This window comes from Calonectris borealis, chromosome 1 (genome assembly GCF_964195595.1).
Source record: "Calonectris borealis chromosome 1, bCalBor7.hap1.2, whole genome shotgun sequence".
Lineage (NCBI taxonomy): Eukaryota > Metazoa > Chordata > Aves > Procellariiformes > Procellariidae > Calonectris > Calonectris borealis.
In genome coordinates, this window is record NC_134312.1 from 162,529,032 (window position 1) to 162,817,389 (window position 288,358).

Genomic DNA, 288,358 nt, shown 5'->3' on the forward strand with positions numbered 1-288,358 from the left:
TCATTCCAAATTTGTGGCTTTTTATTGAGCACTGCAGTCACAGTACAATAATATGATTATAATATTACTGTTATATACTGTAGTATAATCCTATTATTAATAGTACAGTTGTTATATTGCTGTAGAACAGAAAGAGAAACTTCATATACTCATCACTAGGAGAATTGCTTTGAGAATATAATAGAGCAGGTAACTCAGTTCAGGATTTACACTAACTTCATACAAGCTAGGTATACGTGTGTTTAAGAATATACATGAGTATGTATATTCATACATGTATGTATTTGATATATATATAGATACAAGCTATGCTTTAGCACATTTTTAAGCATTTTATGTTAGTTCTTTAATGGGCAAACTACTTACTCATGTACATTATTTACATGAACACTTTTTGAATATTTGCCTAAGAATGGTGGGATTTTGAACAACTGGTTCAAATCAGTATTTGGTGGGAGAATAAAAATACATGGGATTAACCTTGTTTTTTCATCGTGTTCCTTAACTGGACGTTAAGGATAAGAGATGGATTTGAAAATGTTACTTTTGGATGATCTAGCATTAACACTCCTTAGTTTACGCTGTTGACATTGGACACTAGCAAACATATTTGGATTAAAGACATTTGCTATCATTAAGCATATCGTTATTGTTGGCACACTCTGCCTAGACTTGCAGTAAGTGGCAGAAAGCCAAAATGGTTGCATCTATATAAAACTACAAAATGAAAAACACTAACATGCAGTAAAGTTGATATGGTAGGACAAGTCATATGTTTGATCAGTGCTGAAAGCCAGGGTGAAATTCAAGGTCATTGTGCTTTGTTGAGAACTTCTGAACAGACATTGATGAAGTGATGGGCTCAATGAAGACAACATGGTTTTTATAGAGCGACCTCATCAAACCCAGCCACTATTAGAATTAGCCTGTGCTACAGTATACTGACAGCATTACTGGAAGCAGTAGTATTAGAAGTATATGAAGTAGGAGTAGCAGTAGTATAGGATAGTATATATACTACATTAGTAGTATATGAACAAGCACCAGGGTGCCGTGGACAGAAGATGTCAATGCTTTGAAAGATGGCAGATACAAAGCGAAATGATTGCAACACAGATGAAGAAGGAAAGAGTCTGGGAAACAGGGAAAGAGGGTAGTAACAGAAATACTGTGATGTAAGTGCTACAGATAAACACTGAAGAAAACATCACAATGCTGAAAAAAAGCATTAGTCTGCCATCAACCTTGAGAAAACCCATGTAAGGGCCCTGGGTGCATCCTGGAGGTTTGGCTGCCGGGGGCTCGGGGCAGCTTACAAACAGTGCAGCCAAGGGCGGCCCCCTTCCTGCTGGAGATGTGGGGAGAGGCTCCCAGTCACCGCGGTGCTGTGGGGAAGCCATGGCAGGTGTCCCTCTCTATCCTGTGGGATCTGCTTTTAAGCTGAGGCTCCAGAGCTTTGCCCTTGCCGGAGCTACGGTGCCCGCTGCCTGGGCCACTGATCCGGAGCCGGACCCTGTCCCTGACCTGCCAACTTGACTTCCCAGCTTGACCCTGGACCTGCCTCATCGCCGTGGATCTCCCTGGCTATCACTGGCTTGTGTCTGACCCTTGTTGCTGTCACCATGGACTGCCACTCCCCAGGCTGCTCCGCTCCCTGGCTGGGGCGGTGGGATGGGCCCTGCCCCACAGCCAGCTCCGGCCACCCTGAGCTCTGCTGGGTGCTGTGGGGCCCGGCCCCTGCTGATCCCCCCCGGCTGAGAGCTGCAGGCCTGCCCCGAGGCTCCCCACAGCACCCACTCAACACAGCCCTGAGCCCTCTGCGACCCCCGGCTCGGCCCCGGGTCCCAACCTCCGCAGAGGCACCTGAACCCCTCCGCCGCAGCCCTGAAGCCCCTCGGGTGCAACCCCAACTCCTCCCCATGCCCCCAGAGCTCTTCAGGGATGGCTTGATTCCCTTGCCCCCCGCACCTGTCCTGGGCCCTATAAGGACTTCCCAGCAATATCAGCCCAGGCCCACCGGCTGCTGGGGATGGATCTATCACCCACCCCACCCCGAGCCAGGGAGCTGCATGGACCCTGCAAATAGCTCCACGGGGACTCCTGACCCATCAGACATCGCCCAGGCCCCCCCCATGGCCAGGGCGCCTCACGCCCAGCACCTCTGGCCCCAGGGCTGTGTGAGGTGTGAGGACACCCCTTGCTGAGGAGGGGCCCGTGGCCAGGGCCCACCCCATCCCGTGGGAGCTGCTTTGAAGCCGAGACTTTGGTGCTGGATCCCAGCAGAGCCACGGACCCCGCTGCGGTGCAGCCCAGCCTGCGCCTGGCTGCGGGCCCTGCTGATCCTGACCCAGACCCTCCTCGTGAGCCCGGCCTCAGCCCATCCCCATCCCCAGGGAGGTGCCGATGCCCGGGGCTGGGGCTGCCCCGGTGGCCCCGGCTGCCCTGCTCCTGGCTGGGGGGTGGGACAGGCCCTGGCTGCTGGGTCCTGCCCTGACACCCCCAGGGAGCCATGCCCTGAGAAACCATTATCCAAATGTCTGGGCATTAATGGCAGAAACTATGTAGAACTGAGGAATCAGAAATCCTGTCCATGCATAGTTCATGTTATCTGATTGTGTTAGTAGTTTTGAATGAGTATATTTAAAAGTACATGCAAACAACCCTTCCTGAGTACTGCGCCGTGTTATTGAGTATGGACACAGAGAGAAAAAAAGCTTAACATGAAGAATATACCTGAAATAATACTGTAAATTTTGAAGATAAGGTCCAACTGTGCCTAAGTAATCAAAATTGCATAAAATATTTTGACAAAAAGTAACAATGTTATGAAAATTAATAATGAAAATGAGCTACTGAATTACTTTTGTAATACTATCTTTTGCAGATCAGAAAAGGTTTCGTGCCTTCACAATATTCCACCTGATAGTACAGCTTTTTAAAATTGCAACACATAATCAGATTGCAAAACTCTCTCCACATCTCTTTAGCCTATCTCATAAGGAGTGTGGCAAATACATCTCTTTGCCTCTACCAGCCTGCTGTGGTACCAGCCCTCTAGGATGCTGTCACCTCACATGGGACTTTGGTAAGAAGGAAAAAAGTGTTGTTGCCTTCCTGCACCGATTCACCTCCCCACCTCCTTCAAGAGGGTGCCTCCACCCAGCTCACTTCCCATTCTGGTATGGTGGGGGAAGCAACCCCTCCTACATTTGTTGGGCATCTGCCAGTGTGCTGCTCTAATGACTTTTGCTATGCTGCTAATCATTCTTTCCCTAAAGGCAGTAGAAACGTCTCTGCTCATAAGCACATATATGTACTCCTTTTGTCTTAAATAACTGAGATACTGAACATGATATGCAAATTCCTTTGAGCAATGCCAACCTCTCCTGCTCACATAAGCCCTTTAGTACCACCTTGTCTACCGACAAAGGCTAGGTGATTTCCCCTACAGCTGATGCACAAAACACAGAATGATGCCTACACATCCAGGCATCAATTCCTGTGACCTGCTCATATGATCCTGAAAGCAGAATTTGGTAGAGTTTAGCACTTTTATGTCACTGGGAAATCATCTTCAATAAGGCCATTAACACATTTGCTTGTCACCACTGAAATCCCAAATCCATGACATGCCAGACACACCTCTTAATCACTTTAACCAAGATCTAATACCAGGATTTGGATAGGTTCTTCTTGCAAATTCTTTGGATTCCTTCTGGGAGCAGCCCAAAGCACTCCATTCTTGCTCCAGCTGTGTTTGCCTCAGACCATTTCCTTTAGAGCAGGAAAGGACTCCTGGGGCTATATATTTTACTTTTTCTTCTGAATCTTAGCAGTACTGCTTACCCTGCCAGAAAGCCCAAACCTAGTGTTTCATACAACACACACGAATTAGCTTTCAGGTCTGGCTGGTCTCCAGTCTTCTCTTCAAAGGGAAGTTTATTGCAACATTCAAGAAATCCTCCACCTCTTCAATTTTCAGGTAGCAATGCATTAGACCAAGCCATGATTGAGAGCAGCTGACACTGCCCAGAGCCCAAGTCTGTAAAACTGAAGAAAGCCAGTATTGTTCTGATAGCCTTTCTGAATGACTCAGCCCACGGAGCCAACACCATCAAGCTTGCCAGGAGCAGTGAGGTGACTACATAGATCTGTCTCACACCTCCAGATGGACCAGGTGGAGAGCTTATGTGAGGAGCTAAAGGTGTGGCACAACTCTTTGTTTGCTCCTGTGTTCCTAGCTTACTACCCAACTGGACTTAGGCCCAGCAGCTACAGGCCTTTTCTTAAATCCAGCCTTGCTGCTAATTAAAAACATACCCAGGCAGTCCATCACTCATGACTCACACACCTGACTAAGAACGCTAACCACATTAATGTCTTCCAAAATTATCAGGAGCCGATAAAGCATGATCACAGCCCTCCATGGGCTGAGCCCAGCTTCACCTGTCTTGTAAAAACCGGCAGATAAATGCAGTACTGAGAGTAGCCAGGAAGCTGTTCAGTGGGATCTGAGCCCTTCTCAGCTCTCTGTCCATAGCAGGGCAGGCACTGGAGAGGAGGGGAATTGCAATGCTGCACCTGGGTCATCACTCACTAGCTGCCTTTCGTATGGATTACTGGCTTTTGATATTGCACCGCCTCAAGGCAAGAAGGAACCCTTAAAATCTTTTCATCTTCCTGTATCCGACACAACACGGATTAAACTTCAACAATTTCCCCTTTTCACTGAGGCTAGTCTGACTAAATTCTATCTTTGGAGAAGGCAATCGCTTCTGATTTAATGGATGAAGATGTAGATAGGAATGTGTTACTGAGTAGTTTGCTCCAAGGGCAGTTTGTTCAATATCTTAAATGCATCTTCATCATTCAGTGTCTCTTCTTTCGATTTATTAAACAGCCTTTTAATATTGGCTACTCTGGAAATGGACCAGGTTGGACGAGATGATCTTTTGAGGTCCCTTCCAACCTGGGGTGTTCTATGAAATAATGTTATACTGGAGTCAGTGTATAATTGACCCTCAATTATGGTTTTCATAAGCTAAACACATTAAGCTCTTTCAGTCTCTTGCATTAAGTATTTTCTTGAACTTCCAGATACTTTCTGGAACTTTTTTCTGCATATTTTCCAATTTTTCAACATTCTTGTCAAATTATGGGCACCAAAATGGCAAATTATAGTCTGGTATTGCCTGTTCAACTCTATTTTTTATCCAAAATAATCTGATTAACTTTATTTTCCATGGTAGTACATTGGAAACTCATATTCAGTTATGACTCTTGAGCACTTTCTAAAAGCATTATTTTCCAGAACTGGAAATTGAGTAATCTCCATGTGCTGTTTTACAAATTACTCTGTTAAAAGAAAGTAATATTTGATGCCACCTATGTCAAAGAAAGGCTTGTGCATTTACTGTCCTAAATGAAAGATAGTAATACAATTTTTAAAAATACAAAAAAAGTCTTGGTAAAAGTAATAGTCCTTGGAAATTAAGAAACAAGGCCATCTTAGACAAACAGCTTTTGCACATGAACAGCTGCTATGGCAGAGTAAAACCAGTCCAGCTGGAAACCAAGTAGTTCAATGACCTTTCAACATTAAAACATATTCCTCCTAAAGATTTTAAACCCTGGAATCATGCCAGAGGTTACCTTTTTAGGTTTACTGACCATCCTTTCCCATTCTGTGCTCTACTTAATTCCACGTAAGTAGCCAAATGTGTCGCATGGTGCTTGGAAAGCAAGCCATTGTCATGATGTTACAGTTTATGATGGGAAATACATGACTGACCTTTTTCAATTTTGTGGTGCTATCTACTTTGGCAACCAGAGCAAAAGAAGTGCTTTCTTGTAAACAGCGGTTTTTACTCTCTGCACTTGATCATGTCCCAGCAATGTTTGCATATTTGCCTGAGAAGTTCTCAGACAGACTGAAAAGCCAAACTCCAGAATAATTCAGGACAAGAATTAATGCAATTACTCCTGCAATTTCATGACAGAAATCTGAGGAAAAACTTTGCCATTTCTTATAGTAGCATGGGGCCTGCAGTCTCAGAGGCTAAAGGAGTTTCATTAGCAGGATGACGGTATTTATATGTGATTATACATTGTGCTAATGTTTGTAGTTTATTGTATTATTTCATTTGGCTTGGGAAGGGAAGGATGGGGGTAGAAATGCGGAATGGTATCACTGGGCAGTTTTTGCTGGAATAGTTGAGAACTGATAGTTATGTTGTTCAGAGGCTGCGCTTTGGCAGGAATGAACACTTCATACTCTCACATGGAGCTGGCTTCTCAGGGGTCCAGGAGCAGAGTGCAAGTGAGAAGAGCTGTGCCTTCTCCCATCTGGTCCTTGGCCCTGGGCTGAGGGAATTCTCCTTTTCCTCTCCCTCTCCCCGACTCCTCCCTCCTGAAGCTGATGGCAGGGCAAGAAACACAGCAGAGAGGGGAGGGAAAGGAAAAGGAGGGGAGGGAAGGGGAGGGGAGGATAGGGTAGGGGAGGACTCTGCAATCAGTCACAGTCACTGGCTAGTGTTGATCCATTCCTGAATATGGATGTGCATTGGTATGCTCAGTGGGACAATGTCTAGGGCTGAAGCCCATGCTTAACACATAGTGGGAATAACAGCTTCTCTGTTATGTTCCAATAGTGTATTGCCTGCATTTTTTGTACCTGGACATCCTGAAGCAAACCTTGATCCTCACCCTGGGTGAGTGAGCTGATCGGCGCTACAGTTTTGAGTCTGATGGAGCAGCATCATGGGGAAGAGCTTTGAAAACATTCATATTGTCCGAGGCAACATCACCTCCTTGTCTCAATCATCCTTCATCTTGCATGCATAAATTGTCTTTTTGTCTTTCTTTAATATTGAGTTCTTTACTCACAGCCAAGAGATAATTCAATCTGGAAGCTTTTCATTTTTGAAGGACTCTAAAAGAGTGTCTAAAAGAGATTGTGCACAGATGTAAGGCAAAACAAGACTTTTGACACAACTTTAGCATAGAACAAAAAATAATTTTTCATTTGAGCTGTCAACTACAATCTTTCTGAAAGTTCTGTATCTCCTTGGCACTGCCAAACTTGTTAATTATCATTTGCTTTTCGGAATTCGCCAAATTCCAAAAAGCAAATGGTTCTTAGCGATTTGGAAGGGACTAAGTGGAAACACCTTCTGCAGTAGGTATTTTACAGCTCTCTGAGTGATGACATGCCAAAGCCTCTATCATGTTACACGTGCATTCCAAATGTTCCAGTGCTTCTCCCTGTGCCTCTCAACAGATTTGCAGTGGGCTCAGAAAGTAGAGGACTTTGGTTTAGACAACTGTAATCAGATGTCAGTACAATCATCTCTCGCTTCCTATCAATAGCATGTACAGTTCAGTAGTGGTGGAAAACATGCTTTTTGCAAAAAAAATATTGTTTGATTTACCATTCTCTCCTGGTATTCATTATTGTTCCAATGCAATACAATTCATAATGCTAATTCTTAGAAGAAAATGCATTTCTTGACAGGTATATACCCATTGTATGACTCCTGGTTGATGATTTATAATCTTCTCAAATCACTGGTCTATTTGGGATTTGATAGAAGTAAGAGTTGTATGTTTACTGAAAAGGGCAATCGTGAGAGAAGAATAACTACTGAATTGCCACCTCCTCAGCTCTGGAAACTTATAAAATCTCATTCAGAGAAGAGAGACAAAACACATTTTAAAGTGTAGAATTCCTTGTCTACCCACCATACTCAGCTGCATTACACACATACTTCACAGATCTCCGTCCAAAGTCCAGCTCCAAGAGCAGAGCCTCATTTGGCCATAGCTCCACCAAGGTCAGTGGAACTGCCCTTGGTGTTAACACCTTCCACAAAGCTGGCGTTACTTTCCTGTTTTATTTTCCTTTCATATTTTCTACCCACTTCAGGTGGTTGAATACTAACACCGCTTCTTGAACACAGGTAGACAGATAATGTTTTGAAAGTCGTGCTTACAAAATATATCTTTTGTCTTCTTTAAATGAAAGCATGGAATTTGCATCTTTGCCATGGAGTACTTTCCTCTGATAAAACTAAGATAAGGATGTGACTACACATACAAACAATAAAACAGAAATTAAGAGTGAAATACTCATTTGAGGGGATATATACCGCTCATTGAGAAAAAGAAAATATGAAAGCAGTCCATATCACTAATGTGATATGTGTATCACTAATGTGATAAGATTGCAAAAAATAAGGAAGGAAAATGTGGCTAAAAAAGAAACCATCTTTGACCAAGGTCAAAGTGCCTTAAAAGACAACCTGCTTTGGTAACGCTAGTAAAGACCGCCTAACTCAATTTTGCAGGGGAACACAAACCTTGGCAATTGTATCTAAAAGGTAAATAGTTCTGATAATTTGGAATCACTGAGCTGGAATGTAACTTTTGGGAATCTAAAAAGGACATGATGCTTTGGCAACAAATCCCTTTGCGGTTTCTGTCTGTTCTTGATTAGCCTCTTTTGCTCCCTCTCTCTGTTCTTTGTTGATCCTGTTGTGCCAGCTCTCCCTGTTTCTTGACCAGTCCTTTATTACATGTCCATTCTGTAATGTAAAACCTTCGCAGACATAGATGGAGGTAATCTTAAAATGTTAGCTACCTGAGCTGCTTTACTCCTCCTTGTGCTCTCAGACTTTCTAGATATATATTGAAAATGTGCATTTCCTGTTTCCTTAGTAGCAGTAGAGCATATTATTTCTGACTGGGAGAGATGACAGGTTTTTCTCCAAATAGCAATTTAAACATCAGGAACTGATGTAATTTTAAACTTAGTTTTGAAATGTGTGCTTTATGGAAGATCTGGTTCTGGGGTAAAAGTTAAATTAAGTGGTCACAAGATGATTCCATTTAAGATAAAGGGAGAAATTAAGGTAGTTTTGCAACTAAGCTCCCTGATTTTGAAAGCAGGAGTGGTGATGAATTCATAGGACTTATCAGTAAAATCAGCTGCATTAAGTTTAGGGACTTGAATGTAGAGGAAGTCTGTAACCTGCAGCTATACAAAAGGGAAAAAACAGCTTCAAACCTACTGGATGAATACGAAAAAGTGAGTACCTGAGACCATTTTAGCCTGCTGAACAACTTTTCTGTAGTTCAGTGTTTGGTGGTATAACATTAGGAATGCCAAAAATCAAACCGATTCAAAGCTCAGAGAACTTAAAAGACAAAAGGTCTTGAGGTGTACAAAGTAAGAGAGGACAACGAAGGAAAATGTGGATCAACTGTATGAAAAGAAGGAGGTAAATATTAATGCCATGCTGGTATGGACCCAAAATGAAGGGTTGGATCCAATAAGGGACGTGGGTTGTCAGGAGTGCCCGTGCAAGTGCCCATGCAGTTGTTTGTTATGCATTGTCTGAGGAGAGGTAAGCACTACGAACGGGATTTGTAGCACTGGAAGGTTGTAGAGTTAAGGTATATGTGAGACTTAATAGAGAGTACCAAAGGGTGGTCTAAAATGCTGTCTGTCTCCTGGATTTAAGCATCCTGTTAAGGGCTACAGGAAGCACCCCAGTGAGGCCTGGGTCCGTTCTGTGCTTATTACATACATTATACATTGGGATGCAGATGACTGGCTCATGGCTTCCTTAGCAAAGATGGGGAAGAGGAATAAATGGAAAAAGGCAGCAATCGGTTCTGAAGAATAATACATTAATTAAAGCAGTCAGCAAAGAAGTGGAAGTCCCATTCCTCTACTTGTGTAAATCCAAATCCCCAGCTCCTAGGTGAATCCTGCAGGCTGTGTGACCAGTGGATTACGGAGCAAGTGGGATGGAGAAACACTTCAGCTGCTGCCTTAGGCAGCCACACAGCTGCCAATGCAAGATTCACGATTTCAGAAAAGACATCAGACCTGACCCTGGGGCCTAGCAAGAAGGGACGTAGTGGGATAGGGAGACACCTAACATGATCTCATCTTTCAGTTCTTGTATATTTTATGTTATTCAGTGTAACAGGATAAAAAGCTGAAATAATTTTGGTGTGAGGAACCATCTAAACACAGGCTGATGTAGAGAGTCTAGGCTTGTGTTATCTTTATCCCTCAAAACAGTAAAGCAGAACTTCCATGTTGTTTGTTCTCCCTTCATAATTGATATCAGCACTTAGTGGGACACAAACTCCTTCTGCAGTGTGCAAAACTTTTTGAGGTTCTTCAGGGCAATATTAAAGCAAAAATGACACAACATAATTTCCACATGAGTGAGGAAATCAATACCTCCTGCCATACAGTGCGGAAGCAATCTGTGCAGTGTTCACTTTCTGGATGCAGATCTGGGCTCTTTCTCCTGTGGCAATGCTTCAGTGCCTCTGTATCCTTCAGCTTCCAAAAGGTGCCTGCAGCGTGACCATGCCGCTGGAACTGCTTCTTTCTACCAAGGTCTTGAGGGACTCATTGTCTCTAGGCCAGTTTCACAAATTAAAAATTCCTGCATCTTTAATGACTGGATCATCTGCAAGATCTTTTAATCTAATTTCCAAATGTTTCAAAGTAACAGAAGTCCCATTCTTTGCTGCAAAAAAGGAACAGCAGGTCTACCAGTTCCCCTGTTTCTTGAATAGTTTGAATAGGAGCAGAGTTTCTACCTTCCTCAGGAGACAGTCTTTAATCTTTTGATTACCTCAGGGTTTGGATGGAGCAAAACCAACACATTTGCTAAGATGTTTGACGTGACCTGTATTTGGAAACTCAGGCTTGGGTTTCATGTAGACGGTGTCTACTTTAAAGTCTGTAACTCATGATTTCCATGCAGTTTCAAATGGATGGAGCGCCTTAAATTGATAGGCAGTAGTACTACTCTCTAAAACGCAAACAAAACAACGCCTTTAAAAAGCCCAGTTCTTCTTTAAAATTCTGTTATGGTGATTGTGTTGAAAAATCTCTAATGGACTCAATTCAGGCGTGCTACAAATGTGCCACAGATTGGGCCTGTGGAGGATAACGTAATAGTACTGTCCTGGTTCCGGCTGGGACAGGGTTAACTTTCTTCCTAGTAGCTTGGGGGGTGTGCTGTGTTTTGGGTTCTTTCTTCCCAGTAGCTTGGGGGGTGTGCTGTGTTTTGGGTTCGGTGTGAAAGCAGCGTTGATGGCCCATGGATGCTTTGGCTGTTGCTGGGTGGTGCTTGCACCGGGAGGGGGGAGCACAGCCGGGGTGGTGGACCCAGCTGGCCAATGGGGTATTCTATACCATGTGACATCATGCTCAGTATAAAAACCAGGTGTGTGGGGGGGCTCGCCCCCGTTCGTGACACGCGGTCGGCGGTCGGTGAGCGGTTGCATTGTGCATTGCCTGTTTTGTGTATTCTGTTGTTGTTGTTGTTCTCATTGTTATTATTACTGTTCTACTTCGTTTTATTTCAATTATTAAACTGTTTTTATCTCAACCCGGGAGCTTTCCTACTTGTGCCCTCCCGATTCTCTCCCCCATCCCACCCGGGGGGGGGTGATCGAGCGGCTGCGTGGAGTTTATTTTTGCTGGCTGGGGTTAAACCACGACAGTTCTTTTTTGGCGCCCAACGTGGGGCACGAAGGGTTGAGATAACGACAGATTATTTAGAGCATATTAAGGAATTTATATCTGGTAACATATTAATTTGTTCTGCACCATGCTCTTGTTTTTTCTGTACCTGTTAAAAATTGGAGTTGGGTTTTGTAGTCTGTTGTGCTCTGCCGTGATTAATGATGTTTTGCCTGGGAGATTTGTTACTAAAACGCTGGCATTGGGGGTTATTTGGTATTTGGGATTCATAATGAAGCCGTTTCTGCATTTCGGGTACCACCTCATGGAGACCATTAGCAATTATACCTTTTCCTCTGAGAGATTTTTTATGGAGGAAATAGAGAATGGCACCCTCGCTACCTTCCTCTATGATGTCATCTCCTTTGTTAAAATAACTTGCCAGTACCTTGAACATCCCTGGGTAGTTAAGATACATCTCTTGGTACTCCTTGGGAATATTGTTGCGGTTTTATCCAAGGTTAGTAAGCAATTTAAGAATGTCATCCAGAGATCTGCCCCAAGGCTGGATAGTTATGAGTGGTAGGGCAAGTGGGATAGCATGGGCAAATGCCTAGGGCGATGGGCACCCCCAGTGTTCTGGAACTTTACCCCTGAACAAGTGTAGAACCCTGAAAAATTAGTAGAATATTTGGAAGAAGTATGCTGTCACCCTGGCAAATCACTACAATGTGCTGGGGCCTGGCCCACACCTACCGAGCCCTGTTTAACACCACTCAGAACCCCCAAGGGGAAGGAAACGTCTCTGCAGCTGATGACAAAGCAACAGGCCCTGTGGCTACTCCACCCCCCACGGCAAGCACAGCGGCTCCCTCGCCCCCCAGGGCAGGCAGGGCAGCTACTCCGCCCCCTGCGATAGAGAACCAACCCCTGCTGGTATCAATCGCCCCTATACAAAAAAGAAAATGCACAAGAAAATCAGCTCGTCTAGTAAGGGATGAAGATGAACCAGGGCCATCACGAGAACAGGAGGAGGAGGAGGCAGAACCCGTAAATGAGATGGTGACCACCCGATCCCTATCTCTGGGTGAGCTGCGAGATATGCGAAAAGACTTCAGCCGTCGTCCAGGCGAGCACATTGTCACCTGGCTGCTCCGATGCTGGGATAACGGGGCCAGTAGCCTGGAATTAGAAGGTAGGGAAGCCAAGCAGCTGAGATCCCTCTCTAGGGAAGGGGGCATTGACAAAGCAATTGGACAAGGGGCACAAGTCCTCAGCCTCTGGAGGCGACTCCTGTCAGGTGTGAAGGAAAGGTATCCCTTCAAGGAAGATGTTATATGCCACTCAGGCAAGTGGACCACCATGGAGAGAGGTATCCAGTACCTGAGAGAATTAGCTGTGCTGGAAGTGATTTATGATGACCTGAACAACGAGCAGTTATCCAAAGACCCAGATGAAGTCAAATGCACCCGACCCATGTGGCGGAAGTTTGTACGGAGCGCACCAGCGTCACATGCAAACTCATTGGCAGTAATGACCTGGAGAGATGGAGAGGAACAAACAGTGGATGAACTGGCTGGCCAACTCCGGCAATATGAAGAAAGTCTCTCTTCCTCCCTACGGGCCTGTGTCTCTGCTGTGGAGAAACTGTCTCAGGAGGTCCAGCAACTCAAAGAGGATATGTCCTGCTCCCCCCCTGCACGGGCCAGCGTCTCAGCCATTAGGAGCAAACGTCCCTCTGCTCAAGAGAGGAGACATCGTGGATACACACCCCGGGGCACCCTGTGGTTTTACCTGCGTGACCACGGAGAGGACATGAGGAAGTGGGATGGAAAACCTACCTCAGTCCTACAGGCACAGGTACATGAGTTGCAAGGGAAAACAACCACAAAAGGGGGTTCTTCCAGGAAAACTGCTGCTCCAGTCTCCAGTGAGTTCCCCAGACAGAGTAGAAGGGCCGATTCCACTTCCAACCTTAACAAAGGGACTTCTGACTCATACTTACAAGAAGTGGATAGCGAATATGATGACCAGGACTAGAGGGGCCCTGCCTCCAGCCAGGTGGAGGAAAGGGACAACCGGGTTTACTGGACTGTGTGGATTCGATGGCCTGGCACATCAGATCCACAAGAATATAAGGCTCTAGTTTTATTTCAATTATTAAACTGTTTTAATTTCAATTATTAAACTGTTTTTATCTCAACCCGGGAGCTTTCCTACTTGTGCCCTCCCGATTCTCTCCCCCATCCCACTGGGGGGGTGTGATCGAGCGGCTGTGTGGAGTTTATTTTTGCTGGCTGGGGTTAAACCACGACAAGTACTTAAGAAGTTTATTGCATCTCACAAAGTGTTCTGTAGTCACTCACAAGGATATGTACTAAGATCCTAACCCTGCAAGAGCAAATTGGGTTTTTTTTGCAATTGCTTTGCAGTGAAATCAAGTGGATTGCCTTAATGGGCAAATATCATTGATCATCACTGCTCATGTTTGCAAAGCCCACAGACTTAGTCAGGCAGATACTTACATTGCATCATCTAAATTAATATAGGGCGCAGGCACCCACATACCCCCGCCAGTCTCAAATCCAGGGGCTGCTGTCCTATTACAGTGCTCCTGGGAATGCCTTCAAGGCCAAGGTCCTGTGCAACCAAATGCAACAGGAAGAGTTAAGCTTATTATGAACATATTAATGTCACAAGCAATAGAAGATAAAACAGAAAACAAAATTGTCCAGTTCATGAAGCAGAGCTGAGCGATGACCATAGACTGCTCACCCTCTAGTTGCTGTGTGTTAGCCGCTGCCGTTAGGCTGAATGTCACTTTTAATGCAACACCTACATCACATTCTCAGGTCTTGTGTTTGCCTGGACATGGTCCCCCTTCCCTTGTTTCTTCAGCCAGTAGCAAATGGCTCGACATAGGCACCACAGTAGGCACCAGAACTGTCCAAAGCTGGTACACAGAAACACATGAGACACAAAAGTCAAACAGTCCCCATAGTTCATGGTCTTTGCTGTCTTTTCCCATCCACCTCTAACCAGCCTGCATCTCAGAGGCCTCAAAGCTTGGCTCGGCCCTCATCTTCTCCAAAAACTGCAGCAGTAACACAGTTCAGAGAGACAAGATGGCACAAGAAACCCACTCGCTGTCTTACTCCTACCTAGTTTCTGGCTAGACTGGATGCACAAGAAGGAAACACCTTTCAGTGTACTCTGTCACCTAGACAGCCTACAATTGTGTCCCCGGCACGGCTTAGCTTACTAGTACGGAAGCGGTGTTGCCCTGTCAAAGGCATCTCCAGCAGAACAGCATTAGCAAACAAGGCTTTCAGCGTTGGCTGGACATCCTGCCAGAGATGCAGCCGCCCCCGCAGTCTAGCCCGCTTGCTCTTCTGGGGGAGGGAAGAATACTTTCCAGGACTCTTAGAAATGCACGCAGCCTGCCAGAACTGGCGATGTGGAAAGGCACCATCTCTGCAGAAAACAAACTTTGCTCTCCCATGTCTTAGAAAAAAATCTTCCTGGGTTTGTCCTGGGAGAATACCAGAGCCTGGTTTTGGCAGGGGATGTGCCTGCAACAGGCTGTGAGCTCCTTCTGCAATGAGGGTGAAAAACAGGAACGGGCCTCGAGGCGCTGCAGGGAGCTTAGATATCTTGTTTTATCCTGGGGCTTTCTCATTAGATAGTTGTGTGTTGTTCTAACCACATTAGCTGGCTGAGTTGCCTGGGCTGAGTTGGCTGGAGCTAAAAGCTATAGGCAAAAAGCACATTTAATTGAGGAGTCTTTTGTGAAAGGTATAGCCAGGAAAGTTTCATCTGATGTTGCAGAGTCTTCAGACCCCTGGCAGTCAAGGCCCACTACCCAATGCCAAATTTCTGAGTTTTCTATGGTGGTCTGAGAGTGACAGTCCTCATCTTACGCTGCCTTGGGAGGTTCACAGGGAGGATGAGATTGCCATTCTTTGCGTGCTGGTTGTAAGGGTCTACATTTGCCCATGGGCTTTGTGAGCAGAATGAAAATGATCCATCCTGGATACCTGCAATGGTAACTGGCTTTTGTTGGGTTGCAAACACGCCTTGTTGCAGATGGGCCTTACTGCCCTAAGTACTCCCTTCTCCTGGCTTTGACTATGTCCCCCAAAAGGATGTGCCCTCTGCCCTCTTGTAGTCTGAGCTCTTCTGAATCTGGAACACCCAAAAAGAGGGGGGCATCCAGGCATCCTGCCAAAGGCCAGGGAGGGAGGGAAGCACACGGCTCACTGTAGGATAGGGTGGGGGGGGCAGAAAGGTCCCTGCCCCACGCCAGCATTTGGGCAGGTTGGGCCTGCGAGAATGGGTTCAGGTCAGTGACCCCAGCAGGGCTGCCAGGTATACCCCAGGAAAACTCCTGGGGGACAATATGGAAAGCTGTTAGCCTGGAGGGCTGGTTCTTGATTTTTACCTCCCATTTTGCTATTAGACCATGACAAAGGCACGAGGCAGCTGTGTGACATGTTCAGCAGGCGTATATGGAGCACAAGGGGAGCGCGTGGTACAGGCACTGTGTGGGAGAGCTGGGGAGCGTGGTACAGGCACGATGCTCCACCTTTCGGCCCCGTCACTGTGAGAGCTCTGCAGCATACACAGTGCTCTCCTAGGGCAAACTGCCTAACTGAGTAGCGCTTCCTTTTTTAAAATGGAGACGGAGAGGTTATTGGTGCTGCTCATCTTTCATACTACGGTTAAAGCACTTGTGCATGAAGTGTGCATTTTATGTGCAAGATGGCGTAGCTAGGGAGAAACTGTTCTTTTAAAGCACGTCCCCGCGGATGTTGTGGTACCCATTAAAATCGGGCAGTTGGTAATAAAGTTCTACATGAGGGCATAGCAGGCATAAGTGGCTTCTTATTTCTTTGTAATTTTCAAAAAAATACATTCATGTTTATATATTTAAGACTTTTTTTTTGTCTGCTGTGATCTTTCATATGTCAGAGCTGCTTCTGGGCAGGAGAGGAGACCAACTGGATGGAGACAGTTGTGTGTAGCTGTTTAGGGAAGTGGCTGTGTCTATGTCTGCGTAAGAATATGTGCAGTGCATGCTTTCAATCTTGATTGCATCCTCTGACTAATATAGAAATGCATCTATGTAATCATAAAAATCTGCTTATAATGAAAATGAAAAGGTTAATTATTCCAGTGCCTGTGCAGATGTTATTGATAATGCCTTTTATGTGAAAAAACATGAACAAAGCAGACCTCTGACTTTCAAAGAGGCAAAAGAAAGGAAAAACCCCAATACCGTGCCAAATTTTAAAAAGAGAAACCCTTAAGGGAAAGAAAAATAGAAAGTTTGAGAGTGCAGAGTAAAAAAGTAAGTATTAAAAACTACGAAAAAAATCTCGTCACTACCACATTCATTAGAAAAATTCTATTCTGAGTACCCTTTGTAAAATATCAAAGCTTTCTATCCCAGCAACAACTAAGAAACACAAATGAAATCAGGAGGTTGAATTACATTTTATTTTTGATTATTAAAATAATTACATTATTTTATGAACTACATATATTGCTTCAGTTAAGTCTTCAGTTATTGTGTCCTCAGCCTATAAATGCACTGATTCTAGAAGATAAAAATGCTCTTTTATAAGGATCGGAAGAGTAGAAACTTTTAAACCAGATACTGCCTAAATCCAGTAGTAAATATAACATCCTTGGTTTGAAAAGCCATCGTCCTGTTCATCATTTTACCTTCTGTTTTCTCCATGGTTGCTCAGAGTCAGGCTGTTTTGCTTGTAGTCCTACTTAGGGCAGCAATTCGCAGAACGCGTTGTGCAAGAAGAGGCGTGAGCCTGGCAAGAGCTAGCGGCCCCTGGAGCTGAGGGGCAGGACAGCCCTGAAAGGACCTTACCAGCAGGGTAAGTCAGGGATATCTGCCATGCGCCATCCAATTTTAATTCAGAAAAAAACACGTGTCCCATGTACCACAAGTTTTAGAAGCATTGGTTTGCAGTCAGTTTAAAAAGAACACATGAACCTGTAGCCCTAGAGGAGCCGTGAAACAATGCCTGCTAGTCACAGAAAGGGGGTGTTGATAAAAAGCCAACTAGTGGTAAATTTAAATGTGGGCCCAGAGAAATGAAATGCAGTGAGAGATTGCTTCAGGCCTAATAAAATCTAAATTAAAAGTTTTGGCTCTAACAAATTCTAAACTTAATTTTTAGTGGGGATAGGTAGAGGAGCACTATCTCTACTGCTGAGTCAGCATAAAAAGAAAGACAGGGAAGGGGATACGCAGGGATTAAGATATGCCAAATAGAAAAAAAAAAGAAAAAAAAAGACTTTCTGACGTTTCCTAGGATCATAGTTTTCTTGAAATACATTGCAAAATGTTCAGTAGTCTTTTATGGAAAAAAAGTAATTCTGGCAAGACAATTTGTTCTGGATTCACTGAATTGTGTCAAAAAAATCCAAACTGAGAATAACAGCAAAAGAAAAGTAGTATTTTTTATGTTAAATAAAATGTTTTGATTCTTCTATTCGAAACTATTTGTTCAGTCTGGAATTTCTTTTAAGATTAAAAATGTAAAGTGCTCAGGTTCACAGGCTGAATAAAAAGCTTTCTTTGACCTGAAATTAATCTTTTCTGTGAAAATACCATCAAAAAATAAAATAAAAGTATTACTCACATAGGTTCATCCATCCATCTAACCACCAAAAGAGCATCCTTTTTCCACTTCCCTTACTGCTTTGACTCTCTGTCTTCTGTCATTTATTCTTATTTAATTATGCTGCCATTCATCCAAGCCAGGGCTGAACTGTGCTAGTTGCTGCATAATTAGGTAGCAAAACCTTTAAATTCACTGTTGCACTAAAGAAACCTTTTAGATTAGAGACATAAATAAAAAGGGTTTAATCGAATATTTATCACAGTGCAGTCAACCAGAAAAAAATGGTTGCCATGGCAGCTATAATTTCCCTATACGAGTGTTGGGAGCTGCGACAGTTCACTGGTCAAGTCACAAACTTGGGAGCCCCTGCTACTACAAATTTCTTCTTTGGCCATAGGAATGTAGGGTAGGTCTCCCTCTGCTTTCTTCTCTACTTGTTCAGCTGCGACCACATCTAGGTGTGAGTTTTTTTAAGTTGCAATCTGCTAAAGAACATGTACTTTTCTGCCCTCTGTATTGGTCCCTTGTTGTCATTCGTACAAATTATGTTCATCCTAAACACGCTTTGCAAATGATGCTTTTAGCATCATGTTCCATTAGGGAGATAAGGATGTGCCTAGCCTAAGCATTTTGCTTTACGACCTGTAATAGTTCTCAGCTTAAAGTAAAACTCTAAACTTGTTTACTGGCTACTGTAAGGCAGCATCAGCAGAAACTGAAATGCAGGCTTGTATCAGTTAGGCATTTATGGAATTAGGCCACATTATATCACCACTGCATTGATGCGTGATTTTTTTTCCTTGTGGCAAAGACAACGAGAACTGTATTTCCATGTTTCTTTTGTAATGTCGCCACACCTTTAGAGATAAGTACTTTATCTGAAAGGTCACCTAGTTCACATAGAAGTGACAACATGTGGCACTTTGTATCTGATCTGGACTCCCAGCAGCTTAACTCTTTCTGAATAACTAAGAACTGCAGGAACGCTTGGTGAAGTATTTCATACTTGGACTCACCTGAGGGGTTGTACAAAGAATGGGAACAGGCTTTGGAGCCTACCAGAAGCTCAGTTTTGACTTCATTTTCAAAAGTCCTTTTTACTCCTATTTACCTATTTGGGTGCTCCCCCTCTAATTTATGTGCAGATATGCCCAACACAACAGCTGGGTGTACTGAGCCACTCCTGCTGAATAGAAACTCTGCAGGAGGAAGTGGAGAGCGCTTACCCAGTTCACCTACTTACAAATGTTCCAATGCAGAAATTACTAATGCCATGGTTGTCTTATTCTGGGTGGGCCTTCTTCCTTCAAAGAATGACCTTCCTATAAGGAAATATCATTCTTACAAAATTACTAAATCGCTTTAAAAATTTGGCAGGCTAAATGACTTATTCAAAGGGTCACTATTTAATGTGTAGAACAAAAGCTGGCAAGAATATTCTTATTCTTTTTCTGTGATAATGTAGCTCCTGGGAATCCTGCTCCTGAAGTAGAAGCACTATGCCAGTACTGGACAATTAAAGAATGAAAAGGGTAGTCAATCCCCAAGGAGCTCAGCATCAAAGTATGAAGACAGTGATTTATCCAATCCTCTTGAAAACTCTGCATTACCTAGTAGGAAAATGACTGTTAGAGTTCACTGAGGTTTTTTTACACTCCATTTTTCTCAGTTTTTGAGAAGAGCAGGAAGGAAGAGCCATCAGCACAGGTGCCATGTTGGAGGGGGGATTCACAAAGATCCCATGAACATTGTTAGCAGCATGGCAGGTTTGTGGAAAACTAATGCAGTTAGAGCCTCCTGTTGGGAAAGGATAATCATGGTGCTGCCTGCACTTAGGAGGTGGGAAGCTTTTGTGTTTCCTTTTAGTTACTGCCAGAGAGAGAGGTGGTACTTTTGTGCAACCCACTGATGGCTGGTCATCTCCTTTGAAGACAATCTGGAGAAGAAAGGAGCACACACGGTGGCACTGACTTTTTGTGTCAAGAGGGATGATGGAGTAACAGTTTGCTGCTGCAGAGTGTGTTTTGAAGGGTATGAAATGCATTTAGTTACAGAAACAGAACTACAGCTGTGATTGCTGATATAGCCTAAAGCTACCCCATGCACAGCAATATGAGCCTATAAATATATACACAAATTTATCCCACCTGTTCCTGCCTGCCCCTGGTCACAACTGAGGGGATTTGTAAAAGAGTTTCCTCTCTGTCAGTTTGGTCTTGAATTTCAGTTGTTGTCGGGACGTGATGCATATACTTGGCTTGTTGGACAAGGCAGCTATTCCACACTTCACCATCTGCTGGTCATCTTAGTACCTGACACAACCATCCTCCTTCCCTGTCCCCCTTTCATCGTTAACCTCACCTCTCTCTTATTTTTACCATGCTCAGTCTTCTATCCTTATACCTCATTTTCCTTGCCTCTCTCTCTGGCACCAGTTTGGACCCACATCCTCCGCCAGCCTTGGAGAATACTTGCCCCCAGCCCTTCTTCTGTTCTTATTCTCTGTGGTTCACCTAGCAGTCCTTACTGCCACAGCTGTTGTTCTTATGCTGACGTTTCTAACTTCATGGTTACTTCTCCTTGTGCTGTGCCTGGAACTACCACTCCTCCTCTGAAAACATCCACAGCCTCTTTATATCTTTCTGGCCCAGGGTGTAAAGGTTGAAAGGCCATCGGAATGAATATGCAGGCAGAGGATTCGATCAGAGAAATAAGAACTATTTGGCAAGGATGAGGGCACTAACAAAGAAAAAAATTAAAATGTAATGAATGCAAACATGGCCACAGGATTCCCAGGAATGCTCCGCAGCTTAAGAGCAAGAGCAGAAGGTGCATATGCATGAGTTTACATCTGGCCAGTTCAAGTCACAGCACGGGAGTGCTCCCACATGTCTCACCAATGCTAACCTTTTGCATATTAGCAAACATGAGTACCTCATTCTCTTAACTCCTATAGGAGGCTGTGACTTAGTTTGGTGTGACGCATCTGAAGCCATGGCATTCTTCTCTCTTTCTCACATTTACCCACCTTCCTGTTCCCTCTGGACTACACCCACTCCATGCACTTGGACATGAAGCCCTCAGCCCCTAGGAAATACCCTGAAGTGCAGAATACTAGGTGCACATCCCCAAGGTAACACAGAGTACTATAAACACACTTCTGTGGTGTGTTCTCTGCTTTGCCTTCCATAAACTATTGTTAAATGCAAGATCTCAGTTCTTGCCCTCCAAGAGCACTGTTGCTTGTTCTGAGAGATCTAAATAAATGCCTAAATGACCAAGGTAAACATCTTCCCACCACAGAGGAAGTATAACGTCCCTCTATAAGAGCAAGCTTCCCTGTGTAGGAGACAAAATTTTCCACCTTGGTTTGTCTGAGGCTGAGAAACAAATAGTCATGGCATGGCAGCACTAAGGAAGACCTCACTGCCTTCTGCTCTAACAGCAATATGTATCACTTCAATCTTTTTTTCTCTAACCTAAACACAGCTGTGGGTATATTAGCCTGAAACTGCACTAAATCAAAACAGATTGAGAGCAAGAATAAACAATGCTTGACATGTGTTAGTCATGGTACTTAGCGTGTTGCTAGAAGATACCCAGATGCAACAGCGATGAAGATGATGTAAGAATCTACACACAGAAAAACATTGGGTATGTAAATATCCTTGGTGACTGTGAGTCAATATATGTAGACTTTTGTAGTATTTGGGCTTAAATTTATAATTTTAAAGTAAACCAAATAAATAAAGCCTTTAGCACAAATATAGTACAACAATTGTATTACAAATCTTATAATGTAAATTCTGACTCACAAAATGCATGCAAATCAGAAAAAGCTTCCTGTATTCTTGGTATCTAGTCCATCCTTGCTTGCAATACCCAAGATCGGTGTCAGGCTGCCAAGAATGAATTAAGGAAGAAGAGCCTTGCCCAGTGGTGTGTGGTTAGATGAGGAGGATATGTGAGCCAAGGATATGTGGACAAAAACATTGCCTTTCGGGAGCTCTGCCTTGGCAGGTAACTGGTGGTTGGCTGAGGGCTGTGCCCAGAAGTGTCAGAGAAACTTCTGTTTCTTATCAAACTCTGGGTGCTCCAGGAAAGGTGGAAATTCTGTGTGACCCAGCGAAAAATCCAGTCCATGGACCTACACGTGCTAGACCCTGGTGAAGCAGCTGAGAGCTAAGAAAGGCCAAGTGTTAACAGTGTTGACAGACAGCATTGGCCAAGGCTGAGAGTAACTATGTTTGCAGTCATTTGTTCTGATATGACTGTCTATACTGATGGTAAGTGCCTCATACCCAGGTCAGATATGACATATTTTGAACATGGCTTATGTTTTTACATGTGACTAATTGGCTCCCTTCTCATCCCCTGATATATCGACACTTTGCTGGCCTTAGTTTATTTCTGTTAGGACAGAATTACCTTTTCCCCTTCCCATCTGTTATTAGCTTTCCAGTAAAGTATTGAGAACCAAGTAAACTATCCTCTCCTGTCTCAGCAGAAAAACGAATAATAATTGTCAAACACTGAACCTTTTTTTGTTTGTTTTTGTTTTCCTGCCCTTAGCATCTTGCTAGAATGGCTGGTCATCTTCTGTGCCTGTATGTAAAGCTAATGGTGTATGCACACACAGTTGTATTTGACTTTGCATTGCGAGGTTCTTATTAAAGGTAGAAACAAAATTCTCAGTGTGCAGTGTGATTCCATTTGCTATTAAAACTTACGTGAGTGTTTAATTTTGTGACCTCTAAATATCATTGGATGTAGCAGTATTCTAGTTTTTTGTCCATCTTCATCCAGGTTGCTTGATGACATTAGGCTTTTGCTTAGTCCATTGATGGCAGCAAATACTATCAAGGCACCTCAGAAAAAGTGAAAAAACAGGTATCTCATTTTTTAGGTTCATTTTTATTTGAAGAAAGTGTATAGACTGAAGACCTCTGGTGGTACCATCTGCAGTTTCTATTTTGAGGTCAGAAGTACTGTTTTGTAACAAGAGAAATTATTTTAATTACGTCCAACATCCCATCATAGTTGGTAACTCCCAGTAGGACAAAAGCCACACTGTACCACTCAATTTAAGCAAGCTTTTCTGTGGCTTTATGTTACAGAAGGGAAAAACTCAGATCTATGTAGTAACGTATGAATTTGTCTGTGTTGTCTTCTGTCCCCTTGCTATTGCCAAAAATAACTTTCTTAAACTTAAGTCTGGCAATGCCAAATGAAATACAATCAGGATCCACACAATCTTGACGGTGAAGTTTCATTCTACAAAGTGACTTATATGCCTTTTCTTCTTGACCTTGTTGATTATTTGTGTTATTACGAGAGGGAAAGGAATTCTGGGAAGAAAGGAGTTTTGTTTGACCATCTGTACAATATCTATTTTTCTGATTTTAGCACGGAAGCAGAGTGGCTTCAAGAACAACCAGAAACATGTGGGCCATAACGGTGGACCTGCTGATTGATTTGCTGTGTGGCTTGTAAATGCGTGAGTGCTCACCATTGCTTTTTCCTTCTTTACTCCTTAGGCAAGGGAGAACTTCTATGCTTCCACTTTTGATCTCTGTCCTCTCCCTCTTGCCTATTTAGGTTGACACCAAATGCAAGAGATCATGCAATGGAAACCATGTTCATCTAAACAAATGTGGAAAGTGCATGGGAATGCTGTAATCAAGAAAAGTGTTGAAAGAAGCACAGGTTTTACTAACTCAAGTGGAAGCATGTTGTTTGCTGCTAGCTTATTACGTGTCGTCTTAGTCACTTTTGAAAACAGAGCTTTCTTACTGAAGCCACTTGAATTTTGCTTTTCTCAGTGTTGTATGTCCTAAACGTTGCTTTAAAAAATGCAGACAAAACTCTTATGCCAAAGATACTAATCCGTACAGCAAGAGCACAGTATCACTGAAACCAGACTTAGACGAATCGAAGTAGAGATCTACCATTCACCTCCAGGCTCTGAGAAGAATTTTTAAAAAATAATTTTCCCCTTTGTTGTCTGGAAGTCATGGCAACACCCTGGGAATCTTGCCTAGTCAAATGAGTCCATGGACACTGGCATTCACAGAAAACACGGATGTCAGGAGGTCAGCTAATCCACTTCCTACCCTTGGACTAGGTTGCCTATATGTTGATCAAACATCATGACAGAGATTAATCTAATCTGTTTTTTAAATGTCAGGGATGGGAAGTCTTTATTTCCCTAGGCCATCAGTCACAGTCTGCACAATACTCACAGAAGTTTATTTTCTATTTGCTGACTCACCCTTGCCCTGAAAGTAGTTCAATTTAATTTTTCTGTTACTGTAATTCACCGTTGCTTGGAGATTATCCTGGGCTGTGCTAGCTAGTATTAAGCTAGAAAAGCAAGAGGTCAGGATAGGAAGAAGGCAAATAAAGTGCAAGATTTTCCGCAACGTATCAGTTGATAGAAAATGTAAAGACTTTGCTCTTCAGAAGCTGTATTATCAATATTAGAAATATGGGTTAAAAAATGGAAGACTTGGAACTGTGATGAATAGAAGCAGAAAGTTTAATGTCTATTACCTGGTGAGACTGGAACAGTGAAATAAGCTCTTAGCTGCTTAGGAATGGATAAGAGAGGGCTATGTAGCTCAGGACAGCAATATTGTAAATACACGAATCGGTGTTTTAACTAATAGCACAGGGAGCTGCTGCTGAAGGCCTGCTGTAAGCTCATCAAATCACCCTACAGAAGTATCAGTCTCTAAATACCTGTACATGAAGTACAGAGATGAAATTGTTAGGAAGAACTGAACAGGTGGTAGGTGTGCCAATTTTAACTTTTAGTACAACTTTTTCTGATACATTTCTATGGCAACAAATATTTCATTTAATCGAAAGTAACTGTTTTGAATCTTATTTTAGCAGATAATCAATAGAAACTATGTGCTATGGATAAATGATTGTAACATAGTTTTGTGTAAAGCAAATAATTAAACATCCAAACATCAAAAGAAATAAACTATGAAAGTTAACAGAAATATTGTGTGTGCATGTATGTGCGTGTGTGACATTCAGATAGATAGAAAAATGTGAATGGAAAGTAAAAGCTCTTTAGGAAAGTAAAAGCTCTTTAGGAAAAGTCATACTGGCCAAAATAACCTTAATGTGGCAGTCAAAGAGAAAGAGGACTCCAGCTTAAAACCCAGACTGATTCAGTAGTGAAAATGGTAAGGGCAAGAGTCAGTTGCCTAAACATAGATGCCTACTGTCATTTATAAGGCACCAGATACATCAGCATGGGACAGGCAGATACGACACAATTAATGGAAGACCTGAAACCTTCTGGAGTGGTAACTTGGGGCCAAGTGGAATACCCTACCATGTCTAAAATGGAAGAAGGTATCTATGCTTAACCACCTGAATTGCACCATAACTTGAGGAGAACGAAGAAGTCAATTAATATAAATTAGAAACTATGGCATGTAAAAAATTGATACAGGTAGTTAAAGATATGGGGAAAATAGAGATGGCTAGTGGGGTAACAGGAAGAAAAAGGAAGAGCATCTGAGGAAGACTGTTGGTATTATATACTGATGACTAGACCAAAATAGCAAAATTACTTACAGCTTGGCTCTGCAGCACTGACATTTCTGTTCTGCAGCTGAACAAGAACAGGCTCACATGTCTGTATTGCAGAAGGATGAGAAACTATTCTCCAGTGGATACGTCAGCAAGATGATGAGTCAGGCCACCGGATAGTGACAAGCTGGGCTCACAGCCAGCGGGACAGCCTGCGTTCTTGCCTGTGGCACGGCGGGAAATAAGGCTGCCTGTCTGGTTTGTCAGGCAGGCATACGGTCTGCCTTTCTGCCTGGCTTCAATCAAAAATACTAAACTCAAACAATGTACTGTTGTAAAGCCTTCACATTCTGCTACCATAGCTTGTCTTTGGGAAACTACTCCCTCTGATGCCTTTCAAACAGCTTTGAATCTGATTCTGTCCCTAGTACTGCCTCAGAGATACCACGTAGTGCTCAGCAAATCTTTTATCCAGACTTTTCAGACACACTCATGCACGTCTTCTTGGTTTTCTAGGTACCTGTCTCGGGGCCCTGGGGTATGATATGGAGAAACTGTGCAGCCACTTGCCTGAAAGGGAAAGGTTATAGTGCTGCTTCCTCTGAAAGACTAAGCTTTAGGTTCCTATTGCATAATTGGGATCAGTGGCTGTATTTCACCTCAGGATCCACATGCTTTTATTCACCATCTGGAAATTAGTTGAAACTGCCCAATTATCTTCTAAGTGTTTTGAAAAAAGCAGATGTTTGTGAACTCCTCGTACTCTAGTGATAAGTGCCATAGAAAATGCACATGAAGAAACTTGTCGGTCTGACTGCATTCAGAATGAGAAGAGAGTAGAACAAAGAGGGCTTAAGGCCACACATCATACAGATGCTTATTTAGTGACTACTGTCTTTCCTGTGCACCGAATAAATAGGGAATCTTGTGTGTTTGCATGTTTGTGACATCCTCTGTGATCATCTAATTGATTTCCCTAGCACAATGTATATGCATAACGGGTTTAATTCAGATGCCATTGGCTTAATTTGGCCATTACCCTATTTGAGTAGTTGGCTTTGCTAGACTGCTATCCATATTACAGATTTACTAAGTTGCACTTTGATTAGTTTGTTTTATATCTTGCTCTTTCCATATTGTGAATATACTGTTGCCATAGCAAAATATTCAACGGATAAATTGGCAGTTGCTTTTCTTTCCCCCCCAAAAATAGAAAGAATATTAATTTCATTACTGTGTTATTTTCCCTTCCCCTTCCTCTCCATGTGCAGCCTTAGATTTTCCTGAGCATCTCTGTTGCTAATTGCTTCACACTTCTTTATTACTGCATCAGTTTCTAATGGTTACTTGCACACTTGACAGACAGTTACAGATTAATTTGGTTTTCAGGATATTCTTTATTTGGTTGAATTTTATTTCCCCCTTCCCTTTTAGTTTTCCCTTCTCCAAAATTTCATAGAGTGTTTTGTTTTGGACTTAGAAGTAAACATTAGTATTTATTTTAAAATTAAGTAGTGTCAACATTTGTAACTGATAATGCTGGCAAAGGAAAAATGTACTTCTTAAGGTTTGTTGTTTGTCTTTTTCCTACCATTACAATAATATTGGAAAAAGTTACTTTAATATTTTACTTTAATACTTTTAACTGTATTCTTAAAATAAATTACTTGTTCATGACCAGTATTCTACTTTCTTCCCAAACTAAGAAATGTTTGGATAACCTTTCATTGCAAGACAACTGGCCTGATATTTTATTTCACAAAGGTAATGCTTCATGAATAGAAGTCAGTTTTAAGATTTTAAATCTTCCTTTCTCCCACTGCCTGACCCAAACTTTATTGTCATTTTGGGACTTGTATTGGGCTGTCATACCTTTTAATTCACTTAGGAGTATCTAGTTAGATAAATTTGCTTCACAGAAATCTAAACCTGCCAGATTTTGCTGATGGGCAGAGCTTTTCTTCATACATTTTGGGAGATGATTTAAATTAATTATTCAGGTTCTGGAATACATAAGCACTACTTCGTTAAAGCCTATCCTTTCAAACCACTGCACTATTTCCGTAAGTGTATTTCCTTGTTTTAATCTGGAAGGATCTATAGACAGTTGTTAACAAGCGTACTACTTACTGCTTGCAAAATTCAGCGGCACATCATCTATACTCAAGCAGCGTATGCTGTTGCCAGCCCTGTCAGTGTTCACTGACAGCAAACTTAAGCTTGATTTGTCTGACTTATCGTTATTATGACATTCCTGCAAGCATGAACTGATGCTGTTTCTTCAATAATACAGCGTAGCCCAGACTCTACCCCTCTTTTATCTCAACAACGTGTCAACTCCGATGCTTATAATGAAAATCAGATGCCAGCCCTGTTAATTGTTTCACTGGCAATACATTTTAGTGGTTAGAGATAGGGCTGGTCGCTACTGGGGGCATGAGATGAATAAACAGAGCATAAGAATGGTGCCTGTTCCTGCAGCTCGCTCAGCTGGAGGGGCAAGTAGTCTAGGAGACTAGGGTTGTGATTAGTCGCATGAAGTAACTAGAGGCCAGGAACCAGCGGTATACACCAGGGGTCAACACTGGCCCCAAAACTGTTCAACATCTTCGTTAATGATCTGGATGATGGGGCAGGGTGCACCCTCAGCAAGTTTGTTGATGATACAGAACGGGGAGGAGAGACTGATACACCAGAGGGTCATGCTGCCATCCAGAGGGATCTCGACGGGCTGGAGAAATGGGCTGGCAGGAACCCCATGAAGTTCAAGAAGGAAAAGTGCAAAGCCCTGCACCTGGGGAGGAACAACCACATGCACCAGTACATGCTGGGGGCTGACCAGCTGGAAAGAAGTTTGGCAGAAAAAGACCTGGGGGTCCTGGTGGACACCAAGTTGAACAGGAGCCAGCAGTAATGTGCCCCTGTGGCAAAGAAGGCTAATGGTGTCCTGGGCTACATTAGAAGGAGTATTGCCAGCAGGTCGAGGGAGGTGATCCTTCCCCTCTGCTCAGCACTGGTGAGGCCACACCTGGTGTACTGGGTCCAGTTCTGAGCTCCCCAGTACAAGAGAGACATGGACATACTGGAGAGAGTGCAGCAAAGGGCCACAAGGATGATGAAGGGACTGGAGCATCTCTCCTAAGAGGAAAGGCTGAGAGAGCTGGCACTGTTCAACCTGGAGAAGAGAAGGCTCAGGGGGATCTCATCAATGTTTGTAAATACCTGAAGGGAGGGTGCAAAGAGGATGGAGCCAGGCCTGCTCAGTGGTGGCCAGTGACAGGACCAGGGGCAATGGGCACAAGCTGAAACACAGGAGGGTCCTTCTGAACATCAGGAAACACTTTTTCACTGTGAGGGTGATCGAGCACTGGCACAGGTTGCCCAGAGAAGTTGTGGAGACCTTGGAGATCTTCAAAATCCATCTGAACATGGTCCTGGGTAACTGCCTCTAGGTGACCCTGCTGAGCAGGGGGGTTGGACCAGTCGACCTCCAGAGGTCCCTTCCAATCTCAAGCATTCTGTGATTCTGAGTGCAGGGAAATAACAGCATGCCAGGGACCCATTCTGCCAATTACTTTTTCATGGAGATGAATAGTTCTTTGGTTACTTCAGATACATGTCCCACATTCCTATTTTCTTAGGTTTCTTGCAGTCTCCTCTACTCCTTTTGGTCATACTCCCCTTGGCACGCCACGGTGACAGTACTGGAGAGGAGTATGGTGATCACTTGCTGAACTTTTGAGAATTGCTTCAAGGATTTCTGTAGGCACTGTCTCCTGGAATTAAATAACTACTTTACTTTGTACCCCCGAAGTCTCCTAAACATCGTTATCCTGAGCTATACACAGCACTGACGGTCTGCAGACTCAGACCCGTCTCTGGCTCATCTCCAGCTCCCTGAGGGCCGCAACGACTGCCAACCTGAATACAGACCCTTATTTCAGGTCCCATGCCCAAGCTGGAAAGACGACGAGGAGTCTTTTCTTTAATAGAAGTATCTGCAACATGTAGAAAGGAGAGGTGAAAGCAAGCGTTTCCGGCGGGGTTCGGTCCCATTAAGCTGGACTCGCCCCCGACTTGCTGCTGCGTGCACTGAGGAGATGCCTTTCATCAGCAAGGGGCACCCGCAGGCGAGAAACCAGGGCGGGAAGAGCGGAGCACCCTCGGCCCCGGCAGCCGCCTCCCCCCGGCCGTAGGCCCGGGCCGCGCTGAGGTGACCGACGGCCGCCCGGCGCCTCTGCCCCCTCGGAGCGGGGCGGCCCCGCTTCCCTCCCGCCGGGAACTTGGCAGCACCGCGGGGCGACCCCCGGCCCTCCCGGGGGAGGCGCGGCAGCGCCGCGGGGCGGCTCCCGCCTCAGCGCGGCCTCCGGGGCTGTCCGGCGCCTCAGCCTCCGCGCTGGGACGGGCGCCGCGGGGGAGCCGGGCCGGCAGGAGGCGTCCTGCGGCGGGAGGGAGGGACGAGGCGGGGGGTGCCGGCTCTCCCGGAAACAGCGCCGGCCGGCGGCAAAGCGGCGGCGGCTGCTGCGGTGGGAAGTCGCCTCTGGTCCTGCGCCCTCGCCGGGCGGGCAGGCGGGTTGGCGCGGCGGGCGGCATGGAAGCGGTGCCCCGCGAGGAGAAGCCCAACCCGCTGCGGGATGCCAACCTCTGCTCCCGGCTCTTCTTCTGGTGAGCGCCGGGCGAGGGCGAGGGCAGGGGGGGAGGGCAGTGGCGCCGCGAGGTGCGGCCGCGGGGCGCCCGCCGGCGGGGATGGCGCTGCGCCGGGGCTTACCGCCGCTTGCCTCACCGCGCCTGGCCGCTCGGCTGCGGGGCCCAGCCGGCGGCGGGGGGATGCTGAGCCCCGGCTGAGGGCTGCCCGGCTCGCACTTCAGCGCGGCTCCCGGGGGGGTCCGGGCGCGCCGGCGGCGGGCGGGAGGGGGGATGGGAGGCGGCGGCCGGCGCTGCCCGCGCTCCTCCGCCGGCTGCCGGCGGTGACTCTGCAGCCGCGGCTTCGCCCCGACCTGCCGCCCGCCCCCGCGGGCCCGGCGTGTCAGCCCTGCCGGCCGGGGCAGCCCCTCGCAGGCAGGTGGCTGCGGGGAGCGCGGCGCGGCGAGGCGAGGCGGGGCGAGGTCTCCCGAGGTGAACCCGGTAGTCCGCGCCGGCCGGTAATCCCCGGCCGTCGTCTGGGGACTGCCCAGCCGGGGGCCTGCCCGCCTCGGGCAGGGCAGCACTCAGCCGGGCGGGCGGCGCCGAGCACGGCCCCGTCGCCCCCTGCGAGCACATGTTTGATGCCCTCGGTAGCTGCGGGGAGGGCGGGAGCGTCCTCCGCCTCCTCGCCCGGGTCCCCCGGCCCGGGACCGGGTGCAGGGCTGCTCCCTGGCAGTGTTCCGCTTCCCCGCTTGCATAACGGATCGCGGCCAGGTATTGCTCATCTCGGCAAGGCTTACTAATCTCGCTTTCGGCGTGGGGCTTTCCCCCTCCGTGAATGAGGTGGTTTCTGAGCTGCGTAGCTGCCTGGGAGTTTCCCGGTGTAAGGGACGGCAGGGCAGCAGCCTGGCTGCCCTCACCCACGCTTCAGCTGCAGTCGGCCACCTTGACCCTCGGGGGGCTTAAGGTGTCACGGAAAGAAGGCACGAAGCGAAGTTTGTATTGCCACAAACTTTTATGGGACCAGATGACTCCTAGTGCTTGTTTTCTTATTAGTGGGGATCTTGGCGTGGGTATATATATGATTACTCAGAGCAGTGAGAAATTACAGCTCAACAGTTTAGTTGTTTAGATATATAATAGGAAAAGACATGCAGAGTGAAATGGGAGGGCATCGCGCTTGTCTGTCTTAGCAGATCCCCTTTGGAGGAGAGCAGTTGCTGGGGTACCGCTTATTCTGCTTCACCTACTGTGGCCTGAGCTGCGGCGCGCATGTGTTATGTGTTGGAGGAGGGAGAAGGAAGAGAGGGCATGGCATGTGAGGCTCTTTTTTTGGAAGCCTCTGAAACACCAGTAAAAAAACTCTTTGATCCTATAAGCAACTGTGAGCAGGTGCAGGAATCCCTTTTGGAAGGTAGGGGGATTTTAAAAGCCCCAACAAATTTTAGCTAAACAAATTTTCAGTCAAGGATGTGTCCTCAGAGGTACTCTGTGCAAAAAGAAAGAAAAAAAGAGAAAAAAAAAAAAGAACGTTGTATGCTTGCGCAGAACTCCCTGTGTTACTCCCTGTGTTCAGCATTTTGACTTGTAATTTCTTCTTCGACACCAGGGGTGCCCGTGTTGGAAACAGCTTTGCTAGGATATCCAGACAGAATGGGATGAACCTTGGTTGGCCATGTAGCATTCCAGGGCTGCTTCTGGTCCGTTCCCTTTCCCGTGCCGGGATCTTGTGGTGTTACTGGTAGTTCTGCCAAAAACAACCCAGCTAGATGTGAAAAAGGAAGTGTGCAGTGCTTGTAGCTAGTTTTCTGATTGCTCCCATCGTCTTTTTTTTAGGCTTTTTGTATCGATCTCCATGTATTGCAGTGAAGCGTTCAACAGCAACAACAAAGTACCTTAAATTTACCAAGTTTTAGGCAAGCAGCTGAAAGGTTTCTTTTACCCCAAACACGTTTGTAGGTTCTCATTGTGCAAAGGGAAGAGGAGGTGGAAGCCTGTGCTTGTGGGATGACAGGCCTGCCGAAAGTCCGGAGATCGACTGCGACTTCATGCTTTACAGTCAGATAGTAGTATACAACTACAACTGTAGGGCTTGTGCTTTGAAAAAGAGTTTAGTGGGGTATGAAAAGCTTTAGAAGTTGCCCTATATACTGTTTTTCAGGCTTTCATAGCAGTATAATTCACAGCAGTGGAAGTACCCTTTTAAAGTCTTGTCTCTTATCTGTGCTGCATGTGATCATGAAAAATACCAGAATATCCTTGTTATTTACTAGTCAGAAAGCATTAGTATTTTCTTAGTGAAAATTTCAGCTGAAATGATGTCTGCAGTGGCTTAAATCGAGTAAGCAGGCGCTGTCACTTTTCTGCAAGTTAATGCTATTTTACATAAAATCAAGGAAGTATTAAAACACCATTAGCTATAAAGCTAACTAAAGGGTGGCTTTAAGAATTGTTCTTCCTTTCTACAAAGCATATAGCGTCTGACAGAGAGCTGTGTGAGTACTGCTTCAGCACTGCTTCATTTTAACTGCTGTCTCATACAGGATGTTCTTGAGATGTTTTCAGCTGGAGAACTGGAAAAACAGTGCTTGAGGAGGGCCGTCCTGGGAGTAGTGGCAACCACCACCATGCGGTTGCTCAAGCGTGCCTGCTCTGCTCTCGAAATCCCAGGGGATGGCTGTTTGTTGTCAATGAGGGTAGAAAGTAGGGCATTACAGGTAGCTGGGCAAGGGTCCTTCTTATTTTTATTTTGTTTATATTTTGCTCCAAAAGTGCAATTTCACCATTGTAAGGAGGCACCCTTCATTTGTTGCCAGTGGTGTAGAAGAAAAGCTAAAATTATTGCCTGGCAGAAACAGGATCAAACTCACAGGAGAAAAGAAGTCATGTTTTCATTGAATTATAAAACTAAGGTAATGAGTGTGTAGGCTGAAGACACATTCTTCTCCCATTGTTCAAAGCTTGTCTTCTTGCTTTTGGGTTGTGACTTTGACAAGTATGAGCTTGATGAACATTAAACGCTTTAGTAGTACATTCATGGGAAAGAGGAGCATCTGGATTGTGTGTGAATATTGTTATTTTTATAATGCATCCCTTGTGTAATGTTAGTCTGGATGTTACAACAATGAAAAACTATTTATGACAGAAGTATGAAGATCAGGGCAGTTGCAAAATATTCTTGTTTTCCGTATCTCTCACTGAATTATCTATCTTAACATAGGATTATCAAAGCCCAAATTGTTGTTCTGGATGTTCCAGATATTGCTGTAACTACTGACCTTCAGAATCACAAGTTCCCACGCTCACCAAACTTCTTTAGGCTCTGGCTGGTAGTTCAGTTACAGAGTTAGCAGCGCTCGGGTATATTTTCTTTTTTTTGCTGGCTCAGCTTGCTGGTGAGAATGAGGGCTTTGAGGGATGGGTAAGGAGGATTTGCTTTCTTTTTAAGGTCCATCCAAGAAAGAGAATTCAGTCCAGCGTTTTTCATGTTTAAACGGCTGTTCCATTGTAGAAAGTGTTTTGAATTTAAAAAGCCTTATACTCCATACTTTATGCAGTTGAGAATAGCACTTTTCACATCTTTTTTCCCCTCTGTGGGGGGTGGGGATTATTAAATTAATAACTGTAGACAGTAAGAGTATTTCTCTTTTCTAATTTATCCCATCTTTGAGCTTGCATGTTCACTAAGTAGCAGGTGTATTTTTATTTGCTTATAGCATTTGCTCCATTGATTTATCAAAGATGTTCTAGCTATACAGTAGTTGAATTGTTATGCACTCTGTTGTTCAGGCATCAAATCCACTTCAGTGGAAAGTTACAAAACATGTGCTATGATTAAATTTTTAAAAGACTGGATAACTTTTGGCCTGTTAATAACATGAGAAGGAGGGCAAGCTGGAACACCCTGGAAAAGGTATCCGGTGTTTTTGTTCAGAGAAGTAAAAGAAATTAAAGTCCTGGTAAATTTCATATATTTATAATTTTTTTTTTAATAATAATAGTAATTACTTACTTGTCACAGACTCGCTATGCCTATGACAAGTTCTCGGCTCCTTTGGAGCACCGGACACTGTCAGCATCCTAAGGCTGGATGCCTTTTTACGTCATCACTTGACATGTGGCAATTGCCATTACAATAACAGCATTAAAACAGAAACTGAAAACTTGCTCAAAGGCATCTGCAAAGTTATGATTCCAAGGAATAAACGATTGGTTTTTCATTACCTGTTGGTGTCTGACAGCATTGTTCTTGGCTTACTAAGCATGTGCTTTAGGGAAAATGACAAAACCACTAAGTCTTCTTCACTGCTCTGACTTGGCGTGTAGTGAGAGAAGAGTAAAAAAGATCTTTACCTGTGGATTTAAGCGTGAACAGAACGGGGTAAGCACAGATATGTAAATCCCAAGGTTTTCAGTGATGACTGCACAGTATGGAGCTGTTTGACCAGATAAAGTCATGTCACGCACCTCTCGTAGCAGTGTGAATAACTACATGTTTTCCTTAACTTCCTCCTCCTCTCTCACCCCATAGCTTAGAAGTGGAAGGGCCACTGACTGATTTAGTTGGACTTCTGAGTAGGCCTAAGAGTCACCTGCATTTTAGTCCTGTGACTTGGCTTTCTATACAAGCGTATCTTGCCTTGCATTGAAAGAAGTTAGGCAAAGAATTCATCGCTTTTCTTGGAAGTTCCAGCCGGAGTCCAACAGTGCCACCGTTACAACTGATCCATGTTCCTTACTGATCCACGTTCCTTACTGATGTCAGTGAATAGATTTGCCTGTGAGGATCTTATGTTTACTTCAGGTAACAAATGAAAATACCAAGCAGCATCAGGCTTTGCGATTTGCCTGGGATCTTGCCTGATATTTAGTGAATTCCCACTGGCAATGCCTGAAATTAGTGATGGTGATGACTCTTAACAGATGCCACTTTATAAAGATCTCTGAGTTCGTTTTAGTTCATTTATTGACTTATTGGTGCAGGACGATTGTGGTACTGTAAGAAACTCTAAAGAAATACGTAAGCGCCTTCAGTAGAGATAAACAGAAAACCCATTTTCAATAGCCAAAGAATGAAATTACACTGGCTGCTTTTTTCCTCCTAATTGAAAGAAGACTGAGGATCACACACATACAACTTTTTTTACAGATAATGCCTTGTTTGTTCATTTATCAGATATTAAATATCCTGTAGTCAAATTTGAATCAGTCTCTTGAACTACTGCATTTGTTTGTAAGTTTTGCTTGTTTCATTGCAAGATAGCTGTATTATGCAGAAAAAAATAATTGTTTGAAAATCATCATTTATGAGCTACTGAAGTTAAAATACGTGGGTGAAGAGTGCTAAGTAGATTATATCAACTATGGGGTGTGTGTGTGTATAAGCTATCGGAATGTTAGCATTTGCTATCTACAATAAATATCTGCTTAGATGTGCAATTAGATGAACTGTTTATAGTATAACAAAACACTGAGGCTATTTGCCCTTGGAATGCCCTACATAAAGCATGCTGTATCATTTATGAGGGAAAATGTCCCTCTTATAATTCCTGCAAAACTTCAAAATTAGGAGTATGTTGTGCTGTTGTTTTTTTCTTTTTTTCCAAAAATCAATTTTTTCCCCCTCTTCTAGAAAATTCTTCAAGGCCTTAAGTAGCGTGGAGGAGGGAGGTAACACAATTAGATTTTCAGAGTGGAATGTTAAAAAGACCGATCATCTCTCTTTTTTGTATTCCTGGTACCCAACCTCACTGTAATAGCAGTGTGAACTCACAGGTGATTTTAATTCTTCCTGTTTCCATTACTTGCCAGAAAGGATGTTAATACAGAAATTGCTACCATTAGGTTTCAGCATTTGCATTTTCTTTTGGAAATTGAAATCGGAGACCATTATGCTCAACTAGACTTTCTGCATAACTTTGGTTTCAGGGTTTGAGCCTTTTTTTGTTGGTTGCTTTTTTCTATTAAACATGTATATGAGCCATAACAGAGTTTTTAGATGCATTTTTCAAGTGATGAAGAAACTGTCCACTCCAACTAAGTTGTTTCAGTATTCATCTAATGTGAGATTAGAAACTGGTTTGTATGACCAATTCTCTTCTGTAAAATGGAAGAATTCTCCCCTTTGCTCTATGTAACTGCTTAGGCCCTACTTCAATAAATAGCTTGTACTAAAATTTATTGTTATAAGGCATAATCTTCAGACCTTTCCATCAAATCTTTGGTATTTTGGATATTCTTTTTGGCATGTGGATGCTGGGTTTGGAATCAATATTTTAATAACAGTCTTTGGAATGCTACAGGTACAGGTGATGCCACTTCTCCATTCCCTGCTTCCAGGCTCTGCAGAAAATGTTAGCTGCAGTATGTTTTCTCCTCCTCCCCCCCCCCCCCCCAGCCCCCTTGCCCTGTTTGTACTACTTGCCCGCTGGAGTGTCAGGAAGTATGTTAGATTAATCAGATATTTCATACCAGTGTATATGAACAGCATGAAAATAGCCCGCAATAAGTGCTATCAAATACTAATTGAGTTACCGTTAGCATCAGAAAGTGTATGTTCAGCAACTTAGCTGCTTAGACTGTGCTGTGAAAAAGCAACAGCATGGAAGATGAGATGAAGCTGAGTATCAAAGGTTAATACAGTCTGGCATTGGAACTGGAAGCCTGAAGGGTGTTTTTGAGTTAATATGGCTTTGAAGTAATTTCATTGTGTTCCTATTTTTTCCTACTGTAAGCAATGAGAAAATCTACTGTTCAAGCTGCAGTAAGCTGGCGAGGGAAGTTGCAACCAAAACACCCGTTGAAAAGCATCTGAAGGAATATCAGGACTTATTCTGTTTACTTTATTAATTCTAGATGACTGCCTTAGTAAGGGGAAGTGGGAAAAGGCAGCTTACTGAAGAGAATGGGTGAGCATGTGAAATAGAGATAGGTTTAAAAAAAAAAAAGAAATCACATGATGACTACAAACTGTTGTGGTGATATTTCTGAATTCTTGCAAAATAACACTAGAGACTGTCTGTGCGTGTCCTTCTGTCTGTACGTCCTTCTCTACGTTCTTCTGGACAATGCTTCTCTGGACTGAGAGCAAGCACATAGCAGTGTTGGATTTGCGCTGCTGGTGTAGAACTTCAAGTCATGAAGGTGATAATGAGCAGTACAATGAAGCAGGTAGACGCCTGAGGTAAGCCACGGAGGATAAGCAACGTGGATTTGTAATCAAAAGATCCCGTGAGGAAACCCCATGTATTTTTCAAAAAAAACAGCTCCAAAGTAGGTGATTAAAGAGAAAGAAATATGTGTTATTTTGCAGCTTAGTAGTTGAAGTAGTGCTTCCAAGCTGCTCAAGGAGATGAAATCCTAGTGCTATGGAAGAATTTGAGTAAACAAAGACTCTCCTGTGCAACTGTTGAAAAATAACTGGACATTGAGTGTAAACAGATGATGCTTGTAATGTAATGCACAAATAGGCTTAAGAGGAATGGGGAAAATGCAGTTCGTAAACTACCTCCTTAAGGAATTAGTTGATGAGAGTCTACAGGATGTGGCTTTGACTGGATGCTGTAAAATTACCCAGAAGTTAAACTTCTGCCTATAATTACAACTAAAGAAGGACAAAAAGAAAAGATTTTTCTAATTAGAAAAGGAGTCCATGTAGTCTGATTTTTCTGACTTGGCCAGTAATAAAGCGAGGGCTTTTGTGAAACTGGTGAGAGCAAAATTTTGCTCTTGTGTAGAGGAAGGTACCGTGAAATGTTAGTGATGGGCTATGGTGTAACTGGTTGGGGGGCTGGTCAGGGCAATTGAAGCCTGTGGGTGTGCCCAGGGCCCCGACAGACACATCCTTTGGTCTTGGGACATTTTTTATGTGTGTCAGCTTTGTAATACTTGCAGATGCTTCTTGGCTGATGTTTTGTGACAAACTTTCTCAGTTCATGAAGAACTTGCAATATATGCGTGGGTTTCTGGAAAGCTCTGCAAGCCTGCTCTGCAGTGTGAGAATGGTACTTTTTTGAGTGTTTGCAAGCAGGACATGGTATAAATCCAGAGGTACAGCAGGTCCCATCCCTGGCTTAATGAACTAGTTGAGCTGGACACGGCTAGTAGTTTAATCTGCCTATATATAATGTATTTCTTCCTTGGCTGAAAGGAAGTTCTTTTGGGATGCTAGCAAACCAATTTAAAAGCTTTCTTATTTAGGAAGTTGTATTTCATATATGAAACAGAGTAGCATGAGTATTCTGATTGCATAATGACGCTGCCTTTTGGATAGCAGGGCCTGATTCTCTTACAGACCGTCTCTGTGAAGAAGGGGATGGCTTGAGACCTCCGTTTGAGGTCTCACTTCTCTTATGAGGGTAAGAAAACACTGTGTTTCTTAGCTTTTTCTGCAGACCTTAGAGGCTTTCCAAAATCCTGGTGGAGTAGCTCTAATTACAGCTGGTAAAAATTGCACTTTCCTGAACAACCAAGTAAATTGTGGCTGGTTGACTGTGTTGTAACGTTACAGGGTGTGTAATGTCAGGGCCCAGGAGTAGGGAAATGCAGGAAGTGAATGTTTATATTGTGGTCTTTGTGTATCTGCTAGTTCAGAAATGAATCACTTTCTTTTTTTATGAGTGCCCAAGGTACTGCTGTAGAGGCGGAAAGCTTTTTGGGGTCAGAGCAGTAAGTTACTGTTTTGCAATTGGCTATCTCTTGGGTTTGCGCTAGGTTACAGAGTGATTTTTTTTTTTTGATTTATTTTTTAATCTTTATTCCTAGTGACATCAGTATTCTCGCAATAACAGGGACTAATTCTGGGCTTCTTTCCAGACTGATGTCTTTGATCAGCTAATCGCCTTGATAGAACAGACATTCCCAGCAGAACAGAAGGTACTCAGGATTTTTCCAGATATTCACATTTTCATGTGTAGTTCATGTAGCAAAAATTTGGGCTAAGGTGTTTGGAAGGCATCATGTGAACCCAGTGTTTTGAAAGAGTGACTAAAATGAGGTGATATGTAAGAACCAAATAATTATTCAAAATTCTTAGCAAACAGGAAGGTACCTGGGGAAAAAGAAGACGATGACTAAGGGGTCCTATTTTTATTTAGGTGGAACAGCTTCTTCAGAAGGAAATATAGAAATGTGGGACTGAGGTGTGAGTCTTTCCTCCCAACCACGTTGCTTCTCTCTTTCTTCAGGCAATAGATGGGTAGCAAGTCCTTGTTATGTCCATCCTTGGGATAAGAGTAGTAGTTTGCATCACTATCTATATATTCCCTCTGTTTCTCTAGGTCATTTTAATTTTTGTTTATTATTTTACCTTTTTTATTAAAGAATAATGCAGCTTGCACAGTTTCTGTGTTCAGAACAAATTCTAATTTTCTGTGGGCTTTTTTTTATCCTCCCCACCCCCCCACCCCCACCCCCGACATCAGTGCTAGCTGATCTCTGGACAAAAGACATGCCACTCTAACGAGTAGTCTTCCTTTATGGCTAAGTTGAGGTTTCAGGGATGTTTTCTGTGTAGGCCATTGCCTTATTTGCCAGCTTCCTTTAACAGTCCTGTTACAGCACTCTTTAACTGAGCCTTCAGGCAATAGAAGGGCCTGGTTCGTTTGCTTGTTACGAGTGTGTGACTTGAGTGACAGCAGGCTGTGTGAGATAGGTTGGTCTCAATTCTGCTCTAAGTGCAGAGAATTCCATGGGGCATAATCTGCATGTGGCATCGTGGTGGAAATTTTGACTTTAATGACTGAGTATGAACATCTGCTAAGTCTTCTGTCTGAAAGTAGACTTCCAGTGTGAAGTTCAGGACACATCAGTGAGATGGTGAAACTTGAACTGTTTTTGCTGTACTGAGAATTTGCAGTGGACAGATAGAAGACCTCATTCTTGGGCTAAAAGCTTTTCAAGGACTAAGCATAATTTGAAAAGAAAAATTTTTAACCACCTTCTAAAGATCTTCAAGTATAGTCTACAGTAACACAACATACTGTTAAATGCTTTTGTACTCTTAAGACCTCCATAGCAGTAGCTCTTTTAAGATCAGTATTTTGGGGGAGAGTAGTCAGAAAGCTCAACAAAATGGGTGATGTGTTTATTTTTTTTTCTTTTTATGCATTTTTTTTTCCTAACCCTACAGAAACATGCGGACTTGTGCTGAGTCTTTGCCATGTTGTCCATTATAATAAATGAGTCACAAAATGAATTACCACAGTTTTCTGCATACTCTGGATGGATTTTCCTTGCCTTCTTTAATGTTAAATTAGAGGTTGTAGTGCAATATGTTACTGTTTTCCAAATTATGGTTTTAACGAACAGAAAAATGTGAGAAGCCCAGAATTTGCGCTAGGTCTCACTGGAACTAATGGTCTGAAAACCTTGAGATTTTTGGCAGTTTTTACCCTGCACTGTTATCTCCATCTGCTATTTAATTTGGAAATTCAGTCTCATAGTGCGTACAGTACTTGATTGGTGTCTAGATGGGGGGACAGAAGGGATTTGCTACAAACCGTAAGAACTCAGTGGAGGTGGGTGTATCATGAGTAAGTTTTTTGTAAAGTTTAAGGCCCAAGGATAAGCTAGATCACTCAAGCAATCCTGTAGACTTGAGACCGTTACCTTTCATCCGGTTACTTTGCAAGTGGGCTATGCTACGGCTGTGGTCAACGCTTTCTGCTGCTGTTGGCTCTAGTGCTAAATCAAACTGACATCAGGATAGAGCAGTCGCCCTCAATGGAAGTATTGTTCTTCCTGTGGCCTGGTTGTGTTTTTTCACCATGTTTTGAAAAGTATAAGTAAAGGAATGGCATTCTACAGAGTAACATTAAGAGCATTGTTTTGTTTTTCAGACGTGTATTTTTAAAGTGTCTTTTATTTTCCTCTGTGCATTCTGCTACATGCCAGTAATGGACAGCACTATTCAGCACTGGTGAGGCCACACCTGGAGTCCTGGGTCCAGTTCTGGGCTCCCCAGTACAAGAGAGACATGGACATACTGGAGAGAGTGCAGCAAAGGGCCACAAGGATGATGAAGGGACTGGAGCATCTCTCCTAAGAGGAAAGGCTGAGAGAGCTGGCACTGTTCAACCTGGAGAAGAGAAGGCTCAGGGGGCTCTCATCAATGTTTGTAAATACCTGAAGGGAGGGTGCAAAGAGGATGGAGCCAGGCTCTGCTCGGTGGTGGCCAGTGACAGGACCAGGGGCAATGAGCACAAGCTGAAACACAGGAGGGTCCTTCTGAACATCAGGAAACACTTCTTCACTGTGAGGGTGATCGAGCACTGGCACAGGTTGCCCAGAGAGGTCGTGGAGTCTCCATCCTTGGAGATCTTCAAAATCCATCTGAACATGGTCCTGGGTAACTGCCTCTAGGTGACCCTTCTTGAGTTGAGGGGTTGGACCAGCCAACCTCCAGAGGTCCCTTCCAACCTCAGCTGTTGTGTGATTCTGTAGTATCCTATTTATGCTCCTTGTTAAACTTAAATGCCAGAAAGATTTTTGTTTTCGCCACCTTGGCAGCAGTAGCTGGTGTAATTTCATAACCATTTGCATACATATGAGAAGGATTTATCTCTGTATTTTCCTGAAAGGGCTGCCTCATCTTGATTTTCATGCTAAAGAAGTTGGGGAAGATAACTTGTTCGCTATCCATCTCTGTCAGAAAGGAGATCTGTGACTTGTTTATGGAGTACACTGTAGGCTAATACTGATGTTGCAAGAGGAGGAACACTTGGTATTGGGCACATGAGTCAACTGAAGTCTGCAGATCTTTCCCATAACTGTCTGTCCTGGAGCAAATAGAGCCTCTCTCACCCAGCAGGCAGAAATTGTTTGAATGGCCTTGAGGTTATTTGCCTCATGTCTGCTTTTTACCTGTGGTCAGCAGTGAGAACTGAGGCTGAAGAAGAAATGTTTCAGTGGAGCAGGTTCATTGTGTAAAACCAGGCAGAAGCTTTTCTGCTGGTTGGAGCAATTGATCCTTGAGACATTTGGTCAGGAGCTGTAGGGAAGTTGTGGCAGTGATTCCGGCCTATTTGGCCATACAGGCCAAGGAACAGACTTGTCTGACAAGTACCTTCTATTTCTAATTGTATGTTTTACATACATAGAGGACTTAACAGTTCACATATCATACAGGTCTTCAGTACTCGCTCCAAGAGTTTAAAAAGGGCTGTTAGGCATCAAAGATGCTACTCTAAGGATAGAGACTTAATCTTTGAATGAGTCACACAAACACTGTGCTAACACGCTAAGTAGTGAAGGAAAAACACTATTAATCCTGTTACATGCAATTGTGCCGTGGAGCCTGTGAAAAAGGTTTCTGCAACAGTTCTATCTTCAAAGAAACTCTTGAGTCCCCTCTTCAGCCTGCCCCTCCACCCTCTCTTGAGATCAACAAACTTCTCATAAGCCAGCATATACAAAATTAAATTCGAACATGCCCGAGCAAGAAATGCAAAGCGAGTTGATGAGTATTCATAACCACTCTTGTGGTTGTGAATAAATAAATGCCCTCATTGTAAACCATCCCAGTTTTGAATTCTCACATGTTGGCCTTCCAGAAAATAATACACTTCACCTAGTGTACCAGGTGCTCTTTTAAAAACTGTGTTGGTGAAGTCAAGGAGTAATTAAGCATCAGAAACTAAACAGCAGTTATGAACTTTCACAGGCAATCGACATCAGACAAACATCTTTCCATGAGTGTGAGTATTTTTTCCAAAACAGGTCCATCCCTGACCTCTTGGTTCTGATCGTATTGGCCAACTGAGAAAGTACTTGTAAGAAACAAGCCTGAGGGCCAAAATCCGCACTTCTCTTGGAAACCAAGTATCATGGATTCGGTAGAGACAAACTAAGTGGCAAGCTGCAGTTCCCTACCCACCCTGTTCCCACTAAGCCATGCCTGTTTTGAAGGTGTTCATTCTCTCTTGCTCCATCTGATGAACAACTTGGTCACTTTTCTGCCATACATCTGCTCCGTCGAGCACAGTTGGAACTGTTTGGACCTCCTTGACCTATGTTTCAGGCTTGAAGAAGGATCTAGGTGCATAAAAACTAATCTTACTGTTCCCTGACAGTATTATTTGATCTAACAAAATACTGCCTTTGCCAAAAAACCTACAGTAGCACTATTACAATTTGTTTTCAAAGACTTCATAAAATACTGAGCTTTTAAAAAATCTGCCCACTAAGGAAACGGAGCTGTTAGACGATATTTTCCTTTTTTGAACCTACACACTGTGCTTTTTGTTTATATTTCCGAACACAGCTAGGATCAGTTCTAGTAATAATCCATTATTTACCCATTTTTACATTTGAGTGCTTGTCTTTAAATTGCTGACCTTTAATATTTGTCAAGATGGCAGTTGAACAGCAGTTACTTTTTTCCTCATGTAAATGAATAGCCATGCTAATTACAAAAAATGTCTTTTAATATGTATTACAATTGTATTTACAACTCTGTCAATATTTTAATAGTTGGATTAAGTTCTGTTTTTTCCTAAATATTGACACGAATGCTGATTTTCCTTAAATACAAGGAAACACTGTAAGAAAACCGTTGCCTTAAGGCCAAGAGGAGTTGTGCTGACTGTCTGGATGCCTGGGAGTAAGGTGCTATGGGGCATAAACAGCTTTAGGAAATGGGAAATGCTTTCCCATCTGTAAAATGGGGGTGACTTAATTCTTAGGTAAGAGAAAAGTGCAGTAAAATGTGTGGATGTTGAGTGACGCAGGAGAAGAGGAGGGAAGAAAGGGGTAAAAGAATTAAATTAATATGTAAAGAAATTACTCTCTTGGTGTGCTGATCAGTTTATTAATAATTTGTATTTAAATAGGTGGTTGAATCCCTTATTTATTATTGGCCATAAACGGAAGCTTGAAGAAGATGATATGTATAAAGTGCTGCCAGAAGATTCCTCAGAGAAGCTTGGAGAGGAATTGCAGTGGTAAGGAGAAAAATCATTGTTCTCTTTCATTGTATTTCTGCTGGTGAAGGCAAGAGTTTTATTCGTATTCTAAAATTAAGACGTTGTTATAAAGTTTAACAAGGTGTACTGTTAAAAATGCTGAAGAGGTAAGAGTAATATTTAAAACTTGTTTACCATGGAAGCATTTTAATTTTTTCAAGTTACACATAATGAAAATGTATTAGAGTATTGCCATTATGTCTTTTGTAATTAATATGACACTTTGCAGAATGCTTGGAAAAGAAGACTTTTAATCAACTGTTGCTGCAGTAATCCTTAATAAATTAATGTGAGTCTTCTGGTCTGTGTTAGAATAGCTATGGAAACTTTTAAAATAAAAGTAGGGAAGAAGTTTTAGGTTTTTTTCTTTGTTGTTTTTGAGCACAAACTGAATTAAGTGACAGCTGTGTATCCTTTATATATGAGTATATATAAATATATGTATGTTGAAAATATGTCACTCTTTGGCAAAGTGGATAAAATGCCTTGGACGTCTAAAAGCTTGCGTCTAGGAGGTGTTTTTATTTTGTTATAAATACTCTTTCATGAACTGTGTACCAATTCATGTCATCATGAACCCAGGAGGATCTATCTCTTTTTCTTTTAATAGTGAAATATCTTCCAAGAATAACAGTTTATGTTGTCTTGAACCTTGCAGTAGAGAAAATTTTTGTCTTCAAATAATCTTCTAAATATAATTAGAGGAAGAGGTGTCTCCTAATGAAAGGTGGCCCCTGTATTGAGAAAGTGTGGCCTTGCTATTTCCTGCCTTTACGCTGAAGGTAGAGCAAATCAACTTTCCTAATAGTTTGGTTGGGATGAGAGATTCCTCAAGAAGTGGAAAAGAACCCAAAACCAAAAGTTATGACCAGGTCTTACATCATTTTGCTCTGGCTGATTAACTAAAGAAAGAGGGACAGTGATAAGCTCGTAGGAGTGCAGCTTCTAACATCTTTTCTAGCTGGAGAGCTTTGCCAAATTCCGCGGATGTGTCTTGAAGCAGTTCAGGGAGTTCGCTGTGGAGGAAGATGGACTCTTTCCAGTGATTCTTACAGTAAAAGCACACACTTTCCATAAGTCAGGAAATGGTAGAAAATACAGCATGCAAAAAAAAGAGTGTTTTTTAATTCTTTAGTGTACTTGGCCAAGAAGCAGAGAATATAATTTATAAGTGGCCACCTAAGGAAGTAGCCTTTTCTCTTGGGCCAACAAACCCCACAGAATCTGCACAATTGCAGTTTTGATCCTGAAGCATTTAGGCAGTAACTATAATCCTCGTAGCAAAAAAGAGGATAAAAATGAAAAAGTTTTGTTTTCCTATTCATACTGTATGCTTCAAACTTGTGTGCCTTGTTGCAAAATAATTTGGCTTTCACACCTTAGACTCATTTCAGCCCTCAAACTTGCAAGGTCAGAGGGCCTGGCAGAAAATATTTAGCCTCTAGAAGCAAGGGGAGTATCCTGCCTGACAACAGCATGCTTTAAGAAGTCTGCTTAAGTTCTGATACTTTCTTGTTAAAATCATGCTTGTTATTACTGTCTTTGATTTTAATGTGAACAGATTGTGTCCTACTTGTGGGCACGCACGCAGTAACGCAAAGGTCTTTGCCACTCTGCTGCTGTAATCCTTGCCTTCAGAGAGACGTGGGGAGTGTTAAGTGACAAAACAGTTCCCTCTGCTTTTGTGCCGTATCTGCTCGTCCTCAATGAAGCACATGGTGGAAAAAAGAAAGGGCTAGGCATGAGAAAGGGTTGTGTATCACAACCTTTCTGGGGAAGTGCAGAGGTTATAAGAAGATATAGACACTCCATGCTGCCTCAGTTTAGTCCATAGTCAGGAGATCATAACTAAGGTGAGTGGCTGTCTGAACTGAGAGGAGAAGAAAGAAAGGGTTCCTCATCTGCAAATACGTCAAAGGCGTTAGTAGTCAACAGTGGTGAATTGTTTGTGATTATACAAGAGCAAATAGGCCTATAATACTCAGTACAATATGTTTATGTGAATGAGACAACATGGCTATCTGTTAACTTCTTTTGTATTTTTTTTTTGTTGTATAACAGTGATCATGGCAATCTGGCTGTAAGTCTGAAAGTATTTTATTCCAGGTAATTGCCTTATGATTTATACTTCTGTCCTCCAGCATGTTTGCATTTTGTTTGTCAGGTACTGGGATAAAGAGGTGCAAAAAGCAAAAAAGAGAGGAAAAACACCACATTTAACAAAAGCCATTATTCTTTGTTACTGGAAATCCTATTTAGTTTTTGGAATTTTCACAATGATTGAGGTAAGTGGTGTAAAATGTCATACAACACACTTCTTAGCTAACAGCAATGTGAAACTTGGCCTCTTAAACTGCATGATATGTACTGGTGACTTCATGCTGGGCTGCTCAGAGAATCCGTAATGCTCATGTACTCTCTCAGAAAAGTAAAACAGAGCTACAGCCCCATAGAGACTGAAAAATTGAGTCATAACTGCGGGATTATGGATGTGGAACGGAGAGCTGATTTCAGTGCAATATTTTTGAGCCGTTACAAGCCATTGACTTGCTTTGCAAGTCTTAGCTGTATTTTATGTATCTGAGTGGTGCCCCCATAGAAAAAGGTTTTTTTGCTATATGTAAATGGCTGTAAAGGAGACGCTGTCATCTTTAAAAATGGAAGTGTAATACATATTCATGCAATTATTATAACATCAAAGTTTTTATTGGTAATTGAGAGAGTTCCTTTTAAAGATTCAGCTCAATTTTAATGTGGAACATATTTCTTTTGGATTATGTGTTAATAAAATTTGGCTTGACATTTTAGAGCACAATAAAGACAAAATAATAGGGGATGTGACTTGTGGCAGTATTTGGCTCTTGTTTGCCTGGTTACAAACTCGGGTAGCATGGTACGATATGAAATTGTTAATACTTTTTTCCCTTCTTTTTTTTTCAGGAAACCCTCAAAATAATTCAACCAATATTTTTGGGAAAAATTATTAATTATTTTGAAAACTATGATTCCTCAGATGAGATAGCTTTGAATTTTGCATATTGCTACGCAGCTGCTCTGTCTGTGTGCACGCTTATTCTAGCTATAATGCACCACTTATACTTCTATCATGTACAGCGGGCTGGCATGAAGCTGAGAGTAGCTATGTGCCATATGATTTATCGAAAGGTAAGCAAACCTCTTCACAGGTATATTTGGCATTTGACAGCTGTTTCATTAGAGGAGTTTAAAAATACAGTTATTTGTTATGTTCATGCTTGCAATTCCATTGAAGTTACTCATTTGTAGAAATGTAATGCATGCTAATATGTATCAGACCTTAAATGTATATATGTGCTTTTGCTCTCCCTTTGGTAATATGGTGTCTGAATGACAGCTTCAGTCCTCCAAGTGAAGGTGGTGAATTAAATAGCCCTAAAGCCTAGGAGGAGCTGCTGATTTTTGCCTGCTCGTGCCGTCAGAGAAGAGCTCCTCCGTTGCTGGTGGAAGGGTTGTGTGCTGGAGCGGTAAGAGGCTGTGAGCATACAGCAGGAGAGGGGCAGAGCTCCCAGGGGATGCTGGCAGTTACTCAGCCCTGCAGTTTCGTCCCGGGGGAGGACGTTACGCTTGGCTGTCACCATCTGCTTCAGCATTCTCAGTTGCCTGGGAATTGCTTCGCTGTCCAATTTCCACCCCCCCCCGGCCCTGTTGTGGTTAATGGTGGAATTTATTTATATTTTCTTGCAGCGATGCTGTAGAGCTAGTGAGTTGCCTGCTTTGAGGGTCAGAGAGGCTGCCCCCCTCTCGGGGCGTCCCTCAGGTTGGCTCGGGGAGAGGCAGTGGTACTGCGGTGCTGCTGCCCCCGCCGGGCTGCCGGGATGCTCGGCGTCTTCACAGGCAGGTCCCTTTGGTATCCCTCCTGCTTGTGGTGGGGAGAAAGAGAGGAGTGGGCAGAGGAGAGATGGTTCAGAATCAAGCTGAATCCTAAATGTAGAGTAGAACCATTTTTTAGTACCAATTACTGGTTTTACTGTGGGAGCACTGGAGTCCTTCATTAAAGCCAATGAAGTGTGAGAAGGGATGTGCATTCAGTAAGCTGTGGTTTCTTCGCTGTCTGTGAGTCCTGATCAAGAAATAGCTGTCCTCGACTATGGATGGAGCCGAGGCCGCTGTCAGATGGAAAGTGGAAGAAGAGAAGTTATGGATATTACCTGCAGGAAGGAGTTGAGCGACATCCAGGATGAAAAGCTGGCCTTGGTGTGCTCTGGGGAGCAAGCAACCCAGTTCTAAATGTCTGCTTCCCTCTTCTGAAGCTGTTTGCAATACCCAAACCGTTGAGCCCGTCTCCGCTTCCAAGCAGGAAGTCCCTGCTGGGGATGCTGGAAGGGAAAATGCCCTATCTTTCTACCTTTAGGGCTGCTAGAATAGTGACCTGCCCGTTCTTACCTCAGCAGAGAAGTTTAATTGAAGGATCAGGACTGTAAAGTTTCTTTAGAATGTAAAGAAATTGAACATAGGTACCATCCATTTAAGGCAAACACCTGTACTACTGGTATAGGTCACGCAAAGGCTTTGGGCAAAGCAGTAAAGTGAGGAGAGTAAAAACGGCCCCATCGTAAGTGTTGATTGCTTTTCATGCACGTACTTATTCTCCACCCTCTTCTGATACCTTGGAAATTATCCTCTGGGAACTCGACTCTAACACGGCACACTGCTTTCTTGTACATAAACATCTCTCTAAGGTATTAATTTACTAAACTGATTATCATAACACAGTTTGAAATTCATGAAATATGTATATAGCCATGTTGTTTGTTGCTGTGTTGATATTAGCTTAGAAGCTTGGAAAAGAAATGTTCATAATGTGCACCCTTATTTCTAGAGATGTGAGTAAATGGAAAATTAATCTCCCCTCATCTCGTAAATTTTTACTCCTGAGGGTGAAGGCTGAGGTCACAGCAGAACATTGATAAACCTTTCTAATCATTTGTCTTCATTATCTGAGGCTTATAGATAGGTCATACTTTCTCTTTATCCTCATATATGCTTTTGAAAGAATCTGGATGCTAATTTACCAGCACTTTTGTGGTGTTCGTTAATTGCTGTAGTAAATAAAAACTGGGATTTGCAAGGATGAGTGGGTTGGATGAGAGAGCATCCTTAATAGAGAACTTCAAATGCTCATAATTCTTAAGTTTTAGACCCTTTTTCATTTCCTGGAAAGTTAAAATCTCATTTGCAAAAATCCTCTATTCAAACTCCAAGATGTTTTCTGATCAGTAAGAAGTATTAGCGATGCATGCAGGAAGCTTGTAACAAAAATGAAAATGGAATCTGTCTTATGACTCACAATCTCATGTTTTAAAACCAAAGGCTACTTACGGGAGGCTGATTATTTTTTTTTTTAAGACTTAACTTTCAGAAGTTCTTTGAGGTTCAGAATAAACACTAAAGCAGTTTAAGCTATGGAGTGGAGACAGAAAGCAGCCAAAAAGGTGTCAGGAGTTATTTGACTGAACAGTTACATTATTCCTTTCTATGGTCAGTTCCCCCTTTTTAATATGCTTTTGAATTAACTGTTTGGGGCAGGGAGAGATTAAAACACTAAGATGGGAGTACAGAAGGCAAATAATGGTTAAAGAATTGAAATTGGGCCTGTGCAATTACATCTAGGGGGGAAAAAAGTTTAACCTAAGACATCAAGTGTACAAACTGCTCTCATTAGTTTGTATAATTAAAACCTTGAGAAAGTGTGCTTGCTGGGAAGTACAACTGTACGGAAAGTTTATAGACAGAAAATCAAGCAGATCTTTGTGCTGAAAACAGACAAATAATTGGCAAATGTAAAACAAAAGTGTAAATTCAAACTACAGTTGCTTTTTAAAAAGGTGTGTGGCTCTAGATAATCTTCAGTAGTATTTCTTACCTTCGGAGTGACTTTATAAATGTTATGGTCAAAGCAGTATTTAAAGCCACAGTGTACTGACTTTGGCTGGGATAGAATTACTTTTCTTCATAGCAGCTCATATGGTGCTGTGTTTCGGATGTAGTAGAAAGGAAAAGTACCAAAATGGGACTTTTTGGTAGAAATCGGTTATAGAAGTAAAACTGCCGCTTTGTGTCCAATGTTTCCATTTCCTTCTATATGCTTTGCAGTCTAGACAGGTCCATTCAGCTGGGAAAATATAAGGCTTACTTCACTTTAAAAAACAAAACCAACCAACCAAACAAAAAAAACAAAAAAAAAACCCCAAAACCAAAAGTAGTTTTGAAGCAGGAAGGGAAGCAAAGACTAAAATTGCATTGCCACTGACATTGGAAACGGCTGTCTCTTCCCTGAGAAGACAAATCAGTCACAGACGAGCACCCTCCTTTTGGCTCGGATGCTTGCATGGTTCCTCCTGAGAGCTCCAGTCCTGAGACTCTCTTGGTCAAAATGAGCTGGGCTAGTACATTTTGAAACTGTTTTTGCTGCCTGTGTCTGAAATAGCTAGGAAGAGGTCAGAAGGGTGACTCAGGTGGCAGGTCCGAGACAGACCCGGGCGCCGTGGGCCACTAGCAAGACTCCAGTGCAGTGTTCTCCCGGGTGGCTCAGGTGGACCTCCAACAGCAGATACGTCTGTGTCGTAAAGGAGTAAGTAGCAGTAGGTGCTGTAAACACACCCTGGTGGACAACTTCTTCAAACTCCTATTACTATGGTCTATGGATACCTAATAGCTTTTCTAGGAGCTTATCAACCTTGGTCTGTGGTGTGGAGTAAACGTGATAGAAACGTGGATGTGCTGTGGCTGCATTACCTGCAGGCAGCTTCGTGGGGGATTTCAGATGTATGAGAGACAAACGGCTTAAGACAGGGAACGAAGCAATGATTTTCTCAAATAATTAAATCTCGTCTCTCATATACCCAGTATCCTAGATTTATTATTGGAATATCAGAAGAATTTCTTAGTGGAGTTTTAAATGTTTCTGCCTGCTGGTTTCAATGAAGTTAGGGTTGGGATTCTTTCTGTGATTAATACCTTTCTTGTAATGCAAGAAATGTAAGGCACTTTGTTTGAAATGATGCTTTGAATAGTACTTTGATGTCTGATATTCTTGCACCTGATTTAAAATACTGGAACAGTATTTTTGAAACACTTAGTGCCTTTCAGCTTAGATTATTGATCAAAAAGGAATCCTAATAATAATAGTTTGGAGAAGGAGAGGTAGATGTGCACCGCCTAAAAATACAAAGTGTTTTTGAGGAGGGAAAGTGTTTTTGAGGAGGGAACTGTTCCTGTTACAGGAAAACGTGTAACCTGTTTTGTATATTTTTTCACTTGTGCTGCAAAACTGTGTTTTCTTTCTAGCAGGTGTAGAAGGAATCAGGGTCTGTTATCTGCATCTTTGAGCTATTTCAGTTTGGATCTTTGCAGTAATGTTCAGACTGCATGTTTCCAGATGTGATTTTTTGGGGGATAGTCTATAATCACATACTATTTTCTACTGATTAACTTATTTATTAACCTATAAAAATATTTGAGATTTAATCGTGTTGCTTTTCATAGCTTGTGGTGAACTTCATTTAATATAATTCAGAAATCTTATGATTTTACAAGAGTTATTAACAAGGGAAATATTTATTAATTTGTAAAGGGATATTAACTCTGATTTGCAAAGACAGAAAGCACAGTTTGCAGTGTTAGCAAGAACTGATAGTGTAAAATGAATAACTTGGGGTTTTTGTCTTCTGTCAGGAATCTCATTCAAAACAGAATTCTTTCAGTTGGCCAAACATTGTCCTGATTTTAATTTGGTCTTCAGGTGGAGTTTCTGTTCCTGTTTTGCACAGATGCTCATAATGTGGGGGAGAGCAAATGAAAAGTTACAGGCTCTTCTGTTTTGTTTTAATAACTTGCTATGTTGGTATTTTCCCATTTTTAATCACTTCAGACATGAAGATAGTTATGGCACTTTTATTCTTACAGTCCTTCCCTAGACTTTTTTTTATTCTCTCTTCTTCAGGACTTTCTTCAGAATATTTACCCTAACCCACATGTTATCTAAGGTTCTTGAACTGTGCCAAGATATTCTCAGGCAAAAGCTGAGATGTGCCTTCAGCTTCTGCCCTGGTATCATATTTGTGTATCGAGTCTTCTGTGTGTAAGTGTACCGTGCACTATTGAGACTGTTCTGACTTTTTTAGGCACTTCGTCTCAGTAACGTAGCAATGGCAAAAACTACCACTGGTCAAATAGTAAATCTTCTGTCAAATGATGTGAACAAATTTGATCAGGTAAGAAGTATTACAGATCCTTCCAAGGGGCTGAAGAAATTGTGGGGTTTGAGTTAAGAAGTTTTTGTTTACAACTGGTGATTAAGTGTTTCTTATGAACATTTCTTCTAGTTGTTTCTCGAACATCATAGGAAGAGAAATATTATCTTAAAATATGGGAGGAAAACATACTTCCCCCCCCCCCTTAAATATTTTCCTGCTGTTTTCCTAAGCTCAGAGAAATGTTGGTGCATGAAGATAAAACAAAATCAATGTAGTAATTTGCTTACTTTCTGGAGGTTAGGCACCTCCGTGTACATTTAGGTCTCTGAATCTGGTGCAGAATTCTCATTGGATGCCTCAGTACCTGCCACAGGCAAAGGTGCTTCCTCAACTTTGTGTTATTAGGGTTTAATTTTTTAGCTAAGACCAAAAACTAATTTTTGTTTCTTAACTATTTGCCTAGGTAACGATTTTCTTGCACTTCTTGTGGGCTGGACCAATTCAAGCTGTAGCAGTAACAGTGCTTCTCTGGATGGAGATAGGGCCATCGTGTCTTGCAGGAATGGCAGTTCTGATTATTCTTCTTCCTGTCCAGACCTGCATTGGGAGGCTTTTTTCTTCCCTAAGGTAAGGTCACACATGTTGGGTTGTAGGTATTTTCTGTCCTGGGTTTTAAAATGCGCATACTGTGTGGAGGTGGAGTACTGCTCTGAGCTCAGCTTCTGTCTGGTGAGATTTTTTGCGTTGTCTTTTATCTTTGCCGATGTTTTTCATAGTTGCTAATGTGAGATTTCTGAATTCCTGTTTAGGGACTTGAAGTGGTCTGTCTTCCAGACATGCTGAAAATATCTGCTACTCATTAGCCATCCAGTGTATTAAAAGAGTTGGGCTACTTCTGTAGCTACCTTGCTGTAGATCTTGGCATAGAATTGTGTAACTCCTTGAGCTTTGCCTTCCTGCACTGATGTTTAGGGAGTGGTTACTACAAAGGCAATACTGTCGGTCCTGCCATAATTTGACTTACTGGGGTGATACAGGAGTTGCAGCAGAAAGCTCTGAAGGTTTTGTGTTCAAAGGTCTTGCTCTCTCTCCTCCAAGACAAAGATGCAGAGAGGAAAAAGGGGAAGGAACTGAGAGAGAAAGGAAGAAAAAAATTATGATGGTGGTTTTGATGCCAGCTATGAGGTTTCTAACTGTAAGGTTCTAGGCTGTGGAGATATAAAATGAGTTTGCAGTAATTTTCCATTATCAGACAAATTTAGTTTCGTTTTCTGTGACTTCCTCCTAAAAAAAAGACTTGCCTCAAAGGGGAATATTGAATTATCTTCAATGTTCTCACTTCCTAACTTTCTTTTTCTTGTGAGATTAATCTTGCTCTACTTACATCATGAGTTTATAAATGGCTTTTCCGTCTAAATGGGACTATTTTTGTGTTCTTTTACTGTGTACACATATGCTTAGTAGTATTATGCATCTTTGTTGCACTTGTATTCAGGGTGAATGGGTTCCTTCTAGCTCTTTGGATAAGTAAAACTTTTTTAGTGAGTTACTGTTGTTTTCAAGTTGTATTTTAAGACGAGTTTTCCAGCCGTATTGAGACTGGCATTGCCATTGCATGGCTAGGTATGAAGGGAGAGCTGAGAATTAGAAAATGAGACCAACTCGTAGACTTCCTTCTATTTGTAACCACTGTGATAGTCTTCAGTTATTATGCTCACGTGCTATTTCTCAAATAATGAGTCATTCAGTGTTCTCTATCAAATTCTTAGTTTTTTATTATAAAACTGTTTGTAAAACACTTCCAATATATGCATTTTCACTGCATATGTAATATGCATGCATAAGTATCAAGCTGCTTCACTGTCGGTTTTTTTGAGGTTTAAGTTTTTGAGGTTTTGAGCTTTGAGTCAATAGTTAAAATACTTAGCACTTAACTAGTGCCTTATCCATGGTGGTAAGCATTATTATCCCCATTTTACAGATGGGAAACTGAGGCACAAAGAGATTAAGGGACTTGTCCAGGGTCAGACAACAAGGTGACAAAAATCTCTTCTCGAAGGTATGTATTTTAAAAGTTGATCAGTGGCAATGTAATGTTGTTTGGGTTTTTCCCCCATTCATTGATAGCCACTTGTTTGGATGCAGTGCAAGGGAAAGAATTTGTTAACCAGAAAAACTTTTGCTTGTCTACGTATGCACAGATCTTTGTATTTGTGAATAGAAATGTGCAGTGAACAGAAGGAGTTAATGGAAAAACTGAAATGGATTCCAGCTCCGTAATGATGAGTGTGTTCATGTGGCAATTGCTGGGAATCTGCATGGATTTAAGGAAATCAGCCTATGAAGAAGTAATTTAAGGATTAAAGCTTTTGCTAAAATCCAGGCATGCTCAGTGTGACAGCTAATTTGTGCTATTATTCAGCATTGTATTTGTGACCCAGTCTTGGTGAACGCATATGTGGGCACCAGTTTATGATGCAGGCATTGGCTTCAGTGCTGTAGGAGTTTGCAGAAATGGACTCAGTATCCTATGGAATGGTATACACTGTATTATGCAGTATTGCTTTTACCTGCACAAGTACTAGAAGTTTTACAAAATACACATGACCTAATATATTATTTGAGAAATAGTTCAATTATTGGACTGAAGACCATTTTATATATATTTATTCACAAGAGCTCAACCCCTTCACTGCTTAGCCATGCAACTGTAATATTCTCATTTAAACCCCTTTTAATTTTTTTTAAGAGAAAAACTATGTGGAACTGTTGTCAGACATGATTAAAACGCACCGAATATGCCTCATGAAAGCAAAAACGAATTCTGCAGCTTGCTTAATTTAGAATGGTTATTAGTATCATAGAGGGGACTTCTCAGACAGTTGAAGAATTTTCAGGTCCTTTCGTACTGCACTCGTAAGGATGCTATGTAAGCATGTGTTTCCCAGTTGTCCCGATCTCCATGTACTCTGAACTTAATATTCTTAAAACGGGGGACATGTCTTCCTCTGCTGTAAATTGCCATCAGTGCACTGGAAGTCTGTGTACTTTAAACCATTATATAATATCTCTGAGGCTGTGGCTTCTGGTATGTGTATACAAAATATGCTTTTTGCAATGTGGAGGAGCGTAACTTAAAAAAAAAACACCAAAGAAAAATACCCTCGCTCCCTCAACCTCTTGAACATTTTAAAGCGATTTGAAAGAGTATGGTTACTATGATAACATTTCAGTGGGAAAACTGAAAATTTGGTTTATGAGAACTATAGCCTTTTTGATTCACACCATTTAAAAAAGAAACCTCTGTTAAATTTATTATTTTGAATCATCTTCAACCTTCTTCAACCAAGCCTGGAAGTTAGGTCTGAAAGGTGACTGTTTCAAAATTGTTGTCTGCTGCTGCAGAGACATGAACAACACATGCTAAATTTTGCCTTTTGTGTAGTGGTGGTGTGTGTATGGGGAAGAAAGGATGAGCTCTCACATTCTTTGAGGAATTGTTTTCCTTTTACTGTTTCTTTTTGGAAAAGAGGACTTAGCAAAGACACTCTCGTTCCATGTCATTACGGTTGGTTTAGGCTAAGCTATCTTCCTCAGTCTTAATAAGAAGCCTTGATTGTATTAGGGCCGAGTTCCTACATTTCTTTTGTCAGTTTTCTTGTATAAGTATTTCTTAATACACTGCTTCAGCCATCCCAACATTTATGGAATGCTGGTGCTGCGAAGTTTTTTTTAAAATTACGAGCAAGCGCCTGAAATTCTTTCCACTTAAGTGCTTGAAACATAGCTATTTCTTCCAGAGCATCAGAGAAATCTTACAGGGGGTGGGTTAAGCTGGCAAAACGCAGCCACCCCTTCTAAAGAGCTTTTCTTTTTTTCTTTTTTTTTTTTTTTTAAAATATGATCTCTGAATCTTAGCTTTCATTGGTATATATAAAAATAAGTAATTTAGCAGGAAAAGGTATGTTTTATCAAAATAAGGCCTACCATAGCTTACTATGTGCAAAGTATGTTTGTCTACGTGAGTGAATTCGGAATTGTAATACGCTTTATTAGCATGGTTTATGCATTCATTACATGGCTTCTAACTTTCAGTGCTTTTTTTCCTAACTAAAACTGTGACTTTATTATTTAATTATCTATATTTTCCAGTTTGTTCATTAGTGCAAATATAACGTGGGACTAAAATAGATATATTTACTTTAGTGTTAATTACAATTAATGCTTAAATAATATTTATTTATTAAACAAAACCATATCTAGATTAGCTCTCCTAAATTATAGCCCATGTACGGTTACTAAGTAATCTTTGCTTCAACTAGAGTTAATCTTAAAAAGACAGAAACAGAGGCCAGTTTCGTTAACAACATCAAAACAGCCTTATGAGAAGGGTTGTTATTTTGGCATTTCAAAACCATTTTTAAAAGTAATTTTCTAATTTTTGTTTAGTTCTAAATTTAATATTTGTAAATATTTTTATTTGAGGTTTTTTTTTTTAACAGAAATATGTTGTTTAAGGAATACCATGTGTTTGCGCAAGCTGACATATAATTCTGAACATTGAATCAACTCACAGTTCCCTGCGAATAGGGAATACCAGGAATACAGACATACCAAGTCTGTCTGCTGCGTGTCAGCTTTAAGATACTGTTTTAGGAAGACCCTTTAGTGCAATTACAATTATATGAATCCTGTTCACAAGTAAAAGCAAAAACTTCATTAATATGAGTGTGTTACGTGATCGTGAATAGTCTCTCTTCTTTTGAGAATCTGAGAATTTTTACTTTGTGCTATTTACAGAAGCAAGACAGCTGCCTTAACGGATGTCAGGATTAGGACCATGAATGAAGTCATAAGTGGTATGAAGATAATAAAGATGTATGCTTGGGAAAAATCATTTGCGGAACTTGTGAATGGTTTAAGAAGGTAATCCTGGAAAGATACAGCTTGGTATATGATCTATATCTGTTTCCATTTTTTCACATGTCAATAAGTGTATTATTTTGTGCTTTAAAGTGCAGTTTACTTGAACTGCTCTGGCTTTTTTTTTAAACTTTCTATAGCAAGAGTGAAGGAATGAAAATATATCCTAAGGAGACAGAATAAGAAAAAAACCTTTGATATTTATAAATTTTGGGGGTTTTATGCTTCCTTTTATGGTTGTGTTTAAAAACAGCAACTAGTAAACTGTAGTAGTTGTAATTGAACAATTTCGTCCTCACAGTTATGTAAACTAATAGCAAGGAACCAATAAACAGACATTTCCCTTCTGGGAATCTGACTTTCTGTCCTAAATGATAGCGTCCTCAGGTAGTATTCTGCTTCCCTTTCGGCCATCTGGGAAGGGTGGAGGGGAGAAAGGCAGCAGCCCAGAAATTCTCTAGTTGTTCAACTGGCAGGGCCAGCTGAGTTTGGTATCCTAAGACATTTCATTTCAGAGGTCCGTCAGCATCTGATTAAAACTTATTCATAAATTCGATTTTCGATCAATATTTGTGCTTTTACTTGACAGACAGTATAAGAGCATTCAGTGCTAAAGGATAACTGGAGGAGCTCAGGTGCATATTTCTCATCATTTAATTTTCATGTTATGTCCCTCACTCAGCATATAAATAAGAAGGTAGTTACCCTGCTGTAGATAGTCTGATTTTTTTTTTTTTTTAAATTTGTTTTATTTGGAATTCCTTTTTTTTAAAAGAATTTTTTTCCTTTACATCCATGTGCAGGCTTGCAAACTTGCTAATGTTCCCTGAGACATTTCTTCCCACGCACATAATCCTTTCCTCCTTCAGATTATAGGATTGTGTGCTGATTGAATGTTCTTGATTGATTGAAAGCTTTGCTGTCTTGCGTGGAGCCAGAGAGGATATTTCTTTATTGAAAGCTTCCTCAGTGGGTGTATTCACATCACTAAACGTTAAGATTTCCAAGTTCAACACCTCGTTAGGATTAGAGGCTTCCTTTTTAATGATGGAGAGAAATGAGCTCTTCCAAAACACATCTGGAGCCCTCTTTCTTTTCTTTAACTGCGCTGTGGAAAACTGTATTTAAAAGTCTTAAATTCAGCCAGGTGATTTATTGCCCAGTATTTCCACAGTGGCCCCTGGCAGTTGCTGAGACGACATCTGAACTCCTCCTTTGCCCTTTTTTCCTGTGGCTGTCCGTATTAGTTTCCTTATATATAACTCCGTGCCTTAAGACAGTGTAGTATATCATATACAGCCTGCAGGTAGGCTGTAATTTATCTGATATTTATGGAGAGTAGCACAAAGAACTTGCTGATTATCCACAGATAGTGAGAGGATTATTAGGGATTATTAGAGGGTGGGAAAAGAGTTTCATCCAGGATTGTAGAAGTAATTGAATTAGACCCAATTCAAACAGTTTACATACAAATGTTCTTTCACTGTACTCTGGAGGAGATCAGAGATTGTGAGCCCTTAAGCTGAAAAAATAAGTCTTTGAAACTCTTTGAAAAAGTCTGTCAATTCAGCCAATTTGGCAAGTATAGTGGGAAAGTCGCTTAACTAGTTTTCCAGTAGCGCATCGTGCATCCTTCTCTCCATTAAGTGAGGACTTAATTTACTTCAAATTGTATAATCATAGCTTGAGTTTCTAATCTTAGTATATAGTTCCAAGTAGAAGGTAATCAAAATGATCAAGATTTTCCCTGAGAATTGCCAGAATGTTGGGAAGAGAAATGAGGAATTGTTTCAAGATTTCATATTCTATATTATTTCAAACAGATAAAATTAGAATATATGGGGAAGGAGTAAGTTTTTATGGCTCTCTTGATAAAGAAAAACTATTTTTATAAGAATTATATTCCTATTTTAATAAGAAGTTAAGCCTGATGGTTGTAGATAGTACTGCACATTGTAGATAGTGCAGTAACGTTTTGAGGACGGGACCTCATGAGTGATTTAGAAGTGAAAACTGAAATTTAACTGAAGTGGAAATTGAGAACATACGCATCAGCAGCTTTTCAGTTGCTGGAGGGAGACTTATGTGTCTGTGCAGTACTTAAATCACTATTTAGCTCGGGTGATGGCTGGCAGAACAATTGGCCTCACAGATCAGTATTCTGAATTATGAACCAGAATTCCTAGGGCAAAAGAAGCCAGGAGCAGGGTCCAAATCGGGAAGGATTTAGGCTGAGATCAAAGGAAATACTGCAAATCCTGTGATTCAGCAGCAGCTGAATAATGGCAGATACTTGGGCCATGGGTGAACTCTTGATCTTTTGGAAGTTGCCCTGTTTTTTCAGCTGCAGAGTATGTGTTGATCTTATCACGAGTTTTGTGACTGAACTCTACTGAATTTTGGTATTGGAAGGACAAGGAGTTTGTGGGTGCTTGGCCTTTATACAGAGGTTTTTTCCTCTTTGCTCTTGTACGCAACCCAGAAAGATTTGAAGCAGATTAGAATCTGAATTAAAATACTAGTTTGACCAAAGCAGAAAAAAACTAGTATTTTGGTTTTCTGTCTGTGAAAAAGAATTATTTTCTATAGCTACTAAGATATTAAATATAATAATTTTCCCCACTCAGTTTCTAAGCCTTTTAAATTCTCTTTTGTAACTTACCATATAACATACTTTCTTTACAGTTCTTTACAAGTGAGTTGGGGTGGTGCAAAGGGAGGAGAAAGGATATAAAAGTAAAATCCCGAGAGTGGATTTCCCTCATCCTATTGTTGAGGGCAACTGTAATGAGAGAGGTTGATGTGATTGTTTATATTTTGCATTTTTAGGAAGGAGATTGCCATGGTTATGAAAAGCTCCTACCTTCGAGGACTGAACTTAGCCTCTTTCTTTGTGGCAAGCAAAATAACAGTGTTCATGACTTTCATGGCATACGTACTACTTGGCAACGTTATCTCTGCAAGTCGGGTGTTTGTTGCAGTGTCCCTGTATGGTGCAGTAAGACTGACGGTAACTCTCTTCTTCCCTGCGGCTGTTGAGAGAGTGTCCGAGGCGGTGGTTAGCATACGACGAATCAAGGTATGGTTATTGATTTGAATGGTATGTGGATTTCTTCTCTTATTCTGACATTGTTTTAATGTCATTGACAAAAGCAGCCTTATTTTAGTTTCGCAGTTTGGGATTTTTAATGAAATAACCTGTTTTGAAAACTGAACATGTTGTGCTGTGTATGCATGTGCAAAAACATGACATGCACTGTAGGGCAGGCTGAAATGTAGGAGAAAATCGTACATGCAAAGAGGTGCTGTAGACATTTTTGAAGTTAGAGGAACACGTGTACAGATACGCAGATATGTCGGGATTGGGAGTTGGGGGACAAAGCAGGCAGATGGGAGCTGTAGGGTTCATATTCATATTCCATATGTACTGCACTACCCTGTCAGCTGTGGAGGACAGGTGTGAGCCCTAGCTGGTGTCTTGTGGCTGCTTTCAATACTGGAGTGAAGACTCAAATTCAATAAGGACGAACATGCTGCTGGTTTTGGCAAGTGGACTTTATTTTGTTTGGTTTGCTGTGTTTAGTGTGTGTTGTGAATAAAATAGTCATGTTTGCTGCATGTACCAATACTTTAGCATAAATTGCAAGAGCAAAAGACTTAAATGCAAAATGCATTTTGAATTTAAGACTTAAAAAATCCCAAATTGTCAGGTTATCAAAATACAGAATTAAAGCATGCCAGCCATTTTAGAACTTAATTTTGCAAAAAAACCAGGTTAATCTAGTCTAGAATAGGGAAAAGAAACGCTTTAGATGTAATCATATGGCTTTGCATAGTGTCACTATGCCATTTGTTGATGAAAGTAGCTAAACGTCTCCTATTTTATTTTCTTCTCCCTGTGCTTGAATATAATAAATCAGGTTTTTTATTGATAAATTTTCTAACTGTACTAAGCCCGCACAAAAAACTATGTATTAAACAGGTAATCTTTGCACTTCAAAGAAGCATTTTGTAAAAGTTGATGCAAATGGAGTTAGAAGAGGTTAGTGTGTGAAAATCATGACCACAGCGATATTGTAGGCATTAACATTTACTATTACTGCTTAAACTAAACTGTGGGAGGGGAGAGAAGTGCTTGGGATACTGGATGTTGCACACTGTCTTTTCTGTACTCTCATATACCCTGTGTTTAGCTGCAGGGCAGTGCTCTTTCAAGGGATCTTTCAAGCTGTGCGGGGTGAGAGACATGGATGGCTGAAAAAGATGCCTTAGGAACAGGAGAATGGCACTTGCGCAGAGGCAGTGATGATCTGTTCCTTTTTTTTTTCTCTTGTCTCTGTTTCCAGCTTATCCTAGTGGTCACATGATTTTGTTTCTGACAGCCGGCTCGAACTCCCTTGCACTTCTGATTCCTTAAGGATGGTTTTTGGGAAAAGAATTGTCCTAATGAATCTGTAGCATCCTTGATGCCGTCACCAACTTTTTAGCTTCCGTTTCTCAAACTCTTTCAGGGTTGGACATTTTGCTACGGAATGACAAGATGCTGCCTGACCAAAGATGTGTTATTGAAATGTAGATAAGTGGAAGGGAATTAGGAGGAGAGAGTAGGAAATACAGAAAAAATGATTAAGGCGATGGCTAGGTATATTTGGGCAAAACTGAAAACATATTTTTTTTAAAAAGGTGCTTTCTCTTAGGTTTTGTAGAACAAGTGAGGTTTCTGCACTGATCTTAAAGTACACTCAGATGGAGAGAAAGAAGCGGGAGATACTATGCTTCAGGTGACAGTAAAGAACGATAGTCAGATGGGAGGTAGTAGCCTTTCCTCCATATTCATTTATACATACATAAGAACTGTGTGGCAAAAAGAATAGTGGTCTCCTTATTGTGTTTTTCACCTAAGCTCTCTTTTTCCATCACCTAGCTACACATCTGAGAGCTGGTCTGCCTCTCTTCTTGAGGCTCATTCACTCTTTTGTGATGGAGCAATAGGCTCAAGGTCCCCTCGTGAAACAAAGTGAGTGAGGGCAGTTGTTTTTCAGAGGGTTAATTTGGCAGACATGCAGAAAAGAGGGCAAGCTTCAGCTGGATAGAAAAGATAGAGGTTTCTCTTTCAAGGACACAGTCATATCTCAAGCTAATGTTTGGTTCTCAGCATCCTGTGGATGGTAGCAACTTTATTTTTCTCTGTATGGAAGATTATTAAGTACAAAAAGAATGGAAGAATGTTTTAAGAGAACTTGAAGAGTCTCTAAGGCTTAAGTTATTTATTGCATTTGAAAGTTTTATTTCTAGTGTTGATTTTTTCCCCCACGGTTTAAAATTCATGGTGTTAACCATGTAACTTTTTTCTTCATTTGTAGTAGTTTTATTGAAATCTTCCATATGTGATACTGCAACATTTTCGAGTTAAATAGCTAGGATTTATACCTGGGATGAATGCTACTGCTAGAAAAGAAATTCCTGGTAAATGCAGAAACAACGAGAGACTGATTCCTTGCTTATAACTGCCATGGTATTTCAGCCATCATCTAAATCCAAATCACACTCCTGACGTCTTTTCTCACACAACACACCCCAGTACTGATTCAGGCTGTGTCTGGAGTTTCTTTCCCTGCCTACCACTCTCTTATCTCGAGTTCTCTTTTACACACGGACCCGTTTGGGCCTGCCTATCTAAAACAGCGCTCAGCAACACTCACCTGGCCGGAGAGCTCAGGCATGTCTGGCTCTGCACTTTTGCCTTTTGGTGGAGCTATATATATATATATATATATGCATTGAGTTTGCAGACTGCTGCATTAAAACGCTTGACTTCTCACTGCTCTCTGAAACGTTACCCACCAGCTGGAGTTAGAGCAGTACCCCTGGGCCTGTTAATGCCTAGCAGTACCCCTCCTGTCCTCCCGTGGCTCCTGGCGTCCTCCCTCTGCTTCCTCTCAGTTACTGACCTCCCTAAGTCTTCAGCAGCTGTCTCACCTCTGCAAACTGTTAGCTCACTACTTGTTAACTAGTCTTGGCTTCTAAGGTCAAGACCTTCCTTCTTTTCTCAAAGTACTGTCTGCTAGAGCCTATTTAAGGTCTTTAAGCTTTGTGATTCAAAGCATGATAGAGTTTTTCTGGTTTTGTCTTAAAATTGTGGTAACTTATCCTTGCAAGTTTTCTCTAGAATTTGCCTCTTTCCTTTCTAAATGTGTTTGAGCTATTGATAATCTAGCATCAGGCAAGGTGTGCTAGAAGTGTGGCTGTGGTACAAAAGTGCGCATTTATGCAACTTGAAGGAAAGGTTGTCTGACTGGGATATAATGTAGAAGTACAGTAGTGAAAGTGCAACGAACCAGTTACACGAGCGTAAGCAATTTTTTTTGTTAATGCTCTGGACTTTAAAAGGAGGAGAGGTTCAGATAGCGTTCTGCAGCCTTTTTGTCACTTGAGGAATGCTTAATAGGGACAGTGGACAGCTTCTTACCGTGTCCTCATAGTTCTTCCGAGCGAAGCAACATAAGCCTTTACCATCAAAGCAGTGGAGTGATGAGGTGTTGCAGTGAGGGTTTCGCCTCTTCTGCATGGGAAGAGGGAGTCAAACAATTGTAAGATGTCAGTGTTTCAAGGAAAAGACAGGGCAGGTTCTTAAGGTCCCTTTGCTTCAGGAATTCTGTTTTATTGAGCAGGTGGTTGTTAGAGTCCTATAGTACTTTTATGCTATTAAATCTGCACTTTTTTTTTTTTTTTTTCGGGGGGGACAGTTAGCTAGTTAGACGTACACTGTTGAAGGAGTTGCGCATTGCTTTGGAAATATAATTCCTTGATCAGTTTGTGGTTGTTCCCCCCCCATAATTAATGTTCTGTATACTGCTTCCAAAAACATGTGCTTGGGTTCCTTTCCCATTCTCAGTCTCACATTAGGTAATATCCTGTACTTTTCTTTTATTGCAGAACTTTCTGATACTTGATGAAGTCTCACACTTCAAGCCACAACTGCATGGTAATAATGAGAATGTCATTCTTCATGTTCAGGATTTGACTTGCTATTGGGATAAGGTAAATTTACTTCTACTAAATTTAAAGTATATTGGCGCTGCGGGCATTTTGAGTCTAAAAAGCAGTATGTCTATGTATAGTGTGCTGATGTTTTGTATTCCATCTTTTGTGTATGAGAATCCTTTTAGTATGTTAAGCTAACTCTATAGAATAGTACTGAAAACACTATCAAGTGCGTCTTAAAAGTAGCTATTCCTGAATATTATACTAAATGAAAATGTGTGCATTTCTATGTGGAAATATCTCTTGTTATTAAGCAGCACTGTATGGTAGCTCAGATACTTAAATTGGAATTAAGGACAGACAGCACAGTAAGGTGGACCTTAGCGCGTGCGGTTTTTTCTGTGAACTGAATGCTGATCAGTCCATTAGTCTAGAACCAGTACAATATTATACTTCTCATAACAGATTTGAAAGCTTTAGAGACTAGTTTGCACATATTTGTTACTCTGTGTATTTTAATTGAGACTGTTCAGCTACAAATTGTTCTCTGCTTAAAATGCACCAAAACCACCAAAATGACTAGAAAAAGGGACAATACATAGGGGATAAATCTATTATGTATCCTGTTCTGTAAGAAAGGCAAAGATTGACTGTTGTTTTTGTTTTAAAACTGCAATTGCTATGGTGAGCAGCAATTTGTGATGAATTGTTGGAGCTATCACGAGCTGTCAGTATCCTTGCACAAGGGAAGTTTCAGTCTCCATAAGAAATGTTGGAAGCACTAAAAATGAATTTTGCATATAAATGTAATGCAAGTAAGACATGTCACGTATTTCCCTTTATATACCCTCTTCCCCTACATGTGCTGTGTCCCAAGGAAGATAAAGTGTGAAAACATATGTGAGGACCTACCTACTACTACTCAGCTACAAAAGAAAATTTCTATATTATTGTGCTTTATTTTCTCGGAGTTGTCTCTGTGGCATAAATCTTTCTGAGACATTGAGCAAATTTTTAAAAATTGGTATGAAAAACTTAATGGTGAATACATTCTAATGCAAAATGGAATGTATTTCTTAGTCTTTGTTTTCTTCCCAAACCAACATTGGTACCACTGTTAACAATTCATAGGAAATGGTTGCATAATATGCCCATAAAACGCCTTCTTTTTTTTCTCATGAGTTGTTTATATTGCATAAAGCAGGGTAGCATGACTGGAATTACTGGTTTCCTTTCGATTTAAAAAAAACCCAAACCAACAAACCACCCACAAAACTGTTAATGTAATTTTCATTTTGATATTTAATTGCAGTGTTCATGGGAGAAGAATAGTTCTCCCAGAACTATTAAGAGCTGCTCAGAAAGTTTCTCTTATATACTCTTTTTAATTTTGAATAATAATAATTTTAAAGAGTTGCTCGTTGAAAAGATGATGAGTTCTGAGAGAGGAGTTATAAAAGGAATAATGAAAATATGCTATCCTTTGTCAAGTAACCAGCTTAGCTTGCTACTCTGACTAGGTTTCTCAAGACTCTTTGGATCTCTGTACAGACGCTGTACAGCTGGATGATAATTTTTTTGTTTTTAAAGATTGTGAGCCAAAAGAGATACTAAAAAAAACCCAGCAACCCACATATCCAAAATCACTGGAAGTCAAAAAGGGATTATTAGCTAGACTTTTAGGAAAACAACCTAACATGGTGTATTACAGTTTATCAAAAGATAAACAAAACCAATTAATTCATGGTCACACTCTTGTTTTACTAAGGCACATGTTATCTTGAGTCCCACAGGCTAGTCTGATACCAGCATGGAACTAGGGATTCTTCAGTAGGGGTTTTTACTGATGTGCCTTGAGTTTATAGAACAGTCTTTCTGCTCAACTGAGCAACTTTAGATTTAAAATTCAAGTATTTGAATGGAGGCCAAATTTATCCCTTGTAATTTTAGTCATTTAGATGAGGAGCCTAAGTAGTATAGTACTTCTGTGCAATATATGATCTCTGTACCCCATAGGTGGGATGAATTGCTTCCTTCTCTTGACCGTAGGACGTGTAAGGTCTGCCCAAGCTTACCTAAGGAGTTGCTGCCCCTGAAGGGATCATTCTTGTGTCCTTCTGCCCTCGCACTCCGTGTCTCTGTTCCCTCCCTTGTGCTGGTGTTAATGTTTGTATGTACGACCCTGTGGTGAACCAGTTCAGAGGGATAAAGCAATAGAAAATGAATCACTTCTAATATGATTTGTTTTCTTGGTAGCTGAGTCCCATGAACAACCTGCCTGCAAGGTTAGGCAAGAACAAGTGGCAGAAGAATGGAAGGGAAAGACAGGGATAGTTGACAGGACACAGGGGAGCTGGGCCATTTGTGGTAATGAGTTGTCAGATGAACTTAGCTGTAATATTAGTCTGTGCTCTAATTTAAGTGCCTCAGTTTAGTGCCTAAAAATAGGTGTGATGAATTCAGGACAAATTGTCTTTAATTGTAAAGAATGCTATTTTGCAAAAATACTATATCCCTTAGGTGTTTGCAGCCATGCTGTTTGCTTGCGTTACTACTTTTGTATAGGGTCTATAACATCTTACAATACCACTTTATAAGATTTGGGTGATAGTTTAAAAATTTTTTTGAAATTTTCTGTAATGTTTTTAGGCTCTTATGATAGGTTTTTTTAAAAACCTGAGTGTGGGAGGAAATATCTTTGCACTTTTTTGAATACAGAAGCACAACCTCAAGAGGTCTGAAGAAGGGCCTGTGTATCTGAAAGTTTACTTTTTCCATATAGACGAATTGATTTAATAAGAGATATTTTCTCTTCCTACAAACTTTGCCTTTAAAAAAAAAAAAAAAGCCTTGGCTGCCATAAGTTGGTAGAGTTCCCCTGAACTTAGCACTAGCTGAGCACCTGAACTGTTACTCTGGACCGAGAAATCAAATCCGTGGTAAAATGCTGATTGGGAGAGGGGGTGGAGAAAAGGAAAAAAGCCCCATTGATGCCACCTTGTGGAAATTAATAATAACAACAAAAGTAGTTTTGCAGAGTTGCACAACATGCACAAGTTTGGGTTCTCACGGTGGGACTCTGATTTCGTGTGACCCCTGCGGTGCCTCTGCGAGGTGGGAGCTGTGATGGGGGATGTGCAGCTTTGAGCTCTGGGTACGGCGCTGCCTAACCGAGTGTTTCTCCTGGCACGAGCGGACACATGCGTGCTAGCCCAGCTCTCCCAGCCGTCACGGGTGTGGATGGGTACTGTACCTGTGTCTCCCCCAAATAACGAGCTGCAAGCTTCCCCTTTTTGCAGCCCCAGAACTTGGTCATGCGGCATCTTTCGTGCACGGTTAGGTGATGGCCTCTTCAGCCTCTTGAGCTTCAAAGGGTGGCTGGAGATTTTAAGCAGTCTGCAAGCTGTTAAGAGGTACAATAGATATTCTTCACCTTCCTCTTCTTTCTTGAAGCTTAAGGCTGGGTTTTTGTTTAACAAAAATACTTTTTTTTTTTTCTTTCTAAATGCATATATTTTCCTGTTTGCATTTTAGTGTCAGTCATGCTTAGTGCGGTCTAAGATGCATGTAAAGGCAGATCCTGTTACAAGGGTGTTTTGCTTTAATGAGAGGGAGCTGCACCAGGCCCTTAGGAATTGTGGTTTAGCATAGCTATTAAAGACATGAGCATCCTTTCTTTTCACAAGAAACAGGCGTTTTTACAACCTTGATAGAAGAGGTGCAAAATACGTTGGGAAATAAGCTCTTATCAGTAGCGTAACATAAAGGATAGGCGTACTAAAAGAACGATTAAACAATCCTAGGGTAGTATATTTTCACACAAACAGCCCACTATGTTGTCTGTGAAAAGTCTCTGAGAATCCACGATATACAAGATGAAGTTGTGTAAAATCAAACGGCGTTTTTCTGTCTTCTCTTTGGATAGAGCCTTGACTAGAGCAAACACAGACCTGGCTTTCCGGGGGCTCTGAGAGAGCTTCAACCCTCCCTTTTTCCAGCATTTGTCCGGCTACTCGGAGTCGCCGGGCGTGCCGTGCCGGCGCTGTGAGTGCCGGTGCGATGGCCAGCAGAGAGCTCCTGTTTCCGAGGCTGCCGCCCCAGCCCTGTGCTGAGCTGCAGCGAGGGTGCGTGGGCTTTGCGGAAGCGCTGCTGCTGCTGCCGCCTTTGGGTTCCTTATTCCTTAAACACTGTTTTAGCCGTGTCACTTGTTTGTGGTGAAGGATCAGGGTCTTTCGAAAGTGTTTGTGAATTACTGAAGAGGCAAACTGTATGCCTGAAAATATGGTGGGCATGTGGGTTGCTAATTTATAGTGATTTATGTGCATTGTTTTCTGTTTCTAAAGAGTTGTTTAGATGGTGTATATTTCATTACTGAGGAAGCCTAACTTTTTCTCAAATCCATAGAGTTTAGAAAGCCCAGCACTTCAACAACTTTCATTTACTGTCAGACGAGGGGAATTATTGGCTGTGATTGGTCCTGTAGGAGCTGGAAAAGTAAGTCCTAATGTTTACTCCTTTCTGTGGGGTTTTTATAAGTCTGTTAAGCGTGACTAGAAACTTGAAAATGTACAGTTCCTTTCTGTGTATAGTAACACACTTGACATCAAGGTACTGGCATTCAAGAAAGGCAGATGTCCTTCTGGGGGTGGGGGGGAGGTGGTTCGGAGTTAAACAGTACTTCGTACATTGCTTCTAGACTGCATGTAAAGGGTACTAGTGCTCTTTTACTGTTAGCAGTAGTTTGAGTGACAGGGTGAAATAGGCCATCGTGCCAGTAAACACTGCTCAATCTCTGTGACATCTTTAATGCAATCAAACTTTTCAGTTTTGGTTTTTTTTTTTTTAATCTTTTCCAGTCTTCGCTCTTAAGTGCTGTGCTTGGTGAGCTGCCTAAAGACAAAGGTTTGATAAACGTTACTGGAAGAATTGCCTATGTTTCTCAGCAGCCTTGGGTGTTTTCTGGTACAGTAAGAAGTAATATACTGTTTGACAAGGAATACGAGAAAGAAAAATATGAAAAAGTTTTAAAAGTCTGTGCTCTTAAAAAGGTATGGTTTTCTCTTTCTGTGTTTTATTTTCACAATCTTTATTTTTATCTTAGTGTTCTTCCAGACTTTTGGTATGTGCTGCGATGTATAATATGTAGAATTGATTATTATTAGTAGCATGTGAAATAAATCCTATCGCTTAACAGAAATATCTGTAATTATTTTTGATATCGGTGTGTAAGCACATTCTTGTAATTCCTAAAACGTTCACTAGAGGGGGGTGTAGCTTATGTGAAGCACAGACAAATTTGGAAAAAGCTATTCTCAATTATTTAATTTCATAATCACGCTTAGCCCTTTTCACTGGTATTATGGTAGGTGTGTGTGTAAATGCAATAAAAGGTGGAAAACAAATGATCGAGCTAGCACTATCTGTGACTTCCCTTTTGTAAATATCCTATATGATTTTTTTAAATAAATGTCATGTATATCATGTATTATGCATTGCAAACGGCTATCAAAAGAACGTTAGTGCTATATATTGGAGAAGTTGGTGAGCCCAAGTAGTTTTGTGAAAAAATATTTTTGAAAGGTCTGTGCGCAAAGGAGTTTGACAAGAGATATAGAAGAGGATTAAGCCAGATTTGTCGAGAAACAGACATTTTGCTTGGCAGCTAAAAAGGTTTTATGCAGCGTGTTACAATATTCCTGTCAGCAGCGACACAGGTGAAAAGCAGATGGTTACTGTGATGAAAATTTTTTTGCAAGGATTTTACACATGGTAGATAGAGTTTTAATGTCTCCTGCTGATATTCAGTCATATGCTGTTGTCTAAACTTAAGGTTTTAGTGACTGTAAAAGACAGCAAACTGCATTTAAAAAAAACCCACTTCATATTTGATGGTAGATTTGCTTTCATAGTTTTCTTTCAAATTTATGTATCTTATAAAAGCCGTGAATAAACTTTCAGAATATGTTTTATAGCTTAATATAAAACTTCTGTATTTCCTGCATAGGAAATGCAATAGTATGACATGGAACACTGTATAATTTTGTTCTCTTACTCATAGTCCCAAGCCCCGTAAATTAACCAAATTTGTGTGATGAATGTTGTGGTTATTTCTCTTGGATACATTGCAGTAAGAATAAAAGTAATGCAGTTCTTAGGGACATTGGCAAATGGAGGATAATTTACTGGTAATAGTTTGGTTTTATTTATTGTGACAGCTCATTTTGTTCTAGTAAAAAATAATTAATTTACTCTTATACTTCATAATTTTTAGTTTGATTTTCTGAATCAACAGCTAATATTCCTTGTAACACTAAGAAGAGTAGTACACTTCCCTCTGGCAAAGCTGTAGAAAAAGTGAAATTTAAGATGTCACCTATTTTTCCTGCTTTCTTAATTATCTTTTGCTGAAGGTACAAAGTCATAAAGTAACTGGAGATATTTCATTTAGTATGAATCCTTGTATTTTAATGTGAGATGATAAGTTAATACTTTTCAAATAAGAAAATGTTATGTTTGTCGATCTTTGAAGTTAAAATGATTAAAAAAAAAACCAACTTGCTATCTGTTCTTTCACGTTCACAGGACTTGGAATTATTAGCAAATGGTGACCTAACAGTAATAGGAGATCGTGGAGCTACGCTGAGCGGGGGACAGAAGGCCCGTGTAAATCTGGCCAGGCTAGTGGTTTTTTGCTGTTTCTAAAATCTACAAATTGTCAAACTTTAGTGACTAAAGTAAACAAATGTAAGACTCTGTGATACTGACTTTTCTTTAAACCTCTTAGAGCTGTGTATCAAGATGCAGACATCTATCTTTTGGATGATCCACTGAGTGCAGTAGATGCTGAAGTTGGAAGACATTTGTTCGAAAAGTATGTTACTGCTTTATTTTAATTTAAAATACAATTGTTATCTTCTAATTCCTTTTAGAAAAACTTGAGAAAGCATTTTTGGGGAGATGGATCCTTCACAAAACAATGCAGTCACTTTCTGCATTTATTTTTCCTCTATTTTATGTATTTGGAAGACGTATAGTTTTTTTCCTATGTGTGTCTTTCGTTTTGCTCTTTATTTTTAAAAGCCCTGTGAAAGTCTGTTTTGAAGGTATTATAATTAGAATTATTCTTAAGGGAATACATGCCATTTTCTTGAGGAAAATGTCAGATTTCGTACATGAGTATTGGGGTTTATGAATATTGGGTTTTATGAATATTAGTACTGAGTGAAGAATAATATGGGGTGGGATTTTAAATCACTTCTTGGTTTGCTGCAGCTTTATTTGCAGCACTTAATTCAAGTGGCTAAAGAAAAGGACGGAACTCTCTTAGATTCTTGAGTGTTTTTTCATTCTGGTTCTTGAATGGTTGAAATTTCTCTCAGGTAGGTGAAACAGGGAACCGTGGCCTGCAGAGTAGACTGCGGAGAGCAGAAATAGAGGAAACGAGAATGTATAAGCTTATCATGAAAGGGAGATATTGGACCTTCCTCCATTCCTGAAGAAATAGGAGGCTGTTTCAAAGTCAGGTTTCCTTCTCAATAAATTTCCTCTTCTCCATCTCTTTCTTCTTTCAAACTGCCTAATCTACGGCACATAGTGAGTATGAGAATAATCCAGTTATTCCCAGCCCGTGTTTTATCCTTGCTTCTTCATAGCCTGAGGCTCTCAGTATCAAAAGGTATAAACTAGAATTTATTAAATTAGAAGGAAAAAAATCCATTGACTGAATTCAGTGGGCTTTGGTTGAAGCCTTAAATGAGAGCATTTTCTTGAGCATACTTACATCCTTTGAATTCCATGCTCCAAATACATGAATTAATTTGGTTTTACTGTTGTTCCCTCCTCTCCACCCCTGGACAATCATAAAAACTTGTCTTACAGAAACGGTCATAGAATTTGCATTGACTGGCATTGCATGCGTGTTCTTTTTGCCCATGCGGGGAAGCTTTTAGCATCTAAATTTGAAAATTGTACATCCTATTGATGTTTGCAGTTTCAAATCTGGAGATCACTCTGAAACCCCATCAACATTTTGTTTTATTTTATTGATTTCTTCAAATGGCTACTGTTTGTTTCCATCAGCCAGTATGGAGTAAGAGTTTTTTGATGCATAGGCTTTATGTTCATTATTCTGTGTAGGATCATTTTCACCTGCCACGACTGATAGATGGAGTTCATTACTTCTGTAGTTCACATACTCTATCAAATTCCTTTAATGCCTGTTGAAGGTATCCAGGCTTTAGCTGCTGCCTTTCTATTTCTGCACAAGATCGCTCTACAACTCCAGCATCTGACTGTATCAGTGCCTGAGTTCTGAAAGTGCACCCACCTGAGCTGTTAACCTGTCTCTCCCTTAAGTCTTAAGGTCTTTTCACAGAGGAAAACAGGAAAATACAGTAGTGCCTTGCGGAGGAGGTCGGGTTGCCTCTTCAATTTATTCTACATTTTATGTGAGCTGTGACAGTGGGAGCATCTACATCCTACTGCAAAACTGGAAGTCTGGATTTTTGTACGTGCAAAACGTACAATAAAGGAGCTAGAAGCCATTGCTCTGCGAGCACAGCATATGTTTTGCTGATAAACGTGGAGATGAGGAGGAATAAGGAGATTATCTCAGAGAATTTGAAACTCGGAAAACTAGCTGGGGTTCTTCCTTTCCTTTCATTTACTTTTCCTCCCCAACTCCAGATGAGTTTGAGTGAAACAGATAAAAGCGTTTTGTGGACGAAATGGACTGGGTGGAGTAGTAGTGGCAAGGAAAACTGAGCAATGCCTCCCTGTTCAAGATCTTCAGGGAGGGCTTTTTTACAAACAGAAGTTGTCTTCTGAGGCCTTTATGGCAGCTATAAAAGGTGCTGGGGGTAGCGGGGAGAGTGTTGTGTTCAGTAGCTCGCTTTGAAAAACAAGGCAGGGCATGTTCTTTAATGCTTCCTGAATAGTGCTAGAAATGTGGAGAAGAGAGAGAGCGCTTGGGCAAGAATGATTTTTTAGAACATGGTGCTGAGGAATGTCCGAGACACCACTTCATACAAGCTGCCCCCAGGAGTCCAAACCGCGAGGCATAAAACAATGGACGAGATGGAGGAAATGGGATTATTTAATGAGAATCTGAAGTGGATATTGTTCAGTTCACTGGCTCTTTTTTTTTTCCCCTTGTAATTTTATATTAATGTTTAATTTTTTTTAGAAGTGCCTAGTCTATGTGTTACATCAAAGATAGGTGTGTTCCTAGTAATTCCCCGAAGCTACGTCTGTGGATGGCTGGTTCATTACATTTGCTGCTTCTCCCCGTTCTATTCAGCTACTGCAGTAAACAGTTTAAAATATATAAATACTTTTCAAATGAGAAAGAATGCAAGTAGCACAGCTCCAGTGGGAAAACAGTCGGTATTATTAATAAGGGATTGTGTCTCTTAAGAATTTCTTCATAATACAGACAAGTTGTTCCGTGGATGGTGGAGCAGATAAAGCCAGTTTTCCAATGAATTCCTCTCTCCTGGTCAGATTTCTTCGGGCCTAGTAAGGTATAAACTGGAGATTCCCTATTTTTGTGTTATTTGTAGCCTCTTTTCCTGTGAGTTCTCTTGATAGTTAACAGTAGGCATGCTTCAGCCTTTTCCCAACGGGGGGCACCAGTGTAGTTCTATGTTTTTGTGTATATTTGTGTGTGTATGAAAATATGCTTATATTTTATATAGATATAAATAAAAATAGCTTTTAATTAACTTTTAAGGAATGTGGTATTTTGAGACCTCTAGTTTTGAAATGAGGGACAGCCATACAGTTACAATAGCACGTTTCCTTGTATGACGAAGTTTGGAATAGCCTGTGATGTTCTAAGAAAATCATTCAGTCACGCTTGGATCCCAAGAGATTTCCTGCTCTCCCTGTGCATCTTTGTAAACATATTTCTATAGATTATATGGTTTTAGATCACCTTTGGATAGAAATTAAATCGTGTCCCATCAGTGATACTGATTGAAAAATGGTGTTTTTAAGAGTGAGATTTATATTCCATCAGTCTGTTGAGACAGATGCCTTCTCTAGGTATTTTTCTTCCCTTGTATCCTTTCCAGTGACGGGAGCTGCGTGCCAGTCTCGGTTGATGATCAGCCTGATTTCTTGCTGTTCCTCCTGCTTGTGAGAGTAGACAGAGTTGCAGGACAGTTTGGGAATCTTTTAAAATCAGACCTAAAGTTGTGATGATACTTGGGAGTGGTATGCACAGGTGTATCATTCCTAGTATCAAACAGAATTCTGCAATTATTTTTTTTTTTTTTTTGCAGGAAGCTTTTTTTGAATGTATGGTCATTTGTCTTTTCTCTCTCAGTTTTGCCTCTGGATCTAGATAAAAGCTGCAGAAGAAGTTACTGCATTTATCACAGAACAGTAATGAACTTTAGCATCTATTCAAATGGAGCACCTTGGTACTAGGCGATGGCCTCCCGTAGGAACTCAAGGGACATGTAACTGGGCAATGGGTCATGGGATAACTATATGTTGAGGCTGACCAGAGAGTCACCTGGCAAGTTGACCAGGTGTCCTGAAAGATATAGTCTCTCCATTGCCATCTGAGGTAACTGAGCGTTCCTTTGCAAGAGAGGGAAGGGAGCAGGCATGGTTTTGTAGCAAAGGTGTCCTTTGTAATTGCAGAAAAAAGTGAGGAAGAATTGAATTGACGGCAAGGGAGAGTGGGAAATTCCATCACGTGAAGTGCATGGATTAAGAGACCTGAATTCCTCAATGCATTCTTACCTAAGTCCCAGAAGTGCTTGAGGGGAGGAGCAAAATGAAGTAGGGAAAATCAGTAAAAGGATTTTTTTTTTTTTAAATTATACAGATCTGAATATTTACCTTGTCTGTTTAAAGTAATTTGATTTTTGGAACCCTTAGGAGGCCATGAACGCTTCCAGTCTCATATCCTTCAAAGTGGGGTATGCTTGTAGATCTCCTGTAACATTGGAACTTTGAGGAAAAAGTACTGTTACAGTAGTGTAGGTAATTAAAAGCAAGTGGAGCTCACCAGTCCTGTAAAACTAGCAGATAAAAGCTAGAAGGTCTCGTTTCTGTAGAGAGATTACAGACACAATCAGTGTGTCAGAGGAACCAAGCAAAGATAACCCTGGCATGTACTTGTCAGTGCTGTGTTTAAAGGCATATACATATTACATGCTTTGTCCACTGATGACAAGTGTAGAGGGGAGTTGGTGTGTAAATGTAAGGATTTCACTCTGTTCCCTTTCAGGTAGGATCTCTCTACATCCAAGATATCTCTAAGGCTTCCCACTTTGTGTTGCACACCTGGTCCACGCTTGTTATGCCTCTGATACCACTGCAGTGGTTACAGCCCTAATGAGAAGTCCTGGGCAAACTTGAATGCCGTGTACCTCTTTTTTGTATTACAGGTGTTGCTCTTAAGAACATGTTAGTTATACCTTTACATTTAGATGATACAATTGAAATTCCTTGAGCTTTGTTACGTTTATTGTAAGGAATATGTTTAAAAGGTATGAGTACGTTGTAGTAATGTTGCTTAGGGTTTTGGGGTTTGGTGTTTTTTTGTTTGTTTTTTTTTTTCCCAGAAAGTGAAAAGCATAAGTGTGATAAGTGTGATCACTGTACATTGTGTGTTTTCAAAAAACTGTAAGATTTTACAGTTTACCCACTTGCAGAACCCCAGTGTAGTTGTGTGCTTTAGTGGTCTGTGGGTGCAATTGCAAAACAGTATTCTGAATGCTAAACCAGAAATGGGCTCAAGAGGGAGGTATACAAATTCATGGTGGAAAAGTTCACGAAGAGCTGCTTAAAGACTAAGATCTCTGGCTCAGAAAGTCCCTAATATATGGGCTCTGGAAGCCGGAAATATGTACCAAAGGAAACGTCACTGTATGTTTCCCTATATGGTTTCTCCAGCCATCCACTGCTGCTGGTGCCCAGGACCGGGCAATGGATTTTGTGGACCTTTATTTTGTGCCAGAACAGTTGTCCTTACGCATTAGCCCAGTGGAGGCTGGGGCTTGTCATGAGATGGAGATAAATGGTTAGCAAGATAAGCATAGAAATAGAAACAGCATAGTAGAAGTAGGTGTGTGGTTTTTTGTCTCTGGCAAACGTATCACACCTTTTTATTTTTATTTTTTTCTTTCTCCTGAAATTTTGTAAACTTTGAAATGTACAAAAACAACTGAGGGGTTGTTCTTCCTAAACCACTTAAATTTAAAGGGAAAGGAGAGGAAAGCAAATGTAGTAAGTAAATCAATATAACAAAGGCTTTATGCCTGTGAGCACTTCTGCATGTGCTTTAATTTCATTTCAGTGGTTATTTCCATTGAAACGAATATAAGTATTAACTAGAGTAAAGTTAAACTTGCATGTGAGCTTCCAAAAAGGAGAGGCAAAAAGAATGGTGAGGAATAAAGTGGAATCATTAAAGAAGAGACACTCTGCAGAGGTGAAAGAAAGCTGGTTCTTGGAGATAAAAACTTAAAAAAGATTAAAGAACAACTTGTCTCAAAGAAAAGAAAACCTGATAGGGAAGGAAGAACGAATGAGGATTCATATGCACGAAAGCGCCAAGACGCTGCCTTTGCATAGAGGAGCACTGTGTTGTTGCAGGCCCCCTTCTGAGTAAGTGTCTTCTGCTGCATGCTCTGCAGTATCAAAGCTCAAGCTAATTTTTTTTTTAATTGTATAGATGTTTGCTGTCAAAGTGCAATGGGTTTTCTGAATGGGTGATAGTATACTTTACTTAGGTTTGTTAACTTAAAATATTGTTTGTTTATTTTTGTCGAATTGGAAGAGTGTCATTTCTGGAGAGATCTAGCCTGAGTCTGGTATTCCTGATGACGAATGAAGGTCATTGATGCTACGTTTTCAGGTGGTGGAAAACTGGGCAATGCTTCAGGCAGTTCTGGAGACGGACAGGGATTTGGAAAGTCTTGGTTATTAATTAGCGAATTAATAGATGCACGCAGCAGGGATAGGTGCAAGGTGTTGACTCCATGAACATACAATGAGCAGGGATCAGTAGTGCAGCAGTTTTATGGAAAAGGTGCAGATTGCGGTAGATCACAAATCCAGTGTGAGTCAGCAACATGATGCTCTTGTTAAGGAAACTGCACCCTGGGATTTATGACCAGTACTGTATCTGGCAGTACAGGTAAAGTAATCCTCCTATTATGTTTTGTACCTGTAAGGTCTCAACTGGAATAATGTTTCAATTTTGTGCACTTCCAAAAAATGTAGACCAGCTTCAGACTCCAGTGTAGCCCATCAAGAACATTTGGGTGTCAAGGGGCAGGGAGGAGGGCAGAGAGAAAACTATTTCTCACTTAAAAGAAAAGGGGAAAAAAAGGATTTGGAAGATTTTATGGTTTTGGGTCTGAAGGAAAAAAAAGAGGCATGAAAGAGAGAGACTTAATGTATAAAGGGACTGCACACACAGGTATGAACTGGTCTGCTGTCCTCTGGGAAGCAGTGGATTTAAATTGTACCAGAAGATGTAAATTTGGACTTTAGAGGAAAAAAAAATTGTAATGGTAAAGGTAGCTTGCCCCTGTAATACATTTTCAAGGATGTTGAAATTTCTGTAGCTGAGCTTAAAACAAACAAACGTACAGAACAACCTATCCAACCTATCCACCATCAGGAATGGTTTAAGTTTAAATTGATTCTTACTTGGGGAAGAGGTTGCAACTTTCACAGTCCCTTCATCCCTGTTTTCCTTGTACTGAAGAGGCCGAAGGACCTTTGGGTCTTCTCTGTCCACATCTCTTCTGGCTCTGTGTGTGTGTCTGCGTGTGCTTGTGTATTTAATAAATGTGGCAATGGCAACTGCATTTTGTGCAGCAGCTCCTCCTGCTGTCATGCATTAAATGTGCCCGCAGTCTAACTAACAGAGTATGCCTCTGGAGAGAAGTAATGGAGAAGCACAAGGAAGGTGAACTTTGTGGGGTTTTAAACAACAGGTAAAAAGGTGGTGGCAGTTCTGGGCGTACTCCAGCAGACATCTGAACCCTTGGACCAGGTATGTCCCCTGTTGAGGCAGGCTTTCCCTGGATTCTCTCCATCGTCAGTGAGAAAGGGAGACACTGTTAGATGGTGGTTCATCAGGAATTGGTTGCTTTTCTTCAGCTACACAGCAGTATTTCTAAAAATAGATGCACGATGAAACTAAGCCTTAGTTAACCAGTTAAAACCATAAATACTTATGGGCAATTTTGTTTTTTTTTTCTTTTTCAGTTCTAAGACAATACCAAGTTTTCACTAATAAGAATTCAGCGAGCTGTCAGAGTTTTGTACCAGCCCTTTTATCACATTTGGTTTTGCTGAGCCTCTCTTTGAATTCTGGTTTCGGTCTTCTGTTGCAGCCAAGGCACCGTACAAACTTAATGCTCACTGTAAACTGCAGAATGGATGTTGTTAAATGGGAGAGAGAATACTTAAAAAAAAAAAAAAAAATTTAAAAAAAAGCTTTTGAACATAAAGCTTAAGTAGTTTGATGTTTTGAAACACTCGTTAGGTATATACTTAGTATTTTACTAGTTTTGCAACTTCTGTGCTTCATGATGATATAGTATTTTAAATGGCAAAATTTTCTAGTGAGTTGTCTGAGCAGTGAGTTGTTTAACTTGGTGATAGATCTAAGTATATGCTCTTTGTTGCGATTTTTTCCTCCCTGTGCTCATGCCAGTCAATTGTGACAACAATTTTTCTACTCACCTGTTATCAAGAAACTATTCAGGTAGCTTCTTTCTACCCAGATAGACATCAAAACGAGAGTTGTTGTTTTTTTTAGAAATTCTCAGTTGAGTGACCTGATATATCAGTGGAAATTTATATTTCCACAGAGGTCACTTTTGCCTTCTCTCCTGAGATCAAGATCATGGAGGATGCTGTGCTGACAGCTCTGACAGTTCTAATTGGTTTGCTCTGATGCTGCGATAACCCACTTTTTTTTCCTCTTCTTTTTTTTTTCCCCTCCAAATGCAAACTTAAAGTGCAATGGGCTCACTGTGACTCAGGATCAAGATTTAAAGGTTCTCAGCCACCGGATTTTCTAGTGGCTAGTTTGTCCCAGTAAGCCGTTAGACATACATCTGGCACACGGAAAATTCTGCGATCAAAGTGGTATATAGGCTGTGGGACTATGTAAGGGAAAGCTGGATCTCTTCATGGTGAATACCTGATACATTCTCTTTTGGCACCTTTCCTGCTAGGCAAGTAAATATCCTGTAGCCTGTCTGATTTGTCCAGTTCTCTGGATAGGTTTTGTTGAAGATTATGTTTTGTTGCGTGTCTTCTTCAGCTGGTGCTCTTAGTTGTGACTGCTCAGAGGGTGGACAGTAACCACATCAGAAAAATACTCCCTTGAAGAGCTTGGTGTATAAATAGTTGCAACTGCTCAAATAGTTATGCTGCTGCAAAGACCTTCATTAATTGTTATCTTGGCCACCTAAGAATGATATCATGAGTTTGTAGTTGCTTCTTGAATGCTGCATAGCAAGGATATAACTTTTTCAGGAAGAGTGTTGCTTTTAACTCAATTTTACTGCACAGTTTATTTGGAACACTATAATACACTCTCACGTAATTATGCTGACTAGTACTAGTATTAACCATTTTATAGTATTCTACTTCCTACAGTCTTTGTAGGAGTGATAAAATAGATGTTAGAAGCTGTGTAGGGAGTTAATTGGATATACAACATGAATGTATGAAACGCAGTAAGCAATATGACCTCATTGCTGTTAAGCTCATATTCTTTTTCTGCCTTACTCCCGTTACTGCTTATTTGCATTTCTGCATTGAATTTGTACTATTGGATTGCTGTGGGTTTAATTGTGTTTTTTTGGAGAATGGGGAGAGAGAATTTGTGGGGGGTGGGATGGGGGTGGGTGTTTGTTTTTCTTTTGTGGTGAGTGCCACCCTCCTGTGTCATGTTAGCAAATGGGAGATAGCATGTTAGCAAAAATGAGCCCAACAGGAGCGGATCTGTGGAGAAAAACGCATGGTGCCAAGGTCCCCGTGCAGTTCAGAAGGTTCTGCTTTGAGCAGGCTGCAGCCCGGCCCTGCGGGCTTCATTCCTCGTCAGCTGAATACTGATAAGGGGTGCTACCGAAGTGTGTGTGCCTGCTTGGTTTCATCCAGAAGTCCCGTTCCTGGGCCCCAATACCACTCAACAGTATGAGCAACAGCAGATTGGGTTGAGACAATTGGGGACGATCGTCAGAAAGGCACTCCTGATCCAAAAGGAAAATGCTAATGTATACACCTTCACTGGACACTTCATTTCTAGGCAATATCAGTTTTCCATGTTTTCTTAAGATAGCAAGTAGTAGAGAAAGGGGCATCCTCTCGAAGGGTTTGTCTCCCTGCTGTGTTACTGTGGGGATGAAGGCATTGAGAGTGTTGGTAGTGTTGGCTACTCAGTTGTGTCAGTGCTGTCCTGTTGTACATGAAGAGCATGCTTGCAGACCTCTGCACGTGTAAAGCATTGCTCCCCTATCTTTTTTTGGGGGGGCGGTTTTTTTGGCTCAAGCGGCCTTTCAAGGCTCTGCTGAAAAGATACCAGGTATCTTTTCTGCTAAAGCTGTGTGGGATTGAACTGCCCTTGCCGACTGGTTCTGGTGTGCCCAATCCCTTCTTCACTTCTCTCTCTAAATGCCAAACTTCTGGGGAAGTCTGTAGGGTAAGCAGGTAAGGTAAGGGAGGTAAGCCCTGATTCCATGGGAAGAGGTCAGAGGTGGTTGAAGGATCTCGCTCCTCTACCTCAATTGTATTGAGCTTACATCCAGACAGGGATGTAGTCGTGTTTACTTCTCCAGAACTCTCAGTGGCTCACTGTTACAGCTGCTCTGAAAGCTCATCTCAAAGAAGTTACTTTTATTGGCTGTATTTTTCCATAATTGTCCACAGTATGTTGCCCTGCTTTCTCTTTTTGGTTTAATTTTTGTTAAATACCCTCTTTGCAATTCAGCTTATGACATGTACATTTGTTAGGAGGATGTTTAAGACAATTTTAATGAAATATCCTTAAGATATTTCCTCCTCTTTCACCCCAGACCAGAAATATGAAATTTCTTTTCCCTACCTTGAAAACTTACAAAGTTAAATACGGAACATGTTTGTTAATTTTTATAAATCTAATAAGCATGGGCATCTTTTTTTCTTATTTCAAACCCTGTATAATTGGATAGAAGACATTTTCCAGAAGGAGTCAAAATGTTTTAGGACACTTCATTTTTTAATTAATTTTCCCATCTTTTTGCAGATGTATTTGTCAGGCCTTACATCAGAAGATCTCTGTTTTGGTCACTCACCAGTTGCAATATCTCCGTGCTGCAAATCAGATTCTAATTTTAAAAGATGTAAGTGATTTCAGTGTCTATACTTTTATCTCTCACATACTTTCTAACTATCCTTTTTAATCTAAGAATGAAAAAAAACCAGTTAAACGTTTTTATTTTTTATTTGTAAATATATTTTATCTACTAATGACCATGTATGTTTTTAAAGATTTATAATTATTAATGAAATAAGTTGATTTTTCTTAGAATACCTTCCCTGAAAAATGTGTTTCTGAATTTTATCATGCATATATGTTATCTTACGTATTGATTTTTATCTTACATATGTATAATATATTCTGACAGAATTACTTATTTTGAGATTATGTTAATGCTTTGCTTTTATTCTTTTCTTATGCTTTTGTGTGAATTAAGAAGTATGTTGATTTTGCAACCAGTCCCTTTTTTAAATTAAGGCTGAGAAATTGTCATAGATACCTTTGAGAATGAGCAGGCCTTCAGCGAAACTGGTTCCAAACTTTGTTGTACCAGATATTCACGAGTAGAGGGGAAATGCAAGAACTTCAGCTGGGTTTTTTGTGGTTTTTTTACTCTTAAGGTTGAGTAGTGAAGTACTTTGAATTACTTTTGATGCATCACAAAGTTGCAAAAAAGCACAGTAGCCATCTTTTTCCTCCCATTCAGATCTCTTTAAAAGTTACAGTAGCTTTCTAGAAATGAGTTTGTGACAGAGCTGTAAGAAGTGTGGAAATGGTCTGTGTTGCTCCTTGTAGAGGTCTATGAGGACCAGAAAATTAAGCTGCTGTTTACCGCTAGCCTGAAGTAATATAAAAGGACTGACAGTTATGTATGTAGTTCAACAGCTTGTCCCAGAGCTGCGTGGCTGTCACCCACAGCTTCTCCAAGGAGGTAATTCTCAACTGACTGTAACTGGGACTTTAGTCATCCCATTTGTATGCTCCTTGGCCTGGTTAGCTGCTGGGAAGGGACTGGTTGGAGGGTGAAGGACTTGTTTCTGCTCTTCTAAATGAGGAACTGATAGTTAGAGGCTTCAGCTCAGTGTGCTCAGCAGTTGCAGAACCCCAGAGGCAGCAGGGTAGATAGGAAAAATTGTCCTTTACAGAAAGTGTATGATGAAGATAATCAAAGCTTATATTAATTGTAGGGTAAAATGGTGGGGAAAGGTACCTATTCAGAGTTCCTGAGATCTGGCATCGACTTTGCTTCCCTTTTGAAAAAAGATGAGGAGGTAGAACAGCCATCGGTTCCAGGAACCCCCAACCTGAAGTCTGCCCGGAGCCGAACCTTCTCGGAGTCCTCTGTCTGGTCCCAAGATTCTTCTGTCCACTCACAGAAAGACGGAACAGTGGAACAACCACCTGTGAGTGCTCAAAGGATAGCCGTGTCTCAGTTCTTGTCTGGCTGTTTTTTAACTTAAACTGCGATAAGGGCTTTCCCGGCTGCATTTGAATTTTGGGGAATGTTGGATTGTGTTAGCAGGTGAGAGCTCGCCCACGGTGGATCTGCCTAGCGCTGTGCTTGGCTGGCAGTCCTGCCACCTGGGCTGCAGAGGGCAGGCGTCCCACAGCTCTGCGCTGTTCTGTTCACACCCAGCAGAGTGAGTTTGTTCAGGTTCAGCATCAGATCTGCTGGATGCAGGAAGCATTCCTATAGGTGTCCAAAGACGCCGCACTGTGCTTCCATCATCCTGTCCTCCGACAACGGTGCTTTGAAGGGCCAGTACCACTGTATTGGGTGGGTCCTGTCTGTCCTTGCAGTGCTGAGCTCAAATTAAAACTTTCCCTGAAATCCTGAGCTCTGGGAAGCGCATGCACAAGCGGTGGCTTTATACAAAGTCTACATTTGCGTGGCTGGCATTAACATACCGACAGCTCTTGCGCTGGCCCTTAGAGAGTAACCTTGGGACACTGCTGCATTGGTCTCCCCAGCCCTTCTGTTGGTGAAAACAGAACGCTTTGTATGGTGCCAGCTTGACTTCCAGGTGCCTTGGTATCTCGTGGTCTGCGCAGTGCAAAAGCAGCCGAAAGGTTTCTGTGCCAGAGGTGGCCTTCTTCTGGTGTGCTTGCGTTCACACAAACAGCGCAGGAGCCCTGTAACCCTGCTAGAGTTGTGCTAACATTGCATCCATGGAACACGTGGAACAAGTAATCCCTGTGTGTCCCTGATGATTGTCACCTTTATGCTGTGGGCATATATTATTTCTTTTTCTTTTCTACAATAAAAAACAGTGAGATTTAAAAAAAAACAACGAACCAAAAAAAAAAAAACCCCCAAAACCCTACAGACTTTTATTTTTCATAACTTTTTGGAGGAATGGTTTTATGCCCAAAAACAGTAAACCAGTAAACTTACCTGATATTGTTAATGTCCAGTAAAGTTACCTGATATTATTAATGTCTCCACTATTAAATCCACAAAGGTGTGCCAAACCTTTTAGCAGCATTAGAGCTGTTGGATGGGGGGGGTGGGGCTGGAGAAACATAAAACCAAGATAGGCTTCTCTTCTTTTATAGGCGAGTAGGTGGGATTTCTCCTTTCACATCTGAGTCAGGTCTGTTGATTCCGCTCGCTGCTCTTGTACAGCCGTGTCTGCTGACAACAAAATCAAGTGTTACGTGTCCACTGAACTGGCACTAGTTTTTCTATCACATATACTGTAAAAAAAAAAAAATCAGAATTTTGTTCATTTGAGTATTTCTTTTACCTTCTTTATGCCTGTCTCATTTTTTCTTTTTCTGTCTTTCAGTGTCCCCCATCCATTGTTTGCTTAATATGATTTCTCATTTGTCATTTTACTTGTTTTCCCTATTAACAGATGCTTTGTTGGTACTTACAAGGAAGTGATTAGAACTTTGTGGGTAATTTGTTACTCTGGGCATATGTTGATTGATTTTGACGCATACTTGCAGAAGAGTATTTACTTTAAATACTTTTCTGAAAAGGAAAGGTTACACACACTTGCATTGTGAAGACAGAATCTTTCCCCAGTCAAGGCCTTAGTTTCCAGAGCTGTTAATGACTGAAGGTAGTATATAAGAAAAGAAAAACCTGGTTTAGCGGTCGGTTAGAGTAAATATTTCTGGCTGTAAATGAAGTCATGTTACATTCTGTGATGCAATGCAAAATAAAATCCTCACAGTGTCATTTTGCAGAGTAGATTTTTCAGTATTACTGCACTGAGACTATTTTATTTTTGTCAAAGCTATAGTTCCGATATTAAAGTTTTTATATGCGTAATCACTTTATCTCCTTATTTAATTTTTTGCTAATTCTGAACCATGACTTTCAAGTGGCTTGGTCTGAATCTGTAACTGCAAGGTTGATGGTTTTTATTCTGTTTTTTTTTTTCAGGCTGAAAATGCACTGGCTGCAGTGCCAGAGGAGAGTCGCTCTGAGGGAAAAATAAACTTCAAGGTTTACAGAAAATATTTCACTGCGGGAGCAAACTACTTTGTGATTTTTATACTTCTAGTATTCAACATTTTGGCACAGGTAAGTTGTTGGGAGCCAAAAATAATATTTAATGTATTTTGGGTTTGCCTTTTTTTTCTTTTTTTTTCTTTTTTTCTTTTTTTTTTCTTTTTAACATAGTATATGCTTGTTACTCTGATGTTTCATCTAAAATGTTTGGGAGCATGGTTCTTTAATAATTTTGTAGTATACTCGATCAAATTTTGTGTATCAGCATGGAGTTTTGGTACAGCATTGAGAGGTCTTGCACTGATCCTTATTTCAACAATTTTAATACTTCAATAAAATAATTATTTTACTGGCAGCATGGCACAGAAATTATAAGGCAGTCTAATTTTTGGAGATAGAGGACAAAATCATAAAGTGTATAAAATAGTGTTTAACAAATCTGAACAGTCAGTATGTTTCCAGTTGAAGAGGGTAAAGAGATTTACTGGGTATGAGAGGGCAGAGTCTGACAAAAGTGTTAAAAGAAAAGCTGGTCTGCTGATAAGTGCAGGTTATGAGAAGGGCTAGAAAGAGGGTCACTGTTTAGCAGGATAAGAAAGTGAGGAAGAGGATAGGCAAATATTGTGTGTAATGCAGACTGTAGCAGGTATGTAAAATAATTTTTGAACAAGGAAAATTATTTTGAAACTTAGTGAAAGAAATGGTGAGCTGAGGAAGCTGCATGAAGATAGCTTATTGCCTTTTTCTGTGTTTCCTGCTGAGAAAGCTTAAATTCATTTCATGGAAATTATTCGTCTTGGCTGTAAAAAATAGTCTATGTATTTAGACATGTTACTTCCTTTTTGCTTGTCCTTGAATTGAATCTGTTGAAAAGATAGCTGAGCAAGATCCAATCTCTGCAGTAGACCGCCCAGAACTTTAAATTCACGTGAACAGAGGTGTATTTTGAGATAAATAACCCTGTTACAAGTTTGTAGTCACCTCTCAGCACAGAAGGAAGGTGGCAGTAGGAGTTTTTCCCTCCCTCTCTTCTCTCATCCTCCTTCAACCCTGTTTCTGGCAATTATCTCCTGTAAACACAAATTTCTGGACTGGTAACATCAGAAAGTTTGTTAATCAAAAAGCATTTTGGAATATCTCTAGTAGCAAATTTAGGAACTGAAAAAATGAGTTCTTTAATGTGCAATTAACATACATTAGGAAGAGCTACTATATTTTGTTTGCTTAAGTTTATTGCTTTCCTTTAGTTTGCTATCATGTAAGGTAATTTAAGGTAACTTCTTTCTTTGTAGAGGTTTCTAATGCACCTTCTAATGTGCTTTGCAAATTGCTGCTGGTCTTGAAAGACTGGATGGCATACTTTCCTGAATATGTGATGTTTTCCCAGAGAACATGAAAGAATAACAAAGAAATTTAATTTTCTAATGTTTTTTTCATTTTGTAAGATGATTCTTATATTTGCCTCTTTTACTCAAGGTGGCATATGTGCTCCAGGACTGGTGGCTTTCTTACTGGTAAGTTGGTGATAATAACTGGTCAGTCATTCCTGCATTTTCAGTCAAGTGCTGTTTGTCTAATAGAAATCAGTGTTGTATAGGTGGTGGTGGTGGGAGAAACCTGCTCTAGGAAACTTCAGAATATGCTTGATCTTTTTCTGATCTCCATTCATTTTGTGCAGGGAAAAATAATGAAACTTTATGCTGAAGTGTAGCCTGTGATCACTGCTACTCATGGTGTGATGCATGACAACATCGGTGGATGGGATCTTGTGAACTAAAGATTTCAACAGAGTTGAATCTAGAAACAGTTAATCGTACTCATGAATATTTGCAGAATGTGATTTGATGATCGTTATCTTCTGTATGCATTTCCACAGGGCAAATCATCAAGAAAAGTTGAATGTCACAAGAAATGGAAATAATGGAGCAAATGAGACTGAACATCTAGACCTTAACTTTTATTTGGGAATTTACGCAGGTAATTACACGTGCACTTGTGTGTGTCTAAAGAACTATTTATTATCTGACCTATCATAATAAACAGTTTTGAGAGGTGGGAAGCAACAGCAATGTGGGGAAATGTGATTTCTAGCAGTAACTGAATAACGTCTTAAAAGATTAGGAGCCTGAATCTTGCTTCCTGACTAAATTAATTGGAATAAATAAAATAAAAAATCTAACAGAAGAAATAGGTCGAATGCAGACTCTTAATTTGCTTTGCCTGGATTTTGGAAAGTAAGCTAGGAATTGAGTATTCAAAAAGTCAGTCACAGTAAGGTTGTATTTATTGTCTATACTAATAGGTCATTGAGCTAGATCTTCAGTCATTATATGGGTGGGCAAGAGGGATTAGAAATGGATCTTCATTCTGCGCTGTTCTAAAACTTGGCCTGGCTACTTTCCTTCTGAAGTGCCATAGCAAAAGAACCAGTTTTTAAAAAGCATCCTAGATGGGTATGAAAGCAGGATGTCAAAAAACATTTCAATATATTTCAACAGGTAGCCATAGGCTTCTGAATATCCAGAAAAGGGCATTGATCCTTGTAGGGAGGCATCCAAACATCTTGAAATACTGCTCTGAAATGTAGTAAAAATTGGCATAGAAAAATCACGTGTAGAAATATGCTCTCAGGCTCTGCTCTTTAGCACTTCTAGTGATGTACAGTTTTGTATGGAATGGTAATTTCTTGATGGAGATGTAAATGGTAGGTCTGAGAAAACAGGTGGAATACCAGAAGAATATGCATTGAATGCATTCAGAAACATCTCTCATGGGTGAGAGGATAGGTGGAGGATTTTTTGTTTGGGTTTTTTTTCGGGAATCCACGTGATCTAAGTGCTTGGCAGAAATCATTGTGCTTGGCCTGGGAAGCAACAGTTTAGGAACCAGATAAACTTGGCTCTTATTTTCCCTGTGTAATGTCTTATTTCATGAGCCATTCCAGTGGACTGCACAGTATGATCAAGTGTGGCAAACTTGGCTTTCTCTGACCATATAACCTAAAACCACATTAAGGAAAATTTTATCCTTTAAGGCAAATTTTGTTCTAGGTAGCAGAACAGCAAAAGTTACTTTTATATTGAAATGTTCGGATGGCTTAGTGAGATATTTGCAATAGTTGAACAGACAGTATTGACTTAGCTACACAAAATTGTAAGTGAAGTTGAAAAATTTATAAAAAGATAGTACATTTCATATGAAGTACATAATAATCTAACCTACCCTTTTCTATAACCTCTGAAACTGTATAAAATAATTTAACGTTTTTATTTCTGATTCTCAATCTTTGGAAAAAGAAAAAAATCATGATGGTAGTTCCTTCCTAGTCCTTATTGTTTCTATGAGACAAAGATTTAGAAGTGTAAAATTTCTGTTAATGGGAAGCCCCGTTGGCCAGAACTGAGGTACCAGTTCGACACCTTTTCTATAAAGTGAGTGTGCAAAGAGTCCTTGTCTCTCTCATACTGAGGTGGTAAGCTTGTAAACGGGGAAAGCAAAAACCTTTGGCATGAGACAGAATGGATGAAGGACTTGAAAGTAAGTCTCGTTCCTCTCCTTCCTCCCCAGCCATTAGGTCTTTTCAGGTGATTCATTTGGTGAGGGTTATTCCAGCAGCTTCCAGTGGCTTCCAAGCCTGAGTGAAATGTGGAGTTCCCAGGACGTGCTCCCTCTCCTCCCATCGCTCCCACAGATTTCTGTTAGGCATGGGCTCTGCCGCAGCCTCCTGCTTAGTACCTCTTCTGCTCCCTTTTTGCATGACCCAGTTTTCCTGTGTGGGTACATGCAATTACTCTTGGAAAAGTTGTTTTCTTCTACCTGGCCCGGAATACAGCAGTCAGGACAAGACAGACAAGCTCTCATCCCAGCCACGTGCTTTTTTCTTAAAAACAGCACCGTGCAGAACATGGGCAATCAACTGCGAGCAGACAAATGAAATAGTGATACCTTTTCTTGCATCCTGTGACGATACAGCAGTAAGCCGGATGGAATAACTGATTGACTTAACCACATCATATAATTTAAAACCTCACTCTTTCCCACTGTTAGCTATAGCTGTACCTGAATGGCATCTAGTTTTAACCTGTCCTTAGAATAGGCAATTTTTTATGTTGATAGTTAGGGTCTAACTTAAGGGTGTCCTCAAGGCTTGAGCATCTGGGCATGTGGTGCTATGCTTAGTTTCTGGAGCAGATCACCTGGAGCCTGGAAGCACTGCCAAAGGTAAGGTTAACACCTTCACTGTTCACCTTCATCGACTGGGAATTTGGGCAGCCACGTTGGAGATTACACACAGCAAACAGAGCAGCAGCAATCTCACCATTCTTTGTTTCCATCTTTTGCCCTGTAGCATCCCTGTCTTGTAAGTGGAGATGTGCCCAGAAGACGGACAGTCTGCAGACCAATTCCTATTGGAATTGGGCTCTATTTCACATGGCATAAGGGATGCATCTTATAGCGTGTTAAAGAAATACACATAATTTAAATGATTTGATGTGGTTTACAAGGGGAAGAATGGCATGAGTGGTTTGGACTGATTGAGAATAACTCAAGGTTGTCTCTAAATAGCCATGTATATATTACTTGGTTAATACCTGCTGGCAAATGTTGAATCTTCACAGTGACCTCTGCAAGCCACAATTATCCATGGCACTGTGAAATGAATTTCTTAGCAGAGCTGTTATGCAGATGGTTTTAATACAGATTTATTTCATGGGTTAACAGACATTTCCTACATTTCTATAAAGTACCAATTCTTTCAAACCAAAAAAGATAAATTGTTTAAATAGATGATATGATAGTAACTGAAGCTGGTGACGTATAAGATGCCTATGTTCTGCGCTCAGTCTGAGACCCTAGGCTTAAGTTTGGATTCTTGCTATATACAGAAGTCAACAAAATTTGGTTTTCGTTCAGTTTTATTTTTAAATTCTTTCCCTGGTGAAAGATCCGTATCTGTATGCAAGCTCTCTGCGTGTTTTTTTAATTTCAGGTTTAACGGTGGCTACAATACTGTTTGGTATAATAAGAAGTCTTCTGATGTTTCAAGTTCTTGTTAATTCTGGTCAGACTTTGCACAACAAAATGTTTCAATCCATTTTGAAAGCTCCTGTCTTGTTTTTTGACAGAAATCCTATAGGTAAGTTTAACAGTAGAAAACCCTTTAACATTTAATGTACCTCATTGATCATGTTAACTGTACTATTTCTGGGCAATTACAATTTTATAATATTTTTGCATATTTGTGGGGTTTTTTTGCTTCTTTTACTTAAAATCTTTAAATTTAACAATGTGGTCTTTTTAAATTTAAAAGTCAGAGTGTTGGCTGATTATTGATGGTTGATCTCACTCTCTTCAAATGCAGACTACAAAAAAATGAATTACCTGTGGCTTTGGTGTTGTACATTGACCTGCTAGTTGCATTGCTGTCCTGATTCAGTTACACAGGGGTGTCTTCCATATGCTGAATGTGTATGCATGCATTTTGTGGGGATACATTTCTTGTGCTTTTCTTTGAAAGCTTAACCTCAACAATTATTTGCCCTTTTAAAAAATAATTTTAAGCATGTATGGTATTTCACAGTTTTGAGAAACTGTGTAGCTTACTATCCTTCCAGAATACACAAAAGCGTAAAGCATGCAATTTAAAACTGTAATCCAGATCCTTATGTTCTTCAAAAGAAACGAGAGAGAAGCCGGAGCAGAGTGAAGAGAGTGGGGAAGTGGGGTGGTACCCAGTCTTACATGAGAAACAGAAATCTGATGGTCTTCACTCCCTTGAAGAAAAGGAACATAGGCTTGTTCTCATAGTTCCAGAAGCCATTTAATGATTGTAAGGGTATATAGGGTTGGCTTTATTGTTTCAGAGAAATCAGTAATTTCAGGAAAAAAATACTCCTGTGGAGAAAAGCTTCATGTCCATAATATGATGAATGAAACATCTACAACTTCCTCTTTAAAAAAAAAAAAATACACGACTGCAGAAGTTTAAGGCTGTGTTATGTGGTCTACTTGTACTGTGAGTCTGTGGTAGTGTAAATTCAAGGCCTCTGCAAAGGATTAGAAGTGAAGCCATAAGCTCAGGAGACAGGTTAGTGGAGAGCTAGTGAGAGCACATACATCAGAAGAAATCGTAGTACTGATGGGGTTTGTTGTCAGATAGGCAGGGATTTTCCTCTTCTCTCTCTCTCTCTCTCTCTTTTTTTTTTGTGTGTGTGTGTGCAGTATTTTTTGAGAGAATACATAATCATCTTGTAAGAATGCCCATAAACCTGGCTCATCATAACAAACTAAGAACTACAGAGTAAACATCAGGGACAATGTAGAGTAATAAATAGCAGTTTGCTTTGTAACATACTGTGAAGCTCAAATTAGCAGTGTGTTGTAAAAGTGACATTCGTAAAACCTGCCTATCGCTGGTTTTCATACACTGTCGTGACTTACAGATGTGTGTTTCTATTTATCAGCAGATATTTTATAATAGAAGATTAACTTCAGTGTGCATATGTTTCTTTCCTTTCATCTTTCTTTTGGTCATGGTAGCATGCAAAGGTACTGCTGTTCTGATCTATACATCTTTTGAAAAAGGAAAAAAGAAAAGGGAAAAGATGACATGTGAGACGATGCTCTTGTTCAGCACTGCAGCATGTAGCAGTTCTGAAATTCTGTTTTCAACATCTATGTTTCTTTGTCTGATTTATGTGGTTTTTTACTGTGTATTTATCTTTTAGAACTTCAGATGCTATTTTTTTGCATTGGGGTGGGATTTGTTTGAGTAGAAGTCTTTTTTTTTCTTTTTTTTTCTTTTTTTTCTTTTTTTCTTTTTTCTTTTTCTTTTTTTTTTCTTTTTTTTTTCTTTCTTTTTTTATATGCCTTGCTATGAAAGACACACTAAAAAGAAATTGAAATTATTAAAGGCTCCTTTTTCTAGGGTTGTGATTGTAATAGCCAAGCCAAACTATTAGTTATTATATTCCATATTAGCAAAGCTGATATTGCAGTGTCAGATCTGTCATTTAAGCATCCAGCATGTTCTCAGTATTTGTGTGAGGTCTCTAAGACCTTAGCAGAAGCAATTGCTGAACTGACTTTTGCTGTTTTATTTATCCATAAATGATTAGCAATTAAAAACTGCCACGGCCAGTATTTTGAACACACGGTGATCCATGTTCCAAAGTTGAGGAAGGAAACTTAAATAGACATCCCAAGCTCTCGGTAGTTCTTACTGGGGAAACAGACTAATGAGCAGCATCAGGGAGTCGACATTAGGAAATGGAAATATGTGGTGAATCATGACATGTCTGTCAGCTCCCAACAGTGTAGTTCCAATCAGTCGTGGTAAATAAATGAGATGACTTATTTCTAAAAAAAATTATGCTTTGTGAATCAATTTAGGCATGAGCCCAAGATCTCTCTTTACAGATTGCATTAGCAATATATAGGGAGGGGAAGGTTGTAAAGGGAATAGTAACGAGCATCTTACCCAGACGATATAAGAATTTGAATGTATTTTTGGAACCTGGATTACATAGCAGAGACAGAAAAGGAATATGAGGACCTCTCTCCTTTCTCCCTTCCCACCCAAAAATATTTGTATGTACACAGATTTCACCTTTGTGTAATTTGGCATAGATCTAAAAATAGTTAAATGTTACTGCTTTAAGTATGTCTTGCATTGGAAGAACCTTATTAATAAATGACTGTCTCTTTCTTTCTTAAGCACTTAACCCTATTTAGCTGATAATCCTAAGTGACTAAAGCTTATTGTGTTGTCCAGCATTCAGAAAGAATGATCAGATGTTTATGACTGAAATTCAAATATATCAGCAGATATCTATACAGCATCACTTAAACAGCTATAGTGAAAACTTGATGGGAAGTTAGAGATTAAGTGGTTGTATTTTGGGCTTTATCACATCCGACTTGCCTGCGTTTGTTGACAGAACTTCTTTATTTTTTGGAGTGTAGAATTTGACCCTCTTGAAACCTTCCTTTGGTCTTCTATCCATATCCCAGTAAGGGAATTGCATGCATGTCAAGGTATCTGTAAAGAAGAAAATGTGGACATTTTCTACTTCATAGTGAATGCATTATATATTCCTCTTCATGTGTCACTTGCAGGAATAAAGGGGTTGATTTCTGTGCACGTCTAGCACAAGAGGGCAGCATGATCTGTTTTATCCCAGTCTAGCATTACAACAGCTTGTTAGAAGGATAACAAAATTTATCTGTTATGTTTTTAGAGATGATATTTGAGGAGTGAATTTTCAAACCTCTCCGCTGAGCAATAGTAACGTGGTTCCATTCAGTTGTCCTCGTTATCTGCAAGTATAATATTTTTCTCTTAATCTTTTACACAGTAAGCTTTTCAGCTTCATGTAATGCTGAGTTCAGGAACTTTGTTGGCTTTGTAATTAGTGGCCAAAAGTAAGATAATCCTATAGAGTCTGATGCTTTGGTCCTGTCAAGGAGTCCTTCTTCAGCCATTATTCCTTTTAATTTCTTTTTCAAGATGTTTGTAACATTTCAGAACAAATTTGCTAGGAAGCTAGATAAAAGGGACCAGGACTTCAGCAGCAATGACTTGAATTGGGAGTTCCCTCATTTGAAATTAGTTTCTTATTGATAGTTTAGGAGATCCTAGTTTTGACAAGCTTCAGGATCTGAATAAAGATTATTTGCTTAGGTTGTAAACGAATTGTTCTTTGCTGGGATTTGGGGACAGAGATTTCTTTAGAGGAGGGATGCTAATGTATTACTGCATCACTTTCAGTAATGGTAGTTTTAGTGGAGATTGTGTGTAATTTTGAATTGCATTGAGTTTTGGAAACTGCTGTGCTGATGGGTGCTGTAAGAATGAATGAATGAATGATACGGATGAATGTGTTCAGATAAAATAGGAATCTCTTCCCCTTCCAGAGATCTGTCTGATCACATTGAACCAGAACCACTACAGAAATGTGTAGGAAAATCTAGCGCCTTTTTTTTTTTTTAAATTGTATCTCTCCAAACTCTTGGTTCTGACAGTTCGTAGAAGGAGGAGAAATATTTTGGCAGACATTACAGCATTTCTGGCCTTCCTAGAAATAGAAAACACTGAGTTGTGTCATGGTTGTCTTCTACCTGTTAAATTAGCAGATTTTTTTTTCCCCATAAATGCTTTGTGGAAGCTGTAAATAAACATTGATCCCTTTGGGTGCTTACCCAGACTTTGAGGTTTGACCAGGTTATAAAGAGAAATATTCTCCTGTCTTGGCAGCCAGGAGTGACGTGCCAAACTGATAGCTAATAGCAGCATATAAAAGTAAACTCTGAATATTAAAAGATAAAAATGTGAAAGAAAGCTGTTGTTATAATGAAAAGTTTGTTTTTCTTTAAGGCATAAGGATTTTAATTATGGTGTTCATAAATCAAGTGTTGAAACACCTATAATTCGACAGAGAAAGTTTCTTTATAGGATTAAAAGCATGTTCATCAATGCACAAGTGCCTATCTGCATTTTATCTGACAGAAGCGTCAAATGGGCAGTGTTGTTAAAGTATTTAAACCGTATAATATTTGCAACAAATATGATATTTCAGCAGTCTGAAAATTACAATGCTGATAATGAGGTTGTTAAATTATACTCTATCAGTTGGATAGTGAAACTGCTCTAGTTAGTGTACATTAATGTATGCTTGTTCACACAAGTGATTCTGCTGAACAAGTAGCATGTTTAAACAAGAAATACTGGTCTTAAACCCTGTGATTTACAGTAGGTGGTGTTTTGGCATATCATGCAGTTAACAAGGCAAAGCTTCGTGTTAAAATATTTCGTTCGTAGTCTCATTCATCACTGATATAAATATTCAGCAGCAATGCCAGAAAATGTATTGTATTCCTATTTGACTCAATGACTCAATTGCTTTCTTTTTTTCTGAAACAAGATCTATGCTATCTTTGTGATGCAGTTTTCAGACATTTCCTTGTGGTCAAGATGAATTTTGCGGGATTGTGAAAAACTATACCAGCTCTTTTGACAGCTTTCGTGTTCTCTTAAGCTAATACAAAAAATACATTGTCCTTAAAGCAGCAGAGGCTTTGTTTTTTACTCGCTGTGCCAAGCTCTAAAGCACGTTCACATGTGCGCAGGTTTGTTAGTTTATGTTGAAAAGAAGTCCCTATAGGACAGCCTTTTGTTGTAAAATAAAAACACAGATTCTCTCTTCCGTGTTGGTAATCACTTGCATTTGTTGTTATTAAGATGGCAACACAATAGGTTCCATCAATCATCGAGATCCTTAACAACCGCACAATGTTGTAAATATTATGTTTGGGTGTTTGAGTGGAACAGCTCGTCACTGAAGTAGGTGTGGTAATTAAAACCTGTTAGGTTGCTACATGTGTTTAAAAAAAAAAAAAACAACTTTAATGTTTTTTCATATAACAATGGCGATATGTACTTTAAACCTTATCAGGGCGTGATTATTAAAAGGTATTTTGTGGGAGTTGCTCATTTACTGTTAGTATTATCATGGCTTTTGTTAAGAGTTTAAATAGTGTTACGCTTCCATGTGTTTTATCACCATTATGATTCTGTCAGGAACCTTATAAAGTTGATTGCTGTAGGAGTAGTCTTTAAAGTTAGTGAATAGTACTCTGGAGTTATGTTTACGTTTATTATCTATTAGCATAACTCAAGTCAACTCTCTCCTATTTTTGTCTGCAATAATAATTGAATGAAACTTGGCCGTAAACTGATGAGACCAGCCCATTACATTTTCAGTTCACCGAGTCAGTGCTCACCCTATTTACGCTTAATACAGGAGATAAAATTAAAAGGTTCACGGAAAAGCTGTTTGTAGGAGGGGACGGGGCATTATTTGATAGGGAAATAGCGTGAAGCTGGTACTGACAACCACTTCCAAGTGCAGTCTCCTGCTTTCCTGGCACAGGGTTTCATGTGCCTTCACAGAGATTTTCTATCTTCTTCACATTACGATCCCCTGGTGGGGAAAACGGCCTGCTGCGAAACTCATTTCTGACCATATGCTGACCTGCCCAGATACTGCAAAGTCTATTTTTTTCATTTGCTAGAGCAACCGCAGAGAGAGCTGCTCTCGCTCCACCTCAGCTGAGCAAAAGGGAGGCACGGAGGAGTCGACCAAGACAGAGAAACCTAATTAAAAGCGTTGACTTTAGAAGACAAGCCGTTCAGAGACAAGACGTTCAGAGCCTGCAAGTGTAGCAGGAGAGTAAAAATGGAGTTATGTTTTAGTCTCGCATAGATGGCAGAGTCTTTGATGAGATTTGTGGCAAGGAGGAAGGAAATGTTGGTTGGAGACACTTGAAAACAGAGGGAGAGACTGCAATAATATCGATGGAAAAACTGCAAAGGGACTTAAAAGGGGGCCTAGCTGAGTGACGCAGCTGCCAAGGGGATTTTGGAGACAACGTGAAGGACAGAGAGGGTTTTGGTTTTGGTAATAACTAGTTTAAATATATACCTTTTTTTGCTATTTTTAATCTGCCTAAAAATTGTTGGATGCTGCTGTGACTGTTGTGTATAGTGGGGATTGGAGGCGCCTCTCTTGCTGTTCGTGGACGCCCGTTCTGGGTGGGAAATGAGCGTTTTTGAGAGATGAGGACAAACTTATCAAAACCCCACTTTCATTCCACCTTGGAACAAGGGAGAAGCATTTCCAAAAGAGATTATTTTGGGGAAGAGCAGGGCAGGGATAACAAATAGCCAGGTGGTGAGAGCATGTATGTGGAACGTGGGGAAGGCAGCCCAGATCTCCTCCCTCTCTGATTTAATATGGGCCTTGAACACATGGCTCCCCCATCCCAGGTGAAAGCCCTGTGCATCAGGCTCTTGGCTCTTCTGGGCTCTTTCCCGTGCCATAACCTTTCATTGCTGTCTCTTACGGACACACAGACACAGTTAGACCACTGTGGTGTTTGCAGAAAAAACAGCCCATTTTGACTTTTTTTTTTTTTTATCTGAATGGCTGTAAATTAAAAGAAAACAAAGACTATCACAGTGCAAACTCATTTCATTAGCACTGTTCTTCTGCTTTGTACTGCACAGAAATCTTTCTCCCAGATGATCCTAGGTAATCTGCACTGCAGCATCTGGGTGAATTAATTAGGCTTTTTTTTTTTTTTTCTTCCAAATTGCCAGCATCTTGCAGATTATGCAACAAGTGAAGATTAGTTTGTGCCTGTGGTGATCTTGGAGAGTGTTTAGAAACAAAAGGCACTTCTCGATCCAAAATTAAAATTTTAGTGTAGAAAAGAATGGATGTTGTATATGAATCTGCCTATTCTGGCAATCCAGAATAAAACCCAAAGGGTAGAAATCAACACTTAGGGAAGTAGAGGTATTGAATCGAGCTTGACTTTAGTGTGCCGTTCCGTTTAAAAAATACGAACTTGATAGAGTTAATTACTAAGCTATTTGCGAATAGTACAAGACAACATTACTTGCTTGCTTCCACCCTGTCTTCCCCAGGTGTTCTTTTTTTTCATCAGAATCAGTAGGTACTTTGTCAGAAGCTTTTTGTTATGTATTCAGGTGAATACATATGCAGGACCTCCTTCAGGTTTTGATTTCTGCTGTCATTTTATGCACGATAATGTTATATTTGGAGCATTATGACAAGCAGTATGTGTTGGCAGCTACCAGTCTTAAGAGAGCTTTACAAAGTGTTTTAAAATAGGACCAAGCATATGAAGAAATTTTTTTTTTGTTTTATTAGTTAGTGGTCAATAGTCCTGGAATTAGAATAGTAGTATGTAATAGACATTAATTATTGCCTGTGGCAATACCAACCTTGAGGTAGGTAGCTTGAAACTGGAAACTGCAGGTTCATGGAACTTTGTTTTAATGTTCAGTTAAATTTGGGCTCTTGTTGAATATTTTCCTAGGTGATTCTCATTTGCATATTTTGTTGCCATAGCTTTTGATTTCGGCTTGAGCAGAATATTTAGTTGTGGTGGTCCCTAATGAGAGGTTGTGGAGTGAGGAGATTTCTGAAACGTCTGGAGAAACTGAGGCTGCTTTAGCTGTTACTCACCCAATGCTGGGTAGGAAATTGTATTCAGAGAGCCAGCGTGCAAAGAAAGCTGACTGCTATATGGGACAACGGTGTCAAAGTCTTCATTCTCAACTGTTTGTTCAGAGTAGAAGCACGTTGTATACTAAGGAGGTGGTTTTGGTTTTGTGTTGGACTTTTCACTGCTATGGAAGACTCACAAATGACTATTGACCTGTTTGTCTTCTAGTTGTAGCATCCTCTCATCCTCCCTCATTTGCCAGTTAAAAAAAGAATAATACTCCCCCTCAAACTGGAGCTTTTATCATGTGCTACTTGTGCAACATTTATGAATTTGTAAACTCAAAGGAAGTTTGAAGTTAAACTCCTCATCAGTTCATGGTTTTTCTGTCCACTGACATGGTCCTTGTCAGTTTTCACCCACTGTTACCTGAATTTATCCTCTGCTTTCTGTGTCTGGGAATGCTACTCTTCCACCTCTTCCAACCCCTTTACACTGTCTTCTGCATATGTCCTGCCCTCTTTCAAGCATAAATCTTCACTAGCCTGAGTTAGTGTTGGAGCACAGAGTGCAGAATAATCTGGAAAACTGAGAAAATGAAGATTTGGAACATGGACATTATTGCTGGCAATTACAAGGTATAATGGATGGAGGATAGATAGCCTAACTCTTCTCTTCCTCAGTTTTCTTTTTATCAGATGTGATGAGATTTCTCTGTGTGTGTGGTAAACCTGTTTTTTCTTAATGAAGTTATTGTCTGTTTAATATGCAAATGATGCAATGCAGAATATTGCTAATTCGTGTGTAGGCAAGAAAAAACCCTCTGCTTTGTGGTAAGCTTCCCTTCATCAGGAATACATGTTTCTTTGTCCCTGCATGTATTCATTTTGCAGCATAATTTCATGTTCATCAGTTTGAATGTTCACAACCCAAAATAGATGCTGTTCAGTCTAAATTTTCAGACAAAGTTCCTACATCTGTTTTTAAGATGTCACAAGTAATTTCTCATACAGGAATACTGTTCCTGCCCCATCCTTTCTAGGACATGCCCAGAGGACAGTAAGTGATTAGATGCAGTGGGCATTTGCTCAGCGTTGGGTTTTTTCCCCTCTCTCCTTTTTAATATGAATATTTAAAGCTGTAAATAAACTTTACGCTATCTCATTCATCTCTTCTTCCAGTGCATGTATGTTCTGTTTATAATCTGTCATGCTGGTCTTTAGAGAGAAGGTGGTGAGTGACTGTCTTCACTTAGAGAGATTGGGTTAGAATGTTACATGTTTTGTATGCAGTGATCTTCTCATTACATGGGATAATGAACAGTTTCAGAAGTACTGTTGCTGTCTATCACTCGTGTGTGCTTTCTCTTCCCTCTCACTGAAATAGAGGAATATATACTTAATGTTGGGCAACTTAATGAAGAACCTTCTATTTTTGTTACGACCTGTAAACATGAGTAAATCTGTGCATCGCCTAATGAGATAGGAGCTTAACTTTCCTTCAGTTTACAGAAGGAGAAACTAAAAGCAAACTAAAGTGCTGGGGTTCCTATACCTCTTCACACCATATTTGCTGTATGGCACTTATTGGTTAAGTTATTGTTAAGTATAAAGTACAAACGGCATCTTTGTTATGGTAAGTTTATCCTTTCAGTAATAGAGGTTAAGGGTTCAGTGAGTAAAATATACAATTTTCTGGCATAAAATAATAGAACTTCTTCAAATCCATGATTATTCCTAATTTCTAGCCATTTAGGATTCCAGTTTGAAGAGTATGGATAATGAGGAATAACCAGGCAAAGAGGGGTATTCACAAAGGTTAACATTAGCCTAGGTTTACCAGGTATGTGATAGAGAGGCAGGCTCTTCCAGGGCATTGTTGAGAGCACCAATGTTAGGCTTTTGCTCTAGATCTCTCTGGAGAAGAGCTGTCTTTCCTACCCACTAGAGTGTAGGGGTTCAGGGTACCTAGCTGTCTGTGTGCTTAAGGATGGGTATCTTTAAAATCTTCAGTATTGTGAATTTACCACTAAATTTAAGAGAAAGGAATGAACCAGAATTTTAGTATTTATTTTTATATGTATATACACCCACACACATATATAAAAAATACATATTAAAAATACATATATATATATATATATATATTTAAAAAACCCAACCCCATATGCTTTGCCTGTTGTTAGTAAAATGCTTCTTTCCTTTCTCCCTTCCTTCATTCCCTGGTCTCCTCTCGGAAGAACAATTCTCCCTCCCCCCAGTCTCAACAACCGGCCAAAAGTAAACAATTACTGTTAGCCTTCCAGAATATTTCTGGTATTTCCTGACTAAAAAATGGTAAAATGGTTTAAGGAAGAGTTGGTAGTAGTTACCTTTAGTCAGCTAATGTTTCCTTGCCATTGGAGAAAAAAAAATACTTGATGCTCATTTAGGACAAAAGATATCTGCAGAAACCTCTGCAAATTGAAAGCACCAGAACTGTGAAATACAGATGGTTTTAGCTTTAGAAGCGTCATCTTTTCTTCTATTGAACTAACAATATAGACGGAACTTTTTTCCCCCAATATTTTCAACAGAAAACTAGTTATACTAGACTTGTTCTAATATTAAGAAATCTTATCTAAGGAGCGCTTTCAAAATAAAACCAAATTTGAGACAAAAAAGTGCCTTGAGGTTTTTATAAAGCTGACAAGTTTTAATATTCCAAATATGTAGTGACAATGATCTTTTTTCATAATTAAGCTATGAGTATGGTTTAATATTGAATTCAAAGCCATTCACTAAATGCCGCTTATATTTAAACCCCCAAAAATCCCCAACAGAAAAAATGGAAAAAACAATCCCAACTTTTTTTTTTTAAATTGAGATAAGAAAAAATCAACTCTGCTGCACCTCAATTTAATAACCAATGTTGCTCAGCTACTACCGAAGGCTTAAGGAACAGTGTTTAGAAGTGATTGTTCAGAAATAAGTGTTTCTCAAAGATTATGACGGCTTATACAGATGATTTTGTTCACCTACTGAGTGTTCAAGAGTAGAAATGTCCAATCCGACACTTTCCAGAAGTGTGTGTTTGCTTAAAAAATAGAAACATTCCTGTGGAAACACAGGATTTCATTAATTGTTTTCCCATCTTAGCCACGCAATAAAGTAATATTATTATGTACTTTTAATAGAGACATGAACATTTTGTGAAATGCAAAATCCCAAGTTACTGAAATGATCTGAGATGTTTTCAGCTTAAAATGTAGTGCTGTGAGCACTGCTTAATTTGTTAATACCTTTGTGCTCTGCTTCTGTTTTTTGTGCTTCTCATGAGATGCAAGACATTCACATGCTTATTGACTGCTTTTTATTAATTGTAAAGTAGGCATGGAGGTGTTTTGAATAGAAATCGTACATATTTTTCAATTAAACGAACAAGTTAGTATTATGGTTCTTGGAAAACCAGAAGAATATATTCATTCTTTGACGCCATGAGGAGGAGATGCAAGAATATTATCCCAGCTAGTGACCTGCATCACTAGAATAGAATAGAACGGAATTTGCAAACTTCTTTGGGTTGTATCTAAATTACTACAAAGTAAACGTGATGGCTTTCAGCATGGAAGAAAAAGGCTTAAAAGGCCTTTCACACCCCTTAGATTTGGTGTTCAGCAGTGATTCGTACTTGTCTTTCATCTCATCTTTAAAGGAATTGGGGTTCTTCATGATGGAGCTTGGCCAGCAGGATAGACAAAGTATGCTGTTGGTGTAAGAGGAAGCGTGATGGGTATAACACTTGCTCCTTAGACCAAATTTGCCTCTTGCTGTATGCCTTTCTGCTGTAATACCAAAGCAATTCAGAGAGGAAACAGAGCAAGGAAGGGAGTTATTTTAATTAGTGAATTCTAGACTATCCTCAAAGGCTCTGATACTTCGATCTAATTCAGTTTTCTGATTTTCTGTTGATTCTTCCAAATGCTTCAGACTTACTCAGACAAAAGCCTCTTTCTTCACAATTGTCAAATTTCATTGAATCTCAAGTCTTGGTGATAGAGCTTAATTGTCAGCAAAATATGTCTTGGTTTCTGTAAATTGTTTGATCCTCAATTGGTTTAGAAGTGACAATATACTTTCTTTTACAGGGTTTAGATATTGTTTCCATGTGTCATATGGAGCAAAGTTGGACCAACTAAAGAAATTATTCCAATTGTTTTCTGTCAGGAAAGCTTAGACAAAGAGCTTAGTCTCAGATCCTTTAAAGTTCAAGCATCTGCCACTAGGGGCAAAAATTATTTTCCTGTAGGCATTCATCTTTTATTGTAGATTTACTGTGCTGTTTCACTTGGTTGATAATCTAATTTAAACCTCAGAGATGAGTCATACGTCCTCAATGGGACTCACAGCTAGTTTAAATTCTCTGATGTCGGAACCTTTCAGTTCTTCCAGGATCTCTTTTCTGAACATAATGGTCCTTTGGGTGTCTGAATGCACTGAGGAGGAAAGAATATGACCCATGCAAGCGGTAACACTTTAGTGATATTGTTTTACAGCGTACCCCAGGTTTCCTTTCCTCAGGTTTGGGTTTCTAGTTCAGGTAATTTGTGACGTCTTGACTTGATTTAGGTCCTAATCGTGCCAAGTGGCCCATTGCGGACAGACTTCTGCAGGTATGAGGGTGGTACCCCGCTGAGGTAAGGAACCTTCTGGAAGGTGGAATAGACCTCTCCCCATGGATCACGTGCTGTACTAGAGGCTTTTGTTTCATAGGACCAGCATTTTCTATACCAACTGTGATATGACAGTTTCCCAGAAAAACACCGGATTATGAAAGGGTGCAAAACCTTGATGTCAAGAGACATTTCAGTGTCCTTTCTTTGGAAAAACAAACCAACCAGCCAAACAAAACCCCAGTTGTCCAGAAGGTCCTAAAAAAACCCTGTGACCTCTTCCTGAAAGCATGAATACTATATAGTTGACCTCTAAGAACTTTAGGAACTGAATGTTCATATTTGGAATGTGAATTGCTATTTAAGGACTTCCTCTCCAGAGTCAGTCAAGGACAAAATAGACATTCAGAAAGTTAAGAGGCGTTGTAAATACCATTCAGCTGTGATGAAAACTTTATTGGATGCTTTTCATATGCATTCTAAAGTTAAGCTACATTTTGAAAACCATCAGAGCCAACATTTGTTCTCTAAATATTATAATTAAATATCTACAATGCTAAGTTGTTACTAATTAATACTCTATAATATTAATAGTGGTTGGGTTATTGACACATTTTTGCCTTTCATGCTTTTTTTTGCTTGAAGTTATACTTTTGTTTTGTATGTTTTAATGATGTATCCACAAATTGATCCAGAATCAAATTCTGTGCTCATGCTGTTTTGTGAAGAGGGAAGGAAAAACACAAGATATTTTTCTGTCATTTAATTTAATTATTATATGTGTATTTTTCCGTTTTAATCCTGCCTTATCAGAGATTTGGTTAATGCCTTTTTTAACGCAGAATAATGGCAAAGCAGTTGTTTTAAAACAGCCTTCCCCAAAATGTCTGGGATCAGATTATGATCAGTGATTATTTGCAAAACTTGTAGTGTTTATTCCAAAATATAACTTGTGCGTTGGTCCATGAGAGCTCCATGGCGAGTCTCGCATTGTCTAAGTATAACCTTGTGAATAGTCTGTATGTATCACACACTTACGGTTATGCAGTATGTCCTGGGTGCCATCTCCCTTTCAGTGAGAGTGGCCTTTTGGCTTCCACAGTTTTAATTTGGGAACTATTTCAGAACCCAATCTCTCACTTGCTGTAAGATTTCCCATGTTTTTCAGTGTAAAACACCCTTGCTGTTGCCTTTACGGCTCATGGTAGTTATTGTAGTTCCCCTATCCGGCTCTTTTTGTCACTCTGCATTTCCAAAACATGAATTCAGGCACTCTTCTAGTTTAAGTGTTGCAGCACCTTCTGTTCACCTTCTGTTCTCACTTGCTTTGTCCCCTAGCCTGTGCCTCACCGTGTCAGGCTTCATGCCTTGGTTGTGCATGGGATGACATTCTCTCCTCTTTTTCAAGCGTGCTTATTCGTATCCAGAACTTGTGCCGTTCCATGGTGAAGGGGAATGGAAGAAGCAATGTTGAAGGAAGAAGGAGGAGAGGAAACGGGGAGCGGATATGCAGTGAATGAAGCAGAGGGTAAAGGAGAGGGCACGTGCAAGCAGCCAGTGTGCACAGGGCAGAAATTCAAGTCAATACGTACAAAGCTCTCTCGGTATCCAAACATCCCAAGTTTGGCAACTTCTGTGACTGTTAACTACCAGCAAGTCTTTTGACGATTCTGTCTTGCAGCTCCTCCTCAGGGCCAGATGGAGAGAAGGCTTTTTTTTGATCTTAAGGCCCCGGTGTATTTTGAGGGAGTCTACCAGGACACTAGAACGGAGTGTGGTTTCATTTGAGCATTAGCTCTCTTCCCATGCAAAGCTTTTACTATTTCTGCACCTGGTAACTGGAGCTGTTGGCACGTTCCTGTGTTTTTTCCTCCCTCCATCATTGTTTTGCCTGCTTATCTTTCACGCTTACATCTTTGTAACTTCCTGCTCTCTGTGCAGTAAAGTTCATCCACAAGCTGGCTCTTCTTCATCTTAAAATCATCTCTCAAGATACACCAGTATCATTGTAACCGCAGTATAACTATACACTGACAGTAGTTAAACATATGGGTGGAGAAACTCATTAATTCCCTGACCCCTTTGTTTTACTTAAAAAAAAAAAAAAAAAAAGAAAAGGCAAAAAGGCACACATCTTGTCCTGCAACTTTCTGTTCCAGCTTACTGCTACATCTTCCCTTTGCTCGTTGTTCCTTTTATAGTCAATTGTGTTGGTTTCTCTTAACTGACACAACAAACTCTTCAGGGCAGGGCATGCTGCTGGCTACGTGATGGTCCAGCATGCATCCTAGTGAGGCTCTGCCTCCTGCTTCAGATACATTAATCCTCTTTTGGGTGTTTCTGTCATGCAAATAACAAATGGCAGCATTCTCAGGAGTCCCTTGTTGCGGGCGGCACTCTTCTATTTTTGCCTGTTTATTTATTTAGGAGTTCATAGTGCTGGACAGCTGTAAATCAGAGCTTCACAGTGAAGTCTGTCTTTGAATTGAACAAAGACAAAATAGATTGTAAATTGTATTCACTTTTGCTTGAATGACTGTTCAGTGAAGCCATTTTTTCTCCTTGATGTGTGTGAATTTTTTTCTCTGTTTATGGAAGAGTGAAGAAATGTTGCTGTTAACATATTTGTGTTTATCGTTCCAAGTTTCTTTCTTATTATTTAAATGAAAAAATAGAAAATTAGAAGGCTATGTTAGATTTTGCTTTAATTTTAAGCGATGTATATGTAAGCATATGTTTTTAAAATAATTTAACCTGTAGCATTCAGGTGTCAAAAAATCTAGAGGGATGAATTTAAGGTATATTTCTACATCAACATTAAAGGTTCTTTGGTTTTGATTTATATACTACTAGTGTTTTAGTATGATCAGCAGCTACTTACTCCTCATTTGCAGCTACTTACTCCTAGAATGTTTTTCTTTTTTGTTTTTGAGGTGAAGTTTTCTAATAGTTGCCCAGTAGAGGGGGTACAGTAAAGTCATATGCAGTGCAATATAACTTTTCATAATGCTTAGCATTTAATCATTTAATTATTAAAATTTCTTTCTTTTACGGTAATGAATATAATATACAGTAGAGAAGAGGTCATATTTTGGTTTTTTCTTATTTGAATGTGTATTATACCCCACATTTCCATTTCAGTGTTGTTAATTACAGTTTAGGCTGTAAAGAAGTTTACATTATAGTGATATTTTTTTCCCCAGAAGCTGATGGCCCAGAGAAATGCATTGTCAGACTATATCTAGATTCCTTTGGACAGCACTCCTTGCTTGAAGAAAACACTTGGGATGTGGTTGCCTTCAGCTTTTCTGAGACAAAAGATTTTTGGTTGTTGCTCAGGCGAGATTTGCAAGTGGAATTCGGTGCCAATCGCAAAACCGAAGAGGAGGTGAAGTCATCCCTCCTTATACCCTACAGCCCGCTCCGCAGGAAAGGATACATTCCGTGCCCTAAATTAGGCCAAAAAAAAAAAAAGGGGGGGGGGCGGGATTTGAATCCAGCTGTATTCCCTCCCGTGCTGATTGCCGTAGCCTTCAGGCATGCGCTCGTTTGCCTTCTTCCAGTGCCATGCTTATTTACTGATTCATCCAAAGGGAGGGCAGCTTCATGAGCAGAGACTGAAGGAGGCCTACCGCAGAAGTGCCTCTAGTAGAGCAATTAACGCGCCGGCTGGAGAGATGGGCGGCCCACATTCAGCGCATGCTCCGTGACTGGTAAAAATAACACGTTCCCTTGCGTCTCTGCCCAACCTTCACCTCTCGTGTAAGTGTCCTGACCCCGGCGCTTGGCTGTACCTTTATAAACAGAACGGCAGCTTTCCCAATATCTTCTTCCTTTGTGGTTTCGTGAATGGTACCTAAGTTGTGAATCTAGTTGTTTCCAAATTTTCTGTGGCTTTGCTCTAACACGTGGATTAAAATGTCTTAAACTGAAGAAAAATTTCCTGGAGGGGGTGTCTTTTTTAACACACAGCAAATTTTCCAAGCAAACGCTTTGATTATTTGCACAGCAAGCTACAAAAGACACGGTTCTAATTATCTGATAGTTATACCAGAATTTCTCTTGAGTTCAGTCGTGATGACATTTCATGTGAGACAGGAGAAAAACCCACTGAAAATTACCCAGTGTCATCCATTGTGAATTCTGGATAGCCAAACGCGGGTCGTTGCAGTGACTTTTTTGTAGTATGAGTAGTTGAAAAGGAAAAGGTATTTCAGCAATCATTACATGGGTACATAATGAATGAACTTTAGAGAGAATCTCTCCTTTCCAAACAATTTACATTTTCCAGAAGAGGAGAGAAAGAAAAAGAAGCCGAAGCTAAAGAAAAATGAGTGATCGAACCAGAGGAACATGCCAAGCAGAAGACAAGGGTTTACGAAGTCAGGTGAAGGCATGAAATGGCTCTGCTGTTTGAGCTGCCCAAAGGCTTTATCCTCAAAATGGATGGGCTAGGTAGAGGCCAGCAGTCTTGGCTTGGCTTTCACAGCAACAGTCCGTATAGAATTTCTTTCCATGGTTTCAGAAAAGGAAGAAAATGGATGGACTACGTCAGAATCATTCTCTTCAGTGTGTGGGAGGGGATCTGAATATATATGATTGGTAAAATTTGGATAATATTTGTTTTCTGAATGGTAAGTGTATCAGCCAGATAGCAGTTTCAACTGAAGATTTCAGGAGACAAAAGCTTTATATTCAGTCATGTCCTACTTGCTTATTGTCATCTTAGACTGGAGTGATGATTGAGCCCTTCTTAACTTCAACGCCTAAAAAAAAAAGGAGGGAAGAAAAACATTAAAAAGAGGCAAATTAAGATTCTTATTCAGTGAATTATCTTTAGGAGATGGAATGGTAAAAAAATCAACAAATATGACCAGATTTGCAAGAGCTATGTGAGATTCCCCCCCCCCCCCAATATTTTCTGAAATACAGTATTTAAACCCTATTCTGAATCTAGTCTTGATAGTATAAACAGCACAGGAAAACTTCTTTCTGTTGTTGGAAAAACCTTACCAGAAAGGCGACATATATTTCCATTTTTGTTTTAATCCTTGTGTTGATGTATATTTATATATAACCCCCAAATCTGAAAGTAGCTATAAAAGCTGTTTTTCTCCTCTCATGTGAAAATTCCAGCAACAGAATACTCTTCAGATATTTCAGTCCATCCTGATTTGTAGTGTTCAGTTTAATTCATTGTAAGCCCCCCCCTCCAGCAAAACAACACTTGGGACATATTTTCAATCCAAAGTGGATTTATAGCAGAAAGGAGAACTAGACTACACAAATGCTCTTTCAGAAGTGGGTGTGTTTGTGGTTAAATAGTTTAGCAAATAATTAGATTTGTAATCTTGCTAGTAAAAAGCCAATATAGGACTGTATTTCGTATATACTCTTCCAGGTTTCTCTTAAAGTGATGCTTTGTATTGTGGTGAGAAGTTGAAGTAGGTAACTTTGCATCTGGAGTAGAAAAAGAGGGTGGTATAAATCAACAGAAAATTCTGTAGGTAGTGTACAACTTGACATCTTTTTAAAGGCCAGCTGATAGGAAGTTGCAAGTGGTTACCACTTTTTAATTATTTTTTTTTTCCCTTCAGGAAGGGGAAGGAGGCCAGTGTCAACTCTTCTGGTACCACCTCCTCTGTATAAATACTTTTTTTTTTTTTTTGGTTCAGTTGGACTGTGTGCCTTAAAAATATCTTGTTGCTGATGTTGTAGTATACAGCAGAAATTAAGTTGTGCTGTATTTTGGCAGTACATTAGAGTTGGTGGCTTGGTTTTATTTTTTCATTTGTTTCAGTATGTTTAAATGTAGATTTTATTCATTAAACTCAGGATAAATTCAAATAGCTCCAGTGAATAAAAATTAGTTTAAAAAGAAGCAGAAAAGATATCCAGAGCTTAACTTCTGGAATTGTTAGAACTTTGTTCTGGCAATCTTCATCACAGAATTACGTATGAAAGGTTTAATGTTACTCCAGGGATTAGAGGGGGTGGGGAGGGGGCTGGCAGGTGTCTGCTTATATTGTCATGCTAATTATAAAGCAGAGAGGTAGCTTTGTGCCCAGGTTATGGGATAAAACTTGTTTATATAGCCAGAAGTTTGTTCTTTTGAATGATTCCAATACTTTCTTTCACAATAAATTACAAAAGAAAAAAATCTGTGAATGTTAATTATTGGGGTAGGGCGTATCATTGCAGGGATCAATAATTTGAAAGTTGCTAATGAATATATTCTTTCAGATCTATCATGCTTTTGTAAAAGAGTTCATTTTGTTAGCAACTATAGTACAGCACCAAAGTTAAATTCTGTTTTGCAAATTCTGTTACAGCTGAAATTATAGCCAATTTGGTTAATTGGTAATGATATATAAATGAAAGGCAGTTACAATGCAAAAGGTATTTCGAGATTTCTCATGAAAGCAATTTGAGAAAGAAGGAAAGTTACACTTCCCCCGCCCCCATCAAGATTGGGGAATCAAGTTTTTCTTTGTGTGCTGCTGTTTTTAATGAAGACTTTATATATCCTTTCTGCATTGTATCGTAAGTGAGGAGATAGACTTTGGCTGTTGATAACTGATGTTAATACACATGCTTTTCTGAGCACACCCAGGAAAAAAGACAAATCAACTGTACCACATAATTTTGCAAAGGGATAAATCAACTTGCATGGAGCATTGACCTATTTTGATTTTCTACAAGCAGGGTAATTCTAATCAGTAGGTCATTAAATTACTGTGTCTTTCTAGTGGACCGGAAAGCTCAAGAAACAACTGTACAATTAGGATCAATGTATTCGTACTAGGTAATGTAGACGTCTCCATCAGCAGTAAAAATAGAAATTCATTTCCAAAGAAGCCTGTTTTCCATTCTTATCTTTGACATAGTTATCCTTCTTTCTTTAAATCCTACACTTAAATATAAGATCAAACACAGTGTTTGCATTTTCTTCTCGTTTCCTAACTGTTTTCCTGTTTGACAGCATTTGTGTAAAAAGTCCTTTTCAAGTAGTAAATTAATTTGGGTAGAAGGCATCCCACCTGAATTCATTACTTGCTGGCAGTTTAGATAAATGGATATTATGATCTCAGCATATTTTGGCCCAGCACCACTGTGCCCATTTGCAAATGTCTAAGAAAGTGATAATATTCCTGTCAGTTTCAGGCTGCTAAAGAAAAAAAATGGGGTAGAATTTCTTATTTATATTTATAGGATGCCTGTGGGGAAGACAGTAATGCTGTATATGGCAGTTTGTGTGCACATGTGGTGCTAAACATATATTAAAAAAAGATAACAGACCTATTGACGTTTCTTTGTAGAAATATGGAAGAAAAGCCAGAGTAGATCAGTAATTGACAGCTACGCAGGAGATGTATTTCCAGATTTCTTTCTGAAGAAATATTTCACAAACTTACAATTCCTTTCAAAGTCGGTAATCCATCTTTAATTATTTTGTTGATTTCATAGTTGTATTTTACAAGGTTGATGTAATGTCTGCTTCCTGCCAACATTTGATATGGACAATCCACTTTGTCGCTGCTTTGATGAAATGGAAGGCTGCTTGTAGTTGCAGTACTTTTTTTTTTTTTTTCCTTTTTCTTTTTTTCTTTTTTCGGCGTATGTGTGTCAACTGAGCACGGATGAAGACTTATCAGTCACTGAATGCCATAGCTTAACAGCAAGATATGTGGGGAGCTGTCAGTTTATACCACTGACAGAATGGGAAACACGTAGTTCAACGTAGTCAAATGGATGGGCGTTGAAACGTACCCGGTTCTGTGGAGCTGTTTCTTTTATTCCTGCCTTTGAGTATGCTTTTATTACCACATACACACTTCTGAGCGTTATTTTACTACCGTGAGTACGTTTAAAGTGACGTTGGTTTTACAAGCTGTAATTCGGACTGTTAAAGTACATGATTTCTCTCCTTAGGGTAAGTTAACACCTCTCCGTATACATAAAGCGTTGCAGCGCGTCTCCCCGGCACCGAGCGGGGCGGTGGCACGCGGCCGAGGTGGCCGCGCCGCGCCGGGCCTCCCGCCTGCGGCCGGTGCCCCCGCGCGCGGTGTCCGCAGAGCCCGGGGCGGGGGGGCTTCTCCTCCTCCCCCGGTAAAGCAGGCGGCGGTGAAGCGCGCGCGCGCGCTTTCGACTGTCTGACGTCGGTCCCTCCAAGCTAAAGTTGTCTTGGACTAGAAGAGCATCTCCGTGGCACGACTGCCTCCAAGCCAGTGTGCAGCCCCCGCTGGGGTTGCTGACGTTTAGTTATACATGTACGTATGACTAAGTACCTTCTTGAATCCATTCCTAGCGGTACACGTTGTTTTCAGACAGGTTTCTGCAAGTTTGCAGCGAGGACTGGGAGATAGTAGCGTTTAATTTGTTACTTTTTCTTCATGGAGGCTGGGCAGTGAGGGAATGTTCCCGGCTTCACTGTTGCAGAGTAGATAAAGAGATTTTGAATATTTTTTTCCCCTAGTAAATGCAGCGTACTTGTATGTGAAAATTGATATTTAGGCCAATTGCCACGGAGGAGTTTAGGTTACTGTGCAAAGCAGTATTTATTAATAACATCTGTGTATTGAAGTAAAGTGTGATGCAATTAAAATTCCCTGGGTTGAGGATTAGCCTGATCTCTGAGGGGAAAAAAATTCCAAGAGCATGCACCCGTGCACGCCCATGCACACACAAGTGGCAAAAGCTTTCTATCCTTAGAAGGGCCTTCTCTTAAAACCTTTTTCTTTTCCAAAGAGGCAAATCAGTGGACTAGAGAGGTAGCAACAAAGTATTTCTGCAATGTGTGCTGAAGCAAGTGGGTATAAAGGCTTTGTAAACTCTTTGCAAGGTATATAAAATCAATCTGCCCACTCTATTCTGTTATGCAGAAGTATTTCAGTGAATGCACTGGCCAACAAAGTATACTAGAAATGCCAAATACATTTAGAAATAATGTACTGCTGCTCTTAGGGTCCTTGATATTTGGAATTTAGGTTGCACAACATGGAATGCTATTGGTGGCATTTGGCTGTTCCAGTGGAGGATCCTAGTTTCTTGTTTAAAAAAAAAAATCCTTTTTCTTTTCTGGTGTTTACAACCTAAGTGTTGATTGAGTTTGGATTATATTTCTTTCATCGTGAAGTATGTATAAACATTTTAAATAGGTGTGGCACACTGTCAAGTGTTTTCATTATTTGGATGATAGGTTTGAACATCTATTCCAAAGTATCAGGAGGCACCTGCAGAAGCAAAGTGGGTATGTAGCACCTGAACACATTCTGATTCATGCAATTAAAGCAGTTTACAGAGTGAGGAAGAAAAGAATATCACATACTGAGGTTTGATGTCTTTTTCATGGAGAACAAAAGAGGTTTGATTCTTTCACTTCGAGTTTAGCCTAACTATTGTGTAGTGGAGTAGGTTTAATGAATCATTGTTTAACTTTGATACTGCCAAGTATTTGACCATTAAATAGTCTGAAATGTGTACATAGCACTTTGGTGACAGACCCTTATTTAACTGTGATTAATTGGCATTGAATAGTTATTTAATTACTTCGGAAGAAATCTAACAACAGTGTGTGTTCTGATTAAGTTATTTGATGTAAAAACAAACATAGAGCTGTTGAAGAGAGCACGTTCCCTTTTGCAGCTTGCTGCTGACGCCGCACACCACGTGGAAGCCTGAGAATGATTAAAACAGCAGATACTATTCACAAATTTGGATGCTGTTGTAACATTGGCATACTTAGTTCTTGATTTCTTAAAAGACTTTTTTGTTAGGGATTTCATGAAATTTCCTGTGCCTTACAAGTTTTAGATTTGGTATTTTCTTTTTGCTTTTGAAGCCGAGACTGAAACTCACCGGGATAAGTAAACGGTGCAAGTATTAAGTGAGCTTGAAAATTTTTGTAAACTGAAAATACTGGACTAGAACTAAGAATTATTGTCTCATGGCATGTATCTATATCACAGAATGATCACTTAAGGGATTTGGGTTTTTTGGAAGTATGAAGTATTGTGGGAAGGTGCTGTTGATAGTCTGTAAGTTTGGGAGAGAAGGATATTAGGAGTTTTAGAGAGAAAAATAATACTTCTTTTGGTGAGTTGTGCAGGTCCTGCCCTTTGTGAATAGCAGGTGCAACAGTTTCTTTAATCTGAAGAGCCATCCCCAGAAGTTAGGTCTGCAAATGCTGGTAGAAACTGTAGTCATAACTGTAAGCATTTTGAGTCCTGACTCAAAATGGCTAGTTTAACTTTCATATCTAGAATGTTTTCTCTTGCATGCTTAATAATGCATAAGCAAGCCACTGATTTACTGTGTTTCCAGTAAGTGGAAACAAGTTGTTTCTTCATACCTTGCGAAATAGACCTCATTTACTTGTAGACATCCTTATAAATGTAGCAATCGCTCTGGATGCAATATCATGATGGCTATGGGGCATTTTGCGGATATTTCCAAAGCATAGCACTTCTGCTTGGAGGTGCATTGCTCTCTCTGGCATATGGTGAGGGAACTTGCTTGCTTTAGTGGGTTACTGTAGCTTGCTTCTGCATAGGACATGCGGAATAAAATGCCAGTTCAGTTATATCGATATGAACACGATCTGAAATACATCTCCAGGCCTGTGTTTTCTCTTATACAGTCACTGGGGTAATATCATTGAAAATATCAGCAACAACAAAAATAGGGCTGAGGCTTGTGGCTTTGTTGCTTGCTTTTAGCAGTAGAAAAGCATTAATGGTCACTGGATTAATGTTACGAGAGGGAGATGTAGACCTCTTAGCAAGAAGCAAGGTATTTTCCTAGACTTCCTGACTTCGGGTGTCGTTTTCCAGAATTACTATGTGCAAACACTAAATAGACTGTAAAGGACTTTTTTCAATAACTTGAAAATTCAAAAAAAATGAAGTTCTGCTACCAGAGGTTTACCTGAACGTTTATTTGGGAAGCGGCTGATTCACGTCCTTACTGTTTAAATTGCTTTAATGGTATCAAGCGGACTGTAAAAGGTTCCAGTTTTCAAGGTTTCTCTTTTTCACATACCATTTCTTTTGCTCACTCGTATTTTAGTCCATGTCTAATTTTACAGAATTACTGTATTTACATTTTAAAGAGGATTAGGCAGATTAAAAGATGTTTTCATGTTTTACTGATAACGTCAGATTAATTTCCACTTTCCTAGTGGTAGCTCACAGCTCTGTCAAAACACAGTCTATAGAAACACTGTTATACTTAACAATTTAATAAAGTAATTGCCAAAAATGCAGTTTTGGCAATTAATTAGCAGCTTGCTTACCCATGGGAACTTGAATAGTTGGTGGTTAGTGGATATGTGGAAGAGACAGTAAGACCAGAGGACCTGAGGCCAGCTCAAGTGAGCTAAGTTGTCTTCATGACTGAGTTCCTCAAAGAACTTGACTGGAAGAGATGTTACTTTGGAGGAGAACATTGTGCCATAGTCGCTCTTGGTGTGCAGGATGAAGGCAAGTATTCTGCAGCTCTCATTTATATCTATGCCGGCTTGTTATCCCCAAAAGCTCCAGAACAGATCTGTATTGTGCTCGCAGCCTAAAGCTCTCCTTGTCGCAACACTGAAACTTTCTCAGAAAATGGCTGGAGATTGTCACAGCCTCCAAATAATTGCCGAAAAAACCGAAAACCCAGACTCAAAATCTGCAAAATTTCTTCTTGAGCAACTTTAATGGGTCATTGTTCAATAGAAATGAGAACTGAACTCCGAGATGCTGTTGGAACTGAAACTAAATCGCTTTCGACAGCAAGCATTTTGTAATGGCTTCTCTGCACTAGCCCTTAAGGCTTCATCCTTACCATACAAAATGAGAGTAAGCACAGTGCTTTTTGCAGGAACAAGTCTGGATGTGCTCTTCCACTTGTGGGATGAGGGAGATCGTGAAGGCATTGCTTGATTCCTGGAGGTGCCGGCATTGACCTGACCTGCGCTATGGCCATGGAGAGTAGCCAGCCTGAGCGACCCTGCTGCCTCCCGGCAGCGTCGCGTGGGATGGCCTTTGCGCAGTAGCTTCTTATATCAGTCTGAAACCACTACAAATAAAACTTATTTGGGGTTAAGAGACAAAGGGTGATTCTAAGGCTGAATTAAGGTGGGGTTTGCAGTTAAGGTGGGGTTTGCTCGCTATGGGAGTAATCTTTTGCCCTTGCGTACAGCTTGTCATCGGTGGGTCTCACAGTGTTTCACGGAGGGGCTTGGTACTGTCATCTCTCCTTGCTCTGCTCTTCACTCTAAAATAAAGTGAAGTCACTCAGGAGGCAAGTGGCAAAGCTGGGAACAGATTGCTAATAGCCTGAGCCCAATCCATTATGCCATCTTGTTTCCCTCATCTGCCCCTCCTGGACAGGCCGCTAAGGAAAGCCCTGTCAGAAGGAAGCATTTAACCTCTTTGAATGATTTTCTTCTTTAAGTGAAGTCTTGGTTCATTTGAAAATAACCTAGAATGTGATATTTAGGGATATTAAGAAGTCTTAGCTGCAGCACGCATGCAGTATGTGCTAGATCACTCTTTCATGGCCAGTCTCCGTGTAAGGAAATCACAGGAAAAGGAAACCTTAAAAAAAATTGCCTTGGAGTTCCTTCTGATGTATCTACCCCAACATGAAATAAGTGAAAGGGAACATCCCCAACTGCCATTCCCAGTAGAAACAGATGAAAGAGATTTTGCTGAGTTTTGTGCTGCTATATATCCTTCCTCTCTGTGTGCAAAGCCTAAAAATAGGATGAATTCTACTGTTGTCTGCCTTAAGTAACTGCCTTTGGTAGTAAAGTACTGCAGAACAAGCTGTTCGCCACCAGTATCTCTCTGGGAGTCGTGTCCCAGGCCTGAGGAGAGGATGCTTTGCGTATTGCTTGGTGTGGAGCAAAAATTCCCTTAAAAAGAGAAATCAACGTTGTGCAACAAAATTCGTAATTCCGAGACAGCTGTGAACAGAAAACTAGAATGCTGGTTGCTACAGAAGTTACTTCAGTATCTCTTATCTCTGAATTACGTCTCCAACGCACTCCATGGAAACTTTAAACTTAACTACTTTCAGTTTAATGAGCTCCTTTGAAAAGAGAAAAAAAAAAGTCTTTTGTTGCCAATGCAGTGAATGTGTTTGTACCAGTTAGAAGGAATAATTGAATCAAGATATATGTAGATAAAAAAGCAATGTGAATGCATGTACAGGCATTACACACCTTAGAAAAGGCCAGATTCCCATCCTTAGCTTAGTTTATTTCCTGGTGAGTAGATATATCGATTAATAGAGAAAGATACTAATCCACTTATGGGTGGCAGCGTTGTGACTTTAATTATTAAAGAACTCTTGCTATAACTGATTTTTTCACTCAAGTAGAACTTGGGAAAATAGAGAAGTGTAAATGCTTCACTGACAGCAGATTAAAAATTGTTTTATTAGCTTTAATAAAGATCAGTACTGTCGAGGTTTTGAATAAGTATAACTGTAAGGCTGCATGAATGCAAATCTATCCCAAATTTCGTTTCAGAAATGCCTGCAGTTTGAATCCACGTATAATGGTGGAGGGGTGGGAACAAAAATGTTGAACACGATCGACTATGATAGTTAGATCGACTATGATCTATCCGGGACATGCATGCACTAGTGAGTTTCAGTCAAGGATAGGAGCAGATTCTGGCTGATGTTACTTGGTGAAACTTGCATTAAGTTGTCTGAACTGTAAACCTTGACCTGCACATGTTGAGCATATAAAGCATGTGTGTTTCACCTGTTAAATTCTATTGAACTATTGTCTTCAAAGCCCATTTTAATTTTTTACTAGCAGTTTAAGTAAAGATTTTATATTTGGGTGAAAAGCATTTGTAAAAAAGTATTATTCTTCAAAATATATTGCAGTGGTTGTAAAAGATTCCCTTCATGGTAGTTTCAAAAAGTGTCTTTTTATCTTTAGATTCCAGCTGTTCCCTTTCTACTGTTACTAAAATGGTAAAATATGGTGTGTTTAAGATATTTTGATCTTTCAAGGAATTATATTTACTTTCTTTTTCTTCTCGAACCCTGTTTCTATAGGAAGAATCTTAAATCGTTTCTCCAAAGATATTGGCCACCTGGATGACTTGCTTCCATTGACGTTTTTGGACTTCGTGCAGGTAATTCAGTTGCTACTGTCAAAGACTTCTGCACTGCATTCTGAATTTAGATTCCTGTATGCTTTGGTGAAGATCAGCTATTTGTCACAGATGTAGCTGAGTTGAATGAAAGTGCTTGTTTGTGAGAGAAAGGTGCGGTTGAAATCTAATGTGTCAGTAAAAAGCTAACATGAGTAATAACTGGCAGGTAGGAGTGGCTATACACAGCTTGCTATTATGTCAAGATTTCAGTTCATAGTAGCTACATGCTTGGTAAATTGCTCCTGATTTGCCTCCAAGCAATCTGGCAAGCTTATTGCTGTTATAAGAAATATGTCCATAGTAAAGAAACAATCAACTCACATGAAAAGATAGCACAGATTAACCTAATTACGTGTCTACTTCCACAAAGAATCAAATGCTTACCACACCATTTTGGATTAAAATAGGTGTGGCTATTTACAAAGAAAAGATTAGTAGTAATAGGGTGAATATAATAGTCTTAATAGGAACAAGTGAAATAAGTTGTTGCAGACAAGAAAGATGGACAAAGCACTGAGATTTTTATGATGATGAAAGGAGAAAGGATTATGTATGACATCAAGGTAATTTTTCTGTTGCAGTTGCTATTAATCCTCCTTGTAAAAAAACGCAGAAGGGTAAAGCTGCAAAAAAATGGATCAAACTATATCAAAATAACATGAATCACAGAATACACAGAATCGTGGAGGCTACAGAAAGAAATGACTTGGTGGATCATCTGGATCCACATAGTGGATCAGACCTGTCATGCTCAAGTCAGAAATGTTTCTTAAGGTGCTATTGCTAACTTTGCTTCGTTTCTTAGAGATAGCTTATACAGGATCTAAACCTTGTTTTGACTTCTTTAAAAATAAACCAAAGACATTTCAGGTTGAGCAGTTTAATCATGTTGTTAATGCTGAACTCTTGAAAATAGAAAAAAAAAAATTATTCCAAGGAGTTAGTAAAAACACTTGTTAAGATAAAGTCTTTTTCCTAGTTTAATGACGATGTTAAAGTTGAGGTGTATGTTTGTTTTTCAAAGCATTACAGTGCCACGTGTCATTTTGGGGAAGAAAGGAAGATGATGTATTTTACCTCTCAATTAAAGCAATTGAGTTTTTTGTGAGTTAGGGAGTTGCTTATAGTGAATATTAAGATTTTGAATTCATGGGCTTTTAAGGCCCTGACAAATTCTTTCCTGAAAGTGCAATATAAACATCTTTCTGTAATATACTACTCACTTTCTACTGTTTATACCTACTCCAAATTTTATTCAGTCTCATTAACTGTCGTATTAGACAGAATATCTTACTTTATTTCAGCTCTCTTGGGGCAATACATATGTGCCTTTCTTTTTGGCTGGAAGCTCAGACTGTCCTGCAATCCTTATCATCTCCTCTTAGCATAGAATTTACATCCACAGAGTCAAACCCGTCTCTTTTGCATGGTGCTCCTTGGCCGTTAGACTGAGCAATGCAGAGGGGTTTGTATTTGCATAGGTTTGTCCCCTTTACAGCAGACTGCACTGTGTATGTTCATACTATATACTACTCACGGCTAGAGCATCCTCTGGGTCCTGTGGTCCTGAGATAAAATGATTAACCCTTTTCCTTAGTTCCATGCATTTACAATAATGTGGGAGCTGTGTTGCAGCCCACTTGCATGGTGTTTTTATAGCAAGAAACTGAGTGGGTGTTTTGCATGCCCCGGCATGTGGTTTAAAGGCATGTGGGGTTGTCTGAGGATGCAAAATTTGCTGGGAAAATGTTGGAGAAGTCTGCGTAAGCAGAGGGAGCCAAAATTGGTGCGGTCTTGTCCATACTTCCTTTTGGGAGCGGACCCTGAAGCAAACTGTCTTTTTTTCTGAGGGAACCAACCGGTTTGCTCCAAAAAAGACTAAGAAAGGAGGTAACCTCTATGCATGGCACATACCAAGGACCAAATCATCTACTAGTGAATGGAAAACCTAGTTATTTGGCTAGTGTAGATACTGGCAGTATATGCTTACCAAAACTTAACTGGTCTGGGATGAAAGAATGAAGGCTGTTGCTCTAGATGTGATTGTTTTCTTCTTTCAAGCTCCCACTGTAAACCACATTTTGTAAACATTTCCCCTCATTGATTACTTTCTGCATTTCTTTTAAATTGGCTATTGAATAATTTGTCAAATTCTGGAGCTTGTATTTTAAGTGACAAGTCTTCCTTTTCAAAAAAATGAAGTAGATGTTACATGTCCAGTACACTATTAAAATGATACTATGTTTCAAAGCTTGTCTGTTCTATTTGGCATCAGAAAAGAAAATTTAGGAACTTACTGTTGATTAATAATGCGCTGCTATCCATAAGACAAAAGCACTTCCTTCTTGGTAGGTTTTCTAAAACTTACTATTCTTGATCAGCAGGCTTGTTGGTTAGTGGATGCCTTTTGAAATTGAATAGCAAAGAGATGATATTTATTTCTGAAGAAGCACAGATCTTTACAAAGGATAACTGTTATCAATTATGATAGAGATCTTTTGTCACTTGTTTTGTTTGCAGGTGTCTTTTATAAGACTTCCTATAATCCCTTCAGGAAGAAATATTTTCTGCTTTCTAAAAACAGTATTAGCTAAATATAAAAGCTCTGATCCCAGCCATTGTTGTTGATTCTTTGAGAGACATTTCCCAACATTCATTGTTTAAATGGTTGTCAGGAAGAATCAAGTGAAACTTAATAAACAATGCAGTAACTGGTTCATCTTACTTTGTGTGTAGGGGCTTTTCTTGAGCAGATTTGCATTGAAGAAGTGGTCCTTTTTCTGAGTTATTGCTAGGATCACTGTGAAGCGTTCCACCCTTTTACTATATTGGCAAGTGAGTGTGTAATTTCTGCACAAATAAACACAATGTGATTGGACACCCAAAAACTACAATATGAGCCCATTTAAATACCTGTAAATAAATAATTAAAATCTACTAGTATCAAGAATTTTGTAATTACACTGAGTACAGATTTTAAGGCAATGCTAAAAATTGATAATGTTCTTTTTAGAGTCCCTAATAAGATTTATACACTGCACTACAATCATAATGAGCATGATTAGTCTAGACAGCTATACTGGATGAAAATTAATTCCTTGAACTAAAAGAGTTGAATTTTTTACATCTTCCATTGAGTCAATGAAGAAGAAACCGTCAGTTCTCTTCAAGATAGTGGATAGTAACTATACACTTTTTTTGTTAAAGCAAAAATGAAAGGTATGTGGCAAGCACAAAAATGCTTTATAGACCTTGCGCATTCTTCTGAAAACCTGGCTAGATTTTGCAAAACTGTTGCTTTGCAGTAGCTCCCAAAGTAGCAAGTCTCACTACATTTAAAGTTTCCTGCCATCCTTTCTTTCTTTGGTTCCTGCCATTCTTTCTTTCTCACCTGTCTGGAGAGATTGAGGGCAGGAGGGGCAGTCCTCACTAGAAGGAGGCAGTCGTTTTTAATTCCTAGCTTACAAAACTTAACAGCATATGAGACATGTCACATTAGTGCAGTTGACTATCTTTTTGTAGAAATTACTGCTGTATCCATCAGATTTGTAAATAAAAAAGAAGTCTCTTTTATGAGAACACGATTATAGCTATGTTTGACTACATGACTGTTGAACAGAACTCTGGGGGTAGATGTGAAGTATAGAAACTGAAAAGAAACCAAAGATTAAGTTAGGAACTTCAACTGAGATATCTTTAATTGTATGTTAACAGTCGAGTTCAAAGCTCATTAAAGTGAAAACTAAACTTTACAGTCCACAGTCTAAGCCTGGGCCGTATCTTCTGTAATGGATTCTGGCTGGCCATAAGGTTCCACACCAGCTCTCCTGAAAAATAAAATAAAAAGCAATTCTGTGTTCACTATGACACTTGTAATTTCTACTAAATACGGCACTAAATATGTTTGTAAAATCAGGTAGAAGTTAACGATTGTAGGTTGATTCAGATAGTCAAAAAGCTGAATGAAATTGTTTAGTGAAGGTGGTGTATTGGTTTTTTGTGAGCTCGCATATTTTTAATCGCTTGCCTTAGTACTGTTAGCCTCCTTAGCCTCAGTTCTGCATCTCCCTTTCTTTTTCCTATCCTGAGTTACGTATTTTTTGGCAGGTGTTTTCCAACTAAGTTACAATCTCCTCAGGTAAGAGACTGCTTGTGTAAAGGCCATTACAGTGCTTTAAAACTTTCTAAGGGGATTTGAACATCGACTTCATATATATGCTTTATTTATGCATTTGCTAATTTAATCAGAGGGCAGGCCTGACAGCAGCCTCAAAGAACTGCCCAAACGCAAAAATTGCAGAAATGCTTTCTTTACTTGGTACGAACTCGATCATCCTATAAATAAGTCCAAAGGGACTTAAGGAAGTCAGGTGTTATTTAAGATGACTGGGATTTTGTTACTTAATTTTCTTGGCTCCTCTGAAAATACCAGCTGATTACTCAGTGTTGTAACCAAGTGTTGTTCCTCCTCCTGCCTTAAGCTCTGTGGGAGTACAAGGCTCTGTTGATGTAGGTGGTAGGTGTGGGGCTTGTAGTTTAACATGTTGTGGTTACAATGCATAGCAATGTCTAGCTCAATCTAATAAAACACACTATACTAATTTGGGAAAAGGTCAGCCAAGAAATAGAATAAAAGAATTTAATGAGGAAGTATTGGGAATTGAGAATCCAATATATTTAATAGTATTTTATGCACGTTAGCCCTATTCCTAAGTGGCCAGTATTTTGGATGCTATATTTTTGAGGGCTCATCAAACGCTTGTTTTTAGTACCTGAATCTCACTTTGACTTGAGGTAGATCTGCAGAGGCTTAACATCTTTAAACTGTGGTCTTAGGTGATGCAGGATGCGTACCCAAACTGATAAACTACTGGTTGAAAATTGTGTCTATAAACTGATTGAATACATAGGATGGTGAAATATATTTCAGAGGGTTTTTTTGTTTTGTTAATTATCATGATAAATTTTGAAGGGTGGATTTTTTTTCTGTAGTTTCTTGCCCTTTTAATTCTTCAGTGATCTCATTACCTGTTAACAGAGTTGATTTTCTGCTTTAGTTTCTAGTGAATTTGAGTAACTTAATGTGATGGCCCCTTCAGTTTGATTTCTTCCCCTATGTTGAATTGGGGGAAAAAAAATCGTGATCTGTTTTGTTTCTGGAGAACACTGTGAACATGTGAACTATCTGCAGCTGCCCTTGGAAAAGGGCAGTGATTTATTGAGGAAAACTGAATTGCAAAACCTTTTTCCTCCCAAAATCAACAGCTTGACTGAGTTTAAATAACTGACTTTTCATATCCTTTCATCACACACAAAGACCTAATCCTGAGACTACTTGAGCCACCAATGTAGGCTGTGGCTGAGACCACCACTGAATGTGCCATTCCCTTCTCACCACACACAAAACACATTGACTGCAGCTTTATGAAGTGAAAATGCTGAAGAAAAGGAAAATGTGAAGGAGGTGTCCACAGTCATTTCTTTAAAAAAAGAAAAAAAAAAAAAAAAAAAAGCAAGCTGCTGCATCTGGATATTAGGAACAAAAAGTGCCTCAGACTGGAATAATAGCTTGGGTCACTTGCTTTCGTATGTGCACAAGAGTGGAACTGCCGTTCCTTGTTTCAGTACCACTGACCCCTGCATTTTATTGTGTGAAGATGTCAGGGAAAGTGTGTAGAAGGAATTCCAGGATCTTTTAGTCTAACAATGACGTTGTTATTTTGCGATTTCTGTGAGAGGTGGGGTTCTGGGAGGTTTGTTGTGTTGTTTTTTTCCAGTTTAGTCAGGTTTTGTATGTATGCATGTGTGAGTTTTAAGAGACATTTTTATTCATTAAAGAACAGTTCTTTTGTGTGTTTGTATGTGTGCATTTAAAATATGATCATAAATATGTTGTGAGAAAACAACCAGTGGTGGGATCTATGTTAAGTGTCAACATATTCTCTTTAGCCTGGTACGTAGAGCAGACCTGTATCTTGGAGACACCTTTTGGTTCCTTTCTGCTGAATCCTGGTAGTTTTGCTTGATGGTTAGATCACAAGATTCTGCAGCTGTGCTGAGGTTTAAATGAAAAATAAATAAGTTAAAAAAAAACCAGTTGCCTGGTGGCACTCGACTACTGAAATCTCACTGAACTTTTTCTCTGTGGAACTGATGTTCTAACTGTACATTCCCAAGATGCATACTACAGTGCATCTTGCTAGTGCATAATGAAAGACCCAATTAAAACTTAAAGAAAAATAATAGGGTTATATATTTTTTCATTGGTTACTTTTGAGTTCTAATTTCAGAAAAGGTTATAAAATGATCTTTATGATAAAAAGCTAATTTTTGGTATGGTCATTTAATATTTGTACGTGCTTTTAGTTTTGCTATTTTCTTTGAAATAAAAAGGGGTTATACACTGCGTTGTTTAAAAACAAACAAACAAAAAACTGTCCATCCTGCCTGCCTGGTCATCATCATCCTACACCACCACCAACACCCCACTCCCCCCACCCCCCCCAAAAAAAAAAAAGGAAGAGGAAGCTGGAGTTGCACTTGTGTCTCCAAGAGCGACATGCAGGAGCTGTGAGTTTAGCACAGACACTTGTCTAAATAATGCAGTTCTTTATTGACCTTTCATTCCTCTGTCCTTGAATGCCTTGATTGTTAAATCCCAGTAGCCAATTAGTCTTCTTGATGGTGACCAGCAGTGGAGATAATCTATGCCAAAGTTATTGCTGGTCTTTACTCTGTACCTGTCATCACCTTCCTTTGAATGTGAGGATGAGTGTCTTGCATCATACGGACTGCGTATTTACTCAGATTGTTGGTATGTGTATAGGATAAAATGTGTAGAGTCTGGAGTCACTGCTAATAGGTGGATTCCTGTTTACCTGGACCTCGGTTTTCTAGGGAAGGCTAAAGGTCTGTTCTCACTATAGCGGTCATATGTCATCCAGCCCAATCCTTCCCCTCACCGCATTTATTTTTCCTATTTGCACTAGTGTGTAGAATTTTTATAAGAATCTGCAGGTGAGTCGTTCTCCACATACTTCTGTCAAGGCAACAGGTACCACTGCAGAAACAAAACTAATTAGTGTGGGAACATGGCATAACTTTTTTAATATTTTAGGGGTTCTGTTTACTTACTATTAATAAAATTTGGAAATGTAACCAGTTACCTAACATGGGAAAGAAGATAAAATAATACTGAAAAATGTGATTTCATTACCTTTTTGTCATCTTGCTTCCTGGGGTTTCCTTTACCCCTTTTCTGCTTTTCTTGTTTTTCTTAACTCTTTTTTCTTTTAGTTTTTATACTTCTCTATTTATATAGTAAATATGTAGATATTACTTTTGGTATTGTGCTGTTCCTTCCATTTTCTCAAGGAAATGTGGAATACTGCTCTTTTGAATATAGTACTCAGAAAAATAAAGCTAGCTTTCACTTAGTGGAATTCTATCTTCTGTATTTCTCTGTCTAGAGCATGCGAGCATGGTGAGATGCAGTCTTCCTCTTCATTTCTCTGAGATTTTGAACAGATCGTGGCTTAGTAGTAGGAAGACAAAAATGTTGTTGTTCTTGCAGTATTTATTTTGGTATGTCCAACTAAAACCTGTAAATAGAAAATTTCGATTGGGTTTAAATCTGCTCTTTTCCGAATTGGTTTCTCTAGTTTCTTTATCACATTACTCTCAATACATTTTCAGCTACTAGAAAGCAGGATAGTTGTGTGGAAGTCCAGTGATGTGCCCCAGTTCTGTGTGGTCTGGAAATTTCCCCCCTTTTGGTTAAGGTGGAATTTGTAAAAGTTCCAGAGAGAGATTCCGTTCGTCTGGCGCTCTTTGTATCTGTTGGAAGGTATTTTCTTGTTTGCTTTTCTTGCTGTGAAAGAGGGCAAAGAAATACTGTCATGTAAGTGAACTTATGTTCTGCAGTTTTCTCCTTTTCTTTTTGGTCCGTCTTTCTGTATATGCTACTTCTGCTTTTGGTGCCAGAGTGGGAATTTTTAATATTATTTATAGGTATTTACCTGATTTTTTAAGCATTATTGCAAACTTTCACATCTGCAGCTCAAACTGATGATTGTTTTTAAGACTTCTGAAGATCATTAACGTTTCTAACACTTCACAGTAGCTAAGAATCTTTTAATTCTGCTGTCAGTCATGGAGTGTAACAATCCTGTTCTAAATGGTGATAAGTACAAATCTTCTAGATTGCCTTAAACTACTGATATACTGTAGATAGGACAACGTGTGCTTACAAACAAATTGGGATTTCACTGTTCGGCAAAAGGACTGGAGATTTCATTTTTGATTCAAAAGATAAGGAGAAACTTGGAGGTGATTTGAATTACCAAGCCATATAGCTGGTGTGTGTGTGTGTTAAATCGTTATGCATATTTATGCCCAACACAAACATGTGGGACAAGGAATTATCTTTAGCAAAAAAGACTGCATCTCATAGAAATGTGGTGCCAGGGTTATGTGTGCATCTCATGCAGAACATAAGAACTTTTTTCTTGCTGAAGGTGATACCATGGCTGCCTGGTGAACTCTGCAGCTGATTTGAAAACACCAGATGAGTTTGTTCTTCAAAAGGTAGAGGCTGCAGTGTGGGCAGTTTTATACAGCAAAAGATGAGAGTTCGGCTGGGAACTGAATGTCACATGTGTTTGGGAAGCTTATACCTCTTTGTGTTACATCTACGTTACAGGATAGTTTTATATCATTTAAAAAAATTGATTCATTTGGATTGCACTCTTGAATCAGTAAAAATTTGTATGTTAAGAAAGGCTCTTTCAAGGGCTCGATAATAGGTGTTCCTGCACTGTGGAAGAATAGAATGCTGAGTGATTGCATTTTCTTCCACAATCACGTCCCCAAATCTTTTTTCTTTTGTTTTTTTTTAATTGGGTTTTGAAATCAGTCTAGTGTTTAAATAAGCAGAGCTCTCTTACTATGAAAGTCACTTGTATGCTAAAATAATGGTTTTAGATCTTCCTTTCTAAAACTGAAAATTTACTGGCTTTAGTATCCAATTCAGTTGTCCATCCTTCTGTTAAACATAACGTAAGACTTAGAAGATAACATAATACAGAGAAAAATAATTTTTCATTTTTCTCACTAATAGAAAGTCTGGATTTTGGGGTCAGACCTGGTATCAGTTACTTACTTTGGTAAGGGTGTCTTTGTTGATGGTTTGTGATAAACAAACTTCTGAAAAGTCTTCCTGATGGGCTTGGAGAATATTTGTATCAAATTATGAATGAACATGTGCTTACCACAATAAATAATGCTTGTTCTCTGCCAAGGAAGTTTCTTTAGATGCCACTGGGTTCTGTACCTGCAGAGAATGGCTGAACTGGGTGAAACCTGATGGTAGTGGTGAGAGGCTGGTGCTGATTAATTAAAATACAGTTGCTGAAAGCATCAGGCCACTGTTAAGCTTCTGGAGCTGAGTGATCACTGAACAGAATGTAGTACTGAAGAATTCTGAGTCAAGAGTTTATTTTGAACAGGAAAGTAGTATTTTATAGCCCTATAAGAGTGGCAAAGCTCTGGGGAAGTTAGGAAAAAACACAGAGACAGGCTAAAAAGCATTTTTTGCATATCTGCTGTGAAAGAGTGCAACCAGAAAAGAACAGAAGGTAGTTTTGTTTCTTAAGAGAGCTGATGCTGTAGTCCTTAATATTTTTCATAGTTTTCATTTAACTGGGGCAGAGGGGCCACTGTGGAACTTACAGAAATATGAGTAGTACTTCATTCCACCTAAAAATAAATACATGAATAGTATATTTTAAATAGCAAGAACAAACAGTAAAATGCTTAAAAGCTTGTAATTGCTGTAAGGCTGAAGAGCTGTGTTACTGAAGAACTGATACTCTCTTTAACAGAAGAGCCCACAGTTCAAATGTAGCACAAAGCTTTTAAAGTTGCTGAAAGACCCAGAACTGACTTCTGGCAAAACAATTACACTTGGCTGAGCAGAAAAGGTCATGCAGTTGAAAATGAGGTATTCTTGGGGAGAGCGTGGGGCTGCTCTGGCATTATGGCCATGAGGGACAAGAGGCCTGAGGCAGGAAAGTCCATATAGCTCAAAGACAGAGTTTGCAAAACTGCAACATATGGGGCAGCAGCGTCTCTGGTAAGCAAAATTTTGCCAGACATTTGGAAGAACTGGGAAAAAATGTGCACAGCATGGATGAAAAGGCTGTGATAACATCATTATTAGCTCAGAGGAATTCCTCATGGGAACAGTGGACGGTATTTTAGCAAATAAGTTAACGAACTAGACCATAAGAATACTAGATAATACCATGCAGAATAACAGCAGTGGTCTGTCTAGGCCAGTGATGTTTCTCCAGCAGTAGCAGTAGGAGATGCTATTTGGGGGGAGCATGAGAACCTGGCTGCTTTCTGTGGTCCATTCCCTGTTTAGTTCCCCAGCATTCACAGTTTTGTACTGGGGGTGTCAAAAGGCCTATCCCTTCCCAGTCCTTTTACTGCCCATTTTTTGCATTGTTTTGTATCAGCTTGTAAGATCTGCCTCCTGCAATCTAATAGCCTGAAAGCAGTGAGATATTTGTTGATTTTTTTATTTTGTTCTATGTATATGTGCCCCTTCTATGAAAAGAAAGCAATAATTATCACTGAAAGCAAAACTGCTTTTAGAAAGATTATAAGTGGGATAAGATCGAGGACAAATATTGGTGATTCAGCCTCTGCTGATAAAGTGCTAAACATATGAGCAAAGAACAAAGTAGGAGATACACCATTTGTAGTAGTACTAAAGAGAAAAGTACCCATTGTTGAATCAAATGTTTCGGTTTCATCAGGGTCTGTGCTCATTGGGGCTGTCTTGGGCTTATAGAGCTGGGGAAGAGTTTTCGAAATGGCTTTTAAGAGGTAGGAGGAGAGCAGAAATTGTCAAGCCATTCTTTATTTTCTTTTAAAAATATCGGTTATTTGGCAGCAGGGACTGATAGAGGAGATCTGAAAATGCATTGCTCTGGGAATCTTGAAGCAAGTGGAACAGCCAACAAAGTGACCACACTTGGCGATGGTGGGGGGTATTGGAGTTACAAAACCCCTAAATTAATATAATGGAAAGGGATGCTTTCCGCTACCTGAGAAGAAGATTGACTCTGGGAGGGCTGGGTGGTGCCAGACATTTTTCTCTATTGTTTCAGGCAGGTTCTGGCAAGAGCTGTTGAGAAAGCAAAGCATGTGTTTTTACATATTCTATACTCGCTGATTAATGCTCCTTCCTCAAGCTACCATGTAAAATTGTGCTTGGCATCTGAGGTGTTCCACAGGAAGATAGAACATATTTGTCATGGTACAAAGAGCACTATAGTTTATGTGAATAGTTTTTGTATGTGTGCCTTTTTTATCTTGGGAAAAGAACAGTATAAGAATATAGCCAGGAACTGTGGACATTTCCAGGAGAAGACAACGAACTTAGCACTGCTGAACAACAAAATGTATTAACTTTTTATATAATTTTTATAGGGAGATCAGAATAAAGTTATAACTAACTCCCTATAACTTCAAGAAGAGGACCTCTCACTTTTATATAGATCCTCATTGCAAAGTTGTGCCTTGCTGCCCAAATCACTGAGAACACTTGTGCAGAAGTGCCTAGTGGGCACAAGGTGCAATAGAAGAAAAACATTATGAAAATCAAATTAAAGGTCCTCCTCAAGTTTTTACTGCTTATAAATGGAAAAATACATTGTCCACAGGCATTTACAAGAATGGGTGTTGGCACTGTCCTTTTTTGTGTGACAGTATTGGTTTCCACGTATGGTGGGTATGAACAGGAGCTGCATGTAGAGATGCGTAAGTAGAGGCCATAGCTTTGGCTCTGGCCAAGCTTTTTTTCATGAAAAATCTGTATTAGCTGTAAGTAACTTATTACCGTGGCCAAAGAGCCCTGGCAACTAACTTCTTACATGAGTGAAGATAATTTGTTATAAGAAGGAAAATAACCTCTATGTGATGTAGGAATGTAATGCGGAGTTTTAAAGCACGAGTATTTTGAGTGTCTGGCAGAATCACAAAGTCCAGAGCTTGATTATGCATCTGTTTCTAAAGCATCAATATCTGGAAATCTCAGGCAACACATGGACTGTGATTTTTGAGAACTGCTATTGGGATTGAGACCTGCCTAAGACAGTTAAGCCTCTTGGCCCAGGGTGCGCAGAGAGCCTATTTCTAGCCCTCGTTGTAGGGTAAGAGATTATTGATGATAGGATGCTGTTTAAATACAACAGAATAGTGGCAGTGCCAATGTATTAAAGAAAACACCCTTTTTATTATAAGGTCACTTGTTAAAGAACAATTGGACACAGTTCACCATGATCTCAAACAAATATTGAGGCTTCTCACTTAATGGCAAAATGCATGCCAAGTCAAATGAATGAGCATGTTGGTGGCACAGAAAACATTTGCCCTGAGGAGCTAAGTATATGCTTGTTTGCTTGGGAAAACAATGATCCAGAAAGACTATCTTATAGAGGCAAGGACAAATAGAAGGTATGAGCATTAAGGATGTGACTGGGAATTTTTAATACATTTCTGTGGTGTATCTGACAGATGTATTCAGCTCATTTGCAGTGACATATGGATTTAGTTAAGTAACCTCTTGTTGACTAATTGCAAATAACAGGATTCAGAGGAGGAGAGGGTGTCTCGCAGAAGATAAGACGAGCTTGCTGGTTTTGAAGCTTTTAGAGCTGGCAGTATTTAGTACTTTTTTCTTTCACTCAGTTTATCTGAAATTACAATTTTCATTTCTTTCCTAGCTGTGCTTTTTTTTCCCCCTTTCAGTGCATTGGTTGTCTTGTCTTTATATTCCAAATTTTCTCGTGGATGCACATTTTCCTAAAGCTGAATTAACACTGACTGAGAGCTGTCATTCCTGTCAAAGATTGCTGTCTCTGGTTGCTTCAGAAAAGGACGACATCTGAGATGTCTTTTAAATATTGGAGTTATGTGCAACATTTTTTCTCCTGTACTCATAAGTCTTCATTGCTTTTTCTCTCAAGACAAATCTGTTCCTGATGGTTTGATGCAAGCAATAGTATAAACAGCCATATGTACTTTTTTTAACCAGTTCTGAAAGAAAACCCATAAATTTTATTAAAAAGGTAGTTTAAAGACAAGACTACATGCCTCAACTCGGCCACTTTGAGTGTGTAAAATGAAGTAGAGCTGTTTATTTACTAGGATTATGGGTCAAAGGTAAAGGGTTTCTGTTTGGACGTTTCCTCGTTTTTTTGCAATAAAGGAGAAAAAACACAAAAAATCTATGATGTGGTTCGATATGCTGCTCTGGATGCAGCTGGCCCGAGTGAAGTATTCATCGCTCTGCTCTGCTCATTGCAACGTCTTCTCCCCGGGGAAGCTTGTCCTCTGGTGTGCCAGTGTCGCCAGCCGCCTGTGCAGTTGTGCTTTAATAGAGCTGCAGGACAGTCAGTCCAAACAGTCCGGTTTGAAAAAGCGTGTTTTTTAAAAAAAAAAAAAAAGTGTTCAAGGAAAAAGAAAATGTCAGAAGTGGATTAGGGATTGATTGTGCGTGCAGTTATTTGGCAGAGCCAACGAGGAAATAATTTCAGTCAGGGGGAGGGGAGGAGGAGGAAGGGTGATGCCAAGCAAGTACAAACAGAGTGGGGTTTTGTAGTTTCTTGACCTGGCTTTACTTCAGACAGCACAGCCTGACTGAGAGTGCCCTAAGTTAATGCAGTTAAGGTTGCAAACTTGAAATGCAGGATATGCACCGTTGCTATTATTAAATTAGTGTGGCTTCTTGGCAGTGTCCATGGGCTAATATAATCCTTGGGTGTGCATACTGGGGTCCAGGGAGCAGGAGCCTGGGAGGGAGGTGTGTTTGACTGCTGCTTAAATATTGGTAAAACGGGTCCTGGAACACCACAGTTCTTGGGTGGGCTTTGACTGCAGAGTCAGTCATTCAGTCAAAATTCAGGTATCTGCTTGCTGGGCTTTAGATGCTTGCTTTGCTGTAGTCAGAGAGCATCTAGTCAATACAGTTAGTATACTCTTGAGAAATATTCAACCATAGGGTAACTAGGTATCCACTTAAAGGTTAGCTGAATGACTTTCTAAACTCAGCCAAATAGGACAGGAGCTTCGCTATGTAGGTCACATGTAGACTCCCACGTTCGGGTTTCTGAGTCTCAAATCCTATCCCTTGGGCTCCACTCGTTCATTAGGGATCCTACCAGGTCACCAGCTGCAAGTCCAGAACAGTGTGGTTCCTATGGTATAGCTGCTATATCATAGCCAACCCAGCTTGGCATCACACTAGGCACTTAAACAGACACACGTGCATGGTACCCCTTATGCATGTATTTTATAAGAGATGCTGAAATAAATTGTAAGGTCCATTTAAAAAAAAAAAAAGGCAAAATTTCTTTTTGAATGATGGAAGGAAACGGAAGACGTCAAAGATCTGACTGTTGAGCTCATTAGAGAGAAGACAGAGGCAATTAATAGGTGCTTTCACAAGGAGATAAAGGGTTCTAAGAAGTGAGGGTTCCTACCCACTGGAACAAAGCGTCAGCAGACCTGAGGGGTTCAAAACATCTCTACATGAAGGCTGGGTGCCTTTTTCAAAGAAGTACTTGAGCCAAACATGAAATATGGAGCTCAGGGTATAACTGATATGGAATGGCAGTGATCTATAGGATGGAAGGGTAGACATTCTTAAGAGACATCTTGAAGTCTCTAAATTTTGCTTTTGCATTTTTGTCCCGTCAACTTTATTAAATGACTTCAAATGGCTTACAATTTGTCATGTTTTGCAACATTATATGAATGGTATAGTTTCTGCAAGAAAGGGAAAAGCTTATAGCTTGTGATTTATGTATGGCTTGTAGTGTGTAATTCCCATGTTTTTCCAGATTTTTATGGGTTTTTTCTTATTGTTTCTTTACTTCACATTAAATGCTTCTCTCTTGTGTGGTTGCAGTACAGAAATACATTGTTCTTCCTAGATCAAGACCTGTTTGAGATAGAAACTCTAGGATATCACTCTCAGCACCTGTAAGAATTATGAATATGTAGGTCATCAGAAGATGAAGGGGAAAGCATGTGTTTCGCAAGTGAATGTGCTGATCAGAGCATTCACTTCCCCAGAGGGTTATGGAAGGTATGCTTGCTCTAGTGAGACAGTAAGACAGGAGATTTCTTGAGGAAAAATAAGCCACAGTGAATGGAGTGACTTGACCAAAGCATGAAGGAAATCTCTCGGGACTCTTGCAAGCAAGAGGATGACTCCAACAGAAACAGCACGTGCTTTTCTGTACTCTAGGGATAGAGTACGTGCAGTCTGAGAGTGGGAGATTCTTCTTTCTCCAGGGAAACTGAAGCAAATTTGAAGGTGGACATTGGACAGTATGGCTCCATTTGGAAGCAAAGTAGATTTCTCCGTCCAGGTCTTTTCAGTCTCAGTAGCCTGTGCATCCATTGTCTTTTGTGTAAGGTGGCCTTGTTTCTAATACTGTGCAATAGCTATAAAATGTAATTAATCAGCTCCCATTTTTTTAAATTTGGCTATTGTTTTCTGCATGGTCATTACTGAAGACTTTTAAATGCTAAAATTAAGAAATATGGTAAAAGATGCTGATTTTGTAGGCCATATTTCTTTAGGTAGGGAAATCTTCCATGCTTACAATTTTCAGTTGTAAGCTGATTCTGCTAGACAAGGTCTAGATATCCAGTCCTGAGCATTTCTTACTGTGCAAACTGAACACCGAGCTCCCTGCTTGTCTCCAGAGAGGAGAGCAGCCAGACTGCTCGTGTTATCGTTATCGTCAGCCTACGGATTATCTTGGGTCCTCCTGCTTGCATGCAGTGAGTCTACTAGAAGTTGGGGCAGTCTCCAGCTGAAGAGGTTAGTTGTCTCTTGTGAAACTTGGGAACTAAAACCTTTGCCTTACCTCACGCAGTAACTACATGATTACAGTCTGCAAATGGTTGTGTCTGGCTTTCAGACTACTTCATTAAGAGTTAATTTATATGCAAGTTTGGTTTTCCAAAAAAACAACACACATGACTGATCCACCCTATCATAAATTTTTATAATGATAAGGTGGTGCAGGCTCATCTGAAATTCCTTCCAAAGGCGGTGTCAGATTTTTACTTTAGTCATCCTAACCATCTTTTCCTTCCCTGTATTTTCGCCGTAGCAAGGCTTTGTTTACATGAGCTGGATCCTAATAGTTCTGCTCCCACTCCCACCCCCACCGGCACTTTGCAACATATTGTAGATTATCATCACTAAAACTTCAGATTGGCTTTTTTTGTTTTTTTTTTATTAAGAAACGTTTTATTTTCCTCGGAATTCTTTTCATTGAAGCAGCTTTCCTCAACGCTTCACTTGAGGTTTGCAGTTGATGGTATGAGGAGGCAGAAGTACTTCAGAGACACTTTTTTGTGTCTGTCTAGGAGGTGGCGGAGGGGAAGGGGAAGGCAACAGGCATATAAAGCAGATTTAGGAGTGAGTTGTCAGAAGGAAGGAACAGACTTCAGTCTCCGTTTGCCGTTGAGGATGGAGGTGAGGGAGCCTTTAGAAACTAGCTAGCATGTGGATGGCTGACAGGCTTGGCAGAGGCAAGGAGCAGTACTGGGAAAAACAGTGACCTAGACGGGAGAAAGTTTGGACGAGGTCAGGAATCTTTGTTTTCCTTCTCATCCCATGATAAAAATTAAAGAACGCCAGAGAAGTAGAAGGTAGAGAAGGGCTGACGGCAGCGCTGGTGAGGAGTCAAGGTGCTTTGTTTTGCTTTGTGCTGACATAACCCTGTGCATAATTGATCCGAGTGAAATACCATGCACTCTCGCTGCCACCTTACCTCCTCGTGATGAAATCTAGGTAAAATGTTTGCAATCTACTGTATGTATCTAGAAGGTCAAACAATATGATGCCGTCGACACCTTAACCCACAGATGAGCCGTGTAGTGGTAACGCAGCTTCCTTCAGAGCTCCTACCCCATACCTACCCTATAGCTATTTTCCTTAATAGATTTATGAGACCCTATACTGTGCTTTCAGGATCTGTGAGATGCGAGGCTGTTACGCTGATAAATCTTCTATCATGCGCTAAGATCTTGCCTAGAGCCGAAGACTGAATTGTGCTGACTCATGCAGTTGTAACACGTAAGGTGTGTGGGTTTGCTGTTTGGTCAGGTGAAATTAGGGTAAAGTCAGAGAAGCCTCAAGAAAAAACAGATATAGAGGAAAAGGTTGTGCTGGGTTTTGGCTTTGGACCGTGTGTGTGTGGGCTACCAGAAGCGCAACAGGAAATGCAATGTTTTCATAGGCACTTCCATTGAAAGCGCTTGAAAATCCAGGTAGCTCTCTGGTATTCAGCCTTCGCTGACGTGTTGCTTACCTTTTCCAACTCGATGCACAGATAAAGGGACGGAAGCCTTTTTGCTGTAAGACACACATTCTCAGGACCCACTGGTCACTAATGCATTTTTGGCATCCAAAAATCAGGCAGCCACAAAGCTGAGCTGGAATCTACTTGTGCGTCGTATGTGATGATGAAGGTGGCTTCTCTGCAGTCCATAAAATGGAGACATTTTAGAAAATATTGTCATTTCTAAGGAATTTGTTAATGAAAATAATACAGGAATTTTGGGTTGAGCTAGAATTTCAGTTGTCTGGTTTTTGTCCAGGGTGGGTTTCTTTTTGTATGGGGGTTTTTTTCCCTTTTTTAAGGAGCAAATGGACACACCCTGATTTCAGTATGCCTGGCATGCATACATGCATACATAGCTGGTGTTCTGAAAGAAATTGTGTGCAGATACTGCTTTTCATAGTGTGTTCAAACTGAAAGTTTGATGTGAAGGATGTCAAGTGGTCTGCAGGAAATGTGAGATTTAATTCAGAAAGTTGGGCCAAGATCCACTGTCCTAAGCAACAAAGCTTCATTCCACATTATATCTAGTTTTCTAAGAGTAAATTCAGGTTTAGCCCAGCTGTTCATCTCAGACTCGTAAGTAAACCTGGTAAAATGAGCTTCTTGTGACACTCCTCCTTGCAGTGTTTGATGTTTTCGTCTTATTTGTAACTTTCTCAATGCAATCCTTTGGGAAGAGAAAGCTCGCTTTCCCTGATACTGGGTTTTCTTTTTAAATGGGACAAAGTTGTTTTTAGGAAAAAAGTTACAAGTCTGTGTTGAAAGTTGGTCTTCAAGCTGTCAAGTCTTTCTCCTCAAAGTCAGTCTTTCACCAATTTCTTTCTCCCTGGAGTGAAAAAGCATATCCCTGCTTCACCATATAGCTTGGATCCATTAAAGATTAGTTGTCTGTTTCATTCATAACCTATTATTTTGTTACAGCAGTCACAGAATAGTCCACAAAGTAAGACACTAATGTTCAGTCAACCAGTTTTGTAAAGACTGCAGAAGAATAATGCAGAAGAAAACCATAAACTGCACAATTAGTCAAATTAGGTATTACTGGAATTTATTCAAGTTGCTTAAAAATAAATGTCACTTATATGTTATACAATGCATCCGCTCTTAAATTTGGTAGTTATATTTAAATATTTAAGTGTTTCAATAGTGTTAAATAGTTTTATACTTGTTCTAAATTAAATTCTTCTGGCAAAGAGTTTTTTATTTTGTTTCTATTGTGTTGCAGACTCTCCTACAGATTTTTGGTGTGGTGGCTGTGGCTGTGGCAGTGATTCCTTGGATACTCATCCCCTTAATTCCACTATTTATTCTTTTCATTTTTCTTCGACGATATTTCTTAGACACTTCAAGAGATATTAAACGTCTAGAATCCACAAGTATGTAGTTTGGCGGGACTTAATGTTAGTTTGAACCCTGCTTATTATTATGTGAAATGCTAGTATTTTATAGACAATCCATCAAAGATTTTTTCTTTTGCTATGCAAATAACTTCCTTATTGCCTTGGTTCTCAGCTAGTGAATTACATGCTTAACTCCTGTTTTGCGTAATGATAAACGTTAGGTATGTCAGTTTAACTATCTGTAAGTAAAGCTAGTTAAGGACATGCTAAGTTGCTAGTCTTTGGGACCTTGTATGTACATACTAATGGTGTTTCTGACCTAATCTGACTCTTGTGTCTGACTTTAGCTTGACTATGATATGAAATGTTAAGCATTATGAATAACAAACATGGGTGCCTCATGTCATTAACAAAGCTCAAAGAATTTTTTCAGTGACAGCTATTGTTAAAAACGTAAGACATTTTTGTATAAATTAATCTGCCTGGCTGTCTGACTGATTCTAACTGAGTAAGAGGACTTTGGTTAAAGACATCACGTATTTATTCTAAAAGGATGCAGTACCGTAACTTGTATGGTTAAATATAAAGTAGTAGGATTAAAGATTAGTGTGGTACAAAAAGAATTAAATGTAGTCCTTCAGCTATTGCTAAGTTACTCTCATTTCCCTTTGTAGCTCGAAGTCCAGTGTTCTCCCACTTGTCGTCATCTCTCCAGGGACTTTGGACTATTCGGGCTTTGAAAGCAGAGGAAAGATTTCAAAAATTATTTGATGCACACCAAGACCTCCACTCAGGTTTGTGATGAATTGACGTGAAAAATCAATTACTTTGCTCTGTAGGAGGGAGATATCTTATGCCCTCAGCGACATGTATATAATGTACATTAAAATCAGTAGGAGCTGTACATTTGTCTCTTTAGGGTAAAATTTCTCTATTAGAACAAAAAAGTTATTATCCGTCTAGATTTTGAGAGTTTACTTTGGGCTGTAATATAATTTGAGATACCCACGCGTATGTTTTAACAATGTCTAAGATAAACATTTTAAAGTATGCCAGATAAGAATATTTAAAGAATCATTTTTGACATTTTCCTGGATTCCATCTTTAAAAAGAGAGAGAGGGAGAAACAAGCTATATTATGAAGCATTTAATATTAAGTAGTGTGCTAGGAGTGGGCAGAGATGATTAATATAAATCATCTTGGAAAAGTTTCATAAATCGCACTTCTTTTTTACTTTGAGCAGCTTTCAGGGCTCAAATCTAATATACAGTATTAACATGACCAGAAGGTGTAAAATATTAGTATTCTGCAAGCATAAGTAGTATAATTCAGGTTTGCGCTGTGATTCTTTACTTTCTGTCAATTAAAATGTTCTCTTTTGCAATGTATTTCAAGATGCAGCAGAATGCAAGTTTGCAATTTTGTGTTTGTTAGGCACGATCTTGAATTTTCTCTGTCATAAGACATACAAATATATTCTATGGCTTTTTTGTAATTTATAGACTTCCAAGGTTTCAGACCAGACCAATTGATCTTTTCTGAAGTACAGTTTATCACAGGCAGTTGAATCCTACACGCTGACCTCCATGTTCAGCCCAGTAACTTGTGACTGGGGAAACATATCTTCCAGGGAGGCACCTCTAGCTTTGTATTCCCCATTTCTTAATATTTTCAAGTCACTAGTTATCTGACCAGTCAATTTTACAGTAGCTGATAGCGAGGGAACACAGAGTTGTTTTTTAAGCTTTGTATTAAAAGACATCTTTAGTCGATAAACTGCATATAAAAGTTTCCCTATACAAAGAGGACCGTGACCTTTAAAAGAAATATTTTCTTGTATTTTAAGGTCAGATCTAAGGAACATAAACACACTATTTTCCAGTCGATTTTATGCGTCTCTAACAAAACTCTCAGTAACGGCACTCCTGGGCAGTTCAGGAACCTGCTTTTGAGATCAAGCTTCAGTGCTTGTAGTCGCAGTCTTTTGTGTACCCACATGCTTCATCTTGGGGTCTTTCCCCCCAGAGTATTTGGGGTGTACCAGCTTGCTTAGTGTGTATGTGGTTTTTGGCCCTCGGGTGGAATATGAGCCAGCAGTGTGCCTGGGCAGCAAAGGCGGCCAACAACATCTGGGCTGTATTAACAGGAGCACAGCCAGTGGAAGGAGGGAAGTGATTATCCCCCTCAGCACTTGTTAGCCCACATCTGGAATCCTGCATCCAGTTTTGGACTCCCAGATAGAGGAAACAGTAACAAACTGGAGTGAGTTCAGTGGAGGGGCCATTAAGATGGTCAGGGCACTAACAAGAGAGGTCTCCCTGTGAGGAGAGGCTGAAGAAACTGGGCTTGTTCAACTCGCAGGAGAGAAGGCTTACAGAGGATTTAATAGCTGCCTTCCAGTACCTGCAAGGATGTCAGGCCCTTCACAGTGGTACGTGGTGGGAGGAGCAAGAAAATGGGTATAAGTTGAAACAAGAGAGGTTTAACCTGGATACAAGGAGAAACTTTTTCACCAGGAGGACAGTCAAGCAGAGGAACAGGTTGCCCAGAGACGATGTGCAGGCTCCATCCATGGAGATTTTCAAGACTTGAACTGCATAAAGCATGGAGCAACATGGTCTGACCTCAGAGGTGACCCTGCTTTGAGCAGGAGGTTGAACAAGAGACCTCCTGAGGTTGCTTCCACCCCAAATAATTCTTTGGTACTAAATGTGTGCAAGCAATAGCCAATAGAAGAGGATACTTTTCATACTATCTCACAAAGTTGGAGTCCTGGGTTCTTAAGTCTCCCAAAGAGTTTTAAACTCTTTCCTGCATCACAGAAAGCTCTCCCAACCAGCAGTGGTTTTGTTTAGCGCTTTCGGCTGGAGTGGTATCCTCCTATATTTAGGGCTGAGCCTGGGAACAGGATATTCACTTCGAACCCTCTTTCAGGATGCCTATGAATTTGATATTAAATAATCTTTAGATAAAAAACATCTAAAAGGCATGCTGAGGTTTGACCAAACCTAAGTTTCCTTCCTGCCAGTGCAACATCTCTATAAGCAAGCTCATGAGTCATCAGAAGTTACACCATGATGAGTCTTTGTTAGTCCCCATGATTGCCATATTCCTTCCTGCATGCACAGTGGCCCCGGTTACATAGGGAGGTTGCAGAATGACCCATCTCAAGCTGGCAGTTTAGCGCACCTTCCTGGACAACGGGATCAATGGAGCAAAACCTTGGAGCTGAAAAAGTGTCCCATTTCCTGGTCTTACAAGTATACTATTGCACCAAAAATGACCTTTCATGTCACCAGGAGGCTGCCATAGACTGTTTCCAGGGTCACTCGGCTCCTGGGTTTCAGAGAGGTACCTAGATTATCATGGTGAATTAAATTTCTGGAACTAGGTTTGTGACTTGATGTGATGCTCTCTTCTGCATGTGTCGTTCCGTGCCTAGGTGTATGACCGTCCATTAGACCATATCAAATGTCTTGTTTAATGAAACCAGCTGCTAAGTGTGTGGTCAGGCATATGCAGTTAGAGTTAATGTAAAAGGGGCTAAGAGGTCACCAGCTCTGGACCTTACCTGGCTCCCTCTTTTCATCCTCGCTCTTTTCCTCTGCTGCCCTCCAGAAGTTACATGGAGTTCTGTTGGCTGAATTGTTGATTTGATCACTCCGTAATCTGACTATCCAAAATGATCTGGCTCAAAACCAGACTTACCTCCTCCCTTTTTTTGAAAAAGGGAGGATTTTTTTAGCTTGAATCTTTCCCAGCACTGGGCTAAGGAACAGTGAAACAGTTGAAACAGCATGGATCTTTAGCATGGAGTAACGACAAGCAATGCAGAAAGGGTTGGAATGGTAACCTTCTGCTGTGACTTGTTAGCAGCTGGAACAATTCATCTCACTGCAGCCTAAGCAATAAATAATGCCATACTTTGTTATGGCTACTTGACTTCTGTTTTTGGCCCTGAATTCAAACACTTTGCCTTCTGTATTGCAATGTCTTTTCCTGCTGCCTCCTGTATCTTGTACTGTAGCATATCTGTCTGGGATGGAATTTAGCACCAAATTGTGGACACCTGGATGTGAGTGCCCAGTGGAGATGTCCACCTGTGAGCTTCTCCAAAAGTAGATATGTGCTTTTAGTCAATTGAGTAACTCTGTAGCTCCACTGGCTGTATTGAGTAGCATTTAGGGGAGCTTAACCAGCTGCAGCTGCCTTCTAAAGACTTGGCTCTGACAGTTGTGTTGTGATATGTTCTAGCTAAAAGCCTGTGGACGGTAGTCCAGCTACAGCAAATGTAGTTGTACTTCTGGTTTTTGTATGAGACTCCCGAGTCCACTAGAGTTAAAAAAAGGCTTCCATTTTAAATAAATAGACGATGCTTCAGGCCTTGACTGTTTTTCTTTTTCTTCCTATTACTGTTTGTTATAAAAGCTGTAGTTGCTATTAGTGTGAAAACTAGGTTAGGCCATTTCAGAAAAACTGGACAATATTCTGATCGTCTTCAGTCCATATAGACATGCACTTGAAGATGGCAATGTTTTTTTTTTTTAACAACTTATAATACCAACATGAATTAATTTAATAATAATTATGCAGCTTAGTTTTCTAATAATCCACTGTTCTTATGTCTCTGTAAAATACACTTTAGAGGCCTGGTTTCTATTTTTGACGACCTCGAGGTGGTTTGCTGTGCGTCTGGATGCCATCTGTGCCATTTTTGTTATAGTGGTTGCTTTTGGTTCCCTGCTTCTCGCCAAGAGTAAGTACAAATGTTAGAAAAAGTTCACCCAGTAATTACCATGTATAGTAATGTCTAATTCTTTTTCATAGTTTGCTGTTTCTAATTGTTTAAGGATGGTAATTAAGTTAAATGTTTCTTTCTAGATCATGATCTCTTCCTCAGTCTAGGGCTGTATCTGCTTTCCTGCAAATACTGGAGGCAGTTCAGACGTCTTCCGGGCTTAGGCATGATCTACCATCATCCCCAAATGTGCAAACAAACTTGCAGATCTGTAGTCTTCACTTCTGAGATTCTGGCGTTCAGAGCAATAACAACAAATAAATCTTTTTCTTTTTCCCCACCTTTGCCTTTCTTTTTTGGGCCTACAGGGCTTTGCTTTTCATATTGAAACACCCACAGAGCTGCTTCTTAACAACTTTTTTCCTTTCTACACATGGCACAGTAGGCCAAAAGGCAAGGTAAATTCCTAGGGATACTATTCTAATATCTTGGATCAGCAGGATAGGCCAGTTCCAGAAAGAAAATCGCCTCGTAATAACACATTTTATGTTCACTGTCACTCATGAACTGTCATTAGTGTATGCATCATCCAGGATGTAATTGGGTTAGATGTACTAGAATGAGATAGGCATCTAAAATATGAAGGAAGAAGTAATTATCTTGGACATGAAAATTAGTGCTAATTTGCTGGTTTTGTTTCTTTTCTTTTTCCTTTGGATAAGTTCTGTATATGCATGTGTGTTTTAAAATTTGAACACTGTGTGGCTCAACGCTGAAAATTTTGAGTTAGGTTTGATGTTATTAGAGTGCGAAAAGACAAGTCAAAACAATAGTCCTGAATCTTTCCTTGCCTCTGGATAAGGAGTAGCTCTCTTGAAGTCAATAGATCTATGCTATGATAAAGTTCAAGTAAGTCAGAGGACAATCATGCTTAATATTGGGGCAGACAGAATTCATTTATTTTGTGAGAGTAGACCCATGAACACAATAAATGCTTATCTAAACAGAGGAAGAAATATTCTGTCCTGTTACTTTATCTGATCACTTACAAGAGTACAAAGTTGATGTAAATGTTTGTAAACTTATTTTGAAATCATTTTACGCTCATTTTTTGCTAAGGTTTAGGGCCTGATTTAATTCCCTTAGAGAAAAGTGAAAAGTTACTAATGCTTAGCAAGATAGGGATGACCCTGACAAGTCTTGAGACTGAACCTCAGTTTTTAAATAAAATGCCACGCCAAGGAGAATTGGGATTATCTTTTCAAATATACAGACAATTTCCAAAACGTACCAAAAAAAATGCAGCAAGTAGCTGTTCTGCCTGGAGCTACTCATTGCACAGATGGCAAGTACAGTGTAACCAAACAACATTCTGGCTGTGATGCTTCCATCATGTAAGTAACCTCATGAAAGGGAAGTTAACTAGAATTTTGTGTAATTACCAGTATACCTATGTGATTCTCTTTTTCCTTTGTTCTGCAGCTTTGAATGCGGGGCAGGTTGGTTTGGCGCTATCCTATGCAATCACCCTCATGGGAACATTCCAGTGGGGTGTTAGACAAAGTGCTGAAGTTGAAAACCTGGTAACGTTTATTTCTTCCTTTTCACCTCTTGGTTCCTTTTCGTGGTTGTGACATGAGGCCTTAAGGATGGGATTCTTCTTAATTAACTTAGGACATTAATACCTTAGCAAGCGATTGAGGCAGCACTTACAGTCCGTAAAGAAGAATAGCCTCTTCTAGGGTATAATTTGTCTGACTGATTTTGAATGTCTATTGAGATGAATTGTGCCCTGTGACTGTCTCTCCCCATTCATAGTAAGGGAGGCTTTTTAATCTCCCTTTACAGCAGAAAGGAGACTGTCTAGTTACAGTGTAGACAATTGCATTGCAACTCACTAAAATTACAAATTAATCCCTCTCTATAAGTAAGATTTTTTTTAATAGTTTTTTTTAGATTTGGGATTTTTAATTTATTATCATTTATTATTGCATTTTAAAATCTGATTTATGTCCCTTCTGGCATTTTTTAGGGTCCTATGAATTCCTTGTAAAGGCTTATATCTTCTTTATTTGTTGTAAGTTAACAAATATTTGAGAGTATTTGTTTATAGTCAGTTGAGAGGATTGTGTGTTTTCCCAAATATATAAAGTAAAACACCTTCCACCAATTTACAATATTTACTAGCATGTTCTAGTTTGCCTATTTACTTTTTAAAGTTAATATATAAGAAAAAAAGACTATAAAAAGAACATACTGAGCATAAACCTTGGGTTTTTTGTGTTGTGTTGACAACTGAAGGTTACTTGTAATTATGATTTGCTGACCATAGTCTAAGAAATATATGTAGTCCTTTTGTAGAAGTTACAAAGCCATGTTTAATAACAGATAAAACTAATAATAGTGTTAGATTTGTATTTTTTTGTCTAGCACATTGCTTCTTCAGGGCATTTTTCACACATGAATAAACTAGTGGGGACAGACTTCGGTGAGAAATGGGAAGAAAGCTTTCAGGTTTTTTTATACCAGTTGGGAAGTTTTGGAAGTGTCAATCTGTGGGACTCTCTTACGTAGTGAGTTACACTCTTGGAGGCTGTGATTCAGAAATACTTTGGAGGAGAAAGGCTTGCCATTCACTAAGCTGGCTTTGATGTCGAATGTTGATCATTTTATGGAGCTATGATTAGCATCAACTTCTTTGACAGGTGGACATCCATCAAAAATCCCTTGTTATTAAAGGCTGACTACGTTTGGGGGAGGCAAGAACATTTCCTCTCCATTCTACTCTGTCACTCCTTCCTTACATGTTTTTCCTTGGAGCGTATTTTGTAATGTGGAAAGGGTAGGTGACAATGAGGTCAGAGAACTTGCTGCCTGGTGACCTCTGCCCTTAAAGCCACTCCAGGCAAGATAAGCCTACTGGATATCTTTATGATTTTTTTTTCCCCAGAATCCATCTATGAGCGGATCTAGTTAAATAAAATTAATTGTATTGAGAAGATGTATGGGCGAGGATGTGCACTGGAGCCTAAACAGAAATTTTATTATTTGCCCAAGGGGAAAAAAGGGTCTAGATAGCGCAACTTCTGAATCTATTCCTTCCCATAAGATTAGAGGCATCAGCAAATATTGCAGTTTCTTTCATATCTGGCATAAAATGTATAGGAAAACAAGTTTTATTGCATATAAGCCACTAATTATATGGTGACAGCTATCTTGGATTGTGGAGTTGCTTGTGACAAACATATTTAAAAAATTTGCTGGGGGTGAGTGTGGTAATGATGAGGACAAAACAAGGGATGATGAAGCCAGTAACTTGATGCTAGTAGCTATCGTGGGTCTGCCTGTAGCTCATATGGGAGTTTCATTTCTAGCTCTGTCTTCCCAGCACACAATGAAATGGTGTCATTTTAGCCAAGACTGACAGACAGCTCTCATAGTTTAAATTTCTTAATACTTATGCACATGCTTAGATTTGTTAATTAATCCCACCGATTAGAAATGTGCTTATGTATGGATTTATGTATCATGATAGATTTGGGTCTGTAGGAGGACATGAGATGCATTCTTTCCAACTTTTCAGTTGTATGAAGTAAGCATAGGATGGTACCAAATACTCTTATCTGTGCTTAAAAGAAAAACTCCAGAATAATTTGCATTGAATCTTTGTGGTAGAAATACACGCACACGTATATATGCATGCAATATTTGCAATGTATGCAATAAGCTGAAACTTATGTATATATGTCTTTTTTTCCTCCCCTTAGATGATATCAGTAGAAAGAGTAATGGAATACACAGAACTTGAAAAAGAAGCTCCTTGGGAGACCAACAAGCATCCACCACCTGAATGGCCAAGCCAAGGAATGATAGCGTTTGAAAATGTTAACTTCACTTACAGTCTAGATGGACCTTTGGTGTTAAGACATTTGTCTGTTTTAATTAAACCAAAAGAAAAGGTATGTATATGGCTGTCTTTGGCCATTCACAGAAATTAAGCAAAGATGATAAGTTGACAAGAAGCTGTGTGATAAAAACACGTTATAAAATATATGGATGTTAGGAAATTAGTAAGTGTTCTTTTGAAAAATAAGCCATAGTCATATTTAATAGCAAAAGTTAAAGCCTGTTTATTTCCTGTATATGTAGCATAAATGTGTTTGGGAATATGACATTTCTGTCTGTCAAAACAAAGGGTTAAATGCATTTGATAATTTTATGATAAAATTTGGGTTTCATCAGAAAGTGGCAGACATTCAAAATACAGACTAAGCCCAAAATGTTTGTTCAAATCCAAAGCAAATGGAGCTGCATTAGGAAATTGGGGATTCAGTAGTGGGAACATAAATGGAACGAAGGGTGTCAACACACAAGGTGAGCAGAGACAGTTGAAAATAAGGAATGTACACACTCTTGCACAGAGCCCCAAATGGAAGAGAGAAGAAAGAAATACAAATCAGTTGCATAAGTTAAGAATTGGGGATTTTATTTCAGTTCCTTTCGGCTATCAATCCAATTAACTGTTGCCATTAATTAGATTGGTAGCCAAAAGAAACATAGAAATAAAATTCTTCCTCCTCTGCAAATTTGACTCTTCCTCCTCAATTTTGACACCATCCCAGTTGAAAGAGTGCTGCAGGGAAGGTCTCCCCCCAAGACAAAATTAAATTGGAGCCCTGCAGTGTCAATTCATGGTTTGCTACATTTCAAATGCACATGTACTTTTTTGATTAGGATATCTTCCCTAGAAGGCTGGTTCAACTCTCTGCAATCATTGCCCTGGCCTCATTTGTAACATGCTTTTCCATTCAGTCCCAAACCTGTCTCATTGCTCAAGTGGACCTTTTTAATAACGTGCATGTTACCAGAATTCAACCCAACTTTGCTGCATGGAGATGATCTCATGGAATTAGGTATGGGTGAGTTAAAAATGGTCTTTAAGAAGAAGAGCAAAAGGGATGTTTATCTACTCTACTTTTCTTGCCTATGGGCCATCTCTTTAGCTGTTACATATCACTCCAGTGTAATAGCAGACAAGATGATTTACATTTTTTAGTGAGAGACAGAAATAAAATAAAATAAAAAACGGAAGCAAGAGATATTAACAGTGTATGACTCAGTCCTTGGTGGGGGCAGGAGGGGGACGAATGACTGGGGGTATTTATTTTTGCTGAGTGGTTATGCTGTGGTTTTGTCATCCTGAAGTGAATTTGCCCAGCTTGAAACTATTGCCAAGAACTTCGTGTTTGTTTTCTATGATGTTTTGCACAATACTGCAGCAGACTGCCACTGTGTAAAATAAATCTCCCAAGCATCTGTGCTCCTTATATTGGTTTTAATTATGGAGAAGCGTCTCTTCAGAACCAGGTTTCCAGATCCGCTAGGGATTTTGCCCATGTGGCTGTCAGTGAGAGCTCTTATGCCTGTTCAGGCCCCTCGCTCATACAGACTTCTGGTGGCTGCAGTGCCACTGGCAGAATGAACGGGTTTAAACTTCTGCCATGCTTGTAGTTTTTCTTGTAGCCACCCCAGCACCTAGTTTGGGAAGCTGTAGGTACAGTAAGAATGGAGGAGGTGATTACTTAGCAGATCACTCGTGGGTTAGGGTCTCTTTTGATCTGCTTGTCTCAGTGTTCGCGATTTCCCTAGTCAAAGCAGGCTAGGAAGGATCCTCTTTTTTAACCTTCTTTGCTAAGGTGGCATAGTCTGCCAGAGGCAGACCAGGGAATGCTCAGGTCAGGAGCTCTGCCAGCAGCTGGCTGCGATTAACCTCTTCAGTTACTACAGCTGCAGCAGGAGAAGGTCAGCATGTGCAGCCTTGGGTTTGAAACACCACTACCTTTGTTTTAGGGTGCTTATGAATGCTTATTGACTAATATATTGTTAAATGCACCTTGTCCTGACAGATCCTAAGTCTGAGGGTATGGGTACATGAAAAAGTTAGGAGGGTGAGGGTCTAGATTTATGGCATGGCAGCTGTTCGCGTAAATACTCTCACAGCGTAGCACGGAAGGGAGGTTGCCTGAGGGATAACAAAGACATGGGCAGTTTCAGTGGAGTAGCTGACATGCTGTAAATCTCACTCTCGTTTTTTGTGCAGCTCGACTTTGAAGTACGAGTGACGCTTGAGTAACGATGAGCCCAGCGTAGCAGGTGTACTCCTGTGTATGCACATGGCTTACATCGGGCGGCAAAATCCTGGCCGTGTGATTCCTGTTAGGTGGCTGGGACTTCCATTTGCAGACCATTGCTGTATTTGCACTGGCTATGAACGTGGGCCTCTGAAGAAAACAATGTATTAAAAAATAAATAGATGTGTGTACTGAGAGCTGTTTCAAATTCATGTCAATTTTCAGCAGCCTGTAGTCAGTCAGACCAAAAATACAAATAGATTCCTCTAAATACTGAAGAGCATAGTCCTTTCATTTGATGCCAAGCTGAAAGTGGGATTTTGACAATATGCAGAGCAGCTGCATTTTTATTTTAAGTATCAATGTATTTTTAATGTTTTTTCTTTATATCCTCACTACAATACTTTATATCACTGACATTTACAGAGAAACAATTGAACTTCTGTTTTCACAACTCTGGGTGTCTGTGTTCTCCATTTAGCATTTTCTTTCCGAGCTATAGTGTAACTATTCAGAACTATTCTTCCTTTGTTTCACTGATATAATTTAGAATACTAGGCATTTTATCATTTATTGTAACAGATTTGCTTAAATTAGGCTGTATCTTTAATAATAAGTGCTGTATAAATGTTAATTAGTTTATATACAGTAGTACAATAATGAATTGTTGGATGAAATTGTTGAATCGGAAGACAGAAGTAGAAAATACCTTTTAGATTATGCAGCGTAAGTTGCTCCTTGCAGTATACTTTTTTAGTGTTTTGTGTATTTTTGATCAAATGTGGGCACTGCTGCTTTGTCTGAGCTTAGTGTCTCTGACTGTTAGAAAGTTTCTCCTTGCTCTTCGATGTAATGTTTCCTGTGCTTAATTTCATTCCAGCAGTCATTACTGCATACATCTGAGTCTCAGGCAGTGGGTAATTGCCCTCTGGTGTCTGTACGTATACTCGTGAAGGTTTTCATGTTTCTTCCTCCCTTCTGCACCCCAATCACTTTGTCAGGCTATATTGTACATGTTTAATCCTCAGAAATCCTTCCTCATCAAATCAGTATCTCCAACCTATATTAATTTTATGTTGCACTTCTCTGAACTCTTTCCAGTGTGTTGATTTCTTTCTGGAAATGTAGCGATTAGAACTGAGTGCAGGAAATAACAAATCCTGCCAGATCAGATCTGTGTAGAGGGTTACTCCCATCACCTTCTCTGGTATAATTGATTACTGTACATTGTTTTCTCTAAGAATCCTTTACCTGAAGACAACATATTAAAAAAAAAAGAGTTTGCTGTTCAAGGTAGTATTTAATCACCACTAATTATATGTCTCCTCTCATTTATTAGTGGGCCTACTTTCTCCCAACTGTTGGTTTCATATGAAATATTTGTAGGTCTTAACTCCTTGTCACTAAACTTAGCACTCCCATATTTTGCGTTTTCTTTACCTCTTTTTTCTGAAAGCATTATTTTTTCACATTGTATACAGCTTCTGATTTTTATTTGGGAACATATAGAAGCCTGAATCACTGTGATTTTATTATTCATTGTTTCTCCTGTTTGGAAAGGAATTGCAGCTTGCTTACATGGCCTTGTAGTTTCAATACTTGTGTCCTCTCTGTTGGAGCTGGCTGAAGCATGAATACAGTTTATAATCCTGCTAGTTTTGGCTTTATTTTGGCTACTTTGACTACTTTGAGGTACTTCACCTTAACCATGCTAACCAAAATCAGTCTTAATTATTTAAAATGGGAATACTGCTCATACAGTGCTTTATGGGAGTCCTTTTTTGGATTGAGAAGTAGGTGCATGCCTGAAATGATTTGCCTAACATCACCCAGCAAACCAGGTTTAGTATAAAAATTAGCAGCCTTCAATCACATTACTCTATACACCAAGCCACTTTATCTTGTTTACACAACAAAACAGCACACATTAAGGGAAAATCTTTCACCTTTGCATATGATTCAAGAAATTGTTGGGTATCCAAATGTCACCTGAATCGAAACTGATTTGGGGGGAGGTTTTTTCCTCTCGAAAAACTGTTAATTATAAAGAAGTTTTATTTCGTGTTTGTTCTACTATAAATCCTGTGATGTTGTAAAACTGTTGCTTGACATATTAATTTATCCTGAAAAGCTTACGGTTTAATTGTACAAGCTTGGCTTGCTCTGTAGGTTGGAATAGTGGGAAGAACCGGAGCTGGGAAAAGCTCTCTGATAGCAGCCCTCTTTCGCTTGGCGGAACCCGAAGGAAGAATTTGGATTGATAAGTACTTGACATCAGAGCTAGGGCTCCATGACTTGCGAAAGAAAATTTCAATTATACCTCAGGTAAGAGATTGACTTGGTCTGCTATAAACATTTTCAATGTAATGCTGTAGTATTTAAAATGCTTTGCAGGGATACGTTCCCCCTGCACCCCTGTATGCAGTAGACATAGAAAGTTTAGCGAGGCGTTATTCTTACTTGACTTACAAGGACTTGATTATTTTAAGATAAACAGAATCAGCTTTGGGGACTGGAGCGTTTTCTTCCTAGTTTTGTCTCCTATCTATCCCTCTGGAGTACTTGTGAGTAGGTGTTAGCAGTATGCTGTCCTCCTATAGTCTGGGAAAGAGCAGAGAAAATCTGACAGGAATATACCAAGCTTCAGCAGTTCTCTGAAGTCACTTGATGCGTTGGCAGCAATTCCTGCCTCATGCGTTGCCTGAAGCTTCCTTAGTAAGGGACTTTGAGGGACCACTTTCACCTCTCTAGTCACCCCTGTACAAACTGGCTGAGGCTAGATCTAGAAAGAGCAAACGTGCCAACTAGAAATGAGCTACCAGCCTCTCCACTATTTGGAGAAGGTTGGACAGGAGGAGAGCAGAGGAATGGACAAAAGAGTGGGTCGTTATGATGCATAGACAAAAAATTGGTGAGCTTTAGAAGCTGAATGCAGGAAAGGCTGCAATGCAGGAAAAAAACTAAAATGGTGTTGGGTATAGCCTCATCTCTGGTGCTGCAGCAGAAGAAAGGATGTTCCAAGAAGTTCAGTAAGTCACAGGTCTTCTCTTCTAAGGTCTTACTTTCAAATGAGACGTTGAATCAGAGAAGGGTTATGTGTAACCCCAAAACTTCCTGAAGGCAGAGCCTGTGCAGGTTACCATGTTTCATGAGAGCTTTGATCTCTTCCATGATCACTTGCTCTCCACTGGAGAGGGAGGAAGAGGGAAAAGCTCATATGCTGCAAATGCAATATCATGTTTTTGGCAAATAATTTGTCTGGGATGTTCTAGCAGGTAGATAGAACAGTAAGCTGGAAACCAGAGGAATTTGTTTGCTATGTTTAGCTTTAATTCTCAGATCTCTGTATTTTATTACAGAAGCTGTATTTGGAATCCTTACACCATCTTTGTATGTGAATGTTTGCTAGCCTGTTGGCAGGATGGCATTCAGTGTGTATTACTTTCTTTAAATTGAAAATCTGATAAAAATGGTAATGAACAGTGGTTCTAAGCCTCTCTTGATTACCTGCTTTTTTTTTTCCTTTCCCAAGAATAGGAGTCAGAGAAAAGAAGCAGGTACGCTATTATCAAAAAAAAAACCAAAAAAAAAGAGGTACTCCCCCAGCAATTGGATTGTTGCCTAATGCAGGATGTCTTTTCTTTCTACATACTGAAGGCTTTGTTATTGCACAGCGGAGGTACTCACTGGAACTAGTCATCTTTTGTGTGTAAAGAGGCCTTTATGTGGATTTAAGTTCTATTTTTTTGTTTGTGTGCAGCATTCTTTTCTCCTGAAAGTAGATGATCATCAGTTCATTCAAGGTCTACAACTTTTTGAAAGCCTTGCCTGTAGCTATTGCAGGTGATTTCTACGTTTGGAAGAATTCAACCCAGTTGAATAAAATAGAATATACTGAGACAGGAAAACTGCTGTTCAAGTACAGTTTCTATACGTTGAGTGATGCAGATGCTCAAAGTTCACTGCATTTAATTATACATGTGTTTTTTTCATACATTGGTCTATTGACATGGTTGTAAAACTATTTTAATCCAGTTGAATTCTGTGACTTTTATCAAGTTCCTATGATAGGGTTTTCATCATGGTCCCAAAGGGTTTTAAGTGTCCAAAGGCTAGCAAATAGGATTTCTTTTCCACCTAAGGGAAGACGTGTTTCCACTAAAAACTATGAAGTGGTGGTAGTAAGAAGAGGAGGATGGTTTGGAATAAGGTTTACACTATAGTAAACTGAGTAATAGGCATTGTCTTGAACTGCGTTAATAGTAGTGTCAATAATAGAAATAGTAATGTAACATCAGGTAGTTATTTTGCAGCAAATATCTTCATAATTATGTGGGAAGCTAAGAAACCAGAGGGATAGATGCTTATTAAAATTATAGCGTAAAACATGCTAAACAGAACCATTCCTAGAGAGTGATGAGGCAAGACTGAAGTTTTCTTATATGTAAGTTTAAATACCTACCTGGAGAAATAAAAATGTGCTTAGGCTTCTAATTGCTTGCTTGGATGGAGCTGTGTGGAGGTTGTGTTTGTAAATCTTTTCTATGCAAATGTTGTCTGCCTCCTTGACTGCAAGCATTTTTACAACAATTATTTACAGGTTTGTCTTATTACTTTCCTCTCATAAACCAGTCTATTTTAAATAATAATCTGTGTCAGAAATGATAATTAAAAAATATCCTTATCTTCTGTTGCAGTACGTGTCTGTTGTTAGGACTTTCATAATAGTTACGAACACTTTATAAATTCAGCCTCTTATTTTGCCAACCTATAAAAATGAATGGAAAAGGAAAATAAATGTAACAATACCTTCAAAACACACCAAATGGTGTATTAAAATATGTACTGTTAAACAAATTACTTTCTAGGTGTTTTTGAAGAAAAATATTCTTTAACCTGTTAATGTGGTTTTTTTAATCCTTTTGTTCATTCAACAGGTTTTTAGTGACATGTTGCTAATGCAACAGATACTTTCAAATAATTGGCACGTTATGTCAAGAAATGCATACGTTCTTTTACATTGCTTGTGGCGTGTTCTGTTTTTGTTAATCCTTTTATACCGCTTAGAGTGGTTTAGAAATGAAGACACAAAAAAAGGGTTAAGGTCTAAATTCTGTTCTGATTTGCTGCAGCCCTTTGGAGCTGGGCATCACTAGGGTTAGATGGGGCATGAGTCATGACAGAGGTTAATCTCGGAGTAAGCTGAAGTTATCCAATGTAAGTTACACTTTATTTCCTAGGGGAGAAAAAAAGAAAACGTTTTGCATAAGGTTTCTCCAGTTTAAAGAAGACTGACAACATGATGAATGGTCTCCATTTATGATTAGCACTATTACAGCTTTTGACTTGTTGTTGTTGTCTTTGTGTGGTATTAAGAGGAGTTTAGTCCTAAAGTCGTGTCAGTGCATGACTCTCAGGTCTGGCAACTCACATTAGTGAGTACTGATCTGTTGCTTAAGGAGTTCTGGACCAAAAGTCATCTTCCCGCTTCTCAAACACTACATTTTCCAGTGTGAATTGATTTGTGCCAGTTTGATTAATGATCTGTTATTGGTCTGACTGGGAACTGAAGTAGAACAAAACTTGCTTCGACTACATTGGTACCTGAACGGGGGAAGGTTCTGATTTGACTCCCTGGTGTATTTTGAGTTAGAGCTTTGCCTAGCAGTGCTCCAGTTCCAGGTTTGCTTTGATGCTGTGGCAGTATAGATTAACTTCTATGTGTATAGGTTTAAACACTGTGTTGAAATGGTGAAAGCTGTTCCTCTTAGGCTCTGGTGGTAAAATTGAAGGGCTTTTATGATATGAAATGAAAAAAAATCCTACAACCAAATAGAGAACGAAAACCAGAAAGGCATTGTGAGCTCTTTGATTCCTCTCTGGTTTATGTACTTCAAAAACAAATTTTCAAAACTGCCCAAACGTAATTTAGGAGTGTGAGCGCATTGACAGTGGTGGTTGCTGGTTTTCATTAACAATAGCAGGAGGATAGCAATGATTTCATGCAATCATGTATAGCTTGTGGCATCAAAACAATGGCATGTAAATGCCCATTTGAGTACCGACATAACTGTGTACAGCAATTTGCAAACAGACCTGTCCTGTTTGGTAAATTACCTTCATACAGACTGGTTGAACACTTGCCACCCCCCCGCCCCCCTTAAGCATGCTGTTGTGAAATACTCCTTTGCATTTCATAAAAGATAGCTTGTTGTTGGATATTTCTGTGCTATTGTTGATATAGGTTAGTTCTGATTATTATTAAATTACCTATTGCAATATAAAACCTGTGTTTATAATGGAATGCTAATTTTACTGGGTTTTAGGAGCCTGTTTTATTCACTGGAACTATGAGGAAAAACTTAGATCCTTTCAATGAATACACCGATGAAGAGCTGTGGAATGCCTTGGAAGAGGTGACTTATTAAATCTAATAATGTACATGTGATATTTACAAGCCAAATAACACTACAGTGCTTGTGTGCGTTAGGTTTTAGATGTTTTCATCAGGTTTGATAAGAGCATAGCTGTTGATGGAAAGAGGTAGACCGTTGCATGCGCGTTTGTATATGTGTGTGTTCGTGCATGTGTGTGTAGACATGTATATTGTTATATAAGTCTTTTATGAAAAAATTATCCTTTGGGATGATGCTTTGGTTACCTTTTGATTCATATCTTAGTTTTAATGAACATTAATAGATTCTTAACAATGTGCTTTAATGTTTTTAGAATCCTAATAACTGACACACTGTGTAATCCAACTTGGCACTTACTCATTTTGTGTCAGAATATAAAAGGTAGACCTTGCATACTTATTGTTGTGTCATCAGATACACAGTAGCTGATTTAAGAGAGTTACTCATCCTACAATATGTTGACATGTCAACAGGTGCAACTGAAGGAGGTTGTGGAAGATCTACCTAATAAAATGGAGACGCAGCTGGCAGAATCTGGGGCTAATTTTAGCGTTGGTCAGAGACAGCTGGTGTGTCTTGCCAGAGCAGTTCTAAAAAAAAATCGGATCCTTATCATTGATGAAGCAACAGCAAATGTGGACCCAAGGTAAAAACAAAACCTGTCATGTTGAGATGAGCTGTTTTTTCTTCTAATATGATCATTTGTACTGCAGAGATGAACTTAAATGCTTTGTATTTCTTGTAGTTTGTATTGCTATTTTATGTTTTTGATGATAGCATTATAATTGTCTATTCAAAATGGGGCGGTTGAGCTTTGGCTTCAGAGCAGTTGATATAAACTAAGCGCTCAAAATATCCTGAATTTCAGTGCATTCCATAGAGTAGGGAAATTAATATTAAAAGTTTATTTGTGCTGCAGCCATAGACAAGAAGACAAGAACCTCCTTGGAAATGCACATCAGTAACATCAGAATAGCCATGAAACAAGTTGAGTTCTGTTGATTTCTGGAAGAAATGTCTCTTGGCAATAAATACATAAAAATTAATAAAATTAACTAATCTCCCCCCAAAAAAATCCAAAGCTAGAAAGGTGAAAAATGGCTATATGCAAAACTGGATACTTCTGATTATGAGCTATCCCTTCAGATGGCTCAGATGCCGGTGTAATAAGTTACAGATAAAATAGGGGTCGGGGGGAAGGTAAGCTGTCCTAAACATCACAGGAATTGCAAAACAGATTTGGAGATGTTTAAAGCTACAGGAAGGACTCATTTATCATTCATTATTTTGTCTTGTATAACTTAGGCCGGCAGAACTTTCCTGAATTCATTCCTGTTTGAACTAGAGTGTACTTCTAGAAGAACATCCAACCTCAATAGAAAAAAAATTCAATGACAACCCTTGTTAAATTGTTCCAATAGCTAAGTACCCCCACTGTTAATTTTTGAAACATTTGAAACGCTGGTGGAAATATTTTGGAAACAATACTGCAAACGTACTGCATCAATTAGTCTGAGCTGAATATATAGTTCCAACAAACTATGGCTTGAGGGAGAACTCAAAGTCCAAAGAGGACAATAACACAGCAAGTCCCTCAAACAGATGCATTAAGGATTTTCTATGTCATCTGGGCGTGACTCATTTTTATAACATCTTCTTGGGGGAGAAGTGGTGCCACTAGGGTAGCTTTGCAGTTCAGCTGCCAGTGTATTTCTAAAACCTTTAGAGAAGTGCATTCCCTTCCCAGAGGTTCTCTTTTTTTTTCTTTTTTTTTTTTTCTTTTTTGATTATTAGTTTATTTTTGGCTGAGCTCTGATAGATGAACTATGATTAATCGTAGCTGGAAATTTAATACCATCTTACTCATCCTCCCTATTTTGGCATCTCACATGTGTGTGTTCTCAACTTACACTATCCATATAATTGATCTTGATTAATGTGTGCTGCAATATATATTATAATAAGGTAAATGTTTGTTTGTATCAACTCTAGGCATAACAATACAAATAATAACTTGGAACTTCTTCTTTGAATTCAGTTTGCATTACAGTCATTATTACCTTTTCCTTAATGTGTTGCTATAACTAGAGCCGAGTATTTTTCAGCTGTGCAATCTGATAGGACGCTCATCAGGAAATGCTGATGTGGGTTGCTTAACTGAGCAGTTAAGGAGGCATTTTTGGCATGTAAGGAAAACCTCCTCTTCTTCTGATGCACAGCCCCCATACCTGGCATCCTTGTCTCTAGCCTGGCGGCAAGCACACATCGCATCAAGCACCTGGGATAGGAAACCGTGGGGAGCTGCCGCCGGCTCTGAAGATATTATTTCTTTTTTTGTTTTTCTGGCTCTTGATCTCCTTGCCTCAACCACTGCTGCAACCGTGCCCCTGCTCCAGTTCAACCTGGAAGCAAATGTGAGGAGGCAGGGCTTGGGAGTGGGAGGAGGAGAAGGCAGGGTGAGGTGGCATGAGGCAGTGGATGCAACGGCGGGGTGAGAGGCGCGCAGTGTGCCTTCCCCAGGGCTGAGGGACTCCCCACCGTGTTTCTCCAGCTCAGCTAGGCCATTCTTGTCTGCTGCTGAGTGAAGCTGAGCAAAGGACTGAAGGGAAGGAGTTTGGAGTGCACCTTTCTCCCTCCTTCCTACATCTTCCATATGTACCCTTATTATTCCCCTTGCTCCTTATTGCTGCCAGCTGCTCTGCATGCTGCAGGGGTGTCAGCGCTGTCGTGAGGGAGAGGAGGAGCTTGCCGTAAAGAAGGGTTGCCCTAAGTCAGACTGCTTGCATGTTTTACATGATGACTGACAGATGTTTAATTTGATTTTATCATCTTGGTCCTGACGCTGGCATTCTTACTCCAACGAATGGAATCATTTTATAGCAGTTGAACCGTTCTGGAAAGTTGTATGAAATCTGGAGCGGAAGAGCTGAAAATCTTTCTGTAGTCACTTTGGTGATATATTGAAACAAAATCCTTAGTAACTGAGACTTTTTTAAAATATCGAGTAGGTTGAGCTTACTAAGCTTTCTGCACACTGACTACAGTATTATGCATTAACTTGTATTCTTACTGATTATAGAGGAGAAAACTTTTTGGGACCAGCCTACTGCCACATTTTTACATTGGTTGTTCATTGAGTCTGGTAAAAACAGCATTGCTTATAGTTCAGTTCAGTAGCCGGCTTAACCTTGTAAGGTTTAACCTTTCGTTATATCTATCTGCTATCTCTTTTGGAGAAATTATCCAAAGCCACTCAGGAATTGTGTAGTGTGAGATACGCTCTCAGGACAATCCCAGGAGGACATTAGACTGAAGATAATGACTTATCCAGTGTTCCTTTCAGCAGCTTTGTTGCTGCTCATTCAGGTCGTTTTTATTCTTGCTCTTTAGATAGTTGGTTTTGTTTTTTTTTTACACAGTCAACTAATTCAGGTTGCACCAGATCTTGGCTTGCTGTGAAACTTGGTGTTAGATCCTCAACCCGCAGTGCCAGTGGGACAGCTATACCACCATTTTGTGTTTTCTTATTGTACTGTTCCTTGTGAATGGAGAGTATCGTGGTTCCCATTTTCATATAATCAGATTAGGGTTGGGCTTTTGTCATCCATCAGCCCTGGTTTGGTATTCAGGTTGCGTCTTTGGTTTCTAATGTGCCTGAAAGATGATGGGGTTTGATCCACTGAGGTGGGTGATGGAATCAGTCGGCACCTGCCTGGCGACTTTCTCATTGTGGGTGGGTGCCACTGAAAAAAGGGCAGAAGTGCTGCTTCCTTTGGCACTTTTCTAGAGGATAGATGGCTCTAATTGGCATGTGGTATAGTCTCTGCACTCTGTCAGCATGTAATTCTGTACACAGATCTTTTCATAGTCTTTTTTATTTTCTTGCCTTTCCTACCTTCTTCCCAAGATTCTTCTGGAGGTTACTGATGATGCTTCTGCCTGCCACCCCAAAAATTGTACTCCAAGAGCTACTGTGAACCTTAGAGAGAATCTGGTCAAGTCCCTATCAGTGGACATGGCTGCATGAGATTTCATTCTGTGATATTTGAAGGTGGAGCTATTAGGTCTGTTTCTGATTACTTTGTAGTCTCATTTTAGAACATTTGTCACACCCACAGTATGACCAGCAGTTTCTCATTAGGGATAAGCTTGTATTCAAGAAATACCTGTTTAAGATAATAGTTTGATAGTATCTATCTAAGAATGAGAAATGGTTTCTATTGTAAATGTAGGAAGAGGTGGTGCTGTAAGGAATGCATGTAATAAAGGAAGATATAATGAATGCAGAGGACAGGGATGTTCAAGGATGAGGCATTCTTCTCAGATAACAGTAGGAATAACCTGAGAGTTACAAATCATTTTGAGCCCTTTAAAACCTTGTTTTCAAAATTCCTGAGCAAGCTATGATTCTCTGTTCTTCTTAGTGGCTCTGCAGGAAACCTCACCTTCAGCTTGACTATAAGGAAAGAAAAAGGCTTTCTTTACGTTATTCTAGGGAGTACTGAACTGTTTGTTTCTGTTTCGCTATCTCTAACCATTGCAGAGAACACATCCCACTGTCTATATAAGCCTCTTCCCTACTGAGTGTTTTCATTTATGGCCCTGTTTTTTTTCTTTTGATAGTAAGAGTAGTCAGGTCATTGAGGCATTGCTGAGAAGATAGCAAAAAAAGATACAGGCATTAACACTGGGGTGAAAACGCTGGTATTGTTGTGATGTTGGGCATTAATGGTGAACAACTTCCTTTTCTTAAGGAGACTGTTAACACACAGGGCTAAAGAGCCTGGCTCTGTCCTGACTTCCCCTCCCGTCTCTTTCCTTGATTGCGTACTGGCCTTGGTTCAAAAGCAGGAGTTGAGGAACACCTGCTTCCCACCATGTTCTTTAGCTTCTTTTAGGAAGTAGGAGCAGAAGGACCAAGCCTTCTCAGACTGCGGCCCAGAACCTGGTTCTCTTAAGCTCATGACAGAGCTTAAATGTTTCTGTCCCCAGATGAAGGTGACAGTCAGCATGCATCGGAACTCTTACTTAACTGTTTATGTCTTCCTTCTCTCTGATGATTCGTCCTGTCATCAGCAGGGATCTGTCTATTCCTTTGTCATGCTGGTTCTTAAACTTAGTATCCGAAGTTATGTTCAGTCCTTCAGAGCATGAGCTTGTGCTTTCTACTGTGGAAGCTTAATGGTTATTCCATTCCTCTAAGTCATCCTGTTCTTCCAAAGTTGTCTTTGTCCACTTTTTATTGTTAGTGCCTCCTGACATGGTCGCGTCAGAACAATTCTTTTTGCTTCATTTATAAAGTGATACCGAATATTTATCATGTGCAGACAGATTCAATGTAGAGTACTACTTCTGTCTAAAAAATAATAGTTTGTCAGAAGAAGACATGTGTTGCAGGAATCTTTGTTGTATTTTATTTGATTTTCCAGTTACTTCTAACAATTTGAAGAATTAAGGCTTTGCAAGCAACTGGTTGAAGTCAAGATGGCTGCCTAAATATACCAGTTTATCCAGATACTTCCTTTTTCTTGTTTTAACCCTATCTACAGCATTTATTATTCTCCATTATATGTAGAAGTACAATTTCATGTTTTAATAGAAATCCTGGAAATGAGACCCATGCCTTCAAGGGCCTGACTTCTAGGCTGGAGCTTTCTTGGTCCAACTAACCCCGGTATATTTTGAGTTCTTTGTGTCTTCCTTCTTGGATGAGAGTTTTAGTTTCTGTACCTTTTACTCCATTTTCGCCACTCATCGTTTTTTTGAAGGCTGATGGGTAATATGTGAGTATTCACATAGCCTGGCTTTGTGCCCAGGTTGGAAGCCAAGGCTTCTTGTGCAATGTGGGCTGTCAGGTGCCTCTAGAGGGCATTCATCACCTGATGGCTGCCTAATTCAGGTGCTCGGATTCACCTTCCAGCCATGCCTTTCCCCTTTCATTGACTAAAGAGAGGACTATATAGATTTCCACATTTAAGCCTGACTGGTATGCTCTAAGTTAGGTGGTGTCAATGCTTCTCTTGTACAGTTATTTACTTGAATAATCTCCAGTTTTATGAGCATTGCACCTCTTTTGCCTTAATGCTTGTTTATACAGCTAAAGAACATTTTAGTGTCTTATGTATCTTTCGGTATAATTTCATTTCCTTTTCACGGTTCTCAGCTTTATTTGTGACAGTTATCACTTTGACCCTGTGCTTCAGTGTCTGTGCTGTAGCTTCACTTTCATTCTTTACAAGTCTTATGATTTCCTCCTGATATCCTTTTCTTAGGTGGTTAATTCATATAATAGGTTGAGGCTCTTAATTTGAAGGCTTTTATGCCTTTCCTTGGGTTGTGCATTCCAATTAACACTTTTGATTTACAGAATATGCTAAGTTTTCCTTTTTCTGTATTCATGTTCTTGAGCTACTCCAGTCCTAGTTTAGTTTACCAACTACCTCCTTTATTTAATCCCCTTTTGCAGTTGAAATCAAGAACCTTAGTTGTAGGCTGTCTTGTGTTTGTTCTTCAGTTGTTTTGCACTGAAGGATATTTACTTTCACCAACTTTTCTTCACTACTTGCACAAACTAAAGCTTGAAAGAAAATAACAATGACTTTTTTTTGGTGTAGAAATCTGTAGGAATATCTAACTCTACAGAATTTTCCTTTCTGTAATCAAAGCCTGAGAAATTAGTTTCCTGAAATGAAACCTATTGCTCTACTTGCAAGAAGAAACTCTTTTCTCCTCAAGTATTAGGGGATAGATTTTGGAGTATGTTTCATGATATGCCTCCAAGTCATCTAATATAATGAGAGGAAGAAGCACTGTAATGACTTCATAAGCATATTTCCTGCTATACAGTCATGTTTGATGAAGTCATAAAACCTACCTGCCATTCAGTTACCCATGCAAATATCTTATTTTTGTCTGCATTGCTCTTGCTGTGTTTCAGAACAGATGAGTTCATTCAAAAGACGATCCGTGAAAAGTTTGCTCACTGCACAGTGCTGACCATTGCACACCGCTTGAATACCATTATTGACAGTGACAGGATTATGGTAAGACAGTTAACTGCTTGAAATTCTTCTTTTTTTTTTTTCCCCTGAAGAATAATGTTATTGGCACAGGAGTATCAAGAAGGATTACAGAGCCCTGGGAGCGGCAGTAAGGGGCTCTGGAGCACAGGTACTTTTTTCATCAATCCTCCTGGTCAAAGGGAAGGTGTTTGAAAGGGCCAGTCAAATCCGGCAAATGAACAGATGGTTATGGGAACAGTAACCAGTAACCCCTGGGGGCCATAGCCAGGTGTTCGGCTACTTAGACCATGGGACTCGCTTTGAGAAACCTGGTCTACCAGGGGCTGATGGGGTCCATCTGTCAGAGAAGGGGAAGAGCATCATCGGTCATAGGCTTGCAAAGCTGGTGAAGAGGGCTTTAAACTAAAGTTGCCAGGGGAGGGGAACCTCAATCCATCCTAGTTTGATGCCAGTGCCAGCACTAGATGCCCAGAACCTGGAGGTCAGCAGGAGAGCACCTGAAGAGCAGCACAAAGGAATTCCAGCCACTCCAGCCAGTAAGTCAGCTTCATCGGGGGCCCAACTCAAATGCCCCTACGCAAACACACGTAGCATGGGGAATAAACAAGAGAAGTTAGAGACGTGCGCATGCCTGCAGGGCTATGATCTTATTGGCATCACGGAGACATGGTGGGATGGCTCCTATGATTGGAATGTTGGAATGAAAGGATACAGGCTTTTTAAGAAGAGCGGGCAGGGGAGACGAGGAGGGGGTGTCGTCCTCTGTGTCAATGACGAGCTGGAGTGCATGGAGCCCCGCCTGGGGATGGATGAGGAGCTGATCAAGAGCTTATGGGTCAGGATTAAAGGGAGGGCAGGGACAGGTGTGACATTATAGTGGGGATCTGCTACAGGCCACCCGACCAGGAAGACCGAGTGGTTGAGGATCTCTATAGACAGATAGGAGCAGCCTCATGTTCACAAGCCCTGGTCCTCATGGGGGGAGTCCAACCACCCCAATATCTGTTGGAGGGACAACATGGCATGGCGTAAGCAATCCGGGAGGTTCCTGGAATGGGTTGGTGATAACTTCCTTCTCCAAGTGGTAGAGGAGCCAATGAGGAGAGGTGCTATGCTGGACCTTGTTCTCACCAACAAGGAGGGGCTGGTGGGGAATGTGAAGCTCAAGGGCAGCCTTGGCTGCAGTGACCATGAAATGGTGGAGTTCAAGATCCTTAGCGCATCAAGGAGAGCGCACAGCAAGCTCACTACCCTGGACTTCAGGAGAGCAGACTTTGGCCTCTTCAGGGATCTGCTTGGTAGGGTGCCATGGGATAAAGCCCTGGAGGGAAGAGGGGCCCAAAAAAGCTGCTTAATATTCAAGGATCACCTCCTCCAAGCTCAGGAGCCATGCATCCCAACGAAGAGGAAGTCAGGCAAAAACACCAGGCGGCCTGCATGGATGAAAAAGGAGCTCCTGGACACACTCAAACACAACAAGGAAGCCTACAGAGGGTGGAAGCAAGGACAGGTAGCCTGGGAGGAATACAGAGAAATTGTCTGAGCAGCCAGGGATCAGGTTAGGAAAGCTAGAGCCTTGATAGAATTAAATCTGGCCAGGGATGTCAAGGGCAACGAGAAAAGCTTCTATAGGTACATCAGGGATAAAAGGAAGACTAGGGAAAATGTGGGCCCTCTCCGGAATGAAATGGGAGACCTGCTTACCCAGGATATGGAGAAGGCTGAGGTACTCAACGACTTTTTTGCCTCAGTCTTCACCAGCAAGTGCTCAAGCCACACTGCCCAAGCCGCAGAAGGCAAAGGCGGGGACTGGGAGAATGAAGAACTGCCCACTGTAGCAGAAGATCAGGTTCGAGGCCATCTAAGGAACCTAAAGGTGCGCAAGTCCGTGGGACCTGATGAGATGCATCTGTGGGTCCTGAGGGAACTGGCAGATGAAGTTGCTAAGCCACTATCCATCATATTTGAGAAGTTGTGGCAGTCCGGTGAAATTCCCATGGACTAGAAAAGGGGAAACATAACCCCCATTTTTAAAAAGGGAAAAAAAGGAAGACTCGGGGAACTCCAGGCCAGTCAGTCTCACCTCTGTGCCTGGCAAGATCATGGAGCAGATCCTCCTGGAAACTATGCTAAGGCACATGGCAAATAAGGAGGTGATTGGTGACAGCCAACATGGCTTCACTAAGGGCAAATCGTGCCTGACAAATTTGGTGGCCTTCTATGACGGGGTTACAGCAGTGGTGGATAAGGAAACAGCAACTGAGGTCATCTACCTGGACTTGTGCAAAGCATTTGACACTGTCCCGCATGACATTCTTATCTCTAAATTGGAGAGACATGGATTTGACGGATGGACCACTTGGTGGATAAGGAATTGGCTGGATGGTCGCACTCAAAGAGTTGTGGTCAACGGCTCGATGTCCAAGTGGAGGCCAGTGATGAGTGGCATTCCTCAGGGGTTGGTGTTGGGACTGGCGCTGTTTAACATCTCTGTCAGCGACATGGACAGTGGGATTGAGTGCAGCCTCAGCAAGACTGCAGACGACACCAAGCTGTGTGGTGCGATCGACACGCTGGAGGGAAGGGATGCCATCCAGAGGGACCTTGGCAAGCTTGAGAGGTGGGCCCATGCAAACCTCATGAAGTTCAACAAGGCCAAGTGCAAGGTCCTGCAGATGGGCCGGGGCAATCCCGAGCACAAATACAGGCTGGGCGGAGAATGGATTGAGAGCAGCCCTGAGGAGAAGGACTTGGGGGTATTGGTTGATAAGAAGCTCAACATGACCCGGCAATGTGTGCTTGCAGCCCAGAAAGCCAACTGTATCCTGGGCTGCATCAAAAGAAGTGTGACTGGCAGGACGAGGGAGATGATTCTCCCCCTCTACTCCGCTATCGTGAGACCCCCACCTGGAGTACTGTGTTCAGCTCTGGGGCCCCCAACATAAGAAGGACATGGACCTGTTGGAGCAAGTCCAGAGGAGGGCCACGAAGATGGAGGGCCACCTCTCCTATGAAGACAGGCTGAGAGAGTTGGAGTTGTTCAGCGTGCAGAAGAGAAGGCTCCGGGGAGACCTTATAGCAGCTTTCCAGTACCTGAAGGGGGCCTACAAGAAAGCTGGAGAGGGACTTTTTACAAGGGCATGTAGTGATAGGACAAAGGGTAATGGCTTTAAACTGAAAGGGGGTAGATTTAGATTAGATATAAGGAAGAAATTCTTCACTATGAGGGTGGTGAGGCACTGGAACAGGTTGCCCAGAGAAGTTGTGGATGCCCCATCCCTGGAAGTGTTCAAGGCCAGGTTGGATGGGGCTTTGAGCAACCTGGTCTAGTGGAAGGTGTCCCTGCCCGTGGCAGGGGGGTTGGAAGTAGATGATCTTTAAGGCCCCGTCCAACCCAAACCATTCTGTGATTCTATGATTCTATGACTCTTTCTTCTTAATTTTGATCCAAAAGTGGGCAGAGGTTTAAGTCGTTATCCTAGTTAACCTAGTTATCCTAGTTACTGTGGCAACTCATAAAACTGTAGAAGTAATGACCTGAAAAGACTTCTTACATTGTCTGACCCTGTGGTTTCCAACCTGCGAGGCATGAACCCATTGCAGGTGAGGCGCAGCAGCAAACCTGAGCAAATAAACTCTGCCAGCGCTAGAAGCCTGTGAAGACACACCCAAGAGGCTCTGGACAGAGTCAGCTGCATTTGGTCAGGTTTATTAATTCAGTCTCGGTGGGCTGAGGGAGGCAGTGACAATAGTTAGTGGTGCGGGATGTGTGAGGAGGAAGTGGTGGAGGTTCTGGGGCAGGAGACATGGAGGTAAGGAGGCAGCAGCTGCCCTGGGGCAAGGGTGGTGGTGGGAGAAGTGGAACTAGACTGGTGAGGTAATGAACATGGCCAGCTTTCTAAAGCAAGGTTCAAACAGAAAAGACGAAGCACTACCAATCCGGCGGCCTCTGCCATCTTTGTTCCCAACAGAGCACTGTGCCACTGTGAAATACCCTCTCTGCCATCTTCTCTGCCCCACGGTGCACTGCACACACATAGGAATTAGGAAATACTGGCTGGTTATTTTCATAAAGGTACTGGTCTTCCCTCGGCTCTCAGGAAATCGGGCTGGTTTGTGTCCTTGAAATGATGTGCAGCCTGCAGTTTTGCAATTTTCTGCAGTAGGAACAGGAGCCCTTTGCAAACATTTTCTTCACAGCCAGTTAATGAAGTAACTGACATAGTGGGTAAACCGTGTTCGTGAGTGGAACTCAAATTTAACTGGGCTTCAAGCAGAAATTACCCTTCACCTCTCAGTGGTAACCTTAAAAAAAATACTTTCTTCAACTTTTGTTTTGTGAAAACGAAGCATGTTAATTCTTTCCATGTTTTTTTTACTGGATGCTCAAAACATTTTAAAATCTGTGATTGAGTTACAATGGTTGCCTGAAGTACACAAAAGGGAACAATTGGATCTACTGAGGTGAGTGGTGTTCTAAGGAGTAGAATAGATTGTGAACTGAGTGATTATAGTTTACTTACAAAGAGAGAAACCAGCAGAACTGCCATAAGTAGTCATATAATTGCAAGCATTTAACATATAATAAATAAATATTTTCTTCACTGGTGAATACCTCCCCACAGGTCTAATGGATATGTTGGTGTTTTCTACAACTAAAGTGAACAAAAGATTTGTGAGGAAACAACTGTGACCTAATTAATAGCTGTGTGTGTTTGTTAGCTATCCAAAGGGATTTCTGTGGGTTTTGGTTCATTAACTACCATTAACATGTTATGCACAGAATGCTCTTTCCGCGAAGATGTTTTCTTAGTTTTACCTTTAATATCATGTAGTTGTAATGAAAACTAGATGTTTTATTTACTTTTTTGCCAAAAATCATTGGAACAAAGCATAGAAATTGCCCTTCTCCCCAAACTGCTCAGTATTGTTACCAACTATATAGCTACTCTACTGCATTCTTAGAGTCTGTACATTATTCTTAACCTTATGTTGTTTCAGTTTAGCCACTATTAAGATTCCTAGTTTCCTCAAAGTCCATTTATGTTCATACATTGTCTCATATAATCTTTTTTGAATGCCTTTGACTTCTTTAGAGTATTAAGGAACAGATTTGCAAGAAGATGTGCCTTTGAGTCGGCAGTCATTAGTGACTCTTAAATATTTTTCATCTTTTTACATTGCTCAATTTTGATCTTCTTACAGATTTCTGTAATTTTTTGGGGAGAGAGGAGAGTGAGAAGCATAGGACAGAAAAAAGAAGGAAACTGACATGTGACCCCTTAACAAACCAGTTTTCTTGACATCCTTATTCAGTTATTGATTCTATTTGTAGACAAATCAGAACTATGATCGCATGTTTAGAATTATCAGAGTTATGGCAGGTGTGCTTTTGTTATACTTTTAATTACTTGGTTTACTCAGGCATGTAACTCCTAGTGGGAATATAGCAGAATTTTGGAAGAATAAGAAAAACGTGTGTTAAAAATGCGAAGAAAAAGAATATCACTCTAGAAGACTAACTATTAATGAGTTCCGTTAACAATAAAAACAGCATTCATGCAAAATTAACCCTTTACTTAAATATCACAAAAATTGAGAAGACTCAGCCTAAAGAAAGCTTTCAGTGTATTTTAAAATTTGGTAAATAATGTGCTTTAATAATTCACAAATTTAACTTGATGCAGATTCTTTTTTCAGAATAAAAATGCACAAACTAAAGTGCATTGTTCTTCTATTACCCGGTATTATTAAAAACCCTGGTTTTGTTTCTCCTTTAACTGAGACCTTTAGGTGCAATAATGCCTTCATTTATAAGCCATCCCAAATCTCTGTTGTTTACTATCATGGTAAGTTTGTCAGAAAATGAGGGAAGGAGAACAAAGATGGAACCTCGTAGTTGGAATATTGACAATTATCTTTTGACAAATAAGGAGTAAAGTTATTTTTCAAACAAATTTTGAGCAAACTTGTTCAATTCTTTTAACTCAATCGCAAAAGTCCAAGCCCATTCCTGAGCAAGTATACATAACCTGAACATAAACTAGGGTTTCCCTCCCGTCCCATTGAACCAGATTGAAAGGAACCTCAGGAGGTCTCTAGCCTAACTTGCTCAAAGCAGGGTCAGCAGTAATTTCGGATCAGGTTGCTCGGGGCTTTTTCCAGTTGGGTCTTGAAAACCTTGAAAGATGGAGATTCCACAATCTCTCTGGGCAACCTGCCCCAATGCTCAGTTATCTGCCATGAAATCTTTTTCCTTATATCCAGTTGAAGCCTCCCTTCAGTTTATGGCAATTGTTTCTTGTTTTCCCACTGTGTATCTCTCTAAAGAGCCTGCTTCTGTCTTCTCAGTAACTTCCTTGTAGGTATGGGAAGATTGCTGTTAAGTCCCCTGAAGCCATCTGTTCTCCAGGGTGAACAAGGCTGCTCTGTCAGCCTCTCCTTATAGGTCAAGTGCTCCAGTCCACTGACCACCCTGGTGACCCTATTTCGAACTTGCTCCAATTTACCCTCATCTTTCTTGTTCTGAGGGGTCAAAACTGGTCACCATATTCCAGATCTGATCTGATGAGCATTGAATGAAGCAATTCCCTTGATCTGCGCTCCTGTTGATACCCATGGCACACTGCTTGACTCCTGTTTAGCTTACTGAACACTAGCACCCCACCTCCTTTTCAGCTGATGCCCAGGCAGTTCACTACCCAACTGGTACTGATGCAGGGGGTCAGTCCATTCCAGATTCAGGACTTTGCATCTGTCATTGTTGAGTGTCATGAAGTTCATGCTGATCTATTCCTTTAGCCTGTCTAAATCTAAATAGCTTTGAACGTCAACCCTGTCTTAAGCATATTGACTGCAGTCTCCAGTTTGGCCTTGTCCACAAGCTTTTGATTTAATTCAATTTAATTGCTGGTTAAAGCAGAACTTTCCAAAACGAAAATGTTCACCTTTAGGGTTAATCCAAACATTCAAAAAAAAAATTAGAACAGAAAATAATTTTGAGAAAGTTATGAGAAAATGTCAAGTTGGATGAGTATGGAAATAGGAACTGAACGTGAACTGTTGCATGTCTGCTCACACCCATCGTAATAACCGGTTCTATTTTAGAAGAGAAGAAAAGCCTACTGGAAGAGGAAAAAAAGGAAGAACAGAATACATTTTATACAACTGTAGACAAATCTGGCCTCAGGAGTTGTTTTAATTCTCGTTTGTTCCATTCCCAAAACCATACCTCTGGTTTCATAATCCAGGTCACGCCTTAAGAGTATTTCCATTATATCTATCTTAGTGATAAACACATTTTATCAGAACTTCAAACGCTTAAAATCATTGAGGGAAGAGCTGTATTGTGTAACGTGATACTCTCTAACCTAATCACCTCAATGAGTAATACTACATTGCACTTGCATAGGACCTTTCATCTGGAAATTGTAACGCTCTTTACAAACATTAATTAATTAAACTTCAAACACCTGGGTGAGATAGGGAAGTATCCATACAATCTTTGGAACCAAAGTTGGAAAGACTTGTTAAGTCAGACCATCAAATAATACTACCATAAAATTATAATCCAGCGGTTTTCAAACTCTTTCTTTTTTTCTTTTCTTCCCTCTGTGCTGCTCCAGAGTCTCATAGGACATTTTCTCATTCCTTTTTCTTGTTTAGTTTGAGAACCCAATTGTACCTCCTCCCGTCAGGTGCTAGCAGTACCCGTTTCAGCTCTTTGGCACAGGCAGCCACCCTCCTCCCTGGCAGAAGGGGAGGATGGGATAAATGCTGCCGTTGCCTCTTCTGTGATGGCAAATCCTGGCAGAAGCTCAGCTCAGGCTTGCTCCACTGGCCCCTCATTCCACATAGCTTCCCCACCACCACAACAGCTGCTTCCCCGTCCTGTCCTCACCTTAGAGGGCGAGGGCCTTTTACGTAAATTGCATCTGCAGCTCACCAAACCCCGCCAGGAGCAGCCTGGGGCAGCCAAGAGGCACCACTCCCAAGACTTCCAGTGGGATCTCGTAAAATCCCCATCACCCACTCCTCCCCCTCCTCTCTGCTTCCTTCTCCAAGTTGAGAAATACTTTTTAGAAACTGTGTTTTTACACTGGGAAAACAGAAGCATACAGAAATTGAGGCTTACCCAGGGACCTAGTGGATCAGTAGCAAATTAAGTATATGCATCTGGCAAGAGCCTGGTGCAGTTGTTTGCTGTATATGCTATGCCGTGGTCTCTCTATAGGAAAGCCAGAGAGTAGTCAAAACTTGTGCATTTTCCAATGAGAAGGATGTTTCTCCACAGAGACTTTTCATATCAGTGCAATACTTCTTTGAAATGGAAACTCTTTATGCAAGCAGAACTTGATCTAGTAATTAAAAACTGTCATTCAAATAGGAAGTTTTTGATGAAGAGAATCATGGGAAGAGATTTGATTTATTTATGGGAAAACCTGTTGTGGTTACATTCTGAAATGACTAATATTCGGGGTAACAATACAATGTGCTTTACAGCCAGACTTGAGTTGTTTTTTTGGTCAATACGAAATGACTTCCCACGTCTTTCTGGTAAGCCTCCCTCATTCAGTTGTTCTCATTTTTCTGATGTTACGTTTACCGTGGTGGAACATCTGGGCCTCATAAATCAGGCACCGTGTTTCATGCAGACATTTCATGTAGACATTTAACCTCAGCAGGGCAATTAGTCCACCAAGAGTAGGTGTAAACATCTTGAAAGCAAAGGGGAAACTCTGGAGAGAGATCCAGGCAGTTTGCATGGTGAAGAGGAGTCACCTACAGCTAGACAGAAAATGCTGTGCAGTAGACAAGGTCTGAGCGCTTGCCTCTCTCTGGAGTTCTGGTATCTGACGCAGTATCGCACATTAGTATCCTTCATCCATCCAGTTGGAGATGAGGCAGTGGTGTAAATAGACACCTAAGCGAACATGATAGTGATGGCAATGCTGCCCTTCCTTAGCATGGGGATGACAGCATTCTTCTAGGAAGAGCAGAAGTCTGTGCTCTACATTGTCCTCTGTCTGAGGAGGTCTGGACGCAATGCTGCCCATTCCCAGGAAGGTGCCATACCCACCAGTGTACACAGGGCAGTCAGGATAAGGCCAGTTTCCACCCTTCCTTTTGAAGCATTGTGCTGCCAGAAATGCAAGAGTCATGGAGCTAGAGGGAGAGTAAGCATGAGGAAGTCTGAATCTGCAGCCCAGTGAGAAGCAGAGCTCTTGAAGGAGTGGGGAAGGCCCAGCTGCCCTACTGATACCTTCACGTGAGCTTTCGCTGCAGTGGCCCAGCTTCAGATGGAGATGTGGAGAACGTAGGAAGGTAGTGGTGGTACACTTAAGTTAGTAGTACTGAGTTAAAGCCATAAGCTGTGGTCTATTGGCTCTTCTTTTGGTGGCTTTTTTGCCACTTATTTAAATATCACTGCTGGAAAATGAATGTGTTTTACAGTAAATCTTAGACATTCTGTTTAGGGGGGTTATGTAAGTCACAAGATACAGAAATGTGCAGTCCTAGTTGTAGAACAGTTCTTTGTGAAAACTTGCATGTTGCTGTTAGTCTCGACTCTCTCATCTTAAGTATGTATGGGAGTAGGGCTGTTTCTTTGGTGGAGAGCTACCTGCTGTCAGATACAGGCCCTCAAGTGCATAAGATGTCTGAGGGGTCAATTGGCAAGACCATAAATTTTCCTGGAGCCTGGGATGGTAAAACATGAAACTTTGTGAAAAGTAGAAGTAATTAGGGCAACATTCAGAGCTGTTGTTCAATCCTTCAAAATTCTGAAGTAGGAGAACTGCAAGGGTATAAAATGGGTATTTTTTTTGTTCTGTAACACAGAGCTGAAAGGTTTTTTGACCTTATATTAGCCCAGTATCTGGAGTGTTGGTGAAACATTATTGGATATTATACTTGTGCTTTTGAAAAGAATACAAAGGGAGCTTAATGTATTGTAGTAGCTTGAATGAAAGCCAAATTTTCGAAACTAGGGATCAAGTCTCCGAAGATACTTAGGTACCTAATTCTTCGTAGAAACCTTAAAGTACCTTGTGGATCTGAATCCAGGAATCCACAGTAAAGTTGCCACATTCGTATTTGTGCACCTGCTGTCATTACTCAAAAGGAACAAACACTAATAAAACTCCTTTTTTAAGTAAGCCTCTGTCTTGAAAATATGGACTAAGGAATATTAGAACTAAATTTATTATTTTTTATTCAACAGCTGTGCTGTGGGACTAAAGTCTCTTGGGTAAAGAAATGTGAAGATGAGAATATGAAGGATAGTCACAGAAGGGGACCTGCATGGAGCAGAAGATAGAAATTACTGGTGATAGGTGAGATGCCTTGCAGAGGGCAGGTGAAAGAATACTTGGTCTCAGCATACCTGAATATCAGAATCAGTATGTACACAGCAAAAACATGGCTTGTGTACATGTGTTCTGTAAGGTGAGTGGTAAATTGTCTGGATGTCCAGATTTTCAGGATCCAAACAATCAAATGTGAAAACATAGGAGAGATCTCAACACTACACTATAAGAGCTGATGAAGTATTTCAGGGAGACTCTTTGGAGTTTTTAAGCAGTTTCACCAGACGTTTTGTGTGATTAATGCCAACCTACCTGTTTGGCTCTTGGCTGTGTTGGAGCCTATCTGGCCAACTGATGGAGAGCAAAGGGCTTGGGAACCATTAGGTTTCTCCTTTCATTTGGTAGCTCAAGACTTGCAGAGTTTCTGGAAGACCTGAGCATTTAGCAAGTGATTTTTCAGAAATTACCAGTTTTGTTTTGAATCTGAACAAAGGCAATTTCCACTGTTCCCAGATCTTCTGAAACTGGGTTGATGTTTAGCAAACCACAGGGCAAATCCAGATCCTTCCATGTTCTTTCTTGGAATTTAATAATTGAGTTCAACAAATATCAACAGTGAACACATTGTTTTCAAAGCTGAGTAATTTATGCATCTTTACCATTAAGAGAAGATATTATATTGACGTTTAGGCCAGGTTTTGCATAAAATACTGAGCTATGTGCCATGGTCATGTATCAGAGCAAGTGTTGTCAGCTAAAGTAAAGTGTCTACGACAACTGTAAATATCACACCTGGTCCAGCTGTCTCTAAAATGAGTCAAAATCCCAATGAGCTTGAAAAGATACTAGGATTGTTGATTCTCTTTGCCAGCTTTAAGCCACACCTCTCCAAAACATTGGCATCTTTGAGTTCTTAAAAGCTGCTCCCATTTCAAGAGGGCTGCCCAACAAGATTCTTCTTTTGCCTAAATAAAACAACTAATTATTGAGGCAGTACTTCAGCTGGGAGCATTCAAATGAAGAGCTGGATTTGAATTACTGCAGGAAGTGAAGCCAATGTTTGATGAACTTTGATCTCTCATTCTGTCAGGCATTTGTGTGTCAATGTGTTTCCATCAGTATAAGGACAGGACGGTCAGATCATGTTTCTTTAAAGACAATGGTATGGAATCCAGACCGTACTAGAAATACTAACACATCTTTAGAGAATGATTTTTTTGCTCTCTCAGAAATACTGTATTGCTGTTTAAAAACAAATTAGCACAGGACATGCTGGTGGCTGATGCTTTGAGCAGAGAGTTTCTGATAAGGTAAAACTGTGTGCATGGCAGCTGAGCCACAAGTTCATTGTCATCAGAAACTGATAAAACCAAGAGACATGCCCAGTCATCTGCAACAGTATTCCTTAACCTCTTGAAAAGTATAATATCCTTGTAGCTTATCTAACTTTCTAAGGCCCTCAAAAGCCTTATTAAAGAGTGGGATTTCTTAAGCTGAAGTATATCTTCTATCACTTCAGGGCCACATTTGAGCCATTCTGCAATCCCGATTGAGAAATGTGGCTTTACAGTGATGGAAACAGTCATTACTGATTGACCAAGGGAGAGTTTTGTCAGTGTGTACAGCTGTTGGTAAGAACTGGCATGAGGTGCCTTCATATTCTCTAAGGCAAAGGTTGAACTTGCACTGGTATATCAGATGTTTTGAGGTGAGGAAACTGAACAATACAGGAAACATCTGCAGTGACTGGCTTCTTTCCTCCAACAAGATACAGAAGGAGTTAATATTGAATGATTATCAGTAGAATAAGACTCATTACTACATACATAATGGATGTTTTTTCTCGCAACATTCCAGCCAGCTTACAGTGGCGTGCCATCAGATGGAGAAAAAGAAAGTAGATTTTTAAGCCTCTGCAAGAAAAGTAAAGATAACTCGTATGTGGAACAATTTACCAGGCAGCGTTCCATGCTCAATTTTCCCTGAGTTATAGCTCAAGAAAAATATCAGTTTAAAGAAATCCACTATTTCTGGTTACAGAACAAAATGTCTGAAGTTGCCTTTTCTGGGAAGCAGGGGAAGGTGGGCAGGGGGTACATGTCAAATCCCAGTGATCAGTGGCAGATTTGGCACTGTTGCAGCAAAGTCAAGCTCTACCAAGGTGAAATATTTGGAAAGTCTGAAAATAATAATTCAGATTATAAGAAGGTAAACACCCAAGTGTGCTCTGCTTTGTTTGTACACATGATGTATGAAATGCACGTTATTTGACACCAAATTTGTCTGGAGTTACTGGTAGAGTAATTTGTGTAGGAGCCCTGAAGGAGCTTGGGGAATGCTTAGATTAAACCTGAAGACTAAAAAAAAAAAACCAAAACAACAACAACAAAAAGACAGCCAAACAAAGCTTCACCACCAAAAATTAAAAAAAAAGGGGGGGGGGGAGAGGAAAAAAGAAAAACCCCTTAAAAAGAAAGGAAAAAAACCACCAACTTTAGAAAGGTGCCTGAGTTATATTTGCAGCCTTCTCAATGTTCTTCAATGTTCGCAAACCTGTTTAGATAGGTTGATATTTATAAATGATTCTTCAGAGAAGTATGTACATGTTTCTGATCTGTTTTGACAAACCATGATGAGACGGAAGAGACAGAACATGCTTGCATCTGAACTTAATGCCAACTGGAGCACAGGCTGTTGACTCTTTCCCACAAAGCTATGTATTGTCTTGGGTAAATATATTTCTTATAATATGATGTAACCAGAAGCATCTCCTGAATATTCTCCTCTTCCCAGGACTTTATTGAAGATCATCTTGATGTATGCTCTCTGAGGAAAACATTGTTCAAAGTTGTACTCCTAGCGGAGTTTTGAACTTTAATAATAATTTTGTTGTTTGGTGATGTCTTCTCCAAGTCTAAATTAAATCAGATGTATTCCCTAGGAGATAATTTGCTTGAATTATTTTCCTTTTGAATAGGAAATAAAAACATTTATGATCAACTCTTAAATGTCCCATTTTCCCTCTGGCTTTATGGTGAACGTGAATAGGAATACTAGTCATTCCTCAATAATAATTGAAATAAATTCCCATGCCCCCCTCCTCTGTTGCTGAACACTTCCAACCTTGGACTGTTTTTTTCTCAGAATGTTTTATAACTATTGTTCTCTTGGTTTGTCTGCTGTTGTTGCTGAAAGTTAGAAAATGCAGGATTTAGAACTTTCTTTTTTGTGTCTATGGATAGCCATAAGTACATGGTATTTGCTACAACATTTTTAAGGGTCCATGTTCTTTCTCTTTCTGTGGCTAATGACACTTCTTTTACTTATATTAATCCACAAAGAAGATTTTAAATTCACTTACAAAATGAATGTTTGCTTTTCCAAAGTCCTGTGCAACAGAACAATACAGATTAGTTGCAGGAATCATCAGGGAGAAAAGGTGCTCTCCTGGTTCTGCTGCCTAGGTCTCTGCTGGAAACTGGACTATCTTGATGTAGTATCCTCGTCATTCATTGTCTCATTTCTCTCTTGGTGAAATGGATCTCTGATTTCTTTTTCACCATTTTATGTTTTCCTTTTTGTCTTCCCTCCCCAGCTTTTTTATCATGGTTAATACGTTAAACTGTGAGGCTATGGAATGGAAATACTGCAAAGTTTGGAGTTTTTTTGGGAGGACCTGGGCAAAGTGGAGGTAGACACCCTGGTAGGGTACAGATGAGGCAAAATGGACAACTATTTTGTAGTTGCCAAATCTTATACAAATTTAGTTCAGCAACATTTTTGTGGCATAGGCAAACAGTCCTTCTGTGCTAGCTAGAGTTAACATAAACAACACATTTAAATGGCTAATACTCCGTTTTCGTGTTTGCCTTTGCAGGTCAGTCAAATTCAAATACTTCTTTTCTGTTTCTCTGTCCTTCCCTGCCACGTTTTTAATCTCACTCTATGTTGTTCTGTGCCTCTGTGTCACAAAGTGCTGTTCAAAAATGTTGCCCTTTACCCAACATGGTGCTTATCCTTCTGAAAAAATCACAACTTGGGATGAGCAGTCACTGCCCCAGAGTATTCAAACCAGGATGAAACATTAGATGGAATTAGGTGGCATGAGAGGATTTTACTCAAGAAGAATATAGCATTTGAGCCCTGTTTGAACTTGAAATGTCTGAATAGTGCTGCTTGAGTAAGGATAATTTGGATAGCTATAAGTAAAGAGCAGTTTCACCTTACACAAGGATGTGAGCAAATTCCATTGAATAAGAATTTTCCTGCATGCTTTCTTTAGCATGATCACCAGCAGCCAGTTTTTTAAATTTTGTACTGTTGGAGTTATTCTTCCACTTGAGAAAATCCTGTTGAAGTCAGAAGAATGTGACTACAAAGGCAAGAACAATGCAAGTGAGGTAAAAGAAGCTGCCAGTGCAAGACTGGAGAATCTGGCCCTGGTTTATGTACGACTACTTTGGGTTTATGTAGCTTTTTTGTGTTTGTTTTTATTTTACTCTGGGTCATCTAAGTATTTCACAGGCAGTTAACTCCCGCAGAATGATGATGAGTCTTTATTTGGTGTATTTTACAAAGAGTCAGACCAAGGAGCTGAAAAGTTGAATGGTTTGTCCAAAATCCCCCTCTCTCAATATCTGCGTTCAAGTCTATAATGAAACCCCAGTCTGATTCAGAGTCCCGTGCTCCTGCGCGTGTCCTCCATAATCACCCTGCTGATCTGATTTCGCCAGCTACCAGCTTCTCTGGCTTTTCCGTATCAAGTTCCACTGGTACAACTGCCTTGGGACGCATCTGGGTTCGATTCGGTCGTATTGTGCAGTGATAAGCGTTGCATGCAAGTTGATCAGAAAATATGTGGCTGGTAAACACCAGATTCCACCTTTCCCGAATGATTAGCTGGCTTTTTGAAGTCCTAATGATTTTAATTTGGCTTGGAGTCAGTGAGTAAGAATATGCAAAGCCTTAGCCAAAGTACCTATTTATTTATTTAAATTTTATCAGCACATATTTCTTCAAAGAAGAGTACCTATCTCTTTGTCTAAGCGCTTTTTAATAAATATATAAATATATAAATGTATAACTACCAAGTAAATCAGCTTAAATTTTTCACCATTGTCTCGTAGATGACAGCAGTGAGTAGAAACAGTGTTTTTCCTTGGTGAATGGGGTTTGTAGAGTGTTCCTGACTTGTAGGAATGATACTGTCTGTTCAGTTTCATCCTTTATTTTTCATTTCAGATTTTTTAAAAAAGTAACACAACTTGTTTTCCCTGTGTTTGTTCTGTCTATTTTCATAACACAAGTTTGTTTTTATTCCCCAAGAAAGGATATGAATAGAGGAATGATTTGTTTAAATTGAGAATGGAATTTTTCTAGACACAAATCGCTCGCTCTATCTGCTCATCTTCTGGACTTGACTGCTTAAAACTTGTCAAGGAAGAATAAATTTTTCCTTTTTCCCTCCCAGGTTCTCTGGAGGAGAAAGGTTGTCCGTGTTTGTGGTTGTTTCAGATATTTGCAAAATTAATGTTAAAATTTGAATACCGCAGTAACATAAATTTTAAAAAACCCTCTACTTTTCTATTGTAGTTCTTTGCTTGTGAGAGGCACATTTAATGAAGATGCTTTTTGTTTTCTTTCTTAAGGAGTGGTTACATAATCTAGTGCTATGCTGAAAAAAACTTTACTTATTCAAGGCACCAGAGATGTCCTGTGCTGTGGCACCCCAATTTAATTATTGTGTTGAACTGTATATGAGAAATCAATTTATTGCATTTTTAAGGAAGCTGTCCTTAACTGTGACATACTGTAACATATAAAAAATTGTGATTAAAATTATATTTGTAATTAATCCTTAAATATTCAGATTAAATGGGATAGGACTAGGTACACTGAAAAATCAACACGTGCGCAAGTATACCTTTGCAAGTGAAATACTGCATCTATTGTATATTGAATGACTATATACTGTGCTATGCAATATTACTAATATTTTAAAATTTTTCCACGAGCGCTTTCTTCAGCTATATATCAAACAGTATTGGAAATCACTTGCAAAGGAATATCATAATATTAGCTGGGTGCTCTAAGATACAAGCTTTTGAAAATAGCGAGTAACTTCTTATAGGGTTCTGCGCATGCAATTTATAAAATAAGATGTAATTATGCTGCTGCTGTTGGCTGAGTTATTTTCCATTCAAATGCCATGTGCTTAATTGAACCGGAAGCGAAGGAGTGGGTGCCTTTCCGCTGGTGCCGGGTCCCTGGTGTCAAACGAGTCGATAGCGATCTCAGCAGCGTGTAATTTTCACACCGGTGCAGGCAAAGGGATCGGCTCAGCTGTCCTGCTTCGCTGCGGGTTTTGTCATTGAGGGGGGTCCAGGCCGCCTGGAGATCTGCCGAGCTCTCGGCCGTCAGGACGTTTTGCTTTAAGGAGTCGCACAGGCAAAGTGCACGTTTGAAAGTTTCCTCACAGGACTTTGAATTTGTCTCCAAGCTTATTGGAGTTTCTTCTTTCAAACAGAAGCTTGCAAACTATTTTTGTTATTTTGGAAGTTGTCCTCATAATACCTTTTATTCATTTCTTTCCTGAAATCAACAGCTCCAGTTTTTTAGATCTTTTTTTTTTTTCCCTTACGAGTATGTACACCACAATTATGGCTTGGGTTATGAGTCCTTGAAGTCCCTCTGTTGTGGCAATATCTTTTTCAATAGTATGCCATGTGTATTCAGTTTTTTATTTATATAAGAACAAAAATATTTTCTGAATTACTTTGTTTCCTCACATAAATTCTTTCCCTTTTTTTTTTTTTTAAACTTCACTGCTCCTACACATGGCCTAAAGTACTGAACTTGTAGACTGATACCCAAATCTCTTTCATGAGTCAATACCATTAATTTGTAAGCCAGTTAAGTATTTGAGTGCATTGTATTTGTCAATATTGACTTTTCCCCGCTATTGTGTTTCGCGTTCTCTTAGGTTGGTTAGGTGTATCCTCTGGTCTAGACTTACCTGCACATTTTTGTGTCATTTGCAGGTTCGTCACTTTTCTGATAACTCCTTTTCCTGATGACTAACACATACGTAGCCGTATGCCAGAACGATGTGGTTCCCACCAGTTCCTACCTGTTCAGTTTTCCACAAAGACAAATGCACTGTTTATTTCTAATCTCTGTTTTCTGTCCAGGTTCTTGAAAAATTTTTGTCCCTTGTAGCACAGCTATTTAGTTACACAGATACCTTTCTGGAAATCCATATAAACCATTTCTCCTTTAGTTTTCTTCTGGTGCATTAAGAATTTTACCAGATTTGTGAGGTACAATTTACTTTTGCTAAAACTGTGGAGAACAAATTCTACCTGTGATCTGTGTGTCTTCTACTTGTGTTTTAGTGATTAACTAAATTGCTGTCTTATCTCAAAATATATATGCTAGTCTAAAAGTTCCCTGAATGAATCCCGTAGGGCTTTTCAAAATGTAAGTGCAATATTTGCTACCATGCAGTCCTTAAATAGAGTCACTACTATGAGAATATTTTCTTAGCGGTTCAATCAGCTTATTCTTAATTTTTTCTGATCTTTTTGACTATATATATGCCCTGTGGGTTACTGACTTAATGCCTTTTTAATTTCTCTGTCGTTTTTTCCTTCTCCCTTTGTCTCTTTTGGGTACCTATGTCCCTGGTGGCATCTCATCTTTTTTTATGTAGAAAGAATAGGTTTGGGGTAAGTATCTTTCTAATACGTAGTTGGCAAAAACTGATGCAAGAAATTGTTTATCTTTTCAGCAACACCCTCATTTTCTTTAATTACATCTTCACCTCCTCTAATCCAAAAGACTTACTTATTCTCCCTTAACCGTCTTGGTGGTTATTGCGTGGTTTTTACCCACAGCTGTTTACTTCAGAGCCCGTTTTAGGCCTCTCTGTTTCTTTCTTACACAATGAATCTTATAATCTGCTTTGTTGGCTTCACAAACATTGTATTTCCATATTCTGCATAACTTTGCATTGGATTCCTATAGGTGGAATGGCTGTAGGGCACTCTAAAATTGTACAGCAGGTCTATAAACTGAAAAAGTGCTATGCTAGTTTGAAGAGGACGTATTTCATTTTCAGGATACGGAATTCATCTTAGCACTTAAAGTGCATACATTCCCCCCTTGCTTGTAGTCTCTAACATTTGTTTTTGAATTTCTTATGTTAATATGTTGGTTTCTGCTGATTCAACAGGTTTTAGATGCAGGAAGACTGAAAGAATATGGTGAACCTTACATTTTGCTGCAAGAACAAGATGGCTTGTTATACAAAATGGTGCAACAAGTGGGCAAGACTGAAGCGGCCTCTCTGATTGAAACAGCAAAACGGGTAATTTTAGAAGAAAGGATAATAAAGTTTGTCTCTGCAGTTTATCTCAAGTTAGCATATTCAGTATTATAGTAAGGCTTCCACTAAAGAATCTGTCGGCTTTGCAAGGCAAAGCCATCCTTTTCAGTGCTTTTTTTAGTGGGATATACACAGACTTCCAAATGATAAGTGTATTTATATACCCCAAGTTGAAAGACTCTTTGGATTTCTTGCATCCTTCTGTATGTACACAAAACGGTAAGTGTAAATAATATATGACATACTCACCTGTGCTGGGCATTGATCTTAGAAAAACTTGCTGTAAAAACATGTTAGGGCTGCAAAGTCCAGCGTTTCTCTTTTATTTCTATATTTTTAAAAGGGCTCATCAAATTTTAGTTTGAGGTTCAGTACCTGTGCATTATATTATGGTCTCTAGGGGCGTGATCCCATTCTTACTTTTGTGCTTTCTCTTACTTCGTTCTTGTTCCCTTGCTCTGTTCTGCACATAGGATGAGTGGGGCTCAATTAAGAAACAGTTCTTGAATGTTTTGTTGCCTCCTTGTTCCCTACAAGGCTCTGTGCCTGGTTTACTGCTTACTGTTCAAATCCTACTCTGAGTACAGAATTATTAATGTAATTGTGAGCATTCCTCTGGCAATCAAAGTGTTTAAGAAACATCAGTGAATTAATGTTCATAGTATGCCTCTGAGGTGAGGGTATATCATCTCCACTTTTCAGATGGAAAGCTGAAGCAGAGATAAGCAGATAAAGAATTGACCTGTGATTGAGGAACTCATTTTGACTAGCTTTTGGCTTGATTTCTTTGGTTTTGATAATTTACCACACAGGATGTCCAGAGCAATGAAGTTTCAGCACTGCTTCAGTTGAGACTGGCAGCGCTCAGTTTGGCAGCAACTTGCTTCATAGTCGCTTTACTTTCAGCATGCAAGTAAGGCACTGATATTAGGCATGTAGCGACCTAAGAGAGTCTTTTCAAGACAAGAGGCGGAGCTTTTATCTCCAGCCTTTATGCTTTCCTCTCCTCAAGTTGCTGGATGTGTGGTGCAGAGCTAGGGGAACACAAACTCCAAACTGTTTCCTGAGACCAATAGACAGGAAGCAACACGTAAAGACAGGAAACAAAATGGCAGGTGCCTGGCTATTTCCTAGTAAAAATAGACGCGCTTCCAGCAAGTTGGAAAAAAAATGAAAAATTGTGCTGTCGTGGAGGCTGCATGCTCATGTCTAGAGGCCTTTTTGAAGATTAGGGAAGAGATTTCTGTGTCTGTTCATATTCTTAGAATTTTTTTAGAGCTACTGAAACAATTTTTTTTTTTTTTAAATTTTTCAAGTGAAGCTTTGTAGCTAAGAGCGTACACTATAAATTCATGCGTGGCACTAATTGCAGAACTGAGGAAACAGCTTTGTCCTTAACTAGACTATGTAATGAGTCCTGCTGTCCTTCTCCATTGCTGCAATGTAGCTTCTTATATTTTATTACTAGAAAGGAACGGGTTAGCTGTGTTTTTCATGGTATGTGTATGACAATCTGGAGGTTATATAAATGGTGTTTAAAAGGATAGCTTCAAATTCATATGACCACTGTTTGTCTGTAAAGTGAAGGCCAGCTTCCTAAGGCTTGATCCTTGGAATGGCAAGAGGTGAGGCTGTCCAGCTATCATCTGTAGAGATTTAGCCATGTCATGCTGTCTCTCCTTCCTTCCCTGCAGCCCTCCCCAGTTGCACAATTGCATTCAAAGATAATTCAAAATATATAAAAATAATTGCCTGATGTTACTTGCCCATATAGTCATCTGCAGTTACCACATCAATGTTATGTGATTTTGTACAGGAAGGGAAGAGATCCAGGAACCAGTCTCTGCTGAAATGTGGTTTGATGAAAAAGTTTGCTAACTCCCAGGCTAGAAGGCAGATACAAGCTTTAGCATCTGCCAAGAATGCAAAGCATGGTGCTTATCCACACTCAGCCCAAAAATATGGAGATCGAGAGACTATATCTCCAGTCAGCAGCTACCCAGAAGCACAGTTACAGTTCTTCCTGTTTGAAGGACTTGGACATTAATTCAAGGTTTTTGTTATTGCTGTCCCTTGTGCTTCATGCATACTTTCATAGAAGTTGCTTAGTCAGAAGTGCTGATTCCAATGGCTTTTCTTTTTACACGAGTAAGTCTGTTACATGTATTGCTGTTGGTCTCATACATTCCTGCTGTGGTTACTAAGAACTGTTTTTATGAAGAACAGCTTTTTTTCTGTTGTTGAAAAACAGCATGCTGCACATAAAAAGAAATGGTAATATGGCATATATACATACTTTTCAAAAGGCGTTACAGTGGGTTGCTAAGTAAAATGGTTTGGAATGTGGCCATGCTTTGGCAATGATTATTTGATTTATTGCATTTTGGACCTGAATCTTGCACAGAACAAACTTGTACCGAGAGCTTCTTTCAGTAAGGTGAGACTTTAAATGCATTTTCTGGAACAGTATGGATTCTGCATATATCCTTTAAGTGCAAATGAAGAAGGACTAGACACCTTAAATTGGAAGGCTAACTTTGAAGAAACCTAATTTTCAAAAAAACTCCTGGTCATCTTAGCTAAGCATTGCAAGATCGAGCTATTGCTGGAACCTTGGCTCAGGCTTCTGAATTGATCCCGCGTTGCTGTTTGTATGTCTGTCTTGGTCACTCAGTAGCCCCATTTTTTGTGCAAATGTCAAAGAAAACAACGCAGGCACAGCTCAAATTGAAGACCGCTGAGTAGATATTAACTAGCCTGTGAGCCTGACTGCAATAGAGTTGTGCTTGGCGTCGTGAGACCGTGTTTTTATCTTTGCTCAGTTTACAATAAGCTATTAGAAGAAAATCCTATGGGAAAGTGAGAAATAGTCATCAAACAGTTAAAAAGGGGAAAAAAGTGCTCAATTATTCAGACAACAAAAGTTGGTGTGTTCTCTTGGCAGCATTGAGAGAGGCTTTTCTGCAAGCTTTGGTGGCATCCGGATAGGGCTGTTTTTTTGTCAATTAGTTTCTGAGGACTTTGAGGGAAAAATAAGGGTGATTTTATTTTAAAGCTATGACAGATGTGTAAATATTAAAATACTAGGTGTTATCTCACCTCAGTGATTACTTTTAAAAAGGTTGCAGCTCTGTTGGCGGTGGAAGAAACTTGTGTAAAGACTTGGGCATTTAATATCTTGAGGGATTGGGCTCAGGGGAAGAACTGCAATGAGACAGTTGAAAAGCAGCTGCCATTTCATTACGTCTCTAGTAATGTGCCAAGGTTTTCTATTAACTTGCAAAAAAAAGAAAATTCACATTCAAAAGCTGCATTAAAATTATGCCAAAGTTTTACGTTTTAAACCAGGAACGGGATGGGAATACACAACTGGAGCTGGCATCTCTGCAGCATGTGTGCGGGCAGGCGCCTGATTAACTTTCCTCCGTTGCATCCGATCGTGGCTGGTTACTGAGGAATGCCTCTTAACAGGACTTCCAATTCTTGTGTTGATTCAAATCAGACCTTAATATTCTTTGAAACTTGTAAAGATGCATATATGCCGCGTTAGTGTGTGTGCACAAAAGACGACAGTGGTACTTACAGGAATGTTTTTATAGAACGACTATTTCGTTTTTATCCCACGTGTCTTATACATGTATTCATATATATGAAAAGGACATTATTATCAAACAAACTGAACTTTGTTGACAACACTCTCAAATATAAATTGGAGAAATGTTTCATAAGCTGTAGTCAAAGCAGTCTGACTATGAGACCTAACTCGTGACACGTGTCAGCTTCAGAAAGATAGTGTATTTTCTGTTTTCAAAGACTCAAACAAAACTTTTCACATTCTTCTTTGAAAAAATTGCATTTGAAGTCCTTTTTCACCCGAACACATTTTTAGATAAGTCTTGACATTATTTCATTTTGTTATGCGCATCTGTCAAGGAACAGAGATATGATACAGCTACTAAAAACTGATGATTGTGGAACAGTGAAACTTGACAGCATTTCATTTCCTTTATGTTCTGATTATACATTTATCAGGAAACCTGTATCTCTTCTAGTTGAGCTAGAAATTGGTAGAATTCAGGAACTCAAAGGCTTGGCAAAGAACTGTCCTATTATTTGGTATCATCTTACATTTTAGAGAAGTTGCTTGGTTGAGTCATTGTTAAAGCTTTTGCTTCTTCTTTCATTATTGTGGTTCGCTATCCAGAGATCACATTTCTATAGGCCCTATAACTGCTCTGCAGCACAAATTAAACACTGGGATATTTCATACATATACCTTGAAGTTTCAATGGTTGTCAATCATAGTTTGTAAAATATAGGGATTACAACCTGATATTAACATCCAAATCCATTGTGTTCATTTTATGTGTGAAAATGAGAAACCCTTGTGCAGACACAAGATTTCACAGCTGCTTTGTCATCCTGTTTTTAATTTATCTCCATGTTTTGAGCTAGTAAAGTGATTTTACTTATCAGTTTAATGTAAAGTGATAAAACATATCTATCTATCTGAATTACCAGAATTTGAGTGGATCTACAGATTGTGTGGGATTTTTATCACGCTTTGTTATAATGTAAGATCATATACTAATTTTACTAATTTTTCAGTGACACACAGTTACTGAATGCCACTAACCTGAAGTTCCTGTTGGGATTCCTTAAGGACATGTATTTATCTCTACTGTATTTATCTCCAGAAATTTTATTTGAAACTAAAAGGTGTTTGATGCATAATTATTCACAGAATCTGATATTTTTCCTAGGTGTACTTCAGTAAGAATTACCCGGAAGTTGTTCAGAATGGTCAGCTTGCCACAGACTCCTCCTTGGATCCTTCCTCAGGATTATGCATAACCGAAACTGCACTGTGATTCCTAATAACCTTAACTGTTTTCCATAGAATGTAAACCTGAGATCATCTAAACTCAGTGACAATGTTTGCAAGTGTCAACGGAAGAGGAAAGGGAGGGGGCGATTCTTTGCACTGGACATCCTTCCTATTTAATACTGAGAAGAAAATTTTTACTGTCCCTCTTTCTTTAATTTCAGTGCAATATGTTTTCCTTCCCAACTAATTATGTTTGTACTGCTAAGGAAATTAGGCAGACTGGGTTTTTATTTGAAAGTTATGTGGTAGAGATCTCTTTTATTTAAACAGGTGCAGGACACCTAACAGGTCTAGGGTGCATATTTGGAGCTTATTAAAAAAAATGGAATGTGTCCTTTTTCTCTTTTGGAAATATTTTGAGAGCAAGCAAAACCAAAATTTTTTCAGCTTTAGCACAACAGCTATATCTAAACGGCAGATTCGGTAGTGTACAACTTAGTTGTCTAATGCAACTGTCTTTCTACCTGTCATAAGTAGCTATGCGAGTTGGTAGAAAAAAGAATTGAACAAGCCAAAAATACTTTTTGATAGCAAAAAGTACTATATACTTTTTTTTTGATAAATAATTCAAATAACGCTGTTCAAGATGAATGTAAATATTAGTTTTATTTTGCTAAAATCCAAATGCTGAAAAATCAATCTCAGTCTTCTATACTTTAGAAGAAAATTACCACATTTGCACTGAAGAAATATTTAAATAATTTAACATACATTCCTCTTTTTATCCAGGTTATCAAAGAAAAAAAGGTATTAAAATAACTTGAGGAAACGTTTGAATGACATGTCATTATACCTAAATACCACGTAGTACAAAGTTATCTTCAACACAACACATTGAAATGTATACATTATTTGCATTTATTGTGCCTTAATATTTGTGCCTTCAAGCCAAAGCTGTAACTGCAGGGTACACAACAAATTCATTAAACATATGTTAAAAATATTTAACCTTAGTATATTTAAAGTTTTGCATCAGGGGTTCTGTTGAACTCGAGCTGTTTGAAGTTACCATCCTACCGGAATAGGCAGGGAAGTACAACCTGTAGTTTTGAATGGCTGTTGCTGATAGTGAGAGGAATGCAGTGAGAGAGAGAGGTTCGGTATTCGTAAGTTATATCCTGATTCAGCAAAGCACTTTAACACAAAGGCACTATTCCCATGCTTAAAAAAAAAAGTCAAGCAAGTGCTATGCTGCTTCAGATTTTTTCATGTTTAGTGAGATACCTACTCTTTGAGGTCCAATGGAAAATAATTCTATTCATCTTACCGTTTAAAGGGCACAGAAGAGACTAAAAGGCAACAAATCTCTTCAGGACATTGAAAATACTGTGCTTTTTGAAAAAATACTGAAGATGCTTGCTAGTACCTATGTAACACAAATGTTATTTACCCAATGTTCGCCCAGTGGTCTAAAAGTAAGGCAAACACAAATGTTTCTCATTTCAAGCAGTTCTACCAGCAAATAACTGATTCAAATACAAAATTGCTCTCTCCTTGTAGAGGAGTAAATTAAGGCCAAAGCCTATGCCTCAGCACAAGGGCTCATCTAGAAGGTCTTTGTCCTGCTCAGGAGTCAGTCCGGTGGTGAGGGGCAGAATCCTTGTTCCCCTGTTGCAGCATCTTCCCTGTGGTGAGGCTTGCTGTCCTGCTGTGAGATCCCAGGAGAGGTGGACCTCTTGCTCCCTGCAGTGCCACCAGCCAGCTTCCCTTGCTGGGGGGCGGGGGGAAACAAACATCAGGCCTCTGGTTTTGCTGGTAACGTCCTCTTCTGTCGTTAGCAGGGAGTTACAAAATTAAATGCTCTTGTCCCTAGCTTTCTTTTGGCAGGTGCTGACACTTCTTGTGTTGTGTGTAGCACCTTAGACTATAACAAATCCCATTGAGGTCAGTGGAACCGAACTTCATGCAGTGATGTACAGCATAAGACTTGTGTTACGGGTGGTGCTAAATAGCAGACGGTCAGGGCCAGCTACCTGTCCCCAAAGCCACGTGGCACAGATTGGCTCATTTAAGCAGTGCTTCTGGCTGATCCTTAGACCACACCAGCCACATCCACTTTTCTGTATCACTTGGCCCTTGGTCTTCTCTGGGCTTGTGCGGTCCACTTGTGGACCTAGCACACAATTATCATCTGCTGTGTTTTGTTTTGGTTTCCTTTTCAATTCAAATTGTCTGAAATCAGGATAGGGCTATTCTGCAGCTCAGTAGAGTGGTGTTTGTATTGCAGAGGTATGTGAAGACATAGGGAAGTGTTTGCCTAAAGACACATGGGATAATTCTAGGGGACTGTGTAACATGAAGAAAGTTCAACCTTGCATGGTCTTGTCTGTAACTGCTTTTTTGGAAGGGATCCATGGTGTGAACCATGTCCAAATTCTGCTCAAGTTTTGTCGTGGAGAGACCTGACTGGAGTGGTCCAAAACAGAGCTAGGGTGAGCTGACCAGTAAGGCAGTGCGGACACTTAATGGCGTCTGATACTTGAGCTCATTTGTTTACCTTTTTTATTGAGCTTGGAGTCTAACTATCCAGAGTCTAACTGTGTTTTACAATAGTGAATTCTTTTGATTTCTAAATAGTTAGTTCTTACAAGAGAGTAAGTGTGATGTATAATACACCGAGACTTTTAAATAAGAGAACAGTACGTTCTCCTGGCCACATACCTTGAGTTTTTTTTTTTTTATGAGAACCAAGGAGATATGCATGCGTAAACCAAGGGTATAATTACAGTTTTAGTTCATTTCAGCTCTGAAATGAATCTATGGTAAGTTATATTTCAGAGCAGAGCTCCAAAACGCTGGCTGCTGCAGACTCACTGGTATGAGACCCTGACAGATCTAGCTATCAGTCCATAAGCTAGAATTAATTTGATCCTGTAGCTTTTTGAATGCGCACAAAAATGTTAGGTATCTCTGAAAATGCTGATTCTGCTTCTTCACATGTTTTGGCAGGACATTACTAGCTGTAGGTATCAAATATCAATATAAGAGAAAACAAATTTTTTACAAAATCGCACTTGAAACCCATAAATTGCTGAGTAGAACAACTGATAGCGAGTCATTCATGTCTGTCATTGGCATTATATCCATCTCTTTAGTTTAAAGTAACAAAAATATTTTAATCAGGAAATTGTTTTTTTAGATTCTTTTGTTGGTTTTGTTGTTGATAGTTGTTTTGTTTAGATGACTGTTGGTTAAGATTGACTGACCCGTTTAATTTCAGTTGAGTAAAAAAAGTGCAATGTACCTGAATGGCAAAACTCAGATCAAGGAAGAGAAAGGCCTTCCTTTGGTGAAAGTCTTGGTCTGTTAAATGGACAAATTATCTTTCTGGCAAGGTGTTTTATGTTTCCTTTTAAAGAAAAGTTCAAATAGTTCTAAACTTCCACTTTGAAAATTTTCATGCTTTGTTTGGAAATAGCAAAGCTGCTTACTATAAGCTACATTCCTTCCTGGGGATCTTGGAAAAAGAACTCAATCTTCTGAGTTATTCAAGCCTTCAAAATATTTCTTCACCATGAGGTGCCTTAAAGTATTCCAGAGTCTTACTTCTAATAAATATAATTTTATACGGTAATACTGCAAATCATCAGTTACAGAACTCTTGTTTGTTTGTTTGTTTGTAAAAGACTAGGAACAGCCTCTTCTTCTGATCTCAAGAATTGTTCTTCAGACATTCACTTTGGTATATCTTTGCTCCACCCCTCCTCAAAAGACCACTGGGAGAGTCAAAACCAACACAGTTCTCAAGGATAGGTTATCTCATGTTTTGCTTATTTTAAGGGCAAAATTCTCTGTGGTGAACTGAACCAGAGCTCATTTGCCACATAGGCGTAGTCTTCTGCGATACCATTCGTACTGCCCTTTGGAAGAGGGAGGACCTTCTTCTGACCAACATCGGTGATGTTGGTTGTTTAAGTGATGTTGACGGTTTCTTTTAACCTTCTCAATACCTGTTTAAAATAAGACTGCAAAAAGAACCAGAAGGGGGCAAAAGATCCAAATGGTATAGAAACTTTCCTGAAAATGCTGCTTTTTGTGTTAATCTGACCCTTTGAAATATCTCAGTTTAAAGTTTTCTTTGGGGGCAGGGGGGGAGAAAAAGTTGAAATCACTTGTTTCCTGTGATGGTGATGAGCATCTGACACTTTAGCAGAAGAATGTGGCTTTCCATATATGTTTTACATTGTGTAACAGACACTGCTTTTTCATCATTTTAACTCTGGTTTTGTTTTGGGTTTTTTGCATTTGTGTAATAATTGGATTTTGTTATTGCTATGGAATGATTTTTTTGTTGATGTTCACGTGACAACTCCTGTCGTACAATAAAAGGCGTTTCTCAGAAGCGTGCAGAAGTCTGTCGTCATTGTGAATGTGTGGCTGAAAGCAGAAATGCGGGGCTAAGTCAGGTCGTGCCTGAAATCTCCAAACACCTCTTTGTGGCATCGCCAACTCTCAGGGTTGAAAATCCTCCATTCGGAGGTATAACACAGAATAGTACATTCCAGCTTGTTTTTACCAGTCATCTGTGGTCTGAGATCTCTCAGATTACATTATCAAGCTTTTTGCTTCAATGACGAGGGCTAAAAAGTAATTCAAATAGTTTTTCAAAAACTTCTGATGGAAGAACCAGTGCAGTTGCACAAGTGCAGATCGGGTACGGTCTCTGCCTCAAGCAGCTAGCAAGCTCAGTGGACTGGACAGCCGAAAGGTGGAAGGTTAATGGACACAAAAGTGAAGTGGGTTAGCAGCGCAACTGCAAATTCTGGTGTCATCTCTCAATCCTGTGTTTCTGTTTGATAAGTTTGTTGCTTAATTTAACAAGACACTCTAAAACTGCTCGTTTCTGAAAACTGCTCAAAGTTTCTCCATATGTCTACCAACTGTCTCGAGCACTAAGTCTGCTATTTTGGTGCAAGTTTTTAGTACAAGATGGGTTGTGCATTTTTCAATAATCCCCCAGTGCAGCAAGTTCCAGGACTTGATGCGACATGAGTTGTCGTCTGTCCTTTTATAACATGATGCTGGAATAGGTGTTAAAAATTTCTCATGTTTCTACCACAAGTCTACCTTGCAACCACCAATGCAGCTATCTTAACCACCTGCAAGTGAATTTGGTTGTCGCAGCACAATAGTCACTCGCACTATGCGCAGTATCCTCCCGGAGCATGCACTTGCCAAATTCATGTGCTCCCACGTTAATACAACAATTCCATCTTAGAAATGGGTGAGGGAGATTTGTAGCTTGCCTGAAAGAGAGCTGCTGATAAATAGCAAAGCCAAAGATGTGTTTTATAAACTTGCCCATAAAACAAGCATGAATTTCACAAACTCGGTGTGTAAAGCTGGTTCATGGATTTGGAGCAATATTAATGTATGAAAACAGGGCCAGACTCCGACCTCCGAAATCAAGTTCCCACTGTCTGCACCTTGGCACCACTTAACTCCCCAAATTGCCTGAAATCAATAGCCTCGCCCATTTTGAGATACAAAATTCCCTGTGGATCTTAGCCACGGATCTAGCACATGCTCAAAAGTACGATAATCTTGAGAAGAAACCGGAGGTAGTCCCACTGCCGTTCAGGAGCCGGGGGACGTACTTCACTGAGTTACTGGAGGGGCTCAGTGAAGGGTACGTGGGTCATCCCTGCTGTCTTCAAATGTGGCTGAGTTAAAAGCTGGACCAGAGCTCTTGTCCCTCTCCTGCATGGGACACCCCGGTTTTTTAGAGCACGCACTCGGGAAGCGGGAGATGGGGGTTGCAGGCTTTCCTTAGCCTGAGCCGCTTGGGTCTTTCTGTCTTCTGCATCGCCAAAGCGTAATATTCAGGATGTTTTTGACGGGAATATTCACCATGAGTGAACAAAGTGGGGGATTATGTTTCCTCCAAGACAAGGGAAATCCCAGGTTCAGGTCCCAGTTCCAGGGAGTATTTATGCATTTTATTCAATGACTGTCAGTAGAAACACCAGGAGGAGCTGGGGACTCTGCTCCAGGGCTCTCGCGTCGGAGTAGCTGGGGTCTCACTGGGCAGCGGGATCTGTTTGCTTGGTTCACTCCTGCTCTCTCGCCCCGGCTGGGCGCTGGTGGCCGAGGCTGCAGCTCCCGCAGCGCACAGGGCTGCTGTTTGCAGGGTCAGTGCTTGGGCTGTTGGCCAGTTCTGCAAAAGCAAACAAGCTTCTCCTGCCTCCCCAAGGATGCTGTTGCCCTCAGAGCTGTCACTACCACGTGGACCTCTGCTTTGGATGGGATGCTCTCTGTAGCCGGCTATTCCTACTGCAGCTGCTTCTCATGCAACATATGGGCAGTGAGTCTCCCTATAGACCACGGTTTTCCTTATAATCAATAAAGCTCCTAATAGAAGAGCTCTGAAATACTAGCTGACGCCTCTGCATTGACTATACCCAGAGAATAAGCTTCCAGTTTATGCAGTTTAAATTTAAATGCAGCCAAGGGGATGTGTATCACCTGATCACTCTAACATCTGAATTTGATGCCTGAAGTATGGCTGGTGGATCGTGTTGGGCACATGAGACTTAACTAAGGAGCTATGGGGTTTTTTTTCTTTTTTTTCTTTTTTTGCCATTTTTTTTGTTGTGGAGACTTGCTATGGGAAATTAAAGTGGGGGGGACAGTGAAAAATAGTGCCCTTTGTTTAATTCCGGTAAGGTTTGTACCTCACAGTTCAACCACAGATAGCGAATAAGGGAAGGACTTATTTATCCTGAGAGTAGCCTCAAGAAAGCAAATCTTGCTAGTGTTCATGCCAGTTGACATTCTTCGCAGAGCTCTGTATTTTGCAGGAAAGGACCATAATTACCTTATGGCATTAAACTGAGTTGGGTGGGAAAAACAGCCTCAGATTTATTAGTCGAAGTTTCATTGTCAACAAGAGCTTGCTCCTGAATATTACAGGCCCAGATTTTCTTTTTAACATAAATGCCAGGCATGAATAGGGCAAGCGAGCGCTGTCGAACTGTCTCTTGAAAACATTGCCAGGATACCAAAAAGGAGGATTTCTTCCCCCTCTCTGCCCAGCTGAGAGGATTTTTGTTCATTCTGTACCGGCACGAAGACGGCATTGTACCAAGAATATGGACCGCTCTGTGTTTTGGTTGATTTAACATGTATGCACTTTCGCAGAGTAGTGATTTCCGCGAGTGGAGTTATGCAAGTAATTCACCCTGAGTCATTCATGCAGTGAATTAAGTGCCTCTTCCCACAACCAGGTCGCCTCCTGACAATCATTCCTTTTTCTTTTTTTTTTTTTTTTTTTTTTTTTTTCAATTACTCAACAAATCCTTTTGCAATTACTTTTAAGCATTCTGGGTAGATCACGCGTTTATATATATGGTTAATGTTTATTGATCTTTTTGAGTCATTTTCATAACAGATCAGAGAAACTACATAGTATTGTCTCTGTATCGGTTAGTGGAAATGTTCATATCTACCAATTTAAAATTTTGTTTTCAACTGGCTTTGGGCACGCACGCATGTGTTCATTTCTGTGAATATCCATGTCAGTAAAGCTAGATTTACTTGAGTGGCGTGTCACGTCATGCATACACATCGACACAGAAGGGAAGAGAATCTGCATTTTTCAAATAGTTTTGTGGAAAAGTCTCTGCTGCCATTTCTAGCAGCGAACGGTAGAGACCATCGTGGCCTTGAGAGAATAGGAAGGTGCCTCTGCACATGCCAAGAGAACATAGAGAGCAACGAGTTGCCTGCCGTCTGCTGGGACGGAGCAGGGCTGGAAGGAGCCTCCCTGCACTGGTTTTACTTGCCTGGGTTCTTTGTGCATTTCTGCGCTTGTAAGAAGTTGCAACAGATGCTGTGCAGAACCAGTTCTCGTTGCTGAAAGCAGAAAGTGAAAGGCCGAGCGCTGCTGGTAAGCAAGGGCAGATGCTTATCCTGTGCCAGGCATGGCCGAAGCCTGTTCCCCTCAGGTGTCGTCCTTACGGGCGCGCTGGCTGACTCTGCCTCTGCCCATTTTGAGTAATCAGGCTTATTCTGGAGGAGGAGGAGCCCTCCGAAAAGGAAAAATTTCTAGGGAGAGCTTCCTAGAGCGTGAAGGAAACAACAGCGAGGTTTCACTCAGATGTCTCCATCTTGCAGGCCGAAAGTTGCTCTTTTCTCCTCTTTTCAGGGCACATGCTGGAGCGGTGGCCCGCGAAGCTCCTGGGTGCTCTGTGAAGACGGTGTAACAGCCCACAGTGCTTACAAGGACCTCCTAATGGGTTGGTTAATTGGCTAATGGGGATGCCTTTGCTGCAGCCTAATGAATGTGAGTGCAACGATTACTTAACAGAGACGTGTAGATCTCTGGGAGATGACTTTGCTGGGCTGCCAAAAGGAATGGGCAACAAACCAGTGGGGGCTGTTGTCAGAGATTTACCAGAAAGGCTGCTTTTCCTTCCAGCTTTTTTTTTTCCTTTTTTTTTCTTTTTTTTTTTCTTTTTTTTTTTTTCCCCCTCAAGAAGCGATTATCAGTTCATCCTTTCCCTGGAACTGATATTGAGGCAAACTTCTATCAGATATCGCTACGTGTAATGTGCCTTTTCGTGACTTCTCCTTGCTGGAGAGAAGCTGCCAAGCTCACACGCTATTTAAGCCCTGTTACTGTAACTGTGGCTACTGTTGTTGGTAGCTGTTCAGGGCTTTCATTTGCCCATCCTGAGGGGACTGTAATAAAGACTGGCCCCTGCTGTTAAATTGTTTGCATAATTCCTTTTTTTCTTTTTTTTTTTTGACTGGGAAAGTTGATCTTACGCTGGGAGAAATATCAGCCGTGATATTAGTTTTAACACCTAATCATATCATAACCGAGTGAATCAAGCTGAGTGTGTCCCTCTTCTCTAATCCATTGCCTTGAGGTTGAGGAAGGAGCTTGATTTCCCACTTTGATTTATCTGGATGGCCCTTAATCCCGAATTTTAGTGAGGAGCTGATTTATTGTCTAACGTCAGGGAGGGGACATTAATTCCCCGTCTGCCACCCAGCGTGCCCGCTTGGAAAGAAAGAAACCTCCTCTGCTGTAGGTAGGATCAAAACCGAAGGGTATAAACCGAACTGAAGCCTATGTGTCTGGGCAGCTTGTCTGGAAATCTCAACTCTACTGCCACTTAACCCTGTAATTGCCTGGAAACCCTAGAAACACCTGACTCTTTGCCTTGGTGCTTACCCAGGTGCCCAGACCCGCGCTCCGCGGGGTCTCCAGAGCTGCCAAGACCGGGCAGCCTGGTGCCTCGCGTCCACCGAAGCCTCCCTGGCATGGAGGAAGGTGGTATTTTACTCGTTTAGGGGCTCGCAGGCCCCGATAGCCACAGCCGGCGCCTCCCCACGCAACGCCGTGGCAGCTCCGGCTCCGAAAGATGGCACACGTGCGGGCACCCACAGAGTGAGTGGGAGAGGGGCGAAGGAGGACCCTGCCTGCTGCCTCCCGGGAAGGTGCCCTTGAGCGCAAGGATGCTGGAGGGGAAAGACCCTCTCCACCCGCCGCAGTGCCACCTTGCTGGAAGCCTTTCCTAGAGTCATGGTGCCAAGGAGAGAGGAGGAAGTTGGATGCCGTAACCCACAGTCAGCGTGCAAACCTCCGCGGATAACAAACGTCAGGGGAGCCAGGCGGCAGCCCGGGGCTCCCCGCTCCCTGGTGACGGGCCTCAGAGCGAGGTTTCGGCATCAGGCACGCGTTCCCTCCTCCCTCTCCCCTGCCCCCCCCCGCCCCGGCCTCCTGAGTCTGAAATTCCTCGCTGCGGAGCGGTGCAGTTTCAAAGCAGGGGTGGAGGAGGATCCTCCGCCCAAAGTAGCCTCCAGCCTGGTTGTTGGGGCACTCTCATGGGATGTGGGAGACGTGGGTTTGGGCCCCTCGGGCTGAGGCGGGAGAGGAACCCAGGCCTCCCACTTCCTCAGCATATACTTTGAATACCGAGGCATTATATAATAAAAGCTATCACCACCTTTTCTTCTTCCTGCTTTGTTTTTAAAAGACGGATCTGTGTGGAGTCTTTTGAAAGAAAGGGCGTAGGTACCAATCTCCAGGAGAAGATTTCAGACAATGGATCCCAAGCAGACAGGATTGCCTCACTCCAGCCTCAAGGGGCTTTTAGTGCAAGAGAGAATTGCAGATACACCCTTGTCCTCCACTTTTCCTATTGCTTCAATGTAAGCAGCTGCGTGCTCCCTTCAAGAATTTCCCACTGTATCCTGCCGGCTCTGCTGGGTTCAACTCTGAAGCACCCAACTTTCGCCATCAACCACGTAGGGAGTCTCAGCGCAGCTCATAAGCTGCTGGAGGCCGGATCACCTAAAAGTCAGGGATTTCAGTGCCCAAACCTCTCCTGAATCGAACCTTAATTTCTCTAGTTAAATCAGGTTGTCAAATCCAGACGAAACAACTTGCCTCTCTGAAAAAATGCTGGGGATGGAGCCTAGACCAAGCAGGATGTGCTTGCATAATTGCATAAGCAGGTAAGACAGTTTTTGTTGCTTTGAAAACTTTAGAAGACTTTAGACTAGAAATAAACCTCCACAAGTAGTCTTAATCACTGCACTCTGTGAAGACTCATTTGAAATAGTCTGGACAATCCGTTCTGATGTAGCTCTTTGGCTGGAAAAGCCCAGACAGTCCCAAATGTCTCTTTGATGCAGAATCAGACAAAGATTCAAGTTTCCATTGCTCTGATCAGGCAAAATGTCCCCTGCCCTAACTGAGGGGGAAGAAGTCTCTGCTTCCCAAAGCATAAATGTGTTGCACATGGTGCCTATTAATCAATGGAGTCAAGTCTGGATCAGCATCAACTCTTACAACTCGTACTCAGTGGTGAGATTATACAAATAAAGCTTATGCAAATGCAATTTTGCAACCTTGAAAATTTTGTGTATAACCTGTTTTTAAAACATTCCATCTATGGAAATCTATTATTTCCCCCTCATTTTCTAGGCAGAAACCTCACTCCAGAGGGGAAGAGGCCAGCTCAGCAGTAAGGCCTTCATGAAAGATTAAAGTCTTTGGCTTATTGCAGCGGATACTGCAAATCAAAGGAGATCAGGCAACCAAAATGAAGAACGGATGTCACTGTCCTTGCCACACTTTTGTCAAGAGAAGTCCCCAAAGGATGGCAAAGACCCCTTGGAGCCCCTTCATTCACATCTTCATTATCATAAATTGCCAGTGGAGTGATCATCAGCATCTAATTAGGTTCGTTTTCAGCCACGCTAGTTCCCTTCTCTTTTGTCTGTAAGCATTTTTCGGTGTTGATCACTACTACGTGAGGGACACCAGCTTTTGCAGAGGGGAGTGAGGCTTTCTCAGAGACAGTCAAGAAAGCTGAAAGGCATTAAACAGAAACCCTTCCCAGGATGTCCTGAAAGGCTAGTGTACGTTCGAGGAAGTCCAAGTGCAGCGGAATGGCTGGTTACCCTGGGCCTGGACTGACTGCCCGGGACCCTCGGGTGGTTTTTGCCAGGTGTGTGATGAGGTGCTGCTCTGATACCATCAGGAGATGCTCATCGCAGTGAAATAAAAGAAAGAAGGTATTATAGAGGATCATTTCAATACCTGACACTCTTACACTTGGCTAATTGTATTTGTTCATTAAGATAAGGATCAGCATTCAGCTTCTCCTACATTTAGGTCAGCCTTCCAGTACATTTGCACTTGCAAGGGAGAGCTGCTTTAATGAGGGATAATGAAACTTGCTACGCATTGCGTCATGACTTCTGTGTTAATATCATTTACACATGATAAAATGCAAATAGTATTGACCGTCAATGCACAATCATGCTTAATCCTCTAAGCCCACACACACACATGTGCTAAAACTAATCTCCCTAACAGTAAACAAAATATACATCTGTGCCTCTCTCCATCCTCCTGAGAACATTCGTTTTGCCTAAACTACAAGGTGCATCAGCTCTACCCACGCAGCCAAGCAAATAGGTTGCCACTGGCTCAAAAGGGCTCTGACTGCTGTAGGTACCCTCACTCCCTGTTTGCAGTTCACGGAAACATGACAGAGCCGTGAGACCTTACTGTAAACAACCCTATGTTAAACAGACCCACGCTCTCTATTTTAGGCATTTGGAGGGCATTTCTAATGCATAATTCCAGTTCACTCTCCCAATGCACTTTGGGTGTCCAAGGCTGCTTCTCTGTCTTCTGCAGGCACTCTGAATTTTGAAATGGGCATCTCAGCTAAATGGCAGCCAGTAGAGATGCTCAAACTCTTCTTCATTTGGGATTTGTGCTGGTAGAAGCTGAAGTGGGATCAGTTAGTGACTAGCCATCTTCAGTGAGTAAATGTTCCCTAGAGGTTAAATGGGCCCACATGTATTTTAAGTAATGCAGATTAAGCATGCAGTGACAGTTAATGTATTTAATTGTAATTCTGTTGTGGGAAGTTCAGCTCACAATGTCAGAATAACTGAACCACTTTCAGGTATCTTAATACCACGTGGGTGTTCGTATTTCTGAGAGAAAATCATCTTCAGGTTGCACTGCTATTTGAGAATGCTATCTCTGAACCGTATGTTTTTAGGGACTTTCTGCATCTCTGGTTCGGTGCAGTACTTTTTTAATCAACTTTTCTTACTCTTTGAATGTAAACAAACTCGCATTAGTTCAGGACTGATGAAGAATTCTCTTTGGAAATTTCTCCCCAGCCTTATGAAATGTAGGGTTGCAGCAACTACTTCCTATTTTTCAGCGCTATGGGCAAAACACTGCCTTGGGTTTTAATGATCCAGAAAAATGCAACAGGCAGCAGTTTTCTGGAGAAACCATAGAGTTGTGTAGGACATGTTCCTTGGGGAGGTGTCCCACTGGTGAGGAAACCCTGACGAGCAGCTGAACAAGCTCAGTGTCTTTCAACTTTTCTCCTTTGATTACATAGGCTCTTATTTCAAGAGGGCTGCTTCATGAAGCTAGTAAAATTTAGCTTCACGATGCCTACCAGCTGAGTCTTGCCATGGACAATCAAAGACTTAGCAGACGAGGTTTGCTCTCCGGAGAAGGGAAGTGTCCCAGCCTTTGTCACTAGCTAAGCCTGATGTTCATAACGTTGATCAGAGAGTGCTCCGCGTTGAATACAGATGTGGCCTTTAGACACTTCTTTGCCCATTCGAAGCTTGGGAATGTTTTCCTGTGCCTACCTGTAATCACATTATATTCCCACAGCAGCCATAAAGTGAAAACTTTTTTTATTTAATATCTGTGAAAGCAGATACTATTCAGCATTTATTGTGTTTTCAGTACTTCAGCAGCTGGAAAGAGGAGTGTGTGCCAACAGCGTGTGTTAGAAAGCAGAGGCTGCACACCGAAGACACAAAAGAGCACAAGTGCAGGGGAAGCACCTCCTCCGAGCAGACCGGGCAGCCCACCGCCAGTCTTTGAGTCAAGGACCTGAAGAGACATGGCCTCCTCATAGCAGCTGAATGCAAACTCCTCCCAGCTGGACGGCATACTCAATTTGAGGCTTATGCATGTTAGATCCTTGCTCTGATACCTTCACATGGGCAAAGCCTTGGCTCCATTCGCCCCGGCGAAGCCAAACTTGGGTGAATCAGCCTCCCTCAGACCATGCAGCCTGATTCACGTGCTAGGAATCCAGCCTCTCCTTATTGCAGAATAACCAACGTAAGCTCCGGCAGTGGAGTCGCCTTTAGTATCAGCTCTGCAAGCATTCTCGTACGTGAACCGCAGGGGTGAAATCATGGCCCTTTTGAACCCTGGCTGGCGGGAGTGTGCCCTGGATTACTCCGACCGACGGGATTTGTAAGAATGAGGCTGTGGACGCAGGGGGTGAGCCTGTGCTCCTAAAGAAAGGGCGCGGAGGTTTTGTCTATACCAGTAAGTTAGAGGGTTTGAGCTCTGTGCTGCAACCGGGCACGCTTTGAAGTGGGCGCAGCCCCTGGCATGGCTTTGGCCCATGATGGCTAACACCCTGCTAAGGCGGCGCAGGGTGTAGCACGGATCAGGCTCCGCTCTTCAGGGGCCGTATGGATGAGGCCAAGTGTTTTGGAGGGGAAAGAGTGTTCACCCATGCATCTGCAAGTCGTGCATGACATAAAAAAGATTTGCCATCCTGGTGTTAGCAACTTCTTTCACAGCTGGTAGCGTGTGTGCGAACATACACTGTGAGGTATGGACATGTGATACCTACATGCAGGTGTATGTATAGACACATGTATGTACATACATGCACACATGCATGCATACACTGTGCTTTTATGCAATACCCGATTTTAGTGCTATAATTACCTATACTGCAGACTAAGAACCGCGGCCTGTTCTGTTTCTTTTTTTGGAGAAGGTAGGCCAACCCATGCTAATTTTAACGGGTCTCCCTTCCTGAGCATCAGTGGGCTTCGATGCCCTCAGCACAACGCTTTCATGATCTGGTATTTCTCCCTCAAGGATGACAGGACTGGGGTGAATAATCGTAGTGCTACAGCCCCTCTGCATTTTGTTTCTGACCAGAGCGGGGTTGCTAAAGCCTAGCTCCGGCTTCCCTCCCATCATCATGTCCCAGGCACCCGATTTTGTTACCTGCCTTTTGTGTAATTCTCTGGACTCCTCTCCAGCGAAGACTCGCTTACAGACAAAGAACGCTAACATGCTATTTGCCGAAATTCTCATGGATGAGAAAATTAATACCCCCCCTCCTTTTTTGTTGTTGCCATGGTCACAGGAAAGGAATTAAAGCATCAAAGCCTTCCATTTCCTGATGATGGATTAAGGAAATTATTAATTTGTCTTATAAAAAGGCAGGTTGTGTCTCTGCAATTAATGTTAGAGGGCCCTTCATGAGGGGAGTTTCAGCCTCCTGGGCGGAGAAGGCTAAAGCATCTGCTTATTCACCAGCTTAGATAGATGGGGCTGCTATGGGGGTCTGTGCTGTACCTCCTGCCTTCCTTAGTCACTGCAGATAGGATTTGGCTGCCTAGGCAGTGGTTTCTTTGGGGCACAGGATTAAAAATTCAAGCTCCCCTATAAATTAAGCCCTCTCCTTTATCCATTTTTTTATGCTCCATCCATGATCTCTCAGGATTTTTCCACTGCAGGATGAGGAAGAGAAAACTTAGGGAAAAAAACTACTTACACGTAATTGTCTTTGATATGTTCCTACTCATCCCTTACCCTGCTTTTCTGGCTCCCTGGCGCCCAGCGTCTACCTACTGACGAGGCGGCTGTTTTTATGGGAGCTCTTCACAAAGGTTGGCTTCGCAGTGGGATGCCTTCCCCTGGGGGGCTGCGGGCTTGGCCATGGCCACCACACCTGCCCCAGCATTGGGCATAAGGACTCGGTCCCATAAAGACTTTCTGATGGATCTGGGCCTCTTTTCCCAGCTCCATCTCACAACGTTTCTTGGTGAGCTGCCCCAGCTGGAGCCCCTGCAGGGAGCAGCTGAAATTTCCCTCACCTTTGGGGCTGCCCATGCTTGCAGGATACAACTGGGAGGAAAATATATTACCCTGTCTGCTTCTGTTATAGAAAATTCTTTCTTTTGCTTCGCCTTTTCTTCACCATTTCCAAATTTTTTCTAAACAATTGCAGAAAATATGGTTTTGAATCCCAGCGTTTGCATTCGAAATTAGGAGCAGAAAAAAAAGCAGCACCAAAACACGGAGATTTTGATCTTGAGACTCATCAAAACTCACTTGGCTCCACAGAGAGTCCCATTGTCCCAAGCTTCATTTCAGCAGGCTCCCTGAGCAGAAAGGTGCTGCTCCGACCTTCCACCGCCGGCAGCAGTGTCGTCTGATGACAGAACCCAGCACGCCACGCAGACTCTTTTAATTCATCCTTTCATATTTCTTCTTGGTGCATTCAGGTAATTTGGCCCTTTTATTTACTTGAGCCCTTTTTCTTCTTCCTGAAAGGGAATGCCTTAATGCTTCCCATTGAAACCCATGGAAGTAAATTGTTGCAAGATAATACCTGGTGAGCTAGTGCCGGCTGGGGTGAAGGGAGGCCGAGCAGTGCTTGTGACATGGAGCGGTGCCTCATGCTAACCTCGTGGCTCGTCCCTTTGATATGATGTCTCTCAGGTACTGTGCTTTGCCTACCTTGCCGCAGGAAATGCGGGAACTTGTTTGTTACTTTTCCCTGCGCTGAAAGGGCACAAAGGAGGAAAGGATCTTTTCTCTGAGTGGTAAGATCCCCTTTCCCTTTGATCTGCTTTATGGGAGTCCCTTTCCTCTCTGAATGAAAAAAATGCCAGGACTACTTCTTGGGAAAACCTGAATGCAATTTGGAAACTCAACAGGAGTTTGCATACCCGCCATATTTCTATGAATAATACAGTGCTGCTCTCCCAGTGACCACATTCAGACCACACTCAGCTCTGATATCTTTCCTAAAGACACTGCCGCAGTCAGGAAGGCTCCTTTAGTTGATTGAAAGATATGAAACCCTTGTTCCTGGGCTTGATAGGGTCTGTAATTAAGAGCTTTAAAATCAATGTTGTAACTTCATGAAGGACGTTTCTTTGGCATTAAACATGCCAAATGACCTACTGCTCTCAGATGCCGAGTGATAGTCCTTAAGGTCTCAGTTGTGGGGACAAAACCCGTATTTACCTCTATATTTGTGCATTGATCATGGATCCTGGTCATATTGGTGCCACAATAGCACTTTGGTGTGCAAATAGATGGATTTGCAAACACAACAGAAACCTACAAAGTCTAAAAAAGTAAAATGTTTCACCATGTGTACCCTGGGTATATTTATACATTAATTAAACCCACCTGGAAGTGTTCCACAGTCTATCAATGGCATTTATTTTTCCTTTGGTCAACAATGGGTATTCAATGTGCAGGGTTTAAAACAGGCCCCAAAAGAGTTTACCTTCTCCACAGATAGCCTTTGAGGACTCAGAAACACTGATGCCATCTTCTCTGCCATGCCTTTTCTCTCCAGCTGTGTTGAGTAATTGAGTTGGCAGCCCAGGTGGCACCTCAACACCTCCACAGCCCTTGATACTGAGCTCTTTTTGGCCAGCCTGCAGCAAGTATGAATTGTTCTATCCTGTCGATCTTTATTTTCTCCATATTCGATACCAGAAGGTCATAATGCTCGCCATAATCTCTCCTTATGCTGTTGTGAGTGTCCAAATGCTGGTGGCCACATGCAGATATATCTTAGTGTTCAACATTAGGAGCTTGGGGAGGGAAAGGTTTATCTACCAAAGGAGAGGGAAGAAGGAGAAGCAGACATCATGCAAAACCCCTTTACCCAGGCCACAGTTTACCTTCTGTCAAAAGAAGGAATTAAATCTACATGTAAATGCCTATAAATTGAAATGTCCTCCTTCTAATTCAGAGAAAGCTGAAAGAAAAAAATTATAAATCTCATCTGTCTTCCTGTTTCCTTCCTCCCAGACTCTATAGAGACACAACACAGGTCCCCAGGGGAAGTTTGCAAATGTCTTCTGCTCCGTGGCAGTCCTGCTGTGAGCACCACGTGCTTTCTAGGGAATATGGAGGACGCTTTGCTCCATATAAACTTTTCTTTCTGGCTCTTTTGCTTTCTTTCATGGACTCCCATATGAAGATTTCCAGGTCATGACAGCCTGCTCCACAAGATATGGGAAGCTGGGATCAGAGACTTCAGTCATGGAGTGACTCCACTTGTCTTTGACTCCACAGGTGCTGCCGATGGAGGCATACAGACGTGCAAGTACGTCCATTTAGACCTGGTAACCCATGTCCAGAGAGATATACATCATCCTTTGTAAGCCTGTGGAAAACCAGAAGGGGAGTTAATGTCACTAAACTTACACTGTGGAAAACTTATTAAGAGATGGGTTTCTTCCCCAAGTGGTATGAAAGGAAGGACTCAGGATAGAAATCCTGACAAGACAGCCTTACTTCCAAGTAGCCAAAGGAGGAACTCAGTCCTGGGAGCTGAAGTTGTGCATACCCTTTGCTTTGGAGCTTGATGCCTGGCTCATTTGGAAGGGTGAGGATTTATTCCATCCAGAGACACAGTTGAGTTAAATTCCTCTGGAGCTTTCCAGCACCTTTTCTTCTGCAACAGCCCAAGCCTCTCCAGGCGGGCGGTCAGCTGCTGCCAGTGTCGCAGCTTCCTCTCCTTTTCCTGTGCAAGGTGCTCAGCTCATTGTGTATCTATCTGCTGCTACGCTAGAACAAGATCCTGCCCCCCGCCCCGTAACTCCAGTCTCATTTGCCAAATTTTTATCTCATGTAATGCACCTACCAGGAGGGCATCTGAAACCTGCACTGCCAATCTCGTTATTCCACAGGAGCAAAAGCCTTCCTATTAATCAAACAAACAACATCCCCCCCTGCGTGCCACTAGACAAAAGGCTGAACGTTTAGCCAGAGTCACTACCACAAAGTGCGAGTGACATCACTGCCTCAGTCATCAGTTACGTGGAACCTGCTGATGGAAATGATGTACAGCATTTGTGTTCATTTTGTGATAGAAAGTATTTTCTCTTACAGAATGTATATGCACATATAAATAGCTACATATTACCCGATAAAGGTACCATGGTTGTCACGCCTGGGAGTATCACGTGGGGTTGGCTGATAGGACACGTGGCTGCAGGAGGCTTGAGCGACAGCTGGGGACAAGTGGGCAGCCCTGGTGTGTCCGAAGTAGCACTAGATGCATAGACTTAGGGACACAAATTGCTCTGGAGATCAGGTGGCAAGGGATTTTTTTACTTGGCAAAGAGGATGGACAGACGGATGCCATGGACAGACAGATGGAAGGAAGGAAGGAACAAACGAACGAACGAACGAACGAATGAATGAAAGAACAAAGGAAGGAGGGAGAAAGGAAAGTTTAGCTGCATGAGTTTTCAGTATAAATACTAAAAATCATTTGGTTACATAAAGAGGAAGGCAGGTTACATGGGAAAAACCAGCTGGTGTGTTGAGAAAGGATGATTTTTTAATTTTGTAGAGACAACCAATGGAAAATTTTTTTTAAAGAGAGAAAATACCAAAAAAGAGTTGTAGCCTGATTAAATGGATTAAATATATTGGAGGGGAAGAAAATGCAATTTCCTCCTCAATTTACTACCAAGAAGTCAGCTGGCAAAATAATGGCCAAAACTATAAAGCTCTGCAGGAAGACTTATCGCGGCACATGGGGTGCCACAACTGAGGCACGCTGGGCTTTCGGCAGTGAAACCAACAGGAGGGTGAAGCTGGTTCCTCTCCTGCGCCACAGCAGCATGAAGGACATTATCAGAAAGCTGCTGGTTTTGTGATGGCTTGAGCGGGAGGTGGGGTCGCTCCTGGAGGTACCCAGGGGAGGACGGTGATGGAGGAGGCAGAGCACGCGTTTTCATCGTGCCACCGATGCTGCTGTGCCTGTGGAAACGCAACAGGGCTGGTGGGAGGGTGTCGGCCCCCTGCTAAGACAGAAGGCGAGTGGCATAAAATAATTGTGTCACCGAGCGGTACACAGAGGAGTCCTAAGCGGGCAGAAGCACGGCGCTGTCCGAGGGGAGCTCCCCCTCGCCCGCCTGCACATAGATTTAAAGGTGAGTGTTTGAGAAGGCATAATAGGAAGGGGCACCTCCAGAAAGGCTGCTGCTTAGGGAAGGGTAAAGAAAAATCACTCCTGAAGGATGGGAGACTAAATAAAAATATGCATGCTGCGGACACAGATAGTGCTGCAGACTGTGAGGCTGGGATAGCCAGTTTAGAAATATTCATCTTGCGCAAGATGGATAGAAATATAATCTGGTTAACACCCTGGGTAGTGGGGAGAGACCGAAGATGAAGCTGGATATAGGATCATCGCACAGTGGCTGTCATCCTGCTTTGGCAGTATTAAAAAATCCCTCAGTGGCATTATATGAATGCAGACACCGGTGTCGCTGAAGATTTAAAACTCCAGAAAGATGGAAAAAGCCAGGACAGGGGCTGGGTATCTGTGTAGTACCAGGAGGGGGATATCCAGCACTGCAAGAGCAGAAAAAGCCAGTGAAATTTAGCTAGACCGAAGCTGGAGTAGCGCTGCCCTGCCACTGCCCTGCACCAGAATCCATGGCCCAGTTCAGGCCAGGTGTGTCCCTATACTGGGATGCCTCTTGGAGGAGTTTTGCCACCCCAGGTGCCTTCGGTGGGGCGAGGACTTGCGCCTGCACCTCTCCACAGACCTCAGCCAGATGCCTCAAGTTAGACGGGATGACTAGGGATCCAACTATGTGAAATATTCGAGGAGAGGATCGCCAGATCCCAGGGAACGTGAGTCACCGTTTCATATTTGGCACTCTGGGTCCCACCACAAGAGCGTGCTTCAGCACATAGCAGAGAAGCTTTCATGTCTCGGGTTGTGGCGGAGGGTTGCAAAAGACTGTCATGGATATTATCTCAATAGCAATTTCTGGCCACACCAAAGTGGTTGGTTTTTTTAAAATGGTTATGTTAATAATTTACCAGGTTACTAATTAGTCTATTAATTTTGAAATGGTTCAGAACAAGGTTGAAAAATGATGATTCATATGTATTGTTTATCAAGAAAGATTTCAGAGAGGACAACTGCTTATTACAAGTATATCACATTATGAAATCAACGGAAGAAGAAAAAATAAAAAAACCACAGAAAATAATAAAGAAATATAAGGAACACTATTCATCTACCAGGATAAGAAAAAACATCATATGTTCAGGAAATTAATATGAATGATATGAAAATAAACTATATCCATAGCATTCGTTAACTCTTGTAAGAAGAAATAAACTTATGCCTCTCATCTTCTGCTCTTACCATCAATTATGTTTCTTTTGTTTCCTGGTGCATGATTATACACAATTGCCTTTAAAAAAAGGGTAATCTCCCTTATTCGTTAGTCTCTAATCCTAGTCCTACGCTTGGGTGTCCTGAATGCCATTTCTCGGTCAGATTCCTCGGTGATTAGGATCCCCCCTCACAGACAAATTCACTGACAAACTCCGGGAATTAGGGCAATTTCCACTTTGGTCCCAATAAAGTGTAGCAGTGTTGATGCTGCAAAGCTGAATGTGGGGCTCTTTTAACACCTCCTGTTATACTTGTATGACAATAAGGGCTCCTTTTTGTGATCACTGGAAAATATACTATTATTTATTATGAATATTATTATTTATTATAGTATAATACTAAATGCATTATATATGAAAATATATAATACAATATAATACTAAATATTATTTTTTATGAACAGAGGAAAGCCTCTTCTAATGCAGAGGAAAGCCATGAAAACACAGCTTATCAGGCCTGGTAAATGCAGTTTTTTTACAGCTTCAGAAAATTTTCAGAACAAGGGAACAGTTTGGTTCCTTGTTTCCAAAGGGCTTCCATCCAGGCAGCAAGATGATCTTTTAGATGGAGTAAAGGGAAAAGTACCTGCCTGAAGTTTTGTAGGTCGGCCGGTCGCTGGCCGCCGTTATAGCCTCTCCGAGAGGAGCTGAGCAGCACTTTTCCAGCCTGCCACGGGCACGTGTGTAGTCTGCCCCTTCTCCTTCCCTGGGAAACGCACTCAGCAGCCACTAGCCCCATGGCGCTTCCCAGGTCCTTCCTCGAGGTACCCATAAGGCTGCCTTGCAACCGCCACGGGGCTCCGGCTTCACTATGCTAAATGTTACTGACTGCACCTCCCGTTCGTATTGCCCCCGTTGCTGGAAAATGCCTGCTTTGCCTGCCGTGCAGAGCTGCGAGGGCGGACGCCCTCCCTGGCTGGAGAACCTGACTCCCATCCCAGGTTTCCCTGCCTGGTAAGTACGCTCTAATTTACATTCCTCCCGAGTTAGTAAGCTCGAGCTTAGCCTTGAATCCTTCTTGAAAATCCTGGACTGATTCATTTTCCCCCTGAAGAAGCTCCTCGTAAACTCTGGCTCACCCCACATACATACATTTCATTTTAATTAAAAAATACCTTGCTGGCATGACAAGCTATACAAGTTTTGCTAAAATATTAAATAATAAAAAAAAAAGACCTCAGAACCCTCAGGTCTCTGTCACAGAGAGATACAATACATCAAACATCTGTCCAGAACAGAACTGAGGATAGTCATAGCATTTGGAGGTTTAACTTCTTTCCATTTATCATCGTGACGCGTTTCGGATTTGGAGGCAAGTTCCTTTGCAGCATGATCATAGGCCACCCTTTCCTTTTCTCCCATAGCTGTGCGAAGGTTTACCTCAGCATTTTTTTAATGGAAAGTCTTTTACTACTTCTAAATATTTTTTTTTTTTAAGAAAACCTCTTCCTCACATTTCCACCTCTTTTGGGCACAGAAATAGGATGCGTTTCTCCATTTCGATTCCTCCCCTATCACATTAGTTGCTCAGTGATTTCTTTTCAGTTCTGCACTGTGCTTTGCCTCTTCCAATTTCCACTCCTAGTTTACAGTCATTGATTCTTTATATGCTGAGGATCTACTCCAGGCTGGCACATTTCACCCTGTGAAGCTATCCATTAGTCTCAAAGTGCTATTTAAAATTCTTCAGAAAGTCCATCTTTGGGGCTTTAATATATCTGTGACAGTGACCTGTATATAGTTTTGATATAGGGTTAGGCCTGGGGATGGAGACATGCGTTTGCTCCATGTACTCCAGAGTCCCAAGCTCCCTGTCCCAATGCTGGGGGAGGAGATATAATTCACAGAAACTTGTGTGAAGTATTGAGAGCTGTGTAAGCAAGCCCATAGAAACGCGGAGCAATGAGGTGGAGCGTAGGTACCACCTCTGGTATGTGGTCAGGCAACTCCAGCTGCTGGGGTTCTTAGCCAGCATCTTTTTGGGGTGTTGGGAGAGAGCGAGTGAGAGCAAGCCGTCAGGGAAAGGCATACGTAACATAAATCAGCACAGGGACACTGCTGAACGGGTGCTACAGAGGTGCGTTGAGATGGTGCTCCACCTGGATGATTAGCCCTGATGTTATAACCCCCCTCTGAAGACGTTACCAGGGCATCTTGGCGTTGTGCTGTGCAAGCACATCAGCTGCAGCCCACGTCCCACAGCCTGAGGGTTCAGACACCCAGCAGAGGCATAAGGGACCTGGGTGGGAATTCCTAGTCAGCTATTTCTGCCGCCAAGAGAGTACCGTAATCACGAAGTGCTGGGTGCACCTTGGAGGGGAGCATCTTCCCACCTTCTCGGTTACGACGAGTTGCTGTGCAGAGAAGCCGTCAAATTATGCAAGATCAGGGAGACGGTGGGCAAATGCTAAAGGGAGTATACGCAATGCCACTCTGCAAGTCATGGGTTTGGTCAAGTGTTGGAGTCCTAGTTTTGTTATGTGTCGGATCATCAGTTGTGGCGGCTTTCCTCTGCTGATCCCAGGGCTCGGCTTGGCTGGCCACGTATTACAGCTGCTGGTGTATGGCGATTCAGGGCTGAAACCAGGAGCAGCACCGTTAGGTCAGTGCAACGCTGTGCTTGAGCGACTCAGTTGCCCCTCTCAGCCCGGCTCAAGCGCTGTGCCGTGCTGACAGAGCTATGCCACTCTCAACTCCACCACTACCTTATCTGCTGCTCATGTAAGGATCTCCCACTGTGCTTCAGCTCAAAGCTTAGACATTCCCGGAGGTGTCCCCAGGGAATTTATTTTGGTACCAGGGTGCATGTTGATATAACTTCTTATCATCCAAACTAATGTTTTAATCTGTTTCGGAAGGTCTCTTGCAGTGACAGTCTTCTGGAGTGCATTTCTTGGCCATATAAATTCCTTTGCTGTTCATTCATGCACTTAATTTCAAGAGCAAGCCACCTGCATGGCAGAGGCGTTCCACCTCCAAGCCATTTTGCTGAGGTTTTGAGAAGTGTGGTCTAGCAGATTTAATATTTATTGTTATTTGTACAGCATTTAATACTTATTTATTGCCTGTATAGCAGTAAACATGTTTGAGGCATGCAGTAGCTCAGCAAAACAAAAAGTCCAGATAGACAGCATTAACAAATTGCTTACAAGAAGAGGAGGAGGAAAGGCAGCAAAGCAATGTCACCAAGCCGTGACATTTCTCACGTGTCTTTGTAGTGAAAAAAACAGAAACAGCGGCTGCAGGTAGTCTTGTGCACTGTTGGAAATCGTGGCCAGCGCTGTATATGGTGGAGAAGGAGGTAAGAAATTGCAAGTGTTAATTGTTCTCAAGGCAAGTTTGCCTCTTAACTCTCATTATTGAGTTAGAAAAATGGTATGGACTGTATGTGACTGACTATTGGTGTGGCCATGACCTTCTTGCCTTCCCTCTTCTGTCCCAAGACCTCAGTTCAGCATCCTGTGGTCCCTTGGCCCCCTCCAACACCCTCGGCCATGAGTGCTCATTCGGAGCCTTTCGGGTGCCTAGAGAGGAGGTGGAGGGCAGGTCCCTGATGCCTCACAGCAGAGCAGGTAGCTGCCAACAAGCTGGCCAGAGGCACGAGCCCATGTGGATGTGCTCAGCCCGTGCCGCTGAGGAGAGCCTCCATACCAGCCTGCCCGGCCGTGGTATTGTTCTGCTGTTTGAGGTGGTGGCCCCCGGCTCCTCCTCAGAGGCCTCTGCAACCACAAGACATGGACATAATGCAAAATATATTTTTAGGCAGTTTCCCTGTACGACAAGTTTCCTTGTGTTGGAACGTAACCTGTTTTTTATTCTAGCTAATGTACCACAACTCTCAATGTTCATGCCACCCGTATAAATACTAGCCCATTTTTAAATCCTCTTTCTCTAGCCTCAGTGGTATCTGTGGCTTAAGGTCCCACACATTAATTATACGTTGTGTAATAAAGTATTTCCTTTAGCAGCTCCTTAATTTATACAGCAGAAATTGTCTGCTAGGTAGCATTTCATTTACCTCACCCGTGTTTCCTATTATTCATTTCTTCTCAAAACTGGCGTCCCAATTTTTCAGTCAAGCATTCGTCCTCTCCCTTCTCGTCTGTTTTGGAGCCAAGGATCAGCCCTGAGCACAACATCCATTTAAGTGTGTGCTCCTAAGTTATAGTTTCAACATTATTTCCTAAATAGTCTTGAAACAGCTAACCGTGACCTGTTTCTGAGTTCCCCTGGCCCCTGGTGTTCCTCCTCTCTGTTCCTCTCTCCTCTGCCATGGACCTTTGCCTCCAGCTCCCTCAGGGGTTTCCCATACCCAATGCCATGCAGAAAGTCTTGGATTTTTTTGTCTTCTGAGACTGCTCCAATTCCCTCCCAAGCTGCGGTGCTGTCGAGCCCCAAAGTCTTGCCCATTTTTGGAGAAACTGCCAGTAAAACCAGGGGTCTCTCAGGAAGTGGGGATGAAGCAAGCACACCCTTGTCAAAGATTTGGGGGGTTACTGAGCAGTGGTTTCCCCTCTCTTTCTGGTCTTTGGGGTTTAGATAATGACGCAAAGTTTCACAGCTTCTGTTTCATTGCGTGATTAGACAAAGCTTTTCAAAAAGACAGTGGGAAACACATGCTCATCACTTTTTTCTAGGGGAGGTGTAAGGAATTTGCCCCATTTCCACTTTACACTCTTGTTCTGAGAAGGAAAACGTTACACTATTGTCAACGAAGTGGTAAGTAATGAGAGGTACTGATGAATTTTTTAGGCCCAGAAGAGTTTCGGTGCTGTATTCATGGAAACATCCTCCACCGTGCTGCATGGGCTTGGCTGGCAGAAAGACAATGTGGCAGACCCGCGAGGTCAGCTACCTATATAAACCCTCGCAAAAATACAGTCTGATGTTGTTTTCTTCTATGGTGGGATTTTCATTCTTTTACCTTTGAACATCTGTAGGTGTTTCCAATTAAATCAATTTTGCAGAGACTTAGGACAGCCATAAAAATGTGCTAACTCTGCAGATATTTAAGCTGTGAGTTCCCATCCAGATGGGATTTTTAAAAATGAAATTTTGTGCAACTGTCAGTGCAGGATTTTTTTTTCTGGGTTTTCTTAGTGTTGAGAAGTTTGAGTGTGTGACTGTGTCTCTGTGTGTGTGTGCGTGTAGCCACGCTTCTGTGGTCTGCTAATTCAAAACTACAGTATTGAGGGTGCCTAATCTTCTTACAGATCAAAGTTCACGGAGAGTTTTTGGGGAAAAAAATTAAGAACGTTTTGTCTTTATGTCTCTTTCAGAATTTCATTTTATTTATATGTACAGTTTTAACAGCTTCACACCCACCTGTAAATAAATAAATACATAAACAAGCAAATGCTGGGGTTTAGCGTGCTGGGAGGCATGTGCTGAAGCTGGATTTGTGCGGCTGAGACTCCACGCACCGAGCTGAACCTAATTGCCTCTAGTTCCTGTGCACAACATCTAATTTGTGGATTTAGAAATCCATAAGTGCTCATTGCCATGATGGATCATAACAGCTTTTGAGGCAGTTTTCAGCACCAACGTGGTAAAAGATATTCATTTAAAATTACTCTGCATACATGCATTTTTCTCCAACTGTGACAGACCACCAGTACTGACCACTGTAATGAAGGGGATCCTTACGGACTCTCTCGTGTTCCCAGAGGAGAAATCTCATAGAACGATAAAAAGAACTATGTGCACACACACACATATTTTCTTATTACGCTGACAGTCCTGAGCTGAAATAAGACAAGAACAAGGTAGCCTCGTACCTCTTCTAGGCTGAGAGGTTACAGTGTGGGAGCTCCGACCTAAACCAGTGTTGTCTGTCATCTCCATCAACCCCGTTTCATGCTGCATGAGGCAGAGGCGCGGAGGGTTTTCGTAAGCCTGCTCTTATTCACTACATCTGCGTCTAGGTATTGCAGATAGTGGAAACTTCCATCAGGGGTCTCTGGCTAGCAGATGATCTTTACACATTTTGTGTGCGATACATGGGAATTTGGAGAAGTCTGAGGAAGAAGTTTGAGCTTTTTCACTCTATTTCTATAAGGGGCAAATCTGCCACATAGGTACCTGGGGCCTCGACCACCGCACACATGTGTCTGTACAGGGAGCCCCTGCATGGACATCCCGATCACACCGTAGTGCCGAGCCCTCTGGAATGATCCCACCTGTGTGTGGGATAAACATAAAAGCACCACCTAAAAACAAAACAGAAAAAAAAAATCACAGACCAGTGGCTAGGTCTACACTTCTGGCCAAACTGCTGCAAGTCACGGCTGCAGGATGCCATAAAAATCACAAGACCGGGTCTGGACGAGGCATGAGAGGTGGCAGGCAGTCGCCTTCCCTGTGTTTCATTTTACGGCAAGTGCATCCGTCGGATTAGGGGGGTGGCTGCGTGCATGTTGGGGGGCGAGGGGGTGGGAGACTGAAAAAGCACATGCAAAACCGCAGGCTGCTGCTGGTGAGCGCTCCCCATTTGCAAGGGGCTTTGCTGAGAGAATCTCGGCTGCCTCTTGCCTAGACAGGCTTTGGTAAGTCAGATGAGGAACAGACACACCTGGAAAGCACAAATCTAATAACTTCTTTTTTTTTTTGGAGACTCTGAAACGCGGCAGCAAGAGAGGTGAGGAAAGGGCTCCTGGGGAGGCACGAAATCCAAGCGACAAAAAGCCAAGCTCTGCTCCGAGGAGGATCTGCCTTCTGCTGTGCACAGGCACAAAAATTCCTGGAGAGAAGGAGAAACTCAAGAGGACAGTTTAGCAACGTGCTTCCTTCTGCCAGAAAAACAGGTCTTCTCCTAGGCTGGCGAAAGCTGCTCGCAGCCCTCTCCTTGTCTGCGTGGGGATCCTTCCTGTATGACATGAAATGAGGGGGAGGGAGAACCTTGTTTTCCATTCACAGCGATTATTTCAGCTTTTAATGACTACCCAGGGTATGTGTACAAAGTATATGCAATGTGCATAGCACGTGTTTAATGTATAATCATAAGTTACTGTGACACACATGACAGAAAGTAGGCACATACAGCATATTTGTAGTATATGTTGCACAGCTCAACATTTCTCTCTTATAGATACATATGGTATATTATGTATACACTTATCACGTGTTTATATATCTATGTATGCTTATATACTTACATAAAAAGACCAAGTTTTAAAATTCTGTATCATGGGTGTATTGTATAGTACGTACATGTCAGAGGAGTGTTTTGATAATTTTACAGGTTTTGGGATTAAATTAGAAAAATGTAAATTACCTAGAGCCTGAGGAGCCTAAGTCCCATTTTCAGAAGCGATTTAGGAAGAGAGTGTCCCTCATGCAAATTAGTTTTGTGCTGGCTTTTCCTAACTGGACTTAATTATATATCTATATAATTTGAGTATTGAAGTATTTGAAAATGCTTATTTATGGTTTCTTTCTGTCTGAATGCAATGTTTTGAATTTTTGATACACACAGATAACAGCTCTAGTGGGACCCTAGACATCAGCCCCACTGCTAGAAGAATGAAAAAAAGACATGCTTGGCAACTGTGGTACAAAACTGATCAAAATTCAGCTTGAATCTTAAGTGTCGGATGCCTATGATTTAGTGAAAGTGTTTGTGATGGGAGAAAAAGGCTGTTTAAGGGCTGCGTATTGTCAGGCAGGCTTGCAGTGCGTGTAGGCTTCCAGTACGGCTGTGTTTCCACGAAATACTTTCTGTGTGGTATAATTTTTTTCAATCACGCTTTGAGTCATAAGACATTGGTTAATGCATCCTTTCCCAAACAAGTGCCAGCAAAACCTTTATACTCTGCCCCAACACGGGCTATTCTGTATATGCTACCTTTTATTAAAGAAATATTTTGGAACAATTGCAGAGAGTTTTTAATAACGTTATTGGCACTCCAGCCTTCTGCCTCTAAAGCCAGATGACTTGAGGCTCTGTAAACACCGGCAACACTTTCTTCATGTTGGTAGCCGTATTGACTTCAACTCTGTACAGTACCTGTAGCAAAACCGAGAGAGCAACTCAACCACATGAATAGGGTTTTTTTTCCACTTTAAAACCTTTCACCGTACATCATACTGTCATAATTTTATGTTGTAAGAAAGCTCAGGAATTTCCAGGATGACAAGCAAGCATCCCGCAGGAAAGCTAAAATTCCCCCTCACTTGGTGGAAACCTCTCCACCCCCCCATTTACCACACGGAAAATCTTCAAGCTGGTCCCAAACAAGCCTTGGGTTGAGCCTTGGCTATTGCAGTCCTGGAGAAGTCGGAAGGCCCCGTGTGAGGGTTTAGCCCAACAGCCTTGGGCAAATTTCAGTAGCTTTCTGTATAGGATTCCTAATCTAATGCCTGCTGCAGCCAGGAGCTGGATGTCAGCTGGAGACATGGTGGTGGTGGTGGTTGCCTCTTGGGCTAGCTGAGGACATAAAGTACTGTAGACCTTTAACCACCTGCAGAGTCAGGGATTTGGTAGGAAAGCAGGGAATTTTTACCCGGCAGATCAAATTAAAAAAGAAAAAAATTAAATGGCAGCTGCTGTCATCTGTGTTATGCTTGGGAATGGGGAGAGCAAAGCCAACAGAGAAGGGTATGAGATGGGACAGAAAATGCAGGTGACTATGTCTGGAGGGCATAAAAACATAATTTAGTATGCAGCTTTGCAATTTATCACATACCGATCACCCTGCATGTGTTGTGGATGAGCGTATGCAAACAGACGGGAGGATGCTGAGGGCATGCAGACACACGTGGACCCGCATGCACGCAGCAGGGCCGTGGGGAACCTGCTGCGGTGCCTTGAGTTGAGTACTGCCACCGTCGCCACCGTCACCACCATCGCCACTGCCTCGCTGGGGCTGGAGGCAGCCCGGCACTCCCGGGAGGTTTTACGCCAGCACGGCGACAGAGGCAGCGTGCTTTCCTGAGCGCCTGCCAGCTGGCTTTGCTCACCCAGGTGAGGGAGCGGAGTGGGTGCTGGCTCTTCCCTCTCGCTGGGGTGCCAGTGGTGCAGGAGCGAGCCACCCCGGGTTCCTGCCCCGCTGCCTCCAGGCTCCCTCCGTGCAGCGCTGGGGAGGCAGAGCCCATCCTTCCCCTTACTCAACATGCTGCTGCTGTAGAGAAGATAGATGTTGCCAACCCCTCCGACCTGGCAGGGCTCCCTTGGCAGCTGTGCGGCTCCATCTGAAAGCCGTGGGGCCATGTGGGTTTGGGGGAGGCTGCGGAGGGAGGGCAGGGCAAATGGCACCTTCTGGTGGGTGCCATGCAAAAAGCCCCCAGTCCCCACATGCTTTTGCCTGATATATTTTGTGGAGGAGAGCCAAAACCAGAACTGGGGTCAGGGGATGCCTTCAGGCTTGTTGTTGCGGCGGTCCACGACGCTATGTGTTAGTGGGAGACGCGTTTCGGGGTGTGCTGCTTCACCCCTCCGCTCACCACACCGTGAAGGAGAGAGCACCCTGCATCCCACGTCCTGCATCCCACACCCCATATCCCACGTCCTGCATCCCACATCCTGCATCCCACACCCCTTACCCTGCGCCCCGCATCCCTCATCCCGCATGGGACCCAGCGGAGGGAGGAGCGAGAGCCCTGCCCGGTGGCATGGGGCGCGCTCCCCTGGTGCTGGGAAAATTAGAGGGGTCCCAGGCTGCTTTAATAACAGGCTGCCCTGCGTGCTCAGCTCAGTCACAACAAAAGGCACGGTCACCGGTGTCAAGGGAAGGACGTCGCGGCGGCGCTGGCCGTAGCCGAGCTCCCGGCTTCGCGCCAGCTCTGAGAAAAACAACGTGAGCATGCGGACGGGGCGGCATCCCCGGGGCGCAGCCTCCGCGGCCCGGGACACGCCGCCTTTGCAAGCCGGGCTGTAAACAAGCACCTGAGCGTGCGTCTGGCCTGAGTCAGCCCCCGGCTTCCCTCCCCGCCGCCAAGGCTGGAGGAAATTTGGGAGGCAAAGTCCCTCCCCAGACTGCCAGTCCCTTTGTTGGGAGCTGGGAAGAAAACCGGTCGAAGTTGAGGAGGAGGAAAGGTGTGCCGAAAACTGAATTGCAAAGTAGAAAGGCAATTTCGGCTTAGCCAAAGTGTCCTGAATTTCTTACTTGGGAAAATAAAAATCACAGTGTGAATCTGCAGCTTAAGAGCCTTCCTAAAAGTGTCAATAATTTCCATACACAAAGAATTTATTTTAGCCTGGGATTTCAATGTAAAGTGATTCGACTACGGTAAGTAGGACCACTTTATTGCTGTTCACAAATTCACATGCATTTATTCTGCTGAAAATTTGATATAGGGCATTTTTTGTATTCCCATTTATCGCTTGCCAAGAAATAATTAAGAATAGGAGCTAGAAGATTAATTTTAAATAAAAAATCTTCTCAAATGAAAATGTCAGGTCATAAAAATTCCTTTTAAATCATAACAGCATATAAATCTTTGAAATTAACCATGTAATTACAATGTCTATCAACTTTTACCTTGAGCTTTGAGCCTCTCTTTTTAATCTCCCATTCTTTTTTAATGAATAGCTATTTTGAAATTAAAAAGTACTGTTCATTACACATGCCCCACTATAATAGGGTTTTTATCATATTTGCTCTATTTAAAAATACTTGCTACTTTGTAATTATTCACACGCCGATCCCTTCCTATATTGAGTAGAAAATAAAAAATGAAATAGAAGTCAAAGGTGCTTTAGAGCTGAATGATTTACACAATTCATTAAGGACGGTGATTTTTCAGTTAGCATCAGATTAAATGGTTACTTACTCTCAAATAGCCCTTGGGGAGTTGAATTGCTGGGTAGCAAACAGATTAAAGTTTGCATTGAAAGAAAAATTGAATTCAGAGGTAATCAATAGCATAATAGGGGCAGTGAGTGGTGCCTGCTGCCTGAAATGAAATTACCATATTTTTAATCTTAATTTTCCACTCTGTTTATCTGACAGTGTGGATGTGCAATCCAAACAGATAATGAGAGAGTGGGATATTGACACTGCTGTCCTCTGGAGTGCTTGTTTTCAGTGATTAAATGCTGTGATCTGTGATTACTTTGTGCAGGGATGTCAGAGCTGCTGGCCAGGACTATGGGAGGGACACTAGCTCAGCAGCTGTAGCTCTCTGGTCTCTCAGGTCCTAATGTCTGAAATTCATTTTCTGCCCGGCTATACGGGGGGGGGGGGGGGAAATTGCCTATTTATGTATATACTTCTGCTGCACAAATTACAATAATTAATCCCATTACTATTGTTGTCCTGATTCAAAAACGTTTAATTAGATCAATATGTAGTGCACCCTCTCTGTAAGAGCTATATTAACGAGCCACCGAACTTGCGAGGGACAGTAAGACATGAGTTATTATACAAAGCATGACTAGCAAAGTTTGGAGGTAAAGTGAATTATCTTTGTAGCAGAAGAAGACGGATAATGGAAAGCGTGATTGTATCAGAGATCCAGCAAAGCCAGTTGGTGCAGATATATGGAAATCTGAAATGTAAATAATACCCATTGTAAGTATAACATCCGCAGTCTTTTAAAATGCAAATGTAATGATAGAGATGTTTTTGTAAAAAACATAGAAGGATTTGGGAACAAAACACGGTTTTAAAATTGTAATGCATTCACATAGCTAACACAAGTGGACCGCAGAAAAATATAATGATGCAGCTTCCTCTTGACAAACATCCTCGAAGATTTCTTAGTTCCATGGAATATGAAATCTCAAAATATTCCTGGTGTTTGTTGCTTAACCCAAATGCGACGTGAGCCATTTGCATTTTGATTAGAACCAGTGAGACGGTATGTTCAGTATCAGGGCCTGATCCTGCCTGATAATGGGATTACTGGCATGTAGCAAGGCTATTTGTGTCCCTCAGCCCCGCAGGGATCAGGCCCTGGAAACAGAATTTAGGAAGCTTTAGGTGCGTACGTTTGTGCCTGTGTGATGGATGGGTAGGTTATTTGAACCAGAGTATGTCAGGCCTTGGCGGTGTATTTATCGGTGACAACTATCGTTCTCTGGAGAATTAGCATCTCTCTGTAATACAATTTCCACATTTGATTACAGTCTGAACTGGACTTCTCACTTTTCTAACATCACCACTGGAAGATTCTCCTTGTGCCCCTTCTCAAACTTTGTATCGAGGATTACTTTGGTCTAATAAGAGAGGTTACTATTTTAAGCAGTCATTAACTATTTAGCTATTTTTAGCTATTTTTAGGTTTGGGGTTTGGGGTTTTTTTATCTTTTACTACAATACAACATAGAAGGCAAGGCTTTATTTTCACAAATGCTGGGTTCTCACAGCTACTGTTGCGGTCGTTAATGCCTGCAAGATTTTACTCCTCCTGAGAATTAGGTGCTGTATAAAGAGCTGAGGGACTCCTGAGTGCAGCTCTGAGCCATAAGCACAAGACCCTCATTCTCTGTGGGCATCCGCGTCTTCATGGGGGTACGTTTCTTGATCTCTAGCTGGACAGGGGGCAAGGAGGGTTCACCTCATGGCAGATAGACAATTCAAAAATGCCCAAAAGTCAGCTCCTTCTTTCCTTGCATATATAGATGCATGCATGCATGCACTGGATGAACAGCAGATTGATTTACAGGGATGAAAGCTGCGGTCCACAAGCATCCTCAAACTTTGCCCCTCCATAGTTATTTCTACAAGTTGGAGCAGGGATGTAATGCAGGAGCTGATGCACAGCTGTTGCCTGATCAGGCGTTCTTCTCCAGACACGACTCTCTTCGCCCTTCCCCTTAAAACTAATTCAAACAGATCTCATTACATGCTGATTCACTCTTAATTTTACCTTCCCCTCTCTTTGAACACAGTTTGGATGCTCAGGTGGAAATAACAAAAAAGAGCCTCTTTACCTAGAGAAACCAAATCTCGGGAGCTTTTTAAGATCAAATCCGTGAAGGTTCAGAGAAAGTCCTGTGTTACTTACAGGGAGCAAAAATAACAAAATAATTGCTACTTCAAGAATTAATAAAGGAAGTGGAAATTGCCACAGAAATAACACCTTTCCCCCCATATCAAAAGCTTAAACATGGCAAACAAAAGCAGTTTCTGTAAATATAAAATATGTTTAAGGGATCAAACTGAAAATGATGTCATGAGATTTCCTCCGTTGCCTTCCTTAAAGTGCTATCACTGCAGGGGTATTTTTTGGGAGCTTGTTCCTACCCCAGAGAAACTGATAGTAAAAGGAACTTCAGAGGGAAATGAAAAAAGGATGATAAGTCAAAACCAGACTTTGGCACCTGTGTGTCCCCCCAGTATGGGGACTAGATTACACACTCTGTAATGCCCAAAGGTGCAGATCCTGAATAGCCCAATTTAGTTTCTACATATGGTAAGAATTTAGAGTTTGGCACAAAGAAATATAATACAACAGAATGTAGCTCAATGCTAACAGAGATACCGGCAAGTATTTTTTAATCCCTGTTAATATTTTTCTTCTAAGTAAATCATGATCGGTCATGTATCTTGCACGCTGCTATTCTTGTTCCCTTACTCAATGCTTACGCAGGTGAAGGCTCTGATGCAGCACTACTGAAATCAATGAAAGTTTTATTGCTGACTTCTGGGGGAGCAAGACCAGGATCAAAATGTACATGGAGATTTTCCCAGTCTTAATTCACTAAAATGACTGACCCAGTGAGAGGATGGGGGAGACTGGGACATTACCATGAAAGCAGTTGCCTTTTTAAGGGCAGTCTTAATTTTTTTTTCCTGATTTCAAACCTTGCTGTTGGCTGAAATGGGATAATTATACAAGTATTTCTAGCATGAATAGTCATGCATGTTAAATTATAATGCCTTTTCCAATGAATACTTAAACATATGACCTTGAAATTTGCTTTTTTTGCAAATGCTTATGTCAGTAAAATTAAAATACACTACAGTGCTTGGAAAGTGAGTGTAAAAGAGGTGTGAGTGTGGCAGAAGCAAATCCAGTTAAATGTCTGATCAAACATTCATGACAGTATTCACCCACCTTTAGTAAGAAGACAGTGTCCAAAATATTCACATAATTATAACCCATGCTTTCAGCAGACATTTAAAATGACATTATTCTCATATTAATCTTTGAACAGTGCATTGAGGTGATACTTTGTCACCTCCGTATGGTCAATGACATGAGTTCCCCTCAGAATTGCCAATATCTCACTGAGTCACTTGCTTTACCATATTTCTTTGAAACTGTTTTCTCCTGAAATTACTGTGTCTGCTGTGTTTGTCACATCCATTAATATAAAATACAATGAATTAATATTAGCAATATTTTTTAAAATTGCTAAAAAGTCTTGACATGAGAAACTCCCTTGATTCATGACGTGGGGTTCAGGTTTGCTCTCCTTATTCTGCAAACTATTGTAGATAAAGATGACATAGAAAGATAGGAGTTTTCCACAGTTTTGCAGAGTTTACAAACCTGCTGAATTTGAGGAGCTTGTTTGAGGCTGGTGAAGTAAGAAACTATCTAGAAGAGATGTCAGTGGGAGAAGCAATATGGTTGCAATATGTTTCCCATATATTAACACCCAGCTGCCATTTGCAGAAAATTATAAACTCAGATGTGAGCAACACTTAGTCCTCTAGCTTTCTTTAAAACGGGGACATCTATAGCCGTTACTGCTCTTTGCATTGTGTTATCTGTACATGCATCAAACTCCTTATCAGCAATTTAAAATCCTGATCATTGAGACTCGGCAATATTGCTAATAAACACCCATTGAAATGGAAAGCGGCTAAAAACCTGTTTGAACTTCTTTCCTGTCTTCTGACTATAGAGGTATAGTCCAAGTGAACGTTGGGGTTTATAAGAGCACAAAAGCTTTCTTCTGCCCGTGTACCTGCAGCCACCACTTTAAGTCTATTGAGCTTCAGAGCACACAAAGGAGAGGCAGAAAATCCAAACCAATCTCTTCCCTTTCACTCCTTAAATCCTGACATGCTCCATCACCTCTTCAAAATAGTGAGCTGCCCTTCCCCAAAATGGAGAAAAGAAACAAAATCAAACGCAAAACAATGAAGAAGGGATAATCTGATCTTTAAATAAGGAGACATGTTGCTTGGGGCTTAAGCGGGGTAAAGTTTCACAATGATGTCACCTTCTTCTGAGAACGTGACCCCCGTGAGAGGTGAAGGGTGAAATCTAAATACCGCTAATCCATTGTGTTTATATATCTCTTAAATATGTGCCAAGTTTGGCATGGCTGACTCCACCGACTCTCTGGCAAACTAGGAAATCTTCACTACAGGCTTTGAATGGGCAGTATTCATGGAAATCAAATGGCTGCTCTTTTTTTTCTGACTGAAGTACAGCTCATTGATGTACTTTCTTTAAAAATAGACCTTTTTTTTGGTCTCATTTCCAACAAAACTAAGTCTGATTTTCACATACAAAACCAGAGGAGCCATTGCTTTTCGTGCGGACAGCAACATCCTCCACATGTAGTGGTTTCCACAATCCTAAGTTAAAAGTCGTGTGTGTGAAGTTCATTGTTTGTTTGTTTGTTTTAAATATCTGCTCCAATCCAAACAGGAATGCATTCAGGAAAGTCACGTTGCCCGTGCGATAGAGGGTCTCGGAGTGGACGACACAATGGTCTCTCTTTGCTTGGTTGTCTATGTGTTGGTAAGGTGGAGGAGGGCTACAACAGTACAGATTCCTATTTTTAGGAGATGTTCATGAAATATACTGAGAATAGAAAAGTTTTAAGATTTTTAAGGATATCAGTGGGTAACATTTGTTTGTTATTGGAATATCCTTGGAGAGAGCCTTGTGTTAGTGTAGTGGGAGCAGAAATGGAAACTGATTGAGAAACCACCATCCAAGCTCTTTCTATTGTCCACATGGTGCCTGTTTGCTTTTAAGACCAGCAACGTATGAAGCACAAATATAGATTGCATTTTCATAATATTTTTATTTAAAAGCACAAATGCTTCTAGGCATAACAACTGGTAAGAGGACCAGAAGCTGCTGCCCCATCTCACAGAATAACAGCAAAATCAGTGCTCTGCCACTTGGGCCACAGAATTTGTTTAATCCAAAATTCCTCTGCAGAGAACTTTACTGAGGGGGACACAGAGAGAAGGAGGATGAAGGAGAAAGGAGAAATACTTATTTATTTTTAAGAGGAAAGATAACCTTTGGCAAAAAAGCTGTTGGCACAGCTTTTCCATGCAAGGGCAGATCCTGCAAAATCCTTTTCTGTGAACTTGAGAAATGCTTTTTTGCCCTGCTCCCACCTAGCCAGGTCTGCAGGCATTTTTGTTTCCCTCCCACTCATTCTCTCTTTTTTACTGCACAAGAACAAGTTTCTTGTTTTCATTGGTAAGGGCTTTCACAACCTGTTGTCATCCAACCTTTCATGTCTATTTTAAGTTGACTGGACAAAATATTCCTCTTTTCCACGTTAAATTTGTGCACAGGTACCCTTGGACTTTTTCCAGTGCCTGGGAAGAGTTTCCTGTGATGATCTCAAGATTATCAGTCAACACTGATTCTTTTTATTTCTCCAGCTTCTGCCTTTTCCTTGGAGCAAAGACATTGCTAGTTTCTGTAGTCTGTGCAGTACTCGTCAGAACCAAGTCCTAACCCAGGGCTGAGTCTCCTGCTTGGTCCGATAGTACCAATTCAGTAATACCTAAAGCAGGAAAGGCTAAATATTTGTACATCACATTGATTCGGTTCCCACGTTCATGCCTGTACCCGTCTTCACGACTGAGACTGCAGTCTCTGAAGAGCCACAACTGTCATTTACTGTCCCTGCATGCAGGGAGGTGGGTAAAAGTCACATAGCGACTCACTCAGGTGCCTGAGCATGTGTCCTGCGTGATTTTAGATGTCTTAAAGCATCGAAGACATCCTTGTGGGCTGGGAGGTATGGCACAGGGCCAACAGAACCCGCTGTGGAGAGGCCATGGAGGCCAGGTAAGATACCCCAAAGCAGCTGATGTGACCCTGTGCACCTCTCGTTAGGCTGTGAATCCTACCAGAGCAACTCTCTGTGAGACGTGTTAGACGGCCGTGTCAGGCTGGAGCGCGTCGGCGCACGGGTACTCCTCCGCACAGGCCGGAAAGTCTGCCAGCAAACAACAAAAGTACTCGAGGAACATTAAAGTTTCAGCCTAACTTTTATTCAGCTGTTAATTAAGCCGCTGGCTGTGTCTAGACTACAGGACCTGGGAGTGCTGCCAAACGCCTGTGCGTGGCATGTACCCACCCTGCTGCATCCTGGCTCCAGCCCGGGGCGCGATGCCCGCATTCGCCGCCCGCGATGCCCGGCCCCACCGGCAGACCCAGCACATGCTCATCGGCACCAAATTTTGGGGGCCATGGCCACTGCTCCGGCAGCATTGCAACGCACAACCAAAGGTTAGTGAGGACACGGCCTCTGTCACCAAAATAGAAGATGACTCTATTTTCCAAATAGTTTTGTAGCCCCCTCAAATGCAAGGCAATGCTGAAAAACAGTCTTCTGGAAATGCTAATGAAATGCTGATAAAAATAATGCAGCGAAATCCCACTAGCTTTGAGAAATTAAGAGAGCAGCTGAACTCAGCCTCACAGTAAAGTTAAGTGATATTTAGTGACTCTGGACAGACACCAATTATCTGCATTAACAGAAGGTAAAGCCAAACATTGTTACCCTGTGTGCTGAACCAAAGACATGGATCAAACCATCAAATATGAGGGCTTCTCATCAGGCAAAATAAAGAAGTTGGGTCACTACTTAAAAGTCAACAATTTTCATTTGTTCACTCAAGCCACAGGTCTAACTTGCTACAAAAATGGTATTTTCAGTCTCATTTTGGATTAATATACATTTAAGGATATCTCCTGGGATGGCCTCAGCATCTGAGGTACAATCTAGAAAACTTCATGGTGTGGTTCACTGTGTCCATGGACTAATACAAGACAACTGTGAGGAGGAGAAAGGAAACCTTGCCCGGGAAGCAATGCGAAATACAAGAACTGGAAGCAGGTTGCAATAGCAGTCTGAGGACAAGGACAGAGCAAGCGGCAAAAAATCAAGAAACTTGTGTTGCTTGAGTAAATCAACTCCTGTTCACTTCATATCACTGCACATTTGCAAGGTTGGCGTATAGGTCTCAATTTAGAAGTGGATGGCAAATAAAGTGTGCAGGTTCATGAAGTTAGAGTCAGTTTTCCCCCTGAAAGGGGTGTGCCAGCTAGAGGTGGCACTTACCCAGACATCAATGAGAGACAGAAATAAGCAGCTTGAGAAGGGATTCATCTCACCTCGAAAGAGACACCTAAATTAAATTTTCCCTAAAAAGTGTGCATTTTTCTCCCTTGACTGAGATGAAACTTCAGGGCAGTCGGCTCATGTGCAGCCATCTAAAGCTCAGGAAAGAGGAAGCTGGTGCAGATGTGCCCTGCCAAGCAGAAGGAAGCTGCCCATAAGCCTCTGCAGCTTCTCCTCGTGGTCAGGTCTACCCACTGAGCAGAAGCCATGTACAACAGCGAGCTTTCTGTTTCCTGAGGACATCCAGACAGGGACACTCCAGCTGACACCTTCGTCTTAGTGGCAGGTCCAGAGCCTATGTTTGTTTTGAGGAGCAGAGACTGCCGTGTGGTCAGAAAGCCACTGAGACAGCACAGACAAAAGGATGTCCAGTCATCAGTTTGTGGTTACTGGTGTGATAACACCAGCCTGGGGCTTTGCAGGGCAGCCTCCAGAGGAGACCGAATCAGCAACATCACCTGAAGATGCTCCAAGCGCAAGTCATCTGCCCCAGTTTTTGGGTAGGCAAGCAAGTGTCTGCCTTTAAGGATTGCCACCTTATTTCCAGCACTGAAGAGCAGCTATGCTTCAGACATGGACCCATTTTAGAGATCAAAGGAGGAAGCAAATTCCCTCACTGTTCACACAGCTGTTCTACCTAAAAGCTTGTATAATAAAGAATTACTGGCAAGACAGACTTTTTTTCCTGGAGTAAAAACTTGCCATCAATCTAAAAAAAACAATTTGGAACTGAGACACCTGCCCTAATATTATTTTCATTTGATACTGTATTTCATTTGAGCTTGACTTTAAAAGGACGTGTGTGCCTGTGTGCGTTAGAAAAACGGTAGATTTAACTGTGAAAAGTGGAGTCAGCGGTCATGAAAACTTTTACCATGTGGCAAGTATATAATCTCCCTGTAACACCAGACCATAATATATAATATATAGCAGGGAACTGAGCAGAAAGGAGAAAATCAGTCATTTACAAGTAGTCCCTAGTGTCTTACCTTTATTACAGAACGGCTTTGCATACAGTCTGTCTTGCCAGCTTTTAGTGTGCCACTCTGCAAATGAAAGGGGGGAGGATTGCAGAGGCAGAGGGCTTCCCGGACAGAGGTTATAATTTCTCTCCCTGTTAATGGTGAGTCCCGTGAAAAAGAAAATAATTCACACAGTGCGAGGGACGTAACCTACTGTGTATATAGGTTAGTAGTGATATAGAGCCCTGATGATGCCGGCAAATGAGAAGTAATAACAACTCACCCGGATGGCTGCAGGTCTTACAGGTATCAGTCACATATGGATCAATACGTAACAGCAATTCCCATGCATTTGTTGGACCAGGATCTTTAAAATTTTACTGGCTACGATTGTAGAGCTATTCAGGATAATTCTTCCTAGGTGCTAGCAGTGGTAGTAAATATTTATATTTATATTATGGTGGTGTCCAAAGGAACCAGTAGGGGAGCATTATGCCTAGAACCGTATAAAAAAGAAAAGATATAATCCCTTCCCTGTGGAGTTAACCATCTAGAGGACACAAATAAAGGGTAGAAGAATGGGAATAAAATGTACATGCAAATGAGTATAGCGATGAATTGGGGCAGCTTTGTGAGTTGTAAGATTTTTTTTTTATTCCTTTAAGGAAGAGATAAAGATACACAATGCTTGCTATCAAGTCACTGGGAAATTCTAGGAGACAAAATTCATTTTTGTTTCAGAAAAGTGGGTTTATTAAAACTTTCTACAATTATTTTTTGATTTTTTTTTTAATTTCTGATTTATCTTTTTAATAGAGGAAGGGGAAAAAACCACAATCCATAGCAATTTCTGCTTCTTTGGATGTGTACATTGGACTGGGATTTTATTATCTATAACATGCCAAGGAATGAGCCATAATTTGCAAGTCATGTACATATTTGTTCAAGCCATATAAAAGATCCAACTGCTGGTCACTGTCACACCTGGTTTCAGTATGGGGCTCGCACGGATAGCGCATCAGCTGCGTCCCCCGGGAGGGACATCCATCCCTCTCCCCACGAGAAAAAGCAAACCTCCCGCAAGCACACATACACACCTGATGAGCAATTCCTGCTCCCTTAAAGAAAAAGAAATTAAAAAAAAATCAGAGTTTAATTATGCCTCTCCCCTTCCCAAGCCCTGGCGGAAGAGGGGGGAAGAGGAGGGTCACCCTGCCCTTGGGGAGGTTGTAGGGCTGATTGCCACCGCTCCTGGCCTGCCACCTCCGTGGCATCACTGGGCAGCTGAGGGGGACGAGTGGGCCGGGGGCTGCCCCTGCCCCAAAACCATCCCTTGCTGCCCCCCCGAGCAGGCGAGCCCCAGGCGAGCCCCAGCAGGAAAGAAGAGCGGTCAGATTTGGTATTTAGCTCCTGAGTTTAGCTCCCTGAATTGTTGATTGTTTACCAGTTAAAGTGGAGTTCTTGGGGTGGATATTAGCAAAGAAGGAATTAATTAGGCAACTTCTGTAATCCTGTCAACACTGCTCTGGCTTGCTAGCACAAGCTGAGGCATTTTCACATTTTCTTCTTCTTTATTCTGAGCATTTCCCAGGTAACAGGGAAGGTGAAGAAGACAGCCTTTTGAAACTGCCTCCCTATAACTTACCTTGATGGTGAGATGAAACTGCTTTTTCTTCATGTTTTCCTGGCATAATCCCTTCTCCCTTTTTTTTCCTCATTTCATGGCAACCTGTAATCCTGGCACTGATCTAAAAAGGCCTCGCTTTGCACATATCTGTGTCTTATAAAATGTATTCTTCATCACTCTCCAGGAAAAAAGATGTCCTAAGACACTGGGAGCAAAGCAGGGCTTCAAGCGACACAGTAACAATTTCATTGTTTAACTTAAATAGTGAAGGCTTTGGGGTTCTGGTTTTTATTTTTAAATGTTGGAAGTGAAATGCGGTAGTGATGTTTGAGTTATGAACAATGTCACTTATTCTTTTTCTGTTTAGTAGTCAATATAGCGATGTTCTGGGCTGCAGTGCTCTTAGCCATGGGTAATATTGATTAGCTAGATTTTGGGCATAAATAAGTAAAGAGAAGGATGGCAAGGAACACTAACGCTTTCGTGTGTGCTACTTTCTGGAAAATTTGATTCTTGTTTATTGTAGTTTGTCCTTTTCCTACATCACAGGAGTAAGAGCTGTTTAAAGAAACAAAGCATAATATAAATTTGGCAACTTAAATTTACATAACTTAAATTCTTACTTTAAGAGACATAAATAAGGAAAAAAATTCCCTCCAGGAATTCAAACAAAAGTTCTTTGGATTTTGTCTTTTCAACTTTATGAACAAAATCCTCATTACCCAAAAGCAGAAGAAAACTTAAGAGACTATAGCTGCAGGAAGGGGAAGAAGGAGCTTTAAGTTTCAGAGACATACTAAAAATTCAGTCTAAAATTAGAAGGACAGACGTTATTATCTGACGTGTATATTATTGTTCTGACCCTAAATGGCTTTGTCTGATTGTTTGTTTCTTTTGGGAGGCTGCAGAGAGCTGCTCCCTTGGAGAAGGCTGTTTGGTAACTACCAGTGGCTCTTGCTGAACGACCAAGAGGGACAATCTCCTTCTAAATGATCTGGTTGAGTCAGGTTAGAAATGGGTCTCCTCATCATTCCCACTCTGGGTGTTCTTCTTGTTTCTCTGCTTTTCCTGCTCTTTCTGCTTATGGCATAAACCCCATCTCCCTCCCCTGCCACAGATTTTTCATCATATCTGTGTATATAGTGCTGAATATTTTTTAAGTTCCTGTTTTTCTTGCAGTTTCTTGTTTAGTCTGTGCACACAAACACCACCACCTCCTCGCAGCTGAAAGTACTGCACATAACCGAAGAGCTTTTTGTTTTCTAGCTCAGAAATAAAATACCACAGGTGTGTCTGCAAGTGTCAAGTGAAAAAAAACCACGACAAACCAACATGGAAATGGCAAAAACAATAGCAGTGTTAGAAAGGTTTGTTTATTCATATGATAATGGGCAGCTTTAATGTGAACTTTTTACATAGTCGAGCCAGTGAGATCAATTTAATCCGGGTGGGTTATTCTTCTCTTAGTGTAAAAGACCATTGATTCCTCCTATTGGCTCAGCGAGGGAGCTCTTCAGCATAGTGGCACGCTGAGGAAGCTGGTTGAAAGCCACTGAAATCAGCAGGAGCCTTTTAATTGACTCTGCATCAGGCCCCAACACTGCACATAACTGCTCTCCTTTCGCAAAACTTTCTGTTTCTTGAAGACAGCTGGGTTACCTAAATAAAACTCAGTTTTCCCATTTAACCATTCTCTGCGAATCAATTCTTTCTGGAGAAAACATTTTGCTTGAGCTACGTCTTCTGTGTTTTTAAATTCTGTAAGTGTGGCCATTTATAATCGCTTCATCATCCTTTGTTCAGGTGACTAATTATAATAAAATATATTTTATGCATAAAACAGTATGAGACTCGTTTTTATACATTTCATTTAATTACATTTTACTGTGACAAATCACATTGTTAGAAACGTACTAACAGATGGGGTGGATTTTAAAGTCGGTATAAATTATGACTCCTTAATTTTTGCAAGTGTTGAAGAATTTAATTGTCTCCATTCAAATTTTTGGCTTAACTCCTGTGGTTTGACTTGTTAGGATTCCAGACATGCAACACAAGGAGCAGGGAATTTCTGGACTGTGCAGTGTCTTTTGGGGAAAAAAAAGAAACAAAAAAAAAAGTAAAAAAAAAAGAAGAAAAAAAATCCTAAGGAGGAAAGGAAGTTAAGACAAAAGGAAGGTCTGAACAGAAGTGCTCAAAATGACCATCCCAGAGTGAGGGTTAGGATGTCAAAGCGCTCTCGCTGAATAGCCCTGCTTGTTAGGGGCAGCAGAAGCAGGAGTCTCTTGTGTTGCCCACATACCAGGTGCAATGAAATAAAGGCTCTGAGGGTGCCCCCAGTCCAGGAGTCGGGGAAACTCTTATCCGAGTATAAAATCAGAGCTTGGGTAGCTCTAGCTAGCTGTAAACTGTGAAACACTGTTTCAGGGTGCCTTTTTTTCCTTCTCTTCTCTTCTCTTCTCTTCTCTTCTCTTCTCTTCTCTTCTCTTCTCTTCTCTTCTCTTCTCTTCTCTTCTCTTCTCTTCTCTTCTCTTCTCTTCTCTTCTCTTTCTCTTCTCTTCTCTTCTCTTCTCTCTTCTCTTCTCTTCTCTTCTCTCTTCTCTTCTCTTCTCTCTTCTCTTCTCTCCTTTCCTTTCCTTTCCTTTCCTTTCCTTTCCTTTCCTTTCCTTTCCTTTCCTTTCCTTTCCTTTCCTTTCCTTTCCTTTCCTTTCCTTTCCTTTCCTTTCCTTTCCTTTCCTTTCCTTTCCTTTCCTTTCCTTTCCTTTCCTTTCCTTTCCTTTCCTTTCCTTTCCTTTCCTTTCCTTTCCTTTCCTTTCCTTTCTTTCCTTTCCTTTTTCCTTTCCTTTCCTTTCCTTTCCTTTCCTTTCCTTTCCTTTCCTTTCTTTTTTCCTTTCCTTTCCTTTTTCCTTTTCTTTTCTTTTCTTTTCTTTTCTTTTCTTTCCTTTTCTTTTCTTTTCTTTTCTTTTCTTTTCTTTTCTTTTCTTTTCTTTTCTTTTCTTTTCTTTTCTTTTCTTTTCTTTTCTTTTCTTTTCTTTTCTTTTCTTTTCTTTTCTTTTCTTTCCTTTTCTTTTCTTTTCTTTCCTTTTCTTTTCTTTCCTTTTCTTTTCTTTTCTTTCCTTTTCTTTTCTTTTCTTTTCTTCTTTTTTTTTTTCTTTTGTTTTTTCTTTTCTTTTCTTTTCTTTTCTTTTCTTTTCTTTTCTTTTCTTTTCTTTTCTTTTCTTTTCTTTTCTTTTCTTTTCTTTTCTTTTCTTTTCTTTTCTTTTCTTTTCTTTTCTTTTTTCTTTTCTTTTCTTTTCCTATTCTCTTCTCTTCTCTTCTCTTCTCTTCTCTTCTCTTCTCTTCTCTTCTCTTTTCTCTTCTCTTCTCTCTCCTCTCCTCTCCTCTCCTCTCCTCTCCTCTCCTCTCCTCTCCTCTCCTCTCCTCTCCTCTCCTCTCCTCTCCTCTCCTCTCCTCTCCTCTCCTCTCCATTTTTGAGAAGCAGGAAGTCTTTCAGCTTCAGTAATTTTAAGTTTGCATGTTCCCATTGAGACTTCTCCTCTGCTAGCCACCTTCTCCACTGTCCTTCAGCCTGCCCAGCAGCTGGACTATTCCTGACACTTCACCCTCCCTCCCTCGCTCCCACAGAGCAGATCCTCCTCCCGCAGCCCGGGCAGTCGGGCCACCATGGGCAAAGCCGTGTTTCTCACCCACTGCTCCAAACCTGTCACCGTTCTTCTCAAATCCTCCCCCATACATCCTTTGATATGTATCACTCCAAACTCTGCTCCTGGTGCTCCTGGAAGAGGCATCACCAACAAATCTCTGTTTATCACCTTTTCACAATTCCCTTTCTCCACGCTTCGCTTTACACCATAGCTGTTTTGCAAACTCTGCCTGTTTACACCCCGTACTGTGTTTATGACTGTTGCCTAAACAGGTGTAAAGTGTCCCACCTGGCCTTGAGCTATACTGTAAGGGTGTGGGTCATATCAGCAAGCCCTATGCAGCTGTCTTGGATACAGTTAGATGGCTAAAATGACTCTAGATGTTTGCGTTTGGGCAACCAAGTACTACCCCATGTGCATGAACATTAGCTGTCTTTAGTGACTGAAAAACTGCACTGCATGGTCACCTCTCAGGCACCTGCAGCTCCTTGCAGTGCCTGATGGTCTTCAGACCGCCCAAGCTTAAACTGCCTGAATAGCTCACTTCATCGGGCAACATCAGGGTTCTCCATGCATGACACCAACGGGTGGAGGACTTACGCCTGTGCTCAAAATGAAGTAGACGTATTATTTACATTGGCACTTGCTGTTTTCAGTGCCGCTAATGTCTGCCCATGAGGCTTCATTCGTGCATAGAGTACACACGATGCAGAGTAGGCATACAGGTGTGTAGAATAAATTCCACTACATGTGCTATTCTACTTAAGATAAAAACCACATTAAATTAATGAGGAATGTCATCAAGTCCTAGCAAGTGATTAAGCTCATAGATCTGTGGCTATAAGGCTGCAGTGTTGACTAGCAGGCTGGGTTTTTTCCATGCCTGCCAGTTTTGAACTGGTATTAGAAAATTTGGAAACTCTGGATTTAGAATTTGGTTTTGAAAGTTCAGCTGATTCAGAAATTAGGAAGCACTAGTACAGCTTCTGTACCCATTACCTCATGATTTAAATGTTCTCTGTTTTACATTAGCTAATGATTTAAGTGCCATTAGGTATCTTTGTATGACATCCAATATGAAATAATCAACTAGCTTAGTGTAACATTGGTCCCATCAATCAAACTCCCTATTCCTTCCAGAGCATTGTTAATGAAATGTTGGTAAGAAAGCCCACAGACCCTAGTATAGCATTAGAATTAAGGGGGTGAAAGGTGACATTTCATTATTCATTTTTTTTGTCTGGGAGTCCCATTTCATTTCAACAAAGAGTCTGGAAGGGACATTTGCTCAGAAAATGTTTTATAACTCCTATGATATCTGTCCTCACTATTATTTGTGTTTAAGCTGATTAGCTGATAATATAGCAACATTCAATGCACAAGAAAGGCATCACGTCTTTGAAAAATATACCTGATGCTGGAGCTTGACATGGTTCCTTTGAGGGAGGATCCTGGTGGGTCTTTGTGTCCATATGTTCTTTGTGGTGAGATGAGTGCCAGCTCGAAAAGTAGTAGTTTTAATAATAAACTCTGTTGTTACAATGGAGGTAAATATGGACGTTGTTCCTCATGGTTTTGCCTGACTGATTTGTAGGTGAGGGTGAAAATGTGTGGATATGAAGATAAAATGCTGTCACATGCAGGACCACAGAGTTGCTCCCAGGCCTTTCAGTGGAGTCCTCATTAAAAGATAATGTACCTGTAAATTAAAAACAAAACTGGCATCGTTGCACACTCACAGAACAGGGGGCTGAACAAGGGGGAAGCAAGCAGCATGGCAGGGACCTAGACCATTTAGTCACCTGCCTCTCCAACAGTTGAAGCCTCCAGAGAGACAGTGGAGATCTTCTGCTGAAGTGGGAGCTGATCAGGCAATAAGTAGAGGCCTTTGGAGGTGGAGGAAGGCCAACGGCGGTCTGAGGAGCAGTCGGTCAAGAAGGGGCCGGTGTTTGTTTTGTGGAGTTATGTTTTGTGAAGTTAATAATAAAGGCAAACCCCAGGAAAGGCACAAAGTTGGAAAGCAAGCCTGTCTGCACGTCTTCTGTTCAAAGCAGAGCAGGGACTCCAGCTGCTTGGAGAGCCACCTTTCTTTGAAGCAATTTTGAGGTGAAAATTTCAGCCCTTTGTGCAACTGGTTAAAGCTTTTCTAATTCCCCTTTAATTTAGGAGTACTCAGAAAGCTCTCAGTGTATTTGCAGGTAACTGGCAAGCTCTTTGCCATTCTTTAATGAGCTCTTTTCTTTTGCTGAGAAATCAGGATTGAATTATTGTTAATACACAAGGAAGAGGGACATTAATTAATTCCGAGGAAAAGAGGATATTTAACCTATTCTTATAATTATCACCTAAAGTACATAAACCCTCAGCTGGGACTGGGTTCTTTTAAGACTGTTTCAGGTTATTGTGAAGTCTTTTTCAATCAGGCACAAGCTCTGTTCAACGCTGTGCAAAAAGCTGAAATCTCCGCTCTACTGCATCGTCCCAATACTGTACTATGGCACAGGCAACTTCATCCAGCCAGCTGTAGTGGAAAGGCTTGAGATCTCTCTGAAGATTTATGTGTTATTAAATAGGCAAAAAGAGACGTCCTTCTGCTTGTGAAGAAGAGGGACACTATAATAGGTTCAGACTTTTTTGTGGAGGAGCAGAATTGTGGCACCAAATTCTGAAAAGGGTTTAATTAACAGCTTGGTTTTGCCAGACTTTTCTAGTGAAGAACTAACTTAGCTTATGGACTATAACTCCAAAAAAGAACTATTGATATGTTAATTGTATATGATTATGAATGGTTATTTATGGCATTGGATCTCTCTGCTAAACCAATTATGCTCTATTTGTGAGATTTGCATTATACTGCATCCATGGCATTTAATTAAACTTCTATTTCTCTTCTTTCTTTTTGTTTCTTTCTTTTTGTTTTTCTTTTCCAGCCTTAAATGTATGATAAACTATACTAGTCACTCAGTGGTTAAAGCTGAAATCAGCTATTCATTCGATCACCCTCACGCACACCCTACTCGGTTTCTGCTGCCCAAAAAACCTTAGCTGTGCCCCCTTAAACGTTAACTCACCAACTTACCAGCTCAAGCTCAACGAATTTTTATGATTGTATCTTACATGTTTCTAGAACTAGACGGATCAGTCACTCTATTGGTGAAAACCATCTTCTCTATTTTAATATATGTTTAAATATATTTATATAAACATGAAGGGGATGTTTAGAAACAGTGTAATGGCACAGCGTGCTATAATCTGAGTGTTTCTTTTCGTCTCCTTCTGCCAGTTAATAAACAGCATATAAAGTCAACTGCATAACCAATGCTCTAATTCAGAACATATCAAAAGGTTGCGTGGGCGAGGTAAATTGGGCTGATAGTGAGTCAGGAGCTGGCTGGATCCCTCATTTGTTCATTCAGAGAATTTTTAATGTAGAACTAATTTTCAAGTAGTTGAATTTTTGTAAAGAAAATGAAATCCTTAAGGGGGCAATTTAGCTGGAATCCTCTGAAACAGTTCAACATGGATTGCCTTTTCACAGCTGTTTCATGTGGAAAAGGATCTTAGGTTTTCGTTCTCTCAACACCTGCTTTCTCTTTCTTTTCTGTAAGTGTATTACAGTGCGCCTATTGAAAGAGCTGATAGGGGTTGGTGGAGAAGGAGGTTAAATCTTGATACGGGATATACTTCTTTGTTACTCGAAACCTGCTTTGCCTCCTACTCACAGTGCCGGTGCCAAAGACATTGGTTTGGGGCTTGCTGTGATTGAAGTTTCCAAAAGTGGGAGCAAAGAGATACATATCCATCCTCCCTGCAGCCCCTCGTGCGCACCGGTTGCTGTACTACTGGGGCAGGGTGCTGAGAAATCAAGAGCACAGGAGCTGATCTTCCAGTCCATTCGTATATATACATATACTTGTGTATATATATGTGTGTGTATATATATATAACTCCACTGTCCCTTCTCAGGCAGTGGCAAACAGCATGGAGCCAGTTCTTCAGTTTCAGAACATAATAATATCCTCTTCCTGGCCACGATGTTATTCATCACAGCCTTTTGCCAAATAACAGGCCTAAGTGGCCTAGAGGTCTTTCTGTGGACACTATTCCAGATTCAGTTTTCCCAAAGAACATTTTGAAACATGCCAGTCCTAAAATATTTTCAGTCTTACTCAGAAAAACTCTCACTAACAAAATTCGACTCTCGGACCTCTGTTCTCTAAGAACCCGAGTCCCTTCTGTCTCAGCTGAAGTCTCGACAGAAAGGAGTTCTAGCATCTTGCTTGCATCTTAAATGCATGATTTAAAAGGTTAAAAACACAAAGCAGGAATAATTTGAAGCTATTTTCTGTGTGTGATCATGGGGATGGGAGAACATAGTTGGAATAATTGTATCAGAAGGGAATCTATTTAATTAGGTTCCTTCTACTGTTACACATTAGCAAATAAAGTAGGACCACTGCAAGAGCATTTATTTAGCCTGGTTGTTGGGGCAAGCACAAAAGTGTTTATCATCATGACATTACTAAGGGAGCCATTGCTAGAATCTAGTTTGAGATTAGCTGAGGAAAAAAAATTTAGCTCTTCTTTCAATTGGGACAATTTGCAAATACCCAAACTCCTATTGTTTGAAGGGTTTATTTTATGACACAGAACCTATAGTTACTGCACCCCAAAAGTTCTTTTTTATGATTAGCTGGAGCACAGACAAATCATGAAAAGACAATTGTACACTTTCTTGTGTTGCTTTATGGGCTTTAAGTGCCTACAAAAAAGGATTCCTTATGCTTTAATTTCTCTTTATTTTTTTGACTGTAAAGACCCATGGGGTAAATGCCAGTCCCACAATCCTGCAGTTATATGGTTACTGTCAGCCTGCTCAAATGATGCTTCCTGTTCATTAGGCGTCCTTTCATCTGACAACAATGTACTGGCTTTGCTGCAATTCTTAGTCAACGCCCATCTCTTCAATAGCCTGTGAATAGTATTAAATAGTGTTTATGCTAGCTATTGTTGCCTTTTGTGTGGTTTGTCTAATTCACAGAGAAAAGTCTGCTTTTGTGGTCTAAGGCTGGCTACGTCATGGCACGCCATGTGCCTTCTGATGGGATCCATTCCTGCTGAGTGATAACATTACAGGCCTGAACTCCTTTGCAATACAATCCAGCATTCTTAACACAGTCAATACACTCACAGGCAATCTAGTTTACTCTTTATATTAAGAGGTTTAGGGAGACAAAGCTCATCTAAATACCTGCTTGTGAAACAAATAAGATGAATTCAACCAATTTGAGAATTACTCCCCAGCTCCCACACAACTACACAATGAGCACCAGAAATCAAAAATTAAAAAAAATACTCAAGCTATGCAAGGAATGACCAAATATCCCAGGTAGTGTCACTCTGCGTACACACACACACACACACACACACACACGGCACATTTTAGCAAATAAGGTGGCATTATTGTTCCTAGTTATTGTTCAAGATGAGGCTTAATACTAGAGTCAAAGTGGCTGCTTTTCTTTGCTTAAACTACTCACAAAAGAGGAAGGATATTGTACGGATGATTACATTATCCCGTAGCTCAGGAGCCTTTGCAGGGCAGGTATGTTGCTGTGCCTTGAAAGGGCTTTTGATGTAAGCAGATCATTAGAGGCTCAATGTGTAACTGATCCTTAGCTGTCTCTGGCTTTTGGTGTATATGGGTTATTCTTGTCTAACCATATGCTCCCTCTTCTAGGTATCTAAAATCTTATTGTTCTCCTTCCTTCCCTTCCTCACTGCCTCCCTCCCCTCCAACCTCGTCACCGCACAGCTAAAGTTGGTTTCCAGCTTTGCCTTGGGAAGCGTACAAATACATACAAATGCAACTGGAAAGTGAGGCTTACACTGCTAAATGGTGCCATTTGTTTGTCCCAGGAGTTGTTATCCTCTGTGCGTCACGCTTTGAACAAGATCAAGAGTAGCTTCTAAAAAATATGGCAATGAAAAGAATGCACACAAATAGTAATTACTACTCTGTAGCTGCTCAAGCTATAATACCCTCCATGGCCAGAAGCAAGCAGGGAGGCAGGGGACAGGGTGGGGCTGAGAGTAGGTGGAGGCTGAACTTTGTTCTCTGTGCATCATAGGAGAGCGTTGCAGATTGCCCTCCTGATCAGCATAACAAGGGAGGTCCATCATACCTGCTCTTCTCTGAGGTATCATGGGCCAGGTCCACAAAGGCATTTAGGACTGTAAAGCTCCTGGCAAACAAGAGGTGCTGGGGTGAACACCCATAGAGAGCTTGAACATAGACTTCTCCACCTGAACTGGCCACCCTTAAGGGTCAATTGGAAGAGACTACTTGATCCTTGTGTTCACCTCTGACATTGGTCTGTTGAAGTACACCTTACAAGTGCTTATTTCTTCCCACTGCTAAGAGAGAGTGGGATAATCAGCCCAGGAGTGGACACTGTAGACATCTATCTAAAGTTTGGAAAGATGAATCCCACTCATGTGTACTTCAGTTCCTGTGTGGATCCGGAGCTCCAGGTTCTGCTGTCCTCCTGGGCCTCGTAGCTAAAAGCTGGTTTTTCCAGATAGATAGCATAGAAAAGGCACGAAGTCCTTATTAATTCTCTTTTTTTTCAAAGCTTCTAAGTGCCTCCAAGCTACACAGAAGGCAGTCATTCTTTCCATCTTAGAGTGAAAAATGAATAAAAAAATCTGTCTGTCATAACAACATGAAAGCATTTCCTGAATTACAGCCCTGACTTCTGAATGAGGGTGTTCGACTGAAATGAGTCAGTGCAAGTGGAAAAGCACGTTGCCAAAAAACAAGGAGGAACCTGGCAGTCTAGAGCAGTTGCTAGATAAGAGCTTTTTCCCCTGTATTCAGATCACCTTCCTACGGAAACAAGTTGAGCAAATGCTCACCCAGAGTCAGTCAATGAAAGAGAGCCTATGCCCTGCACAAATGCGTTACCTTATTTTGCTCCCGAGAATGAATGAGGTGGGCTTTGACTAACGCTTTCAGCAGAAGGCATTGGAAATGAACTAGGGTTGTCAGGAAAGCTCATTGATTTTGCAGCACCCATCCGAGTTTTACATTATAGTTTGGAGGAAGAGCACTCCCTTTTCAAAAGATAATTTTTCAATGTACTGCCCATGTTTGTGCTTTTGTGCAAGTGATAATGGTTTCATAAATGTTTTATGTGATCAGCATTCAGCAATACCTGGGAAGTTGGCAATTCTGACTAGATTTTACAGATACCAACTTTTTTTTTTGCCATTAATACTTTTTTTTCCTTTCTGTTTATGTTCCCAGATTGATTTCCAATAGTTAAAATTTAAACAATAAAGGCAACCTTAGTTTTCAAGTCTGCAAATAGGACAGACAATGTATGCAACCTCCTCATTGATTGACTCTTCTGTTTTTATAGATTCATCCTCTTGAAAGAATCATTAAACACCAGAGAAAATGATTTGTTGCCATTGATTACATGACATACTGCTCTGACATACACAGTTTTTATATCTAAGTTATTAATTATGTTGTTAATGTAATTTGCAGACCACGAGATAAATCATTCAGCTTCTGACTGGATATTACTGGATACGTTGCATATATAAATACATCTTTGGGTGGGAAGGGAACAGTTACCAAGAATAATAGATTAGAAGGCTACTAGTTTGCCTTATAAATCATTATGAGCTAAGGAAAACTTCCTCTGCCCATTTATTTTATTATCTTGGAAATGCTGATTTTCTCAACATCTCTGTTGTTTATGTGGTACAGTGATACACATAATTACTTCATTTCAATACAGAGGGAAGTCTTGCAATTGTTCTGTTCATACTCTATCCTCCTCCTCTCAAGAATTTCACAGTTTAAGGTTAATAAGCTACAGGACATAGAAAGCCAAGCTTAGCCAAGGCTTCACTAAACCTTTTTTCCCCCTCTTCTGGTGGCGGAAACTTTGTGCTAGCTTAATTCTCTGTAACTTTCTTTTCCCAGCAATGATTGCCAAGAAATTAATTATGACAGCCAGTGTCATGAATGCATGCCGCAGTAGTCTGCTGCCACTAGTGACAGACTCATGTGCTTCAAAGTGGAGGTCTCTGCATTTGTACCAACAAATCGTTTTCAAAAGTTCCTCCTGTTTTGTACTTCATTTCAACAGGTCTAGCCCTTTCCTTAGTTTCAGAAGGGTTTAGCAGCAACTATTCAGCAGTTACCCTGGGAGCACACTGCAGATTATGCATGCTTGCCTGACATTTGACAGATGCCCTTAAAAGGCTCAGTTTCCTTTTCATAGAGGCCAGGGGGTTGAGGAGGGTGGAGGGCTAGACACATTTTTGAAGTGAGTGACATATGTTTAAATGTCAAGGTGGTCTTACTGAATCGCTAAGCACAACCCTTGTACATCGAAACAGAGACTAGGTGGGAAATGTCCTTTTTAGTTAGAGCTAAGAATTCACATCTTTTAATATTCTTGAACCCAGAGATGACATAGTCCTTCATTTGGAGGGGGAGCTGAATGCTGAAGATTAAATTTTGTTGCTAGTATACGCTAAGACTCCTTTGAAAGTCTCTCCACATGCGAATAATGAATAAAACATGTTCTTTAACAGGTACTGCCGAAAGTGTGAAACTCGAGGAGGTAAACTTTCTCCCCTCCCTGCTCATCTCTGTCCACATGGAGGTTGACATCGAGTGTTGGCACAGTAATGATGAGCAGAGCCACAACTGAAACAGCGAGGTGGCCTCGAAGAAGGGAGGTGCTCCTGGTTTCGGAGCTGGGCGTACATCCTGGAGGAGTCTTGTCTGCAGAAGGAGCCATGCACACACTCACCTCTTCCCCTTCCTTTGCCCTGGGGCCCACCAAAAGGAAAGTTGTGTGCTCAAACTGCATGCAAGTCTACGTTCAAATGTGTCTTCAAATCACCGGTGCAGATGACTGGGGAACTGAGGTCAGGAGCACGCTCCTACGCATTTGAGCAGGTAAAATGTGGACACCCTAAAAGTTAGTAGGTTGTTTTGGAAAATGGCTGCCCTAAATGTAATCATTGTTGGGTCTCCAGATCCCTTTTAAAACCAACAGAAGAATTCCTGTCATCAATGTGGATGCAGGTTTGAACGCCTCCAGCTGACATTATGTCTGTTTTTAATGAATCCATTATTTTGAGGTATTGTATGTGAATTTCATGCTCATATGGAACTAGCAGTACCAATGGGAGTAAGGAACGGTGCAGGAAGCCCTGGTTCAATTCAGTGCCCAGCAGTCCTTATCAATCTCAGACCTGATTTGTCCTGAGAAGATATTGCCAATTATGTCACGGTAGCTGGAGGTAGATAGATATCTCCTTGGGAGGAAAAAAAATGGCTACCATCATTTTGACTTGTCATCTAAATTAAATTTGAACTCAGGTCTCTAGAGAAACACGTCCACTGCATTAAACAACTGGGGGAATTAATGCTCTCATCGATCCTGCTCATCATTACAGATGTGGGCACTTGCATCTGCATCCGACTTCTCCGGGAGTCAAACTGTGGCCCTGAAGGGGCAGAGGGTGCTGGTCTCTCCAGCCGTGCAAAACAGTACCAGCCCTGCTGCTGGTCTCACAGTGCCTCCGGGTTCATACTGACGTGAGTAAGTAGAAGCAGAGTTTGGGTGACGGATGAGATGCAGAGGCAATTTCCCCTTATTAGCTTCAGTGTCTCCTTTTAAACACAAGTAGAAAGAGGAAAATGAAAACAAGTGCCAGTTAATGTTGATGAACAGGTTTAAAATTTATGTTATAAAATAAGTATCAGCAAATTTATGATTCACTATACATTCATATGACACAAGGTTTCTAAGAGTGTCTATAATATGGAAATAGTTCCTGTCTATCAGATAGTAACTGCAGGTTTTGCGGGGGCCACAGCTATAGTATCATGAAAGCTACAGTCAAATATTCATTGGGTGCATCTTCCTTACTTGGACACTCTGGAATAAAGGCCCTTAATTGATATATGTTGCGTCTACTCCCAGAAGAGTTTTGGGTTTTTTTCTGGAAAGTTTGGTTAAAGATCATTTGAAGATAGAGGATGAAACACACAAAACTCCAGGGAGATCACATTTTTATTCCTGATGCTTTGAAATTTTAGACCTTTTAAAAGGTCTTTATGATTATCTGGCCAATCACATATATAGATATTTAAAACATTTAGCTGCTAAAGACTACTTTTTTTCTGTTTTGGTTTTTTTTCCCCTTATACAGAATAGCAGATTTTTTTTAAAAGATGATTAAAGTAAACATTGATTAAAATGTATGAAAAAATTTGTTCCAGAAAACTGAGAGCAACCTTTTTACTATATCAGTTTATACACACAAATTGACTTTCTGACTGATAAGGAGGGCAGGAGGTAGGCAAGCAGGGAGGAAGGAGCAGCATCCTAGAAATGATGACAAAAGGTGCTGGAAGGATCCCAGATTATCAGCACAATGTAGGAAGGGGGTGGAGGACAGCATGCAAATGTCCTTTCCTGTGTGCAACTTGCGTGAGGGCCCTGATGGATGTGGGGAATGAGGCTAAGCAAACATAATACTGACAAGCTGTAAAAGGGGGAGGTAGGTCATCAACAAAGCCCAGGAGACTGAGGAAAAGAGACCGTATCATTTAAGTCTATCTTAAAACTGGTTAAATTGTTTAATCCTATTCTTTCTCCTCATTAGATGATTTCAGATCTTCACTCCGAGGCTGCAAAACTTACTCAAAGTAAGGGAAAATCTATTCAGAGGCTATTTTCTAATCCACCTTGAATTATAGCTAAGAAATTAAATCAACCTCCAAACCCCTTATAGCCTTCTCTTCTTCCCTCGCCATGCACTTCTCACTGAGGAAGTGGCGAGGCAAACATAGTGTTGTCTGTTAATAAAATGCACATAGATAAAAGACATAAAATTAACATATCACAAGATTATAAAATCACAAATTCTATTCAGTCTTCTGTTCCAGTAGCCTCCCTGTCAGTTATTAATTTGACCTTTGCAAATACTCTTTGCAGTACGTCACATGGTTATAAATCAGCCATACCTTTAAAACTGCACACAAATCTCCAAAATACTAAACCAGCCTTATAGTGTAAAGTCAAGCATTCAACCACTGGTAATGCAATTTAAAGTGTATTGGTCTCCGTGGACGTAGAGAGTACAGTTTTGCCTAAGGTTGCATGGCAAGCGTGGAGTGCAGCTGGAGCAGGACCTGGTTTACATGGCCCGTACATTCCCTAGCTCTAGAGACACCCTCTATCTTCTTGCCACTTATTGCCACATTCTCTTTCATTCCTGATTTATAACCTCAAGCTTGTCTATGGTAAAGTTTGTAAATTTTAGGTCTTTAAAATTGCAAGTCAAAAAAGGGATATTTTTAAGAACTGTGTAGCTCGCTGTTTCTAGACTTTCCTATCCACAAAACAGACCATTAATATTTTAGCTAAGAAAGTAACTGGCAGAAGTAAGATTTGCTCTTCTTTATCACCCAGACATGCAGAAAGAGGAAAAAACTCCAGCTGCTAGTAGTTTTATGCCATCTACTATCTGCTAGGCCACAGAGGAGCCCTGCAAACACGATCTGGGGGTGCTATTCCTGACTGCGCGTGGGTTCAGTCCAGGGGATACAGGCAAAACTGATGTTCGTTTGGCACGCCTGTGCTGAAAAGCAGTGATATGGTGCGAGTGACTCTTGGGTGTGTCAAAACAGAGACAAAATTGTAGTTTCTATTCCTTGTAATCTGATGTCAACTAGTACAAGAACACCACCAACCACGGTTTAAGCATTTGCTGCCTCTCAAGCGAGCCACTATAAATGACATGGGATGCACTCTCAGCCTGCAGCAGGGATAAGGTAGGGTGTTCCTGGGAAAACCTCAGCGAAAGCAAACCGCTTAACAAGCAGCTTGTTAATCCCTGGTAAATCGATCCCATTCCAGCACCTGCCCTTAGCGCTGCCCTCGGACGGCCCTTTACGGCACAAGCAAAGGATGCGCCGAGTCCGTACAGTGAGTGCAAAAGGCAGCTTCACTTTTCACCTTGCAAATCGCTCCCGGCATATGCATCGGCCTCTTTTTGCGTTTCACCTAAATCCAAGGACCCGGGGTATTTAGGCACCTAAAGCTGTAGATAAGCATCTGCAGGCACCGATGTGCCTCTCCAGATCTGCCCAGAGGCCTTCTGCCTAGATGCTGTTACCAGTTTTCTGAACCTCAGCCCTCTTTGCCAGCGCATTAGCCCATTCATCTTCCTTTAAAAAATGTTGCAGAGGAGTTTACAGCTCCGTGAGGAACTGATGACATTGCTAATGTTTACGGATTAGAAAATGTTAGTTCTGTGCAAATTATACTTAATTACTGTTGTAGGATAATAATTATTTTTCATTAATAGAGTCCTAAATCTTTGAAAGCCTTAAATACTGTATATCTCATTATGTTACACAGTACAAAACCAGTGAAACCCTTTCATTAATTCATTAATGATTAGTTGGAAAAGCAATGTGACAGATTATTATACATGCTACCAAGTACTATTAGTACACTGATATACACAGCTTAATTTAAAACTTTAATATTAGAGTTTTAGTTCTTCAACCATGGAAATTGAGTAGAACATGACTATGAAGATAAATTTTCATTTGATATTTTTTCTTCAACTGCATTTTCTACCATGTACTCCTTCTTTTTTACAATTAAAACAATAAGAAATACAATTAAATATGTCTTTAACATGGAGGATTACTTTTTTTTTTAAAGCTGGCTATCATTTAGTTAATGGACTTCCAGTCAGGCAAAATGTCAAAATCAGCAGTGCCATACCTTTTGAGAGTGATGAACCCTCTTTCAACCCGATTGAAAGACCAGGCAGAACCGCTTAAGCAACTAAATCAAGCCTTCACTTCTGGACTTCTACACTCTCCCAGTGCACAAGTGCCAGGAAAATCAGGTTAAAAGGTTCGTGAAAGGAAGTTAACGAACGTCATCTTATTAGAGAGAGAAAGAGAGAATGAGAGAGAGCATGAGTCTTGTTCTCTACCCACTTTTGTCTCAAGTGGAGGCAAAGGGGCACACCTAGGATATGACGTGTGCTAATACAGCAGTCTGGGATGGGTCAGGCAAATAGCACCCTAAAAGCTCCTTTATCACCCTCGTGACTCTACCATGCAGATCTACACCTCAGGCACAGGCAGCTGCTTGTTTAGGTAGGAAAGCTGGGGCCACGTGCTGGGTGGTGAGCGCTCCCCGAGCCAGGCTCTGCTCTGTTACCCCTGTGCGCACAACCAGACCGTTCAGGTCATCGAGTCTAATTAAACTGGCATTATCACTACATATGAATAGTAGGCAACTGAAGAAAAAGATGCACATATTTCTGCCTGAATGCACTCTTGCAACAAACCAAGCCAAGATTAAATGCACATGCATTGTTGCTTTATTTTTGTGAACTCCACATAAAATATGGAGTCCAGCCATATGAGAAAATGTCTTTAAATGAAAGCTCTGGAAATGTCTGTTGGCAAAGAAGATGCTTTGCAGGAGGTTCTGCAGCAAATTCTGCTTGGTGGAGCAGACTCTTTTTCTACTCTTAAAATGGAAGGAGAAATGCACAGATCAACGCTTCTGCTTAAATAGAATATTATGGGAAAATGCAGTGGAACAACCCTTGGAGGATACCTGTCAGCCATCAGGCATTTTCTTCCTTTCCTATCCCTGCATGGTGTTGGGTGTTTTTGGTGATTGCAGGACTCTATTCAGTTGTACCTGCACTAAACAGAGAGCTTCAACTTTCCAGAAAAACTTTGTCAAAATATAGGCTTTCCGTTCCACCAGAAAGTTCAACCTTTTGAAATGTGCTTTGATCACACTGCAATATCAAGTCATGGAGCGATTATTAGACCTGTGCCAATTAAAAAAAAAAAAAGACGACTTTTTAAAAATATTGTAACAATTTACTCAAACCTTTTCTAATGTTCCATTCAAATTTTTAATATCAAATTCTAATACAGGAAGCACTGAAAAAATGCAATCAGAACTTGGTGGCTTAAACAAGTTGAAGTCAAAGTTTCAACATTTTCACATAGAAAACGCTGTTGATGTTGTGAGCCTGCAAAAATTTTGAAATTTCCTTGAGTCTACTGACCAGTAGAAAGGTCTCCCATCAGAAATGTTTTGTATTCATGAAGTTATTCAGAGCAAGCAGTTTCGCATGCTCTAATGAGCTGTATGTGAAGACAGAAAACATGCACTTAACCAACAAACAATGTTTTTTCTCCACCCCATACTCAACAGAATGCAAAATAAATTCCATTATTTGCTTCATTTGCGTCTTTTGGGGACAGTAATATATGGTAAACATTATTAGTGCTTTACATTGACATCTGTCTGTGGAAGAAGGACTCAGAAGTTAGTCTTACCACAGGGTGTAAATTATCACTGACCTTCTGAAAAGAGAATCCCAGACTGTGGCTGGGAACACCAGGAGTGGGGATGTCCCTGCAGGCCAGCCAGGCTTTGAGAATCTTTTTTAATGCTCATTGTAAATCCTGAAGATGTACAGAAAACTTCAGTTTCTGTGATGCTTTCTAAACCACAGGAATATATTTAACACATTAATAAAGGGAAAAAAAGCCAAACAAACCCTAGCAACAATCCAGTTCCTGTCATCTCTCTTGATTTTTCACTTAGTAGACTTCTTTATGGATTAAAAAACTTTTTTTCTTCTTCTTCTTGTAAAGGGTGTTCATTGAAGCTTGGCCAATAGATGGTATCACCCTTTCCAAAGTCTATGCTATGGGAGGCCTATGGAAGCATATCTGCTCAAGGCATTCATGCAAATTATTACTTACTGCCCTATATGCTCATAAATTAATAGCTTCTCTGTGGATGAAAAACAGAAATTAGACAACCATTAAGGTTGAACAATGTATAAAGAATATTAAATATTAATATATGAAATGAAAAAATATTGCAAGAGATATGAATAGATATGCCAGGAGCATAACAAGCCAAACCTAGGAATGTAAATAATAAAAACATGTTTTCAGCTAGATATTCTGGATGGTTTAGTATTCAAATTAAAGTTTGTTTTCCCATTCAATAAAACAAAACAAAAAGTATTTACCGTTGTTGCCTTATTTACATGAGAGTTCATTTTCCTCCTGTGAACAGAAACAGATCTTTAAGCGGAGGCGAATCAGGATGGAAAGGCCACTTTCTTGTCAGTGCGTTTTTCAAGGGACATTTCAGTGAGGTGTGGATGGCAGCTCTGCAAGTTCAAGAGCAAGAATACCCCTTACAATTTTAAGTGTTATTTGAATGAGTAATTGCGAAGCTAGCTTGTGCATTTTAATGACTTTTGTCGGCAGCAACTATAAAATTGAAATGGAAATTGGATTAAGAGTTTACTTAATAGTAGGATAAGGTTGCCTGTTGCTAAAGTATTGCGGCTGACTGCATGTGTCACTTGTCTCTGGTGACAAGTTACCAGAGCCCCGTCGGAGCTACAGGACCTGTCATTTCACATGACGCAGCAGACGTGAAAAAACACGTTAAAAAGACCTGATTTCTTTGTGGATCCAAGGTCATTTTTGAAATCCATTACACTCTGGCCAGCTTCAGTTTATTTCTGCTAATTCTGAATTAAATACTACTGTTCTGTGTCCCCATGAGAATTATTGCAAAGGTGCTCTGTGTGGATTTTGACCTTGACTGTAGGTTGCTTCAGCCAGACCGGTCCTTGATTCAGCCTCCTCTTAGGTCCTTAGGAGTGACAAGTGCACATACATTTAGTGACACATTGGATGGAGCATGTGCTTGCTCCCATAGACTCAATTTTGTGCAATTTCACTTAGCCATTATGACGTTCATTTCCAAGAGCTCAGGCTGGACTGTATCACAGGGTGCTTTCCAAGAACTCTAAATTCACTTCTGCCTAAACCCTCGGTGCGAATCCTACCAAGGTACAGCAGCACCTCACTTTTAAATTGGGTGCATATTGTTCTACGGGCTTTGCTTTAGTTAGAGTACTGAATCTGGGCTGTTTCCATGCTGTGGGCTGTTTTGTGGGATTCATAGGAATGAGAAAACAGTAAGAAGGAATCTGGTAATTTGGAGTAGGCAGAAATTGTTTCTCAGGATAGTCCCAAAACAGTCTAATGAATGTAGATATCTGAGGATTTCAAATCCAGATACTTGGTTTCATCAACACACGCACACGCACACGCATGCACACACACTCAGAGCACACCCTGGCTCAGAAAATGATTAATTGCTAAAGCTTTTGATTAATATCTATTATGGAAAAATCCCAACATGCATCTTAGGAAGGAAAGCTCTTAGTTCTGCCTGCAGTTTGAAAAAAATCTGAATCCTGACTACATTTCAATGCTGGTAGGAAAAATGTTTCAAAATGACTGCTGTACTTTTATAAAACACAATAAGCACACAAGGCAAGAGACCAATCCTTCTAAAGGCACATGAGAGTAAAGTCTAGCTGTCATAGTGCTTGGGGCTGTGTCCAACGTCGAGAAAATCCAAAATAACATTGCGCAACTGTACTATCAGACATAAGGTCAATCAGGTTCAGCTCCAAAGGAGGTGGCATCTGTTACCTACCTCATGTTTTAGTAAATAGTCTGTTTTTTATGTGACAAGTGCAAACACAGATACAAATTAATGGGAAAAGAAAAGCCCCAATTGTCCATTTGTGTCACATTGCAAACTGCTGGGTGAAAAACAGCCCAGCATCATTTAATCATCCTGTTTTCCCTATCCTTTTTCACTCATTACATTCATTACTGGTCACAAAAGGCTGCTCACAAAACAGCTAGTGATTTTAATTTAATGCATCCTTTCTAAAACCTGCAGGGAAATTAAAGGAGGGAGCAACCTGGAGAGGGCTGGGGAGCAGGAGGGGGAAATGGGGCTTGGCACATCTGAAGCTTTAAATGCTAATAGTCAAACATTTCCCAAATAGATCTGAGCTGACCCTAAACACATTGGGAGGGCTTAACTCATTAGTTTGCAAATTGAGTCAAATTGACACAAGGAGTTTCCTTGCAGTGCCTTTAAATCTCTGATGGAGGCTGGTGAGTGACCTCTCAATCTGACAGGCCAACAGTTGCCAAACCATCTCAATATCACAAAATCCAATAAAACAAACTACCCAGGCAGATCACCAGGGGCTGGTGCAGGTTTTTTTTCCCCACATTATGCAAAAGGTTGTTGTCGCCACCTCCACCTAAATTTACAGGCATCATTGGTTTACAAAGGGATAACTAAATAAAAGAGCAGTAACCAACAAATCTAATCAGGACAGGGTGTAATATTTGGGAAGCATGACAATATTTAGTTGGGGCCATAGAAAGCCCATGGAGCACAGCTCACCTGGGGTACATTGCTTTAGCAAATGGCACCCTTCCAAATTGTTCCATGCTAGCCAGTATGGGGGTTTTGCTGGTAGATTTGCTCTTTCAAGTCCTGTTTCCTCATCTGCTGAAATCAATAGAAAGGCTCCCACCGACACTAGCAGGGTGAGAAGAGAGAAATATGCACCGTGAGGGAGGCTGAAAAGGGCTGTGCTGGACACGAGCATGACTTGGGACAGGGCGCAGCTCACCACAGCCGGAGGAATGGGACTTCTCTCCCGAGCAAGGCGTTCACACTGGGGTGTCTGCCCGGGAGCTGGGTGCCTATGCTGGCAGAGCCTGGGGAGCTATTGCTCTGCCCAGGCAGAGGTGCCTGCCTCCCCCTGAGCTCCCTTGCCCCCTCTGACCAGATCTCCAGCAGCTGCCGGGGGAGCCTCGGCACCCAGCTCACTCCAGGCTCCCGCACGCTCATTTGCCTGAACCCAGACATCTTGGGTGGCAGCAAGCAGCTTTCTGCTTCGCCAGCCCCTTCTGTGAGCTCTTTGCCTCCTCTTGTAGAAGAAGGTGCTGTAATCACTAGCCGCCTGCTTCTGGCTAGAAGTTGTGCAGGAAGAAAAGCCCTGCTCCCACAGACAAGCTCCAAAAGACCTTGATGGCTCCACTACCTACCACTGGGAAAAGCTCTTGGTGGCTGATTTTGACAGCAGGTTGTCAAGGACACATCACAACAAAAGTGCAAGACTTCTACTTAGTTTTCAGAAATAATATCACAGCTACCTGGGGAAAAAAACCCTAAGCACATTACAAAAGTCTGAAAGGGCTGTTTAAATATGAGTTTAATAAGGCAGATTTGTCCAAAGCATACAGAGTAAAAGTCCTCCAACACACTATGGTATGCATCTTCCTTAGGATGCAGTCCAAGATCTATTGGTCTTGACTTGACTTCCAAGTCACTTGGCTTGGAAATCGGTCTCAGTGCTTATTTTTCTCCTTTTCATATTCAAAGTCTGGTTCTGGTATTTTACTCAAGGCCCTCCAGAGGATGTCCTCTGTATTCTCACACCTTCTACTCCCTTCTTCCAGAAACGTGTCTGCTGTGATGCCCCAGTCAAGTAACTCATGAGTTACCGGTTAAATGCTCACTTGTAACCATAATCAAGGAATGAAGGCGAACAGCCTTGGGAGACCAATTAAGCCATGCGGTTCTTTTGACAGACCATGTCCTAAAGTACAGCCTGTTGAACACAAAAGGGAAAAATATGTCCTTCAGAAATACTTCTCTGCGTCCTAGCGCTAAGGATATGGATTCGGGAACAAATTACTGCCGGCTAGCTAAAGTGTAAATGTGCCTGAAAGCTGGCTTGCTTTAATTGCTCCTCTCCCCACAGTAAATTCTCCCTCTCTAGGCTGACTGTTTACCCCTCATTTACTTACTGAGGAGGAAACTCTCCTGCCTGTATCCCACTGGCGGTTATTGCAGGGCAGCCGACTTACGCTAAGTTTACACCTTCTCCTCCCTCACAGTAACTTGTTTGGGTGACTATCCCATAAACACAGAAAATTAATTTAGCAGCAAAAATAGGGGCAGTGGGCTAGGTCTAATAAAGGACTTCAGCACTTCCACGCCTAACTGCCTGCCCGGCGTGGAGACCAGAGCCCAGCTTAAGAGTCCAAAATCTCACCGTTGCATCCAACAGCGGGTACGACAGTTTGTCGCGTTGGTAGCTCAGTATTGCATCATGGGTGACCGCAAATCATTTCTTCGGTGCTGTAGCATGAACTGTGTCCCCTTTAGCTTGGCTATTTACCTAACAGAATTATTCTGCAATGCAGCCTGGTTTTGTTATCCTGGCTGGAGTTCCTGTTTCCTCCTAAAAATTAATTTTGATAAATAGCTGGATACAATTTGCCTTTTTTTTTTGGGGGGGGGGGGGGAAAGGGAGGGAAGGCCATAGGAAATGAGATGTTGAACACTTCAGTCTGCGCTGCCTCATCGCTTATTTGCTCTCCTTTGCCTTTTACTAATGGGTGTTATACTTCCCTTTATTCTCCTTTTATTTCTGTTGTGTTGAAGAACCTCTTCTGGTCGCCTTTTATGTCCCTTGCTAATTGAAATGCATTTTGTGTCTTAGCTTTTTTGATTTTATCTCTGTCATATAACCCTCAGTTTGGTGGGAGAATCTTAACAAGGGGGTTTCCAAGAAGCTTTGCAGCTTCTCCTGCCAATGCAGCAAGCTATTGCTGCAACCATTGTGTTGTAAACACATCCAGGGCTGCCTGACAATCGTGGGTTATTGTGTTCCTCATACTAATTACCCTCTATAGGGAGAGAGTGTGCAGAAACATTGTGAAAACCTTGTCTTCTCTTCCTCCAGCTTGTTGTTCCATTCTCACATCCTCGGCGTCCAGCTTTTTGCCGCTCCTCAGCATCTCACACGTTGCACGGTCCTTTTTGTCTGCCTCCTCTTTTGCAACGAATGCGACGTCTGTTTTCTTAACCTCCCTTCCCCGCTGAAACACCTGAGGCCTCCTCTCGTACTTGTTGCACTTTTCTGCTCTGTTTCTACTGCTCCGATGCCCGTCTTGTAAAACAGCACCTGGTATAAACACACCATTTCAGGTGTGGTCTTATGCTTTTCCAGCTGCTGCCAGGCAAGAACTTTATTTCCAAGTTCAAAACTGCTCAGCTCTCGTCTTGGATCACGTTCAATGGTGCAGCAGCTCCATCGGGATCCTCATCCCGGTCATCCAAGAAAAATCGTCTTGTCTGTGCAAACACTCTCAGTCACCATTTGCTGCAACAAGGTACCTTTTGTGCACACTTATTTCTATTTGCCTTTTTAGACTCTAGGCATTTTTGGAGAAGAACTATTCACTCGGTCTTTCTGCAATAGCATCCCTCACATTATGGCTGCTGCCATAAGATATAGTAATAACTCTTAATCTGCTGAGTGCCTGAACTAGAAGAACTGCCTTGCTTGCGTGGCTGAGAGAAGCTCTCTCGCTGTTTGAAAACCCACTTCTCCACATGGATAAAATGAAACCTGCAGGAAGAAGCTTTTGTATGAGCTTTTAAAATTTTAGGCCTCTGTAATAAACCAAAGGCCCAGCCCTGAATTCTCTTTTTGAGATAACCCCCCACTAATTTGACAGAAGAGCAACCCGTGCCAAGGACACTGAATGAAACCCCGACTAGTTTTTAATGTCTACTTCAGCCCCCCAAGCATCGCCCAGCCCCCAGGTACAGCAACATCCCCAAGATGTGGCCCGGTGCCATCCCAGGCGAGACCTTGTCATTTCTCCCCATCCTACCCTCCTCCTTTCCCCCTCCCCAGTGCCGGAGAAGGGCCTGTGGGCCCCCACCACCGCAAAGAGCCGATGCAGCCGGGGTGAGTTGATGCCCGGAGCCTTTATTTAAAGCAGGACGAACACAAAGGCCCCCGCTGCGGAGGACGTTTTTGGCTCCCTAGCCTGGATCGTGGGGTTTGGGAGCCTGTGGGTTTGCTTTCTGCCTCGCTGGAGAGAACTTTGTCAAGAGTTTGAATGGTGGAGTTTGGTTCACAGCCATTATTATCTTCACCAGATGAAATGTCCGGCTGAGGTAAAATACCCTGCTGAATGATGACAGGGATATCTGATTTTTAATTGATTTACATGCAGGAGAATGGAACGTGTGAATATAACATGCAAGAACAGCTCCTGTATTTCATTATTTGTGGCAGGTATTTTAAAATCAACAAAACTTTAAAAAAAAATCCATACAGATTTAACATCTGTTATCTCTTTTCTAATCCTTTAAATCCCTTAATTTACTCCGAAGTTGTTTAAACTGTTATCAACCTCTTTTGAGGGCTCTACATCTTAATCACTACTATATGACAAATATTTGAAGATATAGTATGTATTTGGCAAATACTTAGGACTCAAATGAAAATACCAAAATAGAGGTTTCATATGATTACAGAGACTAAGGGATTAGAAATTAGATTTAAATGGGTCCAAGGGGCAAATTCAAAGACTTCAAACATCTTTTTAAAAACAAGATGCCATGGTTTGAAAAAGAAGATGTCTAAAATGAATTTGCCGATGATCTCTCCTCCAGAAAAATTCTATCACTTCATCAAGCTTATTTATTTATTTAAACTGCCTTTGAAGCACTTTTATTTCAAGGAGAAAAAAATTTAGTTCAACTGCATTACATTATACAAGGGGAAAAATAACACTCATGTAAAACCTCAGTGGGAACTTTATTTTTTTCTGTTTCATGAGGAGTATACATTTCCCCAGAGCTGCTTTTGAGTTTTGTGGTAAATTGAGGCTCCAGGTAAATCCTGAGAGGGAATGAAGCGCTGAGAAATGAGACATATAACTACAAGGTGGGGGTTTGATTTCCAGACTGAGGCAGTGAGCTTGAGGAGTGTCCGGTGGAGCATCCGCACGGTGGCTGGCTCTTGGCAACGGCTAATCCGGATGGAGGTCCAGTGCTCAGCGCGGTTGCCCGCACACGGCTGGGCAGTGCTGTCCAAAGTGTCTGGCATGTCCAACATGTCCCCACAGAGTTGGCAGGTACGCGGGACCTCAGGGAAAGCTGTGACCTGGCGTAGCCTTGGTTGGCCAGCTGATGCCAGGTCAGAGTTACAGACTTGACCTCCCCTCAGCAGGGCTCACCAGGCTAAAGCACCGTGCTGATGTGACCATATCACTGCCGTTTCCAGAGCTGCTCTTCCTGGAGCTGGCTTGAGCACCCCTGCACCATGCTGAAGGATGCACTATGGACTCACCGAATGGGGGAATCACTGTTCCAGGCTAGCACTTCTCCTCCTCATCTCCCTTTTTTCCAGGATGAGATAAGGTTGGGTCTGAACTTGTGGGTTGCTCATTATCTCCAAGAGCTGCTAAGCACCTTTAGGATCAGGTTCTGCAACAGTTTTAAGCTTCCATTCACTGTTTTTTTTAATCCCAAGTTAGATTTCGGCTAGTTTTGTGCCTGGAGCTAGCTCGCTGGAGGTTCGGATGAGCACTGGTGCCAGAAGAAGGGAGGGGAAAGGAATGTACAGCCCAGGGTGGGGAGGGAGGGTGGATCACCTCGTCCTGAGCCATCCTGCAACAGCACCTTCCGAGGATGAGGGGTGCAAAACATCCTCCAGAAAATCTTTAGCGTGATGCTGGAGACTAAAGGCACAAATTTTTCTTCTCGCTATTTGTTTCATTTTATGACACTCAACCTCAAAGCAAGCCCATAACCAAACACAGCAAGCTGTGATGCAAGCTCCACTGTTCCTCTCCTACAAAGGGTCTCAGTTAGGGAGAAAGTGCCAGGAAAACCTGCTGAGACACGGGGGCAGAGAGCACCGCTGCTTTATTCCTTCAGGAGGAGGGTTAGCGGCTGAGCAGGAGCAAAACCCATGTCTTCAGGGCCCTGTGGACAGGATGCAATGGGAGGCAGGAGGCCGAGGCAGGAGGACTAATGCTGGAGATGCTAAGCGTGCAGGTGATGTACCGGGCCTCAGCACTGATGCCCACTCTTCCTCCTGGCTGTGTGTTTCACCATTAGCTCCAAAAGAGCATCGGTGAGCAACCCTCATGGATCCCAGCCCACGGGAAATCCCGCAGAAGGGGTGGGGGGATCCAAGGAGAGGGATCAACACGCCAGGCAGTACAGCACATTTCCAGGTGGATTTCTGCTTGGACTGGGACTAGAGGGGGTATGGACTGTGCCCTTGACCCAGCTCTTCCTACCATGCTTTTTTCCAGCCCGAAAACCTGGTAATGTAGTCCTCACTTGAAGGGATTTACATATCGGCTGGCTACTACTCGCTAGGACTTTTAGTGGTTTTTTTCCTATCCTTTTCTGCTTTGATCTGCTTGCACCAAACCTTGAAATGGAGAGTCATCACATAATACCAAGAACACAAGAAATACCACTTCTTGTAGATGAAATAGCACTTAGTACAACAGTCATCTGAAAGAGTATATTTAAATTACATTTTATCAGCATTGAAACTTCTGTCTTACAAAAGGGGAAAAACAGTCTTTGCTGAGTGTGTGCTCTGAATAGGAAAGTCAGGAGTTTATGGATTCGAGAGCCTCTTTTGTTGATGCTTTGACTGATGTTTAGAATAATATAAAAAAAGAAAAATCTCACGAGCAAAAGACAGGCTTTGGCTTTCGTTCCTGCTCACCCATCTTCCATCGTCTCCAAACAAACTCAGCTCAGGTGTCTTGGGCTACTACAAACTTCAGAGGCAAAGTTTAAGAAACAAGCTGAATTCAAAAGAGTTTGTGTTGTCAGCTACAAGAGTGAAAAAATGTTATCGGCTGTTTAAGCACTGCTGACTAATGTATATTCAAAAGCAAATCAACACAGTCGCACCCACTCTTCAAGCATCAAGGAAACCAGATGAGACCAGTGTCTCAGAGATACGGTGTCAAAAGATTTTTTTTTTTTTTTAGACAGTGGATGGAAGGGGAGAATCGCATTAAAATGTAATGTTTGTCAATGGCAGTGATAAAAAAAGAAAACTTCCCCGGCCATTGCTGGCTGCCGCATGCAGCAATCTGAATACATTGGTAATGTGAGGGACTGATTAGTCCTGTAAGGCTGCCTACAGGTTAGCAGGCCTCATTTCAAATCTCTGACAGCAATATGTGTCGTTTCATGCTTCATCCTCATTCCCCATGTTCAACACAAACCGGGGTCACTCTATATATGGAAATCACTGTCTTCAGGGCAAAAAAATTAAAAAAGGTGAGATTGCCGCTTTAACCTCACTGGCCTCAGAAAATATGTTTTAGTCTGATACATTATACTAGTAGGAATTATTTATCAAGAAGATACAAGCTCGATATTTCAGAAATAATGAGATGTTCTGGTTTTGCAGCTGAAATTTTATGGTCCAGAGAGCATCAGCTATGAATCCAGAGAATGAAGTAAACTCGCAATGAATGATACACAGCATGCAGCTGAAGTAAAATGGCTGTGCAAAAGGTAATATGAAAGTTATAACACAGTGCAAAGCTCACTATGTCTAAAGTGCCTTTGTTGCCAAACAGAGACAGATGTTTCAAAGACAGTGCAGGCACAAGGTGCTCGCAGCATTTATTGAGGGAAGTTTTGCCCGGGAAAGGAATTGCCCGATCACAGAACTTTAGTCGGTAACCCTCAAATCCTGCAGCCTATAAGACCTACCGAGGGATTCATGGCAAGATAATTTGATAGCAGAAATGCAATGTTAAAGTACTTGGTGTGGAGAGATGTTAGGTTGCAGCAAAGGCTAGAGGTTCTCTCCCAGTATGGGGTGGACTTTCACTCGTACCTTCATTTTGCTAGAACAAAAGCAGATGTATAAATCTGTAAGTGTTGTTTTACACCACTTTTTTCTCGCAAATGTCCGTGCTTTGAACGAGATGGTGAGGGAGCTATGTCTGAGCTCAATATTCTTTTGTCTGACTTTGTTTCGTTTGCTTTCTTGTCTGATCAAACAAGCTGAGCAAGGAACTTCCATTTGGTCTTTTATTAGTCTTGGGTTAGGGTTCAGTAGAAGTATGTAAATGTCAGACACAGAATTGGGTACCACTCTAATACTGCAGTCCAAAGTAATTAGTTCGTTTGACATGGCTTGTGGGGATCATAAACTCCATGTGATCTAACGTGGACAGGAGCACAGCCATGAGGAGCCATAGTCAGTCCTTGCAGCTGCTCACATCCCTCCAAGGCCAACACGCAGGTGCTTTGTAGCTACCACAGGTAGCAGGGCTCAGACCAGGGACTCACCCAGTGCCATAGAGTCCTGTCCTTGCATCACCCAGCCCTCTCCCACACCTGATTCCCTTTCTACTGGCACGGGCTGGGTGGCAGTTTATAATCGCCCTTTCAGTGTTTTACCACTTGTAAAATTTCAAAAAAAAGAACAATAAAGTTTCATAGGATGAGACCTACCACTGTTCAAGTCAGTTTTTACCTGACAGTGCTGGGGAGCTAATCTGAAAAATGAGAAAAATACAAAAAACTAGGATCATTGCAACCCGCAGCCTGGTGACCTTAGAAAGAAACACAGTGAGTGGCTCCTCTCTTTTTTTCCCCATTTTAGGCTGTTCAAGATCATTTCCAAGCAGCTCTTGGGTGCAGGAAAAGGCTGTTACTTCCCCGGAGATGGGGGAATAAGTTAGTCCCCAGCAGTTTTGGGCTACTGAGTCCGCACTGCAGGTGCTGGTGAACACCCGGGAGCAGCACTACCCACACAGCACGTCCCCCTCCCAACGGCAGGGTTTGCCCCATGGACCTCAGGGTAAGATTCACCACAGGTATCTGGGGAGAGGGTGGTGATGGAGAGGATGGTGAGCACTGATGCTGCCTAAACCCCAGACTTCATCTAGTTTGCTAACATCAGCCACCAAAAAGAGAAAGTTTAGTAAGAGGGAACTAACTAAGAAAGGAATAATAAACCAAATATTCTACATTGTTTGTGCTGCAAAATGTGTTCAGTTTGTCAATTTTAACTGGTCTAACCCCTCAGGAAGGCTCCCTTTTGCTGACACAGGACAGGCCCGTGATACAGCGCTGGCAAGGAGCTGTATCTATAGTTATGTAGAAGCAATGGTGTCACTTTGGGCTCCATGAAGTGTCCCAGCTGGCCTCCAGCTGTGTCTCCAGAAGAGCGTCAGTCTCCCTTTAGTCCTGTGCTGTCTTCTCCAGCCCATGCAGAAATTTGGGATACCCAGGGCATTTCACAGGCACCGAATCCTTCACTGGAGAAAGCATGTGTGCTATGCCTAACCCTCTTATATTTTCAGGCCTTTTTATTCAACATAAATATTTAGGGGCTCTTAACTCTGTGCAAAGTTCGTAAGACTGCACACAACAGACCCAGGACAATGTAACCGTGATGTGGTGTTTTAAGCCGTCTAGTTACGGTCCACATCCTGCACAGATTTGTGCTAGTGCTACAGCTGCCCATATCCAGACCAGCCCGGAGCGGCAGACCATCCCCACATGTGTTCCTGGCATCTGGGATGACAGATCTGGAAGCATCCATTTCTGTACTACTGTCTTTGGACCCACTCAACATCTACAGTGTCTCCAAGCCAGGTTGCTCTTCACAGAACCCTGGAAATCAGAGCAGTTAGGTCTGGATGCACAGGGGCAGCTTTTCTAAGAGGGTACAGGGTGTTGGGACTGGGACCTTTCAAAAATTGAGTCATTTTTTTAAGTTTAGTTGCACTACACATCTCACCAGAGGGACACATCTCCTTGGAGCTGTTCTAGAAGCTCTTCTCATCTACGTAGAGCTCGGGCTGAGAGATACTGATGAATAAAAAGAAAGAGTAAAGCTTAGAGTAATGACAAATTTTCTAAAGTATAATTCAAAACTACTTCATGCTTTTATGTGACTTAATCCAGAGTAAAATATAGATCAGGAAGTACATCTCCACTTTGTTTCCACCTCCAATGCACTCATAGCAAGCAGCAATGTAAATCTTAGGCGACTGCTGAAACTCTAATTAAGTCTATAAGGTGGGTTCAGGACATACTTTTGGGTATTGTTTAAGAAGAACCTGCATCTCTTCTCACTCAATGGCTGCAACGAGTTCTGTTTTATCCTGTGTAAACTAATGGGTTGAATAGCAGGCCAATATCATTCAACAGGGGGTAGTTTGTCACAGAGGACAAGCCACTGTAGGCCTCTGAATCACGGCAATGCACAGAATCACCCACCAGCAGCTCCAGCTCTGGAAAGAGGTTTTGTTCCTTCTCTGGCTTTCATGCCGATGACTTCTTTAGAGAACGGGCATTCTTCTCAAAGAAAGGTTTCAGGCCTGTGGGTGACTTGGGCCTGAAAGAGATAGTAAAAAGTAGCCTAACATGGTGATACTAAAGCATTTATTGTTCTGGACCTGCTTCTGGTTTTCTTGTTTCTAAATGTGTATCCTCAGTGCAGAGGTGGAACTGCTTCCTGAGTAAACTGCTGTAAATTGGACATCACCTGTGATTGTATACACTATTGGGATGCTGGAAGTGCAATGAAGGACAGAGGTTAAGTATTTAAAATTGGTATCTCTGTTTCAGATTCATCATTTTAGGCACCCAACAGTTCACTCAAGTCAGAAATCCAAACGCCATGGCTTTTTTACACAGTCAAAGGGGAGGAGAAGGGAATTCCGGAGAGGAGATTCAGCGTGTTCAGCATCCTAGCCTGGCTATCTCCATTTGGTGGGTGACCTTAGGTGATGTGAGTGCGGGTCCCCTCCTCTCTGCACAGCCTGGCAATGACTGACTGACTGCAGCATGGTCCATTTGCTTTACCGGAGTACTCTGCTGGTTGTTCAAATCCATCTAGCACTGAGCAATGCCGAGGTGATACCACCTGTAAATACGAACGGAGCAACCACGTGGCTCTAAAAAGAAATTGCTTAGTATTGCAGTCACATGCTTGTCCAGCTACAGTCAATGGGGATGTTGTTGTGGTTTAACCCCAGCTGGCAACTAAGCCCCACACAGCCGTCGCTCCCCGGTGGGATGGGGGAGAGAATTGGAAGAGTAAAAGTGAGAAAACTCGTGGGTTGAGATAAAGACAGTTTAAAAGGTAAAGCAAAAGCTGCGCACGCAAGCAGAGCAAAGCAAGAAATCATTCATCACTTCCCATCGGCAGGCAGGTGTTCAGCCATCTCCAGGAAAGCAGGGCTCCATCACACATAATGGTGACTTGGGAAGACAAACGCCATCACTCCAAACGTCCCCCCCTTCCTTCTTCTTCCCCCAGCTCTATGTGCTGAGCATGACGTCATATGGTATGGAATATCCCTTTGGTCAGTTGGGGTCAGCTGTCCCAGCCGTGTCCCCTCCCAGCTTCTTGTGCACCCCCAGCCTCCTCACTGGTGGGGTGGGGTGAGAAGCAGAAAAGGCCTTGGCTCTGTGTAAGCACTGCTCTGCAGGAACTAAAACATCCCTGTGTTATCAACACTGTTTTCAGCACAAATCCAAACCATATCCCCATACCAGCTACTGTGAAGAAAATTAACTCTATCCCAGCCAAAACCAGCACAAATGTTCTAACTGCTGGTAAGTACATTGGGATTTGGCCCTAATAGTTGACACAAACAAGCACAAAGTTGATTTTGACACTGAAGAAAGAAGAAAAAAGAAAAACAATGTACAAAATTGTGTCAAGAAAGAGGAAAGAAGAAGAGTTCATCTGAAGGTGACTGAATGCTGTTTCAGAGCTGTTCGTTGTTCTTTGGGTCAGACTTGGGTAATAGTTAATATGACTGATTTTCCTTCTTCTTTACATTTTCTTCTTATTTTGAGCCTGGATCCTGTGCAACATTTCTGCAGAAAAAAATACATTTGTGAAATGCTGATTTTCTGCAATTAGTTTCTGATTTTTCAAATTTGTCCTTCACTCCAAGGCTTTTGAGCCTCTATCAAGCAGCATTTTTGAGAGACTATGGGAAAAAAAAATCCTGACAAAACAAAAACAGTATTTTCAGAATTCCACTCTACTGCTTTCAGACTATTTCCATCAACCCTCTTATTCATTTTGATTTATTTCCATCCATAAGCAGACTAACGCTTTTCTATGCTTTTATTGTTCTTCAAGAATAGGCCTTCTATTGGAGAAAAATAATGTCTCTACGACCACCACTTTGCTCAATGCAGATCTTCATTAATCTGCAGCCACAGTACAGGCTTTTAGCAGCAAGCACTTTTGATGGGAATTGAATTTGATACTGCATTATGGTTGTAGGGCTTCTCACAATAGACTGTGTTCTTTTCTGTGTCTGTGCACAATCAGAGAGACCCAATTAAATAATTTGGTGCAATAATGGAGAACAAAAGAGTATGAGGGCTTAAAGTGAGGGCTTCAGCATTTGTATTCTCCCTTTTCTGTATCATGTTAATTAATTTGCCTGAAAACCAAAAGAAAGAACATAATGTGAAAAGCATAGCTCATCTACAACATGGAGGCACTTTAAATGCAGATACCATACCAAATCAACATGCAACAAAGGAACATTCTTTGCATTTCCATAAGAAAAAAATAAAATAAAGTTGCCAGCTAGTGTTGAGTGGTCCTGGCTGTGGCCACTGGAAATAACGGTAGCTATCTGGGGGGAAAAAAAACAAGTATTAAGGAAGGGATAATACTTTGTGCCCCTGTGATAACATCTACAAATAAATACGCAGTTTTGAAGCCTAATTAGTGCATGGAAAATGACTGGAAATGTCTTCTCTCAGCAGAGACAGAGATCTCAACCTTTCTGGGCCTTTAACTTTTTTTTTTAATCTTCTGGGCTCGATTCTAGTCTATTCTTCTCATAAAGTAGCTCAAAGCAGACGCTTCCAGAGAAGTCCAGCCCTGTTCCTCTGTTTGATTTAGAAACTCCAACAGTATTGCAATGGGCACTAGGGCAGTCTCTGCTCCACCGTCACTCCAGTCTGCAACTGAGTTTATCCAGCAGAAAAGATCCATTTACCCCCTACTGAAATAAATACCGTGGCCCAGCAGTCATGCAGCCCTTATTCGCTCCTCGGGGCCTGGAAGTTGAGGTCAGCAAGCTGAGATTGTTTGCAGCTCGGATGGCAGGAGCTGCGCTGCACTCTGCAGTGCCACCTCCTCTGTAGTCCCACTCTAAAGGCGAACCACTGAGATGTGTAAAGCCGGCAGTTACACATTTTTCCTGTAATAAATCGTTTAAGCTATTAATTGTTTGAAGTCCTAAAAGATGCAAACCCAAGGATTATTCTGTTGTCTCTTGTTCACTAGCAAGTGGAAAAAGAATATTTGCAAAGCTGTGATCCAATTGCATTCATTATTATTACCTGTTAAATACTACTTTAGGGATATTAGGGGGAACAATTTACCTAAAGGTTATGAATCTTATTTCACAGTATATTAATAAAAAGCATCGCATCTGGGTAAAAATATGATCACAAATTGGGACTTCAATCTGGTTTAGAAATTTAAACAGTTATGTCTTTTTAAAGTAGAAAGATGTATGTCTTAGCTAGCTACAACTAGCTTCTTTCTAGCTGGAAAAGCTAGAAAGCTTCCTAGCATCAGCCCTGTTGTATCCCCCCAGCTCCACAGAAAGCGTTTACTTTTGGGTTTGAGCTATACAGCAGCTTTGTAACTGCAGCTGTCAGGCTACCTGCATATCACGCGTCCTATTAAAAGTACTGAAAATGATCACCACATCACCTCTCATCAAGGTGTATTACATACCTTTGCTGCTACGGTGCCGTACTTCCCAGCAGAGATGTCTTTTTATATCAACATTCCTCCTGAATATTACTTGTGTTGACAAGTTACTAGAATGAAATCTGGGTGGGAGGATCTGGAGGTATCACAAATGGCCAAGATATTTGTGGCTTTTAATCATTGCAACTATCTGTGCATTTCCAAACAACTTTTTTTTTTAGAAGCTAGGGGTCTTATCTTCCTCCCTTCTCCTTAAACTTCTTAAATATATCACAACAACAGTGTGCTGCTTTGTCAATCGCTCTCAAGATCAACTTTTCCAGGAAACACCACCACCAGCAATCCTGGATCAACTACAGCGCAGGAGGCTGCAGCCCTACTTATCAGCCTATTTGGTAATACGTGTGAGCTATCATGACAAGTGCTGTTCATTTTGGTAGGTCTTCAGCCCATAATTAAAATATATGAAGCTTACAGTTGTTATGTTTCTACTTCCAGCGCGGGGACATGAAAACAGAATGTCCTCCTTGGATCTTAGCAAGTTACTTCCAATCCAACGTTAGAAAAAAAAGAAGGCATTTCTTCATATTCTCAGTTAATTCAGTCTAAAAGTGTCACACTTATTCAGCAGCAGTTAAAATAGGCTGTGATGAGAGCATGACAATTTCCAGCTAAACTAGAGGATAATTAGAAATGCCCCGTAGCAGGCAAGTCAGTGCTTCAATTTATTTGCTGTTTATTACCAAGTCCCTGCCCCTTGGGTGTAATGACTGTAAAGCAGCACCTGCAGCTTCCCAGTGTTTGATTTAGTGCTGTAAATGGTGCTCAGAGAGTAGATTAAGCTGGAATGTGATCAAACCTTATTTGCAATCCGATTATACAAACTGCTCCTTGCACTGACCAGATTGAAGTAATTTCCCTATAGAAACGTTACACTCACTTTGGTGTAAAAATGATTAACATTTGCTGACTGTAGGTCAGCCTTTCACTTCCAGTGTAATTCTTTATCAGGCAGGATGCCCATCTTTTTCTTGTGTTTGCCACGTTTGTGTACCGCGCGGTATTTAACCAATGGATATAATCAACCCCCTTCTTTTTCTGGCCTTGTTGATGAATGATTGTAATAAATAAGCACTCCAGCATAAGCAGATTAAACCATTTTTTTCCCTGTTTGATTGTTCAGCAGTATTGACATGCTTAATGATCTAACAGAGAACGGCTACAGAATGAAGGAATTTCCATATTTTACTGAAAAAGGCTATTGAGGTATTTATAAACAAACAGCCAGTACACACGTGGTGCTTTAACTTCAGCGCTGGGTAGGATTGCTGGGCACCCACATCAATCCAAGAACTAACCTACATTTCTTTCAAAAAGTGCCTAAATACTCGCTGCCACTACTAATCCTTTCACTCTTAAATAATCAGCAACATAAGGCTTCTTGGTTCCCAGTAGCCTTTTTTTTTTTTTGCACCGTATCAGGAATTCTGGATGTGAAAACTGTTTCTCAGACAATTAGCCTCTGGTAATGAAATGCAACCAAATATATTCTGCACACTGAAAGCAAACACTTGGCTCTCCACATATTTCTGTGACAATCAAAGAAATATTTTAGCCTGAAATGCATTATCAAGCCTGACTCAAATACCAGCAATAACATGTTTTGTTGTATAACATTTTAAAGCTGATTTTCTACAGACGTTTTAGCTGTAACCCTTTAGAGACCATGGTCCTGAAGGTTTCACAGATCACCACATTCACACCCAGTCTCCTGAGCTGAGAGCTGAGAGAAAACGCCTCCTGCGCCGGTCAACAGCCTTCGGAAGGAGATTCCTGAAGTGGTTTGCAATATGTACCGGGTACCGTCATCCAGGCACCGTCCAGGAATCCCCAAATACGCCATGCAATCTTTTGCTGTCGAATAGCCACACTCGCCTGGTGACAGCAATTCGCTCCCACTCGGCTCTCGTGCAAAGGCTGTGCTGAGGCAGCACCACGTTTGTCCCAGCACAGCTCAGAGGGGCCACGCGCGGGTTTCTCTGACATATATATCTTCTGGCTGTTTTTTATGATACCTGAAGGAGTAGAATTAAGTCATGCCAAAAATATCCATTTAACTTCAGCATTTTTAAGCTTCCTGTACAACAAGTGTTGAGGAAATTAACATCTGCAAGACAGCGGGCTGAGTTATGGGTTTATTTATATGCCTTTAATTTTACTCCCTGATTGGAAAGAGAGAAAATTGGGTCCTGATGGATCTCTTCGTCAAAGTCAATTTTACCCCAATCCCACTGGAAAGAAGTCAGATCCTTCCACCCATTCCAGAGGGCGTCACGTCAGCCCGTTACCCTGCAAACAGGAGGCTTTTTTTCACCTTGTTTTCTTAAGATCGCAGCAATCACCTATAACAGAATACAAGAGCTGAGTTTCATGAGAACAACTGGTGACAAAAACAATTTGTAATACAACTTTTCTTTGGTTTTACGGCAGCAATTCACTTTCCTTTGGACAGAGCTGCAGACGTACGATGACAGGAGCATGGCGTATAGGCGTATGGGGATGCTGCACCAAGCGCTTGGTTCATAGAGACAGCTCCTCATCGTAGAGCTGAGGAGAGGCATTCTGATGGCCCCGACATGAAATTACATTGCTTTCACAAACGAAGCTCTCTTCTTCCTGGCTGTGTGCGATGTCAAAAAGAAATAATGAATAGTTGCTCTTGCACTCTTACAGGGGGAAAACCGAAGACCCAATGACACCCCGATTCCCTGAGTCTTACTAAATGGGCAGGCAACGTAAAGCTTGTCCGTACGGAAAGCAGGACTGAGGTGACAGGGCTCTTACACAGGGCAGCACAACAGGACCAGTATCAGGGCAAGCAGAAGACAGCTCAGTATTTAAGTGCCTGTAGCAACAATGCTGCATGACGTGCAAGTTCTTGTAGCTCAAATAGATTGGAAAAATGTATTTTAAGAGACTCCTGCAGACCATTTATAAGTTGAATGACTCCCTAAGCATAGGATATGCATTTTCTGCTTTTGCTGTTTCTTTATCTTAATTCTTTCTCTGACCTTTTATTTCAGTTAATAAAACAATATCGCGCTTTTTTTTTTTTTTTTTTTACTGTGATGCACGTGCCATTTTGAGTTAATATCGATGGGAAGTTTAGACCGGATTTGAAAATGATCATGCTGGGAGCTGTTTGATATCAATAGGAACTTGCACGTCTGTGTGGGGATGGGAGGTAAGAGTCCAAGCATCTGGACCCAGCAGCCTTTGCTCAGGGAAAATGGGACTTCTGTTTCAGTGGGAATAGGTCTGAAAAAGAATTTCAGAAATTGTTCCCAATTCTGGCAAACTATTCTTTTTTTTAAGCGAGAAAAGGGGAAGGTAGGCCATCTTTGGGAATGCCAGGTTTTCATAAGTTTGACATTTATTATGGAAAAAATCTTGCACTCAGGTAGCATGGCAATCCAGACTGCCACGTTAAATTTTCCTGGTTTTTTTTTTTCCGTGTTGTGCCAGCTGTCTCCCAACATCCCGCTCTTGCAGTCATTTTCTACGTGTTTTGTCTTTATTTATTTAGGCCAGCAAAAGAGATTTTGCAGCGCTAACAACAATCCCCAGGGCCTGGTTACGGCTGAGGAAAATCTTGTCTTTAATTTGTACCTACCCTTCCGAGGGGGTTCGGGAAAGCCTCCGGAGGCCGTGTCGGGGGCAGGGAGCTGCTTTTCCCAGGGGACTGCCTCTTCCATTACCCTTTTGCTCACTCCGGCAGCCGGCGAGGGTAAGCGACAGCCTAACAGCCCCTGCAATGATTTCACATAAGTCGCCGGTCTGTTGTTTCTTTGGCAGCAAGTGGAATACATTGAGTTTTATGTTTAATGGGATGGTTATTTGTACACCGGTTGTCGTTATGTCTGCGGTCGTTATCTCACCGCTGCCTCTGTTTCTTCCAAGGTAATCGGAGGTTGCCCCGTGTTTACAGTGGAGCATACGGTGAGTGCTGAGGTATTTAAATACTTCAGATAAATGAAGACAAATGGCCCGGTCAATGTTTTCAGGTGCGGCTGGAGGCTGAGGAGACATAGTATTGGTCTGGGGATGTGCTAGTCTTCTGTCTCCCAAAAACTGGTCCCACCTGAAGCTATTCACATCAGGCACCTTGAAACTAATATGGCAGACCAAATTAAATCTTACTTTGAGAAACTGATAGTTCGTATTAGTTAGGTTACCATGAGCACCACTAGGCTTCGCTGTCCCTGATGGGGCCCCCGTTCCCCGGCCCGTTGGGGTGGCATGGCTGGCCGTGGGGTCCCTGCAGCACACTGCTCCTCGTCTCCCCTCACGGGGCAGCTCCGCTCCTCCTGTGCCGTGGCAGAGAGCTCCGGTGCCCATGGGCGGTGGGTGGGTGTCCCAGGGGAGCTCCGTCCCATGGGTGCTCTCAGAGCCCCGACAACAGCAACACCTCACACAGCACTTATGTTGGTGGTGAACTATGATTTCACATCTTCTTTTGTTAGATTTTGGTCTGAATCTGCTGCTTGTGGATGGTTAGGAAGTCCAGGTAAGGACAAAACCGTATGGGCTCACATATCAGACCTGCCTACAAAACCTGTGCTGCTTCACACTGGCCATGCTTCCCCCAGACAGTCCTCACTGGCTCCAAACCCTGCTGTACATTTTGGGATGCACAAAACGCAGAGCAGTTCTCATGATGTGAAAGCAGGAGGCGGGCACTGCCAAATTCATTTTTGTTTCTCATTTAAGCCAAGATTTTGACCTAGATGGCCAGAGTTTTAGAAATATAATTAAAATGAATATCACATACATTGGAAATATACTCTGCATGTCTTACATGCGTTGAGGTCAACGTTATTTGACTGAGAAGGTCACTGGCTATATTTTAACACTTGCCCTTTCCTCTCTTGGCCAACATTTTGGATACTTACAGCTACAAATGGCCATGGCTGATGAGTAGTCACCTGATCCCATGACAAAAATTAAAGCACTTTAGTCCAGCGTGATGGCAATGTCACAGCCGCTGAGAACTCAAATGCTGCAATCCCTCTGTGTCACTCAACTCATATAAACGAGCATTTTGTATCAGCCCCCTTCATTACTGCTACCCTTGATTGAGTCCAAGGGCTGGTTGAGAGGTGGTTATCAGTTGCTAATAAAGTATTTGGAGTTGCAGCCTGATATAGATTAATTGCAGAGGGATCTGCAAAGGTTCGGTCTCACTGCAAAATCCAAGGGGAGCATCAAGAGAATGAAAAACTGCCTCATAGTTCACTGCTAACCCAGAAAACCTGTCCCTCTGCATCTGCTCATAGCTTTATATGCTAAAACCTCTCCTACCCTCCTATGGAAAAAGCAGGAATGCAGCAGTGGTCCTGGGAAGTTGTTTGCTTTTGCTTTCCTATAAATCCAGAACTGAGCTTTCCAGCTCTGTGAACCCCAGGACCTAGAGGAAGAGTAAGCACCTGCCCTGGGGTGCAGATGGACCTTCAGGAAGGCTGACGTACTTTTTCCTCACCTTCCTCCCTTCTTCCTAGGGCAGGCCCAGGCTGCTACACGGACCCAGCAGTGCAAAATGCAGAAAAGATTAATCTTGAAGGAAATAAACTATTGTAGAAACGTCATTAGCTCAGCACCATCAGAAGCTAATTGTTGGCCTCATTAGGCAACATCATTAATACTTCGGGATGACTGGGATATCCTGCAAAACAAAATGCGTGGTTTAGTGCAGAAGTCTGATGAAAAATGCAATAGAAAATGCAACGGCGGGAGCTGGGGGGATTACTCAGAAGAATTTTTGCTGCCAGCTTGGATTCCTGTTTGGAAGAAAGTGAGAAGGGCAAAAACTTGGGTATGTCAGCTGGTCAGAGCTTCACAACTGAGCTGCCAGTTGTGAAGCAGCCAAGAAAAAAGCAGGAAAAAAAAAGTCAAAAAAGCCAAAAAAAAAGCTTAAAGGCACCAGCCAAGGTATTGTCAGTAAATACAGGCAAATACTAAAGCCAGAACAGTAAAAGAGCGAGAAAAGAGGTGCCAAATCGGGACAAATAAGCCCATGATGCTGCAGCTGCTGCCATCGCTGCCATGCAGGCAGTGGGGCTGCTGGTCGCCTGGACTGTGGGCAGAGGGGCTGGGGAGAGGGGGGCACCAGCAGATGCGAACTAGCACAGAGGAGGGCTCCTCAGATGGCTAGGAAAATGGAGATCCTCTTTTAAAAGAAGATATTACAGGTGCTTGTCTTTCTTGGCCCAGCAGAACAAAGCCCGGGTGGGATGCAGACGCTCTCTGTACATCAGGGGAGTAATGCACAGGGTGGGAGAAGAGCGATTTGAAGGACAATGTTGGCACAAGAATAAATAGGGTTGAGCTGATCCTTGCTAAGTTTCAGGTGAAAGTCAAAGGATTTTGAGAGTCATGAAGTTCTGGAAGAGCAATCGGATGTGGAAAAATGAGCCACTTCTTAAGAAGGAGCAGAATAGTTTTATGAAACATGAAGTGATGCTTGTGCCAGAGGAAGTTCCTGTGCCCCTTGTTTTCCAGGATAATCCCATGGATATCTGCTGCGTAATAAGGGACCCTCACAAGAAGAGCGGGGGGCTTTGTAGCCCGTTCTTTCCCCCCTTGAAATGCGTTAGCCCAAACACACGCTGACGAGCGCCTGAGGGTCCCTCTGGCCAAGCAAGGCAACAGCGGGTGCCCGGCAGAGGACAGATGAGACACGGTATTTCCCCAGTGTTATCCTCCAGCTAGAGGCAAAGTCTGGAAGGGAGAGTGGAGTTTCTTAGGTTGCTTGGCTTTCTGCATGTTTTTTTCAGCAAGGTGGTCACTGGGCAGTAACTGCAATGTGGAGGCTTAAGTAAGCGGTCTGCAATAATGTGGATTTCCACGCTGCAAGCTCAAGAGAAGCAACCAACATTAGTTATGCTTCAGAGTACTAGAAAGCCTCTGTAACTGCGGCAGACATGAACTGCAGGCTTACGGATGCTTCCACTACCTAACTATTCTCCTGCGCTGCCAAAGTCCTGTCCCAGCACGCGCGGCACATAACTGGGGAAGCATGGACTGGGAACAGCCTGTTCTTCCGATGTTCCCAAGTGGTAGTCAGCAATCTGAGGCGCTTCCCAGGATGACACAGTGTTAACGAGGCAGAGTGAAAGACAGGTGGTACTGTTGTAAATAATAAAAATAAGAAAAGGTGGAGCACAAGATTAATTTGTAGTAGCTACAATGCTAAATTATTACTTGCCCAGCCCCTTTGAGCTTTTAAATGCGAGTTAAATCATTTTGCTCTAACTCTTCAAAAAAAATGCATCTTTTGGCTTCATCTAGGCAAGTTTATAAAGACTAGTGCAATCCCTGTCCTGATGAATTTACAGGCTAAGAAACTCCTGTTAAAACCAGCTAATTATTACTAATGTCATCAGCAAATTTCTCAATAGCATTAATGCATGTTGTCTGATCTCTAACCTATTGCACTCGGAGATGTCACTGCAACCCCGTAAAGACTCCGTCGCAAGTCCAGCTTTAAATGGCTTTTAACGTGATTTCAGTATGGTTTCAATAACTGTCATTGTATGTTTTCCCTATCAGAACACTGAAATGGCTTCACGGTGGAAAAGGCACAGAGTATCATACCCATCCCAAGAAAGGGGCGACCCCTGAGCACTACGGTGGGTGGTAACAAGCCAGTGCCAGCCCTTGTACAGTAGGAGACTATCTTGCAGCAGATTTCAGAATGTGAAGCATTTCATGGGCTTCACCAAAAATTGTTAGAGTTGTCCATGCTGTTGCTCTGCTTTCTCAATTTGAGCCTGCTTCCTACGGGAGCTCTCATTCCTAATGGCCACCCCAGTCGTATACATGGCAAGTAGCTAATCTTGTCCATCAACATCCAGGACGCAGCACAAGGACAGTGAACATTTTCAGTGTGACATAATGTTTGTGGGTGTTTCATAGGAATGGATTTTCAGGACACACTTGATGGAGGAGAGGCGTAGAAGGGCACTACAAACACTGTCTGGTAAGAGACACAAAACAATAAAGGGACTAGCAAGGCTGGTACTGCTGGGATGAAGAGCATGAAGAGGAATATGGCAGGGGAAAAAAAAGCCTGAGGTACAGGAAGGTCAGCATGGAAAGGTTCCACTCAGTTTTGTTAGAAAGCTGAGGTCAAAGGAAAAGACTTGATGAAGGGCATGAAATGATCTGTCCAAGGAGAGGGCTTTTTTTTTTTTTAACAGCAGCAGTGCTCAGATAGAGCTGGAAGGTGTAATGTAGGTGTCAAAGAATAATGCAGAAATTATGAGGGATTTTAAGACTGTGGATAAATACCTTGGCTATTGGAAGGAATCTTAAGTGCATTGTTGAAAAAAGAAACAATCGAACATGGAGACAGTGCAGGTATGGCAGGAGGCAAGAAGGGAAAATGAAGGATGTCTCCATGGCTCTGTGTCCGAATAAGGGGGGGTATTTTCAAAAAAAAGGGAGTAAGTGGCGTAGTGGGAAAAAAGATTACAAGTGGGGGTTGGTGGTGTTAACTGTGAACTGCTGTGCAATATAGGGTAGTGTTTCAGTGGAGTGGGGAAGCACAGGGGACTGAAAAGAGAGAAGGTCCTTGTGTCCTTAGTGGTGGCTGAATCCATGGAAATGGAAGGCATCTTTCAGCATGGTATCTTCAGGATGCAACAAGGAATCTTTTCGACACCACTGACTGTACTGGTTAGAGGTGGGATTCAGCTGCCTAAATTTAGGCAATTGGAGTAGCCTCCATTCAGCTGCCTCTCCCAGTACCTGGTAATGCTAGTCATATCTGCCAGCACTATGAAGATATCTAGGATACCTAATGGCAGGCTCAAAGGACACTAGACATTTATGTCTCTGCAGTGACATCTCAGTCATGATCTCCTTTGACCGCAATGGAGACCTGAAACACCCAGCTTACATTAGACATCAGCACTGTAGACTTCTAAAGTTGAATGCCCGTGATCTGGAGCTGAATTTCACTTTAGATAGTTGTAGTTAGTTGAGATGAAGGGAGCGAGCAGGGCTACCCTCTACATACAGAATTGCAAAGATGATTGCCTTCAAATCTTCTTTAAAAACGTGATATTGGATAAAAAAGGATAAATGCATTCAATTTTTTTTTTTTTGAGAAAAACAGAGACCAGTTTGGGATTGGATTGATGTTTGGCCAACCTGTTCCCTTTCATCTCTGACTCATAATATTGTTATCTGAAACCAACTATAATGTATGTCTTTTCAAATCCTGATTTATGAATTTCATGGTTTGAAGCAAGTATGACAACTCTGGCATGTACACATAAATGAGATACTGTAAGATTTGCCGTCTGTGGGGCTATTTGTTGGAGGATTGTTGATTTCAGTGCAATTCCTATTTGATAGGTGTCTAGAGTATAAGCGTTAAGTGGCAATTTGATTGTTTTATCTCTCCTGGTGAACTGGTTCAGGTGATGCCTCAGTTGTCTCGAGCTTTCACTGCCTATGGTGAAGACAGCTGACTGAATCTAGATAGGGACACATCTTCTTGCCCTCTCGTGTCACAGACATGTTCTGTGCCATTACAAGTGACAGAAAAAGGGGACACCCAAAGTACCTTCTACTGATTGAATACAGTGGATATTTGCAATGCCATGGCTTACTGCAGAACATTGCTGGCTGCTTATTCAGGACCCCGGGCACTGACACCACCATGTATCATCCATCAGCATTTCCTTGTTTCTCCTCTAAATTGCCTATCTTCTTACAAGCAAGAGTGAGAAAAAGCAAGAAGGAAATAAAACACGGGAAACAGGAACAAGAAAGGTGATAAAAAATACAGGAATATAGGACAGGTAGGGACCTGTCATTCGTTTCAGTCATCTGCTATTGCAAGCACACAGGCCACATAATCTATTTGATAAGCTCACCGAGCTCCATCTCAAGCACTGTTAGCATTTTGCCCACCCTCTTCCAAATAAAAGGTTGATCCAAACCCTCTGCCTTCTGACAGCAGAGAACCCCCTTTCCCAGGCAAAGTTTACCCGTGGCCAGTTTATATCTATTTGTTCTTTTGCCAACATTCTCTTCAGGTGAAGCAACTCTGCTCTGTAAATATGTCAGAGGGGTAAACATCAACAGTGGAGATCAATCACGTCTTATTATAAGCAGCTAATGAAGCCAGTCTCTTCTAAATCCTGATATGAGAGCAGATTCACTTTTCCTACTAATGATTCTCTGACTGTGTGGGATTTAACTTTCATGATCGCTATGCCTAAAACTGTACATTCAAAATGAGGTGTTACCAAAGTCCTGTGCAGTGGTACAGACTTTTTTTCCCCCACTGCTGGAACTACCTTGGCTTACTCAACACTGTTAGTGGGTGAGTTGGAATCAGAATCCGCAGCCAATCTAAAGATCTAGAAAACCTGTAGCTGAAATCATCTGCAAGTCTTTCTTGTACGGGGTTCTCCTACAAAAGTGGGATTTGCAAGTGCTGCTGCTGTAGAAGCTCTCTTTTTTTGCCTTATTTTGACTGTCTTCCTCCTGGATGTGCCTGCATTACCAGGTCCCATGAAGCACCCATAATTTAGCTGAAGGGAGTTTGCATGCAATCTAGTGAAGAGCCAACTACGAAGGCAGATGAGACACGTTATGAAACGTGTCACACCTGCGGTATCACCAGCAAATGTTTCTGAAACTGAAGAGTCATCTGCTTTATACCATGTGAAAGTCAGGATAACCTACAAGAAAAGCTGCTGTCTTATTAAAGACCTATAAATGTTATAGATAAATATTCTGTCCTTACTGTGATTTCCTTACTCTACACTTGACTCAGCTTATTAATTATTAAAAAAATGGAGGCAACCCTTCATATAAGGGGAAATTAGAATAGTGTCTCTTTTCTTAAGCGCAGACCTGTCATTTCACACCTCCTCGGTGAGTGACACTTAAAACTCTAATGAAAGTCCTGAATATATATAGAGACAGGCCACGGACTTGAGGTACAGTCAAAGCAAAGTTATAGAAATCCATTATGTAAAGAGGCAAATTATGTCTTTTTCTGCTTCTCAGTAGCAGTATCTTGAACTGAAAGGGAAAGATAACCCAGCTAGAAATATAGATAGCTCAGCAAAACAGAGGGCAGTGCAACTACTCTTCGTAATAAAACACATCTTACAGACATTGGTCATTCAGAATTAAAGACTGGATGAAATATGCTTATAGTTTTTTTTCTATAATCAAGAGACATATGTTTCTTCATTTACAAATACATGGATTGACAACACAAACCACTTACCTTTCACTCTCGTTGGTGGGGCTGTCCTGGAAAATACTGCATTATCCTGAGCTCTGTAAGTGAAATTAGGGTGTTAAAGGACTTTACATAAATACATTTGGAAAAATAGCTAGATTTTGTCAAGATGCGGAAACATGCAAGAAAGATTTTCATGTTCTTAAGGAACACTATCCTCAGTAAAATAGAAACTTAGGGAAATTCTGACTAAAAGACATAGCTGGGGCTAGCAAAACCTGTAACGCTGCCATTGACAAAGCTAGAATAGGTGTCTCACTATAATTGTCTTGCCTTCTGTCCTCCGTAACACCAGAATTGTTTTCCCTTCATCTCAGATGATATCTTACGAAAGAGAAGTGGAGTGAATGGGCCAACGTAGTTTTTTATTAAGATGGTTTATATCAAATGAAATGGGATTTCTTCTCTGGATAATGAGTGTAAGGGAATGTTAGAGCATATTTACAAATAGCTGCAGGTCACCTTTAATTTGGGCATATACGGACTTTTCACGCTCCTTTTTATAACTGTAAAATTTTCCTGACATAATTTATTTGTTCTGAAAACACATGAGACAAATACAATGGCATATAGCTGGCCTGGCTTTTAGTGAAACATATATAAAAAACAAAGTAAAATTCTCATCACTGATCATATAACAGGCTGCACACCTTGATCAGAAAAAAAAACACCAACAAAAATCCATCGCAGCAGTGTAAACATCCTATCTGCATCATCACACACAGGAGTCACTGGGCTTCACGTACCATGTGTATTAAAGCAGCGTGTAGACTCCTGGGCCATGTTCCTGGATCTCCTGGTGTTCTCTCCTGTTGCTGTAGCATTCATCACCTACGTGTCCCCAAAGGCTTTATGAAGGGGAGTCAGCTGAGCCTCCCTGCACACTCGTCAGCTGTAAAAGTTAATGACCCCCTTCCAATGGCATTTCCACAGCCAGGCACGTGCTGGTAGATACAAAGGTGAGGGAAAAAGCTAGCAGTTATGACTCTGAGCAGCCCCTAACCCTCCCTGGCCCGTAAGGAACAACTTACTAACGGCAATATTGTACTTCGTTTCCTCTGACTTCAGCTTTCTCTTTTTACTTCCTTGTGGCTCAGAAAAAAATTACTGTGAGTCCTGAGGTGGGGGACTATTGCTATGACCTCCACGATTCCCAGGTACGGAAAATATGGATCTGTAAAGAGAAGATGAATTATAATACAGTTTTGAGTGACAAACAATTCGCACAGATCTTTAAAAAAAAAAGTGGCCAGTCACAGACCAGGAGGAGGGAGTAACTTTTATAATCTGCTCTTCACAAAAAGAGAATGCTGCCTGGGAGACATACATCAGCCAGCCTTGATAAATGTTTTCCACTCTTCCCAGCTGGGGAGGTGTTCATTTTCGATGGATAAAGACTAGCTTCATGTCCCTGTATTTGGCTATATGCTATAATGAGAAGAGAATTATTTGGCTTCTCAGTGTATTAATTTTTTTTAATGTTTAGCATATATATGTTTTCTGGTAAATTTGCATGAGACAGTACAGAAATGGATTCTACTTGACACAAGTTGTCAAACTGCAATCCATGAACATTAAAAATACATTCTTCCAGGGGTATGCACTTTATGTTCCTAATTGTCAAAATGTTTGCCCTGTGACACTTTATTAGTAAATATCTGAACACCTCCATGTACCATATGACATTCCAGCTCTTTGTGGTTTGCCTCCACAGCTAACCTCTAAAAAGGTAGAATAGATTATGCTTCCTATAAGTTTAATTTAAACCAAAGGGATAATGGTTTAGGACAGAGGATAGAGGAAGAGGGATAGAGGAATTTAGCTGGACTATGGCTGAATATGGAGTAGTTTGACTTCCATGAAATGAATAGCCACCATTCAGGCACAGATTTCATAGTACAATTGACTACATTAAGGTTAGATGACATCTCACCAGTTTTTTTGAGTGCTACAAACCCTTGACTGTGTCATTCATATTTCTCCCTTTCCAAACACCGGAAACACCATCGCTTAGCACAGTAACAGGCAAACCAAAATTGTCACGCTGGATCTGCCCCAAGCTTCACCTTGTCCAGCACATCTCTGACAACAGCAGGCACTCAAAACCCCAAAGAGGTGTACAAATCTCCAGCAGGCACACACAGAATAAAGTCCCTTGCATTAAGTCTCATTCCCTCTTTTAATAGTCAGAATCATAGAATCATAGAATCATAGAATCATTAAGGTTGGAAAAGACCTCTAAGATCATCGAGTCCAACCGTCAACCCAACACCACCATGCCCACTACACCATGTCCCTAAGCGCCTCATCTACACATCTTTTAAATACCTCCAGGGATGGTGACTCAACCACTTCCCTGGGCAGCCTGTTCCAAGGCCTGACCACTCTTTCAGTAAAGAAATTTCTCCTAATGTCCAGTCTAAACCTCCCTTGGCGCAACTTGAGGCCATTTCCTCTCGTCCTATCAGTAGTTACTTGGCAGAAGAGACCAACACCCACCTCACTACAACCTCCTTTCAGGTAGTTGTAGAGCGCGATAAGGTCTCCCCTGAGCCTCCTCTTCTCCAGGCTAAACAACCCCGGTCCCCTCAGCCACTCCTCATAAGACTTGTTCTCTAAGATTGGCTTAAGACCCAAAGCATGACATCTAACTTAATTAAGTATTACAAAAAGTGGAAGTGCAAGCTCTGGATATTCTTTGTCTTTCTTGGAGGACACCCAGCACACAGACACATGGAGTGGGCTGATCCCAAGGCCACTCATGTGAGGGAAGGTCTTTCCATTTGCTGTCCATGGGCTCAGGATCAGATAGGACATTAATGTTTTGATATACGGAGCAGGACCCAGGCCAGTGTGCAAGCAAGGGGGATAGACTGCCAGCTATGCTCTGCCTCTGTGTGAGTGCTTGTGAGAGTGCCTCTATTTAGAGGTGTGTTGTGAGTGTTAATTAATGCAGCTGACCAATGATTTAAGGAGGCATAAGTGATGGAAAGGGGAAATTTATTAGTATGTACATATTCAAAGCCCTTCTCTCAGTTGGATTTACAATCAGAATGCCTGGACAACTACTGTGGTTTCATTCATCTATGCGAGGTATTTACAGTATATTTACAGTAGCCATTTATAGTTCATGAGCTTTTTTTCTTTGCAAACTTTAATTTAATAACTCCTAATATCCTCAGTCGCTTTCACACACAGTGTGCTTACTGAATTAAAGCCTTCTATTTCCTTCTGAATAGAAACCACTCCTGCCCAGACCTTGTGCAGCTAGGGATTTGAGTGCAGTAGACAATTTCAAAGACTGCTCTTTCTATTTAACAATCAGTGCATTAGGCTAAAATATTCACACAGATGCACTAGCAATTGAAAGGGTGTGCAGTGTAGTGACAAGGTCCTTCTGTTACCTGGAACTGTAGAATGATGAATGAGCATTAGTGGAATATTCTTTTGGCCTTTACGTTTACCTTGATCTTCTCACAGAATGCAAATTGACATTATACCCACATTTCTATAGTATTTATTACTGTGGTCATGATGTGAGGGCTTTTTTCAATATGAATAGTGTAAAAGGGGAAACATATTACTGCAAAGAGGCATTATTGTGCTGGGAATGTATAAACAGCTGAGAAGAATAGAGCGACATGCTCATAATGGAAACTGAAAGCTCTTCATTTTGTCCTGATTGTCTACCCTTCCTTTTTAAACAACCTTCCTTTTTCCTAGCTATCAATACAAAGTTCTTTTTGGTAAAATGAAGTGCATTCATGCTGCCTGAAAGAAGCTTTTAAAGTTGATCTGTGCCCACACAAAAGGGAGGCAGTGTTTGAGCACATCAAGTTGAGGAAGCAAACTTGGTCAATGTTCATTACTCATGGCTTGACACTCTGAGCCTCCATATCATTTTGTAAAGAATCAGATAAACTTTCCTAGTGATAAACAACTGAAATAATTTTTCTTAGCTGTCAAGTCCTTTTCTCCCATTTCCAGCCTGTTCTCACACTCTTCCCAGCTCGTAAAAGCAACTGAGCACAGCTCTTTGGACTGATAAATGGGCTCCTTTCAATTGGTGGCAGGCTTCAGGAAAAAGAGATAATCCTGGATAATGTGGACACAGTTTTCATTTCATGTCACCCAATTAAACTGCAATTATCCGGAGTGCAACAGCAGAAAAAGTGGAAAGAATGGTTGGAGAATGAGGAGCCCTGGCTCCCTGGGACTCTTTATACTACACACATTAGCCTAGATTTGTTCTATTCTGATAATAAAGTGCCAGTCTAAGCACTTAGCAGCACACAGTGAGAGACAGACCAGCTGCAACCTGTAGCTCGGAATGAAATACTATTGCAAGTGCTCTGGGAAACATCAGTTCGATCCAGAGTAACTTTCTGGGAGATTATTTGCATCAGGAATCCAAAGCCCTGTGCCGTGGTTAATAACAGCCAGAGCAATATGGTCAGGAGGTGTTCTGAACAATGCGGCGAGGTTCAGATTACAGGTAAAACAAGGACAAAAAAAGCGTTTTCTTAACATGACTCACAGTAGCACTGCAAGCCAAAATAAGGCAGATATCAAGCATTTTATTATGAAGGCAAACTGCACTAACGTATCTTATCTCTTCAGCATTTTGGCTGAGATCTAGGGCAGGATGAATTTAATATGTTAATATGTCTTATTAAGTTACCGCTCTTGCAGTAAAATAAACTGGATAATCTAACAGATCTGTTTTATCTCTAATTACCATGATCCTGGTAAACTGCAATTAAATAAACAGATGGAGTTTTTAAGCTTGTGGCCTGGTGCATGGGAACATTTCAGTAATTGAAATGCATATATTTGTTATTATTTCTTTATTTCATTTACCCAGTACTGTGAGTGCATGGTGGCTGTGCTCTAGGTATGGGCTGTAAGTACGAGGGTGACATCTAAAGTGTATCCTACAACTAAAAAGCTTTGTTCCTGGAAGTCCCTGCTCTTTGCCCTCAAATTTCTTGTTTCATTTACTCCTACGCGAAGGACCAGGCAGGGCTACCCCAGGCTGTGAGACAAGGTAGGCAATTCGGCCCACATTCCCTTTCCTGAGAGGTAAGATGGGCTTTAGGGTGTTACATTGCAATAGACTATGAACATACAGAGAATCACTTTTCCTTGGGGTCCCTTCGCACTCTGGGAAGCAGCAGCAAAACGGAGAATGGCAACGCCTAAGGGTGCGTGCCAGCTCCCGTGCCAGGTGGTGTGTCTTAGTGAAGCCCCAGACAGGGGCCACCAGCCTTGGTGCAGTTAATCAGATGCATCTGCCCTATATAATGGTGCAAAGGGGACAACAAGGGGACAGGAATTCCTAGGTCAGATCCAGAGCTCTCCACCATGACTGTGGGAGACTCTTAGGTACTACTTAAGCCTTCATCAGGCGCCAGGCTTCGTGTTTTTGTGTAATTTAATATCAAATGATAAACTATTTTTGCAATATTTTTTGTTAGTAACAGAAAAGAGTGTGACGCTTCCTCAGGAAAGACAAAGCAAAATCTAAAACTGCGTATTGATGAAGCCCACAATTCCTGAATGAAGCACAGCTGTTTCATAAGCAGGTAGTTAGTTTTCAGAATGGAAACTTTCTGGTTTACCTGAAATTTTCAGCTTGGCCTTATATCCAGGTATTTATCAAATGGAAAAATGCATTTCCCCATCCCACCTGGGAAAAACCCAGGTGCAGAAAGATTTGGATTCTTCAGAGATGTTAATAAAATTGGGATTTCCCTGTTTCCAAAATAATACCATGCCTCCCACGCGCTTTATTCCATCCCTTCGCATTCCTACCTGAAGCAGGTTCTGGGCTGCTTTGAAGATTGCTTTTCTGTTTAAAACTTGAAAGCTACCTTGTTCCTCGTGGAACCTATTTAAATAGCAAAAAGCTGCACCTTGATGTGAGCAGGAGCTGCGGAGTGGAAAGAGGGGCTGTGGCAGGGGTACGGGCACTCACACCCGCAGCTGATGTTAATGGAGCGGTTCGGTTCCTCTGAGAAAGGAGGGGATTTATACCAATAGAGGTACACATTTTAAAGTGTGGCAACTTTATTTTAATTTTTTTTTGGTCTCAAGGAGCCTCTAAGCAGCTGTCCTACAGAGAAGGGCAGTCAAAAGAGCCCTAGCTGGTAGCAACAGAGGTAGCATGATTTTAAGGAACAAAAGCATTTTCCTTTTGGAAGCTCCCTCCCAGGGACAAGGTCGATTCACCGGTGATTTGCTCCTAACATTTCAAAGATGAGCAGGACTGAAGAAGTGAGGGGAACCTACAGGAGGTGCCAAAGACTGATACACATATGTAGGTAAAGAAAGGTGATCATATTTGATTTAGGGAACAAAGGTTGGGCAACAACGTAAAATAAATCAATCTCTGATGGTTTTAGGAAGAAGGTCAAGTGCTTGAGCAATGTTAATCCCTTGTCATGCCTGAGATCTGTCCTGATGAGAATGTCAAGACATTGATCTTACTAAGTGACATTTATCTATGTAAAATCAGAAATTAGGTCCTGTGTATAACACGGGATAGTACATTACTGTGTTAGCAGAGTGCACGGAGTACATTAACATCATGCATTAACGGCATATGGTGCAATGTAATGGAGAATTACATTGCACAGTCTTGTTATGCTGATTATGTCAGGCAGTGTGCACACATTAAGAGAAGGTCCCTTCCCAAGAGATCTGCAGTCCAAACAGGCGAGGGAAACAAACTTGTGCACACCACCTAGATGACTTGCCAGGCACAGAACCTGTGCCTTCCAGCTCTTAGCTCAGTTACCTCCCAGGAACTAGACAGTGCTGGGTAGGAGATCTGCATATCAGTCACATAACTGTTTTATCATTTATTTTCTTATCTTAGAAATACAAGAAGAATGTAAGAATAGTCAAGCCAGATGCTGACTTCATTTACAGCTAGGGAGAACGGGGAGTCACACCTTCACAGATGTCTCTACTTCCTCATTTCTTTCTCCAAAGAGAAATGTTATCATGTAGTAATCTTCAGGAGAGGTTACTAGATGAGGTTGGTAAATCTCTTTAAAGATATATGTATACTATATAAATATATATATAAAAGTGTATATATATATGACGCCTTAAAACATCATTGTGAATGATTTTTCATTCCGGTGTGGAAAAGGCAGTGTCACACAGACTGGATTTTAAAGGCTTGTAATTTCCATGCGATCCTTCTCTCCATTTCTACCTATTTGCAACTTGTTAGGAAGAAACAGAAACTCTGGGATGGCTGCAATTTACCTCACGATCTGCTGTGCCCCATAAAGTTGTTCTGGGAGGACAGATGCTAACTCCTGAGGATGGAGCTTTCCCAAAATATCAACGTGTACCTCTCATAAGAGCTTCGTTAGCTGATGGCATTTTACTTGACCACCAGCAGTCATTGTTTCCCTCAGAAAGGAGCAGTGTCAGATAATTTCACCCCCCGCTTTCTCTTTGGTTGCACAGTGGGCCAGAAACAGGAATTAGAGACCCCCAAAGCAAGCGGAGGCCAGGGCTCTGAATGGAGCAGCTCTGTCTGAATCTCATGCTAATGAGATCAGGAAGGGAGGAAACGTTGAACTCCAACCCTGGGCTGCCAAGCAGCTCGCCCCTGCCTCCGCGGAGGGCAGAGCCAGCTGGGGGCAGGGAGGATCCCGAGGTACCCAGGGGATAAGGATGCTACTCAGCTGGCAGGAAAGGGAGCAAGAGTTTCGCTTATCTTAATAGCTCCTTTTGTTCTGGAATCACAGTAGCATCCCTTATTTGCAAACTTGAATGAGTATAATGCACGCTGAGCTCTTGCACAGGTGCTAGGCGCTGGTGGTTTTTCTCCCTGCCTGCACAATAACTGCTTTTTTTTCCAGGGCTGCAGGAAGGAACCGGAAAGACTCATTCAGACAAAAGTGCTGGCTGCACATTTGGGTGAAGTGCTGACTGGCTTTTGTTGCTGTGTACGTGGTGCCATCCGTGAGCCTGGCGATGATGACCTAGAAGGTGATCTGACAATGAATGTTTCTTTTGGAGAATGTGTCAACTATTGTAGAAGCTCACACATTCGTAATGAGACTAACGGGTTCCAACAGATAATTGCCTGGCAGTCTCTCTTGATAGCTGGGTAGATAAACAGTGTGTTTTCTTCCCTTCCTTCAAAAGCTTAACAAGGGAGGCAAAAACAGGGACTTGAGCATCTGCAGGGATCAAGCAAAACGAGAGTAAATCAGAGTAAGACAGAGAACTTAAGAAAAGTAGACGCACTCTTGTTGAGCCATTTTTCTGAGAAGTTACACCCAGTGAGGAGCTGTCTTACTGAATTTAAATGGGTTTATACCATCTCGATGCAACTTTGCTGACTTGCTTTTTTTGAGAATCTGGCATTGGACTGTTTCAGTCTTCAGTAAAGGTTGCCTGCCAAATATCATGTTTTCTTTCTTTTTTTTTTTTTTCCCTCCAGTCACAGTTTACAGCTTGCCCAAATCCACAAGAGGAGGTGATTGATGTTGCCATATGGTGGCTATTGGATGTAATACTGTCCAGTTCGTGGATAACATCCTTTTCTTCTTAAAGCTCTGCTGCCCTCCAAGTTCACTAGATGCTGAGGGACTGTTAAACTTAGTAGGCTGAACATCTGAGAATGAAGAGAGGCTCATGAAATGCCTGTAAAGAACTTACCTCTTCGAACGGGCTAAAATGCTTGTGGATTAACAGTTTGAGGAACCTTAGAGCACGCGCTTTGTAATATACTGCTGCTTCTACACAGGCTTTTTTCTATCTTTCTGTGTTAACCTCTGCTGCAACGTAGGAGATGGAGCAGTCCATCACATGTGATTCAGGACAAAGTTAATTAGCCCACGATTAGATGACTTGAAACTAAGTCTACCCTCATACACGAACATATTCCCCCTTGTTAAGATTTCTAGAAAGCCAGAAAGATGCTTGGAGCAAAAGAAATCCTCACTGTTAATGAGCACATCTTTTTCCAAGAAATAAGAAAGAAGGATCCAGTATATCTGTAAGTCTTTTGCTGTCTGCTTTGTTGTGATTAGTAACCTTCTTCTGGTGTAAGATGTTTCTCTCTTTGTGCATCAGGCTGTCATCGTAATAACAATTCTCAATCATTTCTATTGTGGTAAATTCAGATACCCTTGATCAGTATCGAGCACCTGTTGTGCTACAAACATACACGTAAATGTATTTGCTGGTGTTATCCACTATGGATTATATATCTTTTACTTAATTATTTTAAGTTATAGCATTACTATGTGCTTGTAATATAGATTCAAGACCCATTTTTTTTCTGTCTGGAACCATTAGTGAAAACCTCGTTTCCATTAAACTTTGTTCCATCAGATTTTGCTCCTTGAAAAAATGGCAACAAGCTAACAATTTTCTTATTAGAGAAACCAAAGAGCCAAATATATGTCCTCATTCTTAATGTAAATGTGGGAGGTAATATAGTGATTCATAACTTTTCCAAACCAAGTTATAATACTCAGTTACAAGAAAAGTAACCAAAAAGTAACTCTCTTAAAGAAAAGTATTTGGGGAAGGTGGGAGATGTTTCTCCCACTTTCTTTGCAAGAAAGATGGGAATGTAAGGTACTCAGTCAAATGACCCATGGTGGCTTTAGTCTGTAGCTTATCATTTTAACTCTCTCAGGATCTAGAAGACCAAATTCAATTTTCTTTCCTGCTTAAAGATTTGAGACAACACCTTTCACAGGGATACCTCTGTACTCAATTTATGAAATAATTGAGTAGGTTTCTTACTCTCTCCCATGGATCCCTTCTTCAGAATAATTTAAATAACTATATGACAATTGGGGCAAGATGTGGACCCCCGGTGACCTCTCTTCATCTGAGTTAGGAGGCACTCTGGGTGGGATCTCCCTTCCAACTCCCACCACAATTACCCAGTTGGAAAAAAGCTTATCCAGTCATCGAGCATGCGAGTAAGGAGGACTCTATGATGGGTGAACTAGTGGGGATCTGGGAATCAAAAAATAAATAACTTTTACAGCCTTAATTAGGATTCTGTTACGATGCTGGAACGTAAGAGGACTCTCTACCAGTGGATTCTACATTCATCTGACCCTGCAAACCCAGTGACAGTAGTGCATCGTCCTGCCTTTAGCATCAAACTGAATGGTGGCCCATCATGCCCTGCAAAGCACCCATCCTGCCCGCTACCTGACAGCTGCCTGCACGGGGCACCAGCGCCGCAGGCAGCAGCAGCTGCAGGACGCTCTGCACATAGCTGTGGTATATATGGGAATGAATGGTAACCAGGGCTGCTGCTGCTGTTTTTATTTTGGCTAGTTGGCAGACGTCTCGCTATTCTTTAGCTTTTGAATTAGGATGATGTAAGAGGCCCAAGCGCTATGCTAAACACTCCACTACAAGGTTTATCAGAAAAGGCTGTCGGTCTTGAGAGAGTTACCCAGAATCGCAGAGAATTAGGAACAAATTTCATGGGTAGTCAACAACTTCATGGGCTGAAGAAGTGAGTCAGTTCCTAATCCTGCGTGACTCTGGGTGACTGACTTTCTGTAGGCAGACCACGCTGTATCTGCGGGAAGGCAACTGGGCATCTACTTTGTGTATGCACCCATGAAGGCCGTCTAATGCACACCCGCAGCCACGCACAACCCTCTTCTCTGGGCTGCCTGTCCCAGGAGTCTCTAGCACCCGTTGTTAAATCCATATGCTTGAGCTGTCAGGCAGATGCATCACCCCCGTATGACCCTGGCTTTTTGTAAAGTAGGAGGAGGAAGCTTGTTTGGGTGAGTATATCGGAAACAGAGGAGCTCAAGTGCTGGTTGTTATTAACATACCACGCTGAAAACACTCACTGCCTCAGCCTTAAGCCCTCCAAGATACCAGGTCTGTCACAGTGGTTGATAACTCCCTTTCTCTGAGGTCATTCCCTGGGTCTCACGCTGACTTCCTGCATGACTTCAGTTGCTAAGCGTCTGCATCATTTCCTAAAACAGTTTTGAGGAGCTTTTGAAAATATAAAACTTGATAACTCATGCAGGGCCAAATGCAAAGCACCTTAAGAGCAGCGAAAGCCTTCCTACCACCACTGGTTGCTGAGACAGGAGCGATCCCTCCCCCAGTTCAGAGGTCTCGCCTCCTACTCCCAAGGGTGGCTCTAATTAGCTTGTGCCACATCACCTAGCCTCCAGCTGAATCCTGTTCCAGCCCAACCTTGTCAGAGCACTGCTTAATTTTGTTTGTCCCAGACTTCCAGTTGTCTCACGTGCGAGCGCTCGCCATCAGCTCTGCTCCCCTATTGTTCGCTGCCGGTGTGCAGGGCTGTGCGCTGCAGATGGAGTTCCTCGGGAGATTAATGATGTGCTGAACAATGCACTGTAGTTGATATCCGCTCGAACTCTGACACCTGACACTGGACACCTTCAGCTGTAAGAGCCAAGAGTTGAGCAAGTAAGCAAATTCTGAATAGATACCGATTTCCCTCCAAATATCTGCAAATAATAACACTTCTTCGACGTATTTCTCACAGGTAGCTTTGCTTTTACTGGTTTTAACATAAATGCTGGAGAAAATGGTATTCTTATGGTTATACAATTCTTAGAAAAAGTATTTTGAACTCTGCCAGTCTGTGCCTCTGGCCCATCTCTCTTAGAGGTCGGAGGAGAAGCAGGTAATTAAAGTATTTGTGTAACAGTTTGTTGCAGCTGTAGTTGACAATACAGACAAAAGCACCAGTTCCCGTTTATCTTTTAGCAAGGGCTCCCAGCGTCAGCGTGTCAACTGTCCTGCCTGAGGACGCGCGTTAAAGTAGTTATCAACTTCCCAAGACGGAGAGGCTCAAGGCATTAGCCCCTCTCAAGTGGCATCGTGTGTTTTCGCTCTCTCCCCACCCCCCGGCTGGCCCTCCCCGTTCCTCAGCCCGCTGCCCTTTCGTGACACGAACCCCGCGGTCGGGAAGGCGCTGGGTATTGTTAGCGCTGCTCCCTACAGTAGATTGGCAGCCAGGAGTGCCGGGGAATGACAGGTCCCATAATGCACCCTCATCGCGAAGATGGAGAGCGTCACCTCTGTAACATTCCCAGCTTTCATTAGCCTGAATGCAATTGTGCTAGGTTTAATTTTTGGAGTGTTTGCAGTTTTTCCAGCAAATAGCTGTTTGAACACAGTGTCCCCATTATATCACCACAGTCAAAGAGAGGAAAGATAAAGGCATTGTGCAAAGTTTCTGTGGCTTTGCAGACAAGGATTTATGTACTGGAGAACTCTCATCTGGCAGTCAATTTGCCTTTGTCTTTCAAAGTAGTGGAAGTATCAAGGGAGTATGGCCGAGAGTTTTATTTGCTATTTACCAGATTACTGAAGTATCGGGCATCTTTAGATCTGTTGTGAAGAAAAATGCTTTCAAAACGATTTTGCAAACTTCTGCTGAGGCTGAGGGGAGAGGCGAGGGAAACCCTTGAAATGTTGCCCTTTGAACTGCTAGAGGGGTGTATGATTGAGGAAAGGACTTGAGACTGTACAGTTTCATGAGTTTAAAATGCTATCTGTCATAAGGGTCTGTCCAGCAGAGAGAAAAAGAAAAAATGCATCTGCTACTATCTACTTTAGAGGAGTAACCATGTTAGTGAAAACAGTTCTTTCTGGAAAATGATAGTCCCTGGTTAGCATATATAAGGATAAACTGAGTTTAAAAAAATCAGCATTTTCTAAACAGGCAAGGGTGAGATTAATTTATAGCTCCACTTAGTTTACAGCTCAGCTTACAACAAGCAAGAAGTATTGCAGTTAATGGGATCAGTCCTGGCTAACATTTTCCCCCTCAATCTTTCCCTAATATTTGATTCTGACTGACACAGCTAAAATTGTAGTGAAAGCAGAGCCTGTAAGACCAGGCTTTATTGTCTGAAAGCAGAAATGAATGGTATTCATCTAACACTCCTGAAAGTGGGTGAGAGCTGAGGGGAAAGCTGCTTACAAAAATGTGTAATTTAGCATTAAAATCAACTACTGTACTGGAGGGCCTGCATTATAAATACCTTGGCTACTATAGATGATCCTGGGATTTGTGGAACAGTTAGCTTTGCTAACATGATAATTAATTGAAATAAGTCAAAACCAAAGTGATTCATGTGATGTTGCAGGAAGAAATCAGAACAGAACCTGTTGAGGGAAAAAAAGGCCTTTATACCAGAATAAAATATGACCCACTGACTTAGCGTTATCAATAGGGACCAGTAAATACACTGGAATGTCTAACTAGCTTGAAACCCTACCAGTGCCTGAAGCCAACATTTACAAAGTTCCAAAAAAAATACCTACCTGAATGCCTGGCATCCATAAAGTTCTTGTAATTTCTGATTCCAGGTAAAATATTATGTGAAAGGCCGTTTCTGTAGCTAGCCTGGATAAATCCAAAAGCTGTGAGGTATCTCCTTAAACAATGCTTATCTCCCATGGAAGATGTGAGACTAACCTTCTGTTGTGTTTTTGTTATCTTGTTTCAGGGGAAGTTTCCTAGCCTATTCTTTCACAGGTGTAGGTGGTATCTGTGTTCGTTTCTGAAGAGCTGGTTTCTGGCCAGGCTGCTTAGCTAGCCTCAGGCCCCAATCCACAGTGCAGAATACGACCCCTTTTAAGGTACAGTTTTAAAGATTTTCCTTTGGCCGAGTGGGCCCTCCTTAATGTAACGTGAACCTTTCTCCTCCTAGTGCCAGCAAGCAACAGCCCAACGTCCTGCTCTAGAAAAGAGCAATGGTCCTGCTGGGAAGGGCACCTCTTTGATCCACCACAGGATCCATTTCAGCCAGGCATGAAGCAGCCACCATGAAGACATGCCAAAGGCCAGTATTGTGCCAGTGCCACCATTATTTTGGTCATATATATGGTGGTGACAGTTGTTTCTATTGGCCTGAGAGATCCTTTCTCCTGGGAAAGGATGGACAGGAGGACGTCGACCCAATCTGCTGCCGTATCGTTTCCCTATATGGCTGGGGAAGCTCTGCTATGGCACCTAGAGTGTTTTCAAGTGGATCAGTACAGCAGTCACTGAACCAATCTACAGGCATCTGCAAAACATGAGCAGAAGGTCTAAGAGGGACAAGGAAACAAACCAAGCCTTTTGTTTAAGGTACTGGTCTGAGGCTCAGGAGATGTGGGAGATCCATTCCTGCCTGGGTGACAGATCTTCATTGTTGATTTAGCCTCAGCATTACACCGTCTCTCCATAGGTCTTTCTCTGCCCTCTGCTCATGTTGCCCCTTTGTTTTCTCTGTTTAGGATATATGTGCCACGGGGCACCGATTACATCTCTCTCTGTGGTTGTTCAGGGCTTGGTGCTGTGGTAGATCACTCTGGATACTCCCAGTAACAGCAAATAATAAAAACAACTGTGATAGGTCATTTGGCATGTGAATTTGAGGAGAGAGACATGTAATAGATATTCCAAAAATAGCTCATGTCCTTCTTTATATACTCTGCAATATCACTGGTAACAACTCTCTTCTTCCAGAGCACACCCTCAGTTCTCCTCAGCACTGCACTCTCAGGACATTCTTGTAATAATGGCAATAGCTTTTCCCTGCTATGAAAGAAGATACAACTATTGTCCTGGTTTTATGTATTTTGGACCAAAAATTTTAACTACCCATCATCAGGGCTAAACTGCCTCTGTTGGTGTAAGGTAATTAATACTATAGAATTCTCCTCTCACCCAGGCCTTGGTTGCCCACGTTTCTGCCTGGAAGATGTGGTGCTTTGGCAAAATTAAGCTGAGGATTTATGATATAGACACGTTTACAAAGACCTAGATCTATATGTGACACTAAACCTGTATTTCTCATTCCAAAACTTCATAATAAAAATTATTAAATTAATCTGCTATAAATAACTGGCTTGAAAATTACTTGACTTTGGCTACAATACACGGAAAGGTATTTCAGGGAAGTTATATATATAGCCATACATACATGCATGCATACATAAATATTTAAAAAGCACTTTCTGTGATGGATTCAGAAATGCAAGGAATATTACACAGATAGAGAGGCTGATTTATTCTTTCTGGAGCAACTTTAAGGCAGTCTGGATTTCCTCTCCTGTTTAGAAACAATGCCAAACAAGAAGTTCAAGAAGATCTATAATAAACCTCAGCTATTGATCTATCTCCTCTGTGGACTTGACCCAGGTTGAACATATCTTACACAATTCAATCATTTTAAGACCTTACACCCCAGTGAATCCAAATGGATGTCCCCTATATCAGGCCTAGAAGTGAACAGAGTACAAGGCTTATGCTTAACTTTCAGCACGTATGTAAGTGTTTTGCTGAATAAGGCTTTGCCCAAGCACGTACATTTCTGAACCGAGGGCTCAATCCCATCTATTTAGTGGACCTTTAGATAAAAGCAATACAAACAACAGAGGCATCCCTTGCCTTTTCCCCCAAGACCTCAAAAAAGCCCTGATTATCTAGGTAAGAACAAGATTTATTTCACCAGAGCCAAAAGCAAAGCTTGCGAGAGCCTGTGTAACGCGTGCCCATGGCACTAAGCACGCAGCAGTGTCAGTGCCCTGCGCCCTGGTCTTAGACCCTCATGAGACCAAACCTGGCATATGTGGAGCTGGCTAAATATGGAACCAACGTATTTGTGACTTGCTCTCAATTTACTATGATTCATGGTGTACGGTTGTGAATCTTCACAGTTTCTACAGTCTTTTCCCCAAACCCTTCTTTGGTTTTTTTCTGACTGGGTCTTTTTTTGGATGTTAGCATTTGTTATTTGTTTTCTGTCTCAGCTCTAGCTCTTTGGGACGTATCTACCCTGTCCTATTAACTATTTGGTGTACCATTGCCCAAGTTTCCCAACAGGGAGGTCTGGTGCTGCTGCAGCGCAAACAGCGGGTATTAGCACATTAGCACTGTGCTATGAATTACTCATTACTGTTAATGACTCTCCCAGTCAGTAACAACGAAGGGTCTGACCTCCAAGCCCTGATGCGTGAGCCCTTGGTGGGTCTGCAGGGGGCTGACAGAGCCAGAAGCGCAGCTGGAAGTGGAGTCATTTCGGGGCTAATTTTGCAAGGGTTAGGCCACAGAAATACAAGCCCAGCTGCAGAGCACATCTGGGGGAGTCAGAAAGTGTCTCTCCTTTACCCACTCCTCTGTGGATCTGGAGAGGGAGTGTAAACCAGCTCCTCTGTTTCCACAGAGTGCTTTTCTGATCCCATGTAGCTAAAACCACGCCTGGGAAGGGGGGAACGAGTGAGACTTCTTTCCATCTGGAAAATCACGATCCTGCTCTCTGAGCACAGGAGAAAGTGAGGGGAAGTATCAATCTGCTCCTCACAATTAGCTCACCCTGATAAACGTGCAATATGGAGGCCTGACCGATAAACTTCTCGGGGTCTTTTGTAGTAGTCATCAAGCAGGAGAAGACAAATGTCCTGCTGCTGAGATCCTGAGGAGCTTTGCCTTGGGAGAGAAGGCGGATGAACATGCTACTTCTCTGGCTTGCCTTCCTTGAAAGGAAAAATATGTGGTGCTAGTTGGGGGAGCAGCCAGGTCTGGAAGGCCATATGCTGGTTTGGCTCACTGAAGAAAGCCAGCATCTGGCTCGGCTCTGTTTCAAAGTTAAAATTTCTTAAATGGAGCCAAATATTTAAATAATATTAATAATTTTATTTCCTGAATATTAACTATGGTATATGGTGAAATGACTGCTGTACCTGCAATAAAGGGCTTTTAGGGCTTGTGAGCTGCTCAGTCTCTCTGTCAGCATTTACACAGTCATGCAGGCCAACTATTCACTGCATGGCGCACAATTTCAACTACACATTGACTGCTTAATTAAAAGTACTGCTTTAAAAAGTGCAATAGGTTTGGGTTTGGGTTTTTTTAGTAACTGCCATAGTAATCTCTGTACTAAAATGCCGAGTGCTAAGAAGTAATAAAAATTTATGAAACACATACAAACTCAATAAAATATTAGTTAAAAATTCATGACATGGTATGTCATTTTGTGTCAGGATGCACACAAACATGTTCAGAGCTATTTGGGGGGGAGAAAAAAAACTCTAACATACTTTGTGGAGCCAATACTCAATGCCAATTTCCACTAATTATCTGGCATTCTCTTTTTTCAAGTGGGTGGGAGCTTTGTGAAACCTTTTTAGGCGTCTCTCCTGTTGGTGAACACCCTAAGTTTCAAGCTACCTGAATTTCTCCGAAGGGTGTGGTATGTGTGTAATGTTTGGAAGGCGAATAGAAGACCCAGTGGGATCCTGGTGTTTATCTCACAGAGGGCATCTCAGGCAATCATCTCCTCCAGAACATCTTCAAGATCCCCTTTCACTCTGCGGTGCCAGCATGGTGTGATTAGCCTAAGTGATCCTGGTAATGAGAGCAGGTCTCAAAGCAGTTTACCCCAGAACAAGGAAGTTTTGTGATTTTGCCATTTAC

General features: G+C 41.3%; 1 protein-coding gene across 2 annotated transcripts; it reads left to right on the top strand.

The window, feature by feature from the left end:
• The first annotated feature begins 30,141 nt into the window (after window positions 1–30,141).
• ABCC4 (ATP binding cassette subfamily C member 4 (PEL blood group)) lies at window positions 30,142–188,021 on the top strand. Of its 2 annotated transcripts, XM_075138387.1 has the most exons (31): window positions 30,162–30,357; window positions 44,145–44,255; window positions 46,441–46,561; window positions 47,217–47,441; window positions 52,439–52,528; window positions 52,974–53,137; window positions 57,311–57,436; window positions 60,263–60,512; window positions 64,370–64,474; window positions 68,822–68,911; window positions 69,274–69,465; window positions 71,000–71,094; window positions 71,202–71,288; window positions 81,687–81,783; window positions 82,889–83,104; window positions 85,096–85,236; window positions 86,641–86,678; window positions 87,041–87,141; window positions 90,155–90,301; window positions 116,912–116,991; window positions 135,676–135,826; window positions 136,465–136,584; window positions 140,437–140,547; window positions 142,012–142,112; window positions 144,297–144,488; window positions 148,830–148,985; window positions 152,987–153,076; window positions 153,550–153,722; window positions 160,014–160,119; window positions 178,639–178,773; window positions 183,555–188,021. In XM_075138387.1, the coding sequence occupies exons 1-31, from the start codon at window positions 30,284–30,286 to the stop codon at window positions 183,660–183,662; spliced, it is 3,993 nt and encodes a 1,330-aa protein (XP_074994488.1). In that variant the 5' UTR covers window positions 30,162–30,283; the 3' UTR covers window positions 183,663–188,021. The 2 variants fall into 2 exon arrangements, with proteins under 2 accessions (XP_074994477.1, XP_074994488.1); XM_075138376.1 differs by lacking the exon at window positions 82,889–83,104 and having other exon boundaries at window positions 30,142–30,357.
• Window positions 188,022–288,358: the final 100,337 nt, after the last annotated feature.

Coding starts and splice junctions, on each gene's coding strand:
- ABCC4 (XM_075138387.1), top strand. CDS start 30,284: ATGGAAGCGGTGCCCCGCGAGGAGAAGCCCAACCCGCTGCGGGATGCC. Junction 64,475..68,821: donor TGACTTGCTATTGGGATAAG/GTAAATTTACTT, acceptor TCAAATCCATAG/AGTTTAGAAAGCCCAGCACT. Junction 142,113..144,296: donor GTGCTGAAGTTGAAAACCTG/GTAACGTTTATT, acceptor TCCTCCCCTTAG/ATGATATCAGTAGAAAGAGT.